This window comes from Miniopterus natalensis, chromosome 8 (assembly GCF_054644295.1).
Source record: "Miniopterus natalensis isolate mMinNat1 chromosome 8, mMinNat1.hap1, whole genome shotgun sequence".
In the NCBI taxonomy this organism is placed as follows: Eukaryota; Metazoa; Chordata; class Mammalia; order Chiroptera; family Miniopteridae; genus Miniopterus; species Miniopterus natalensis.
In genome coordinates, this window is record NC_142088.1 from 41,215,155 (window position 1) to 41,455,055 (window position 239,901).

A 239,901-nucleotide genomic window follows, 5' to 3' on the forward strand; every position below is an offset into this window, starting at 1 on the left:
GTCTCCCCGCGGCTCTGACTGCGCCCCGAGGCCTCTCTCTGCTGCGCGTGGCCCAGGCCGGGGTTCGCCGAGGGTGTGGGCGCCAGGGAAGCAGTCAGCCCGGACAGCGAGGGGCTCTGCTCAGGCGGCGGTCGCCCCCCTTCACTGTTCCTTCTTCTTTCCCTCTGGGCCCTTCTCCGGGTCCAGGGCACGCGAGTGGGGTGGACGGACCGGGAGGCGGGAGGGCCGGACCGGGGAAGCGGGAAGGAGGTGGGCGGGAACGGCTGGGCAGCCTCACATAAGTTGGGGTTGCTGCATAGCTTCTTGGTGCGCCGAGGGGTACCACGACGTGTAGCTGGGGATGTAGGAGCCCGCGCTGCCGCCCGAGCCCTTCCCCGATGAGGAGTTGGGGTTCCAGCCGGGCGGCACCGGCGGGGAGCCGGCAGACAGCGCCCTGCCGTTGGCCAGCGCGCTGCCCTCCAGGGCGGCCCCGCCCTGCTTCATCAGCTTCTTGAACTTGGAGCGCTTGTTCTGGAACCAGATCTTGACCTGCAAGAGCGGACAGCAACGTGACTGGGCTAGGTCCATTGTGCCTATGGGGTCGCGGGCAGTGGGACGGCGAGAGAGGATGCCCTTTACTGGCCTGGGCGAAGGGACGGCTCCCAGCCGGGGGAGCCGGGCACTACGGCCGCCGCCGCCTAGGAGGGCCGGCGGGGGCAGCTCTGAGAGCCAGGGGGCGTGGCGGGCACGGGTGCGCGGATCTAGGCCGTCTCCTGCCAGGGACTGAGCCCAGCCCTGGCTGGCAGTTGTCTGGGGAAGACGCAGCGCCTACACAACATAGGCCCTTAATTCCAATGTGAACATCAATAAAAGAATCGAGTAGAGGAAAGGAGTGGAGGAAATTTATTTGCAATTCTACCCGCCTTCTCTTTGCTAACCTTTCTGGCCTTGAGTGAGTTGGGGACTGACCAAGGAGGCCACAAGGTTTTGTTAAACTTTTCATTTGGACTCAAGTCAACTTTTCCTTAGGGTGTTTGTCTCCCCAGCTCTGCTCCAAATCCCGGCCTCAACGTTGGAAACCCGCGCCTTTCGTCGTCAAAATGCCCATGGGCTCCCCGAAGTCTGACAGAAATCCGGGAAGGAAGGGCCCTTTCTCCTCCAGGGTCTGGGACCTGGGAGGTGAGAGAGGGCAAAGGAAAGGCTCCCCCCTCCCCCCGCGGGGGGGAAAGAGGAGGAGGGGGGAGACGCAGGCTCGGGCCCAGGCCCGGAGGGATTAGCTACACACTTTAAAAGGCGAAGAAGGGATTAAGGCCCGCGTCTATTGTTCCAGAGGTTCGGGCACGTGTGCCTTCAGAATCCCCACAGAAAACGTCTGGGGAAATCCTCCCTGCGCCCTAATCAGATTGTCCAGGGTTAGAGGGCCGGAGTACGGAGTGCGGGGAGAGCCAGGACAGACAGAAAGAGGGAGGAAGGAGAGACGCTGGGAGAGCCTGCGGTGGCGGGGACACGCGCGCGCGCGCGCACACACACGCACACACTCGCACCGACCCCGAGGGCCAAAGAGCAAAAATTAAAGCTCCAGGCGCAGGCGGGTCGCAGGAAGCCTGCTCGGCGGTGGGGCAGCAGCGAGGTACCTGCGTTTGCGTGAGTCCCAAGGAGGCCGCGAGCTCCGCCCTCTCGGGCAGAGCTAGGTACTGAGTTTGCTGGAACCTCCGGTTCAAAGCCTGCAACTGCAAACTGGAGTAAATCGTCCTTGGCTTGCGGATCTTCTTCCCCTTGCCGTTGAAGCGCACTTCACCGCCTTCCACAACCGTGCTCTTCTCGGAGTCAGCCCCTGGAGGCACAGCAGAAGCGGGGGCCGTTGTTAATGCGAGGGACAGCCTTCAGTTTGGGGAGCTTGGGGGGGGGGGCGAGTGGCTAAGGAGTGCGGTGACGGAAGCAGGACCGGGAGAGGGAAAGCTCAAGAAGCTCCAGAAACCAGGAAAAGGTCGCGTAAAATCCGAGGGCCGGACCCGGGCCGCTGCAGGCAGACTGGGGCAGTTCCCAGGCGCGCGGCTCCTGCCTTTGCAGGGAAAGTTTGCTGTTTTTGCAGGCAGTAGTTGAGGTTTAATTACCCTTAATTGCATACATTGTTTATAGCGCTACGCAATAAATAATTACCGAGACTAATACGTGCACATGTGGGTTTCTGTTTTCCAGCGGGGCATTGTGTGCTCGGTGCACGGAGCCACCCAGAAGCCCAGCTAGTGCCAGGAGACGCTCTCGGATTTATTTATCCTTTGCTGGGTAGTTGTTAGCTGGGTGGATTTTTAAAAATTTTTTCTTTGCTATGACATGGATCCATAGATTGATACCCGAAACCTCCACTGCTCCGGCGCCCTCCCCACCCCCACCCACCTCTCTCTCTCTCTCTCTCTCTCTCTCTCTCTCTCTCTCCCTCCCTCCCTCCCTCCCTCCCCTCCTCTCCCCTCCCATCTCCCCTCCCTCTCTCCCTTCGTACCTCTCCGTCTCCCTCTCCCGGGCAGGCGCACGTACCTGGATCGTCCAGGCGGCTCTGGGCGAGGCTGGCGCTGCCTGGGTAGGACTGCACGGAACTGATGTAGGGGCTGGACGCGTGGCTGCTGACCGAGTTGACGTAGGGGTAGCCCAGCGGTCGGGAGAAAGACGAGGCCGAGCTGTAGGCGCCGTCGGGCTGCGAATGGCCCGCCGAGTGTAAACAGTGCATGGAGTAGTGCCCGTGGGACATGGGAGAAGGAGACATTTGCTGGTTGGGCGGCCCAAACTCCATGAACACCGCCTTGCCCGACACGGGGCTGTTGAGACTTTCTGGCATGGTGGTCATGGTCATCTCTTCTCGCGGGGTCTGAGTGTGGGTCTCTCTCTCTCCTCTGCTTTCCTTTTGGGGGTCTCTGTGTTTCTCAGGACAGGAAGGAACCCAATTTAAGCGGAACAGGGGTTTTCACTTTCCATTCATAAGAAAATGGAGTTTGTCTCTTTGAAAAGTCTAAGCATGATGCTGCTGAGCTCCCCAAACTCGCTTCAAAGCTTTGACTCAGCCAAGGTCATAAATATTCATGAGCTGGCGGAGCTGATTGGTCCGCTGTCTTGCATAATCACCGGGGATTGGTCCGAGGTGCTCCGGCTCCGCTGGACTAGCGCGCTCGAGGCGGCCGGGCCTCCGGAGAGACGCGTCCACACTTCCCAGCCAGGGCTGGCTCCTCTGCAACAGAGCGCGCGGTGTGGGGCGCGCGACGGGCTGCGGCGCCCTCTCCAGGACTACCGCGGCCCGCGGCTCCTCGGCCTCCCGCCTCCCGGTGCACCTCACTTCCCAGAAAACAGCCTGCGACTCGGCGGCCGCCCTCCCCTACCCCTACTCTCCCCATCCCCCTCCCACCCCCAACGTCGGGGCCCCGGGCACACCTCCTCCTAGCCGCGGCCACCAGGTCTGGGGCTGAGCTGGGGCAGCTCTGGAGCCTGGCAGCGGCCTCCCGAGCGTGAAGTCCCGCACTGGGGGGCGCTGAAGGCGGCCTACAGAGCACTATCCTCCTCAGCTTCTGGTGCCGAGCGCAGCTCGCTCCGGGAGGCCCCGCCCGAGCCTGGGTCCGCTCTGCCACATCCCTGGGGCGAGATTTGGGGCCCTCGGGGCGAACTCACTCACTCGGCCGCCGCGCCGCCACCGCCGCTCCCCGAGGCCGGCTCGCATTGCTCCAGGCCCAGCTGGCCGCTCTAGCTCAAGGCTGCACCGGTCTGATTACAGCAGTGCGCGCGGAGAGCCAGGAACCCGCGCTTCTCCTCCCAGGAAAGGCGGCCGCACCGCCCCCCACCCCCTCCCACCCCACTTCCCCTCCCAACCTCCCTTCCCCACCCCTCCCCTCCCCACTCCTTTTGAGCGGAGCGCCCAGGGCTCACTCGCCCCTAGGGCGCGGCGCCCAGTGGAGCCCCGGCACTGGCTGGCTCAGTTCTTGAGCCGCGCAAGTCAGGTGGTCATTTTCCGTTCTCCTGGGGTCTGGCGAGAGTACTGGGGGTTTAGGAATCCGGGGGACACTGAAGCCCGCGGCAAACCAGCGAATAGTAGACTCACATATCTGTGTGTGGACATGTCTCTCATTGTCGCCCAGGGGCCTCCTCATCTTCAGGGGTCAAAGCGGGCGCCACTGGAACTGGGGCCAGGGCTGGTGGAGGCAAAAGCTGCCAAAGCACCTTCTATTTTCTGGGGCGCTAGGTACAGAAAAGTGCACAAAAGCCCCCCTCCCCCCACACAGCCACCCCTCTCTAGGCGCAGTGCGAACCACGCTGCCTTCGAGGGGCTGTTGGGTCCCCATCTCTCCAGCCTCACGGTGAATCCCAAATTACTTTGTTAGGTAATTAGAAAGTGTTGATAATTATTTCTTTCATAATTTAGCAGTGTGGCGGGAACGGGGAAATGATCTTGTGAAAGTTCACACGTGCAGATGTATTAGTTACTGATTCATTTGATTAAATGCTAGTCTCAAGTGCTCGGATCCGCAGCTGAAGGCGCCCCATTAGCATAACACTGATGTTTAATTTTCATACGCATAATTAGCCATATATTTAACACTAATAGCAACATGCAGCCTTTCAGCGTTAAACAGCCCGGGATTTGATCTGGCCTGAGCTGAACCTTCGCCGATGCACCTTCCCCTGTCTGGAGTGCGCAATGATCACAGGACAAACCTCTGTAATCAAGTACGTTTTGGCAGAAGGAACACCAATAAAAATGAACATTCAAAACAAATTACATCGGTGCTGTCGTTTCAGATATTAGTGGAAGGGGCTTTTCTCTTTTTTGACTTCAGTAGCAGCAGCTGCTGCCCGCGGAATTCCTCTCCTTTGGTTTAAGGGCATGATGTTGGGGGTAGAAATATTTCAGGCAGTGTGGTTGGAGCAAAAAGAAAAACAAAAGCAGAAAAAAAAAACACCAAAAAAAACCCAACAACACCCAACACCCACCCCACAACCGATCCTCCAAACCAATAACGGCTTTGCCAACGTTTAAAAAGATTTTTTTTCTTAATCACCCAACCTCTCCGCGATACTTTGTAGCAACAACCAGCTCATGACTCTGCTGCCAGACAACTCCCGGAGCTGCTGGACTCCTCTCGATTTCCGTGCTGCACTTGTGGTTTCAGTGGCTCCTTCCTAGCGCCTGTTTTTGGGTGTAGGGCAGGGTGTGGAGCCCGGTGCGGTGCCCCCAGCACAGCAGCGCGTTTGCCGCCCGGACCCCTGGTCTCCCGCGCGCCTCGTGGGCCCTGACCACGTAAGTGATCGCGGTGGCTGGCGCGGGGTTGGGGTTGGGACCGAGGGAAGCGGGCTGGCCGCTCCAGGTGCTCAGGGCAACGCCTGAGGAAACCCGACAGCTGGGCCACCCAGGGCCAGTGTATTCCAGATAACGGCAGGGTGCGGGGAAAGGGAAAGAGGCTGCCACAGATCGCGACGGTCTCAGGGCTCTCTGTTCGTCCACATCTGGAGCGAGAGCCCAAGCCATTCGCAGCGCAGTGGACAGGGCTGGCTCCGGGGAACAAAAGATCCCCATGCGCCCCCTCCGGAAACGGTTTCAGAGACTTGCTTATTTTAGAAATAAATTATTGTGGGTGAGCGAGTGTCTACAATTGGGAATTATTTCATGTGCCCAGAGAAGCAGTGACAGGGAGGAGTAGCTGAGCCGGGCCCTGGGGCCCGGAGCCGAGGGTCTTGGTTAGCTTCTCAACCTGAGATCTTATCTCTACCCTGTGGGCCCTTCCACCCCACACCGCTAAGGCGACACCTGTTCTGAAACGCCGGTTTGCTTAGATCTCTGCCTGTCCCAACTCTGAGAGAAAATACAACTCTCCCATTTATCTCGAAAGTCCTGGGTTGCTAGTAGAACCTTTTGGAGACACCGCAGGACTGGCGCCTGGTGGTGTTAGCTGTAGCCACTCCTGAGCTGGAATTCGGGGGCCACCCTCCGTGAAGTGTGGAGCCAGCTGAGCTGGCGAGGGTGAGGGGTTGAGAGTGGACAAGGTATTTTAAAATCTGCTTCCTAACTTCAGCCTTCAAAGCATGTTAAACTGAGTTCATTCTAAATGAAGTTTGTTTCCTATGGGGCCGCAGAGTACTGCCTGGTGCTGGTATATACACACATACATATATGTACAATGTTTAACTTTAGGTTACTTACTTTAATAAATGGTATTATAAACCTGTCCCATAAATACATCCACCTTGGAATAAGTGCTGCACAAGCAGTGTGTTATCCCAGTGCCTGGGAAAATCCCGGGCCCGAATGAAATTATTCTTGGGGACCTGATCGATAGATAAGAAATGGGTGACGTTGCAGTCCCACTGCTCTGGGAGAGAAGTGAAGTCAGCCTGAGGCAAGCCTCTCCCAAGGACGTATGGGCCTTGCTCCCCTCTAGAGACTCCAGATTTTTCAGGGGCAGCAGTCTCAGTCTCTAGGCCTTTGCTTGGCTAACTCTCAGGATCCCAAAAGTTTTTCTATGACCATTTTTGTAAATCTTCAACCCCTTCTTTGTCTTTTCCACCTCTGAGATCCACTAGAATCAGAATCATTTCTGTCTTAAATTCTCCATTCCTGGACACCAAGAAAGAGAGCCAGAGGGGCTGGAGGATGCCCAGGAGAATCCTGAGTGCAGGGAAAAGATTGGACTGAACGCTTTCCCAGCATGCTCACTGGCCTCAGTCTCCTACCTCTGTCCCCACCACCCCACCACTGTGAGTGTCACAGAGAGGAGCTAGCTATTGGGACCCAATCACAGATGCCACCTGTCATGACAACTTCAGGAGCCCTGCATTTCCTTGGTGCTCTCCAGCCCAAGCTATATCTAGTCGATGGCAACTTTACAAAACCCGCTTCAGTAGAAACAAGAGTTAGCACAACCACTAACTGTGAGGACACCCTAACTGGGCTTGTTCCTAAAACCATGACCAGAGGGCCACTAGTTTCCATGGGGGGGGGCCCCTCTCCACCCCTGACCCAGGTGTAAACAGGTCCTGGGGAGCTAGCACAAGGAAAGGGAAGGTATTCGAGGCAGGAGTGGGTCTTGGGACAGGAATGTGGATCCCTGGGTTTCGGGCTCCTGAAGCAGGTGGAGCTGTGGACGGGCTGAACTGGAGTGAAACTCACCAGCTCCAATCCTGCTGACCATATCCTTGCCCTAAAAAATTCTCATATCTCTTCTTGCTGGAACCCTCTGGGTCTCCAGTGCCAGAGCGAGGTCTGATAAGGGCCATTATGGGGAGAGGTCAGTTTAGGGGCCACACCAGCCTGGGGTTCATGCTTCAATTCCTAGTGCAACAAATGGTCGTGTGTGTGGGGGGGAGGGGTGTCTTGCAAAAGTAACCTCTGGGATGGCACTGCGGGGCTGGATGGGGGCTGGGATGGAGAGCCACAGGGGACCAGAAAGTCATGTTTTTAGTTTGGTAAAGCCCTGCAGACGGGCTAGGCCCCAGGGTCCACAGGCAAAGAAGTGTTTGTGACCAGCCCCTCCATTCGGGCTGATCTTTTCATGCCAAAGCCGCTATGAAGGGGAAAGAACCGGAAGGGCTGGGGAGCAGCTGGCCTCAGCGAGTCCTCGGGCCAGACAACGTAGGATCCAGACCCGAGGGGCGGGGAAGACTTAAAAAAAAATTGCAGCTAACAGCTAGACTCCGGTTTTTCTCTATGCGCGGGTATGTGAAAAGTTCAGAAACTCAAAAATTAACCAACTACCCTCTTCTCCCGCTAGTAACTGTCAGAGACAAGGAGTTCAGACACAATGGGTTTAAGAGGTGAAAGCGTTTTACTTGGGCAAAGTCAAGGCGAGGGAAAGAGAAAACCATGCACCTCTAGGAATCCCTTGTCTTCCAAACATTCCCCCTCCAGAAACGTTTCCCGAGCCAGGAGCAGAGCCGGCGCCAGGGTCGTCTCTCCGCAGCCGCGCGGCGCGCGGGGCGCGCTGCCTCCCACCTGCCCCCCGCGCGCCGGGCTTCCCGGGCGCCGCCAGGTCCCAGGGCGCGACCAGCCTCCCGCTCGTTTCTTCTAAAAGTTCTCCAACAATTTAGGACAACTTGAGTTTCAGCAACTTCGGAGAAAAGGCGCCCAGCCTCTGCGACCTTGGGGCGGCTCCTCAGGCCTCGTGGGGCAGTTTGGTCAGGATCTGAGCGCCCCCCGACGTGATGACAACCGTGTGCTCGAACTGGGCGGACCTGAAACACGCGAGGCTGCGGTCAGGACGCGCCCAGCGCCAGCCGAGCGGAGAGCGCAGCTGGCCCGCGCCGCCGGACGACCCTGCCCTTCCCCAACTATTTAAAAGCAGCGGGGCAGAAAGCAAACACCTTTGATTGTCCAGGGAGACCACCGTCCACGCATCCTCCAGGACCTTAAATTCAGGGGATCCCTCGGTTATGATTGGCTCTGTAAGAGGGAAAATAGTTACAGCAGTGATCTAATCAGATTCTTGCCAAACACTGTTTCCACTGATGATCAAAAAAGAGAGCAAGGAGGTTCTCTCCCTCCCCCCCCTCCTGCCAAGTACTTCCCCCACCGGTTCATGTTGCCATATCGCAGGGCTGATAATTGATGTTGCTTACATAGTATACTACAAACTAAACAGTAGGAAGAGGAAACGTTACTGCATTCAAAATGTATGAAGTTGCCTAGTTCGTAATTTTTTAGAGGAAAAAGGGCATTTTAATCAAGCCTTAATTAGGACCCCGTGGATAATAACCACCCAAACACCAGTCCCTCTCATAAATACCAGTGAGTTTTAAAAAATATTTGAATTTTTAAAACATGCTCAAAATGTTCATTAATCAGCAAATAACAATTTTCTTATTTCACTCTAATTGCTTCTCCATTAAGTCCCACAGTCAGAAACATGATGCCTTCCTAGTCTTAGGTGACTGGAATTTGGTGGGGACACCAATCACATGATCAGCCAGGAATGGGCCGCCAGGGCGTACATGCCACTTGCTAACAGGGAGCAAGGGACATGATTGCCTCATTACTGGGTGTTAATGAGCGCACACACACACACACACACACACACACACACACCAAAAACCCAAACACCACATTATGTTGGTAACAGAATTAGAGGTTGTTGGAGGGCTGCTCTCCTAAATGTGTCGGTAAGTATCTGATTTAGGAAGATGAGCTCGAGGATATTATTTAATCAGATTTACTATGCATCTGAATTATTTCATTATGCTGATTGGCTTTATTAGTTCTTCATGGGACTGCCTGGCCTAGGCTGGGGATGCTGCTCCTACTGGGGGGGGGGGGGCCTCTCTGAAGAGGATCTCCCGCACTGACCTATGGTGAAGGCCATTCCCTCCTCCATGAGTAGATCGCTGTCATTTGCTGCAAAAAATAAAACATGGGGTAGGGGCAGTGGGAAAGGGAAATGGAGAGGATAGAAACAGAATTAGAGGGGTCGGGCTGCTCAAAAAACTTGGTAACTTAATTTTTTTCTTTTGGGATAGAAGAGAGGGTGGAGGTTTCTAGAATCCTGGGTGCTGGCTAACAACCAGGGGTTAAACACAGGGCTCCTGGCCTCAGCCTTTGCACTTTCTGCATTTGGGGTCAAGGCCTAGCAGGGGTGGCCTGGGTGTATCAGACACTTGTCAGGACTCCCCACTCCCTTCTGCCCTGGCCACTTGCTATGTGGTCTCCTGGCTTTGCTGGGTCCTGGGCCTTGGGATCCACCCGACCCCAAAGAGAAAGACATCTTGGGGAACAGATGCAAGGGAAGGCAGACACGTGGGGTGTGGGTTGCAGTAGGTGGCAAGGTCAGGGGTGACTTCAAATAACTCTAAGTGTTGGCTCTGAGTGAGGCACATGTCTAAGAGGCCCTTTCTGCACTCCCTCCTGGACCTCAGGTGGGGCTCTTTGGCCCAAAGGGAGTTCTGGCCTGTTGTGTTTCTAGGGGTCTTTGAGGAGATGGGTTCCAGGCAGTAGTTCCAGACTGTTCCACCCCAAGCACCCAAGAGGGGTGCACACCTGCCTAGGGTCCTTTGGTCTCTGGGGCGCTTTAAAGAACTGCCTCCTACCCTAACCCCAATCTCCCCCCCACCACCACCTTGTGGCCCACCCCTGCTTTCCCACTGTAGGGTGCAAACCCAGGCCATGAAAAGCAGGAGATTCTGGGGAAGGAACACAGGGTGGGTATAATCTAGAAATCACTAAAGAGTACATGCTGCTAAATACATCAGCTGTCATCGCTGTGTAGGATGTAATAAAGTTTAACCACAACAGTCAGCAGTTAGAGAGGGGGGTAGAAAAAGGAAAACAGAAAACAGTCATATGTGCATGCTGCTGGGACACTATGCAGTGGCGTTTTGTTTTCAGTAACTTTTCCTAGACAAGAATTCCTTGTGCCTTCCAGCCATCACTCTTCAAGAGAAGACAAAAAGCAAAATAAAGCTTATTTTGGGATTGAAACTACTGGGCTCTAATCCAGTAACATAGTAATGTGCTGGTTATGATTAAGTACCCTTTGAATTCTAATTCTGAATCCACACACACAAAAGGATAATCATGTGGATTCAAAGTTAGAGCTACCGGAGCAAAACTGTCTTATCCCGATTCCACTCAACAAACAGCTCCCAAATTAACGTTCTTACCGTGATGCCAAATCTCTGGATGTCCATGAAAGTAAGATCCTATCCCATGTCCCACAAAATGTGGACAGACTTGTAAACCATTCTGATGAGTTATGTGGCTTTAAAAGTGACCAAACAAAATATTTAATTAAATTAGATAATTTTTAATGCATACATAGATAAAACAAAGTCACTTTAAAATATTCTATGAAAAACAATCAAGTTATATTTAGAGCCAAATAATAACTATGTATTCATTATTCTGGAATAAATTAAGTTTTTTGCCATTGCTTATAAAGCTCCCTTTGGATAAATGAAGAAAAAGGGTATGTATCTAACACAGTAGTTTGCTTCATTGACCTTCATACAGCATTCAAACAAGACCACTTTTAGACAAGTGAGTGTGCATGCACACACACAGAGATCGATACAGCCAAGATACAGGTGCGTACAATGCAGGTCCTAACATGCCTGGTGTGTATGGGGCTTCACAAAAAGACTGGGCAAGTTACTACTGATTTGAGAACCAAACAGAGAAAGAAATTTATAATCTAGAAATGGGGCTTCTTACTTCTATAGTTCCCTTATGCTGGTCTATTTCAAAACATTACCCATTTTGCAAACACACTCACACAGAAGGTCAAATCTGCTTTGTCCATCTTCTTCAAATACTCTGAAACTTTGTGATTACTTAGGATTTCCTCTCAACACCCACACCATTAACAGGAATCAAAAAGGATGCTTTTTAATCACTGTGGTGCTTAAGAAAAACTAGTATTATGATTCCTAATTCTTAAGGCTTCGTTAGTTATTTCTACATGCATATCATTTGGGTTCCATCTCTTCCATGTAAGTAAAATATGGCACATATACTCCAACCCTAACATCTTCACCTATGAAGTTAAGAAGTTGTTTTTGAAATTAGGTGCATATGTTTTATTTCTGGGAGTGCCAGAAAGACAAGGACATATATACCATTAACAATTTATATTTTCATGTGGAGGAAGAGCACAGTGCCTGAACCCTAACCATAACCATGGATTGAGATTTACAGGACTGCTATTTAAATTGTTAACAAGACCAAAGTTCTGAGATCCCAAACTGCAGTTTCCAAAAGACCCTCCATTTAGTTTACCACGAACTCAAAGGCATGTAGCCAGAATCTTTATGAGCACGCATGTTGATATACTTTTCTCTCAACATTCTGAACCTTCATCTCCAGACCTGCAAAATATCGGATGTCACTAGACACAGCAGATGCGCAGACTCTCATTCAGATTTAATTTCCTGGTAACTGATAACACAGAAATAAGTGAGCGATGCATGTGCTGAGGACAGGAACGATACGTCAATGTTTTTTATCAAGTTGTACTTTATGGTTATTTTTGTGTGTCTTTGCACTTTGGACAGGAGGTTAAACAAGTTTCTCAAGGTTTTTCTATTTGTACCACACAATTTCTGAATAGAAACTGGGATGGAGAGTGGATAGGGGGTGGGAGAGATATTATTAAATAAGATGTAATGACTTAGATTTTTTTTTTTTTTTTTACAAAAATAGGCTCTACCTAAATCTGTAACTGATGTTACTTCAGTTTCAACAAATCTCAGTGATTCTAAGAGCATTCAATATAAACTGTTCTCCTATTTTCTTTTCTTAAAAAACACACACAACACTAGGTTTTTTCGTAAAAAAGGCTCTAACTGATTGGCAGGCATCACAGCTACATCTTAAATGTGTGCTACAATGGCAATCTTCATTTTAATTTCCAATGAGAGGACAGGAAGAAAGCCCACTCTGAAAAACACTTGGGGTCCTTCCCCCCGTCATGCCTCTCATTCCTCTTCATAAAAGGAGCTGTGCAATTACTAGGTGGTTAAAGGTAGCTGAGTGCATCCTCCGACAACAATTTACTGCCTGGATCCTGCTGGAACTTCTGGCAATAGCAGTATCATGGAATGTACATGTCATGGATGCAAAGGTCAGAGGGGTTCCCAGCCATGTGGAAAGAACAGGACCAATTTCCTTCGGTTCCTTGGTTGAGCACCCATCTCGATGTTTGATTCCCAGGGGCTAACTATACCCTTCTGTCTGCTTTCCAGAGTATTTTCCTTTCGGATTGGTAGTTAGCTTCTTAACACATACCTACAGGGACTAAATAGGATAAAAATCTCATCAATGCTCCAAATTGCTATTTAAAAGCCCCCCCCCCCCCCCCCATTATTTGGAATACATGGGAAGCACAAGATTATTTACCTAATTCTAGGGTTTAAATCTAACTTCATAGAGACAAGTCAAGTCACTTGTAGTAGTAAATTCCACTCCAGCGTGAGAGGACTGGTCACCCTAGTCGTGGGAGTGTAGAGCATGTGTGTGTCTCTTGACTGATGTGTTGGGGAACATGGAAACAGCTGGGTGGGCAGGGGTGTCCAGGAAATGCCACAGGTGCTCCCCAACACCAGCCATCATAGGGCCATGACCCATTTCTGAGCACAAGGGTCTTCTTGTTGGACATGTCACTTTCTTATTTTTTTCCAACTAAAAATCCTCTGAGACAGTAGGGCACTTCTGCTGAGCCTGAGCACACCTGTAATTTGAAGGCCTCCATATGGGATATTTGGGGAAAGGGAGGAGGGGAGAGAAGAAGACCTATAAAAGCAGTTTGTGAACTTACTTTTAAATTATACTGTATTATTACAGTTCATGTTTCAGTTATAGTTTGTAGTTGGAAGAAAAATCTCTCTTAAGGAATTTCATCTTGTGACCATTTTCTTCAGTTTAATTCCCTTTCATGAGGCAGTTTCCCTCAACTGAAGTATTGTCTGGATAAATTAAAATTCTTAATATATTTCAACTACATTTTTATGACTAGGAATACATTCCCTAAGAGGTCAGAGAAGTACAATATTTAAGTACATTCTCTTCTAACAAAATAAAAATGCACACGGAAATAGTTTTATTAACATTTTTACATGAATCCTATAAACAGCACTACTCTCTAAATGGTCACATCTCTAATTAAAGGATCTTAAATGGCACCTGACATTCTAAGTTATGAAATTTTAGCTTCATGTTTCCAGATTTTCATTTTAAGAAGTAGTCTTTTAATGAAGGAATACACAAGTCCAAGGATTCCCTCTAATGATGAGGAATGTTTAAGTATAATTAGTAATATTTTTGAAAGCCAGTAACTGTTTTCTAAAAGAGTGGTACATTTTTTTTTTTTGTTTCAAACTGGATCACAAATTACTGTATTTTTCTTACAATAGTCCTGAACTTTTATTTGAGGTTTTCTGTTTCTGAAAAGCAGACATGATGGATTGAAATAAAAGATAATTTATTGCAATGCTTACTTTCATGTGCAAAGAGAAGCAGTATAATTGTAATTTACAGTAGCTGTCAAGGAAAATCCATCACAGATGACATTAAAATGACTTATTTTGCCTGAGCCACTTATTGTTTAAATGTGCATAATCTAATAGAAAGAGATTATTTTTCAAAATCTGCTTTATATTCTTCTAAATTAATATCAAAACATATACTTATGAATTAAACATTAAAAACCATTTATTGATACTTTCATCATGACATTTACAAGCATAAGTTTAAATTATTTTTTATTGAACTGTCACATATTTGTGATGCATGAATTTACACATTCACAATATTCTCATATGTACAGATCGTACCATCTAGAGATAATTACAAAAATACAGATTTAGAAATATTTTGAAGCAAATGGAGCTACAGTGAGGATAACACACTGTAACCTAAAGATCACCAGCCCTCATGAGACAAAAGGACACATAGAGAAAGACTCTATTAATTAAACTATTTTGGCCAATACTTTTTCAGAGATATCATCCTATCCTTCAGGCTCCAGAGAATTTAAAAATTTCCTATAAAGGTCACTAGCTTTTTTGGTAATAGGATACTAATAAAAGATGTTTGAATGTTCTTCCCATGCTGTATCAGTAGAGGGAGGCCATGCAAAACATGGTGAATATCTTAAAATAAGCGAGACTGAGTTGAAAGATGTTTGTAAACCTTAGGTCTGTAATGATTCCAAGTACTTTTGGCATAAAGGTGGAGACTGCTTGTTTATTTACTCCCTTGAGAGTCTGCCCAAATAAGAAAAGGTGAAATAATAGATGTCCAGAAACATTGCCTTAACCCAGTAGAACAAACATTTGTTAGAATCCGGGCCAGTTTCCTGTCCAGTGGCAGACGTAAACCATCTAAATAATGAAATGCATTAGGGTAAAAGTAAAAAGTTCATTGTCTGTTATTTTTTACATAGTTTTGTAAGTGCTCTTGTTGGGACTGATCTGGTTTTCAAAGGAGGTGGTACATGCAAATTCGTACTCTGCAAAAACTGACCTTTGCATCTAAAGAGCTAAAATCCAATGTCACTTTCAATTCTACTCTTTTTTTTTTTTTATGTATCTAGAATTAATGTAGTGAATACGTAATGAAATGCATTATCCTACATGGAGATTTATCAGATTTTCCGACTGAATGCTAGGCTTTGCTAGCACTGGTTGGAATTCACCTGCATGTTGGTGTGGCGTGTGGCTCTTTTTTGTAAACAGTTAAGTCGTACACAAAAAAAGGGAACAAAGGTCAGCACCCAGCCGCCACTTGAATGTGAGATTTTTCTTTTTATTCCCCTTGATGTATACTAGGCTCTGTGTTATTAGTCTTAATGATGGAAAATTGTAGTGTTGATACAAATCTTTTTTTCAAAGTAGTAGGCGGGAGCTCCATTTGTTAGTAAGTTTTTTTGTGACTAAAAGCCACGGACAGTACATTTATGTAGCAGTAAAAGGCCTAGATGCTCTTTCCATAGCAGAGCTAATTATTCCTACTGTGACCTTACTGATCCAGCCTGTTCCTAGTACATCTCATCTGCACGCCTGTTCCTCTGTGTAGATGGTGTCAGAGAATATGAAAAACCCTATAATGAAACCATTTTCATGATGGAGAAAGGCTACTGGAGTTGCACTTGCTACAAAGAGGCTCAATTATATGAGTAATTGTGATAATTTTCTACATTCATAGCCTTCAATGGGGAAAAAAGAATGAGAGCCACAAAGGAAAATTACTTTAACAAGAAAGTACAGAGAGTAAAAATGGAAGAAGAGACAAAAAAGGGGAAAAAATAACCAGAAAAAAAGTTTAAAAAATAGATGTGGAGGGAGGAATAGCGAGGCAGGGAGAACAACAGAAATGCTCAGAAGCCCATGTGCAGCTGTGTCGCACAATTAAATTGAATTTTTTTCCTGCAGTTGATGAATGTGACTACTGCAAATGTGCCTCTGTAGTTAGCTATCATTTGTTGTTCCGTGACAGGAAAAGGATAATTACCTCTCAGAGAGAATCAAAGGCTGACATGCCCTTTAGACACAGCCATGAATGCAGACTCGAGAGAATGCTTGAATAAGAACCTAGTGTTCTCTGCCCCCTTCCACTGAAGAATAAATTTTGTTAAAATGCAAGAGCACCACCAGTAAATTTGTTGAACCCTAGGTGTTCAAAAATATGAGGTACATCTATCGACTCATCCCATTTGCAAAAATAAAACTGCATTTTGAATTCGTTTCTATTATATTCATGGACAGGAAGATAGTGAGATATGCATTAAATTTCTTTTCCCAGTAGGGGTCTGATTCAACATTTCCTATGAAAGAACAGAGAGACACTATCCCTTTTTCCCAGGCTAGTTAGCCTATAATTTAAAACTGTCAAAAACACAATTTTGTGCAAAGTCTTCAATAAAAGCTTCTCAGATATAACCCAAAGAGATTTTACTAAAGTTTGATCCAGACACTGTTACAATATTTTTAAAGCCATAAATACATTTAACTGATATTTTACTGCCTTTTTTTCTTAAAGCATTTGAAGGCTTATGAAGAAAAAAGGCAGCATCTTTTCAAGGTGACTAAGTTGTCCATTCTTCAGACAAATGGGAAGCACTCAGTGGTTCATATTAATAAGAACAGTACTTTAAAAGGTACTGATGTGGTCATCTTTAACAAAATGCATTACTTTTAAATAAAAAACCCCATATATTCTGCATGTCTACTTCAAAACAGTTATGGGGTAAAAAAAAAAATCTAAAAGTAAGTGACAGATTACAGAGCAAAATCCTGAATTCAGAAAATGCACATACACTCAAAAAGCAAGCACAAATGCAGTGTGGAAAGTAAACAATGGTTTACAAGGAAAAAGGAACCAGACCAAAAAGGACAGAAGATCACCCTTTCAGGCTGTTTGCTAATCCACTAATCTGTTGGGCTGACGCTTTTACCCCTGTATCACAGGAATGCGTTCACTTCATTCCTTTATAAAATTTAGCTTTCTCCCGTCCCATTATCCAAGTGCTAGGCTGCTTAGCCCTTTCTTGGGTGCTTTCTGCCATGTTTGGTGTGATTTTGAGCGAAGGAACACTACAGACCAACATGTCAAGATAAAACAAAAGCAGTCCAACAAATATTGCTTGCTGCTTCTATAAATTTCTTTGCCGACCCTGCTATAATTCACTTTTTAAAAAATCTTTTTTTTCTTCTTCTAACCCAGGGAACAGCATTGCAGCCTGGCAGTTCACATACTGATATCAGACTGAAATGATGGTTCTGAATCATAAAACATGTCATCAACTTTATACCAAGCCCCCAATAACCTTTGCACCATTTGCCAACCCTCCTTTTACTTGTCAGTGTAAGGCTTACCTGATTGTGTTTCCAATTACTGAGAAGGGAGCCCCTGCTCTGCAAGCTGCAATTGCTTCATCTCTACACCTCCTGGCAACTGCCACTAACTTTTTACCACATTCATCCACATCGCCCACCAAAAATGTTTCAGAGGTGTCTCCATGGTAGCCATTGTAATAGACCTAAACACAGGCAGAAATTTAAAAATATGACCTTGTTTAAAAATCTACTCTTCTAAAGTATACATTGGACTCATTTATGTATTTAGTGCATTCATATGTTTCACCCTTCCAGAATTACTCTTAAGTTTACCTACTAAAAAAGAAATAGATATGCTGAGCCTTACAGAAATTTAAAAGATGAAGCCCATGCAATAATAGTGCACAATTTTAAAATAAATGACTAGTGTGGCTATTTCAGCATTATAATTAGCAATGCTGTAGTAACATTTTAATTCCTCACTTTATTTTTGAGAAGACAAAACTACATATGCAAATTTTAGTGACCAAGGACACTGACCCGCCATTATTACAATAGGTTTAGAGAACCTGGAAATATTTAACACAGTGAAAAGTTACTTCGATGTCACAAACTCATTCTCCTATTTACCAGTTCTATACTTGGAAGTCACAGATAATGACAAGAGGAAATAAGATGGACATATCAATATTATTCCAGACAGCAGGAGAATTTAGCCTGAACTGAAGTGGCTCAATATAGAAATGAAAAATCTTGCCTGGAAGTGAAATCTTCATTGAATGCTCCAGACAGCAGAACATTAACAGAAAAGACTACATATCAATATTTAAAACTTAGAATATAAGAAAACGGTGTTAAGAATAAAATTATAAAAAATATAAGTTTATCAGTCTTCAGTGATTCAGCAGTCCCTGGAGGATCTTGAAAGATACCAGATTCATTATAAAAATCAATAATTACCAAACACTACAATAGGTATAAAAGGCTGAGAAGACTAGTTGAATATTGATCCATTGATGTAGCATGAAACTTGCCATTTTGCATAAATCTGCCCTGTGCAATTATTTTTCACATTTCTTTCTCATGAAGTAGAATGCAGAAACTATTATAAAAATACTTATCTGAGCTTTCTGTCTGTTTTAATAGTGAATTAATGTCTTAAATATTTCTACAATTCTGCATTTAATAAAAATACTCTCCCACACACTGTGAGGGAAGCAGGAAAAGTCTTTATTATGTTTTCATTTTAAAAGTCAGGAAACTGAGGTAGACAAGTAACTTGTCTAAGGTTAGTGGCAGAATATAGAGGTAGATCCAGATTAATATGATGGATTATTGGCTTCTGATCCAGTGTTTTTTCCTACTGTATCAAAGTACCTTAATTACCTTACAATAGAACAGTGTTTTACTCATTTATTAATTCCCTCTTGCAATCCAAGAAAGTACAATTTTTAATTTTATATACAAGTATATAACATTTACTAATAAAAGAGTAATTATTTAAAAATTTTGTAACTCTGAATGTTTGTATAACTGCTATTTAAGTAAAAATGCATTTTAAAAAATCTTTGCCTTTTCATATTATTTTTGCTAGCTTTCAAAATGACTACTTGAAAGAGTCAATATATATGGCAATAACAATAGTTCTGAAAGTCTGTGACAGTTATCTATAATTACTGTTTGTACCTACAAACTATTCTTGTTTTGTACTTCGTTTATTTAACAGATATTTATTGAGCAACTACTATGGACATTGCATAGTCTATTTTTTAACATTCAACTTTCAAGGAAAAAAGAAGTTTATTTTCTTATGATATATACTAGACATAAACAATTATAAAATGCAATGAGTATTTTCTAATAAAATATAGAATCTAATAATGGGGTCTTTCACTTAATAAAATATTTCACAAGAAATACAATTTGTTAAGATGTTAACCTATATGTTTCCTTGACACCATCACATTGCTAGGCACTTGAAAATATTTCACTTTGTTTTATGAATTTTGCAATTATGAAGTTATTTGAATGTTAAAAATGAAAGTGTGTTTTAAAAGTCTTCAGGAAATTTAGAAAAGGCATGGAATATTCTCTTTGAACATACTGAAAGCAGTAGGGAAGAGTATGCTTGATTTCATTCAAAGCAGCAATGTTTTATTATGGGGTATTTAGATGAGATAACAAATGTAAAACCCCCAAATCAGGTACAATCCAAAAGAAAAGCGTATCATGAAAAATACTTCATAAAATACCTCCTTCTACATGATTCTGAGTTGGAAAGATATGAACAGAATATGTGTAGAGTAAATGTTCAAGTATTCTAAATAGGACAAAATAATATAGAAAAGAGTATTAGCAATAAAAGAATCTTTGGCTATATCTTCACACAAACTGATATGAAGAAGAAAGGTTGAATTAATTTGAACAACTAGAAATCTGACTGAACTCAACTATTGGATGCCAATTTCCACCTCATTCATTTCCACTCCTACCTAGGTTTCATTATCTGGACATAGAATAACTATTATTAAAAATATTTCCTCTGCACCCCTATGTTCATTGCAGCACTATTTACAAGAGCCAAGATCTGGAAGCAGCCCAAGTGCCCATCAGTAGATGAGTGGCTAAAAACTGTGGTACATTTACACAGTGGAAGACTACCAGGCTGTAAAAAAGAAGGAAGCCTTCTCTTTTGCGACAGCGTGGATGGACCAGGAGGGTATTATGCCAACTGAAACGAGCCAGTCAGAGAAAGACAGATACCATATGATCTCACCTACATGTGGAATCTAAAGAACAAAATAGAAACAGACTGATAGGTACAGAGAACTGACAGCTATCAGAGGGGAAGGGGACTTTGGGGACTGGGTGAAATAGGTGAAGGAATTAACAACAACAACAAAAAACCCAAAACTCATAGACACAGACAACAGCATGGTGATTACAAGATGGAAGGGGGGTGGGGCAGGTAGAAGAGAGTGAAGGGGGAATAAATGGTGACGGAAGGAGACTTGATTTTGGGTGATGAACACACAATACAATATACAGATGATGCATTATAGAGTTGTACACCTGAAACCTATATAATTTTATTAACCAATGTCAGCCCAATAAATTCAATAAAAAATTCAAGCAAAAAAGATTTCTTTATTAATAGAAACTGTATTTCTTGAATACTGTCTATATCAACTAGTTCTCATCAGATGTTTAAATTATATTTAAAATTTATTTATTAATCATCAGATGTATAGAATTTATTTATAATCTACATAATCCAAAGGTATCATTACTGAACGTTTTAGCAAAATGAATTGCCAAAGCACAAATAAGCCAAGTCTGAGAATAGTCAAGGGCTAAGACTATTAGAAAACGTTTAGAGCTTGTACAATTGGAAGTTCCTATGTTAAATTATTTTGGGTTGTTATTTAAAAGAAAGGCTATTAACCATTTGGTGAAAACTTAAGTTCAGAGAGAAATCCATTCTGCCGGTATGCTTTGAGTTCAAGGCTCTCTGTACCAGAAATGGAACACGGCGCTACCTTCAGGGATTTTCATAAATCTAAGAACACTGCTAGCAAAAGAGTTGCTGTCCAAATAGACTGACACACACAGGCCAACGTAGCCTCTAATGACAGAGTAAGATAATGACAGGCCACACTCAAAATCAGCAGGAAGAGGAAGATCAATCTTGGCAGAGTGAAGGAAAAATGCTGGCTTTCTTTGCGTTAGCTCATCTCATACATATCTAGCTTCAGCAGCTGCCCAGTGCGGTGGTGCTCTGCATTAACTACACAGTGGATCAATAACAATTACACCTTCTCAAAAACATGACACATAGCAGGATTGGGTTGACATTTCACTTAGGCCAACATTGATCTCAGTGCATCTGATTCCAGCCCTAAATTCAAGTCAGGCCTGGGTTTACTTGGAATAAACACAGAGTTAAAGACAAAAAAGGAAACCAGCTGCTTGCGTCTGGGTCTAGGAGTAAACAGCACTTCCATCGGTGCAGTTCACATTTTCAGTCCACTCTTCTTCCTGTTGCTACCAGCAATTCTGAAGTTGATCAAAGACTATTTTTTATACGATTTACTCACCGTGACATCAATGTTGATAATATCTCCATCCTGAAGAGGTCGACTGAAACATAAACAGGAAAAAATGGTGATAGATCTCAATAAAAGAAATATAAAAATAAATACCTAATGACTACTATTGCAAACCCCATGAGTTGCAATGAAAATTCAGAGTAGAGGAGGAATAAGTGGAATAATTATATCTAATCTTTAGCTTTGTTAGTCACATCAGATTTTACAAGAAATATATAATATTAACATACTGCCATTTATAAAAGTCTACTATTCTTTTAAAAGTGTAATTATTAATTACCTTAATTTTGCAAAGAGTCAAAAAATAGTTGATAACCAATATTTATCTATAGTTGGATTTTTACCATTTATATGGTTAAAATCTAAGGAGATAAAAGAAATATTTAATGCACAACTATTTTTTTGGATTAAATACTGCTTTAACAAACATTAAATGGGGGTATCACATCCACTTAGAGGCAAAATACTTCAAATTTTTTATTTTACTATAATCAGCTTCAAAAGTTTGCAGGTGGGTTTCAATTAAACAATAGTGTCTTTCACCATATGGTAGAGATCTTAGTTTCATGTTTTAGTTTCCAAAGGAACAATATGTTATTAAGCAATGAATACCTGTCAGGAATACCATGACATAGCACGTTGTTTACAGAGGTACAAACAGATTTTGGAAAACCTCCATAGCCTAGAGGTGAGGGATAGGCATCATGACTGATGATTTCCTGATGAACAAGAGCATCTATCTCTTCAGTTGTCATGTCAACCTAAAATATTAAATAAAGAAATTGTGCAGTGACAGTTGAAGACATTTCCTGTAATCTACTGACTATGCTTTTAGCTACAGCACTTCCAGGTGAGACTGTATAAATCTATTGTGATAAACTTGTAGTACAAAATGTTAATTAATTATGATTAACATTAAAATCCTAGATAGTGCCTTTTGGAGACAATCATTTAAGTATATGATGGTGTTATGGACTATTAGGAAATGGAAATTTAAACTCTTAAGATCCTTCAGATAATTTGTGAGTCATTAAATGACATGACTCCTTTTTAGCCTGAAAATTTCAAGAATGTGTTCTTAGGCAATTCCTTCCTCTCCCTCAATGGTTAGTGACCTGGGCTAACAGAAGCATATAAATAAATACTCAAAAGGCTCATCAGTTTAGATGACAAAGCTTGAAAAGTAGGTCAATCCACACCTTTATATCTCAGAGGAACGTTATAATGGCATGGAGATTATGGATCATCATTTAAAAAACTGAGTCTGATACATTTTTTTACAGATATCATTTTCACTGATCTTGATTTCTTTTATATTTAAATAGGTCAGTGCTTTTTAAAAATATTTTTCTCTTACTAAAAGCTATCCAATTGCTGCCAAACTAAAAGAAAACTATAATCGAGGTTGGTGAGCACACGAAGTCTATCTTCAAAACTCATAAATCATGAATAAAATTCTAAAACAAAATATTTTATTAAAAATTAACTGTTTCTTCAATAATTTTCTTTGTATTATTTTATATTCACATTATGCTTAGTTATGTTGCTATAACAAGATTATGACACAGCTGACACCCTAAGTGATTTCACTGTTGAGTCTCACTTCTAAAATTCTGCCCACCTTCTGGAAACTACAGGCCCACATTTTCTTTTATGATCCTTATATAGCAGAGTGTTCCAGATTATTCTGAAAGAACTAAATCTTGTAGTAAGACAGTTGCACATAATTACATTGCTCTATTACCCATATCTTTGTGTATCTGGTGATCTTTCTTTGCAGAGCTACTGAAAGAAAATAGGAGACAAAGGCGGAGGCAAGCAACTCTTCAAGCACACGGAAATAATGTGGGGAATAAAAGCATAAACTACAGGCAGGAGGAAGGGGGCAGAAGTCAAAGCTGGCTGCCATTGATTAACTCGCATAGGCTGACTGAGCCCAAAGCATCTCGAGAATTCTGCTATTTAAAATTGAGCTTGGATTTTAAATGATCTCTTGAGTAAATACATAAAATACTGCAATCCCTTTCCCCCATCCCAACACTTTACTTAATTATTAACAAATTAGATGTGTACAAAAGATGTAAAGGGAAAGAGGAAAACAAGGGGGTTCGCTGCGCCCCACGTGCGCCCTGTGGTTTGGGGAGACGCCACCTTTAAACTCTTCCCAGCCAGGAGGAGGACATGACGGGCCAGCTGACAGGCCTGACGAAGCCCTTGAATCTGATCTTCATTCTTAACTTCTATGCTGTCTCCCCAGTCGGGCACAATGCCTGTCGTCACATAGTCTGGCTTCTTTATGTGCTTGAGGAAAAAGGATTGAAAATGAAGATCAGAACCCAGCGCACGACAATGGGATCATTTTTTCGGACACAGCCTCCTGCTTCATGGGGCTCTGCCCTTCCTGCCGAGCGCCGACCTCCGCAGCCAGCACGACAGGCCTCCAGGCGGCCCCAGCTCCTTCCCCTGCCCTTTTGAACTTAACATTGCTGCCAGTGCTGCCTCTGCCGGTCTGCTAACCTTGTGGGCTTTGAGTCAAACTGGGCCGAAGTAGGCTTCTGGGCAAAACAAACAGTAGTTTTCTTTTCTTCCTTCTCCCAACCCCTTTGGAAGCGAACTGTCATTGATGAAATACAGAACGGAGCTTCCAAATTGTCAAATGGCTAATTAAGAGCACTTTCATCTTCTTAACACGGAGATAAAATTTATGCAAAGGATAGCTCACAACGCCCGCTCTTAATGAATATATGTAAAAGGCTGACTGCCAAGGCCACCAAAGCCTATTACATACACACTTTTCTTACACTTCGCAACTGTACCCAAAATAATAAGGGGCTAGAGAATAAAAAAAAAACAAGTTTCTTTTCTTTCTCTTTCTTTTTAAGTACATAAAAATACCTAGAACATTTCTATCATTTGTCAAAAACTAACAAAGTATCCCCCCAAACTCAAAACATTCAACTCTGCTTACCCTTGTAGAACATTCCCCATCACTTACTTAAATCCATGGGCAGTATTCAGAAAATAAACACTATTTACACACACAGCTTCTCTTAGTCCTGAAGTTTTGCACAGCTCTCTACAAACTACTTACAGAAACTGCTATGTAAAGCATTGTTGATAGTACCCAGTAAGGCTACACAGGAGTTGGGGACAAGAAGCTGAGAGAGAAATCACTATTCAATTGACATCACAGCAGCTCTGGAAGGGCATCAGGCAGGATTTAAGGACCTTCACCTTTCTCGTGTTAGACAGGCCTTTGTGATATAGGTAATGCCACTGCTCGGGCTGCCACAGCTGAGCTCTGGATGAGCATCTCTCACCTACAGCTTTCCCCCAGTGTCCACAAAAGCTCCCAGTCTCCCCCATAGACTCTGTGCTCCTGTCTGCTTCGTGATCTGGCCAGGTTACAACTACAGGCAGAAGAGCCATTGGGCTGTCACTGAAATTCTAAAACAATACATTCCCCTCTCCAGAGACTTCTTTTTCTTTTCTAACTAAGTAAATACGAGGAACATACTTTAGGCTCTGGTGGCCTGTCTTGTCAGCCCTTGCCACAAAAATGAGTCACTCACCTTCAGGAAGAACAGTACCCTTAGTATGGGTTCAGTGTAAAAAACGTATAAAGGAGAAAGCAGATGATTTTTGTGACAAATCTGTATTTCTTTCAGCTATTCTCATTCTTCCTAAATAACCCGCACACTTCCTGTATATTGCATTTTTAAAAAGGATGGACTCTCTTTCCACAGAATTGTAATCTCTAGAAAAAAGTCAAGAATGCTGAGACAAGAGGTTTTCTTTAGTTTACTCTAAAGGAGATTCAAAGACAGCAGCATTAATAACATGAAAAATACAAGAGCAGGCTTTAGGAAGAAACACCTAGTGTATTAGTTTCAAGTAATCTCTCCTGAATGATCCCAGTTTTATAGTCCAATTTTTCTCTAAAACTCTACAAAAACTACATACATGTAGTTTTATCTTTATGTTAAAAATTTAATATAAAAAATTGCATGGTGGAAATTTTAATTCTAAGTAAGCTAAGCAGTTGTAAGCTCAGCTCTTTATTTAAAAAAATTAACATTATAGAACTGCAGCATGTTAAAACTTCTCAAATTATAATTTACAATCACAAACCAAATTTAAAAATTGTGATTCAAATAGCTTAGAAATCAAAGGTGCAAAAACATTTGATTGCTTCTGCAGCTAACCTTTATCTTGGCTGGAAAAAGCAGCAGATAATAGGCGATACAGTACCTTAGGGACTGGATGAGCTGAAGAAACTGCAGCCGGCAAAACTATACTGTGTGAAATATCTCTTTGTCTCCGGAAAAAGAAATTTCTTCTTTGTTGACTGCTTGACTGCTTGTGTAAGTAGATATGATTGAGTGATGAAGAGAAGATTCTATGACAACCTAGGAGCAGAAAGAGACATATTTTAAGTAAAAAACAAAAAAACAAAAAACAAAGCTAACATAATGCTACATTTTAAGATGTTGCATTGTTGACTATTAAATCATTATTCTAATCCTTTACTGGCTCAAAAAGGAAAAACCCCAAACAGAAAGAAAAGCAGTGGTATTCTCAGTTCTAATACAATAGTAGCACAGCATATTTATTAGCTAATACTATGTTTACATAAATGTTTGACAATGGAAAACTCTACTCTAATGGGAAACAAACATATAGAAACATCTGCTGAGCACCAGGTCTATAAAAAGAACGATTTCTGCTGTGGTACTTTCCGCAGCAATGTCCTGGATGACCCGAGATTTAGGGCACTGTTTGGGTGGCTTTTCATTCTTTAAAGCCGTGAAGAATCATGGACAAATTGCCAGCTGCACTTTTTGCCCTCGATCGGATTACTACTCTGTGTTAAGTTCATGTGCAGCGAGGCATCATACTGAAATTCACTGTGATGAACGCTCAAGCCAAATAAAGGCTAGATAGCAAAAATGTAGGGTGTAACCCTGAAAGAAAATGAATATAGGGTCCTAAATTACGCACAACAGGAATTTTGAAATATCTATCAACATTTTGAATGCACATATCCTTTGACTCAGCAATTCATTCTCCTAAGACTTTCCCTTGCAGACATTATACAATGATGGATCTATGAAGATGAATCCTACTGCAGCACTGTTTGTGGCAGAAAAAAATGGGGAATAACCCAAATGTCCATCAGTAGGGGACTGGCTAAATATATTCAACCAGTTAAATAGAAATAAATGTATATCTACACAACAGAAAACTATGGACCTATTAAAGGGAATAAGCGAAATCATCTCTAAGTATTGATATGGAAAGAAGTCACAGTACACTGTTAGGAAAGTAGCAAATGCTGAACAATATGTATAAGATGCCCATTAATGTAAAAAGAGCTTATATATTTATATAAGCTTGAATATGCCTATAATATTTCTGAAAACTGATGTTCATCAATACTGGTTACTTCTGGGACATGTGATTGGGGCTGGGGACGAAGGCTTCTTGAGTCATTTTATTTTCTTCTATACTGTTAGATTTTTAAAAAACACTTGCATAACTTTTATAATGAAAAGAGTGGTTTTAAAAATCCCCAACACATCATAATTGCATGTCAGGGGTCGACAAACTACAGTCCGAAGGCCAAACCTGGCCTGCTGCCTGTTTTTTATACAGTCCAGCCACCTAAAAGTGATTTTTATGTTTATAAATTGTTGAAAAAATCAAAAGAAAAACAATGTTTTGTAATATATGAAATTATGTGAAATACAAATTTCAGTGCTCCTAAATAAAGACTATTGGAACAAAGCTACCCTCATTTGCTTCCAATTGTCTATGCTGCTTTTGAGCGACAGGGGCAGAGTTGAGTTGCTGTGACAGATCTGGCCCTTTACAGAAGTTTGCCAACTCCTGATCTAGGGCACTGGTTCTTAAAATGTGGTACCTAGACCAGAAGTATTAGCATCGCATGGAAAAAGATGCAAATTCTTGGGCCCCTCCTCAGCCTACTGATTCAGAAGCTCTGGGATAAGGCCAGCAGTCTGTGCTTTAACAAGTTTGAGAAGTACTGGCTTAGAGCAACCTTTCAGCTATGAAACATAATGGTACCATGAATTGCAGATGAGTGCTAGCCTCAAAACCCAAGATCTCTAAGTGATTTGGAAAAAGACCAGGATGCAAACAAACTCCAGTGGTCAGTGATTGAGTGCCAGAAGTTTTACTCAATTACGTTCTTCCATAAAGTTCAGTTTAATATTGTTGAATTAAACTTACAGAGGTGTTTTAGATATTATTTTAAATAATTCCAAGTGCCAGGCAAAATGTCAGTAATATTAGTTTTAAAAAAGTAGCCTGAGGTATGTACATATTCTCTAAAGCTTGTAAAGTACAATATTTCCCTAAAGACATCACTATTCCAAGATTGTCAAGTGGTACATGAGTATCAGTGTAGCACCCTAGGAAAAGCGGACGGTTAGAAAACAAAAGTCTGGAGTTTCATCTCAGCTCTACCACTTGCTGGCTGGGTGGTCCTGAGCAAGTTTCTTCTTTTGGGTCTCAGGTAAGAATTAATTAGAATACAATATGTGAAAGAGCCTTGCATTTAGTAGATACCCAATATATGATAGTTTCGTCCAGAACACGTAAAAAGTAAAATAAGAAAGAAAACACGGGCTCTGCTACAGCTTCTAATACTGAGCACTTATGTGTCAATTACTGCTCTAGGCACTTTACATATGTTAGCTCATTAATCTTCTGAGAACCCGATGAGTTGTAAACTGTTATTACTCCATTTCACAGCTGAAGACAGTGAGCCACACAAAGGTAACATCCCCGGGGATGTGCAAAAGCTGAGGGAAAGCAAGTCGAGTTGCTCCCACAAAGTATATTACTTGTCTTATACGCATGAGGAAAAATGAGCTAACACACATGGAAACACCCAGAAAATGTGAAAGGCACTATAACACTATTATGAGTTACTACCATTATCAAGTTATTTTTCCAAAAGTGGTTATGGATTGACCTAATCCATCCACTCTCTCAAGACAAGCTCCTTGTGTTGACCAAACATGTGGTTCAGTGAGAAGCTGGTTGGGCAGTCTGTGAATATGGAATGGAAAATCTGGGTCCCAGCTAAAGCAACACACTCAGGTGGAACCAATCTATGAGCATGGGCCCCCTAACTGCATCGGTAGGTCGGACCAAAGACATCCTTTACTGAGAAAAGTATGTATGTATTATGATTACTAGTAATAATGACGACACTGATAGAAATAGCAACAATAAATAGTGGTTAAGGGCCAGGTGCTCTACATACATTATCTCTTACCCACTGTCAGGTGAGCAGGAGCTGTTGACATGACCATTTTATGGATGAGGCAGTAAGGCTCAGCCTCTATGATGGGTCAATGGCTGGCCCTGCCTCAGGTCCTCTAAGTCCAAGTCCAAGGCTATGTCTGCCACTCCAAGCTGTCTTTCAGCAACGTACAGGGGCTCTAGCCGCCAGCATGCTTTTCTTTAGAATGTTTTTTTAATCATGAAAAAATAAATATCATGGGATCAGCCAACATTTAGAATAAAGGTACTTTTCATGAAAATTCTTAGAACTGACCTAATTGAGAAGCATTGTGCTAGTGAAAATAGCGTGAGCTGTTGAAGTCAGACAGGTCTGAGTTACCAAATCTTCTGAGCCTCTTTTTTCACCATTATACGGAAAGAGCAGTGCTTTCTAACCACTGGGCTGTAGTGAGCATGAGCTGAGATAACATATATATGAAGCATCTTTAAAAAGTAGGTGCTCCAGGAATGCTAATTTCTTTTCCTTTCCGTTCTCAACTACTTAACATTTTTATCTGTGGCCCTCTAAATTTATTCTTTTATTCAACAGCTACTCACTGAATGCCTCCAATACGCCACGCTGTGGACACAGGCAGGACAACATGACAGAGTCCTTGCTCTTGTGGAGCTTATTCTGTGGTGGGACGCAGAAAAAAGCAAACCAACAGATACGCTAGATTATATCAGATGGTGACATATACGATGAAAAACAGGCCAGAGTAACACAGCACTGGAGGATGCATTGGAGCTAACTTCTACTCCTGGTCCTGTTGAGAGTTAACTCTGTGACCTTGAGCAGTGACATTAACAGTGAGCACTGACTGAGGGCTTACTGGTGCCACAGATGCTACGCACTGACATAGGATGCTTAGTAAAATGGGAGAGGTGGACTTCTTAGCCTTTGAGGTCCCTTTTGGCTCTGACATTGATGCCTTCATTCAGCAGCATTTGATTGTCATGCTGCATCCCAGGGAATAGGATGATATAGGCCCTGATCAGTTTTAGGAACTCCTGAAGATTTTTTTCAATGTGGCTGATAACACAAAAGAGAGATAATCTTTATCAGTATTATCAAGTTCAAGTACACAGTCATTATAGGGGGAATTTTTTTCTATGTACTTAACCATGAAGTCTTCAGGCCTCTACCAAAATATCCAGATGAGGCTTTTGAGACGTTCACTTCTAGGATGAACAGTGCTGCCCATGAACCGGCTCTGCCAAATGATGGGCTCACTGCCGAAGAGATGCAGGGACAGTCACACATGACAAACATCAGGAACAAAGCCTGGATGTATCCAATTTGTTGACAATTATGGTTTGGCAGTGTACTTTGCAATTCCACTTTCACAAGAGAGTTTTTTATTTGAAGTAAAATCTTTTCTTTTAGTCTGATAAAAGACATCCTATAAATGTTGTTACAAGGTAACAGGATAACAAGGTACCATACCGTGTTTATCCCACTAACTATTCATTACAAACCAGGAAAACAAAGCTAGTGTTTTCAAAGGTGAAATGAAGACACGGGCTTAGGTCAATATGTGCCTTTTGAAGATAATGGTCCTTCAATTAACGTGGCCAAAAAAAAAGGGAGAAGGAAAGATCCTCAACTTTATCATATTATAATTAATAAACAGTAATTAACAAATTTTCTAAATGCAGAGTGAGCAAAATTAAAATCCTCAGTCCCAATGATATTCAGGGTCACAGGTTAACCAAACTACAGTATCTGCTACAGGTCATTCTAGAAAAGGTTTTTGAGTTTCCTATATATTTCCTTTCTTTATAAAAGCACTGCTTTGTACACCTAAAACAAATACAATGTTATATGTCAATTATGTATCAATTTTGAAAATAAATAAATAAAAAGCATTGCTGATATCTTCTTATAAACTACACCTAACTTCCAACTGGCTACCTTCAATGTTACAGCTAATTTGATTCACGATGTCGATCATCAGCGGCAGGGATACCAGCTGGGTTTACCAGCCACAGCGATGGTCTCTCTGTTTCTGGGCACCATTATTTTCTCAGGGCCTACAGCATACCACTCTTTTGTTAAAGCTATTTTAGGGAAACAAGGTTCGGGTGTGACTAGCTATTGCAAGGGGCAAGCTGGCTAATCTGAAGTTTAGGAGATGCCAGGAGAAAACCATCAGAAACCTCAGGAGAGTAGGAGAGCCCCAGATCTGCAAGGAGCTGCTTTGGATTAATTTGATCTTAAAAGACATGATTGTAGTGAGTGCTGTTGTTGATTAGGTAATAGAAACCTCTATGTAGGATTTTCTTAGGCAGTAAATCTATATGCTATTTGTTATGAACACTAGAATATTTACTGTTATCAAAGGTAATAATAAGAATTATTTTCTTTGTCACAAAAATTCTATCAGCGCCTAGTTTGAGCTAAACATGGAAAATTATAGCCAACTGCTTCTTTCACGTCACGGAGGAGCACACACGTCTCCTGAAATTGCTATATGTCCTCTGGATCCTGCAGCATACTTTTCATATTTTAAATTTGTATTTGCAATAAAATCTAGGTTGTGGTTTTAAATATTTTTATATTTGGTAATAGCATCAATTTCTAAAAGCTGCATTTTATTTCCCTTTACAGATTAGGTCTGAAAGGTGGGATTACAGAATTCAATATGACGGAGGGTGGAATGCATTTTAAATAACTTATGTTGCTGCACAAACATGCCCTATACTTACTGGCCTCTTACTCAGGGTCCAGTTTAATTGTTATCTGCTCATGCATTCTATACCACATAATGAAACGCTTCCATTTCACCCCCTGAGCCCTGGGTTTTTATGTGCACCTCTACCAATGACCCTTAATTAAACCGATTTTACCCTTGAAAATGCGAGTTTTCTTTTGGTCAACAAGTATTTTTAAGGGAGAGGTCTGAATTAACTTTCAAAGAGACATTTAACATGTTTATTATTTTAAACAGTTGTAAAACTGAACAAAGTACATTTGTATTCAAGCGTGGGCTACCAATATCTATATTTTTCATTGTACGTTTCTAGGGAAGCACTTTCACCCTGAGGCGTGCCATCAATTCCCAGTTATGTTACACTTCAGAGGTATCAAATATCTGAGTAGAAAACAACACGATAAAGTAGCCTGTACTACTTTACATTAGCCAACAATGTCAACCAGAGATAATGTGCAATTTAAAAGACACCTGTAAAATGTCTTACTGAATATGTTTTTTCATAATGATCAGCAAATGCCAAAGTCTAGTAACAGACCTATTATTTATAGCATATCAACATCTAATTGATTTTACAAATGGAGGCAATTATTTTGGATGAATGGAGGAATGCTTGCCAGATTTAAATGATTTATGATTATTGAGAGAAAACAACAATGTTTTGCTAATTCATTTTCAAATACAGCTCTTACACTCATTGATAACTTAAACTTTAAGCCAAATGATTTGTTTAAATAATACATTAACTTTAAAAAAAAGCAAACAGATATTTTTAACTGTTTAGAAATACTGCTTCCTACAGTAGGCTCAGAGGGGACTGCACCATAGAAATACATTTTCAAGGCAGATTTAGGACCACAGAAAGATCACACTTAGTGAACGTCAACCAATTACCTAGAGTAGGAGCTCAGGCTGTTACGGCACTGTGTGCTTCAAGTCCAAAAGAGAACAGTGCACATGCATCCAGGCCTTATATTTCTTGACTAAAACACTGTCTGCTTGATATATTTGATAACTTGCACAAATGTTGTAAAAGGAAAATTAAATAGTCTGTATCACTCGATATAACTCTCATTGATTTTTATAATCTAGTACTAAGATATATGTTTCAAAAGCAAATGAGAAGATTGAAGGTTCCTTCCCATTTCAAGGAGACTATAAAGCAGAAGAGAAGCTCACATTTCACAAGAAATAACCTGTGCATTTGTTGTTGAAGAAGAAGAAAAAAACCCAGCTAGGGGAATGCCCCAGGCTGAAGCAGATACTGATTGGGCAAAGCTAAAGGACAAGGGCCCTTGAAACTAGACAAAAGCAAATTCATTCTGTTGACAGATGCTGATTACATCAAAGCAACAAGGAACTCCCACAACTCCAATTTTTTAAAAACCAATTAATAGCTCTCTACAATCTACACAATAAGGACAAAGTAAGTTTTAAAACCAATCACAATAAACATTATTAAGCTTGTTTTTAAAAAAGTTTCAGTTCAGTTGAAGACTATTCTGGTGTGTTTTTTAGCTGTGGGCTTCTCCAAACAGTGGTTTATTCATTCCCATGGACATGTCTGGGGAGCCAAGCTGGCCATGCCATCAGCCCCTTCCTTCCAGGGGTTAACTGCTCTGGCTGCCAAATAAAATACAGAGCGAGCCATGTAATTATGGAGACAGTCAAAGGGCAGGCTCTATTTTGAAATCTATTTGCACAGACAAGGTCTTCCAATTGAGCTTACAGGAAACAAGCTGGTAAAGAGCCTCCGTCTCCCCAGATGCTTTCCACACTTTTCCTCCAGTTCAGGAAATCATGGACATGGACACCATACACCATTGCTTCCTGGATTTCAAACTAAGATGCCATTACAAGGAGAAGAGTGGATCTGTTTCACAAACCCGTAAAAAACATTTTCCCCCCTAATTAACAGCATTTGGCAATAGCCTTTGCATGATAAAACTACAGCATTTATTAAACAACATTTATAAGGAGGATGCAGGCCCAGTTGTTACGCAGGTATTAGAAAACAGATCATTTTTCTTTAATGCTCAAAATAAAGCACACAGTTGAGTCTAAAGTATACTGGCATAAATACTTATCTGAAATATTCTATTTGACATCCAACAGTGGTGTCCTTGAAGTAATTTATAGCTAAAACAGTAACAAAGATTCCACAGAAAAAAGAAATGTGTGAAATATTTTAAGTGACAAAAAAAAAAAAAAAATCACAAGTCACTTTTATGCTGAAACATAAAAATTTGTTGTAGTGGCTTAAAGCTCTAAATTGCAGTATCTATGAAACCTCACCATTCTCATATTAAAAAAGATTGGGCCACTACTACTAATAAAAGTAAGTAGTCAAATGAAGGTGAGATAGTTGTCTTCACCACAGATGCCAGCCCGTGGATGTCAGAACTCATCACCAGGCCATAGAGCAGAGCCTGGGAGTCTTGGTTCTAGAGGAGATGCTGGAAAGTCAGTCAGTTAGAGTACTTCTGGGGAGAGGAAGGGCGGTGGCCTGAGGGCACTCTCTTCCAATAATAACAACATTCAAGAATGATGCCCAGGTCATGGCAAAACATGACCTTCCCCAAGGCTCCATCAGGAAGTTGGCTCCATGTTACATCCCTCCTCCTTTTTAAAATTCATCAATAGCAACTCATATAACATAGCATAGCATAGCATCAGTGACAAGTTCAGAAAGGGTTTAGGAAAATACTTCATTTTGCTTCTTTACAAAAGCTAATTAGATGATATGTTATAATTCATTAATGGACAACACCAGCACCCAGGGATCTATGACTTAAATGAAAAGCAGGCCCCCTTTTCTGGGAGACAAAAACACCCCACCTATTCTAGAAACAGAGATCAATGAACATACCTACTTAATAAAGCAGACTCATGTTTGTGGGCCTAGAAAAAAATTTCTTTAGGCTGGGAGGGGTGTCAATGATTACAGTAAGAACTCAAAATCTAAAACTAAAAGCAGATCACTTGGTACATAAGTGGAAATTACATAGACATGATTAATTTGTAAAAGAAAACAGGGCTATTGTGTGAAATTTATCCATTTAAGATAAAAACTTTTACTTCAAAATCTTAATCTAAATTCATCTTTATAATCATAAAACCTTGAGTCACACTGAAATAGTATATGCTTAGAAAACCCCATTGTCTCTCAGCTAAAGTTTAGAGAAAAGCAGCTTTTTAGCAATTCAACAATACATATACTCAAGCACTTTGTGGACAAAGAAATATTGTATTCTCTTAGGGGAAATAAAGGAGCTGTTTATTAAGGCTATGGTTAAAATGTAATAATTCATTCTAGTTGAGCCCTGTGAAAATGTCATCAAAATATCATTTTCTTTGCCAGATTTTCTGGATGCCGTAGTATCATTTAAATACAGAATAAAAGACAAGCTCTGATCAGAGCAGAAGTACAACACCAAAATGAACCAAAAGCAAATGCCATTCCATCAAAGTAACAAAAAGAATTTCACAATCATGAGACCCAGAGAATGCACACTTCTAAGTTAGCACAGAACATCTGGCAAACTTCAACTTCCCAAAGTCTCTGAAGAAAAAAAACATTCCTATTACCTCACACACTTTAGTTAAAGAAGAGGAAAACAGACAAATTTTATATTCAAGCATATAATTGAGAATCAGAAAAAGCAATTTCACAGAAATTACACATGGAGTTCAATTTTAGAGAAAGTCCATATAAAAATAAGTTTAAAATAATTTATATAGTAAGGAAGTTCTTTAATTATTTTTTTCAAAAGCCTATTCATGAACACTACTTTCATGTAAAACACTATTCAAAATATTAATTTGGATAAAAATATGCAAGATAGAAAACATTGGGACTTTTAGTTTATGATTAAAGTAACAGATTTAATATAAATATTTTTCAATTGTATTTAAAGCATTTGAAAAGAGTATAACCTTAGTCTTTGTCTCACAATAGTGTCAACTGAATTCTATATGCAACATGCTCTAGTTATATTGTTAGATGTATTTTTTCTCTTTTCATGAGCCATTTAAAGTTATTTATGCAAACAACTGGTATAAAATAGCTCAGAGCTCTGACCAAACTGCAGTATCCATACACACACACAAAAATCTACCATTTTAATATTTTCCTGAGAATGTTTTCACTTTACAACTCCAAGTGAAAGGCATGAAATAGAAAGAAAACATTTGAATACAAATCCTATAGTGGTTATTATGACAATTGTGCGAGTTTGTCTCTGCCCTGTAACCAGGCAATAGGAGTAGTGGATTGGTAGGTAGGTAGGTAGGTCAATAATCACAGCCTAGAATGAGAAAGCCAAAGCACTAGGAAAACAATATATTTGCAAGCTTCTGCAGTTCTGACTACACAGATTAAAGACAAAAGAAGCTGAGATCATTCATCAGGGCAATATTTTCACAAGAAAAATAAAGAGAAAATATATAGTAACTTCTTTAGTAAAAGACAAAGTTCCAAATGACCTGAAGGCAGCTTTTTTCTCCTACTATTTTTTTCCTTTTATTGAATTTATTGGAGTGATATTGGTCAACAAAATCATACAGGTTTCAGGTGCACAATTCCACAACACATCACCTGGACACTACTGTATATTCACCATGCCAAGTTAAGTCTCCTTCCATTACCACTTATACCCCCTTCCCTTCTCCACCTCCCCAAACTCCCCTCTACTTTCCCTGGGGCAATCCCCACACTTTGAAGGCAGCTTTTTGGACTGATGTAGTCATGTTGCCACAAATAATTTTATATTCAATTCAACTGTGTAGACTTAGTTGACCACATGAGCAAATAACCACTTCATCGCGTTAGGCATGAATGCAAAAAGTGCAATGCATTAAAATGGTGCAGGCTTAAAAAAAAAGAGTCCCACAGAAGCCTGTTTACAAACTAGCCCTTGTATTTTTTTCCAAATATGGATGCTCAACTATAAAAACATTATTTTTTGTACTAAAGATTAAAAATGAAAACCACCACCATAGCTAACAAAACACATACTCTTTAACGGTACAACTGAAAACACAATTTTACTTGAAAACCTTAATTGACCAAGATTATTCACACTTGGTGAAATGACAAATTCATCATCTCATTTTTAGATTAAAGTCCTCAACATAAGCATGACACTGAAATCTTTTATGTGTGCAATATTTAAAACATGCTTATCATCTAATGTGAGGTGTATGGAACATTTTTTGAACTATACTTCTACCAGAGTGTTACAAAAAGAAAACCAATCCTAAAATACCTAGATAAAACATAGTCAATTTGGAGATAAAAAGAAGGAAATATTGTGGAATTTAAAACACTTTATATTTTGCTAGTGAATGAGATTTTCTTCCAAAAATGTGCCTTCCTAATTATATTTACTTGAGTTCTTGTTTAAATTGGCTTTCTTCTTAGGTACTAGTTGGTTTACTTGGACAAGTTAGTTAAGCTCTCTAAGCCTTAGTTTCCTTATCTGTTAACAGGAAGGCCTTCTTCGCAGAACTCAATAAATGATAAATATGATCACTGGTTGCCTGACTGTGGGAGAAGGTCACTCCAAAATGGACTAATTGGTAGGTAGAAACCAGTCTGAATTTCGAACTGTGCTTTGGCTAATTCACAAAGTACTTCACAAAGCTGCTACTTCAAAACCACGTCATCCAAAGCACCGGGCCATTCCTACCTTCATCACAGGACCACTCTGATGATCAAATGAGACTACAGATGTATAAATACAAACTACACAGCATCTCATGATTGTAGTGTACAGAGAGAATGCTTAAACTCAGTAGCACAAATTATGCACAGCCTACTTTTGGGAATTTTCTGAGAGTTCTTGGTGGGGCCTTCCTAAAATGATGATAGCTAATTGTGAGGCCTAAGGAAAATCTTCCATTCAGAGTCATAAAAGACCCCAGCTTTCCTGAAGAATCATATCCTTCCAAACACATTAGTATACAGAATAACTTTTATATTTGTGCAAAGGGTAGGATGGGAGAAATCATGTTATAGAAAGATTGCACTTGGCAGTGAAGACATTCCCTATAAAGTTTACTATCACAATTTTAAGGGTTAGATCAGAATGCTGCAATTTTTATGTTACTAAATAGTGTTTAGTCAATGTTGTGTTACCCATAAACTGTTTTGTTGTCCTTGGTAACCTCAGTAACTTAAAGTTTGTAAGAATTTAAACATATTGGTCTCAGTGTGCAACTATTTAATAGAAATATTCTAGTGCTTACCAAACCTCATTGTTTAAATGAACTAAGAAGTCTTCTTTGCATAAAAATTACTGTTTATTAAACAGTGATACAGGAAGAACTTATTTACATTTCAAGCACTACCAACATACATCACTTAAGACAAAAAAAAGGCAAGCACTCCATAAGAAATGCTCAATCACTGTCAATCACGAACACTAAAATATACATAAACCAAAGCCAGCCATGTGAACTGCATTAGATTCAGCTAAACACAGAATTGCCAGCAGAACAAACAAAAAAACAAATAATTATCAGTGACTCACGACCTATTTACACAATATACAAAATAACTGGAAAAGGTGTAACCATGGAAACTTGATAACCCAAATTCAGTGCCTTCAAATTTTGCATTTATTTAAACACTGTGTAAACCATGTCTTTACAAAATTTAACTATTTCACAAGTAGTCAAAGCTTATCATTGCTATCTGATCATTATCAAAATAGTTTCAACTATAAATTAGCTGTCTTTAAAATTATTCAAGGACCAGTTTAATGAAACCATGATAAAAACGTCAAACCATTTTTTCAGCAAACTGTTATTTTCACAACTACTGATTAACAATTCAACAACTCAACTATATACAATAAGCCCCATAGTAGTCAAATAATATTAACCACACTTTGACATAAAGACTTTTTAAAACTCACACTTGCATGCAACCACCCCCACTTCCTCTAATTAACAACTAAAGCTATTAGCTATTTCAGTTTATAGGTGATTTTCACTGACAATTACCATTTGAATAGTTTAATATTTAATGCTATAGTCAGTCCTAATGTCTTATATTTTATTTCATAAGCTACATAAGTAAAACATTATTTTGTAGTTCACTGACTCCCACATTTAAGATGTGATGATGTTCAGTGTGTATTTCATTATGTAGATGAGCAATGGATGTTGTTTGACATGATTTAAATGGGTCAACAGTATTTTCCCAGTCACATTAATCATTCAGACAGCTAGAATGAAAAAAAAAGCCTTGAAAACTAAAACTAGAGAATCTATTCACACAAATGACACTCACCACTGGCGGGTTATCTAGGATGTGGTTAAGGAGAAGGAAGAGCTGCAGACTTTGAACACATGTTTCATTATTTATTCAGAAACCACTTCAAGACCCTAGCTCCATTTTCAGAATCCAAGTGAACACCCACAGGGACAGATATCTGAGATATGAAAGTGTAACTTTTAAAAAAGCATTAGATGGAAATCTATAAAAGCTTTTCCATTCCAGAAGAAAGAATAAAATTTGGGGAGTCTAACTCCAAATGAGACTGGGTCCCAAGTGTAGGATCAGACGTATGGTATCTATAAAAATATACAGCGGTACAGATGAGGACCCAGCCCTCACTCTGGACAACAATCCTGTCTTACCTGCTGATGGCTCCTAGAAAGTGAGGAAGACAAGGGGAACAAGAAAAAGCAGAACCAGCCTTTAGAAAGAGCAGCAGATCACCTGGATCCAGCCCTGAGTCAGTAAGAATCTGATGAGGAACATGGAAAGCAACAACATGAACTCACAAACAGCAATTCCATAGTTTCCTTTTCCTTGCATCATCATGACTGACTTTACATTCGGTCTGATTGAGGGATGAGCTGGTCTACATGGCCAGTCAACGTGCCAGAACACTATTCTGGACAACCACCCTACCACTTTGTTCCATATGATTTAGGTGCTTTCTAAAAACAAGTATGGAAGCGACATACAGTCTTGTCCCTCCCAATCAAGTTCTTTAGTGGGTCTTCAGGAGCTGTGAGGGGGACAGTGTCTAGCATTAACTTTTTCATTCTGAGTCCACTTCTGAAAGGTCATCTTCTCCTGAAACCACACGGAATGAGCCAAAGTCCATGAGAAGCCCATGTTTTGTTTTCCTGATTATGAAAATAGATGGTATTAGATATTTTAATAACAATACTGAAAAAGCAGAAATAGTAAATAGTAAAAAAAACCAGCAAAAATCTTCCTCAATTGATTACTGTTGACTTTCAGCAAATACACTTTAGAACATTTTTGTGTATCCACTAATATTATTATAGAATATTAATTTATCATATTTTATACATATTCTATTTATACATGTAGTTTCATTAAACTGCTATTTTGAAAGCAATTAATTTCTCTCTGCAATATATGGAAGACATCTGTCTATAACAAAAAAATGTAGATCTACATGATCCTTTTTAGGCCTCTTGGGTTGTTTTAGTGATTTCACAGCGTTCCTTTATATGGATGGGCCACATAAGTACTTTATTTAACCAATGATGAGCCTTTAGGCAGGTTATTTTTTAGGTTTTTTTCCTTGTATAATATACTTTTTACAAATACAACTGCACATATGACCAATTATTCTTTTTTGTTGAAATTTCTAGAAGTAGAATTCTTTGGGTTAAGAAATATGCAAAATTTTGACATATTTGCAAAACTGCTCTCTCTAAAACAGCAATTTTATTCCCAATGGTGCCTATTTCCTACACCCTCATCAATATTAATGCAGTCTTATAAAAGAAAAATGGTATCTCACTTTTACTTATTTTTCTTCAGATATTGCTGAGGTTGAGGATCTTTCCCTTTATTTATGTATTTGTACTCTTTTGTGAAATCTCCATTTAGGCCTCTTGGGTTGTTTTTTGCTTGGCATACTCTTAAGAGTGCTCTGTGAATTTATGTACTATATTGTTTCAAATATATATATTTTCAGTTTGCCATTTGTATTTCAACTGTATTTAAAGTGTTTTTGGCCATACAATTGGGCTTAAATTGAATTTATGGATTAATCTAGGGAGAATATTCTTCTTTGAAATATTTAGTTGTTTTATTTAAGACAAGATATCTTCACATTTACTGCAGTATTCTTAATATCCCTCTGTAGAGATCTAATATTTTCCTTATATAGGTCCTGTATTTTTCTTATTTGTTTATTCTTAGGTATTTTATATTCTTGGTTGCTTTATTAATGGAATGTTTTCCATTATATTTTCTGCCTAAATATAGGGCAGTAATCTTAAATGCACTTTTCTTTAAAAAACAAGTTTTAAAAATTGAAGTATAATACTCTAGTGTCATATTTTTATGCTCCTAAATATACCAAAAAAAATCAAACATACAGACTCACACTTACTCTATTAAAAAGAAGTGAACTGAGACTGGCTGGGGTTAACTAGACTTTCCTTTTCATCATTGCCAACTCACCCCTCTCTTACTTTGTCTCTCCTCAAACATTACCCTCCCTCTTCCCAAGAAGTGCTGAACTGGGTGAGCTAACAGGTGCTAAAGTGCCAATAAATTAAAGGCACCCAAAATAGAAAAATAGAGTTTGAGGGGTGATATTTAAAATATTTCAAAAAATCAATGACTTAATCATCGGGGGAGGGGAGAGAATCAGAACATTTTTAGACTTATTATTCCACACTTATGTAAGTTTACAACTTCGTCTTTGCCAGGACAAGAACTCTGTATAGCACTAGTTCCTAGGATCCTCTTGCACTCAGTTTGACTCACCCCTAGAAGGAGAAATAAGTCCTAAAGTTGTAGAAGGGCAGCGGGAATCCTCTCTCTGTTGCTCCCTTTAAGCAAATTCTCTCCTGATGTATTTTTCTCCATGACTTTCAGAACACTACCTCTAGCTCCACCTACAAGTCTGGAAGATCACTCTACTGTACCATATAGTTGACAGAAAAAAAAAATGACTTTTTTTTTTTGCATTAAAAATATCTGATATACAGCCCTGGCCAGTTTGGCTAAGTGGTTAGAGCGTTGGCCCGCAGACCGAAGGGTCCCGGGTTTGGTTCCATCCAAGGGCAAGTACCTCGGTTACAGGCTCGATCCCCGGCCCTGGTTGGGATCTCTCTCACCTTGATGTTTCTCTTCCTCTTTCTCTCTCTCCCCCTTCCACTCTCTCTGAAAAGCAATGGAAAAAATATCCTCAGGTGGGGATTAAAAAAAATGAAGTTGATGTACAGACAGCAGCATGGAAGAGCTGGTTACATCCTTTGCTCTACTTTTACCTGCACTTGAAATTTTCAATAATAAAGTTTTGAAAGTATTCGATTCAGCACTAAAATTATCTTTCCTAAAGAATTCTAAGAAGTGTAGGAAATAGAAGGGTTATTTTAAATCTGGGAAAAACAAAGCATTTAAAATGAGCGTTGACCTGCAGTTGCTCCTGGGCTGTAAGCCAGGAAGAGCCCAGGACTAGTGCTTCTTGATGGTGGGACTATAAAGTTATTCGCATATTTCTAATTTGCATTTCACAGCCACAGGAGAAATCCTGGGGCCCAGAGTTTTAGCCACTCATATACTATGCAAGTCAAACTCTTGAAAGTACCCTGGAGCACAAGAGAGCCCAAGGCTGGATACTTAATTGTTTCTGAGTGCAGTGTGGTGTAAGGTGCCGGCTGGGATCTAAAAGGTGTTTGGGGCTTGTCCTTCGCTACGATGTACAGAAAGGCAGAAAATCTTCAAGGGACTTCAACCCTAGAAGTGTTGAAGAAACACTGCAGAGAGGTCTATTCTACCTTTGTTTTATAAAACATGAGGCAACAAGTAGATACTTGCACAATGATATAGGGCCACCCAGGTAGGTATTTCAGGATAATATATAAAATAGGAAGGCTATAAATCCATAAAGGATGTTGCAGTGGAGTGACATGGACAGAATTCATACTTAAAACTAATGTTTCATCATTACCAAGTCCACCCTGCTCTCAACTCTACTGCCATGACTAGATGATGCTGGCCCTATGAAAAGACTGGCAATATTTGGTTTTGGTGATTGCTAACTTTAGACCTCATAAATATTATGTAACTCTAGTTTTTTCACCTCTAGCCAACCAGCCTGACTGCAATTTTCAGCCCTAAGTGGCAAACTGACATTGAGAATTTATGAGCTTTGCCTTTTAGTAATGCCCATTTCCTTTTGAATTATTGTAGCCTGCAGCCTGAAGCAGATTATAATTATCATTCCTTTGGCCACATGAGTCTGAAGATCTACAAGTGGTTCAGATAGCTACATTAATATGTTTCAATTTTAGGTAGGCTGGTAAATAAAAGTTCTATATAACAAATGAGAAGCAGATGACTTTTTTTGTATTGCTAGAATTTTTAAACTATCTTAGCTAAATAAATTTGGTCCCAGTCACAGTGTCCATGATTCCCTGTCTCATTAGAGATGTTTTTCACTTTACCATCAAAACAACAAATACATATTGTACAGTGTGCTTGAAGCAGAATATTCAGGTAGGTGATCTCTACTACAGATAAAGTTAGCTCTACCTCAAGATAAATATGTGGTCTTAGCTGTTTGGAAAGCATTTTCTTACATTAAAAAAATGTGGCTAAGTTCTCTGGCTAGCCTATTTGCCCATAATTTAACTGAAATACTACACATTTGCAATGAAAACTAAAGGTTTGGAAACATTCAGCTGCGAGCACCTAGTATTTTAGCTACTATGGGTTAACTGAGCTAGCCTGGGAATGCTGCTGCCATTTACAATGTGGTTTCTAAAGGAAAAGGTGCTCCACATTGTTGACAATTAGGAAAAGTCAGAAGTCCACTCTACTGCCTCCCGTCTCCCATTCTCAGTCTCCTTCACTCAACTGGAAAGTAGACGGAGGCTGAGAAGCCCTGAAAGACTAGAGAGGAGAAGATAAGGCCCAGTCTCATGCTTTCCTATAAAACCTCTACCAGTTTCAGAGCCAGGATCTTCATGTTCAACTTTTTCCAACTTCTAGAGCAAATGAAAGGAATCAAGTCTGTTCTAAAGTTCAAGTAACCCTTCTTACCTAATCCTTAACACCAGAGTGAACACCTGAAGCCCCAATACAACCACTCTGATAGGAGCATGGTGGCTCTGGAGGACTATTATCATCTATCCAGAGTTTACCAACATGGGCAGAAGGTCTACTTAATAATTGTTCATAACTTGGATGGAGCCAGTGGAACTGACTGTCTAGTTTCAGTTCTGGCTCTAAGATTTACTAGCTGTCAACCTTAGGCAAGTTACTTAACTATTCTGTGCCCTAGTTTCTTCATCTGTTAAAAAAGGGAAAAGAGCCCTGGCTGGTTTTCTCAGTGGTTAGAGCATCGGCCCGAGGACCGAAGGGTCTCGGGTTCGACTGCTGGTCCAGGGCATGTACCTCAGTTGCAGGTTTGATCCCTGGCCCCAGTTGGCGCAAGTGAGGGAGGTAACCAATTGATGTGTCTCTCTCACATCGATGTTTCTCTTTCTCTCTCTCTCTTCTCCCTTCCACTCTCTCTAAAAAAATCAATGGAGAAAATATCCTCAGGTGAAGATTAACAACAAAAAAAAGGAAAATAAAAAATTGTTGTAAGGATTAAGTTCATATGTATTAAGCACTTATTTAGCATGGCCCCTGGTACACAGCGATCAATAAGTTAAGCTATCACTCAATACAGGTTTAATATATCACTATGAATAAAAAAGGTACAAAAATGCTCTCTCCTTCTTTAAAGCTATACTATTTTGTTTTGGTATCCAGAGTAGTAGTTAGGTAGGAAGACACAATGTAGTAAGTAGACATTAATACCTAGAAAGAGTTTATGTGCCACTGAAATACTCCTACAGACACACACACACACACAGACACAGACTTCTAAAATATGCTGCATATAGGTAATAGAAAACAGTTAACTTATTTTATCTATGTTCTTTTTACTAATATTTTAAAGAAAGCATTTTAAAAGGTAGTACTAGTACAGGTGAGGATGTGGGGGCAACAAAAACACTCATATACTACTACTGGAGAGAGTGATGATTGGTACAACCACTTTGGAAAACTGTTATTATAAAGTCACTAGTTCACTCCTAGGTATATACACAATAGAAATGTATACAGAAGTGTACCAAGAGACACACACAAGAATGTTTGTGATAGAAAACAAGTTGAAATAACCCAAATGACTATCAATAATAGAATGGATAAATTCATAAATGGAAGACTATACAGCAACCAAAATGAAGTACAACTATAAACAACAATATGGAGAGATCTTTAAAATATAAAATCATGTCAAAGCAGCCAGACACACACAAAAATGAGTACTTATTGTATGATTCTATTTACATAAAGTTCAAAACAGACAAAACTGAACCACACTGTTTAGAAATCTATACATGGGGTAAAACTATAAACAAAAGCAAGGAAGTGAATATTACTGAATTCAAGACTGTGATCACCTAAGAGATGGAAAATATTTGGATTGGGAAAGGAATGTGGAGTTCCTCTGAGGTGCAGGCAATGTTCTGGTTTTTAAAAAAACTGGCACAGTAGTTATATAGGTGTTCGCTTTATAATCACTCATTAAATGGTTTGTTTTACATATGTTTCTCTCTATATATTTCACAATAAAGTGCTTAGAAGGGACAGAATAAAAAAGGCAGAAAAAGAAGAAAGAAAGAAATGAAGGAAAGAAGGGAGAGATAAAATCAGAACTAGGAGAGAGCGAGAAAGAGAGGGAGGGAGGAAGCATTATAACAATCAAGTTTCTGTGTATCATGATGCAAGTAATTTAAAATATTTATTAATATGTTAAATTCAAGCATTTTTTAAATCAAGTAAAATTTTAAAAACCAGAAATAATTCACAGTTTCTACTATACAGTAAAAAACATTAGTAGCATAGTTGTTTATATTACATTTAATTGACTATGAGAAATTTGTATTTGAAAAAATTTAAATGAATTCTTGTAATTATTCTATTACTAAAAACTGGTTAATAAATACCCTTGATGATCATGCAACTACTTTCTTATTCCAGAGCTTTCTTTTGAGATAACTTTAGACTTATGGAAGAATTGCGGAAATAGTTGAGAGAATTCCCATATACCTTTCACCAGCTTCATTCATCCTGTTAACATCTTACATAACTATAGAGGATTTATAAACCCTAAGAGCTTGGATACAATCCCATTAACTAAAGTACAGAACAGAACTTAATCAGGTTCCTCCAGTTTTTCCAGGAATGTCTTTTTTCTGTTCCAGGATCCAATTCAAGATCCCATACTTCATTTAGTTGTCATGACTCCTTAGTCATCTAAAGTCTGTAACAGTTCCTCAACTTTCCTTGTCTTTCATGACCTTGAGAACTTTGAAGAGTATTGATCAGTTATTTTGTAGATTGTTCTTCAATTTTGCCTTGCCTGATGTTTTCTCATAATAAAAATGAGACAGAGTATCTGGAATACCACAAATGTATCCTTCTCAGTGCACCATATCAGAGCGTTCATTATGATGTTAATCTTGGCTAAAATGGTGGCTACCAAGATTATTTAATGTAAAGATCCAATTTCCATTGTAATTATTAAATATTTTACAGGAGATACTTTGAGACTATGCAAATCTTCTGTTTTTGCTTAAACTTTTGCCCACTAATTTTAGCACCTGCAGCAATTTTTACTGTGATATTCTCTAAAAGTGATTTTTCTATTCATAATTTTGTATTTTTAAATTAACTTCATTGGTGTGACACTGGTTAATAAGATTATATGTTTCAAGTATACAATATTATAATACATCATCTGTATATCACATTGCATACTCATTACCCGAAGTTTAGGCTCCTTCTGTCACGATATATGTGATCCCCTTTATTCTTTTTTATTTACCTTCATATATCAATATGGACTTGTGTATATTTATTCTTTTCTTTGGGTTATAATCCAATTCTATCATTATTTTGTTGCTCACAATCTTTCAGGCTGGTTCCTGCGCCCCCTTCAATACGCTTCATTTCCTGCCCCTTTGTTTTTAGCATCCTTCACTTTCTGGAATCACAAGATGCTCTATACTCACCTTGTGTTTTCCTGCCCAATCTTGAAATCAATCCAAGGACCCCTAGTTCTTTTTACTGAAGAATGGTAGTTAGAAACAAAGATATGGGCACTAAGTGTGCTGATTGCCACTGGGAAAAATCACTGATTCTAGTTACTTCAGTGAAGTGAGCTAGGAAATACATGCATACACGGGCATCTCTAATTTTTTCCTTGCTGGATTTGGAAATTGTTTATTTATTTACTTTTTTTTTTTTACATTCAATATTATTTTGTATTAGTTTCAAGTGTATGGCATAGTGGTTAATCATATATTTTACAAAGTGTTTCCCCCAATATTTCCAATACGCACCCGGCACCATGTATAGTTATTACAATATTATTGACTATATTCCCTATGCTGTACTTCACATCCCCAGGGCAATTTTGTAACTACCAATTTGTAGTTCTTACTCCCTTCACCATTAACCCAGTTACCCACCCCTCCACCCCTCTGGCAACCATCAGTCTGTTCTCTGTATCGTGGGCTTTTTCCTATTTTATTTGCTCATTTATTTTGTTCTTTAGATTCCATATATAAGTGAAATTACATGGTATTTGTTTTTCTCTGACTGGCTTATATCACTTAGTATAATACCAACTAGGCCCATCTATGCTGTTGTAATTGGTAAGATCTCATTATTTTTTATGCTCGAGTAATATTCCATTGTATGTATGTACCACCACTTTTTTATCCACTCGTCTACTGACGGGCACTTGTGTTGCTTCCATATCTTGGCTATTAGAAATAATGCTGCAATGAATAGAGGGGTACATATATTTTTTTCAAATTAGTGTTTTGGGTTTCTTCAGATATATACTCTGGGTCATAAGGCAGTTCCATTAAAAAAAAATTTTTAGGAACCTCCATGCTGTTTTCCACAGTGGCTGCATCAGTCTGCATTCCCACCAACAGTGCATGAGGGTTCCCCTTTCTCCACAACCTCGCCAACACTTATTGTTTGTTGATTTATTGATGATATCCACTTTGATAAATGTGAGGTGATATCTCATTGTGGTTTCAATTTTTATTTCTCTGATGATTAATGATGTTGAGCATCTTTTCATATGTCTCTTGACCATCTGTACGTCCTCTTTGGAGAAATGTATTCAGGTCCTCTACATGTTTTAAAATTATATTGTTTGCTTTTTTGCTGTTGAGTTGTATGAGTTCTTTACAAATTTTGGACATTAACTCCTTATCGAATGTGCATTGGAAAATATCTTTCCTCATTCAGTAGGTTGTATTTTCATTTTGTTGATGGTTTCCTTTGCTGCAAAAACTGTTTAGTTTGATGTAGTCCCATTTATTTATTTTTTCTTTTGATTCCCTTGCCTGAGGACACATATCAGAAAAAATATTGCTAAGAGAAATGTCAGAGATTTTACTGCTTATGTTTTCTTTTAGGAGTTTTATGGTTTAAATCTTACCTTTAAGTCTTTAATTTATTTTGAGTTTATTCCTGTATATAGTGTAAGAAGGTGGTCTAGTTTCACTTTTTGCATGTATATGTCCAATTCCAGAGTTTTTAAAATTGATATAATGTACATGGGACAACAATATTACTTGCTGAAGCGTAAAAAGCTACCAAATTTTCTTAGCAGGAAAACTATATCCTTTCAGAAGCTTAATAATAATAATAATAATAATAATAATAATAAAAATAATACAACTGACATGTTTGTAGCAAATTACAAAATAATTTCATACATATTATTTAATTTTGTCCAACAACCTGGGTAAGGTAATTTGGGAAGATATTCTTATACTTATTTCACAGGCAAAACCCCCTGAGACTCAAGGAGGGTAAGGGGTTTGCCCAAGATCACAAAAGTTACAAGTGGCAAATCTGGATTTCAAACCTAAGCCTATCTTTTAAAACCTTTTTATTTATAGAAAATTTCAAATATACACAAAATAGACAGATTACTACAACAAACTGCCATGTACCCACAATCCAGTTTTAACAATTATCCACTCATGCTGATTCTGTTTCATCTATAACCATCCTCCTTTTCCATTGAATTATCTGGAAGCCAATTCCAGACATATCATTTCATCCATAAATATTTCAGTATATATATCTAAAAGATGAGAACTTCTTTAAATGATTTAACAATATGGCCTTGTCACACCTAAAAAATTAACAGTAATTCCTTAATATCATCAAATATTTGGACAGTCTTCTGATACTCGCCTTTTGTTATATGTGTATTTACTTTTTTTCATTAAACAGTTTGTTAAAATAGGATCCAAATAAGGTATATATATATTGCATTTGATTGATATGTCTCTTATGCCCGTTTTAATCAATTCCTCTCTCCTCCTGAAATGCCTTTTTGTTCCCAGCATTTCCCACATTCTGGAATTTACCAGCTGTACCTCAGTGGTGACATTTAACACATTTCTCTTATATTTCCTATAGACTGATATTAAACCCAGGGAGTTGTTGTGATCGAATTTCAGTCTTTTTGGTAAGAATATTTAAGAGATGGTGGTGTGCTCTGACAGCTGTCTCTCCTTTTGTGGTGTTAGTAACCAATGATGGCCAGTGCCTGGATCCATTAACTCATTAGGGGTTTGCCAAATGGTCGTATTTTATCAGATCCCTTTCATTCATTGGCAGGAATACTTCTATAAAGAAAAGCTTTCTTTTATCAAACTATTTGGTCAACCTGAGGTTCAGTTCATACAGTAAACCAAGGGAAAGGCTTGATTATATCTGTTTATTTAACCAGTTTTCAGAATAGCTAGTGAAAAACCTAGAGCTTTGAGCAGTAAATTCAGTGTTCTTAATCAGAGATTAAATTTCTATCTGAAAGATTTGATCTAAAAAATTACCTATTTCTGTGTAAAAAATAATTTCTACGTAAAAGACTGTGTCAGTACAACTTAATTTCACTTTGAAGTAAAAATACTGGTCAGAGTCCACTAAAACAGAAACACTTCACTAATTTTTATCATAAAGGAAAACATTAATCACCCTGATTTAATAAATCACATTTCTCCATCCCTTTCTTCTCACACTTTCATTTCTGGGGTGGAATGGGACTACAGCAGTGATAACAAGACTGCAATTTAAAGGGGGCAAAAACCCAACTCCAAATGGGTTTTTCTTTAAGAAAGAAACTCAAAACCAAAAGAAAACAGGTAAAATTAGCTATTGGAAATTATGGCCATGCGAATCAACCCTTGCTCCCCACATCTGGCAGCACTTAGCTCCCTGAGGGCATGCCTGGTGCCCTAGGGCGCCGTTACACATGTTTGACCAGCAGGGCAACAACAAAGGACACAGAGGCTATAAAAAGAGGCAGCAGGTAACCATCAGGCGGGCCAAATGGCTGAGGCACTTTGACAGAACACACAGCGAAGCAACTGGTTACTCCCAGGGCTGAAAAGTCAACGAGGGAGGGCTTTATTTTGGGATTCAAATCCCACAACCCGCCTCGTTAAGTCACTGGGTTACTTCCTTGTTTTAATCAGGTCCACAAATCCTCCCTTTTTTTTCAGACATTCTGTGAGTAACATCAGAGACAAGCTGTATAAAGCCACCTTGTCTTCTTGCCAAAAACCCATCTGAGAATTCAACTAGACTGTATTGTGGACTCTACCCCCAGACCGTGGAGGAAGTGAAGGTGCCAAGTTATTCTGCAAACACTTTGGCATTATACTAAAAAAAAGGCAGAAGTGTTCATGAATGAGATGGTCTATCTTATTATATTCATTCTGCAACTTAGATGAGTATATAGTACTATCAGTTTTAAATATGGCTCCTACCTAAGCAGACATTTCATAATTATGAAGTAAGGGCTTTGCCTTTCCCACAGCCTAAAAGCCCCTTTTGGAGGTGTTGGTAGGGGAGTGTCACCCTTCTCTCCCACCACGAATCCTTACCTTCCTCTTTGCAAAGACTGTTAAAACATATCAACTCATCCTTCTAATACAACTTAGCAAAACACAGGAATGATAACTCCTATTAAACTAAGGCTTTATGGGGATATTCCCTTAACCCAAAGGAATGATTCTAGTAGTTGGAAATTTTATGTTCCAAACAGGTTGTAGGGGAGATATTTTGGGGCAATGGAATCTTTCCAACGATTTCAGTTACACCACTGTTAATAGTCTGTTTTATAAAAATAAAGCTCTATGAGGTAAGGACTATAAATGTCTTTAGTCCAACCTTCCAGTGAAATATTTCTGAATTATAAATTTTTGAAAATGATAAGCACTTAATAAAATATTTCTAAACTGTCACTCATATTTATTCTTCAAAACAATTTATTTATTTTAGAGAAAGAGAGACAGAGAGAGAAATATCAATTTTTGTTGTTCCACTTATTTACGCATTCACTGGTTGATTCCTGCATGTGCCCTGACTGGGGATGGAACCCACCACCTTGGCGCATTGGGCTGATGCTATAACCAACTGAGCTACCTGAACAGGGCAAAACAATTTCTTAAAACTAAGCAACAGGAAGATTTTTTGATGTGTGACATATACATACATGCATACACGCGGGCATATGTTTAATTGTGGAATTAAGACATCTTTTAACAAATGGATCACATATAATTAAATATTTGGAGAAGCTAAGTATAGTTTCATTTTTAAGTACAGAAGAAAGTTAAGTGAAATATTTTAATAAGAAACAGAATATTTCTTGCTAATTGATGTTCCTCCAGTGACTTTAAGATAAAAGGCAGAAAAGTCACTGATGACTACGTTACTATTGCTCTTGACTTTATTACAAAACCAGAAGCATATAAAACATTTGAATTCAGAAAGGTAATTTCAAATGCTGAAAGCTGGGGCCAGGGTTCATGGGTTAAGAATGCAGACAGGGGTTTTGTCCAGAGTATCCCTCCTGTAACGTGATAGCGATGTTGTGTTATACATCTTTGGGCCCTTCTTGCCTGCTTTAGTTTCTACCTCTGCAATGTTTTGTTTTGTTTTTTTAAATATATCTGTATTGATTTCAGAGAGAAGAAGGGAGAGGGAAAGAGACAGAAACATCAATGATGAGAAAGTCATTGATCAGCTGCCTCCTGATTGCCCCCGACTGGGGATTGAGCCCACAACCCGGGCATGTGCCCTGAGTGGGAATCGAACCGCGATCGCCTGGATCCTAGGTCGATGCTCAACTGCTGAGCCACGCCCGGTTGGGCTGCAGTGTTTGTTTGTTTGTTTGTTTTTTAATGTAGACTTAAAAATGAGCTAAATTCCACTTCATGAGTTTGAGGTGGTTATTTTTGTGGATTATAGTATTTTCATTCACCAGGTATTTTGGAAAATGTTTGCCATAGATGCCCATACAATAGGGGACTCTAAGGCCAGAAAATATTTTCTCTGCTTTATTGTAATATAGACTGTTTTTTCTATTCATGCTTTTGCTTAAATTTAATAAATGGACAAGAACTAAAAGATGATAGAGTTTTTATAGTTCAAGGGTTTTTAGGTGAATTTTCATAAGAATAAAACATTTAAAAAGCAAATAAGTACATTTATAATTACTGACAACAGTAAACTGTACCTTTAAAGGGAATACATTCTCTGTGGAGTTCACGGGACCTCTCCTGGCATGTCGTGGTGGGACCATGCACTTCCTGTTGGATTCTTACTCTTCTATTTTCCTTCTTTTTCAGGCTGTGCTGTATCTATCTAAAAATGGCCTATAAAGTTGCTTTAACAGTAAATACATGGTTAAAGTAACATACTAATCATGATAAGTTTAAGAGAAAAATCAAGAATCAAGTTAGAATATGGTTTTAATGTTCTTAAATTACTGAAGTAAATTCATATCTGTAACTGACACTAAAAACAAGCACTGTCTTTCCTTTTTCAATCCCCAAGAAACTGATTTTCCACCATAGTTTCAAATTCTTACATGTCTAAATCTATTTGCCATGTAGTTCACAGCAAACCAAGCTTATTATTTTTATTTTTTTACAAATCTTTCTTTTGGAGATGTCAATGATGTTACTGGTAAATGAAAAAAGCAAGTTGCAGATCGTGTATAGTACGATATCATTAAAAACACACATACATAGACATTTTGCACATGTATAGAAAAAAAAAAGTCTAGGTGAGATAATTACTAAGTTTTCCTGCTTAAAATTCTTCAATGTTTGTCAACCACTTTTAGAACATAATTCTAACTGCTCAGAGTCTACGAGGCTCTGTGTGGTCTCGCCTCTGTCTACTTCTCTGGCCTCTTCACACTCCACTCTCCCTGTCACTCAGTGCTCCCCAACCACAGGGTCCCTTTCTGTTCCTCAGGCATGTTAAGTTCTTTCTTGTCTCAGCATTTGCTCTTTCACCAGCTCCTCACATCACTGGCTCATTCACATCTTTCGGGCATCAGCTCAAATGTCACTTCATTGGAGGCCTTTTGGGAGCACTCTCTCTAAAGTGGTCTTCCCTGCTTCTCACTCCCTCTTGACTTTATTTCCTCCAAAGCATTTTTCCCATATTGGAGTCACCATGTCTGTCTAATTGTGTCTTTTTGCCTCCCCTCTCAGAATACCAACTCCACAATGTCTGAACTTCAGCACCTAAACCATTGTGGGGGTTTGTTCTTGTCTTTCTTTAGGCCTCTTCAGCCTGGTAAAATCTTTATACTTTGGACCTCAATTTTCTTCTTTCAGAGTCTAATTTTTACAATTTGGATTTCACTTTCTTGCAAAAAGGACTATCCACATGAGCAAACACCAGCGGGAATAAAGTATGGTTAATTAACTTGCCGTCTGAAAAGCCAGGGATGAGAAAACTTCATGCAAACTTTAGGACAAATGACATTTGTAGATAAATTTAAAATAATGTATGTGCCTACATACAGTCAGTTCTCCCTATTCATGGGTTCTGCATCCTCGGCTTCAACAAACTGCAGACGGAAAATAGAACAACATGCATTTGAACTGCGCAGGTCCATCTATATGTGGATTTTTTTCAATAAATACAAAAAATGTATTTTCTCTTCCTTATGATTTTCTTAATAACATTTTCTTTTCTCCAGCTTAATTTATTGTAAGAATACAGTATATAAAACATATAACATACAAAAGATGTGTTAATTGACTGTTTATGTTAATGGCAAGGCTTCAAGGGTCAACAGTGTTGCAGGGCGGGGGGAAGTCACGTTGTTGCTGACATGTACTATGTAGTTACACCTACCAATGGTTGCATCTGTACTGAACGTGTACAGCACTTTTTCCTCGTCATTATTCCCTAAACAACACAGTCTAACAACTATGTACATAGCATTTACATTGTACTAGTTATTATAAGTAATCCAGAGATGATCCAAAGCTTATGTGAGGATATGAGTACGTTATATGCAAATACTATGCCATTTTATATAAGGGACTTGAGCACCCAAGGATTTGGGTATCCATGGGTGTTCTGGAAGAAATTCCTGGAGGATACCAAGGAATGACTATATGTAATATATATAGATGTATGTATATTTGATTACCTATAAATATGACACCTGATGGCTAACTCTAGACAGAAGTCTATGGTTGTATGTGTTGGGTCTGGGCATTCTCTAGTGTTTATTATCTACCCCAGTGCTGGCTCAGTGTCTGGCATATAGTCACCAATCAGTAAGGGTTTGTTGAATGAAGGAAGAAACCCATTCATTCCCAGTTCCTGAAGTGATATCGGCATACCCCACCTCATTCTTCTAGATCCCTTCATACTGCTCGGAAAGGGAAAATGGGTATAAGGAACCAATGTGGTTATTACTGTAAGTAATAAATGTCTGCCCTGATCCAGAAACCTCATGTTTGCTTTCAGGACAAAATTCAATAAATATAGGTATTACAAACCCATTGCCTTCCCCTCAGGATGGAAAGGTGGTACAGAATTGGTGGCTCTCACTCACTTGTACTTGTACCAGGTCAACTAACTTGAAACTATGGTTTCATTATTGAGCCCCAAACTTTCTCTTCAATTGTGTGGTCATCATAGATATTCATCTCAATATGTTTTAGAAACTGAAATGAATGTTGAAGACACTAAGACAAATTTTAAAGATTACTATATTGTGAAAATGAGACCAAGATGTGAAAGCAAGAAAGCCTTTCTGCTTTCTGTAGCAAGCACAATGTCTAAGTAGGCAGCTATGGGTTCACTGAGAAAGCTTTAAAAGCCGCACTTAGAAAATGAAAAATCCACAATGAGAGTGAGAAGATTCTTCCATGAGCTACTTACTAAGCTAAAATGTGGGGTTCTCCCCTAGAAAATAATGGATCTCAGCAATGATCACAAATGGCTGCTAACATGACAAAAGAGAGAACTACCAGACACATGCCTCCTGATGGAAGTATATGACACTACCTATGATGTATTCTTGCCAAAAAAATTGAACTTTAATCTGATCAAACTTCAGGATGGAAGTGATGGAGTTTACAGAAAATACAGGGGAAAGAAAAATGGTAAATGACATCATAAGGACCCAATCAGAAAATCTAGCCTGAGAAAGCCTACAGAATAAATGACCTGGTTTCTTCAACAAATAAATCACAAGAGGAAAAAAAGAGGGAAGGGGAAACCTATAGATTAAAAGATTAAAGAGACACATCAATCAAATGCAATGTGTGGACTATGTCTGGTTCCTGATTCCAACTAATCAACGGTGAAAAAAAATTCAGGAAATCTAGACATTAACATATTTGATGCTAAGGAATTATTCTCAAATTATGTAAGGTTTAATAATGGTGTATTTTTAAAAGTACTTATATCTTAATATTTTAGAGTTGCCTACTAAAATATTTATGGATAAAATGGTATATCTAAGATCTGTTTGCACAGATAATCTGTGGAGGAGGAATACAGGGAGTAGATGAGTAGATGAGTGAAGTAAACCAAGATTGTTGAAGTTGGGTGATGGATCCATGGAAGTTCATTATAGTATTCTCTCTAGTGTATATTTAAAATTTTCCCTAAGAAAAAGCTAAATTAAAAAAAGCTTTTATCAGTTATCATAGTACCCATCAAAACACATCTACACCAGTTCTCACATGGTCCAATAATTGCATCAGTATCACAAACAGTGTTTATGAAAATGCAGATTTCTGAGCTCTGCCCCAGCTCTACTGATTTAGAAAATTCAAGTATGGCGGTTAGAGTGTGTATTTTAATAAAATAAATTATTTTTACACACACTAAAATTTCTTACATAAATGATACTTATAAACACTACAGTTTGAGAAACACTGACCGGGCATTTTGTGTCAGTTTCATTCCTCACTTTCCAAGTGAGAAAGTAAAAGGATGAAGATAAATTAACTGGTCAGAGTTCACTTTGAGGCCTTAAAAGAATTGAGATCTTTAAGCCTCTTAGATCTTCACTTTCCAGTTTACTGTTCAAGCACCAACTAAGCAACATTGTTTAAAAATATATTATCATTAGCTTTTAAAAGTTTGGCTCAAATTCCACCAGAACCAATTTACCCTTTTGATCCTTCAAGACTAAAACACACACACACACACACACACCCCCATAAGTATCGCAGGGGTCCCATATAAGATATCTTTAAAAAAGAGGGCTCTATCAAGATGTAAGAGATAGCCTGGCATTCTGATAAAAGTGGAGGTGTTCATGGCCAAATCCCTGGGATCTGGCTGAAAACTGAACACTCATTTTCATTTGATAGGGCCTTAGTATAAGGTATATAGCAGGGGGGGTCACCTGCTTGCCGTTGACAAAGATTATGTGTCAGGAGGCCATGTCCTTTTCCCTGGTGAGGGTTCTGGAGGCCAATTTTCATCTGCCCAGACAGGTCATTGGTTGGACTACATGGTTTGGATTTCTCAGAGTTCTTCTTGTTTATAAAGACACCCTTGGCTTCCATGCTTGGTAATGGCTTTTCAAAAGGTAATTAGAGAAAGTATGAGGTGGGCACATTTTTCTATTTATCTAGATGGCTACATTCACACCCCTCCCCCCTTTTGGTATTCATCCAAGTGGTTTAATTTTGAATTAAAGGGGTGGGTTAGAATTAAAAATGGAGGTACACAGATCCTTCATTGAGCAAAAACCAGCATCTTCATTCCCCCTCAACATTTTAGGAAAATTTTCAAACATACAAAAATGTTCAAAGAATTTTATAGTAAACATGTATACTACCTAGATTCTACAATTAACATTTTACTATGTTTGTTCTTTATCACATTTCTAAACATTCCACTATTCATTTTGGGGGGATGCATTTCAAAGTAAGTTTCAAAAGATCAGTAACCCATTTCCCCTTAATTCAACATGCACACCATTAACCAAACTTCAATATGTGTTTAGAGCTCCTTTTTTAGGTATTTTTTCTGTTAATCCTCAACTGAGGATATTTGAGGGAGGGAGGGAGGGAGGGAGGGAGGGAGGATGAGAATGAGAATGAGGAGCATCCATGCAGGAGAGACACATCGACTGGTTGCCCCCCAAGCATGGAGATTGAACCAGAGATGCTTCAGTGCCTGGGCAGATGCTCTAACCACTGAGCAAAACCACCCAGGGTTTTTGTGGTTTTGTTTTGTATTTTGAGGTAAAATTTATATGCTATGATATGCACAATCTTAAGCATATCATTTGGTGAATTCTGACAAATGCATACACCTGTATAACCAAATACCTATCAAGATACAGATTATTACCAATACCCCAGGAAGTTTCCTCTTCTCCCTTCCCAACAATCCCACCTTTACCCAGTATATACAGAAGGATATGGTCTGATGCTTCCACATCATCTGGTGAGGTGGGACTGAAATTTTTGTAACACTTCCCAAATAGGATAACTTAGGCCACAGACAGACTATTTTTCTTAGATGATTTGAACATGATATAAAACAAAAAGTCAGATCCCGAACATTTTCATGCTTTTCCCACTTGACTATATCTCAAAATTTCATTTCAAAACTTCTGACTTAAATTAAAACTTCCAAATTAAACTTCTGACTGTTTCCAAGCAAATAGGCAACTTTTTTCATAAGCTTTTGTCAAGACAAACCTACAGGAATAGCTACTATAGAGGAAAAGAATCATAAATGCATTTTTAAAAATACTTCACATGGGAAATGCAATTAAGTTTAATTACACTGAATGCTAATATTCCCCCTATAATAATAAAAACAAATGTTTGAAATCTACTCTAATGAAAGGAAAAGCCCTAGTATGTTACACAGCTAAAAATACACTTGGGGTGGAGGGAGGCAAAGGTGGGCAAAATGGGGGACATCTGTAATAGAGTCAACAATAAAAAAATAGTTATACATGAATTTTTGTTATTACTTTAAATCTAATGCAGCCCAGATTTCAAAAATTAATGATTCTATTAATTCTACTATTTTCTACTCAGGCAAACAAAGGCAGTAATGTTACAAGGATATTCGTAGGATATCTGAAAACTACCAATAAACAGCATCTTTTTTCTTATTTGTTTAATAACTGCTGTCACTCTCTTTGTAAGCAGCAATCACAAGATGTCAAACAAATTCTGCCTTGACTGTGGGTACTGATAGATGTCTCTGCTTGTTTTTATTAAAAACAAAAAAATTTCCCTGCATTAATTACCAACACAGGAGAAGCGGCGGCACTGCTGGGATGTTCACCAGCCTCTGGGCAAGCAGAGATGCAGCACAGAAAACCACGGAGCAAACTGGAATACTGAATACCGGAACACATTTTTCTTTAACCCCCTTGGGGGCCCAGGGACTCAAAGTCTTAGATTCCCTTAAAGGGAAAAGCAGGAGCATGCATGGGGGCAGGGTGGGATCATGTTTATCAGTCACAACAGTTCATCTGGGCCTGGATCCAGGTAGTCTGCATGTCTAAATTTGATGAAATATAGGCGCCACCAGGTAACAGTAGTGGTCAGGGAGCTTGCCAGAAACCTGTAACTCAAAACTGAAAAATGAAATTAAAAGACTACTTTGGTCAGGCAATTTCTTTCTTCAGGATGCAATAACTGCAAACTACAAAGTTGAAAGAACAGACAATTCTTTGTATGTTTTAAAACTTCTTCCTAATGTGACACGATATCTGGGCCAGAAAAATATACACAAATAGTTTCAAACTTGAATTTCCATATGAACTGTAAAGTTTTGGTAGAACTTCCCCTCCTCTTTCTTCTTTCTTCTTTCACTTCTCCACATTCTGCACGGGGGTTTGCCTATGGCAGGGAGTGGAGGCCGGCTGAGGTCTTGGGTGTATCCGGAGGGCAGGTACCAGGGCCAGCGGTGGAGGAGCAGACGCCTGACCCTGTCCTGTCAATAAACCTTAACCCCGACCTGCCAGGCCCCTGAGCTGGCTATTCTCTGTCTAGCCTCTTCTCTAATTGCCCTAAAAATGACTCTTCATTTATAAGTACCTTTGTGTAAACACCCCACAGGAACTGACAGTCATCAGAATTACCACACAGTTCTAGTTTTTAAGGAGAGCAAGAAAAGTCTTTCATTGTGGTAGGACTCTGAAAACAATTTCAACTGCTGTGCACAACAATACTTATCACTCTTCTTAGCTTACTCTGCAGGTGACATTAATTTGACTTTTAAGACTGTTTCCAGTGAAATGTTAGATCTTTTGATTTGGTTGCTTGAAAGTAAAGGTGGAGAAGTGATTTTCCCCACAGAAGCAGCCTGTTTCTCTTACTTCTGAGCGACCCAGAGGTAAAGCTAAAGTCCTGTGCTTCCTCATCTATAGCACGAGGCTTCCCTATAAACTCTAAAAGGCCGAACACTTTTTACCTAACTATGAAAATCCAAACAAACAAAAAATTAAAATGGGAAGTAAGGAGACAAGAAAAGTTTTGGAATAAAGTTCTTTTTTAAAAAAAATTAAATCAGCCTTGTAGAAAACACAAACTTCTTTTTACTGGTTTGTGACTTAATTTTTTTCCTTTTTCTTTATAGTAGTAAAAAATTTATAACACATAATTTACTTAGGACTTCTTGGAAGCAATTCCCTAAACTATTATTTCTCTTTTACTGACAAGATGGGAAAGCCAGTTATTGCCAATTTTATAAAAGAAAACCAATTTTGAATTTTGCAAATCACAAGCTCTCTTCTGATTGGGTGCAGATGAAAGTCTGCTATTTAAAATATGGCTTATTTAAATAGCTCAAATTAAATAAACGATTACCTGTAGTGATTCACTACTAAGTCCTCACAAAATAAAAGAAAGCCCCCTCTTCCATTTTCCATAGAACTTATCACCTTCCAAAGTAGTCTGTGATTAACTCATTACATTTGTTTATTCCTTAGCAATGCAGGCTTTTGGAGAGCAGGGAATTTTGTCTGTTTCGGTCATTGATGTACTCCAAAAGGCTGGAACAGTGTCTGGCACATAGCAAACTCTCAATAAATAGCCTTAGAATTAATGAATAAAAAGTTGAAAAAATTAAGGAAACACTCTTAAATCAAGTAAGGGTATTTGTTTTGTTTCTACTTATCGACTGTGCCCTATATTTCGGTATAATAAGCTATCTTATTGTGGGCAGGAAAGAATATTACAGAATACTTTTTAAAAATTTAATCAACTACCCAAGAGCTTTTTTCCTCCTCCACATCACCAGTTAAAATGCAAGAAGGAAGAGCTTTGATATTTCAGAGTTGAAGGAGATCTTAGAAACCATTTAAACTGAGGTCTGTGCCTTCAGAAATCTTCAAGGACCTTGTTGAACATGCAGACCCCCAGGCCCCGCTCCACACCTACTGATTCACAATACCTATGTTGTCCAGAAGGGAAAAAGGATACAGTGTTTAACCCAAGGTTATAATACAGCACTAGAGGTGTGATCAGGATGCTGCTGGAACAGGACGTGGTGCATATAAATCAAAGTGTACTTGAGCTGAATTCTAAAGTTTGAGCAGAAATGCACTTAGATGAATATCAGTGGAGGTATATGCATTTCACACATAGTCTCTGTATGATGTACAGGTGCTATGGCTTGAGGGATGAGTGCTGATTACAAGATTAGAGATGCAGTCTCCAGGTCAAAATATGAAAAGCTTTGTGTTTAAAATAAGCTTAAATCTTTATCTTAAAGACAGGAGGAAGACATTGAAGATTTGGGCAAAGAAAAGTCATGATCATATTTACATTTTAGAAATTTAATTTTAAGTTGAATTTCTAAAGAATGGGGTGGATTAGAGGCAGGAAGGTAAAGGAAAAGGCTATTGTAGTATAGAAGGGGACAAGAGAGTGGGTCAGATTGGGAAGTCATCCAGAAGGCAGTATCTAGAGCATCTACAGTGGCTGTGTGTGAGATCAGTAAGATGGAGAAGTCTACGAATTACTTACCTCTTTCTCTCCTTCCTCCAGATCTCTGGCCTACGACCCTGGGTGAATGCTGGAGTTATTAACCCAAACAGGGAAAAGAGAAGGAGAGGCAGACTTTTCTGGCAAAGATGATGAACTCTATTTTGGACATGATGACATTGCAGTGGTTCTCAAAGTGTGATTCTTCAGACTAGCATCATTTGGGAACTTATTAGAAATACAAATTTGGCCTCAGCCAGGTAGCTCAGTTGGTTGGAGTGTTGTCCTGTATACCAAAAAAAAAAAAAAATTGGGGGTTCGATTCCCGGTGGGGAACATACCTAGCTTGCGTGTTCGATCCCCGGTCGGGGCGTGAGTGGGAGACAGATGGTGACCACACACATTTCCTGCCCTAGCAGCCTGGATAATACACTAGTGTGAAAACTATTACAAATATAACAGCTTGTGTCTCATAGTAAGTAACTAAAGAGGAAATGATGAACTCAGCATTTAATTCCAATCTTTACCTAATTATCGTCCACACTACACAGACTGGATAGCTAAGAACTACGTTTCCCAGACTCTCTTAGGTAGGAGTTCTACATCTGAATTTCACTCTACCAATTAGATGCATTCATGGGAGATTTGAATGGGGAAGTGTGGTGGAGTCCTCATTACTGTTGCTTCTACTCTTTTTTTTCTGCTGATGAGCACAGTTGTGGAAATGTTAGATTTTTTCTGAGCAGCATTCTAGTGTCCCATAGCTTTACGAGTATTAAGTAGGAGCTGGAGGTGGTAGCAGCTTAGCTCCCCTGGTGGGCTAGTTCAGAGGAGCTATTCTGGAAATTGTTCCTGTAGGCTCAGGCTACAGGCTTTTTCTTTAACCTCCCAACAACTAAAAACACCCAATTCCTATAGTAAAGGCACTTCCACTTGAAATAGCTTGAATGACTTTAGTTTCCTGCAACTTAACCCCAACTGGTGGGGTTCCAATAATTGGTGTAAAAAAGGAAGGGAGGCAGAGAGACAAGATCAAAATTATTAGGGAAGACCGAGAGAGGATCTGTAGAGAAGGTGGTGCTTGACATAGTCCTTGATATGTAGATAGGATCTGGGGGGAAATTAAGGGCAAGGGAAGAGCATACTAGGCTGAGGATAAGGTATAAACAAAAATGTAGTTATGACAAAGTGGGTATCTCCCTATTTATTCAGTTAAACATCAACAGACGATTACCCAATTTAAAAAGATAAAAAACTTCTATTTGTGTGCAAAAATTATCCCATTTATTTGTATTTTATTTTTTTTAAATATCTTTATTGATTTCAGAGACAGGAAGGAGAGGGAGAGAGAGACAGAAACATCAATGATGAGAGCGTCATTGATCGGCTGCAGCCCGCAACCCAGGCATGTGCCCTGACCAGGAATCGAACCCTGATCGCCTGGATCCCAGGTCGACGCTCAACCGCTGAGCCACGCCCGGCTGGGTGCATTTATTTGTATTTTAAAAATGGTAAGCACTTAAGTCATCAAAGTCCATCCTGTCCAGCTTCTTGGTTGGGATAAGCCACATTTAAAACAATCAAAACAACAGCAAATAGGCTGCGCTTCTGAATCAAATGACTACCCATTTGTGACGTTCTGTAATAACCTCAATGTAATCTTCTATTGGTATACTTATTTGTGGTTTAACTTTTGTTAAAAATATATGCTTTTATTGATTTTAGAGAGAGGGGAAGGGAGGGGGAGAGATAGAAATATCGATGATAGAAAAAAAATCAATGTTTTTCTCCTGCACACCCCGTAATGGGGACCAAGCCTGCAACCTGGGCATGTGCCCTGGCTGGAGTCAAACCAGAGATCTCTTGGTTCATGGATCAATGGTCAACCACTGAGCCACCCCCACTGGGCTGTGGTTTAAGTTTTTTATAACAATACTTTTATTTTTATAAATATATTCACAAATCTGAAAAGAAAAAAAAAATGCTTTGTCAGACTATGTTTCCCAATGTGGCACTTGTGTGTGGTCATGGTCTGCCAAACAGCTATTGTTTTGCTCTCTCCATTCTCCTCATCTCTCACATGTGGCCTCTTTCACATGCAAATTTTGTCTCTTTTGTTTCTCCTCTCGTTGATGGTCATCACCATACTCAAACTCCTTCACCTCCTACCTACTTCCTACTCACATCTGTCTCTATGTATACATACCCTCTCACATTCAAGGTCTTGTCTACTTACTTTCTCTTCAAATGATGTGGTCCTTTCCCCCTCTCTCTTCCACACTCCTTCGTTCTCACCTGCATTTTCCCTCAGACTCCTTGGCCCCCTCATCTCTCCTATCACATGCTCCAACAACTGCTGCCTGGATCTTTGTTCTGAAAAGGGCTGTTTGTTGGTCAGGAAATCTGCCAGCGTGGTGGAGGCGATAACTAGGGCAAGAGTGGGGGTGCAGATGCATGGATTTGGGGCATAAGGAGACCAGGTGGCCAGCCAGAGTTTCCCAGGCCTCTGTGGCAGAAGGGGGTGGGCCTGAACTAAAGAATGGGGTTGCCAAAGCAGGGGACAGAGGCCGAGTCCTGCTGCTCAACAGCAGGAGTACACGCAGAAACACTCTGTGGCCTGGATGGGGTCTGAGAGTTGCCAGTTGGACATACTGACCTAGACAACCAATTAAGACATGTTCAAGGTCTGCTGAACAGAACTGTCTTTAAACTAGGCTAAATCCCCTGCTAAGAGTTGCTGATTTTTCTCCCCCTAAATTTTCCAGATTTATAGTCCTAGTAAGAACTGTAAGACAAATCAGACAAGGGTACTGAAAAATCTGACGCACCTTGAATATTAGAGTTAATGTACTTTTGGAAACAAACCAGCTATCTGGTAAACACTGAGGGATCTAGTAGGTATGCTTGATGAGCATTTGTACCAGGAAGGAATTTAAGATCAAGGTCAGGAATGATTAATATGCATGCAGGAAGTCATCAACATTTAAGCATAAGCAATATGAGTCTCATTAAATCTTCAATCACTTCCTATTGCCTGAAGGAACTGGTGGTAGTCAAATGATTAAAGCAATAACATTAAAGTAGAAAAGAGTATTAGAAAATTAATCTGACCCTTATAAAAAAAGCTAGCACAAGTACTAATACACCTAAGCTGACTTTACAAGACTATCCTGGGCAGCTGTGATTTTTCTTTAACGTACTGTCTCCTTGTCCTCTAAGTTAGAAAGCTTTGCTGAAAAGTGGCTGGTGAAAGAGATGGTCAAGGGCTTTCGTTTTTTAAATCTAGGTAATTGATAATCTTCCAATGCTTCCTAACAGGCCATCACATTTCTATCTAGCTGTTTGTCATGTCTCCCACTTACTGTATCACCAGAGAACAGCCTCTCTATGCCTCAGACTTCTCCTGCTGTGTTGCTCACTCACTTTTCTGATTACAGCGCCCCTGCGCTCAGCAATGCCCTGAACAGCAGCTATTCACAGAGTATAAAGTAGGGAAGAAATGACAGAAGACAACAGAGGGGAGCTGTCTTTTGAAATAGCAATTCCTAGAGGGGTTGGTTTTCAGCAGCATCAGCCAGTTGGCAGAGAGTATGACAAGGGTGTTCTTTTCATCCCTGACCTATTTCTGTTTGATCTTATAGGAAAATCATAATCTCACTGATCAGAGACAAAGTATGTGATGGCCCAAATTCAGAATTATCACAATGCTGAATAAAAGGATAAATAAGAGTGTGTTATGTAGGCTCCAAATGTGAGCGATATGAGGATCTCAAAGTTAATTTTTCTAAGTTAGTATTTTAGTAATTAATGAACTTTCTCTTATGGATGTGGTAGAAATTTTTTAAAATCATGATCATATTACTAGTAGCCCTCCATAGGAGGAAAAATCATTTTTAAAATGCCTACTCTTTCTATCTATGTTGAGACCATGGGTAACTTTTACTTTCTTCTTTATACATTTCTATAATATCTTAATACTACCACTATGAATAGTTATTAAGAGCTTATTATGTGTAATGCACTGTGCTAAGAGCTGCTGTGGTCCTTAGCACAAGCCGAGGGAAGGACGGAAACTGGTGAGGAACAAGGGCCACTGGAAATCTTGGAGATAGGGGGCTTTCAGGAGAGAGAGCAGATCAGTGACCCAGCCTTCTGGTATTCACACCTGGCCTGCCACTCTGTGTTGGTCTGTGTGATCAAAGGCATATGGCAGGAGTGATGGGAAGTCACTTCTGAGATTTGATTTAAAAAGACTGACTTCTGTCATAGTCACTCTGGTTCTCTCTCTTATCACCAATTGTGGAAGAAGCAGGCTGCCATGTTGTGGGCAGTCCTATGAAGAGGAACAGGTGGCAAGAAAGTGAAGCCTCCGGAAGAAACGGAGACCTGCCAAGAGCCACGGGAGTGAGCTTGGAAGCAGGTCCTCCAGCCCCAGTCAAGTCCTGGGATGACTGCAGCTCCACTGCAACCTGATGGTATCCTAAACCAGAGGCACCCAGCTAAGCTACACCAGGATTCCTGGCCCTCAGAAACTGTGACATAGTAAGTGTTTGCTGTTGGGGGTAATTTGTTATGCAGCAATAGATAACTAATACAGCTAGCTGCACAGGCATTATTTCTTTAATCCTCATAACAGCCCAGTATTTGTCCTATCCCAATTATAAAAGTGAAGAAATTAAAGCTTCACATAGGTTAACTAACATGTCCAATGTTCTATAACTAGTAAGCAGCAGCCTCAAAATTCAAACCTAAAATAGTCTGACTTGAAAACCCACAATCTTAGCTACTGTTATTCAGCCTTCCTCATACTACTTTTATAATCAGAAAAATATATATATTTTTAATCTTCACCAGAGATATTTCCCCCCCATTGATTTTTAGAGAGAGTAGGAGGGAGGGAGGGAGGGAGGGAGGGAGGGAGGGAGGGAGGGAGGGAGGGAGGGAAGGAGAGAGAGAAATAGAGAGACAGATAGAGATAGAGAAAAACATCAATGTGAGAGAAATACTTCAACTGGTTTGCCTCCTGCTGCCCCCCCAGCCCTCCGCCTCTCTGCAGCCCGTCTTACTTGTCCTTCAAGGCCCAATTCAACTTTCATTTCTTCTGTGAAGTGATCACCCCAGCCCCAAATTATTTTTCCTTCCTCTTATTCCCAGAGCACGATTACAATGCTTGCATTGTTATATGTATTAGGCTAGGCTTCCTTCTCCAATTAAACTAAAAACTATATAACCCAGTTCAGAAGTCACCTCCATATGAAACTGCAGACTACTACCCCCAAACCTTCCGGTTCTCTCTCTTCATTACCATTATCCCTGTTCTTTGACCTTGCTGGGACTTCTTATCTTAGAACAACTCCTTTTCTCCCCTACACTACCAGCCTCTTATTTTTTTTTACTTCTATACTCTAGATTATTCATTGTAATAATGGACCCAGAAACAAACAATACAGAGAAGGTCATGTCCTTAGGAAACTTCCAGCCCCTAGAATTCATTAATTTAATCCCCCTCTTGCCGGCCCCTCCCGTTCTCTTACTCCCTGGTCTTTCCAGTGCATCCATCTGGAAAATTCCAATCAATCCAACTACCCTCACTCTTTTACACACAAGATGATGTGCATTTGGAGAAAATCACACAGTAGCAATGAATGGGGCCACTACAAATACACTGTCTTTAATTTCACTTGGATTTCAAAAGTGGAGGGCAGTACTTCCAGTTTCCCTTATCAGTTTTTTCTCCTCTTTACCAATCTCTTACCTCCTTTCATCTCTAATCTCTGCAAAAATGTATAGAAAGAAATAGAAGTCTTTGGGGGATGAGGAACTTCTTCAATTTTCTGTCCTTTCTCCCACATGAAAAACTATCTGCATGCACATTTATCATTTCCTCCAATCCTAAGGGAGCAGGAGTCTGGTATCTCCACCCCTTCTCACACACATGCCTCAGCTGTCACATTCCGGTGGTCCCCAAGTCCTGTATATTCTACTGTGAAAAGTAGCTATCTTCGACTTCTTATCTCCCATGGCTACACTGCTTAAACTTCAAGCACTTCTTTTTTTAGATTTCTTCCCTTCCCCCACTCCAACCTCTTTCCCCTCCTAATAATCTCTAATAAATATGACTCACAATTTAATTCAAATTACCTGGAATTAAATTCTTGCAGATGCCAAAAAGAGTATGAAGAAGTAAAGCTGCCTTAAATTATTCTTGGAGGTAGATAGATGAGAGAGAGAGAGTGAGAGAGAGAGAGAAAGAAAGGGAGTAAGAAGGAAAGGAATAAAGTTACTATCTTGGCCTATCATGTGAAGACAATTGACATTCTGAGATAGTTCATCTTTAGGCTTGCCATATGACTTCTGTGCACAAATATTTCTATAGGAGGTCCCACTCTAAAAGGTCTTTCATTCACATTATATGCAGATACTGTGCTCCCTAAAAGGCTCTTGTTACCTTATCTCTTGCTTCCAAGAGACTGATCTGTCCCTTCCAATGTCACTACTCATAGTTTCTACCCATAGAGAAACAAGCTGTAACAGCCTCTTAACTCAGTATGTTTTTAATGAGTTTAACTTCAGGCCAGGTACTGTGCTTGTTAAGACACAGCTCAACAATAATTAACAATTTAGTTAGGAGTGCTACAGTGAGAAAACATTGGTAACTACTATATATAGGGCATATGTTACTAAAGCTACAGCGAGCTAGAGAGTCACAAGGAAAACTTCATGCCCTTCTTAAGAGGTTAAAAAATGTCTTCTTCCTATTTTCCAGGAGGAAAAGATGCACATAGATGTTCATGATAAATCTGAGCACATAAAGACTGATAGTAGATTGAGGTACGTCACCCTAAATGGGTGAAAAGGAGGAAGAGAAAGCAAAGAGGAATCTTCATAAATTTACTCTTCATTTTCAAATTGGGGGGGGGAGCAGGCAGGTGGTGCAGGAAACCTGTCTGTAGTTTAAAACTATGAATATTCCATAAAAGAAAACTTTCCCCATCACTAAAAACCTCTTCCTGATGACACATTTTTCCTTCCTCTTCCAATGAGAAGATCCCTCTCTTAGTTGTTGCAGCACTGTGGGGTACAGTGGGATGGGTTATAGGAACCAATAACCAGGCCTCGCTTCCCTAGAGTAGCTTTCCCAAGATCGTCTGAACCACCAGTTTGTCAAAATCATAAGTGACATAAAAGATTAATATGTTATTTCTGTAATCTGCAACGAGATTATATATATATACGTATATATAGAGAGGTACCTAAGTGTGTATATAATATGTGTGCATGTTTTGCTTCCTCCTCTATCTTGACTGTCTCCCCAGATCCTCTTCACCATTCCCTGCAGTGCACAAAAAAGAAGTCTAACTGCCATTATTTCTTGTCAAAAGAGGAAACAGAAAAAGTAACTTGATTAGTAAATAGAGTTTGGAATGGAGCCCAGACCTTAAGAGATGTAAATTGGTGTTCTTTTCACAGGGCTGCACTCTCATGTTGACCTCCAGTCTTCCATTCAACCAGTTCAAAATACTGCCTACATCACCTTCCCTTACACTACTCTCACCTCATATCTTCCTCTGGCTCCCTACTCACCTCCACTAACTGAAATACTGAGGTTTATCTGCCTACCAACCTCCTTCCTCTCTAAAAACATTCTCCTCTTTGCTTGTCACACACGCACATGCATCATACTCATCCTATCTGCACACTGACTTTTATGGAGAGACCATGCCATTGCAGTGCACAGGAATGAGGCTTAAAAAAAAAAATCAGTCATGTTCAAATGCCCATTTTCTCTCTTACAATCTGTGTGACTAGTTTTATTAACCTCTCTGTCTCACTTCTCTCATCTGCAAACAGGGAATAATGCCTAATTCATTGGGTTTTATAAGGTAGCTAGCATATGTAATGTGCTTAACACAGTGTCATGTGCTATAAGATACATTATAAACATAGCTATTTACTATAAAGATAATATTTACCTCACAGGAGTTATTCCTACATGCCTGACACCTAGGGTAGTCTCTCAAAATATGTTAGTAACCCCTCTTTCCCCACCCTTGGAAGAACTTCCTAGTTCTTTCCAACAAAGATTCAAAAAGTAGTTCAAATCCAACAAGGGTTTCCCTAATTCGGCTGCAGAAGTATTTGCACATTTACTAAAATTTCACCTCTCACACAAGGATAACACTTACTGACAGCTACCCAGACATAATTTCTCCTCTTCTTAACCTTAAGTCACTGTAAGAACATAACCACATTTTCCAGGTTCCCCCCAAGGACGTGCTGTATCGCGCCAATGGCTGCAACAGATACAGGTGTGCCCTGTCTGTGGCAACTCGGCGTCCCGGCGCATTTGTCACCTCCGGCTCATCGCCCGCAGCCGGAATAAGTTTGCTCCGCTAGTCAGACAACTGAGGCGGGCGAAGCAAACTTCAGACAACGTCCCATAAATCTCAAGGAGTGACTGCCAATAGATGCCACGCAGTGACGCGGTCTAGGCGAGCGACAAGTGAACAAACGTGTAGTCTGTTCCTGCGGCACGTCCATGTGTCACCGCGTGTGCCTGCGCGTTTCCGAGAACTGAAAGTACATTCGTGTGCGCCGCGATGTCTTAGCGCGAGCGTGTATCCCTTTGAACCCGAGTTCACAGCGAGTGAGCGACGGCGCGAAGCCCCCGAGGCTGTCCTCCAGGCGCTTACCTCTGCGGACGAGCAGGTGGACGCCGCTGGGCGCCGCCATGTTGGCGCCGGTCACGTGGCGTGAGCGCTCGCTCGCGGCCCCGCCCCGCCCCGCCCCGCCCAGCCCCGCCCCGCCCGCGGGAGCGGTCCAGTCGCAGCCCTGCGGAAAACTGGAGGCGCCGAGACCGCCCGAGGGGAGCGCGCGTGCGCGCGGGGGCCTGACTGCGGGAGCCCCGGCGGCGGAGCGGCTCCGGCACCGGGGCCAGCGAGGGAACCCGCGGCTACCCGAGCCCGCTCCCGCCGCGAGAGGCGGGCTCCAGCCGCGGTTCGCGCGCTCGCTCTGAGCCCCGGCGCCCAGGTGGGATGGAAGAAGCCTATCAGGTAAGCGTGGCATCCAATATTTGTAGCATCAACATTTTGGTGCATGGAGACGTGAAGTTGGGAGGAAAAAATAAAGCACAATCGGCGTACAACATAGCACTTTGCATTGCTTGTCCCTTGGTTGCAGATTATTTCCTCGGATTCAATTGGACGGTAAAATTTGGTTCAAAGTCATCAACTGCCCCTTGGCGGTCCCATAATCTACATTACTCAGCAGAGACCAGACAAGACAGGATTTATGTGCAGCTGCAGAATCTATTCTGGGTACTCCAGTGGGTATGTTCTGGGGACTTCTCATTTGCCAAGGACAACTCCCCCTCACCTCCCGCCCCCCGCCCCCCGCTTGGCTGTATTAACTGGAATCTTAATCCTAAATTTGACTTTTAAGAATGAGAGGATGACGTCTTCTGATTTCGCTGCCAAAAGATGCAGCCTACAGAAGGCCAATTGTGAGTCAAGGGAGGGAGCTGATGTATCCCTCGCGATGACAGTGCCCATTTGTACCAAATTCACTTTTCCTCTATCTGCGTTCTGGAGCAGATTCCATCCTGCCATGGGCCAGGTATTATTCATCTTGGTAGCCTGGTTTCCAGCAAAGAACTGGCATACGAGGAATGTCTAATGAAGGAATTGAACTCTCCATGGAACCTGTCAAACCAAGAATGTAACAGTTTCCCAGACTTTTAATGCAAGGCTTCTTGGTAAATGTGTTTCCTAATTAATTTTTAATAATTTAATTTAATTGTACCCTCAGTGAAAAATCCAGACAATTCAGGAAGGATTCAAGGAAAAAGTGCAAGTCCCCATCCTCACCCTGTGTACACTACACAGTTCCACTCTCCAGATGCAACCCCTGTGTGCATCATTCCATGCCTTTTACAGGCAAATATGTGCAAATATTTTAAATGGAATCGCAGACTTATTGTTATGACTTGTTTTTTCCATTCATCATAAACATCAAATCTCAGAACACTTAGCTTGAGCTCATTCTTTTTAATAACTACATAGTCCTGATATTTTTACTTTTAAAGAGAGTGAGTTTTGGCAGTTCATTAGAGGACTCATGCTGTACTTCTTGGAGACCCAGTTTCGGATGCTTTTGGGTCACCTTGAAAGATAAAGAGAAATAATGTTTTCTGCTGAGGTAGATAAGCTGTGCAAGGATGAGAATGAAAAGTACCCCTACAGGTTACTTCAAGCCCCACCTTTTTCAAACTCAGATCAGTTCCAGGGAGAGGGTTTTTGAATATGGTAAATCTGCTCTCTATAACTGAAGCCAACAATCTGAGTGCAACAGAGGAGCCTGAGAGTTAGCAGGGCACAGCGTCTCAGGAAGTGTGCAGAGAAAAGAAACCTAGAAGCCCCCAGTGAAAGTCCAAAAGGCATTTAGCCCAATTTCAAACACATCTTAAACAGAACACGCGTTCACATGATTTAGGTCAGCCAACGTAGGGGAAACAATTGCACAGTTTATTCCCCTGCAACTAGAAGGGAAGGGAAAAGGAAACACTGTGACGACTCAGGGGGCACCAGCATAGTGGAATCCCCGGTTAATTCAGCATAAAGTGTGGTTATCTAAGACCAGGGAGAAATAAAGCAGCAGTACATTGCACAGGTGATAGCTCATCCCCTGATCCTTGATTTGGCTTCTGTCATAGCACATCCTTCTGCTATTAGGATGAAAAGCTGCCAGCATATGTCTTCCTAAATCATCCGTTTATGAGATATATGCATACTGACCAATAGGATCAAGGGCTAGACCATTGATAATCTGAGACCCCTTACAATTCTAACATTCTGTGATCCTGGGCATGCAGGACATTAGGCTCTCATCTAGACAAGTAAAAACTGTGACTCACTACTCCATTTCTGCCCATCTTCCTACCTGTGAAATTAAAGTTAATTATATTGCGGCACCTCACTCACTTGAACTCCCTCCATTATTCAGATTTTGTACTTGGGTTTCCTGAATAAAAGTTGAATAACTTTTCAAAACCAGGGTTCAAGAAATAAAGGATGATTTCTTAATACCTTCAGTTTCTGTGTCCAAAAATTCATTCTTTGATAGTAGAACATTTTTATTAATCATGATTATTGTTATATACGTCTTTTACCTTGGTTTTTAAAAGATCATGTCTTATTAGAATCTTTTAAAATCTGTATATCATTTTTTATAATAGAAATATATCAGAAATAAATTCTAATATTTATATTTTTGAAGTCAGTTTTACCTTTCTCCTACTTAATGATATTTTATTATAGACTTATACCATATAACTTTTTCGTAAGTTGTATATAGTTTGTGATAATATTTAAATTATATCAGTTTCTGTAATGTATGTATTGAATTTATAATTCACATTTATGTTTTTTAAAATGCTCTAGGGGATTAAGTGACATAAAATCCGTTAAAAATAAATGTTGCTTTGTAATACTCATTTTGTAACTTGTTTCACAAGTTTAAATTTTAAATACTCATTAGGATTACCTACAATGCAAGATACTTAAAAACATAGACCATAAAATGAAGACTAAGGTGTTTACATTATCTATGAAAGAAAACTGTTATATATGAACATGTAAAACTAACTGAAAAAATGTGGCATTGTTTACTGGGCACAGAGCAGGTTCTATGGCCTATTAGGTAAACTGGTGCCCTGGGACCTGCATAGCTTCCGTGGGACTGTCATCTAGCCTTCATTCACCATTCCTGACCTTGCTTATCAGTTTGCCATCTGAATCAGAAAAATTAGCCTTTTGATTTGATTTCAGGATCATTTCTTAGCATTTTACTCTATAGCTTGAAAAGAGTATTTCCAATCCTGCTCAATAATTTGTCCAATTTTAGTATGAGGAAATATTTTTATTTATTTACATTTTTAAAGTCAAATGTTCTTTCCAGGAACTAGGAGTCCTGCGTAAGTATAATATGCACATACAATAGGGACCTCTCTCTGTAGCTGATTGGATGCCTCTAAAGTTAGGATCCAGCTTCAATGATTATATGTTCAAGCAGAAAGTTTCAATGGCGCTCTTTTAGCCAACTTGCTGGCCGAATGTCATTTCCTATACCAATCACTTGAGACAATAATGGATATGTTACAATTATGGATATGAGATAATAATGGGTAATCTAGGGGTAAACTTAGAGAAAATGTAAATGCTCCATTTTTTTAAGAAAAGTAATGTCATATACAAGGCAGTTGTTAAATCATGTGGGTTTCTCCTCATGCTTGTGCCCTTTGCTTGATTTATAGTTCCCAAGAGGGAGCCTGGATGAGAGGAGAGGGGATTTAGTTGTATGTGACCTTCATGCCTCTCCCATTTTTTTTGTCTAATGACATTTTCTCAGTCATATATCCCTATACAAATGAACTTTAAGTCCCACTCCCTTCTAACAAGATTGCTCTACCTGAGCCCCTCTTACATTGAAATTCTGAAGATTTCAGGAATCTGTAGTCATGTATAGACCTAGTCCAAATTGGCAGTTTTTCAGGGTAAGCAGAGTAGAATGGGACCAGACAGGGCTAACTTCGTTGCAGGTTAAGACCAATACATTGTCCCAAGGGAGTTGTTCTCAGGCCCAGTCTGGCCCATATTTTTTCAAGCTGGTTCAGCCCACTGGCTTGAAAGATATTTTGGGAGATTGTAAGCAGAAATCATGCTGCAGCAACAGCCTATCCCGTTGGAGCAGTTGCCCACCTGGAATGGTTGGCAGGGGTCAAGGGAGGCAAGGCATGGGACCGCTATAGGGAGGATGGGGTAGGTGGACCCAGACCTCTCTCACTGATGCCTCCGAATTTTCTGATAATACTTCTTGCCTTGGTCAAAGACGGCTTCGGACCTGTGCTGGCTCAAGTGGCAAGGCTTCCCTGACCTCATCTCTTGGAACTGGCTCTGCAGGAAGCTGGATTAAAGCAGAAGTGTGCATTTGCCCCATGAAATTTAAATAGAAGTGTGTACCATAATCGACTGCCATCTATTCTCAGTTAGTAATCCCTGGGAAAGTAGCACCTGCTTAAACACTTCTGGAGAATGAAGCATCCATCCACAGTAAGGAAGAAAGGCAGAAAGTTTCCAAGAGAATTCAGTGATCCATCAGCCAATCAATAAATACTTAAGTGCCTACACTAGGCTCCAAGGAGATATATTATTTTTGTTCTTAGAAACTAATTGGAAAGCTGAGACTAATATGCTCACATGGTTGCCCATAGAGAAAAACCAAACACCTCTGAGACTCTAAGCCCTATGGGAGCAACGCCAGGAATGAGGGGTCACAGATTCTGACTATCTCTGGCTGCTGAGAACTGAGAAAAATGATGAACTCTAATTATATACGTTCCCAGGAAATCGCACCTATTTAATCTCCTCACTCCCTGCAAAGATGAAGGTGAGAGGAAGGGAAATATGTTTCCTTTAGCACCTCCAATCCACACTTGTAAGAGAAGAGAAAGGAAAATGCTCTTGCGCGCTTCTTGGAATTATTTTTAAAGTGTTTTGGTTTTACTTTTCTGTTTACATGTGTATGTAATATGTGCTCTTTAAAAACCTTTTGCCCTGGCCGGGTGGCTCAGTAGATCGGAGCATCATCCCCTACACCAACAGGCCATGGATGTGATTGCTGGTCAGGGCACATACCTAGGTTGCAGGCTCCGTCCCCGATCAGATCACGTACAGGAGGCAACCGATGGACCTTTCTCTCTCACATTGATGTTTCTCTCTCCCTCCTCCTCTCTTGAGAATCAATAAAGACATATCAAGTGAGGATTTAAAAAAAAATTTTAATACTGAAATGTATAATATAGAAAGTAGTAGTCCCCCCAAAAAGCTTTCTCCAGGTAATCACTGTTCACAAGTTGATACATATTCATCCAAATTTTTTTCTTCACATAAACCATTTGCTGGACTTCCTAAAGGAAGGTGCCTATTTTTACCATTACCAGCCCCACATCTATATAGAATAAAAGCCAGCAGACTACGCGAGCCACATGCAAAGGGGCAGGAACGCACAGTGTGACCTGTCTTTCTTGCAGTCTGTTGTGCCCTCTCTTCCCCTTGCCTTCACTCGGGCTCCTCCTCTGTGATTGCTCTCACCCTGCTTTAATATTCCTCACTGTACTATGTGTGTTTTTCTTTCCCTCCTCAAGTGATGGTACATTCCTGGTTACCTTTTCATGTTTTTCCATCTCTGCTTATTTTTTGGCTGATTTATGGTTCTGCATTTGCTCTTTAATTCTTAGTGTCTTTGAGGAAAAATATATGGTCCTGTAAGATTGTGTGAGGCCAGTTCATAGAAAAATGTTTGACCATTAATGTCAGAGGTTGAAAATATTTGTGATTTTGCCCGGCTGGGCGTGGCTTAGCGGTTGAGCGTCGACCTAGGATCCAGGAGATCGAGGTTCGATTCCCGGTCAGAGCACATGCCGGGGTTGCAGGCTCGATCCCCAGTCGGGGGCCTGCAGGAGGCAGCCGATCAATGACAACTCTCATCATTGATGTTTCAACTCTCTCTCCCCCTCTCCCTCTCTCTGAAATCAATAAAGATCTATTAAAAAAAAAAAAACACATCCCTTCACCCTTTAAAAAACACGTATGTATATATTTGTGATTTTGATATATTTCCTGCCTATCAGCATGAAACGATACTCCTTGGTCAGTAACAGTTATGCAAAACACACTGCAGTAAGAATCTCCAGAGTGGAGATTATGAAATAACAAGGGATTTTAATAATAGAAAAGAAAACTAGCTGCATGTCCCTTTCTCCCCTCCCACTCTCCGCCCCCACTCTCCCCAAACTGGCTGACAAACTAAGCAGTAGTGCATTTCTTAACTTCTGCTTGCCTCTCACTCAGCACACTCTATATTCAAGACTGAAACTGTTGGAACAATCAACAGGGCAGATGCTGCCTCGACCTCTCTTCCCATTGAGCTGAGCTCCTCTGTGCTCACCCATCCACTTTAGCCCAGAGAATAACCTGTCTGGAGAGCATTCTCCTCATCTGAAGCGCACACAAACATCTTTGCATTTTCTTTTGCTTGATAAAGGATAAAAGAAGAAAAGCGGCAGCTGCTCTAATAGCAGACAGCAAACAAGCCTCACTGTGGTGGTCCCACAGCCTTCACAAAGGGGATTCAGAGAACTAGGCAAACAAACTGTACAGCCCAAGACCGCCACACAGATTCACCTGCCAAAATTATTAATTAAAAATCTAAAGAACTGTCCAGGTGAACTGAGGGTCTAACCAAAGCACGTTTTCCAACTGGCCTTTTACTACGATGGAAGAGAGGGAATAGTTGAAGAACTAGAAAGAGCTTCAAAGATCACCTAATCCAACTCTTAACTCTACCTCTTCCAATTTTAAGATACAGGTAGGCCCAGAAAGGTTAGAAGAGAGAAGATTTACCCCTGTTCCAGCCTGTGTACACTATAGCACTGCAGGTCTTATTTTTTTTACAAGACATTTATAAGGCGCTTGCATCTTATGCACAATAACTCTTCAGATCCTCATAAGAGATGGCATTACATTTTTATTGTATTATATTTCTCCACAGGGTTAATAGAAAGCCCCCAAATTATGACATAAAAATCTTTAAAGCTTTGGTTTTACACTTGGTGTCAATTGATTCATAGAATCAAAGATGGGGACAGTTTGTTTTTGGTAGCCAAATGAAGTGGAGTAAACTATGATTCCTTTGAGAATCAGTTTCCAAAGAAAAGGATTGAGTATTGCTTTTATTTATTTTATTTTTTAAGAAAGCTCTTCACTATCTTTTCTCTTGGTGAGTTCTGCTTCTGAAAGTCAGGCTGAGCAGTCTCACTGTATAAAGATGCCACTTGTTTTCTTCAGATAAACTTATTTTACAATTTCCCTTGGTTTACAGTTGTATATTATTTTACAATTATGTGGAGCTTCAGTTGCTGAACAATATATTACTTAAACATAATTTTATTTCAAAGTAACACATAGTTTTTAAAAACATGCAATTGTAACAAGGTTTGCAATGAAAAGCAAGTCTCCCATCCCACCTTTCTGCAGTCTGACTCCACTCAACCACTTTGAACTGTTTTTGTTTCTGGTTCTGCTCAAAGTCATGCCAACTGTACTTTATTATATTTGGACTCTGGCTTTCTTGTACACTTTTTTTTCTTCTGGAGTTAATAATTTTCTATTCTAATTTGGACCAATTACTTCCTTGGACACGCAATTCAGTTGCCATGCTCACATTTCTTTTTATTGGAATCAGATTAATTTTACTATTTCTTGGACTCCACATCTTACATGCTCTTTGATTTCACCTTCATGCTGCTAAAATAGATCTACAGGTAACTTAACCAGAAAATGTGTGAAGTAAGTTTTCTGGTTTCTTAGGTTTCCAAAACTACCGTTGTTTTGCTCTCAAACTTGATAGTTTGGATATAGGATTCTAGATTCAAAATAATTTTCCATCAGAGCTTTGAAGACATTGTTCCATTGTCTTTTAGCATGAAGTATGGCTGAGAAGTCTAATGCTATTTTAATTCCCTCTGCTCTCCCAGGGTTTCCCCTCTGAAACCACTTAGAATCTTTATTTTATGCTCAGTGTTTTGAAATTTAATAATTTAGTCTATCTGAGGATCTTTTTAGGTTAAGTGGTACAGTGGTTAAGAATGCAAGTGAATTGTATTGCCTGGGCTAAAATCCTAGTTCTGCCACTTACTATGTGACCTTGGGCAAAATAACCTCACTTAATATTACCGTGTGCGTCAGAGGGTTGTTGTGAAAACTGAGATAACTGATCCAAGTGCTTAGCAGATAATAAGCACTCAGTGGATGTTAGTGATGATTTTTTTAATATATATTTTTATTGACTTCAGAGAGAGGGAGGGTGAGAGATAGAAACACCAATGATGAGAGTAGGGCTGCCTCCTGCACGCCCCAACTGGGGATCAAGCGTCCAACCCAGGCATGTGCCTTGACCCGGAATCGAACCGTGATCCTAGGTCGATGGTCAGCTCCTGAGCCACGCCGGCCGGGCAATGGTGATTTAAGCTTGCTCAGCCTCCAGTGAGCACTTCTAATTTGAAGATTCATTTCTTTACTCCTAAGGCATTATCCTCTCATTCTTTGATAATGTCCTTCTGTTTGCTTTTCCTCTCTGAAATGAAAATAAGCTGGCTATCAGATTTCCCATATTGATTTATTTCTTCTATTTTCTCTCTTTTTGATGTCCTGGGAAATTTCTTCAACGTTATACCCCAAGTTTCTGCTGCTTGAATTAGAAAAGCCGTTTTAAATCTCTTAAGAGCTCTTTCTTATTCATTGATTGTTCCTCTTTCATAGTCTGCTTCGTATATGCAGTATCTTTTCTTTCCAATTATTTTGAAAACTTAAAACATGTAGAAAGTTTGAATCATACAGTGAACACCTATATATACTTTCCACCTAGATTCAACAATTTAAAAAAATTTGTCACATTTGCTTTCTCTGTATCTATAGATATGCCTATGCATATATATATATCCCACCTACACAAATATGCTTTTTTTCCTGGACCATTTGAATGTAATTTGTAGATGTCATGACTCTGATCCTAAGTACTTAAAACGTGACTCCTAGGAATAAAGACATTCTCCTACACAATTACAATGATATTATTACAACTATGAAAATTAACAAAATTCCGTATCATCTAATAGAGTCCACAGATTTATCTGTTGTCTCAAATGAGTGCAAAATCTAAAATGTAAAGCGTCATACCCTTTCACTCAGTGATTCCATCTCTGTCTTGCATACACACTCCCACATGGGGTCTATACAAGAATATTCAGCACTACTTGTAAGAGCAGAAGACAGGAAACAACCTGCATGTCCATTAATAAAGGATTGGTTTGAACACAGTGAAATCAAACTGGAATATCACACTATGGAATATTAGAATGAAGGTGTTTAGGACTGAAGTGTTCTAATATGTAGTAATAACAATATGAGTGCCCAGCTGGTGTGGCTCAGTGGTTGAGCATCGTCCCATGAACCAGGAGGTCACAGTTTGATCCTGTCAGGGCACATGCCCAGGTTGCAGGCTCGATCCCCAGCAGGGGTGTGCAGGAGGCAGCCGATCAATGACTCTCATCATTGATGTTTCTATCTCTCCCTCTCTCTTTCTCTCTCTGAAATCAATAATAATAAAAAATAATATGAGTAAAATTTAACTGGAAGATTCTGAGTACTGAATATAGTATATCATCATTTGGATGTTTGCAGACTGATAACTCTGAGGGGGAAAAAAGAAACTGGTAAAAGAATTGCGTCTGGAGAAGTGAATTGGGTGACTGGAAGGAAAGGCAGTTTACTTCTCATCAAAAGCTCCTACTCATTTTGAATTTTGTACTATGTCCATGTTATATAATAAAAAGTGCTTAAAGTGGAAGAATATTCAATCCCATGTAGCAGTGGCTCTCAGGGGTGATTTTGCCTGCCAGAGGACAGATGGCAACGCAAGAGAGATGTTTGGTTGTTACAACTGGAGCTGGGGGTAGTGCTACTGGCATGTAGTGGGTAGAAGCCAGGGATGCTGTTAACCAGCTCACAGTACACAGGTCAGCCCCACACAACAAAGAATGATCTGACCCAAAATGTCAGTATTGCTGAGGTTAAAAAACCCTGCTGTAGAGCAATTCTGGATGAAAACGTTTGAGAAGAGCTAAGCAAGACTAAAGAAATAAAGCCATGTGCACAGGCCTAAGCATTCAACTCATTGTGCCTTTGAGATAATTCACATTTCTAGCTGTGGAAGATGGTTGGAGAAGTCCAGTATGCTCCTGTCTGCATAGAGTTTATTTCAAATTGGTATAATATCAAGCTTCCATAACCTTGGTTCATGTTAATAATTTAAACTGTTGTAAACATAGTATCTTGACTGTAAGAATGAGGTCAGACTAAAGTTTGTGATTCTACGGCTTTAATCTATAGGTATACTGTTGACCTTTGAACACAGGATTGAACTGCGTAGGTCCACTTATACATAGATTTAAAATTTCTGCATCTAAGTGGACATGCACAGTTCAAAGGCCAACTGTATTTTTAATCCACAGTTGGGAATTTGCATATACAGAGGACTGACTTAGGTTACATGTGGATTTTATTATGTGTGGGTGGTTGGCACCCCTAACCCCTGCATCGTTCAAGGGTCTACTGTATTTGCACATCTGTGCATAGCACATATACAAGAACATGCACTGCAGCATTGTTTGTAATGGAAAATATTGGAACAACCTAAATAATAAGGGACTGGTAGAGTAACTTATGGTATATCCATACAGTGGAATACCATGCAGCCATTAAACAAGATAGCTCCGATGATCTTCAAAAGTTTAAAAAGAGAATAATATATGTGGGAGGTTACCATATGTATATTATATATAAAAAATATATACATATATGCTCACTTATGCATATATCTCTGAAAGATATGCAAGATATAAGAAACAGCAGTTGTATGCCCTTTTGCCTTTTTGTACTATGTGCATACTAATTATATAGACAGTTTTCCCCAAGTGAGTAAAATACACTGTATAATTCCACTGCAACACATAATACAAGAATGAAATGTATATTACAGTAAAGATGTAAACCAATATGGTTTCTACATAAAAGTATGTTGAAAGGTTATTTAGATTGTACTGATTATTTTTTAAACCTCAGAGCTCATCTTTAGGTGTCAATTGTGAATTTTCAATAATAAGTTCAAAATTTAGCTAATTTAGATGGAAAACAATTTGCTTTCATATAGTTTCGGGAAGGATTTTACCCGAACGAGTTTATTCCATCTGTAACAAATTAAGTGTATGTACCTCTCTCTGTCAGAAATCGACAACTTCTATCTATATAGAAGCTTCTGAGAACTACAACACTTTATTCTGAGGGGATGGCTTAGTGCCCTTGCTGAGCTGCTAGCCACAGCTATTGTGTGTCCAAAGAGTACCAGTTACTTTGCTTATCCTATGTTTGAGAGGTATTAATGATGGAAAGCTGATCTAAGGACAAGACAAGTACCTATCTGAGTTGGGATTTTGCCTTAAGCATTGAACAAATTGGATTTTAAAAGTTCAAGTTACATTCCATTTTTGAGGTTATATATATATAATAAAACCTTACTTACTGGCACACATAAACACCAAGCTCTTTTATGATTCTGTGTGAAGCAGTTTATACTCTACTTCAATGAAAATAAAGTAACACTATACTAATCAATTTATCATTACTTTTTTTCTTGTTGGACTTCTAACATCTTGGTAAACTTATAGCAAATCACAACAGGTACACACCTCATTTTACACAAGATTTCAATAATGGTGTAAATTGGGTTTTGTTTGTTGTTAATCTTCACCCCAGGATCTTTTTACCATTGAGTTTTAGAGAGGGAAGGGAGGGAGGGAAGGGTAGAAGTAGTTAGGGGGAGAGGGGAGAGAGGGAGGAAGAGAGGGAGAGAGAGAGGGAGGGAGGGAGAGAGGGAGGGAGGGGGGAGAGGGACACACCAATTGGTTGCCTCCTGCACCTGCCCCGACGGGGTCCGGGGATCGAACCTGCAACCTTTCAGTCCAAGGCTCTAACTACTGCACCACAGCCAGGTGTAAATTGGATTTTTAGAAACGGATTTTTATCTTATTATCTTACATTACTATTATTTATAAAATGTTTATGCTAGAACTTCTAAATTATCTTCAAATATTTGATGCCAAATTTAGATTTTAGGCTGTATCTAGTCTCTTCTCTTTTTTACCCACCCTACCCCCAACAAGTGGTTAACAGGAGTTTGCTTAAAACAAAACAAATCTATACCAGGAACATTTCTACTTAGAAAAAGATTATTAGGAAGACCTCAAAGAAATGTGTTTTAAAGGTGCTAGATGTAAAATTTTGGAAGCAAAGTGTAGAAAGAATAATAAAAGCTTAAAACCTAAAATTTTTAACAAGACTGAAAAGTTTAACCATAAATGTTTAAGAATCATATCACACTTTAACAATCACAACTAAGCATTTATTATACTGTTTAAGAAGGGAAGCAATCGCAGTAGTATTTCAGAAGCTGTATCTTTTTTTAAAATGTAATATATGCTCATAGACTCTAAATAGTATTTTAAAATATACAATCTCTCCAAAAGAAAATATTCAACTAAAGATAGATAACTTTTAATGTAAGTAAAATGTTACAAGATTTTAAAATTAACTATCATATATTTCACAACACAATGTACAGAAATTTGCAAACTTCCTGTGCAGAGCAGTATAATCTTTACTCTTGAGCAAGGCGTTCAATAACACGTCGGTAATCTTCCACAAGTTCCTGAAAGCTTTCTTCCAGCTGTTCATGTTGCATGCTTATTTCTATTTGGTTCATCTGGTTTGTCAGTTCTTCTGGTCTGAGACACTTTCTCATTTTAGCAAGATCTCTCTGCTTTTTCTGAGCAACAAACACAATTATTGGTTAGACTAAGAAAGCTGATATGTTCTTTTATATTCTTAGAATTTTAAGTCTCCAATATTAAAAATAAGAGTGGTAGGAATATGCCCAAATTTGTCCTATACAGTTTTCTTTTTAATGAAGCCTAAACATAAAGTTAACCACACATTACAATCCCTCTAAAAGGAGTTAACCAGAAGACCTGGAATTTGTGTTAATTGATGGTAAATACAGGTATGTGACTAACAGCCCTCTTGCCAAAGCATAAAAAATAACTGTGTAGACATCCAAATATTTCTTTAATAAATAAAATACATTAACCTAAGACAACTGAAATTAAGCACTATTATTCTTAATTTCACTATTCAATCATTAATTAATTAATTTTAATTCCAAGATGGTTTCTTCCTGACACTATGCTCATTTCTAAATTCCCTTACCCAGTGATATAGTTATGGACCACATATCAATTTTTAACATAAATTGTTGGAAGAGTTTCAGAAAGATAAACCAAAACCTGTGACACTTTAAGCACTTATTGAGTCTGTACTATTCAGACATACATTATCTTATCAAACCCTCCCTGTTTTACTGAGAAGGAAACCACCACGCTGAGGAGTTTGCAGTAGGGATTTGGTAATGACTTCTAAGCAGGAAGCCATGTCAGAACAATGCTGTATCAATAATGCTGAGGATGGGACTAGAGGACCAAGTTGGCAGCTACTGAAAGAATTCAAGCGACAGATGTTAAAATCCTAGACCAAGTCAGTATAACAGCAGAGATGGAGGGGACAGGGCAGATTTAGGGAAGAAAACATTGGGTGATGTTGGGGGGGGGGGGGGCGGGGAATGAATGACTCCAAGATTCCTGGATGGGTGGAAACTGCAGTAGAGGAAACTTTCTTGCATTTTGGATCAACTGTTCTGGTTTACTATATCAATACTCTCTTACTAGAATATATTATAAAGAGCTCACTTTACATAGAATCCTAACAACCCTATGAGATTAGGTACAATTTTCTTCACTTGGTAGATGAAGAAAAAAAGTGATATAGGGGTTAAATAACTTGTCATAGAGGTAGTAAGCTGAAGAGCCAGTATTCAAACCCTAATGATCTAGTTGGAAGTCTGTATTTTTAGTTCCTATATTTAACTGCCTTTCAAATGATAATAAACCATGACTGCCCCCCCCCAAACCCAGTATCTTAAATCCATCCTAAAAACAAATAAATGTCCCTTAAAGGAAACCCTAATAATTTTGGAATAGTAGGCACATGTGTCATGATCACTACTTAAAAAGCTCAATATTAAGCTAAATTTATAATCACACACTTTTAAAACAAGGTAATAACAATAAAGTTTGAAGATAAGCCTAGACTGAAATACGCTGATACTATAAAAAAATTAGGTTGATACTTGGTCTAAACTGGTGGAGCTAATTAAATGAGGTTGCTACTACTACAATCACAAAGAAAAAAATTAACTTTATTAATACAAGATGCCCTTCTAAAGCAGTGCTTCTCAAATGTGAATGTACACACAGCTTGCTGGGGACCATGTTAAAATGCAGATTCTAATTCAGTAGGTCTGGGGTGGGTGAGAGTTTGCAATTCTAACAAGATCCCAGGTTATGTTAATGTTGCTGATTCACTAACTACATTTTCAATATTAGTTCTAGAGAACTGATGAGAATTCAAATTTATTTCCTAAAGCCAGAAAAGACCGTGTATTCCTTACTCTTCAATAACGTGGATGACAAATGCTTTGTTTCTGCTGTAACAGTGATATTTTTCTGCTGAGAGGCAAGACTGCATCATATAAAGGAACATCTAATTTTAGGAAACAGTTCAGGAACTCAACAGTACTGCATCAAAAATGTATTGTGGCCCGGCCAGGAGTGGCTCAGCGGTTGAGCATCGACCTAGGATCCAGGAGATCGGGGTTCGATTCCTGGTCAGGGCACATGTCCAGGTTGCGGGCTGCAGCCGATCAATGACTCTCTCATCATTGATGTTTCTATCTCTCTCTCTCCCTCTCCTTTCCTCTCTCTGAGATCAATAAAAATATATTTAAAAAAAAAAATGTATTGTGGTATGTGATGGGAATATGAGCTATTTTTCTAAATTGCTAACCAGTTGTAATACTTATTAAGTAATCTAACTCCACTGCTTGAAGATGCTTCCAATCATATTAAATTCTTATATATAGTAGAACCATCATATTAAATTCTTAAATATTTCTAGACTATCAATTCTGTTCCAGATAATGAACAGAATGAATTATGTGTCTATAACTTGTTTTAAATCATGCTATTTTTAACTCTCTGAGAGCTTACTTCTCCAATATATCTCCCCCTTCCTTACCACCTTCAGTTTCTTCACTGTCAATTTTTTTCAGATGCATGTTAGAATATCTATTGTAATTTTAATTGGTATGGCAGTAAATCTATGAATTAAATTCAAGAGCTCTAAGTACCTAGGAATAAAAGATAATTGTAAAACTTCATGGAAAAAATATAAAACTATATATATATAAATTACTCACAAACATGTAAAGGCATGGTTCAATTTTAAAAATAACTATTTTGAGGTATTTTTATTAATCTTTAATATTCCTTAAACTATGTATTCCACTTTGTATATGTATATTTCAAATTAATCTCTTTTTTTTATCCTTACTTGAAGATATGTTTATTGATTTTAGAGAGAGAGGAAGGGAGAGAGAGAGAAATATCGGTTGGTTGTCTCCCAAGCCACCCTGACCAGGGATCAAAGTGAAACCTAGGTATGTGCCCTGACCGGGCATTGAACCTGCCACCTTTTGGTGTAGGGGATAACGTTCCAATGAACTGAGCCACCCAGTCAAGGCACAAATTAATCTTTTAAAAATGTGTAAAAACAGAACTTAAGCCCTGGCCCGTGTGGCTCAGTTGTTTGGAGCGTCATCCTATACACCAGAAGGTGGCAGGTTTGATGCCCGGTCAGGGCATATACCTAGGTTGTAGGCTCAATCTCCGGTTGGAGCACCAGTGAAAGGCGACTGATGTTTCTCTCTCACATAGATGTTTCTCTCTTGCTCCCTCCCTTCCCCTCTCCAAGACCAATTAAAAAAAAAAAACCAACAAAATTTTTTAAAAAAATCTGATTTGGGGAACACCTCTATCTAGCAAAGTAACTACATTAGGAGCACAAAATGAAATACTGAAAGGTAGAACTTAAGATTGGAATAAACAATTCTATGGGCTTCACAATAATTTTCTCCCCAAACAAAAACTTAATTCCTTCATGGTTTATAGCAGTTGATAATTTTTAATTAAGCAAATTAATTAAATATGGTATTAATGTCAATTTATGTTAACATTTGGCTTGTATATGAATCCCCTTCCAGAAAATAATCCTTTCTTCTTGCCTTGTTTTCATGATTTCCAAGAGGGCTTACAAATATTATCTCAAAAATGCCAACACCTCTAAGGGTTCCTTAACTTCCATCTGCTGAACTAGTCTTTTTTGTGAAGTATAGAGATAAGGTTCTTTTGCAAGAATTTTAAAATAATAATGGTGCAGAAGCATTTAAATTCCAAAGACTTCTCAAAAAAATATTTAAAACCCTGGCTGGTGTTGCTCAGTTAGTTGGAGTGTTGTCCCATATACCAAAAGGTCACCGGTTCAATTCCCGGTGAGGGCACATGCCCAGGTTGCAGGTTTGATCCCTGGTCAGGGTGGATACAGGAGGCAATGATTGATGGTTCTCTCACACTGATGTTTCCCTCCCTCTCTTCCTTTTCCTTCCTCTCTCTCTAAAAAAATCAATAAAAAACATTTTAAAAAAAGTACTAAACCTTAGGGAAATTTTTAAAAATATCTTTAAAAACATGCACACTGTATTGTATTTCTTTCTGTTTAGTTCCTCACTATGGAGCTCTGCATTTCCATTGTATAGAACAGAAGCCTTATATACAGCTGTCATCAACAGTCACACAATTTGTAAAATGTAGAACTAGACCTTAAAACCGAGTTTCCTGATTCCAAACCCAATAATATTTTAACACTCATTCTACATTTTATATTAGTAAACCACTTAGGAATTAACATATGCCTGTGAAACAATATAAAGGGTTTAATGCTGAAACCAAGCAGCTGCACCAATTTTCCTTTTTTTGGCCAAATTGTTCAAATTTATCTTTTCTTGAACACCTGAAAATTACTTCTGTTCTAGAAATGGAGTTTCTTTTTGTGCTTTTAAAAAATGATTCTAGTTAATACAAGTTATTTTTATCTCTTCTTGGCACTGATATAAATGAATTATCATCAATGTTTAAAGAACTTTTTAAGTAAGGTACAAGTACTTCTAATGTCTATCCAAGTAATTTCTTAGTGGGAGAATGTGTTTAAGTTGATATGTAAACTTGATCCCTCAAATAAAGGCAGCACAGAATTGGTACACTTTGCTATCAATCAATAAATTATTTCATACTTCAGTAATTAGTGACAATCAAAATTATAATTTTTCATAAAATGTATTATCCCCATTAGGCAGGCATACATTTTAGAGACGTAAAAAAATTCTAAACCACATTCAATATTTGGCAGTTTTATTTCTTAAATAAAATTTTGTATTTGAGAATGCTGTGATAACAAAACAAAGTACACGAATATCAACCAACTTCTTCCATGCCTATAGGACATTTAACTAATTTCTAGTTTTTCCCAAAGTTTGTGGTAGGTTTACTATCCTAAGCATTGTGGCCTTCAAACCAAAGTGGGGGAAGGGGACCCTCAATCTTTCTTGGTTTTCTCAACTGGATAAAATATTGGATAACTAAGTTTATTAAAAAGCACACTGCTGTAAGTAGGGTTAGAACAAGTATCTGAAGAATTTGTAATTTGCCTATGAGCTTTAGTGCAAGAATGATGATAACCATGTTGGATGTTAAGAACCTGAAGAATTTAATAACCAGTTTTTGGTAGGTGAAGTTGTTGGACAGGTAAGGATACTTAATAATATAAAAATCATTATCATTCTTTAGAAATAGAAAATACTTGTTTTTATGAACTACAGAAATTCCCATTATTTGGCATTATTCTGTGAATAGTATTTACACTCAGAATTGTAAGTCCGCTAGTCTGCCTATGTAAAATGTCACATAAATATCTAAGGTGTATAATTCAACAAATTATTTTACTGTACTAAAAACAGTTTTAATATTCTTAAATGGGGGGGGTCACTGGGGAAAAAGGGGACATCTATAATACTTCCAACAATAAAGATAAATTTTAAAAATCGTGATAACATCTAATTATACTGTTCTATATGCCCATATTTTATCATAAAGAAATTTCTAGCCCAAAAATTATTACTTAAAGATCAAAACCTTTGCAAAAAAACCTCTCTACCAATTTTCTGATGTTTCTGAATTGATAAACATCAAAGAATAAAATGCTCCTTTAGGCAATTTCTGGGAAGAGAGATCATTATAATTTATCATGACCTATTATATGCAGATCATAAGATAGAAAATTAATCCACTGAACTGCTTAATGAAATGACTCTATGAAGAAATATATATATACATATATATACACACACACATATATATGAATTCAAGATACAATGATCATTATTACAAATTAGTTTTATACTTTTATATTCAGAATGTGATATGTTTGAACAGAATTACAATGACAAATTAGGAAATACAGTTACACTGCCAAGTAATAAGATGCTATAAAGAAGAACAGTTGGGATTCAACAAGGGATAGTGTGACCCAATATACCATCAACCTTCAAAATATTAGCTCCATAAAGCAGACTCAAATAACCTGAATTAATGTAGGAAAATCAAAACTATGTGTACTTAATCTATTAATTATTTAAAATTTACTTTCTCAAATATTAAGACATTCAGATTTGTCATTTATGTTCCAGCTATTATGCTATATAAGCTTACAGGTATAGTATACATAAAAGCAGCAACCACATGTCAGGTGCTCAATATTTATTTGTTGAATAAATTAACAAATATTCCCCCTCATCAGCTTTTTGCCCAGCTGCAACTATCGTAAGAAATCCCCATTCACACAAGTTGGCGTGGATAATATCTACCTTAATAATGGCCAAATGATGATGAGGCCAAAGCTGACCTAGGAGGGGAAATATTTGAGTTAGAAGAAAATATTGGAAATGACAAAAAGAAAAGGAGGGCAAGAAGAAAGAATGCTGAAAAAAAAAAAGGTAAATAATACTAAGTCGCAAGTTCAGCTATGGTAAAGTATAGAGGTTATATATGGCAACAGAGGTGGTATTTAAGAAGAAGGGAGCAAAGGCAAATAATATATGTGGCAAATGGCAAGACAAGAGACTCAGAAAAAAACTCAAGGTAATTTGTTAGGGAAGAGTCTAGACACTCAGATTTTTAAAAGATGCATACAAATGAAAGAAAAAAATAACCATGAGTAGACCATCCCTGGGGTTAGTTTTTAAATGCATGAAAGAGATCTGTAGCTTACATTGGAAAACTGAGAATTCTTATAACAAAGACAATTTTCCACTTTTGTAAAAGTTAATTTAGCAAAATGACTTGGACTTTCCCATACACTGGCATTTGCTAGACTTTTTTCTCTATTTTAAACAGAGATAAAAATATAATGTTTAAGATTCTTGAAAGTCCTACCTTATATGGGCTAATTAGTCTTCTTTTAATATCCAATCTATAGCTTCTGTATTGTTCAGCATCACTCATGTCAGTTACCAGTAGTCGAAGAATTTCATAAACCCGTCTAGCATGTTGCTAATAAATGGAACAAAAAAATATATATAAACTTCTCAAGTTACAAATAGTGACACCTCCCCAAAAGAACAGGATATACTGAATACCTGCCATGGTCCAGAATTGTGCTAGGTACCAGATCAAAAGCAATAAAAGATAGTCTCTGCCCTCAAGGAGCTGGCAGTCTAGTGGGTACACAAATGATTGAGATATAGTTAATTTAATGATAGAAATACGCATAAGGTATTATGATAGCATAACCCGGGAATGGGAGAAATGTTAGAAGAGGATTCCTGAGGGAATCATGAGCTGATTTTAAAGGGAACAGAGTATGCCATTCCAGAAAGGGAGGGTATCGTGTGTGTGCATGTGCACCTATGCACACATGCACACACACATAACAGAAGGAGCTTGACACTGCTGGAGCACAAAATAAAAAGCAAGGTGCAGAAGAAGAGTGAGGTTGGAGCACACAGAGCCTTATATAGTGGGGTGAAGAACTGGGCTTTTATCTAGTAGGTGTCAGAAATGGGAAAGTGAGCAAAGTATGCAAATTTGAGTTTTAAGTAAAGCATTCTCTCAGCTACACAGAAGTGGTAGCAAAAAAGAAGGGCAGGCAGACCAATTAGGAAGTTGAGCTATTAAATCAGGTAAAAAAATGATGGGGGCATGAACTGAGATAGCACAAATAAGGATACTAAGGAAACAAGGAGTCTAGAAATAAAGAAGAGGAAAGATTGGCTGTGGAGGAGGGTATGGAATGACAGTCAGTTTTCACAGTCTAGAGAGGTTTAGGAGGCAGAACAACATATAAATCTGCAGAAAATTCTAGTCTAAGGGTGAGGATTTAAGCAATACCAGTATATAGGCAAGAGTTAAAACTGCAAACCTGGTTAAGATCACTAGGGAGAGCATACACAATGAAAAGAGGAGATGTCAGAACCCTAGAGTACAGTGACAGTTAAAGAGCAGGCAGAGGACAGAGAAAAACTGTCAAAGAAATACTAGAATTAGGAAGTTTTGGTATCACTGAAGCCAAAGGAGTAGCCATAGTTTTTGTTTGTGTTGTTTTACTTATATATTTATTGGGGGTAGGTGAGCAGTCAGGAAGATGATATTTGAACTTTCTTGGAAGGGACACCTGAGCTGAGCATGAAAAATGAGTACTATCTGGCCAGGCAAAGATGGAGAAACAGAAGAAGGGGTTATCAAAGGCAAAGAGAATAGTACGCATATGTAAAGGAAAATAAAAGGAAGATGTAGCATAGCTCGGGAATGAATAGCAAGTGGTTCAATAAAGCCAGAGCACGTAGGCAAAAGGGTAAGAAGCTGAGGCTAGCAAGGTAGGCAGAGTCATGATTATGATGGGCTCTGTGTGCCATACTAAAGAGCTTTAATTTCTTCAAGAAAAACAAAACAAAACATGATTTTTAAAAATGTGTTCATATTCCCTTTCTTTTAAAAGCTAAGCTACTAAATAAATTCTCATTACTAAATAAAGGTTTAATACAGTCAAGAGACATCAGTTATTTCTAAAACATACTTTATCTTAAAGCCATTATAGCGATTTAATGCAGGAGAAGATGGAAAGTTTCAGTTCAAATTAAGTTGTTTAGGTCAGTGATCAGGAAATTTGTGGTATAGTTTTGGAGCTCAGAAGGGAAATATGGACTGAGGATTTAGATGAGATCTCCCAGGCAGAATAAATAGAATGAAAAGAAATGAGAACTAACTAAAGAACTTTGGGAATGAATTGTATTTAGGGAGGATACAGAAGAGTAGAAGCCAGTGAAAGTATCTCAAAAAAGATGAGCCCTGTCCAGTGTTGCTCAGTGGTTAGAGTGTTGGCCCTCGCACTGGACGGTCATGGGTTCAATTCTCGGTCAAGGGCACGTACCTGGGTTGCGGGTTCACTCCCCACCGCTGGTTGGGGCGCATGCAGGAAGCAACTAGTCGATGTGTTTCTCCCACATCGATGTTTCTCTCTCTCCCCCTCTCTCTCCCTCCCTACCACTCTCTCTGAAAAGCAATGGAAAAAATATCCTCAGGTGAGGATTAAAAAAAAAAAAAAAAAAAAAAAAATCAACCAATGAATGCAGACATAGCTGGAAAACAAATCGATGTCTCTCTCTAAAATCAATTGGGGAAAAAAGGGGGGAGATAGCAGCATCGTGAATGAAACTGATCTGGTAGGATCCATGGTTTTTTACCTTGCCTTTGGAACCACAGTTACTGGCTAGCAAAATCTAGTTTGGCTTTGTATATGGGATCGGTGCAACTGGATGTCTAGAATGTTTTATTAAACTTAATGAGCACGAAAGCTGTTTCATATGGCTGTGTGGCAAATGTCCTTGGATACTGTCTTCTTCCCATCATACTACTTTCCAGCTTTGCAGTGGTATTTTCTTTGCAAAGAACGGAGGAATCATTCTCACCATTGGAATTATTGGATGGTGTAGTTTTTCTGCTTCCAAAACTTTTATTTCTGCATTACCCATGGAAGGACAGCAACTTCTAGTAGCATATCTTTGTGCTTTGTTATATGGAGTCTTTGCCCTAATTTCCATTTTTTGAACTGAATTTATCTGGGATGTGGACATCATTAGGACAAATAAACAAAAAGGACTTTGAACTCTTATATTGAAACAGCAAACTGCTCCCATGCAACTCTCATGCAGATCTAATGTTTGACTACTGGCACAATGAAAGTAAATATGTATCTTTTGTTCATTTTTATAGATCTGTCTAATGCTATATTGGATTTACCTGCAGTACGATTAGCTTTACGTGTTTGTGCTTATACAAATAGGAAGTGCTCTTTCTTTCTTCTTCCTGCAGCCTTTGAAAAACAACTTTTTCCCTTATGATGTTTTTGGATAGATTTTTATCAACTGTGCAAAACTAACCACAAAGCTAATAATCTTTCCTAAAAACAATCCAGTCATAGTAAAGAAGACATAAGACATTGCAGAAATATTTTCCCAAGGAATTAGGAAAGAAAAATCACCTGTATTCTCAAGTCAGATGCACCTCAAGCAAAAAAGTGATCCTAATGTAGTTTATGAGTTTGCACTTCAAAAATTTGACATTCCTTTGAATTATCTCATGAAATTTGTGCTAAAATTCAATGATGCAGAAGTTCACAGTCTGCCTTATTGTGGACATGAAATATGAACACCTATTTAGATATTAGTATTAACTAAACCATAGTGGCCTAGACTGGCCAAATTAATGCTTATAGTTGGATCTCCATGTTTCCCAGGAAAAAGAAAATCACTTACCTTTTTTGAAAAAGATATTTATAATATCACAGTTACAGTATTAAAAGTTATCAATGTAAAGTGCATTTGATGCTTAATTAAAATTAAACACACACAAAAAAGATGATCACAGTGGTAAGTGGAAAACCAGGAACTATAGTGCATTAGAAGCCAAGGGAGGGGAGGTCAGTAGTATCAAATGCTAGTCCTTATTATTGGAATACCCTTCATTCCACATACTTTCATAATCCCAAATCCTACCCATTCTTCAAGGCTTAGATCAAATACAAATCCAAAATATTCTGATTCCCTTGCTTAGATAAGGTTAAGAAATTCCTTCCTTTCAACTCCCATGCTATTTTTATTACTTTAAAATTCAAATAAACATAAAGTGAAAGTTAAGTGTTTTACTTCAACCCTTCTCCCTGCCAATACTGTCTCCAGGGGTATTAACTACTTTACCAGTTTAGATAAACATTTTCTTAAAAAGGAAAAGTAAGACCCTACTATCCACTTTTCTTCTGCTTATTACACTTAATATAGCCATTAAATAAATTATCTTCCCATTCTATTAATGAGGATATTGAGGCACAGGAGATAAACTAAATTGCCCCAAGTCACAGAGCAAGTGGTGGAGCCAGATTTGAACCCAGGCAATCTAACTTCAGAGCCTGTACTCACTTTTTTTTTTAAATCCTCACCCAAGGATATTTTTTCCATTGTTTTTTAGAGAGTAGAAGGGAAGGAAGGAGGGAAACATCGATGTGAAGGAAACATCAATTGGTTGCCTGCTGCACAAGCCCCAACAGAGGCCAGGAATTGAACCTGAAACTCTGAGGTGCTCAAGTTGATGCTCTTAGCCACTGAGCAACACTGGCCAGTGCCAGAGCCTGTACTCTTAACAACTGTTACCTTCCACACATGTATTCTTAATGTATTTGCAATATTTAAGTTATATTCTTAAATACCTTATTTATTTTGAACTTTTGTTGTGCCTCTATTGCCATATCTTCATTGAATCCTTGCATTAACTTTTCCCGGGAAAAACAGGGCAAATCTTGACAAAGCTTCACAAGCACAAAGTCTCTTAATTTCACATAGCTTTTAGATGGATCTTCCGCTAAAGAAATAAAGCAGAATAACATTTCCTTTACCCAACATAATGTCTTCATCATTTACAATCTCACTATATGTGCTAGTCTAGAAAGGCAAATTTTCTTAAAACAATTATACATATACAAAAGTTACAATGTGAAAGAATTATTCCTTATAAATACAATAATAATACTAGAGCTACTCCTTTCAAATGTAAACTTTTTGATTGGTGTGTTACTATACACATCTTAGTTTTATTTTCAATTAAAGTAGCTGTATAAGCAAGAGATTCAATTCCAAACGCAAGTATTTTCTGACATCTAAGGGTTCCAAAACTCAGTTTATTTAACTTGCTTACTTTAATCTAATAACCTTTATAGTCTGCTATACTTCTTTCATTTAATTTAAAAAAATTCTTCCTTTTACAAAAGCAAATCTTTGTTAGAGAGTAAAATGAGAATATGATATTGATCCTTTCTTCACTGCATCTGAATAGCATAAATCTTCCTTTGTTTGTCTATGTTACCTAAATTAGACTAAGTAGTGGACAAGGAAAACTCAAAACATGATGGGTACAAAGAATACTGCACAATCAGAGAACATGAGTTTGAGTACCATTTCTGTCATTCACAGATGTAGGACCTTGGGCAAGTCACCTCACTTCTCTAAGCCTTCATTTTCTGATCAGTAGAGGTCTTGAAACAAAGAATGTTAAAATGTGGGCTAGTTCTTGGATCACAAGAGTTAATATTGTTACAATATCAATAATATTTTACAAATTATTCAATGCAATCCCTATCAAAATCCCAGGCTTTTTTTGTTTCAGAAATTAACAAGCTCATCCTAAAATTCATATGGATATGCAAAGAACCCAGAATAGCCAATACAAACTCGAAAAAAACCAGAAGTTAGAGGACTCACATTTCTTAATTTCAAAACTTACTACAAAGCCACAGTAATCAAAATGGTACTAGCATAAGGATTGACATGTAGATCAAGGACTTGAACTGAAAGTTAAAAATAAACAATTTTTGATACGGGCACACAATTCAATGAGGGAAAGAATAGTCTTTTAACAAATGATACTCAAAAGGACTGCCACAAACCAAAGAATGAAGTTGGACCCCCTTTCCTCACACCATACACAAAAATGAACTCAAAATGGATTATAGACCTAAATGTAAAAGATAAATTTATAAAACTCTTAGAAGAAAACAGTAGTAAATCTTCATGGCTTTTGGTTAGGCAATGGTTTCTTAGATAACAGAACCAAAAGACAAGCAATGAAAGAAAAAATAGATAAATTGGGCTACATAAAATTTTGAAACTCTTGTGCTTCAAATGATACATTAAGAAAATGAAAAGACATTCCACACAATAGGAAAAAATATTTACAAATCATATATATGATAAAAGACTTGTATTCAGACTTAAAAAATGTTTATAATTCAGTAAAAAGACAATTTTTAAAATGGGCAAAGGATCTATACACGCATTTCTCAAGAGGATATACAAATGGAGAGTAAGCACATGAAAAAATGCTTAACATCACTAGCCACAGGGAAATGAAAATCAAATGAAATGCCATTTCATGCCCCCTAGAATGACTAATAAAAAAAGACAATAACAAGTACTGACGATGTGGAGAAATTGAAACCCTCATACACTCCTTGTGGAAATGCAAAATGGTAGTCATTTTGGAAAATAGTGTGGTGGTTGTCAAAAGGTGAAACACAGTAACCACACTTTCCATAATTTCTGCTCCTAGGTATGTACCCAGGGAATAAGAAAATATTTCTATTGTCAAATGCAACTCTCTTCATAATTCTGGAAGAAACAAATCACTGATTCTACTCATAAAGTCCTAAGATACTGACATCCTCAAAAGGAAGATGGTACATGATATAAAGAATCGTCTTCTAGTATTTTACTTTAAAATTAAGTGCTAAAAAAAGAAGGAAAGGGTGCCAATTACACCACAAACACCTAAGTATCCTGTAATACAGGCCATCGATGGTAAGTTTTAATTATCACTATATCTGGCTCTATGTCAAGTAAGGAAAAGGCCATCTCAATATAAAGAATATCCTGAATTTCAAAGGGAGATCCAAAGCCTACTAAAGATCCACAAAGTTAAGAAAAATATAAAAAATAATGGAGAAACAGGCAACTAAAATGACTAAAGAGTAGAAAGTTCCACTTTTTAAAAGGACTGGGTATGGAATCTAGGAGAACTATCTTAATGAGAACAGATGGTACAGCATTTTTAGTATTTTATAATGCTGAGAAATGTTAATGCTGAAAATAAAGGCGGATACCCCAGTTTTCAAAATCAGAAGTCCTTTAGCATGTTTAGCCTTTTCTCTTTAGAGACTTCAGTTTGAAATGAGTAAAGGCTACCATTATTGATGACTCTTCACTGAGATTTAAGAAATACAATTCTTTATCTGCTAATTGGTGCTAAGTATCAAGGACTTTATTGGTTGGAGCAGACAGAAGAAAGTGGTTAAGAGGCTTCACAGAAAAAAACCCCTGCTGACACATTACCCACTACAGAAGACAAAGACTACTTATGTGAACTCGAAGTCTCCATAATAAATTCACCAAAAAAAAGTTCCTTCATGTAGCACCAAGTCCAAGCTCTAAAAGTAAACAGAAGCTAAACAATTTTCAGCTTAGCTAAAAAGAAGTGTTACCGTTTGTACTATGTTTCTGTAATCTTACAAGTCACTAAGCTAGTGAAGGTGTCACAAAACTTTTGATACAGACTAACTTTAGTAACGACGGCTTTATCTCCCAAGCTTCCAAACCATTTCACAGTAACAGGAAAGTCAGATGAAAATATAATTCAACTCTATAAACATGGAACTCCCTTTTAAAAAACAACATGCTTTCCTTCCAATTTATTAATTTACAGGATCAATTCAAAATCTATTTTGGGGTAACTTTTAATTTTATTTAGACTGGACAAGCAAAACCACTACATTACATGAAAAAGGAAGACACTAATAATCTGCCTACTAGCCTATTTATATTCTTTAGTCGCACATCCAGTGTATTTTTTTATTTTTAAACAAATCAGTAAAATTCCAAAATAGCATTTTTAAAAGGTTAACATTTTTTGTGCATGCTAAGTGTTGCAGTTTTAAAAACAAAGGTGTATTCAAACTCCTATAGAATTAATAACATTTAATACCTAATTTGGATGTGAATGTCTGGTATAGTAAGTTTTCTTGGGGGGTGTGGGGGGAGGTAACTCTCAGTTCAATCAGCAACTTCATGAGTAACAAATTTGAAACAATGTTAATAAAGAAGAAAAAAATGACAACATAAATGTTTCTTGGGCCACTTTGGTTCTGTGGTAGTTCACGTTTACATAGCATGTATCATCTGTAATTCCATCTAATGATGACCTCTCCATTTAGAGTAGCGTCTCTTTCCTCCTTCTCAGCATCCTATTCATCCTATGGCTAATTCATACTGAAAGATGTATTCAAAACAAATAGACCTACATTTCACCTTATAAATACTGTTGAGAAGGCATGCAATTTAGGACTATAAAGCACACGCTTTAAGAAATGTGTAATCTATTCAGGAACTACTTACTTGGCTTTTTTTCCTCAGTAAAGTTTAGAACATTCTGCCCCTACATGAAAATTAGAGCATGGTCTCTGAGCAGTGCAACCATTTGCTAAATAAAATTAACAAATAAGTCACACCAAACTTGCAACATATTCATTCCTGGCCAAGATTTCCCAATATATATTCAGTTCATGATCTCCAATTTGCTCAATTAATAAGCGCTTCATATGTAGAGATGTAATCCAATCCCACAAAAGCTTATGATTTAAAATGGAACCTTAAGCCATCTTTAGACAGTTCCCAAAAGACCCAAGGACAATGCTATTTAAAATAGAATGGTTATCTCTGACCCCCAAAAAATCAATCAGTTAAGTTGTTTTTTAGAAAGGCTCTTTTAGTAACAAGTCAAATTTTACATACCTGTAATATCAAGAACAGAAGGAGATGCAATGTAATATCTATGAACTGTTTCAAGAAGTTGAGCACCATGGCCTTGACCTTGAAATGGAGTCAGTATCAGCATCTGACTACAGTAAAGAAATGATTTTAAAATTAAAATATCACAACATGACCAGTTTAAAAATTGCAAATCACTAGAGTATTGTGAACATTTTAAAGTCTGTGTGATTTTTTTTCAATCAACTGTCAAGAAATCCAAAAATTATCAAGACACTCCAAATTGGCTTTAATCTTCCTCACTGTTTCCAAGGGAACAATTAAATAAATCAGTATAAAACCAATGAATAACTGATTTTTTTTAAACAAATCAACACTATTATAACAAGTATTGGAAACTTCAGCAGTTCCTTCTGAAATAAAAGACAAGGCACGTGTTATACTGCCAATTACCTTACACGTGGCCGGGTTTTGTCTGGGTACACATAGTAATTATAGACTGTCATGTAGCCTACGGTCGCAAAGAGCGTAGCTCCATCCTTATTATACTTCTCAAATCTGCAGATAAAACAGAAAGCCAAGCAGGTCAATTACAGTCACGCTCCCATGCAGTGTCCATTTTCTTTTCCATTCTCTGACTGAATTTTCAGTGTCAGCAAGCTACTCTGTGAGGGCCCAATGGGTACACCTGCTATGTTCTGAATGTACAATTCACTTAATTGGTGTGCAGCAACTTGGATAAATCAGACCTCTTTACATCACTTCAGTGCACTTGCCTATTATAAAGATGAATAGGTGGCAAGTAAAAGAAAACACAGGCAAAGCTCATTTTACTGTTTAAGCCTACATTCAGGGCTCTAACCGACAACAGCATTTAATTCAGCTCTATTCTCAAGGTCTCCCAAAGCATAATGAAGGAAAACTCAAGCCTCATAAACAATAGTTTTTCTTTCCTGGGAAAAATATCATTATACTGTCCCAATAATTGGGCGGCCACAATTAAAATGCTGGCTTTGTGGAGGTAATAAGGTCTACTATTGCTTTAGAACTGTACTTACACTAGAAAGTAGTGCCATCTTTCATCATCCACGTCAATAAAGCTAGCAGTTTCAATAAACCACATCAAAAAGGTCTGAAGCCTTTCATGATATTCTCGAAAGCCTCTACATGTCATGTCAGCCTAGGGAAAAAGCCAGGAAAAGTCAGGTGAAACTCATCACAGAGGTAAGTGAAAGTGCGCAGAACATAAAACAATCCTGTGGGAAAATGTTTAGAAGTCTCAGATTAAGATGTGTACACAGACACACATACAAAATAGACCTTTGTTTTTACTGACAAAAATTTGTTTCCTGAAGTTAAAATAAATCACTGAAAATAACAAAATAGCACATAGGTTTCGGGTATATGGAGTCCTTTTACCCAAGAAATATTTAATTTATTTTTACCTTGTATATCTGAAAGGTAAAGTTTTCTCCTGTTGGACTTAGAACAGAGTATGTATGGAGTAAGGTTCCGTATGGCTTGAAATCAACTTCTTTTTCCAGCAAAGAAAGAAAATCATTTGTGTTTGTACAAAATCCAGGTGGAATGATTTGTCTAATTTTGCCCTCAACATCATCTGCCTAAGGAATGGAGGTTAAAGAACATAGGAAAAAAATTAATAACAAACTTGACTTTTAGTTAAATATGCTTAATTTCTTTGAAATAGACAAAACCCATAAAAAAAAAATCACAAAACTTCAGTTCACAGTTAAACTAAAGTAAACGTGTAGTTAACTGGGAAAGGACGAGTTTCATATACATTAGATACTGCCACATATATCTGAGATTAAAGCATAACAAAGAAATAAAAAAAGAGGAGGCAGGTAGCCTGAAATCAAGTGCAAGAATGAGAGCTACTGAAATTTCTAATATCATGTAGAAAATGCTGATTATTTCCCTTCAGGACAATCTGAACTGGCTAAAACAAAAGGATGCTTATTATTTAATGTGTGTCAAGAAGACCATATTATCCAAAACATGAAAATATCACCAGCAGTAGTGAGGTGAGTATGACCAAAGGAATAGCAACCTCATAGTGAATGAGTAGACAGGTCATAAGTCCCTCATACACTGAACTCAAAATTAAGATAATTTTTAAAATACATCCTCTTAGGATATACAGAAATTATATGAATAGATATATTATCCACTCATCCTTATAATGGGACACAATTCTTATGGACTTGGACTTGTGACAGTAAAAAGAGACAAGCCTGGACAACAAAATTAAACTCAGAGATTAAAATTTCCCTTGTTAAACAACCTCAATGAATGTTAAAACTATCAGCTGAGCAGACTTCATAATCCTTTTCAAAACCCCAAAAGACCACTTGATTGAATACATTTACTACTTTTCTTTAACCATGAATATTTGATGAAGTCTTACAATAAAGTATTACTGCTTCTCACCAGGCAATAAAACTTAATGAATTGGTCTCAACTTAACAAAACCTTATCCCTCAATACAGTCTCTAAAAGCCTGACATTACATTCAACAAAATGAGCTTGCATTCTATTCAAACTTTTTCCTGAACAATGAGGCCAGGTTTTTACTTAATGGAGTTTGCCGTGAGTTCAGCTGTAATGTTTGTATTGTATCTATTTCCACAAGGACTGACACAAGAACACTTTGTGTTAACTTACTAAGCAGTTCTTTCATACCGTTTACATGCATGATGGGTATTAGTTCTAAACCAAGACCCTTGCTACTTAGCATTCAAAACAGGGAAATTAAGATGCTTAGGACAAAATACACTACAAAAGGCTAATACAACATGCTACTAATTCCTGTCCTTTCAACCATCTTTTAACTAAGTAGAAGCAATGCACCTGCAGATGAATAGCACTTTATTATCATTCAGTTACATTTTAGGATACAGAACCATGGATGGAGTTTATCACAAGTTTTATTTTCAGTGCTTTGGTACCACCAACATTTATATATAACTTACTTATAGGTATAAAAAAGAGCTATTATTTAAAATATAGCTCCTCAACATTTTGCCCAGCAGTTTATTTCTAATATGTACACCAGTCCTTGAAATCCATTCACATTCAAGATCAAATAAACTGCATTTGATAGGATTTTTATTTTAAAAGTACTATTTAATATTTCTCCTTGAAACTGCAATCTAATGTGAAGAGACCATTTTAAGCATACTTTATAGAATCTGTACAATTTCAATAATTACAAGAGGAAACTAATAAAAACGGATACTTTTAATAAGTCTGTTGTTCGGCAATTAAAATCCAGAGTAGTGATGGGTAAAGTAATATAATTTTAGTTCAAAATTAAAAAAAGAAACACTACCTAAATAAAGAGAAGCTTATAATCTACCAGTTTAAAAGAAAACATGTCAAGACATTTATAATGCATATTTTAATTTTTAAAAAACTTTCCCCATGTCCCATCTTCTCAACAAGGCACTGCAAAGCATGATCAAATAACTTCACATATCTTCCATCAAATATGTTTCAAAGATTTCTCAGACACTCCTAAGTTTCAAGTAACAGTTCTGGTAGAAGACAGAGCAACACAAAGGTCTGAGCTAAATAAAGTTGAAAGAGTTAATGTTTAACTTTCAGCCTTCAAAAGATACCTATTTATTGTAATAAATATCTTTAAGTAAGTATTTTGTTCTGGGCAAGTTTACACGTTACTTTAAGAACTTTCACAGGGGAATAAAAGGATAAGTTTAAAAACAAGAAATTTGTTATTTATAATAGGTTAGAGAAAATGTACAAGGTGGGACAAAAGTAGGTTTACAGTTGTATAGAAAATAAATAAATAATAATACAAGAATAAACTCAAGTGTTTCACAACTGTAAACCCACTTTTGCCCCACCCTGTATATGTGACATATTACCTGAAATACATAACATAAAACCAAATAGCTTTTCAAACCTAGAATAAAGAACTTTGTTTCACTAAAGAAAAAATGTTTATATTTCTCTATTAAGTGGACTGTGCCTTAGGAAAAACATTATATAACCACCATGTCTCTGAGATCTGTTCTCCTCTTTCTCCAAAAAAATAAATATATTTTAGTTGAGTTAAATATTCATTTCTTATAATGGATTACTGGCCAGATAATAACATCATCACTGGAGAAAAACCCCATCTAACCATTTTTAATTGAATATACAATTAAGGAGTTACTGAAACCTTTAGTCCCAGTGATTGTGGCTAAAAGTTTAGATTCCATTTCTGAAGATCACTAAAAAATTCCCTATCTGAAGAATTTTATTCTAAACTTCAATTAAAATTATGCAAAAACACAGTTATAGAAAGGATGTGAAATTAAGCCGAATAGATCAAGAATTCAGAATAAAACCGGATACATTTAATTAACAGACATTCCTTACAAATGTTTTCCTAACATTTGGCAATATTTTTTTAAAAAGGAAAGTATGAAAGCAACTATTCTATTTAGGTCATATGTTAGGTGAATCATGATGAAATGTTTTAGATTGTATACTCTCTCACTATGGTCATTTCAATTTCTGACTTCTATACTTTGTTACATATGAGATGTTCATATGAAGCAATTTTTGTTTTTCCTCATCACTCCATAAAACAATGTGCCTGAGAATAATTGGTAGTCTGCTATAATAAAAATGTTTACACTTACATTTGAATTTATACACATTTGAAAAACAAATTACAGCAAGTCCTCACTTAATGTCATTGGTAGGTTCTGTAACTTCAAGTGAAACGATGTATAATGAAACCAATTTTACCACAGGCTAATTGAGATAAATAAGAGTTAAGTTCCTATAGTGTATCATCAATGTTATAATGCCTCCGAACAGAAGATTATTTAAGAACCTACAATACCTCTTTAGTGTCTTAACCTAAACAGCACCATTTGTTTAAATTTGTCTATGGTGAGTTATTTTTGAAATAGCAATTTTAAAGGCATGTTAAGTAGGTGGTACTGTCCTTTATTTGGCTAAAGCGGCAGAGGCTTAACATTAACTATAATTCTGAGATATGCTATAAAGGCAAGTGAAGAAAATTTCATACCTACTTAATTTGCTCAATTTTAAATTCTCTGACAATATTTAAGTTGTAGAAATTTGAGTACTGTTAGAGAAATTAACACTGTAAACTTTTTCACCACTGGAAAAACAATGGTTGTATTATGTTTGTTTATATTGCATTAATGTTTTGCTATATGAACTCACAAAATTCCAAAATAAAAACCTCAATATATAATTTTAAATCTCAATATATAATTTAAAAAATTTCTATAATCAATAAAATATAAAAAGCTTTAAAATATATTGAGATTTTATATTCCATAAAAAGCATTACTCATAATGAACAGTCACAATTATTATTATTTTTTAAAGATATCTTTATTGATTTCAGAGAGAGGAAGGGAGAGGGAGAGAGATAGAAACATCAATGATGAGGGAGCTATCACTGATCAGCTGCCTCCTGCACACCCCCGACTGGGGATGGAGCCCGCACCCAGGCACGTGCCCTGACCTGGAATTGAGCAGTGATCTCCTGGATCCTAGGTAGATGCTCAACTGCTCAGCCACACCCGGCAGGGATGTCACAATTATGTTTTTAAAAAAGAGTATAGTGAAATATTATTAGTCTAACAAAGGTTATTTTTTCATTTCCTCAAGATTAGATTTTTGTAAATGCATAGGATTTTTCTATAAGAGGCTAAGGAATCCAGAAAAAAATTTAAATCTGCTTTTATCTACTCAAAATCAGTCCATATAATGGGAGACAAGACAGATTACTGAAATTCACGGATAATACCATAATACCTTATCCATGAATTTCAACCTCCTCTACCAAACCTTTCCCAGAAATGCTAGCAATTAGCAAGGCTGAACAATCCTAGTTATACATCCTTCCACTTAAAAGCAATGAGATTACCTCAAGAGAGAGCAGGAGGTATTAATAAAAGCAAAGGCCAGGGAAAACCATAAGATGAACAAACTATCAGTATCTGAATAATCAAGTTTATTGTATTGTAAAATTCAGAATAATTATGTTGCCTTTAAAGATGAAGGCTAGTGGAGATGTTTTGTAGGCATCTTAATTGTGACTAAAAAATTTTTAGTGCAATTGGAGAACTCTGTTTGGAAAAGAAAAAGGAGGAATAATGAGATTAATGTAATATCAAAATTCTAGTAAGCAAACGTCTAAGCAGGTTTGCTCTGGTTTCTGACCATCTAAAAGGATGTATTTTTCATACGCAAAAATGCTACATAGTATAGTCTGCAAAATCTCAAATATATTATATAATACACTCAAACTAACACCTACAACAAAAATTTTGACCCCCCAATCTACTTTTCCAATCTTCCCTATTTCAGTTAATAGTACCACTATTGTTAAGCAATGGGGTCTTCCTTATTCCTCTTTCCAAAATATATCCTCAATAAAACAACTAAATGTAGTAACACTGCAATATTCTGGTCTCCTTTCTTTCACCCTTCCCCCCTACAGTGTGTTCTTTGCATAGCAGTCAGAATCATCTTAAAAGTATAAACCATATCATGACCTCTACCTACTTAAAACATCTAAAGGCTATCAACTAATCTTATCCACATGATATAGTTTTGCCTAGCTTTTCAATCATTTACTACTCTCCTCTCCATCACCACTATGACTTAATGATGGTGATCTTCCTGGACTACAAAAATGCCAAGAGTGTTCTCATTTCAGGGCCTTTGCATATGCTGGTCCCTTTGCTGACTAAGGTCTTCCTCCCTCAGATTATTACATGGCTGGTTCCTCTTCATTCAGAAACCAGCAAAATGTTTCTTCATAATACTATCTGAATTTAATTTGTTTATTTACTATTTGTTTACTGACTATTCCTCCTGGCTAGAATATAAGCTCTATGACAGCAGTGACTTTGTTTTATTTGCCACTATATCTCTGGCATCAAGAAAACAGAAGGCACTATGGAATGAACATTCTCACTGCAAATTGAGATAGAAGAGGCAAGACCACTTCCCCAATACCCACTACCTGGTTCTTTTTTTATAAGGTGAAAAAAGTGTTTGCTTGAACATATAATTTAAATAAATCATCTTCTACCATGAAGCAAATAATCCTACAAAAAGACATTATAAAAGATTGATTCTTTACTCCCAACACAGTACTTCTAAATGGGAAAACCTGGTTTTCAAGAATGGAACAATTAGAAGTCAATGCAAATACATAGCTATTTTCACTGCACACAGTATTTGAAAGATTTGTCAATAATTAAGTCAATAGTTCCTTCGGAAGAAATCAATTCAACACTATCAGCTGGAACCTAAAAACCACCAAAACTCTCAAACAATAGTGAATTTTGTACAACACAAGAAAAAAATACCACCTGCATTTTTTAATAAGAGTATCTAGCTGGGCTTGAGAATTTAACAATCTAGAAAGAAATATTTGATTATGGAAAAACTCCATTTTAATAAGTCTGTGTTAAGTGCTAGTTTAGCTAAGATTAAATCTTTTTAAACATCAAATCACCACAACTGCAGTTTTACTCAGAAACACTTTTAAATCTGCAAAATTGCAAAAATTTTCAAGGGACACAAACCACTGAATAAAACAAATACTGCATTAAGTAAATCTGACAGGCTTAGTCATCTTGAACAGGGCTGGGAAGTGGAAACAAACAAAAAAATGGTAAGTGCTCAAACTATTTCTGACACTGAAATAGAATAATGGATATAAGAGACTATTTTAGACCTCTTTCATTCCATAGCCAATTCATGTTACAGTTCCATTAAGCTTACCAATATGGTGTTTTCACCCACAAGGGGACTGTCTGCAAGAGAGAAGCACCTCACAACAGCAGTAAATTGAGAACTTACAGAGTAAAAGTATGGGAGTGGGAAAAAAGTATACATTGTAAAAACAGAAGTACTACTAATAAGCACAAGAGCCTGGGTCCATTTAGAACTGGTCATAAATAGTCCTAATGTTATTAGATAGGATATTATTATATATTATCCACTAAGTATTATCTCCTAGTACAATCTTGATTATTTACTAGTTTAACTGTGTAAAGTCCTTTACAATAAAACAAAACAAAAAATAAAATTATTTTTAAAAAGGGCCATATCAACCAATCCAAATAATGATAGGAGGTTTTAACAAAAAAAGAACAGGGTATGAGCTTGGCAAAAGATGTAAGTCAGAAGTTTAAAGTCAGTTTAAAGCCTTGGAAAAGTTGGCTTCATTGTTAATGCTTTAGGAACTGCTACTTCTAAAGAAGAAAGTTGTGACATTCAGTATGTACTAATACATAAGATCTTCATTTTCCACATTATAATTCTCCCTAGTTGTATGTAGCAGTATTATCAACAATATGACAGATTTTATCTGATAAAACTTGCTGGCTTCATAGGTCCAAATGATAAGAGCTTTTACTACAAGAGTGAAATTTCCAATTTTCCATTTTATAAAGGTGATTCAGAAACAAAAATGTCATTTAATTAAAAAAAAATCAACTCCATGAAGCAATTCTTCAAGTTTTAATGCCCTTAATCAGGAATGCGCAGAAACAGAACAAGTCTAAAACATAATATTCTTAAGTTCCCTCAAAGGTTCATGTCCATCCCAAATATGCAAAATACACCTGCCCCCCATGCCAATTTCCCCAGAAGTTTCAACCATTCCAGCATCAACTTAAGTCCAAAATATCACCGTCTAAGTTATCTAAATCAGGTATGGGTGGGACTCTGGGTATGACACATCATGGAACAAAATTCCTTTCCACCTGTGAAACTAGAAAACAAATTATCACTTCTAAAATACAATAGTAGGACAGGCATAGGATAAAAGTTATAGATTTTCCCATTCCAAAAGGGAGAAAATGGTAGGAAGACAGGAGTCACAAGTGCCAAGCAATCTCAAAATCCAGCAGGTCAAATTCCATTACATTTCAAGGCCCGGGAATACTGTGGCTATGGCTCTACCCTCTGGGCCTGAAACTCCACCCTCAGAGTCATTCTTCCTTTTCTTTTTTTTCTTTTTTTCAAAATATGTTTTAATCGATTTTTTAGAGAGAGAAACATCAATCAGCTGCCTCCCACACGCACCCCGACCAGGGAACGAGCCTGCAACCTGGGCATGGGCATCAAACTGGTGACCTTTTGGTGCACAGGACAAGGCTCAACCAACTGAGCCTCACCAGCCAGGGCCATTCTTTCTTTCCTTGAAGGGTGTTTGCAGCTGAATACTGTTATCAGCCTGTTTCCTGCCTATACAATTTTGAAAGTTCATCAGCCTTCTCTCATCTCTTCAGTCCAAACTGGCAGTGTTTTTGCTGATAAAATTAATTCTCAAAACTCATGAGTCACCTGTGTATGCTATGAGGATTCTCACCATTAGGGACGGCCCTCCATAGATCTTTCCTCACCTCTCTATTCAATCTCTATTCCTGGCTTTTGCTGAGACTACTGAAGAGATCTATGAGCCACATGCCTAATCTCTTCAGCAAGAACAAAAGGTTATCAAGCCACAATCTTGGCTTTCTTCAGAGCACACTTTCCTGACAATGAATCTCCTAATTTTAGTGTCTTCTGCAAACTGGATAGACTGAGAATATCCCAAGTCAAGTCCTGGATCTTTTCTGCTCTAACAAGTTACCACAAACTTAGAGGCTTAAAACAACAAAAACTTATTCTTTCACAGTCTTGCAGAAAAGTTTAAAATCAGTATCACTGAGCTGAAATCAAGGTGTGAACAGGACCACACTCCCTCCATAGGCTCTAGAGAAGAAATTTTCCTTGCCTGTTACAACTTCTGGTGGCTACCAGTATTCTTGGCTTGAAGCTGTTATCACTCTGACTCTGTGGTCATACTACCTTTGGGGGGGCCATAATTAAGCCTGCCACAGATGCATACTCTTCAGTGCCTCTCTTTGCCTTCACCCTCTTTTGGTCCATTTCTTTCAAATAGTTTTTAATAATGTAATCAGCTTAATTATCCATGTTCACAAAAGATTATATTAGCAAAGTTTGTGGGATTAGAAATGCAGCAAGAGAAACTTAAGTAGGCATTTTTTATATAAAGTAGAAGTAGAAAATTTAGCAATTTCCCTCCATCTCTGGGAAAAGAAGAAATTTTCATATGCGTAATAAAAAACAAAAGTTGGTAAATAAACTACTACTCTGATCATAAAATTGAAGGTTTTTATGGAGAAGGCCCACTCAGGAAAAAGATTAGGCTAAGGATCAAAATTGCAAGGTTAATGAAATGACAGGCAATCACCTCCATAAATAAAAATTGAATATGTGGTTTTAGAGCTACTATATAACGGATTTTCTCTTCCCTCAAACCTTTAAATTTTAAAAACTGTTTTATATTCAGTTGAGAAATAGAGTCTAAAATAAATTTATTTCTCTTCTTACCTCTACACAGTCAAAGTTCTCATCAACTTTTGATGCATATTCAACACGGAACATTGTTGACAGGCTACCAGCAATATAATATAACAGGATTTTCAGACCCTTGTAACCAAAAGCAGTTTCACTGAAAGGGGGAAAAACAGCAGTTATCTAAGGCCCCAAAATGAATCTTTGCAAAGTCATTATAAAGTATTAAGCCTATATACCAACAAGTTTAGCTCTATTGGTAGTTTCAAGATTTTAAACTTTTCTTACATACATACATACATTTACTTATTTATTTATTTATTTATTTATTTATTTATTTATTTTCCAATATATTTTTATTGATTTCAGAGAGAGGAAGGGAGAGAGAGAGAAACATCAATGATGAGAGAGTCATTGATCGGCTGCCTCATGCACGTCCCCTACTGGGGATCAAGCCAGCAACCCGGGCATGTGCCCTGACCAGGAATCGAACCGCAATCTCCTGAATCATAGGTTGATGCTCAACTGCTGAGCCATGCCTGGCTGGGTAAAAAAAAAAGAAATATTTGTAATGAAACTGTACCTTGGCTTTCCTCATTTATGAAATAAAAGAATAATAGCTCCAACTTCAGGGATACTATTTATTAAATAAACCATTAATACATGTAAACTGCTTATAACATTGGCACATTGTACAAGTACTCAATAAATGTCTACCACTACTGTGACTGTTGCTGTTTCTACTATTACTAGTACTTGGAGGTATTTAAAATCAGAGACAAGTAATGTTAAACTGGTACCCAGCTAGGCAAGCAGCTAAGGTATAGCCTTGACCCAGTCCTCACAACTTACCACTTGCTTGCACCACCAACATCCAGAGTTGCTAAAAGTGGTGAAAGCACCTGTCTAATTACACCTTTCTATGAACTCAGAAAGCAGATCTGCAGCTGCTGCTACTTTTCCAACCCTGCCTAGCTATTCCCTTTTTCCAACTTAAAAAGTCTTTAAAAAAAGTGAATTTTGCCCGGCCGGTGTGGCTCAGTGATTAAGCAACAACCCATGAACCAAGAGGTCACTGACTCCATTCCTGGTTGGGGCACATGCCTGGGTTGCAGGCTCAATCTCCAGTAGGGGACATGCAGGAGGAAGTCAATCGATCATCAGTGTTTCTCTCTCTCTATTCCTCTCCCTTCCTCTCTCTTTAAAATCAATAAAACCTATTTTTTAAAAAAAGCGAATTCTAAACTATCCAGAATAGGTAAATTGACAGAGACAGAAAGTAAATTAGTGATTGTCCAGGGCTAGGGAGGGTGGGAGAAAAGGGAGTGATTGCTAATTGGTTAGAAGTATTTTGGTGGGAATGATGAAAATGTTCTAAAACTGCTTGTGGTGATGACTGTACAACTCTAAATGAACTAAAACCCAACTAATTGTAAACTTTAAAGTAGGTCAAGTATATGATAAATTATCTCAATAAAGCTTTTTTTTTTTTTTAAAAGAAGTGAATTCTAAAAGAAGAGTACCTGAAAGCAGCAGTGTCACTTCCAGATTTCTGTCTAGCCTAACAAAATAAAATATGAGCAGTGTCCATTCCAGGACTCTGTAAATTAGGTGCAATAGAAAGGAGTGACAATAATACTAGGATCAAGACTCACATCATTGTTGGATCATAAAACACAGGGTTATCACTATTATGTGATTGTTATCTGTCTACCTTAGACGAGGGGTATGACAGTAAACCACTTTTAAAAAAATTTATTGGGGTGACATGGATTCACAAAACCATAAAGGTTTCAAGTGTACAACTCAAAACATCATTTGTGCATCGTGTGCCCATCACCCAAAGCAAAGTATCTTTCTGTCCCCATTTATCCCTCCTTTGAGCACCTCCACCTACCCTCACCCCTTTTCCCTCTGGCTATCACCACAGTGTTATCTGTGTCTATTACCAGTACACCACTTTTAATGGCATGCAAACCAGACAATCAAAGGTGCAAAATGCCATTAAAAGCAGTATCTATAAAATTATATCCTACCCACTAAGATATTACCACAGAAAGATTTTTTTTTTTTAAATCCTCACCTGAGGACATTTTTTCCACTGCTTTTTAGAGGGTGGAAGGGAGAGAGTGACAGAGAGAGAAAAACACTGATTGGCTGCACTTCCACATGCGCCCCAACTGGGGCTGGGGATCGAGCCTGCAAACCAGGTACATACCCTTGGCTGGAATTGAACCTGGGACCCTTCAGTCTACAGGCTGATGCTCTGACCACTGAGCCAAACTGGCTAGGGCTATAATAAAACTTTCTGTTTAAAATATGAAAGGCTCATATTCTGGTATGAATCAATATAATAAAATATAATTATTAATATTTAAAAGCATATTAAATGCCTAATCTGACATATTAACAATGAGACATTCTCAGGAAATTTGTTTCATGAAAAGACATTTTCCAATTTAAAAACACATTAAATATGTCAAAGGTGTTGAAACAATGCATAGGGAAAACAGCCATGAAGGGAAATACCTTAAATGCCAACTGTCTAAACACCCTTCCCTAATACAACAAACCACAGTTCCTTGGGAAAATAGCTGACTCTAGGACTAGTAGGAAATGTACAAAATGGATATGGAACATCTTACTGTATCAAAAAGTAAGTGGGGGTGGAGGTGGGAAGAGAATAACCAAAGAATTTATATACATAAATACATAACTCATGGACACAGACAACAGTGTGATGAAGGCCTGGGGCAGGGGGGTGGGGGGGAAGAAGGGAGTGTGAGGTGGAGGGGTTTAATGGGAGGAAAAAAGGGGACATCTGTAATACTTTAAACAATAAAGATAAATTAAAAAAAAAAAAAGTTAGCAGGTCCTTGAAATGATGATGATACATCAAAAGGACTCAAAAGCTGGTCTGACAGGGTAGCCACTTGCTTAATCTGGGATTATCAAAATTAGTAACAGTAACAGATTACATAACCCACTGAATTTAAAAAAGAATCCTTGAATCAATTCTGTTATAAACAAAGAAATACATAATGGGAAGAAGAGAAGCTTTTCCTTATAGTAGAATGCCAACTAATGAATGTAGATGGTATGACAGAGTTAAAAAAACCACCATTTTATAATAACAATAAAATACTGATTAAGGCAAGAATCAGTAGTGGATTTAAAACTACCGGGTACAAGTTTGACGGGAAATAGGGTATTTTCAGTTTCAGAGTATTTCCCCACAAAGGGGAAAACATTATCCTTACAATGGAGAGACCTGGCAGACACCTCTAAACTAAGTGGCCCAAGTTAACTTCACCAACAATGGGACAAACTGATATCATGGACTTTGTGTTATGACACACTGAGGACAGATAAAATTTGTCACAGTACTACAAAAATATGCATTATATGAATTTAATCATGAAGAAATAATCAAACTAATCCAAAATGAAGATTTATAAAACTAGCCTATGTTCTACAAAAATGTCAATGTCATAAAAAAACAAAGAAAGCTTGAGGAACTGTTTCAGATTAACAGAGACTAAATATATATGACAACTAAATGTGATTCTAGATTGGGTCCAGGATGGAGAAAAAAAAAGTTATAAAAGAATTGTTGAAAGTCAACTGGCAAAATTTGAAATGTGGTCTCCATATTAGAAAATAGTACTGCATGTATCAATGGTAAATTTCCCGAGTCTTGGTAAGTTTACTATAGCTAGTGTCCTTGTTTTAGGAACTATATACTAAAGAATTTAGGAGTAAAGGATCAAGATATTATCTGTAACCTACTCTCAAATGGTTCAACAACAACGTAGAGATATAGAGAGTGAAGCAAAAGTAGGTTTACAGTTGTTCGTATGGAAAAATAATAAAATAGTTAATAAATAATACAAGAATAAGCTGTTTCCTGTACTCACAACTGTAAACCTACTTTTGCCTCACCCTGTATTTATATAAGGAGAGAATGATTAAAGCAAATACAGCTAAATGTTGACTGGTGAATCAAGATAAAGGATATATAGCCCAGCCAGCGTAGCTCAGTGGTTGAGCGCTGACCTAGGATCCAGGAGATTGAGGTTCGATTCTGGGTCAGGGCACATGTCCAGGTTTCGGGCTTGATCCCCAGCAGGGGGTGTGTAGGAGACAGCCAGTCAATGACTCTCTCTCATCATTCATGTTTCTCTCTCTCTCCCCCTCTTCCTTCCTCTCTCTGAAATCAATAAAAATATATTTAAAAAATAGAAAATAAAGGATATACAGAGCACTATTCTTGCAACTTTCTGCAAACTTGAAATTTTTTTCAGAATCAAAAATTTCCTAAAAACTATTCTAATAATGTAATGAAGGTACAGGAAATTAAAGAATGCGCTGAATATCCCAGGACATGCCTTTAAAGTCCCTTTTAAAAATAAATTTCTCTTAACTGCTTATTTACTTGTCATAGAATAACAATTTAAGCTTTCTTGCTTTAGGGGGGGATGTATTCTGCACTAGAAGCAGTATAGCAAAGTAGTAGTTTTGAATATGGGCTCTGCATCAGATTGCCTGACTTCAGTCATTCATATGTGCTTAGGCAACTATCCAGTTAAACCAATGTACACTATTAACAAATAATAATACTATCACTAAGACTATTATGAAGATTAAATGAGATAATGCATCTATAGCACTAAATGATAGTAAACTGGTGTCTCAGTGTGAAAAATGCCATTCTAATATACATTTTAAAGTAAATTACATGAAAAGAAAGTCTAAATTCTAAATCTTAAAAAAAGAAAAAGGAATTGATTTTTTTTCTATACTAATTTGGCAAACATCTTTCTAAGTTACTTACTCATCCCCAAAGAGTTGATGGGTATATTCAGGAAAGAAAGTTCTAATGTCATTCTCAAGATCTTCAGGAAAACGAACTGTTTAAAAGAATAAAAATACAGAGATATTAAAGATATTGAAGATTTTAAGGTGACGGGTTATTTCCAAATCAAGAATTTCACTATACCTAGATACAGTCAACATTTTTCTTACTTAAATTGTCACTTTTCCATTATATGATTTATACTGGGTTCTCAACAGACAAATGAACAATGAAAATTAGAAAATCAGTTTGAGTACTTTAGCACCAAAAATCTATTGATTCTAAGACTTAGAACACTAGGTATGACAGAGGTATCTGATTTAGTTTTTGTTTTTCTGTATGTTCATATACAATGCAAAAATAAAATGAAACCAAAAGACCCTTTGAGATAAGGAAACAAAAAACAGAATCTATAGGAAACATTGAGAACAAAATCTGTTTGATGAAGCCCATATCATCACATTGTTCTTTATGACTGAAAGATAATGTTTATGTTGTTTCTAGATTTTTTTTTTTTTTGCTATTAAAAATAACTTTGTGCCTCGGTTGGGTGGCTCAGTTGGTTGCAGCAACAACCCATACCTCACCCAAATGCCGGTTCGATTCTCAGTCAGGGCACATACCTAGTTGTGGATTTGCTCGATGGTTAGAGTGCATATGGGAGGCAATCGATTGATATTTCTCTCTTTTTTTTTAAAAAAAAATCTTCATTGATTTCAGAGAGAGAAGGGAGAGGGAGACAGAAACATCAATGATGAGAGAGTCATCATTGATTGGCTGCCTCCTGCATGCCCCTGACTGGGGATCAAGCCCACAACCCAGGCATATGCCCTGACCAGGAATCCAACCGTGATCTCCAGGATCCTAGGTCGATGCCCAACTGCTGAGCCTCGCCTGGCTGGGCTGTTTCTCTTTCACATCAATGTTTCTCTTTTCTCTCTCTCCCTCGAAAATATCAATGAAAACATAGCCTTGGGAGAGGATTAAAAATAAGTAAATAAATAATGCCATCATGACATCCTTATATATACCTTGCTGTACTTTTACAAGTACACATATAAGGGAAAATTCCTGGCAGTAGAAATGGTTACTAAAAGTACTAAAATATTTATACGTAATGCTTAAATGCCCTCTAAAAATATTGTAACAGTTTATATACCCACCAACAGCTCTTAAACGCCTTTGTTTCCCACATCCTTGACAATACTCTGCACCCTCAACTTTAATTTCTACCAGTACAAAATGGAAATGAGTATCCTGTTATTTTTATTTGCATGTATTGTGAGTACTGATATTACTGAACAGTTTCCCAATATAATTTACCTTATGAAGAAAAATCTTACAAAAATAATCCTCAAGCAATTGAAGAATGAAAAAAGATAAGATGTAGATGAAAAATTTCTAATACTGTCCTCACAGAGCAAGTCACTCACAGGGTACCAAAGTATCATCTAGCAGATTACTGATTTACAGAAGAAAAGATTTGTAGAGATCTGACACTTACCACCTTTCCAAGAGATCTTAGAATTATTCATTATTGGATAGACTAATATTATATGCCTCCTGATTTAATGCAATATAATGTATATAGCATCACCTATAAAGTTTTCTTACCAAAAATATTTATCTTAGATTTAAACCAGCTTTATTGTCTTCCACTTTACAAGAAATATAGAGGGTAGGGGAACAAGTTACATACTACCAAAGGGAAACAGAAAAACCCAGAAAGTACACACACTGAAGAAAGAAACTGAAGATACAAATAAATGGAAGTATATACCATGCTCATGGACAGGAAAAAGGAACATCATTAAAATGTCTATACTACCCTAAGCAATCTATAGATTCAACAAAATTCCTATCAAAATACCAATGGTATTTCTCAAGAACTAGAACAATTAAAAAATGTATATGGAACCACAAAAGACACTGAATAGCCACAGCAATCTCGAAAAATAACAAAGTCAGAGGTATACTTCCTGACATCAAACTATATTATAAGGCTATAGTAATCAAAACAGCATGGTACTGGCATATAAAAACAGACACATAGATCAATGGAACAGAAAAGAGAGCCCAGAAATAAACCCACACCTTTATGGTCAATTAATATATGACAAAGGAGACAAGGACATACAATGGGGTAAAGACAATTTATTCAACAAATGGTCTTGGGAAAATTGGACAGATACATGCAAAAAAATGAAACTAGGATCTTCTTACACTATATACTAGAATAAACTCAAAATTGATTAAAGACTTAAATGTAAGACTTGAAACCATAAAACTCCTAGAAGAAAACATAGGCAGTAAAATCTCTGAAATTTCTCTTAGGAATATTTTTCTGATACATCTCCTTGGGCAAGGGAAACAAAAGAAAAAAAAAAAATAAACAAATGGGACTACATCAAGCTAAAAAGTTTTTGTACAGCAAAGGAAACCATCAGCAAAATGAAAAGACAAACCATTGAATGAGAGAACATATTTGTCAATGATACATCTGGTAAAGGGTTAATATCTAAAATACATAAAGAACTCATACAACTTAACACCAAAAAACAAGCAATCCAATTAAAATGGACAGCAGACCCAAATAGATACTTCTCCAAACAGGACATACAGATAGCCAATGAACATATGAAAAGATGCTCAGGGTGACTTATCATCAGATAAATGCAAATTAAAACCACAATGACATATCACTTTACACCAGTTAGAATGGCTATCACCAATAAATCAACAAACAAGTGCTGGTGAAGGTGTAAAGAAAAGGGAACCCTCGTGTACTGTTGCTAGGAATGCAGAATGGTATAGCCACTATGAAAACAGTATGGAGGTTCCCCCTAAAATTAAAAATGGAACTGCCTTATGACCCAGTGATTCCACTTCTGGATATACATCCAAAGAATCCCAAAACACTAACTTGAAAAATATATGCAGCATTATGTTCACTGCAACGTTAATTACAACAGCCAAGATATGGAAGCAACCCAAGTGCCCATCAATAGACAAGTGGACAAGAAAGTGGTGGTACATATATGCAATGAGATATTACTTGGCCATAAAAAGAATGAAATCTTACCATTTGAGACAGCATGGATGGAACTAAACAGTATTATGCTAAATGAAATCAGTCAGACAGAAAAATACAAGTATCATGATTACACTTATATGTGGAATCTAAAAAGCAAAATAAACAAAATAGAAAAAGATTCATAGATACAGAGAACAGACTGATAGTTGCCAAAGGGGAGGGATGTCTGTTGGGGGCTTGCAAAAGATAAACAGAGTAAGAACTACAAGTTGGTAGTCACAAAATAGTCCTGGGATGTAAAGTAGACATAGGAAATATAGTTGATAATATTGTAGTAACTATGTAGGGTGCCAGTTGGGTACTGGAAATATCAGGGGGACACTCTGTAAAGTATATAATGGTCTAACCACTATGGTGTACACCTGAACTGAGTACAAAATATTGAATGTAAACTATAATTGAAAAAGAAAAGAATGTAGATTGGTCTAATAATTCTACACAATGACTTCATCCAAATAAATCAATGGCATTTGGGGGGGGTTCCATGTGAGGGGAGGGTCTGTTCTGGATTAAAAGAGATTAAAGAAACATTACAACCAAACATAATGCATGATCCCTGACTGGATTCTGATTTAAGTAATGTTTTTAAAAGCTACTGAAGACTTAAGGACAACTAGGAAAACCAGAAAACTACATGATATCAAAGAATTATTAATTTTCTTAGGTGTGATAACAGGATTAAGGTTATATATGTCAATATTCATATATTAGGACATGTACTGTGAGGAAACTATCATGATGTTCACAAACCTACTTTCAAATAATTCAGCAAGAACAAAAACATATTAAAGCAAATATGGCAAGCCCTGGCCGGTTTGGCTCAGTGGTTCGAGTGCTGGCTCTCAGACTGAAGGGTCCCAGGTTTGATTCTGGCCAAGGGGATGAACCTCGGTTGCAGGCTCAATGCCCGACCCCAGTTGGGATGTGTGTGGGAGGCAACCAATCGATGTGTCTCTCTCACATCGATGTTTCACTCTCTTTCTCTCTCTCTCTCCCCCTTTCACTCTCTCTGAAAAGCAATGGAAAAAATATCCTCGGGTGAGGGTTAAATAATAAATAAATAAAATCAAGCAAGTATGGCAAAATGCTAATTGTCGAATCTAGGTGTCAAGTATATAGGTAAGTATTGTTCTATTCTTTCAACTTTCTATATGTTTGCAAATTTTCATAAAGAAAATTTAAAGAAAAATTTTGGAAGTCTCTAGAAATTATTAAAAATTAATTTTGAACTACTGTTTCTAATATAATATATAGAGTTTTGGTAGTGATGGGTAAAGACACAAGGCTACAAAAAAAAAGCAAGTAATGAATAAGAGAAGTATCATAAGTCTAGCTACAATCACTATTTCTGTAATTTCAATTGGCCTTCTTCTAATGCCCTGTCATTCATATTAGTGAGGTTTTACTATTTTAGCATGGAATTTAGTCCACAGAAAATAGGAACTAAAAAAGAAGCCCAGCATGGCTCAGTGGTTGAGCATCAACCCATGTACCAGGAGGTCACCATTCTATTCCTGGTCAGGGCACATGTCCAGGTTTTGGGCTCAATCCCCAGTAGGGAGCTTGCAGGAGGCACCCAATCAATGACTCTCATCATTGATGTTTCTCTCTCCCCCTTTCTCCCTTCCTCTCTCTGAAATCAATTAAAAACCATATTTTTTAAAAAAATCACACCTTTAAAAAATAAATAAAAGAAAAAGAAAGCAAAGTGATGAGTCTTCTGGTTAAAATGAAGTAAAACTCAAATAGCTTAAGGCAAATATATAATTAAATATTTATTGTTTGGATTTGATTAGATTTTAAATATAAGAATCCAAGAGAAACTCTTTAAAACCAATGTATACACTTTATAAAGGATTCTTTTAATATCCAGTAAGTGGAATTTTTATATCAGTCATTTTATTACATAAAAACTTGTTTACTGCATAACCTTCAACCACAATGCTTATTTCTAAAATGTTGCCCAAACACTCCTGGGATTATACATTGAGAAGATACCAAGAGATTAAAATAAAAGTTATCTTCTCAAAAGAGGGTCTTTAAGGTAAAAAGTCCTAGGCCGAGACAAAAGGAACAATTGGTGCTAGGGGTACAAAGAATAGAAGTTAGTCCTTTTAATAAGTAAGGGATAAATGTGAGTATTCTATTCTCATAAAAAAACCCAAAAAAACAAAAACCCCTCAATACTTACACAATTATAGCAATTACTATGAGAAAAAGATCTCCAAATATGGCTATTCTGGACATTTTGCATAAATGGAATCATATGATATTGGCTTTTGTGTCTGGCTTCTTTCACTTAGTATGTTCTCAAGGTTCACTGGTATTGTAGCAAGTTCCAGTACTTCATTCCTTTTTGTGGCTGAATAATATTTTACTGGATGACTATACCATACTAGTTTATCCATTCACCAGTTAACGGACATTTAAGATGTTTCCACTTTGGGGCTATTTTAAAAAAAAATACGTTTTTATTGATTTCAGAGAGAGGAAGGGAGAAGGAGAGACAGAAATACTGATCAGCTGCCTCCTGCATGCCCCCTAATGGGGACCCAGCCTGCAACCCAGGCATGTGCCCTGACAGGGAATCAAATCTTCAACTTCTTGGTGCATGGGATAACACTCAATCCACTAAGCAACACTGGCTGGGAAGGGACAGTCTTTTTATAAGACATGATGAAAACTCATAAAAAAAAAATTTTCCTAGATAAAAATTTTAACTTCTACATAAACTCACAAACGTGAAAACTGGGGGGAGGGGGGGATAATTTGCCACACATGACCAAAAAAAGGGCTGATTCTCTCAGAATATAAAAAATATACTTCTTTTGGAATTAAAAAATCAATTTTAATTACCAAATAAAAAATGGTCAAAAACACAGTTTAAAAAAAAAAAAGCCCAGAAAAGAACAATGTTGGCAATGTCAGAAGACATTTTTGCAACTAGAGAATAATGTTACTGTCACTGTCGTATACTGAGACCAGGGATGCTGCTGAACATCCTACAATGCATAGAATAACAAAGAACTATCTGACTCAAAATGTCAATAGTGCTGTAGTTGAGAAACTGTGATGTAGCATTTCAAGATATTTTTAAAAAATTTATCTTTATTGTTGAAAGTATTACAGATGTCCCTGTTTTCCCCCCATTGATCCTCTCCACCCCACACCTAACCCCCCTCCCATAGGCCTTCACCACACTATTGTCTGTGTCCATGGGTTATGCTTAAATTCTTTGGTTAATCTCTTCCCACCTGCTCCCCACCCCCCTTTCCTCTAAGATTCATCAGTTTGTTCCATGTTTCTATGTCTCTGGATCTATTTTGTCATCAGTTAATTTTGTTCATCAGATTCCACATTTGAGTGCAATCATGTGATACTTGTCTTTCTCTGACTGGCTTATTTCACATTTCAATTTCTAGCCACACATTCCACTGAACACTCACACAAGTGGGTACAGATAAAACAAGGATAATTACTGAAGAATTATTTTTAATAGCGAGGAGAAACAATTTCCCAATAGGGAATACTTAAATAAATTATGATATAGTCATAGTGTACTACATAATTTAAAAGAATAAGGTAGCCCTGGCCAATGTGACTCAGTGGGTAGAGTGTCAGCCTATGCACTGAAAGGTCACAGGATTGATTCTGGTCAAGGGCACCTCAGTTGCAGGTTCCCTTCCCGCTTCCAGTTGTGGCACGTGTGGGAGGCAACCAGTTGATGTGTCTCGCTACATCAATGTTTCTCTCTCCCTCCCCCTCCCTGCTTCTCTCTCTAAAAAGCAATGGAAAAAAGATATCCTCAGGTGAGGATTAAATAAATAAGGTAGATGTATATGTAGTTACAGAGAACGATATTTAAGACATTGCTAAGCTAAATAATAAAACAGCCTTACCACAGGCTCCTGGTTTTAGAAAAATAATGTCTGCACAATTAAAAAATCTAGACCAGCATTATCTTCGTAGTGGGAGGTCAGGGGACCATTATCTTATTTATCATTTTTCTTTGTATTTGTTATGTTTATATTGTTTAAATAATAGCAGCTGACATTTACTGAGAATTTCTAAAAGTTAAGATATTCAAGCCCTTTGCCTGTGTTTAACCTTTCATTTAATCTTTATAACCACTATAGAGTACTATTAACTACATTTTAAAGATGAGAAAACTGAGGCATAAAAGTGATTCATGAGTATATAATTAAACAGCTTTACTGAAGTGTAATTTATACACCATAAAACTCACTTGTTTTACATGTATAATTCAATGATTTTTAGTAAATTTAAAATTGTGTAACCATTGCCACAATCTAATTTTAAAACACTGCAATGACTTCCAAAAGAAATCTCATGCTCATTTTCAGTCATTCTGTTCCCACCCTCAGCCCAGGCTTTCTGTCTATGGATTTGACTTTTCCAAACATTTCGTACAAATGGAATCATACAGCATATGGGTTTTTTTTTTGGTCTGGATTCTTTCACTTAGAATGTTTTTGAGGTTCATCCATGTTGTAGCATTATCAGACCTTCATTCCTTTATACTGTCAGATAGTATTACATCATACACATATACATACCATACTTTATCTGTTTACTAGTTAATAGATATCTGGGTTGTTTCCATATTTTGGCTATTATGAATAATGTTGCTATGAACATTCAGATACAAATTTTTATATGGACATATGTTTTTATTTCTCTTGGGTAGATACCTAGGAGTAGAATTTCTGGGTCATTTAATAAATTCATGTTTCTAACTTTTTAAACACCTGCCAAACAGTTTTCCAAAGTAGTTGCATTATTTTACATTCCCATCAGCATTACATGAGTGTGTTTTCATATCCTCACCAACACTTATTGTCTATTCTTTTTATAAGAAAAAATCAAAGGTAAAATTTTTAAGAGGTTGAGACCACTTATTCCTGTCACTTTTTGCCACACTGTACTTCCTATATGTAAATTCTGCCACATCTCAAACATGTACCTACTTCATGATATAAATTGAGACTGAATAAAATCTGAATATGTTCAATAAATGCAGAAAATGATATTAACATAAACAACTGCTCTTACATGAAAACCTACTTCAAATTTTAAATTGTATATACACATACAGTACATACATAATACCACTTAGAAATAATATACATACCTAATTTTAGTTCAATTGCTGTGTTGGTGTTACATTTGTACTCTGCCAGTTTCTTCTCCACTGCACTTTTGTACTCAACCAAAAATTTCTCCATAGCACCAAATCCTAAAAGAAAAGGTTTTTAAAAGGTCTGGTTGAAAGTGGTTTAAATAGCTAAATCTAAAAATAGGGTTGTTATTAGAAGTGGAACAAAATTAAGATTTAAAGCATTTTAATAGATCATAAAAGTACGGGTCATTCTCCATATACTTCTAAATAAATGTATGAAGTATGAATGCCTCATTATAAAACAGATAAAACATCATTTCTGAGATAAAGGTTTATGAAGACATAAATGAGTAAACCTGAAAATTAACATGACAGATTACTGACATTGCTGAATATTTAATACTAATAGAAATTACCTGCTAGGATTTATAGCTACATAGCCTTTTTAAAAGAAATATAAAAAGGATGCCACTGCTCCACTAAGAAATAAAGTGAGAATATCCTTTAATAATTACAACAGCATTTCATTTCTAATACTGGAAAAATTCTACCCAGAGTACTTCCAGACTAACTATGAAAAAAGCCATCCACTGATAATGCATAGATTATCTCAGGAAAGATACACAAGAAACTGGTAACCATGGTTACCTGTAGGATAAGAGAAGGAATGGGTATAGGGTTACAAAAGAAAATTCTCACTGTATTAAAATTTTTTTTTCCACCTGTGCATAGTCATAAACTATTCCAGGCTACTGGAATAACCAAATGGTTTTACAACATGGCTAGCCATCAACATATATAACAAATAATAATTAACAATGAAAGAAATCACTATCAAGAGGAACTTTCAAGCAAAGATGACAATAAATCTCCTGACGAAAGAAACATAAAAATTAGTAAAAATTCAGGGGGGAAAAATTATGAGCAGAAACAAAAGGGGTACAATGACATGCCATAAACTTCAATAAGTGGTTAAAACACATACACAGAAAATGGGGACACACCTGAGGCAATACACATTAGTGATTTGGAGTCAGAATTCCTGCACTCAAACCCAGTGTTTACCATTTATTTACTACATCTGTGACTACCTGACTTCTCTGACCCTAATCTATAAATGTGAGATAACAGAACCCACCTTAAGGAATCTAGGCAACAAAATTTAACTTGTGAAATCATACATTACTTAATCCCCACAATTTTATAACACAAGTAGATACTATATCAGTCCCATTTCATATTCAAAAACTCAAGCTTAGCCCTAGCCGGTGTGGCTCAGTGGCTAGAGTGTGAGCCCCTGGACTGAAGGGTCCTGGGTTTGATTTTGGCCAAGGGCACATACCTTGGTTGCAGGCTCTATCCCCGGCCCCAGTTGGGGCATGTGCAAGAGGCAATCAATCGATGTCTCTCTCTCACATCAATGTTTCTCTCTCTCTCTCTCTCTCCCCCTTCCACTCTTTCTGAAAAGCAATGGAAAAAATACTCTCAAGTGAGGATTAAAAAACAAAATAAAACAAAACAAAAAACCTCAGGCTTAGAAAGGTTTTATTCGCTTAAGGACTCAACTACTAAGTGCTAAAGCTGAGATTCCAACTTAGGTGTAATTCTTAAACATGTACACCCTATGCAATACATATGTTCCCCCTCTTTTATAGTACCAGGGTACTCCATGATCCTACAGCTCTTCCTTAAACATCTGTAGAGCGCAAGCTATAGCCAGTCTATCCAGCACATCCATAACAGGGTAGTGAGACTACTATGAAGGCACTGGGAAAAGAGATAATAGAACTGTTCATCACGTCAAAAGATATGTAATTGGGGGGAAAAAGTATGTAGTCACATGAAAACAGTCTTAATACACGTACAAAATAATAGCATTATTAGGTAATATTAAGTGTTGTAAATGAGACTCAATAAAGAGAGACTAGAATGACCACGAGAATTACATTGTTGACACACTCTACAGAGAGTTTAGGTGAAGGAATAATGTGAGATCCTCTTTCTCAAAGAAAATCTAAACACATCCTAGAATTACTTTGGCGTGAGAGCTTAAGAAGACTGCGAAGTGAGAGCCCCAGTGCGGGGCAAGGCAGCAATGCGCAAGCTCTTAAGTTGACGGTCGTGGAAGGCGGAGGGCGATGTGAAAGAGGAGGATCGGGGTATTAAAACCAGCTGGCGGGAACAGAACCAGACTAGTGTAGCTGAGGCAGCAGTGGGCCAAAGAAACGAGAAAGAAACAGGCCTCAAAGCACCTGGCACCTTACAACCCAAATCGCGGCGCTTTCCCCCGGCCTCTTCGTCCCTCCGCAGCGGCCAAGTTCACAGAAGGCGCAGAAGCACGAGCAGCTGGGGGCGGAGGCGCGAACCTCCGCCGACAAGAAGCTGCGCTGAGAGTTCCGCGCTTTTGGGCTGCAGCAGGCCTTCTGGAACCCAGGCTAGAGCCCGAAAGTTCCAGGCAGGCACTGTCACCACGGTCTCGGCGTTCTTTCTCAAACCTGCTTGCCCCCTCCCCTTGGTAAACTTTTCCCGGGAACTTACCCGCCATTTCCGAGCTGCGAGCACCCGCGGCCGAGGAAGGACGAATCAACCCGCGCGCTCCCTGGCCGGAAGTGAGCGCACTGGGTGACGCATTTCCCCCGCCCACCAATGAGAGGAGGAGGTCCGAGGCGCCGAGTGGCGGAAGCAGCTCAAAAGGCGGGGCTAACACCGCCCGCAGTGCTCCGACCGTTGCTTAGCCACCGCGAGTGCCGTCAGCCGTTTTGTAGGCCTGAAGTAGAGGAGGAAGCCTACCTTCTATGTTAGCCTTGGGAGCGTTTCTTTGGGGTTCATTTGAATAATATAGGTACCTTATGGCAGCTTTCTGTCCCCCACTGGCGATGTTTTGGAAACAGGAAAACTCTCCCCTTGGCCTGGACGATAGATCCAAACACCTGAATCCTAGTTTAAAATGTAGAAATTGAATTGCGGTTGCGGGAGAAAATTTCACTTGCTTTGTTTCTATTTTTGCTATCAATATTTGCTTAACATCGTTTTACTTTTCTCACGTTTTTTAACAGTATACGATGGGACGTCAATTTAGGTACTCTGCTTTCACTCTTAAGGTTGCTAGGCAACCATTTAGTGTACTGAAATTGTTACTTAATACCTCAAGTGGCCTGATCTGGTCCTGCAGGTTTCAAGTCCTAGCGGCCTGAACCACATCACAATACGCTACCTGTTTTGAGCCATTGGGCTTGTTAGTATTTAGTAACTGCTGAAACTTTGTCCCAGAGGATAAGCCACTTTTTTTTTTAATATATCCCAAATATTCCCACAGTATTGTCTATACAATAGAATGCCTTGTGTCAGCCAATGTTGCTTATTAGGTTTTACAATGATGCTAGAGCTAAAATGGACCCTTGGAATGATAGTCTAGAACTAATGCACCCCTTCATTTTAGAGATGAGGAAACTAAAGCCCAGAAAAGAGATTGCCCAAGTCTATTCAGTATACAGCCTATGCAAGAGTCCAGTTCTTCAGATACCCCAGTATTTGTTGGACTACATGGAGATGGGCCTCCTGAAGATAAAGATCAAAAACAGGTACCGAGAATGCTCAGATCCTTTTCCTTTAAGCCTTAATGAAACACCAGAAATTTTGATTATACAGTGTTAAGCAGAAAACTGAAATCAATACTAATGGAAATCAATGACATCATGGATCAAAAAAGGAAAGCAATTTTTTATAATCTCTTCAAAATGTCAACACTCACTATTTCTTTCCAAAACCACCTTATCTGTAGATAAGTCAATTGCTGACTAGCAATTATGATCCATGAAATAAGAAATCAAGAGAATTTTTCGTAACTGCAGCAAATCTGAAACAGATTAGTCCTGCGACTTTGTGGTTAGTTGTAGTAAAGAAATATGATGAAATCTATACATGATAAATGTGAAAAAGAAATAAGATGAATATGAGTAAGAAATATGTGAAACGTATCATGTGACTGGTATGATCAGCTTGCAAAATGGAGAGATTTTACAGTTTTAAATTGTCCTTGCCTTAGCGCTGTTCTCACATTTATTAAAATGCCACAGAATTCATGTTTAGGTACAGTTTGCCTAAAAGATAAAAGAATGATGTCTTTCAGATTAGTAATAGTAAAATTACCAAAAAAGAAAAGCATTTCCTCTTTTGGACTACATGGAGATAGGGTTTTATCCTCTTTTTGAATGTATATTTTACCTTATTCTAAATGAATTTAGGAAATGTATGTTACCACCATAGAATAAAATACCTATGAAAAAAAATATGCTGTCCTGATATGTATGGTGTGCAAAGTTCAAGCCCTACTAGTCTAAGTTCTACTTCTTCATGATTGTAACCTTGTTTCATCTATTAAGTGGAGACAATATAATCCTTCCCAGTCACCACACTGGTTGAAAATCAAATGGAACAATGTTTATCATAAATTCTATGTTAAGCCCTGGCTAGTGTGCTCAGTGGTTAGAGTGTCAGCCCAAGAACCGAAAGGTTGTGGGTTTGAATCCTGGTCAAGGGCACGTACCTGGGTTGCAGATTCATTCTTCTGCCCAGTTGGGGGCTTGTGGGGGAAGCAACCAATTGATGTGTCTCTCTCACTTCGATGTTCCTCCCTCCCTCACTCCCTCCCACTCTAAAAGCAATGGAAAAATGTCCTTGGGTGAGGATTAAAACAAAATTCTATGTTAATATGAGGTGGTATTTGTATAATAATATTTATTCTATAATAAGAGGTCTGGAAAAGGCCATATTACACTCTTAGGAATGAACTAGCAACTGTGTGTTTGCTACAGGTTCAAGAGAATATAGACTAGTAAATTTTGCCATCAGGTTTTGAAACCTCCAGAAGGGATATTTTTTTAAAGACATGGCATTAAACATATGGTCATCAGAAAGTGGAGGTAGGAAATCTGAGGTCTAAAACATAAATGTAGGTCTTAATGTGTCTTTATTTAAAAATATATACAGATTAATAACAATAACTAGTTAACGCATTTGTTTAGCTCATAGTGCTAATGGTATGGGGGTGGGGTATGAGTTTCAGTTCCCAGACAGTTATCCAGAATCCCCTACCAAGCTAGATGACTTTCATATGGGATAAAAGAAAGAAAATAAAAATAGACCAGCTAATATTGAAAACTACTGTTAGAGGAATAACTTAAAGATACACATTGCCAACAGACTGCACTTTCCTTTTTTGTTTCCACTTCACCTTTATTTCCTAATTGTTATTGGAAATGTTCTGTTTTTCCTTGGAAGGCAGCCATCCTCCCCCATATTTGTCCATTTTCCAGAACAGTCTTGTATTCTAAATAGCTCATCTCCTCTGGAAGAAATTAATTCACACCAAATGCCAGCCTTGCTTAAAGGTCTTCTATAGTTGCTCAAGGAAATATTGTCATCGGAAAGAGACCTGGTCAGAGCCTCGGGCCAGCCTGTAGTGTGTGGGTTCTTGACTTAGTGTAGGAAAGACTTCACAAAACGAGTCCAGGTGGTTTTGAGAATACGTTTATTAAAGCTGGGGATTGTGAAATAAGGGCCTAGGATAGGAGAAGCAACAGGAGAGAGCCTAGGTGGGGCTGCTTTGGCTCTTTAGAAATGTTATAGGAAAGAAGGGAGCCAAGGCGTGGCAGCTGGTAGCTTACTGAAAAGTCAGAGGAAAAGAGGCCTTGAAGACAGTTTCAGGGGATAAGTACAGGATGAGCTACCACTGCTCGCTGCTCGCTGGTTGCAAGTCTCCTGGGGACCCTTAGAGTTTAGGAGGAAGTTCACACTGGAACTTGGGAGTGCTCCAGAAAGAGCCCAGCACACATTACATTTTTTTAACTTATACACTATCCATAGATGTAGAAACTAGTAGTTTTTGAGAAGCAATTTAGCAATTTTAACAACTTTAACACAACTTTCAATTTGTATATCTTTTGAGGCAACAGTTCCCCTTACAAGCATTTGTCCTACAAAACTATTTGTACAAGAATGCAAAGATATATCAACAAAGATGTTCAATGCATCATTAATTTTATTGGCAAATTGGAAATAACCTAAACATTCATCAAAAGCAGCTGAGTTTTGTTTTTTGTTATTTTACATGATTATAAGAACGAAAACTATTGCAGTAGGCTGATTGTAACAGTGCTCTGTAGTCCTCTTTGAAACATCCCTGTGTTTGTTGAATATGCCTTATAGTACTGAACCACACTTTCCCACCTTTCCAGAAAAGAGGGCCCAAATTAAAATTTGAATAATCTCTAAGAATCTAAGCATGAAAAAAGTAGCCATTCCTTTCTTTTATTTTTTTTAATTCTTACCTGAGGATATTTTTTCCATTGCTTTTCAGAGAGAGAAGAAAAGAGAGAGAGATATCAAATGGGGGCCGGGGATTGAACCTAGAACCAAGGTACCTTGGCTGGAATCAAACCCGGGACCCTTCAGTCTGAGGGCCAATGCTCTAACCACTGAGCAAAACCAACTAGGGCTAGCCATTTCTTTTTAAAAAGAAAATATGTCTTATAATTATAGATTTTTAGACAAATTTCTTGTATCAGGAAGAAATATAAATTTTGTCATGTTTCTCTAGCAGTTTTTTTGAGTCTTAGACTAAGAACAAATTATGAGTAAACCCAATATCTGAATATGTTTTAATTCACTCCCATTTTCAATCAATTGGCATAGTAAATGTGTCATTGCTAAGCTGATAGTAGATGCCAAGGTACATTTAATCAGTAATTCTGTCCTCACGTAGTGTGTTGTGATGCCTCTATATGAAAGGGGAAAAATGGCTTGAACCTGTATATCATACATGACTTTGAAATTAGCACCTCGAGTAGCACTAATTTTTTTTTTTTTTAATATGTCTTTATTGATTTCAGAGAGAGGAAAGGAGAGGGAGAGAGAGAAACATCAATGATGAGAGAGTCATTGATCAAGCCCTCAACCCGGGCATGTGCCCTGACCGGGAACTGAACCCTGATCGCCTGGATCCTAGGTCGACGCTCAACCACTGAGCCACACCCGCCCGGGCAGTAGCACTAATTTTTATTTTAATATTTTTCTATAACAAAACCAGAAGCACTAGAAAAAGAGGTTTTATTTTGTAAACAATCATTCATGACTTTAGACATTCTCTATTAATATTCTAGTAAGCTCACAGCAGATATTTCCACGATCATGCATGAGGGGTGGTATGTGTTGAGATTTCAAGTGACATAAAGCTGCATGCTTGTCTAGCTCTTTTTGATTTAGTTTTTAAATACAGTGTGCCAGTTTTGTGAATATCATCATGCAAAAGTCCTCTTGAAATGAAAAATTATGTCTGATCCCCAGATTAAATAATTTATGTGTAAAATTAAGTGTGAATAAATCTCATATCAAATTTCAAACTTTTACAAGTGAATGGTTTTCACCAAGAACATATAAAAGTCAATAAAATTCTCTTGACTTTTCACACACACAAAAAAGCACTGGCTAATGTATACTGACTTGGGAAAATATCTACGATATAATTGGTTAAAAAATAAATTACACTGCATTGTAATATTTTATTTGTATTAAAAATTGTATTATGATATAAACATTGAAAGCATACCTAACAAGTTTAACTGTGGCTGCCTCTAGGAGAGGGAATTTTGAGATGGGGATTAATGAGGGATTTAAAAAGAAAAATACTGTTAGCTAGTTTTAATGAAGATGTATTGCTTGCTTTCATAATTAGAAACTTATCAATCTTTTTGGAGTTTTTAGACATGGTTGCTAACTCCTTACCCTCTTCTTTACATTCTATAAATTATGATACACAGAATCAAAGAGAAGCAACTTAATTAAAAAAGGAACAGTTGAAAATTAATATTTCTAGTTTTGCATTCTGTCATTATTTATAAGTAAAGATTGGTCACATGAGGGAAGAGCACTATAATTTCTTATACTTGTTTACAAAATGACCATCCAGTAGTCCCTGCTTTACTTTTTGAAACTATAACTCATAAGAATGGTATTAATTATGTATGTCTACTTAGGGTGGGTAACACAATAATGCCTATGATATTTCAAATTCCATAGTTAAAATGCTATTTCAAATGTTAATTCTTTTTTCCAGTTTTAGTCAACAAAAAAATGACCATTATTCCTCTGTTTTAACTTTGTTATTTTGCTATTGTTTTCATTGTTTCTTTTTTTTTAATTAAATATACCTTTATTGATTTCAGAGAGAGGAAAGGAGAGGGTGAGAGAGATAGAAACATCAATGATGAGAGAGTCATTGATCGAGCCCGCAAGCTGGGCATGTGCCCTGATGGGGAATCAAACCCTGATCACCTGGATCCCAGGTCGATGCTCAACTGCTGAGCCACGCCTGGCCAGGCTGTTTTCATTGTTTCTTAATGTGAAAGTGTTTCCAGGTAAGGGGAAGGTGAAGAAAACTTCATTAAAGTTACTTAGATATTAAAGAAATAAGACTAAAAAGCGTGAAAATTATGACTAGAAATATTCATTCTATTTATTTATTTTTAATTTACCTTTATTGTTGAAAGTATTACAGATGTCCCCTTTTTAGAAATCTTCATTTTAAACTGATACATTGTTTCAGTCATTTTGCCTTTTTTAGTTTTGATTGTGGTGAAAAACACATCACATAAAATTGACCATGTTAATCATTTTTAAGCATCAGTTCAGTAGTGTTAAGTATATTCACAGTGTTGTGAAAACTGTCATTTTAATGGATTGCTTTTTATTTAACTCCTTTGTAACCCATTTACTCATATCACTGTGCACAGCAAGATTCTTAACTTCCTATGATCTGGACACACAAAGTGAAGAGCTTTTATACCAGCTATCTAATGCTGTCAGTTAAGTGTCTAGTTCAAGAATTATAAAAGAATTATAGAACTATAAGATATAATTCTTATAAGATATTATAATTCTACTTGACTTCTAAAATCACTGTAAGATATAGAATTATAAGATATAAGAAAAAAGAACTATAAACTAAAATTTTATTGTAGTGTTTCTTATACTTTTTTTTGCAAATCAGAATTTTAAGGGAATATATATATAGTTCCAACAAGCAAAACCAACCGGTTACTGTGTAAATTTGTAAAATTAAAAGAATTCTTTCTGAAAAATTTGCTAGAGGGTTTCCAGACTTTAAGTTTGTCATTAATCTCATCAACACAGGCTGTCAGAGAATCCCTTTGCCAGTCTCTTAAATGAGCTAAGAGGAAAAAAGGGTCCTGCCACTGGCACCATATAATACAAAGGGAACCTGTTTTATCAGATAAGAAGGATGTATTGGTAGGGTTAGGATGCATTTAAAGAATAGAAGGTTTACTTTTTTATATGTTTGTAAAATTAAATTTTATTGTATGTGAGGAAGTTTTTTTTACTACAGATATGGTGTTATTTATTTTTTATATAGTTTTAAGAGAAACTAAGGTACTTTGAATAATATAGAATCAGGAATTTTAAAGCAAAGTGATTTTAGAAGTCAAGTAATCTAGTCCTTGTCATACTTTTTTACTTGGTATACAGAAATGCATAAAGCTTTTGTTTGCATCTCTTATAAATATGTATCTAATATATTTTTAATATGGTTAATTCCTATGTCAAATACTACTATTGTTAACTTTTTATTTTTAGACAAAAAGAATATGAGTACTAAATTTTAATATTTTCTACCCCAGTTGATCACCTGTGCACCCCTGAAGATCCCTGACTTAATCCCACACTCTTGCTTGAGGTTTCTCAGCAAGTAACTGATAGAACCAATACTGTGGCCCAAGTCTCTCAATTTGGACCTATTTTTTTTCCACCTTTTCCTTCCCTTTCTTTCTGTAGAAAGGGCTAATTTCCTTTATGAAATACTTAACTTTGGATAGAAAGTAACTGTATCTGGCACATGGTTGAAACCTATTCAATGTTTGTTAAATTACTTTGTAGTAATATCCTCAAGAACACAAATCCCCCTTACCCCACCAAACAACTAAACTTACACTTTTGTTCAAGCACTTTGTGGTTCTTGGGATTGGAAACTGCTAAGTTTCTTCTTTAAAACATCCTTGAGCATGTGATTAGAATCAAAGAACCTATAAACTGCCTCATTCACATTTAACCCATTACTATCAACATGTGTGTAACATAGGCCTTATTAAATTGTTTGTTCTTTGGATGTCACCAGGAAGTAGCTTTAGCCCAGAGTGAGTCATCAATATAATTGTCTGGAGATGTTCTTTTGCCAGAGTAAATTTATCGCTGGTACAATGACTCCAAAGATAAGATTCTCTGGGACACAGGGGTATTCTTGTAGACAGGCTCAGACATCAGTTAGGCCTGTCTTTCCCCAGAGAATTTTAACTCAGATTTAAGTTCTAGTTTTCTTACGGAGTTCTAAGAAAGCCTAGCTAGTTCTCTTAAGGAGCTTACCCTCCTCCTCTATACTTCCTTCTCTATACTTGAGTAAAACACCTGAATATGAGCTGAATGTAAGCTGATCTCTCTCCAAACCCAGGTTCTATTAGGAATATACTTACAGAGTTCAACACAGGTATTGGGTAAATGGTACAGTGGATATAAAACATCTTTCTTCCTTTTCTCCCTGGATTTCCACAACAAACAAAACAAGCCCATGCTGTAGCCTCCAGCAGCCACACATTTCATGCTGAGTGAGGCTTTTATACTCTTCTCTCACTTCTCTCCAGTGGGTTTCATTGAGGCCTGCTGTATCTGGGGCCTGCTGTGTTCACTCCCCAAGGTAGCCTGCTTATCACAGAAGGATTGCCTTACTTCCTGATCTGTCCTGCTGGAGGATAATCATGAATCATCACTTTCTCCACCCTCAAGCTTCTTGGTAACTCCTCCAGGGCTGAACTACGTTATCTTCATCCTTGAGTTCTTACTTGGAAGTGAGAACAAATTCTTTTACTAACATTTATTAAAGAGTTTTATTCATATTAGCTTTTGTATTAAATACATTTATATTTAAGCTTGCCCCTATCCTCCCTTCTTAGGCTCACTCTCAGGTTTATTTCCCTTCCCTCTATGCCTGGCCCTTAAGAACAATCCTATAAATGGAATTATCTATTTACTACAATACTGGGTTATTTTCTCATTTTATAAAATCTTATCTAAAAATCTGAATGTTAATGTTAAGAATACATGTACACTTCTCCAAAGAGGACATACAGATGGCCAAGAGACATGAGAAAATGCTCAATGTCACTAATCATCAGAGAGATGCAAATTAAAACCACAATGAGGTATCACTTCACACTTGTAAGAATGGCTACCATCCTGCTGGCGAGGGTGTGGAGAAAGGGGACCCTAGTGCGCTGCTGGTGGGAATGCAGACTGGTGCAACCACTATGGAAAACAGTATGGAGGTTCCTCAAAAAATTAAAAATGGAGCTGCCTTTTGACCCAGTGATCCCACTTCTAGGAATATATCCTAAGAATCCTGAAATACTAATCAGAAAGAATATATGCATCCCTATGTTCATAGCATCGCAATTTACAATAGCTAAGATCTGGAAACAGCCCAAGTGCCCATCAGTAGATGAGTGGATAAAAAAGCTGTGGGACATTTACACCATGGAATACTACGTAGCTGTAAAGAGGAAGGATCTCGTACCCTTTGGGACAGTATGGATGGACCTGGAGAATATTATGCTAAGGGAGATAAGCCAGGCAGAGAAAGACAAACATCACATGATCTCGCTTATATGTGGAATCTAAAGAACTTAATAAACTGATGAACAGAATAGATTCAATGACATGGAAGCATGGATCAGACTGACGAATGTCAGAGGAATGGAGGAGGGCAGGTGGGTGGAGGGGGAGAGATTAACCAAAGAATTTATATGCATCTATGCACAACCCAAGGACATGGACAATGGCGGGCAGAGGGACTGGGGAGGGGGATGGGACGGGGTGGAATGGGTCATTGGGGAGAAAAAGGGACATCTGTAATATTTTAAACAAAAATTTAAAAAAAGAGTGCATGTAATAGTATCATTTAAGAACAAATACTTAGAAACGAAAACTTCCACTTAAAGTTGTAAAAATAATTTTGAGGGGTTTCTAAAATATTTAAAAATATTAGCAAATAATTATAGCATTTTGTTTTACGTAAGTCTTGTTAAGCTAGAATCATAAGAAAGACCAGAAAGAAATTTGATTTTTCAAAAATTGTGTTTGCACATCTGCATTGTCCTTGGATATGTAGAAGCCCTGCTGAGCTAAATTGTATGTTATTTCCATTTGGTAAAGATTTTTGCTATTTTTTTCCTTTTCAAATGGACTTTCAAGTTCTTTTATTCTCAGATTTTGAACTTTATATTGTTCTTTTGAGTAAAATGCACAGAAGGACTGCTTCAGGGAGATGACAAATGTCCAGTTCATTCAAATAGTACCTGTATGATTTAATCATCTTAGGTTTTCTTTGCTTTCTGTTAAACAAAAGAAATCAGATAGTACATTTAAATGCCAAATGACAATTTTACTTACTATTAGGAGATTTAATTGTATATGAGCCCATAGGTATGCACAAATGAAAATAGTGTACTTATATGTTTAGTACATTATGACACCTTATTAATTTAGTAAAGGTAGACAAATGCTTATCTAAATCATTATTGGGACAGATAAGAACAATAGCTGTAGTATGAAATGTCATTCTTTAGTGAACCTTTATTTTTATGCTATGTAGTTCATGTATCTTTTTCAATGGGGTCATATAGAGTAGAGATTTAAAAAACAAGAAGAGTAGCCATGAAATTTTTATCTCTTACCAAATTTGGGTTAAGAAAGGGGTTAGGGGATTCCTAAGTATGAGATTAATATGCTACAAATAATTGCAGGAGATTCTTACCCTGCTCCAGTGTCCTAAAATATTCCAATATGGGAGGAATACTTTTAAAATTAGAGTCCTTGTACAAATATTACCAATGATACTATGGAAATTTGAGTTTGAGATAGATTAGAGTAGATGATTTCACATCAGGTGGGCCTAAAGGGAATCTTCACTAGCAGTTTCAAAGACGTGTGCTCTGAAATATCTGCACTATTAACAATGATATGTATGGACTCCCTGCAAACTGGGATGATTGCAGATAATGGAAAAAGTCAAGCATATCCTCAATTTTTAATGGAAAAGGGAGGAACTGAGGGATCGCATTCTCTATAGTCTTATCTTTCAAATACTATGGTATTAATATTTGAAAAACAACAACTACTCCCCCCAATCAAAAAACAACAACATAATTTACAAATCCACAGAGGGTGGCCACGTATTTATCATGCAACATGGATTTATGACAAGCAATCTTACTAAATAAACTTCTTTTATTTCTTAAAACAAATAAATGGCAAAAAGAAGTGTAATAGTAGGTTTAGTTAGATATACCATGTTGCTGACCCTATACAAATTGTGATTTAGAGAAAATTCAGTTATCTACTCCAGGCTTGTTTAATATATTCAGATTACTCATACATTTATACTTGCCACATATGTACAATGTCAAGTTCTGATTCATTCACTTAACATTATATCAAAAACTACACAATAATTCTTTATCTCGCATAGTGCTAGACATTCATTCCCAAATGACCTGAGTCCACTATTGACTTATCCAACAACCCAACTTACTGGGTTGGCTACCTTTATTGAGTTGCCTCAGTTGGGTTTCAGACATAATCATCTTTGTCTTACTGTAGAGCAGCAACCTAATTTCCCCTTGATGATTGGGATTTATCACCACATGGCTACCTATGGTGACCCTTTTCTGCCTTTAATTCTACAGCTTAAGGAGTCCCAAATGGCCAGGGGGCAGTCTCAGTTTCTAATACATCTGAACCTTGATGGTGTTTCTTTATGGAATCATTCCTCCCTTGGATACAGGACCTCAAAATCATGAGCCCAAGGTTGTGAGGAAGGAAGGCAAAAATTTCTTCAGTGACTCCTGGAGAGGGGCCATTTTCTTTCTTTCTTTTTTGTTAATCCACACCCAAGGATAGTTTTCCATTGATTTTTAGAGAGAATGGAAGGGAAGGAGGGAGGGAGAGACAGAAAGACAGAGAGACAGATACATCGACGTGGTTGCTTCCTACAAGGGGCCCGACCAGGGCAGGGGATCGAACATGCAACCCATGTACATGCCCTTGACTGTGCCCTTGACCAGGAATCAAACCCTTTGGTGCACGGGCTGATGCTCTAACCACTGAGCAACGCCATCCAGGCAAGAGAGAGGCCATTTTCACCTCCTCCTCTTGGCCTGTGGATGTATGTTTTCTGGCTACAGGATAGTCTTTTTTATTTCCAATGTTCTGATATTTCATAATGTGCCTTCATATTGAATCTTTTTCATTCATTGTTCTGAATATATAAACACTTCGAAACTCAAAATTCATCATTTGGATCTGGAATATTCTCTTATTTATTTCTTTGTTAATTTCTTCCCCATCATTTTAAATGTCTATTTCCTCTGAACTCCTAATAGTCAATTATCAGCACCCCTGGATGAGTTCTCTATATTTAAATAATTTTTCTTCCCTTCTTTGTGTATTTTTCTATTTTCTGAGAGATTTTTCACAACAGTTTTATTAATAGTCTTTTACTAACCTTTTAATTACCACTTACTAGCTGTATTACTTTGGGAAAATTGCTTAATATCTCAGTCTCATTTTTCTCATCTTTGAAATGGATGTAACATGAAATAACCCTATTTTGCAGGGTTGTTTTGAGGACAGATTCATATACAGTGCTTAGAATACTGTCTGATACATTGTAATTAATCAATAATAAATATTAGTTAATATTAAATATTCATCAGTATCTTGTGAATTTGGTTAGCTTAAGTGATCTTTGGACAATTTACAAGATGATTTCTGACCTATAGAACTGATAACCAGATCCTAGACCTTGGTGACTTTACCACATTAGGCTTTTTGGGAAGACCTAACAGTTGGCCTTTAGCAATCATATATCTCTATGTCATTATGCCCTTTAAACTCAACAATTTTTAAAGTCCCATCTCCAGTTTTGCCTGTCTCTGAAAACATGGGTATGTTTTGATCTTAATGTTTTGTAAGAAACTCTTGCTCTTAAAAAGGGAAGTGATGGCAGGAGGTGATTCATGAAAATGGTCTGCCCTAAAAGTGTGTATTTATTCTTTCTCAATCATTTTTATTTTCCACTGTTACATGCCTAGTCTTGTGCTAATTGCTAGGGATACAGAGATATTTGTTTCATCTTTTCCTTAATTACTTATATTGAGCATCCACCATGCTTGAGAATCTATGTGAGTTCACAGTCTATTGCAGTGTTTTTAAACTATGGTTCATGAAACCAATTCAGTATGTTTAAACCAGAATTAGAAAAAAAATAGAATAATACAGAATAATAAATACTGGATTACATTATATGTAGTAAAGTTCAATATTGCTCAATGAAATTTTCATTTCAATATGTATGTGGTTGTGATAAAAATGTACTTTTTACTATATAGGTCTGGGTCAGTAAAGCTTGAAAGCCACCAGTGGAAGAGACAATAAGCAAAGAGATAATTACAATACAGTGTGATAAATCCTATGCATGGGAGGGGTACCCCAGGTGGGGAAAGGGGGTTAAGGGTTATTTTCTAGAGGAGGAGATTCTTGAGCTATAGCTTAAAGGATAGGCAAGTTGATATAAATGTGGAGTAAAATATTCCCAGCAAAGGAAATAGTGTAAAGGTTCAAAAATCCTTGTGACTAAAGTGATAGTAGTAGTAGTAAGATATAAGTAAGAGGAAGGGGCCAGATCTGGAAGCTTCCACTCGTCACCATACTGAGGAGTTTGGATTTTATATTGAAGTCAACAGAGAACCATTGAAGGATGGGGAAGTAACAAAATTTAATTTCTATTTTAGAATACTTCACCAGCACTATGACGAATAGATTTGAGGATAGTGACAGGAGGCAGAAAGTGGAGAACTAGAGGTTTGGAGCGCAATTAAGAGGCATAATGAAGGCTATTATAATCAAGAGAAGGTATTTAAAAAGCTCTGAAGGGGATGGAAAACACAAGACTGGGGGGCTATTTGGATGTGAGGGGTAAGGAAGAGTCTGATACCCAGCTTTCTGCCTTTTGCAACAAAGGTGATGACTGGCCTTCACTTAGAAAATATAAGAGGACTAATGGCTAGTGGTAGAGTGACCAGCTAGGAATAATCATTAAAATTTTAATTAGTACGTACATAGCTAATGTCAGACATTGAGATAAACATTAGGACTGAGAGTGTGGATGAAGGAGAAAGGATAGGGTAATAAGACATACTCTGGAAGAAACACAGGGAAGTGGTGAATTCAAGAAGTGGTGAATTATGGTTTCTGTAAAATCTGCTGTATATCATCCAGCTTGAATTGATATTTTCTCTTTTTAAACCTATATTGCATAAATTTACCACACAGTTGAGCATATGCACTGTTAGTTAATGGTTTTGCTTATGTTTTGTCTTTCCAATATATTGTAATACATTTATAGAGAGGGACAATTATGTTCCCTTCATATTTCCTGCTTGCAGATATCAATGTAAGACAACATACTATGTCAAAGAGATGGATTAGAACTTTATAATCATATAGAATTCTATATGATGAAATGTCCTACCAATCCCCTCAAGGTTCTCTTGTGTTTTAAGCAAAGGGGAATTTTCTCATCTGCTACTGAGTTGTTATTTCTCTGTGATTTATGCCCCTCATTACCACTTAGTTATACTTTGGGTTACACTCAGCTGTTGTTGCCATCTAGAACTCTGAGCTTACTGTCTTTGATGAAATAATGTTGCTGCTACTGCCAATTGGATCTCAGAGAAAAGGTGATATAAGGAAGGCTATACTTCCATTACTGAACTTTAGTTTTCTTCCACACCATCAATATAAAACTTATTCACATATAATGCTTTATTGAAGGGTTGGGGGCAATTAAAGGAAGTATAGTTGCTGACTCCCTATTTTATTTCCCACCTCCATCCTGAACCGTCCAGGCAAACCCATCCTTCTATGGTGATAGAAGAGCAGGGTGAACAAACAATGACTGTTTCTGGGCTTCTTTCCCAGAAGTGATAGTGAGGGACAATATAGGCAAGACCATGTATATCTGTTACTCCATGATTTTTTCCCCATTCTGGCTTGACCAGAGTCAGGGAAGATACAGCAGGTCAGCATTACTCAGAAGCTTCCTTAAAAGTACAGACTATATGCCCGGCCAGGCATGGCTCAGCAGTTGAGAATCGACCTAGGATCCAGGAGATCGGGGTTCAATTCCTAGGCAGGGCACATGCCCGGGTTGTGGGCTCGATCCCCAGTCAGGAGCATGCAGGAGGCAGCCAATCAATGATGACTGACTCATCATTGATGTTTCAACTCTCTCCCTCTCCCTTTCTCTCTCTGAAACTAATAAAGATATTTTTAAAAAAAATACAGACTACAGCCCTTGCCGGTTTGGCCCAGTGGTTAGAGCATCAGCCCTCGGACTGAAAGGTCCCGGGTTTGATTTTGGCCAAGGGCATGTACCTTGCTTGCAGGCTTGATCCCTGCCCCAGTTGGGGCAACCAACTGATGTGTCTCTCTCACACTGATGTTTCTCTCTCTCTCTCTCTCTCTCTCCCCCTTCCACTCTCTTTGAAATAAAAAAAAAAAAATTTTTTTTTTAAAGTACAGACTACAGTTAACTTTTTTTTATACAAACTTTTATTCTTACCCTTTGTGGCATCTTTTGCAGTACAAAGTCCTTATGCCATGGTGACGACTTCTTATGACTCAACTCTTGATGTCTGTATATTTCATTTTCATCTAGTTTCTCTTTAAGGTAGTATCCTATTCTTAGGCTACTGGGAATGGAATATGCAGAGTCCAACATTGACTGAGACCTTCAGGTGTTCTTGGTCAAGTTCCTTCTGTGTTCTCAGCTTCTGTCCTGTTCCAAAGAAAAGAATACTGATTGTCCCACAGTTCTGCCCACCTTTTCTCCTTCTTCTGCCCACTGGACCTCTTAGAGGTCCATCTCTCCTCAAGGTCTAGCTGTTTCGTACTATTTCTTTAGAACTTTCTAACTTAAACTTCCTGATTATTCTCTTGATGGGTACGTTTGATAAGGATCAATAGTACATTATTCCTTTACAGTAATTTTTCAGTTTCTTCATGGGCACACCCAGTTCCTAATTTCCTTGTCTTGACGTTTGTGGCCCTCTCTCCTTAATGAGTCCTTTCTTTAGGCCTCCCACTGCAAACCTGCCCTCCCCTTTTTAGAAATTTCCTGCTCACTGGGATTGATTTTATCCTACAATCAGTTCTCCTTCTTCCAAGAGGGCAATCCAAGGACACAATGACCCATTGCATGATATTTCCCATTGAAGTCTTGAGTTTCTCAGTCTAGATTTAGAGTTTCAGGGTAGGCTACAGATTCCAAGCCTGTTACCTTCCAAGGTTTCTGTCAGTGTGTTATGCATATAGACTTTCACATACTTCCTCTTGTTTTCCTGTGGGTAATTATTAGACCAAACATACACATACACACAAACACACACAACTTCCAAGGACATATAATTACTGTCTGAATCCATGTTAAGGAAAACATTTTTCCCTCAATGAAATATAGTTTTCAGATTCCCCTGCTCATAATAGAGATATATTATTATTAGTCAAGCAGTTTCAGTTTCTTTTTCTTACTTTCCAACAATGCACACAAGCTTATCAGTGCTTAAGAAACAAGTTCCATTACAATTTCCACTCAAACAATGGAATTATATACCTGGATAACAATCATAAGTAACACAAACACCTGGCACAATTCCCCCCAATGTTTTATTATGAAAAATTTCAAACATATAGAAAAGTAGAAACAGTTTTTACAATGACTTCCCAAATATCCCCCAGTTAAGTATCACATTATCTACCTTTCCATCCATCTCTCTATTCATCCATCAACCTTTCTTTTTTCTCTTATGCATTGTAGAGTAAATTTAATATACCATTACTTTTCCCCCTAAATACTTTCTGCCATTAGGTAGAGTTCAATATTTATTCACAGATTTTTTTCTTTTGAGGAAAAATTTACAAGAATGAAATGCATAAACCTTAAGTGTACATTCCCTAAGTTTTGGGGAATGTACACCTGTATATTTAGGTTACACCTGTAACCTAAACCATTAGTAAGACATAGACTGTTACCATCACTCCCTCATGGATAATTCCCTCAGGCTTCTTTCTAGTCAGTTCCTCTTTTCCAGCATCCATGGTTCTGTTTTTTTTTTTTTTTTCATCATAGATTAGTTTTTTTTGTGTGTTTTTCCCCCTAGAACTTTACATAAATGAAATCATACAATATATGCTCTTTTGTACTATATGATTCCATGTAAGGCTTCTTTCGCTTAGCATGATATTTTTAAGACTCATCCATGTTGTGTTTATCAGTAGTTTGTTCTTTTCTATTGCTGGATAGTATTCCATTGGTGAATATGCCATGGTTGATTTATCCATTCTGCTGATGGACAGCTGGGCTATTTCCAGTTTTTGACTTTTATGAATAAAGTGGCCATGAACATTCTTGTACAAGTCATCTTATCAACATATAGTTTTATTTTTTGGGTAAATAATAAAGGTAGAATTTCTGGGTAGAATTTCATAGTGTAGGTATGAAATTCATAGTGTAGGAACCTGCTAAATATTTTCCCAAAACAATCGTACCATTTTACACTCCTACTACAGTGCATGAGAGCTCTGGTTGCTCTACATCCTTGCCAGCAGCTGATGTCTTTAGTCTTTTTAGTTTTAGCCATTCCAGTGGGTGTGTAGTGCTATCTTTTTACTGTGATTTAATTTGCACTTCCCTGATGACTAATCATGTGCAGTTTTTCATGTGCTTATTCATCGTTTGTATACCTTCTTTTGTTAAGTTTGTGTTCAAGTCTTTTGCCCATTTTTAAACTAGGTTATCATTGAGTTTTATGAATTCTTTGTGTTATGCATATCAGTCCTTTGTTGTATATATGTTTTACTAATTTTTCTTCTAGATTGTGGCTTGCCTATTCCTTTTCTTAATGTTGTCTTTTGATGGGTAGAAATTTTTTATTTTAATTAAATCTAATTTATTGATTTTTAAGTTTTTGATTATTGTTTTTTATGTCCTAACCAAAAAAACCCCAAAAACTTTACCTCTGAATAAAAGAGATACTCTTTTATGTGTTCTACTAAAAGCTTTATGATTTTAGCTTTGTATTTAAGTCTATGATTCATCTCATTAATTTTAGTGTATGTTTTGGGGTAGAGGTTGAAGTTTATTTGGGGTAGAGGTTGAAGTTTATTTGTTTTCCCACATGGATATCTACTTATTCCAGTGTCATTTGTTGAAAAGACTCCTTGTCCCGTTGAACTGATTTGGCACCTTTGTTAGAAATCAAATGATTTTATAATTTTGTATCTATTTCTCAGCTCTCCATTCTGTTCTATCGATCTACTTATCAATCCTTATGCCAGCCAGCACTACATTGTATGTAACTTCACTTAACATCACTGATAGTTTCTTAGAAACTATAACTTTAAGTGAAATGATGTATATATAACCAAACCAGTTTTACCACAATATGAATAAGAGTTAAATTCCTGCAGCATATTTCTGATCACAAAAACATCACCAAATTTCTAAATAAAGATCCAAAACACTTCTCTTCTTAAACATTGAGATATATATGAGCCATACATACACTTAAGAAAGATGAATAAAAACAAGTAAGATCATTATTTTCCAACCTGCTTATTCCAATTTATGGTTGCCAGGGGCCAGAGCCTATCCTGGCAGCTCAGGCCACAAGGCAGGGGCCCACCCTGGGCTGGATGCCCTTCCATCACAGGGTGGACTCACCTACACCACACTCACTCGGACTGGGACAATTCAGACACACCAGTTTACCTGTCGTGCACATCTTTGGGATGTGGGAGGAAACAGGAGTCCTTAGAGAAAACCCACACAGACATGGGGAGAACATGTGGCCCTGGCTGGGAATTGATTTGTTTTTCTCATTAATGTTATAACAAATGATGTTGAGCAAAATAATGTTATTTGAGGACCTGCTGTATTGATTTCTTTAGCTTTATAGTAAGTCTTGAAGCCAGGTAGTGTAAATCATCCAACTTTATTCTGTTTCAGAAAAGTAAAAGTTTTTTCTTACTTTGGATCAGATTCAAAGTGTCATTCCTTATTGACCTTAAGTGGAAGAGAGGCAAAACCCAGATCCAAGTAAATGCTCAGGGTTAGGGTATTTATGGGCAGCTGAGGAACTCAGCAGGGTGTTTGTTCTTCTAGTTATATACTTTCGGTTGGAATGGGAATATGTGACAAACCACAAAGTTATTTTTATCCCATTATTACCTAACACTGCCTTGGCCTTTGGCACACGCAAAGGGTTTTGGTATCATCCTTTGAGCTTTATTCATTAAAACAAACAAATTGTAGCAGTAGCCACAGTAAAATATTCTCCATACTCTAGGACTCATGCTACTTATTTTTCTTTTATTTCCTATAGCTGCAACAGTGAGTTTAGTACACATACAAGGGACTCAATAAATGTTAATTAAATAAAATTTGGCTCACTCCAAATCATGATACTAAAGTGTTAAAAGAAGCATTAAAGCTCATATAAGCCAATCCCCCATTTGATCATAAGGTTTCCCACTAAATACTGGCTTTTTACATGACTAGTGCAGTGATAGGGCACTTACAGCCTTAAACATCTAGAGCAGCTCATTCCATGAATTTCTTCCAAAACCCACTGAAAAGAAAACTGGCTCTTATTGGCTCCACAGGGAATAAAGAAGACTGTGGTCCAAAAATAAGATCATCGTCATCCTCATTGTGTAATATATAAGACTTAGGTCTGACTGTGAGGAAGAGCAGTTTAGGATGATGTAATTGTAGGAGTACAACTATTTCACCAGATTTTTGATACCCCATTCTCTCTCTCCCTCAAAATGAGAATTTATTTCAATTAGAGCAAGTGTCATACAGGGAGTATAATACTTTTACAGTACAGACATGCTGTAAATGTATCATTTTTCTAGTGTCTATAAGTGTTTTGGGTTGAAATAATAACTTCTGATTTATTGATTTCCAGGTCAGTCTACTAACTAGAACATAATTTGCTCAAACTTGGACACTTAACCCTTCATATTTCTCTCAGCCTACTAGCCTTCCATTTCCTCATATAGACTCTTAGCAAAGGAGGAGTTAAAAGCACAACTTATAAAATTTGTAAGTTTTGCAGTATTTCAGTAAAATATAGAGAACCATTTTATAATTCTAGGTATAGGCCCAAACCAATATACACTTAAAAGTTACAGATATTAAAATATCCTTTGTGTGTGTGAGTGTGTGTGTGCACACTAAAGTCAGATCATGCTCTTTATTTCAAATATTTTAAGTGAGCTTCATCTTGATGGGGGCATAAAAGCTGGCTTCTCATCATAGTGATGACATGTATACCTTTAACCTAGGAAGAGCTCCACTCATAGTTTAATTAGTCAGTGATAACCTAATGTTCTATGAAGTGTTGGTACACTACCTTGATTTACTTCTTGCAAGATGACATCCATGCAGGCTGTGCAGGAATAAATGGAAACAGGAATAAAAATGTACTTGTGTCAGTAAATACTCAAAGGAGGGTAGAAGATAAACAGAAATGGTAGGAGGTCCAGGAATTGTGGCAGAACAGGCTCATTGAAATTGCTTCTTGTTTTAATAATTACATTTTAGTTTATTAGGGCTCTAGGCATTAGTATAATTCTAACGTTCACCTACAAAGTGCCTGGCTGGTTTCAAATTAATATAATGTAAGCTGCCTGGGAGTTGGAGACATGTTTCTGTGGGTTTGTCTAGTAAGCTCACATTTCAGTTTTGCATCTGAGGGTAATATATTATTTTCATGGGCAGCAATTTCATGAGTAGATTTAAATCCCCAGTTCAGTGAAGTTACATATTGGTCAAGTCGTTTATGAAACCAGTTCTAAAAAGTGACTATTTGTGACAATACATTTGCAATTAGTCTCTTAACCTTTAACTTCCAATTTTGTTTTCTGAAATGTCATTCTTCATAGATTGTATTAACAAGTTTTCAACTTGTTCCAAAGTTTTAAAATTATTTCTTGTTTACAAACATCATCTGAAACTTAGTTATAAGATACTATATTGGCATGTAACTTTAAAGAACACAAATAACAATGTGTTCTAATAGAAAATAATACATTCATTATAAATAAATGCCTTTTTTTTTTTTTTTACCTACATACCTTTTTTTCCCTTTTACAGAGAGAGGAAGGGAGAGGGAGGGAGAGAAACAAACATGGATCAATCGGGGTTGCTTCCCACATGCACCCTGGCTGGTGACCAAACCACAGCCAGGCACAAGCCCTGACATGCACAGGACAATGCTCAACCAACTGAGCCACACCGGCCAGGGCTCACTTAAGTACTTTTATTCAAACTAAAGGACTCTGGGCTACTAAACAGACATCCTTCCCTTGTAAAGTAACAAAATAAACACCTTGAGATTTCTACTTAGAGAAACTTAATAAAATAAGAGAGAGCAGAGTATCAGAGTCATAAGGTGCTAGTAGAACAATATGTGAATTTGTATATCCTATGTCCAATTACATTGTTAAAGAACTTTGAACAGACTGAAGAAAGATGTGATGGTTTAGATAGTCAAATCAACTGCAGCGGAAAAGCTCATTTTAGGACTACTAGTAATACAGTATTCCTTATCAACATTTGCCATTTGCCACTCCTCTTTCCTCATTTCTATTAACGTGGATACTTAACACAAATATGATTAGTGAGACTGGAGAAAAAAAGAGAAGCCTCTGAGATTTAATATTGAAAATGTAAAGGACAGTGGAGAGAGATTACAGAGCTAAGTGAGGTTAAGATAAATCTTGGAGTTAAGACTTTTTTTTAAAACAGGGAGAATGCTTGGTTTAATGACACAAACAAAAAAATACACTTAGGGTTAGGATTCGGTGGAAGCATTGACCATCTGTAAACTCCTAGAGGGTAGGGACTATATGTTGTCCTTACAAGCAAAACTGTGTCTAGCATGTAGTAGCTGTCCAGTAAATGTTGAATGAATCAATATGTGACTCAATATAGTCATAATGGCAAGACTTAGTTTTAGAGACATTATTTTGGTTCAAGGGCTACTACTTATAGGTAGGGCTGGAAATGTTTATGTAGGGGCAAATTGGGCCAGGTTTCAGTGCCAGCTTAGTCCAAGACAAGTGGATTCCCCCCCCCCCCCCATTTGCGTTTGATTTGCACCGCATTGTACAAAGGATTTGGGTGATTGGGAATGTGGAGTGAGTCTAATAAGGCTTATAATATTGTACCCAAAGCATATTAAGCATATTCATCCCATGCCAACTTAGGGGCATATTTCTCAAGTTATGTTTATTTAGGTTCCCAGTCTTTTTTATTGTTAGTATTTGCCATTAGTTGTCATTCATTCATTTATTATTATTATTATTATTATTGGAACATGTTCTTCGATCCTTCAAAATCTTGCTCAATCTAGGCCCCAAATGTTCCTTTAAGTCTCTGGGTAAAACGACTTTCGCTGAAGTCAGTGCCCAAAGCCTCACCCACTGAGAGGCCTTAGGAAACCTGGGACTTTCCTGGCGGCGACTCAGCTGTCAGCAACCACGGGGCGCACGGGAATCCCACGGCGGGCACTCCGGTCTTCCCCAGGGGAGGCGCGGCCCCCTCCTCCCCTGGCGTTGGGCCGCCTCTCCCCAGCGCCCAGGCCAGCTCCCTTTTCTCTAACTAGCTCGGGGCCCTCGCCCCGCCCCCGGCTCATTTGCATAGGGACGCGCGCGGCGCCGGCGAGCCGGAGGGCGGCGCGGCTGGGGAGGCGGCGCGCGCGCCCTGACAGCTGGGCCCTGCTCGCTCCCTCGCTCGTCCCCGGCTTCCGAGCACAGCATGGCGGTCAAGGTGACTCCAACTCTACTGCTGCCTTTATTGCATAAGAGACATTCTGGGGACCCTGCCTGCAGCCTTTACATCTTTCCATTTCCTTCTTTGCCTGGTTCTTAGATAGTGTGTCCTGGGCCTCCAGCCTGCGGGTGGTAGAGCTGTGCGTGGCTTGGACTGGAGGGAGAGGATGCGTGGTTGGGGGAGGGGAAGGAGGAGGGATTGTGAGTTGGAGGGGCTTGTGAGGACCACGGGACGGTGAAGGAAGAGTAGTGTCCTGCTCTAAGTGCATGGGTTTGTGAATCCGGAGTTGGAGGCCGTCGGAAAGGGAATGGGAGGAAGTGGCATGTAAAGTCGGGGTACCTAAGGCATCTGTGCATTGCGGTGGGGGAGGGCATAATTGAGTAATTTGGGGCTTCACTGTGGCTGGAAGCATTGGTTGGCATTTGCGCTGCAGGTGGCAGGATGTCGAAAGTGTTTGGAAACGTAGCAGCTTTCATATTTTAAGAGTGGAGAGAGAGAGGGGCCCGGAGATAATTATATTCTGGATTGCTTTCCTTGGGTAAGAAAAGCTGCTAGGCCATGCTATTAATTTGGATGTTTCAACTTTCCTGTTGATCTACACTTGCTGGCCTCTTGATTTGAAGGTGGGTGGTTGCTAACTGTGTTGCTAGTGGTTGTGGAGTAAAGTAATAGATTGATTCTCACTGCTTTCCCTTTCCAATCCAGATGAAATCTATCTGGTAGATTTTCTTTATTTTAGGCTCTTCACATTTGACTTTCCACACTGTAGTGACAGGTCTCCAATTGACAGTTCTTATCAGTATTAGTTCTTTTGGTTTGTTTTAAAATTAAATGCCCTTATAAAAGATAAGAGCATTGATTGTTAGCGTGTTAACTCTAATCTGAAGAGATTATGTGGCTTCTAGTGAAGCATTAACTGGCTTTTTTTTTTTTTTTTTTTCCCTTTACAGGTGCAGACAACCAAGCGAGGTGATGCTCATGAGTTAAGAAACATATTCCTCCAGGTAAATTGGCTTATGTATTGTGCTTTTTCACTGGAGGGAAAAGGTGTAAGTCTTGTACTTTTCAGGCTTTAACTTTTAGGAATGGTCTATTTTCATATATTCTTAAGAACATGGCTAGATAATGTAGCTTATAATTCTTATTTTGTTAAGGTCTGGATAAAAGTGTTTGTTTTTATTAAAGTTTGACAAAAGATTTTCCTCAAATTGTGTTTTTTTTTTTTAACATGACTTAAGACATGTAAAAGAAGACTAAAAAGAAGAGTTTCCAGCTTCCCTTAAGGACTGACCAAAATAAAATTTCAGAATGTATTGACATTAAGATTCTTTCTTTCTTGAAAGTTGCATGTTTTTAAAGTTTGCCTACTTATAAGCAATTCTCTGTGTAATGTAGATAAAAATATTATAGCTAGTCAATTTGTGTATTTTCTCCCTTTACTTTAAAAATATTATATCTGTACACCTTTGGGGTTTTATTACAAAATGTTACTGTCTGAGATTCTTGCCAGGATCCATTTTATCTTGAGATAAGTTTTAAGATCAGCGACTTGGCTATAAACTTAAAAAAAAAGTTGGCTTAGTTTTTTGTTTTGCTTTCTTAAATTCCAAAGTTCCCTGTGCAGGAAGTTGTATTAAGAAGTAGATGTAAAGGGAGATAAACTAAGGTGTTCCACTAAATATTGTGCTTTTCTCTGAAATTTTCTTTTGAGAACTTTCTATTCAGGACCTGGGTTCTTGTACAGAAAATTTGACCTTGGGCAGGTCCCTGTTGGGTATTAGTTTTCTCTGTAAAATGAGAGGTGATCGTCAAGGTTCCTTCCAACTCCAAAAGTTTATGATTCTATATTAGGAACAGATTCTAACATATGCTGATGAGCCTGGAATAGATGACATTTTTATCTGAGATGTGGATTACTTAACCTATTTTTGGGGATGAGGCTGCATAGATGACTTTAGGGGAAGCATAATTTCCAGAATAAATGTAATTGTAATAGGAATGCTCTAGGTATGCTTTGAAACCCTTATTCCTTACACAAGTTCTTGAAAATAGCCAAAAATATATTAGTATTCATACCATATGGTTATATTCAATTGTTTTTTGAGGAGTTCATGTGATATAGTTAATTTTGTTTTTCAGATTAAGTAGGCATGAAAGAAGTCAGTTGAAATGATGCGTGATGTAGTGAAAAGAGTATTGACCTAAGTGTTAGGAACACTGGGTTCAATTCCCAGTCCTGACTATCTGATTGTTGTATCTGTAGGCTAATTATCTGGCTTTCCTGGGCTTTTCATGAGGGACTCAATGTGACTTAAGGGAATGGGTGTTGTAGGCGGTGGGAATGTGTTAGACTGTTGGGGTCAGACCAGACCTGGGTTCAGCAACCTCAGTACTTGAGTTCTGGCAAGGAAAGAATTCAGAGCCCAAGACTTAAACTATAAGAGAACATTTATTTGGAAAGTCAGAGGTAGAAGTAATTTGTAGAAGAAATGGGCTTAGGAAGCAAGTTATAGAGGTAAAGGAAGGGCCCTTGGAGCTTGGGAGTTAGAAAGCTAATGATAATGTGTTTGAGGAAATGGGGAGGGGGAAGGGAAAAGTGCCCCTGGAAGGGAGAGCACCTGGGTCCTCTGTCCTAAGGGTTTTAAGGCTGGAGATTTTAGGGGAGGTCCCAAGGGAAGATTTCAATAGAATATTCAGCAGCCTTCCAGGTGTGCCCTTTCAGGGTCAGGGTTTCCACTGATTGATTGTTTGACACCAGGGAAAGGGGTCATTATTCAATGCAGCTGGTCCTGAGGTCAGCCATGGCATTGCTGGTCTGGTTTTCCTGCTTTTTGGGCCTGGAGCTGAAATACAACTGAGGCCTACATGTTATCTCTAGGGAGGAAAGGCCAGGGGGTCCGAACCGAATGGCCCAGGATATGGTAGGAGAGGAAAGGTCACCTTGGGGATGAGGTCCCACCCTACAATTGTCATTTGCTAGGCACCCTTGGGCTTTCTGCCCTGGTGACCTTCTGTACCTGGCCCATTATCCTTACTCTACTCATATCCGTCTAATTGCCTACCATATTGAAACTGAGGTCTTCCCAGTTTTAAAAATCCCATGGGGAAAAAAAATCTGTTGTTCTATATGGATGTCTTTTGGGGGAGGAGAGATGGAAGTACAAGGAGAGAGTTAGGGATATGCCTAGCTTTTAGACAACTTTTAAATCTTCTATTTTTACACATTATTTTGATGGTGCTCTTATTATTTTTATTTTGAAAATTTGTGGAATTCATAACTTCACATTTAGCACTAACTTTTAAGCATTGACCCAAGAATTACTAATAGATAAGAGAGAACATAGGTACATACCTTCATGAAGGCTTAAAGCAGCTAGAAAGATACAATATAGTTAGCTGAATCAATCTGAGGACAGTTAACATACTAGATTTTTTTTTTGATTTAAAAAAAAAAAAATATCTTTATTGATTTCAGAGAGAGGAAAGGAGAGGGAGAGGGAGGGGGGAGGGGGAGGGAGAGACATCAATGATGAGAGAGTCATTGATTGAGCCCGCAACCCGGGCTTGTGCCCTGACCGGGAATCGAAACAACCACGACCTCCTGGATCCCAGGTCGACACTCAACCGCTGAGCCACGCCCGCCGGGCAACATACTAGATTTTAAAAAAAATTTCTGTCTTGAGTACTTCAAACTATACTTACTTGAAGCTATAGGGCATTGTGTAGAAACAGTTTTATTTTAGATGTATATGATTTGTTAATATTTTAGAGTTAATAGGAGACAAAAAGATATACTAACTACACATTTCTTTAGCATTTAACATATTTACCCAACACTAAGGACTATTTTCCGTGTGCCATGTGTATACTTGTTTTAGTTTAGTATTAGACACCAAGTTGAATAATCAAAGGGGAGGATTGAGCCAAAGCTTGAATCCTCTTTGAGACCCATTACATTTCTAACTGTTCGTGGTTGAGGGACTCAAGAATAGTGAAGGCAAATGCATAGCTCTGGTAGAGCAATCAAATTGGCTTGCCCAGCTATGTTTGTTAAGAAGTTAAAGAAAAAAAATCTGTTTACTTAGGTGATTTTAAAAAAGTGCCTCTACACTGTAACTACGTAGGCCATTTGGCCAAGGAGTTTGGATTTGAAACAGTGGGGAGGCACTGTGGGTTTCTGAGTGGGCAAATTGAAGTGGTGACTTCTGGCAGCTCTTTGTGTTTGTTGGATAAAGTGTGGAGAGGTTAGGACGATCAGCTAAGAGGCTATTGACATAATACATGTGGGTGATAATGACCTGGAGAGGCTGGTGGCTGGGGAAATGGAAAGAAAGGACAATACTAGGGACTTTGTAAAGGAAAGAGTAGTGAATCTGGCATTTTTAGGATAGATGCTAATTGATGAAGCATCTATTTTGAGAATTTTTTTTGGGTGGGGGGGAGGAGTTTAAATATGATTGCTAAATAAATGTGCCCCAATAAGTTAAAGTCAGATTTGGACAGATACAAATTCATGTGGGTGATACATGAATCCTTGTGATTAGGGGAGTTAAATATAAAATAAGACAGAAAAAGAGACTGATTTATAAGTGGTGTCCACAACTGCAGTGGGAAGGAGGAGGAGGAGAGCTAGGAAGAATGGTCCCATGGGAGTTTAAGGTAGTGTTGTATAAAAAGGGTGTAATCAAAAACTAAAATGCAGGTTATGCTGTTATTTGTGTACTTTGGTGCTGGCAGGATTTTGGGGTCATTTGAGTTCAGGGTCATTTGAACATTTAAAGAGAAGATTAAATTTTTTTTTTTTTTTTACAGGATTTTATTATTAAAAATTTTTTTAAAAATTTCCTTTATTGTTTAAAGTGTTACAGATGTCTCCCTTTTCCCCCCATTGATCCCCTCCCCCCCTGGCTTTCACCACACTATTGTCTGTGTCCGTGGGTTATGCATATATGCATATAAATTTTTAGGTTTATCTCTCCGCACCCACCCCTGCCTTCCCTCTGAGATCCCTCAGTCTGTTCCATGCTTCTATGTCTCTGGATCTGTTTTATTCATCGGTTTATTTTGTTCATTAGATTCCACATATGAGTAAGATCTTGTGATACTTGTCTTTCTCTAACTGGCTTCTTTCACTTAGCGTAATACTCTCCAGGTCCTACCAGCCTGTCTCATAGGGTACGGGATCCTTCGTTTTTACAGCTGCATAATATTCCATGGTGTAAATGTCTGAGAAGATGCTTGATATAATTTCAAGAGAAAATTTAATTTTGAATTTTAGAGTACAGTTGAAAACTTAAAAAAAAAAAATTTAGATTTGTGGCATTAACTGTCTAAATTCACAAATTGTATGGCTCAAAAGTCTTTGTTTTGTAAACAGCAAAATATTACTATTCAAAAGTGCTGGTATATTTATGTTTAGTAGAATTATGTGTGCAAGTTCATGAGAAGGGCTTTATAAGACTAAAGCATTATTATTTTGAGTATAGGGAAATAGGTTTATTTCTTTTTGTAGTCATTGCTTCTCAAATTTTTGATGAGCTGTATTTTCTATTAATTAAAAAAGAATGAATCATACTCACTAGGAATCTTTTTTCCTGCCCCTCAAGTTCATAAAATTGGGAGTACAAAAAATGAATTCTTATGTATTAGTCTGTGCTATAACTTTATAACCAGTTGTCAAGCTAAGATTTTACTACCCTTTCAAATGTCATTTCTTGATTTATCTTTCTTCTTTTCCCTCTCTCACCCACTTGCTATCATTGACCCAATTTTGCTATATAAGAAGTATATAGTAGCAAAAAAGGACACAATAGAAGCAATGAAGACGGAGGTGAGGTGAGGACAACAGGAATGTCACAGGCTGTTTGTTACCAGCCTGACAAATTTCAAAATAAAAACTTTATCTGGTTTGTGCTTTGTGGCAAAGTTAGTTTATCAAAAACTGTTCTAAGTGAATGGTTTTTCAAGAATTCTTTTTTTTTTTTTTTTAAGTTGATAGACCATCTATTCATTTATCAAAGTATTGTATGGTAAAAGCAACATGTGTTGAGACTGCACCATTCATTATATATGCTAGACCAAAAATTATTTTGAGCCTATTCTTTTTCTCATTATCACCAGTGTAACAATGAAGATCATGTCCCATATAAAATCATGAAAATGCTTTTTTTCTATCTTGTTTATTTAGTATTAGAGAATAAGTGGACAAAGATGCTGCTAATGTAAAGCAAAGAGTGATTCTTCTTTAGGGTTTTTATGATAACATATTAATTTTTATTTGAAAGAAATTTCCTTTAATAAAATTTGTTTACATATTATGTATTTGTTTACTCTTGGCAGTAACCTGGGGCTGAGGAGGAAATTAAGCAGGGCTTTTAGCAGGAGACCCTCCCACTTTGTTGGAATATACATTAGGGCTATGTTTTAAAAAGTGTGGGATGTTTACCATAATGTTACAGTTATAATATAAGTGGTACTAAAAAAAGTTAGCATCTACTAAGGCCAAATGTGGAGCGGAAAAATTGCTCTCTTACAGTATTTGTGGAAACAAAGTCTTTGGAAAGCAACATGGCAGTGGCTTAAAATAAAGATACCATTTGAGCAAACAATTCTACTTTTGGGATATTTATCCCAGAGAAATAAAAATACTCATAAGAATTATATATATGTACAAGGTTGTTAATTGCAGCACTCAATTCTTCCTCTAAAAGGGGGGAGAGAGAGCAAAATAAATGCTATCAAAGGGGAGTGGTAGAAAAATTAAACTATGCAGATACTAAAAAGAATGTATTAGACCTATTTCTGCTAATTTTGAGGGATTTCCAATGTACTATTAAGTGAGAAAAAAATGTAAAGTGTATATAGCACTATTTTAATTTTCTAAAAGTCACTTCATATATGTGGTGTATATATTTACACATATGTTTGTATGATTTAATGGGCATTGAGAAAAATATGGAAGGATAGAAACTAAGTTGTTAACTTGGTTGAGGGAAGAATTAGGGGAAAACAAAAAGTATCAATGTGTATGTATCAAATTTTGAGAAAGTGAATAATTTAAAAAGTAAGAATTTAGCAGTTCAGAACCTGAAGTTAAAAGAGGACTTCCCAACATAAATTGGGTTGAATAAACCCAGTATGAGATGTGCAGAAGGGGATCTGTAGTTTCTTAACCATACTGAGTATTTCCCTCAGTTCTTCAAAATATGGGAACTGAAGATAATAAATAACCTTTATCTTTAGTTTATAAAGTATTTGCCAGAACTATATAGAGTTCTCATTTGTTTAAAAAGTGTTAGGTATTAAGGGCAAACTGGCACCATAGTGAGATTTTATCCTTGGATGAACTAAAATGATTGAAAAATTACTGAAAAGATGCGAAAATTAGTGTTAAGTGCCATGTTATATTCTACCAATCAATACACTTTTCATTGCCTACTAAGTGCCTAGGTTTTACCCTTATAGAGCTAAGATAGAGGAGTTCAGTAAAGGTAGGACTTCACATTCTGGGTAGGGGTGAGACAGACAGTAACAAGTCCGTCCCCCCCCCCCCCCCCCCCGAACTACAGATTGTGACAGCTCCAATAAGGAAATAAACAGAATGATGGAAAAGGCTATCATTTTTCAAGAGGGTGGTCAATGAAAGTCCCTGAGGAGGTGATACTAGAGCTGAGAACTAAAAAGTGGGTTGAGAGAATTCTGAACAGAGGGCTCACATGTACAAAGGCCTAGATATGGATTAAAGTTTGGTATGTTCAACAGAAAGGAGGCCAGTGTGTCTGAAGCATCAATGAGTGAGGGCCAGTAAGAGATGAGACTGAAGGAGTCACATGAAACGGTGTTTATAGGCCACAGAGAGGAGTTCAGGTTTTTTTTTTAAGGGCATCATGGAAACCACTGAAGGTCTAGCACTTTGGAAGTAGAATGATTCAATTTGTATTTCAATAGATCATGTTTAAAAAGGTAAAGCTGAAATGCAAATTTTCTTATACATTTCTGTGCTTTTTCGTGGATGACTGCTTTGAGTAGACTGATTCTTCCAGTTTAATTCCCTCCTGTCCATAGGGTTCTTTTTTGAACTGGGCCTCAGGTAACTTTCTTCCAGGAGGGCAACAGTGTGTAGCTGGAACCTCCATGGGCTTTGCAGTCTGGCTTGGGTTTGAATCCTTACTCGATCCCTTTTTGCTGTGCTGCCTTAGGTGTGCACATCACCTTTGGAGCCTGTTTTGTCTGGAAGGGTAACTCCATCTAGACCCCGGCGTGAGGTAGTGAGGAATGGTGCCTGGTGCGTGGAGAACGAAGAAGCACTGCTCATTGTCCCCTTCCGTTTCTCCGAGGAGAGGAGCACTTTCTTTCCTGATGAGGATTCGAGTCCCTTGTTTTCCTCGGGTAGCTGCCGGGCCTATTGAGTGACATAAGATATTAATATGTGTTTATGTCATACGTGTAGGCAGTTAATGACCCATATTTTTGAGACGTACATCTGGAGATATTTACAAATCCCCATATTCAGAAAGACAGCTGTAGGAGGTAATGGCTCCTCTCAAGTCTAGGCTCTCGGGGTGTAGCCATGGTCTAAGACCAAGAGACCTGAGAGGCTGTGGAAGATACGTGCCGTTTTCTCTGAACTTTCAGTTGCTCGGTCTGGATCAGTCTAACCATAGACTCTGAAATACCAAAACACAGACCTGAAAGACTTGTAGTTCACTTTTTATGTGCAACTTAAAAAAAAATCATCATCTCCCTGTTCTGTCCAGCTCTTTTTTACTTTGTAGAGCAGGTTCTCGAATAACATTATTGTGCTCAACTGTTTCATTATAACGTTGATGAGATGCTGTAGATCGTAAGTCTTTTTATATCAGTTAGGCCATGGTAAAATTGGTTTCTTTCTGCATCATTTTGCTGCAGTTCCCAGAACCTATTGGTGTTTTAAGCGAGGACTTACGATACTGCTGAAATTTCTGAACCATTGTTCCCTGAAGCCAGTGTGACGGCCATTTTTGGATTTCTAAAATTGTGTAATTGGTTACTGACCGAGTCACTGTTTTTTCTCAGATACTTTTTTTTTTAAAAATATATCTTTATTGATTTCAGAGAGAGGAGAGGAGAGGGAGAGAGAGATAGGAACATCAGTGACGAGAGAGTCATTGATCAAGCCCACAACCCAGGCATGTGCCCTGACCAGGAATCGAACCCCGATCCCCTGGATCCTAGGCTGACTCTCAACCACTGAGCCACGCCCGGCTGGGCAGGTACTATTCTTAATGTTTTATACAAATCATATTTAATCCTCAGAACAAATCTATAAGGTAGGTATCATTAGTATTCCCATTTTATAGATGAAGAAACTGACACCCAGAAAGGAAGGAAACTTGGCTTATGTATTTTAATGCAATTTTTTTTTCATAATATTGTTATAATATATATAGAATCATCTCATTATTGTTCTGCAGCCTTTTTAAAACTTTACTATTGAAAATTTTAAACATATACAAATTTAGAGAAAATAACATAATAAATTACCATATATCCATTACTCGGCTTCACGATCTATCATGGCTGATCTTGCTTCATCTATGTTGCAGCGGCATTGGATTATTTTGAAGCAGTTCCCAAACAACATATAACTGCATCCATAAATACTTCCATATGTATCTGTAAAAGGTGGTGACTGAACAACCAACCAAACAAACAAACCTCAGTGTGATGATCACACCTAAAAATATTCCTCAGTAACATGGATTTCCATTCAGTGTTAAAATTTTCCTGATTGTTTCTTTCTTTTTCTTAAGTTGCTTTATTAAAATTAGGGTCTAAGCCAGGTTCATACATTGTATTTGGTTGATTTGTCTCTCAAATCTCTTAATATTTTCTGCTCTCTACAAGGATAAAGGTCCTTCTTTTCTCAATGGTAAAAATCTTGGTGTTTAATCAAGACTTACCAACATTAAAGCATTCTGTCTCCCTAGGAGTGGTACCTTGATTGTCAAAGACATGATTTGCCCAGACTTATAAATATATATGCTCCTTGTATGTTTCCATGGTTACTTCCACCAAGAGATTGAAATACTTTAAGAACAATGCAAATTAATTAATCAACTTAATCTGCCCTGAGAAGCATTCTAGTTCCAGTTATTGAGTTCTCTGGGTCATTATTTTATTTCCAAGGCTTTTGGCTATCTTAAAGGGAAAACTATTTTGGTAGACCTAGTTTACTATTGTAGCTTCAGTTGGTTTTGGCGATTAACAGAGGTCTTGTACTTCCTTTCTGTGTTAGGAATTGCATTGTTTAGTAGCTGACAGTAGGACTTGCTGTAATGGATGGTAAAAGTACATATATTAAAGCAAAAAGAAAAATAAGCCCATAGTATTTCATGGAAGCAATCTGAGTTAAAAAGGCAGACATCTGAGGAATTTTTTTTCCAAAATCAAGTAGAAGGTCTTGTTTCTAGTGTGTATGAAATATGCAATGGAAAGTTTTAAATAAAATTAGATGTATAAAACTGCCTTTCCTGAAAGCACGAGTGGTTGATTTTGATAAATATCAGATAAATTTTGCATCACTAATTAAAATGTTTTTAAAAAATTAATATGGCCAAATCTGTTGTGGTCTTTGTTCATTATGCAGAGTGCTTTTGTAGCAAAAGGTCGTGCATTCTTGACTAAATTTGGCTTCTGTTAGGAGTAAGAGCAGTAATAGGGAAGAACAGCAAACGGGTTATCTTCATATGCTCAGTTCTTGCCTCGGTACATGTCTTTTTCTTCCATTGTTCATGTAATTCATTTTTCTATATGGGAAATGCTCAGTTTAATATTTGAAATTACTGAACTTTGTGACATTGTCATTTGATTTACTGAAACTGAAAGTATGTTAGGACCTGAAAATGTCATTTCATCTCCGCTGGAACAAAGTCATAGAGGAACAGTTTGTTTTGACTCATATTACAGCCACATGTTGGATAAGCAGAGATGAAGCTGTCTAGACTAGTCAGGACCGGTCTCTTGGTAAACCCAAGAACCGTGGAAGGAAACCTTGGTTTGGAGAAAAATGAAGACTTAGAACAATAACTCCTTCATGTTTGAGCAAAAGCAGAAAAATTCAGTAAAGCAAGGAGGGAAACCGGGGTTCTATGCTTTTCTGTGTTTCTAAGCATTTTAGAATAATTTCAATATGCATAAATGCTTTATAATAACAAGTACTTTGATGTTCAAGATATCATCCCCCCCCCCCCCAAGACAGCTTTCTGTTAAAGAGGCTCAGAGTGTTTTGCTCAAGAAATCTCAATTAGTTAACAGCATATGGGATTAGAACCTGTTTTCTGAGCCTGATTTAGGTGTCCATCATGCCATTGTCTCTGAGCTATTTGAGGACAGGAACAGTGTTTTATTGATCTCTGCATCCCTAGTATCAGGCATAGTGCCTGGCACATAGTTGGCGCTTCATAAATGCTTTGAACTGAATGCAAAATAACCCAAAAGATTTGATTTTAGCAGATTTTTTAGCTTGAAAACGAGTACTTTTAGATACATTACCTTGGTTTTGGTGTACATAAAAAGGAAATCCTTGATCTTGATACACTGTATACTTTTTAATAAGTAACCAGCTTTCTAGTCACAGCAGATCAGAATTTTCCTTTATAATCTCTGAAAAATCTTTTAGACAGAAAACATCAAAGGATCTGTTTTTTAATTTAAACAATTTAAGCAGATAATTTGTATCATTTAGACTATTTGGGTTTTTTACTCAATGTCATTGAATTTTAAGTTAATTGTTTTTCCCCCTTGTTCAATGGAAATTTAGGGTAGTGTGTAAATTCTTTGAAAAGTTTGTTTTATTGTTAACCTGTGATGTAAGTAGCATACATTCTAAAGGTCATTTAGGGTTAAATTTGGTAAATGACAAAGGAGTTACTACTCTCCTATTTCCTTCAGGCAAGTGACACCTTGACATGCTGATCTGTTGGCTTGAGAGGCAAAACATTTCTAGATAACATGATCTTTTCATTTGTAACTAGAGGTAGCTCAGTGTAAGTATGAAACCCTGCCATCTCCTATAGGCAATAATTTGGATTAAATGTGTAAAGATTCTAACCTGTAAGTTCCATTTTATTTTTCAAGTGTCAGAATATGTAGGGTTTTTCAAGCACATGTGAACTATACTCAGTGTAAATTTAAATATTTCTGGAAATGTCAAAGTATATGCACTTTCACATTCAAATACTTGAGTTGGATTTGGATAAAGTTTAATTAAGAAAATAGATCACCTCTGTGTTCTTTCAGATACTGTCAGCCACTTCTTGTCTGTCTTTCATGTGCCCTTGATTTCTTGCCTGAGGGATTTACCAGTGCTTAAGAGACATCTTTGAAATGGAAAATGATTAACTGTAAAGTTATTTGGAGTATGGATATAATTTTTGGTTAATTTAAAGTCATTTTAATTCACCCTCTGAAATAATAGGAACAAAATGAAAATGATATTATGAAACTAGTAAATTGATATATTAAAATTTTAGCATTGGGAGACTGAAAACTTTATGTTGCTTTTTATTGTTTTTAGTATAACACTCAGGTCATTTTGATTAGCAGAAAGAGAAGGTCTCAGTAAGGCCACTTAATGTTTTCTTATTTCTAACCTTATGTGTTACTCTAGGCCATGTTAACTTTTTAAAAATTTGTTTAAAACATTATTACCCAGTCAATTAAAATAAGCATTAAAAGTAATGAAGTTGTTTAAAATAAATGGGTCATTTTTATTTTAAAAGTATTAAAAAATACTTTTGGTTTAAATATATTGCCCATTTTACAGTACCTGCTTTTTTTTGTTAATACCTGAAATGTTTTCACATCTTGACTGTGAGTGGATCCTAGTTTCAGTTATAAACTCCCTCTTCTGTTCTGTCTGTTCAGGCAACAGGCTTACTGACATTGCGAAGTAATTGTCTCTAATGTAATGAGTTAATTAGTTAACTGTCTCCTGCAGAAGTCAAGTAGTGAGTGACTCCTTGTGGATAAGAAGACTTGTTTTTTTCTCTGAGCTATACACTCTATCTTTTAGTCAAAATCAAGTTAAAATAGACTAGGAGAGTTGGGGAAAACACTAGCGAAATACCTCAGGGTAAGTGATTCTCTGGCATCATTTATAACCTCAGATACTGGCAGAGCCTGTTCCAGTACATGTCAACAAAAGCATTTGTTTTCCTGTTGGCTGCTGTTTCCTTGGTAGTTTGTGCTAAAGCTGCACTCTTTCCTGGTAGTTTTAAAGTAGAATATTGTGAAATCCTGGTGATTTAGTAAGTATAGTTCACTTTCAATGTATGTGAGTGCGTGTGTATGTATGTATATGTTCTGAGTGTGTAGTGGTGGTAGTCCTGGCAATCAAACTCAGGAATTAGATATAAGACATCTCTGTGCCCCTGCCCCCAAAAGGACAATTAGATGCCAAATTTTGTTAATACTAACTCAGATATTTTCATATATCCTCTCTTTTGAAAATTTACATCTGCTAATTAAAGAAAGTAACACTCAAATAATTGTGAAGAGAGAACAGAGAACAAAGATCACCATAACCCATCTCTTTTTTTTTTTCTTATTTTGTATTTTGAGTTTAGTTCTTTCTTTAAAAATTTTTTTTCATAAGAGGCATGCCCAGGATTCCTTGTCAAAGGATGTGAGCATTTTTATGGCTCTTTATATATGATGTGTATGTATATTTTGTGTATGTACATATATTGCCAAATCACGTTTTAAAAGGACTGAATTTGAAAAAAGCAAGATATACAGAACAGTGTAAATAATATATTATTCATTGTGTAAAAAAGAGAAATGGATAAGAATATTCATACACATATTTGCATGTATATATACTAGCATGTATATATAATATATATATCTCATGTATATATAATTTACTTGTTCATGTGTAAGACATCTTGGAAGAATATACAGGAATTGACTGCCTCTGTAGTGAGTAAATGAGTGACTGGGGACAGAGGTAGGAGGAAAACGTTTCACTGTATAATATATCCTTTTGTACCTTTTGAATTTTGAATGGTGTGAATGTAACACTATTAAAATCATATAAAATTATATCCATTAGCAATGGGTGAATGTACCCATTGTTCCCCCCCCCCCATTATTTTTTAATTTGCACTTCCCACTGCCTTGGTTCAGCCTCAGCTTCTTTCACCTGGATCTTTGTGCTAGCCACTACTTGGTCTTTCTGCCCCTAATCAGTTTCTTTCTTCTCAAATCTTTCACATTGCTACCTGGGAAAGCAAAGGTCAGATAATCTCTCCTCTCCAAAAATTTTTAGTGGCATCCCATGGCCCACAGAATAAAGCTCAGAGTTATTCAGTTTAGTATTCAGTCTTCCACCATCTGGTCTGAAACTGTCCTTTTAGCTTCACCTTCTATATATCTTTGTATATATACCCTCTCTTTGTTACCATTTCTCTCTCCAACTAACTTCTCTCCCTCCTCCCCAAGAAAGAAAAATTTATTTCTATATTCATTCACATTGATTTTTATATTTTAGTCTGAAATATCCTTTCTCTCCATTTGCAGTTGTAATTGAATTTTCTTTTAAGGCCTATTCTGAATGTTACTTTCTCCTTCCTCCTCCCAACCCCATCCTACCAATCCTTAGAATGAACCACTCCTTTTTGGTTCCCATAGTTTATTTTTCATACTGTGGTTTGACACTCATATTCTAGTTAGTGGTTGACTTGTCAGTCTCTCTCAATTCTACTTTTAGACTTCCTTGTGTTGCTCCCCCTTTTCATTTGCAGTAGTCTCCCTGACATTATGCCTTTCCCCACTCCTGCCAGTCCTAAATTCTGGTGGTTTTGTGATCTTAGTAAACATATCAGATTATGTCATGCATTAAGAAGGAGAGGAAGAAGCAATTGACAGGAATTGGTAGAATCCATTCACTAGTAGTAGCAATATCATGCAGTCTATTTTTTTAATCTTATGTTTACATGCCTATTGTTTTGAAACATCAAAGAATATTTAGTCTTCATTTTTAAAAAAATGTTTTTATTGATTTTAGAGAGAGAGGAAGGGAGAGGGAGAGAGAGAAACATCCATGAGAGAGAAACATCAATCAGTTGCCTCCCGCACGCCCCCTACCAGGGATTGAGCCTGCAACCCCAGGTATGTGCCATGACTGGGAATTGAACCAGTAACCTCTTGGTGCATGGGACAGCACTCAACCAACTGAACCACACCAGCTGGGCTAGTCTTCATTTATAGATATGTGATATATCTTGGGGCGTGGGAGGAGAATGGAATTGCTGAAGATTTACAGTGAGTTAGTGGTAGGGCCAGGATTTAAACCTAGAACCCTTCCAGAAATGACTTTTATAGCATGTAGAGAGAACATGACTTTATTTTGGGGTGATATTTGTCAGGTACTATTAAAAATGTTCACTTTGGGCTGCTTCTTATGTAGGCTGATATAAAATTTGCTGTGATAGCCTCTCTGGTGTGTTTCAGAATACAACAACGGAAACATTTTTTATTTAATGCTGTCCTTGTTGAAAGTTTGGTCAGATTACAAATAAGAGCATTTGAAATGCTTAACCAAAAACTCTGATCCTTCTCATCCCTGTCTTTTTTGTCAGAAGTAACCACTTGTAATTCTTTTAGCTATTTATTTTGGTACTTTTCTTTATATTTCTATAGTGCTATTTCTAGACATTATTAAGTTCCTATTATATTAATTGAGGACTTCCTTATACTACACCTCCCACCCTTCTTTTTCCTCCATTCCCCTCAGTATATTTGTAATCATTAAGTTAATATTTGGTATCTACATTATTACTACTGATGTTTTAGTTAAGTCATGTGTTTTGATATTTCTTATTTCTGTACAACAAAAATACTTTTTCATGATTTACTTTTTCATAAAGTAAAAAATTACCTAACTTTTCACTTAGTAATTTGCATACCTATTGACAGTTCATTATTTTAACAAATATTTACCCTGTGCCTACTATGTGTTAGGCATTATTTTTGGTGCTTGGGATACATCAGTGAACAAACTAGACAAAGATTTTCCTTCCTTTGTGAATTGATAATTCTAATTGGGAGATAGACAGTAAACATAATAAAAAGTACAATATATTGTATGTTAGAAGGTGATAGGTGCCAAGTGGAAAACAGAGCAACATAAGGGGGATTTGAAATACAGATACAGGCATGGGTTGTAAAACTAAATAGGGTGATAAGAGTGGGTCTCATTGAGAAGGTGACATATAAGCAAAGATTTAAATTTCTCCCAATGTTATTTTCCACATTGCCAAACAAATGCCTGGATAACATGACATTTCATTTTCCCTAGTGGCTTTCCTTTTTGGAGCCCTGTCTGCCTTGGCCAGGATTAGTTACTCTTGAGGCCTGCAAGCACAATTGTTGTCCTGGGATTTCCCCTGGCCATTTTCCTGAGTTGGATTATCTGTTTCCTAATTCCCACATGTTCCTCTTAGTTGGTTCATGTTCTCTCTTTGATGGAGCAGATTCTCCTATAGCTTCTTGAGGAAGAGTACATGAAGGGAGAAAAAAGTGTTGAGAATGTGGGTATCTTAAAGTGCTTTCAACCTATCTTTACAATTGATTGAAAATTTGTCTCAATTTAGAATTCTAGGTTGGAATTATTTCTCTCAGAATTTTCAAGGCCTTACTGCATTGTCTTCAAGCTTCCAGTGTTTCTGTTGAGGGGAGCATGATGCCCATGATTCATAATTTTTCATATGTGACCTGTTTATTTTCCTCTGAAAACTTTTAAGATTTTCTTTTAATTCCAATGTTCTGTAATTTTATGATGATGGGCCAAGTCCTGGTGTGGTGGTCTTTTGTTTTGTTTTTGTTTTTTAATTTAATGTACTTGACACTTAGTGGGCCCTTGTATTTTTCAATTCTGGGAAATTTTCTGGTATTACTACTTTGATAGTTGAGTGAAGTAGCTAAATTTATCAGTTGCAACTTCATTTTTCTAGATCAGTGATTTTTAACTGGTATGCCATAAGAATTTTTAAAACATGCAATACCTGACTATTTACTCAAGGGCTCTGACCTCTTTCTCCTTAGATTGTCAAAAAAAAAAAAAAAAAAAAGCAGCCAACACAACAATAGCCGATTGGTGTTAATGAATCAAAATTATACCTATCTTTTTTTGTCAGATTGGCAAAAAAATATATTTTTTGGTGTGCAGCAGAATTTTAGCAATTAGTTTATGTGTGCCATGAGATGAAAAAGGTTGAAAATCACTGTTATAGCATATCAGTACTTTACCAAGGTTCTTAAATCATGCTCTTGGTGTTTGTTTTTTCACTATCCAGAGATAAATTTTGCATTTATTATCTATATTTTGATTTTGATACTGGCCTTTAATTTATATTTTCACAAAACATTTCTTTGGGTATAAAATGATATTGAATAATTTTAATTTTTAAGTATACATTATTTATTTTTTAGTATGCTAGTACTGAGGTCGATGGAGAACATTACATGACCCCGGAAGACTTTGTCCAGCGCTATCTTGGACTGTATAATGATCCAAATAGCAATCCGAAGATTGTCCAGCTCTTGGCAGGAGTAGCTGATCAAACCAAGGATGGGTAAGATCTTTATGCATTTTTTTGAAAACTAATTTTCTGCATCATCTAATTAAAAAATGGAAAAACCACAAGTTTATGACAATCTGGAATTTTAATATTAATAAATCATATTGTTTTTAGATGATCATAAAAACTGTTATTTAGTGCCGTTATCAAGGATACTAGCATTTCTTTTTCTTTTGAAAAAACTTACATGTTGAAAGTCATATTTTATATATAATCTGAGCAGAATGGTTTTCAGATAACTAAGTGTATTCCTTTCATTCATTCATTCATTTGTTCATTCAATAAATATTGAATACCTACTATCTACTATGTTTTGGGCACTGTTCTAAGTGCTAGAATTACATCAGTGAATAAGCTATGCAAAAATGAACAAAATTTAAAAGTCAATTATAACATGTTAGGAGGTTATAAGTGCTATAAAGAAAAACCAGGGAAGCCCGGCTGGGTGTGGCTGAGCTGGGCTGAGCCGTTGAGCATCGACCTAGGGTCCAGGAGATCATGGTTCGATTCCTGGTCAGGGCACATGCCTGGGTTGGGGGCTTGATCCCCAGTGGGGGGCATGCAGGAGGCAGCCGATCAATGATGACTCTCATCATTGGTGTTTCTCTCTCTCTCCCTCTCCCTCCCTCTCTCTGAAACCAATAAAAACATATTTAAAAAAAAAAAGAAAGAAAGAAAAATCAGGGAAGAATTTAAAGTAGTATTTATTCATTTCTGTCTACTCATTTATTTGACAAACATTTATTGAACAACCACCATTTTCTCAACAGTGTTGGGCCTTAGAAATACAAACATAAATAAAATGGGGTTCCTGGTCTTAAGAAGAAGCTCATGGTCTAGTGAGATAGAGAATAGGTAAACAACAAGAAAAGCAATACTTTGGGGATAAAGTGCTACAGTAGAAGTATATAAAAGGTACAAAGGACACCCAAGAAAGCACAGTTAAGTCTGTTTGGGGTGGTCAGGATGGCATCACAGAAGAAATGATGCTTGGGTGAAATCTGGCAAGATGAAAGGAGCTTGCTGGTGATTGGGCAATTAGAATGGAGAGTTCCAGGAAAAGGAGCAGCAGTGACTTGAAGCACCAAGGGGCACATGTATGTTTATGTGTGTGTGTGTGTGTATTTTGGGGAGTGAGAGTGGGGAGGTTGTGTTACAAATACTTTGGTGTGGTTGAGGTGTTGCTTTGTCACTGTCAGAGTTGTGCTTGGTTTTGTGTGCTAGACTTTGACTGTATACTATAGGCTCGTGACTCTCAGTCATGGAGATATTTTTAGCCTGGCAGTATATTGTGCAGCCACAGAAATAGCAAGGTGCATCTTACTAGAGTTTCAGTTTACTCAATTCACAGGAAAAAAGCACATCATTTTAATATTAAAATCACATATGACTGCATTATGGAGCAAATGGAATATTTGTATGAATTATAAAGAAAATTTGCCTTGCTTTGTGAATTCCAAGCTACATCCCCAGGCCTCCAAGGACCCAGGTTTCTTTTTCTCTCATACCTGTAGAGGTGCTTGTGTGAAAAACTGAAAAACTAGGCGATAAGGGATCTTTAAACATTATTTCCATCACCACAAATGGTAAGATTTTAGAAAAATGGTAGGTTGGAGTAGGATAAGACTTGAACGCAGTGAAGTCTGTTTAGGAGACTGTTGTAATAGTTCAAGTAGAAATATTGGTATCTATTTTCTTTGAGTCCAGGGTTAATATTGTATTCATTTGTATTTTCCTGTAAAATCTAGCACAGTGCATGAAATTTACTATGCATATTTTATATCTTGGAAAGATTTTATATAATTTATCGATGGCAGATATTGGGGAACTTGTATATATTTTGTGTCTAGTCTCTAAAAAAGTAAAATCAGCTGGTAAGTTACTGTGGGCCATTTAGTCATGGGGCCTGTCATAGTGCTTAAACAGTAAGACATATGTAAATTAATTATATTTAAGCAGAATTCCGTCTTCAAAATTAAAAGGTAGCACATACATTTAGTTCTTTTAAAATGATCGGAGTATTTATTATTAGTAATTTGGTCTGAGACCCATTTTCAGAGTATCGATATCTTCTCAGATGGTTTCTTTTGTGACCATCTAGTCCATCTCAGTGTCTTTTATGAAGTGTATCTTTTATGAAGCTTCATTCATGTGGTTCTCCCAGAGTCAGTTGAGTTGTTAAAAGTGTGATCAGGTGGAATCAAGGGTGTAAATTGCCAGAGTAGAATAGATCAAAAATGGGTTTTGGCCAGTAGAGAATCTAGTGATGTTGAATAGTGTTTACTTAAAAAAAACCCACATCGATTGCCTCCTGTAAACCCTAATCAAACCTGCAACCTTTTGGTGTATGGGATGATGTTCCAATCAATTGAGTCACCCAACCAGGGCTATATTTTATTTTTTAACTAATTAAATTTATTGGGATGACATTTGTTATTAAGATTGTATAGGTTTCAAGTATACATTTCCATGATAGTGATCTGTATATTGCATTGTGTGCTCACCACCCAAAGTTGAATTATCTTCTGTCACCATATATCTGGCCTCCTTTACCCATTACTACCCCCCACCCCCTTTTCCTATGGTAACCATCATACTGTTGTCTGTGTCTATGAGTTTCAGTTTTATATTCCACATGAGTGAAATCATATGGTACTTAGCTTTTTCGACTGACTTATTTCACTTAGCATAATATTCTCAAGGTCCACCCACGTTGTTATGAATGGCAGTAATGTATTTCATCTTTTCTTGTGGCTGAGTAGTATTCCACTGTACCACAGTGTTTTTTACCTATCATCTATCAAAGAACACTTAGGTTGTTTCTATGTCTTGGACACTGTGAATAATGCTGCAGAGAACATAGGGGTGCATATATCTTTGCAAACAAATGTTTCCCAAATCTTCAGGTAGATAGCCAGGATGGGGATTGCTGGGTCATATGGTAACTCTATTCTTAATTTTTTGAGGTGCCTCCCTACTGTTTTCCATAGTGACTGTACCAGTTAACATTTCCACCAACAGTGAATGATGTTTCTTGTTATTACTTTTCTTGTTGATAATAGCCATTTTAATAGGTGTGAGGTAGTATCTCATTGTAGTTTGTTTTTTCTTAAGCCCTCACACAAGGATTTTTTTTTCTCATTGCTTTTCAGAGAGAGTGAAAGGGGGAGAGAGAGAGAGAGAGAGAGAGAGAGGAAACATCATGTGAGAGAGACATATTGACTGGTTGTCTCGCTCTAGCGCCCCTCAGGGATCGAGCCTGCAACCGAGATACTTGCCCTTGGCCGGAATCCAGCCCAGGACCCTTCGGTCCATGATCTGACACTCTAACCACTGAGCCAAACCAGCTAGGGCATCTCATAGTAGTTTTGATTTATATTTCCCTAATTGCTAGTGAAGCTGAGCATCTTCTCATTTCTCTGTTTGTCATTTGTATGTATGTTTTCTTGGGAGAAGTGTATATTTAGGTCCTCTGCACAGTTTTTAATTGGGTTGTTTCTTTGCTTGGTGTTGAGTTGTATGAGCTCTTTTTATATTTTGGATATTAACCCCTGGTTGGAGCTCTTGTTTGCAAATATCTTCTGCCATTCGGTTGGTTGCCTTTTTGTTTTGTTGGCAGTTTCTTTCGCTGTGCAGAAGCTTTTTAGTTTGATATAGTCCCATTCATTTAATTCTACCTTTACTTCCCTTCCCTTTGGGATCAGATTCATAAAATCTTCTCTAAGACCAAGGTAATAAGCTTAGTACTTGTGTTTTCGTCTATGTAAATTACTGTTTCAGATCTCATATTTAGGTCTTTGATTCATTTTGAGTTAATTTTTGTACATGGGGACAAATTGTAGTCTAGTTTTATTCTTCTGCATGTGGCTTTCCAATTTTCCCAGCACCATCTGTTGAAGAGGCTTTCTTTCCTTCATTGAATGTTTTTGGCTCCTTTGTCAAAAATTATTTGCCCATATACATGTGGTTTTATTTCTGAGCTCTTAATACTGTTCCATTGGTCTGTCTTTTTTTTCTGCTAATACCATGCTGTTTTGATTATTGTTGCTCTTTAGTATAATTCGAAGTCGGGTAGTGTGATACCTCTAGCTTCATTCTTTTTCTGAGGATTGCTTTGGCTATTCAGAATCTTTTGTGGTTCCATACAAATCTAATGATTTTTTTGGTCTATTTCTTTAAAAAATATCATTGGGATTTAAAAAATATATGTATATCTTTATTGATTTCAGACGGAGGAAGGGAGAGGGAGAGACAGTTGAAACATCAATGATGAGAGAGTGGTCATTAATCAACTGCCTCCTGCACACCTCTGACTTGGGATCAAGCCTGCAACTCCGGCTTGTGCCCTGACTGGGAATGGAACCTTAATCTCCTGGATCTTAGGTCGACGCTCAACCTCTGAGCCACACCTGGGCAGGCTGTCATTGGGATTTTGATGGGGATTGCATTAAATCTGTTTATTGCTTTCGGTAATAGGGACATTTTAACTATGTTGATTTTTCCAATCCATGAACATGGAATATCTTTCCATTTCAGTGTGTGCTTTTCAGTCTCTTTTAATAATGCTTTGTAGTTTAACAGAATATATGTTCTTCACATCCTTTGTTAAGTTTATTCCTAGGTATTTTACTCTTTTTGTTGCAATTGTAAAATAAATTACTTTTTCATTTCTTTTTCTGAAATTTTATTGTTAGTGTATAGGATTGCAGTGGATTTTGTACATTGACTTTATATTCTGGAACTTTACTATATTTGTTTATTGTTTCTAATAATGTTTTGGTGGAGTCTGTAGGGTTTTCTATATGAAAAATCATGTCACCTGCAAAAAGTGACACTTTTACTTCTTCATTCCCGATTTGGATACTTTTTATTTCTTTCTTTTGCCTCATTGCTCTGTCTAGGACTTCCAGTATCTTTAATACTTTTAATTCAAGAGAATCAGAGGCTTTGGTAATGTTTAAGGAAAATTAGGCCCAGGGAGGTTGATTGATTTGCTCAATAACACAAAATTAGTTCTCTTAATTTTCAGTTCATTTTTCTTTTTGCAATCATTAAATACCTATATCTATACCTATATCTCTCTCTATCTATCTATCATCTATCTATCTATCTATCTATCTATCTATCTATCTATCTATCTATCTATCTATCTATCTATCTATCATCTATCTATCATCTATCTATCTATCATCTATCTATCTATCTATCTATCTATCTATCTATCTATCTATCTATCTATCTATCTATCTATCTATCTATCATCATCTATCATCATCTATCATCTATCTATCTATCTATCTATCTATCTATCTATCTATCTATCTATCTATCTATCTATCATCATCATCATCATCTATCTATCATCTATCTGTCATCTTTCCCCTTGTTCAATTTCCCAGCCCTTTACCTAGGACAGTGATGAAAGGTTAGACTACTTCAGTTAGTACTTTTTTTTTTCAGCCCTAAGAGGTATTTTTCTTGGTACTAGTGTAGTTTTTCGATGATGAATCCTATAGGTATGTAACTTGATATAGCACTACATAATATTGTTTATAACCATCCAAGATAAAATCTAAATTAATAGAAATAGTATTGACAGGTTTAAGTGATTTCGTTAAGTGCATGGGAAAAGCAGGTTTAGGAGTGGTCAAAACCATGCCCTTTTGTGCTCTGGCCCTCCTGCCCCCAACCCCAACTTTTCTTAGCATGTAAACTGCCCCCTTTCCTCCTTTTTCCCACTCCCTTTCCTCCAGTAGATAGTAAAATAAGCAGGAGTGTTTTGATGTAGGTACTTGCTTTGGAGAGCCATGTAGAAGAGCATTGTATGGTATAAATAGTACGATGAGTTGTCTAAAAGTAAAGCCATTAGCCAAGTAGTGTTTGTGAGATTGTGGCTTAAACTTTGAAGTTCTGATTGTATAATGAAAAGCAAAGTGATTTTATGGACTAAATGAAGGTCTCAGGGACTATTACTGTTTGATCTAATCTAAAATATTTAGACAGTTGCTTGTTTGAAACTAAGTTCTAGAACCATAGTTTCTATATTTAGCTTTAGTCAGGATTTCATCTGGAGTTTCTGTGCTCTTATGATGTGGAAAACTGTAGTTTTTCTCTCTTTTACTTTTTCACAAGTGTTTTCCTTTAATATTTTACATGCATATAGAAGAACCTTTTATGCAGAAGTCTTGGTTGTTTTAGAAATTACAAATTAATATATTAATATTTTGAAATTTTATAATTTCCATTCAGTAAATGATAAGGGAAAACTCTGTAGAAAAAATTAGAAAAAAATCAGATTTGTAAAATATTTCAAAGTTATAAAAGATATATGTTCTTTGTAAAATATCAAACAGCAAGTGTGGTATCCTCATTAAAAGAAAACAAACTATTACAGTATGAAATCAGTAATGCTTTTTTTCAACTCCACAGATAGTGGCTTGTGCTTTTTTCTGCCAACATCTTGATTAGGTCCTTCTAGCAATAGGGGAATCCATGACAGGATAAAGGAAAAAGAGCTTTAAAAATTATTCTGAAACATGTTCGCTTTATGTTAGTGGTTAAGCAGATTATTTCTTGCTTTTTTAGAAGTATTGTTACATTATTATGTATTTTTAGCTAAAAATAGATAAGGAGCATATCAGAGAGACTAAGTGGCCTGTGATCTCATTTCTTCCCAAGATTTTATTATGAAAATTTTCAAACGTTCTAGAAAGTTGAAAGGATTTTACAGTGAATACGCACATACCCACCACATACATTCTACCATTAACATCTTTCTATACATCTTTTTTCATGTATCTCTCTCTCCATCTTTCCATCAACCCATCTTATTTTTTTACACATTTCAAAATAAATTGTAGACATTAATGTACTTCTTCTTAAATACTTCAGCATGAATATTATTGACTGGATTTCAATATTTGTTTTGAGTCTTTTTCTTTAGATGTAAAATTTGCACACAATGAAAAATATAAGTCTTTTTAAAAATTGAATTTATTGGGGTGACATTGGTTAATAAAACCATACAGGCGTCAAGTGTACAACTCTGTAACACATCATCTGCCTACTGCATCGTGCGCTCACCACCCAAAGTTCAGTCTCTTTCCACCACCACTTATCCCCCCTTTGCCCTCTTTCATCTCCCTGACCCTGTTTCTCTCTGACAATCATCATACTGTTGTCTGTGTCTGTTTTTTTCCTTAATCCCTTCACCTTTTTTTTTACCCAACCCCCCCAAACCCCTCTCTTCTGACAGCTATCAGTCTGTTTTCTGTATCAATGAGTCTGTTTCTATTTCATTTGTTAGTTAAAGATACATTTGCTGAGTTTTGACAAATGCACACACCTGGATAACTTCAGGTAAATTATTTTTTATTGTGTTAAAAAATATATAACATAATAAAATTCTTATCTGAGGATATTTTATCCATTGATTTTTAGGGAGAGTGGAAGGGAGGGAGGGGGGAGAGAGAGAGAAAGAGAGAGAAAAACATTGATGTGAGAAAGACACATTGATTGGTTGCCTCCCGCACACGCTCAGTATCTAAGCTGCAACCCAGGTATGTGCACTTGACTGGAAATTGAACCCCCAACCTTTGGTGCATGGGCTGATGCTCTAACCACTGAGCAACATCTGCCACTGTTCTACTGTCTCATTAATTTCACTATTCTAGGTATGTCATATAAGAGGAATAATACAATATTTGTCCTTTTGTGTATGGCTCATTTCATTATAGCATAATGTTTTGAAGATTTATTTATGTTTCAGCATGCATCCGAATTTCATTTCTTTTTAAGGCTGAACAATATGAAGTGACTTACTTTTATAAATTGCTGATGCTTTTGTGTTACTTAATTGACTTTTCTTTCTTCAAATAAATCACTCTATATAACAAAGGTAACTCTGAGTATTGAGTGTTGGCTAGGTATTTCCCCAATACCTTCTTGTAATGGTCTACTTACTATGGATACCAGATACCCTTTCTGTTTCTCAACTCTAACCGTAAATTGGGGGAGAGAGGCAGGGAGGTGTATACTGAATTGAAGGCAGGAGTTGAGAGTCTGGGCCCACTGAGTTGCTGAATGTTTTAGAGCAGATTATTTGACTTCTTTAGACTTTCTAAGGGTCCCTCTGGCTCTAAAGTTGCATGAATATATGATTTGCTTTTATGAATATACTGACAGACAAAATGTAGATAGTTAATGAAGTTCATAACTTTATATTTTAAACAAAGGGCTACTTATTTGGAAACCTACCCAACAAGAGTCTCCAATCTCCAGGGATGGGATGTAGATAACTGATGAGGCCTGGTCTCTCTGAAGGAGACAGTTTCTGCTCGACTCCAGGGGCTGGTGCTGTTTGGCACCAGAGACCTGTTGCCCAAGCTTGCAGTTTGTCAAGAGGAACCAGAAAACTGGATATTTACGTGAAATCTTATGATTTCCAAATGTTGGCAACTAATGCAACTAAAAAAAAAAATACTTTGCATGCCAAAGAAAATACACGTGTGAGCCAAATTCACTGCCATCTGACCGTTTATGACCTTTGCTAGTTAAATAGAAATTCTTTGCTCTCATCTCATAAATACAGGAAGTTTTACTACTGAGCATGAAATGTGTTTTAAAGCTACATATTCTGCATTTCATGGTAATTGTATTTTTGGTGTTCAATTCCTAAAGACTTGTTTTGGAAAAACCAAGGTGAAATATATATTTTTTAATTTTATAATCAGTGTAGCTACTTTTTTATTTTTATTTTTAAAATTACTCCTATAATAAGAAGTAATTCTAATTCTTCATTATAAAAATGTGAAACATTTCAGAAATATATAAAATAGAAAAATAGAAAGTGAAGGTCTTCTGTCTTCTCTAGGTCCTCCCCTAGACCACCACTGGGAAGTAGTGTTAGACATTCTTGTAGTTTCAGACCATACCATACCATTGCTCTTTAGTTTTGTTCAGAGCTTAAAACCACATATTACTCATTGCTTTTTAGGGGTGTGTAGATGGTCTTGATGTTACCTGATATGTTATAACTTCATTTGTTTTTGCTACCCTAAAATTTGTGTAATGATAACACTTTTGAGTTTTACTATATGTTTTTTAGTATACCAGTGCATAAGGTGTTTTATGACATGTTGCCTCATAAACAGTTTTGATTATTAGATCATTCCGCCCAGGATTTATTAGGCACTCAGACTCCTAATGTCACCAAGTATTCTTTAGCATGGACACAGTGAGGGCATAGTCTTCAGTGCCCTGAATAACATCACCACTAAGGCTTTCCCACCATAAAGCTTTTCCCTCCACAAAGGGCAAAGGCATAGTATACATCATTGTTTTGGGTGTACTGTAACTTACATAATTTAAACATATTTTAAAGTGTTTTAAGTAATACAGAATGTAACATTTAATGTAAAATGTGTCTTAGATGACTGGGGGCATAAAATGAAATGTAAAATGTAGTCATTTTTTCTTAATGGGGAAAATGGGAAGCATGTCTCTAAAAAATCATGTTCACTCTGTAGTTTCCTACAGTTTGCATTTTTGCTGATTTTGTTTCCATAATAATGTTCAACATGTTCCTTTTTCTTTTGTAGTTTTCATAAAATTTTTATTACACTAGAGCAGTGATTCTTAACATGGGGGCTGCTATTGGCATCTAGTGAGTAGAAGCCAGGTATGCTGCCAAACTGATACAGTGCACAGGAGGCCTCCACAACGAAGTATTATCCAGCTTAGAATGGCACTTTGAGTGCCAAGGTTGAGAAACTGATCTACAGACTTGTTCAGATTCAAGTTTAATTATTTTTGGTCTAGTTTGCTCTCTTTGTGTGATATTAGGGATTATTGATTATTGCCCAGGTCCATTAATTTGTTAGAGCTTTTCAAATGGGGGATATTCTAAGTTTATTCATTCCTTCTTTCTTTATTATCTGGAATACCTCTATAAAGACAAACTCTCTTCATCAATTATTTGGTTACCCTGAGCTATAGTTCATGTAATAAAGGCAGGTTAAATGCCTGACATTCCCCCTTTCTTTACCAGCCAGTAATATTTTATATTTTATTCTAGGTTGATCTCCTATCAAGAGTTTTTGGCATTTGAATCTGTTTTATGTGCTCCAGATTCCATGTTCATAGTGGCTTTCCAGTTGTTTGACAAGAGTGGAAATGGAGAGGTGACATTTGGTAAGGAAAAGAAAAGATTGTAAGTGATAAGTGAGGTTAGTGAGGCTGGTCCAGTCTTTAATTCCTAAATCTAGTAACTGCATATAGATTGTTGTTTATTTAGGAGTTAGTCAATAAGTGAAGTATTACTTTCCTAAAAGGATTTACACAGGTCAAATTAAAATGGTTTTATTTTCTTGTAAACATTAGACTTGCAAAAAATTAAGGTTTCTAGGAAATGTCATTACTTTAACTCATAGAGTCACTGACACTTTCACATTCCTAAAATAAGTGGTGTAAAAATTTCTTGTTCTGAGCTAGCCTGGGCAAAAGTTGTTATGAAACAGACTGTGAACAGCAGCATTCTTTAAGGGGTTTCTGGGTAGAGCATTCAGAGCTTCTCTGTACCATCTTTGGAAAATTGCTGTTGTTATTTTAACACCGAGAATGGAACTGAAGGAGGAGGTTAAGGCAAGAATAGTTAGCATTCTCTGAACCCCCTTTTTAGATTTTTGGTTTTAGGAAACTAGGCTAGGATATTAAAATTACCATCTGAGTTGGGTGTAGAAATTGATTTAAATCCTTTGACAGGCACATAAACTAGCGCATTGTTGATGTCTCACAAGCTATAAACTTGGATTTCTATTTGTTGCCATGTATTAGTTTTTAAAGACACTTATTTGTAGAAATTAGTTTTTGTTTAGGAAAAGTATCAGCTAGTTTTTCCTACAACAGGCTTTTTTAATAAAAACAATGTGTTTTCAAGGACCTTGAGCGCTCCACCCTTTTCTTTCTTTAATATTTGGAATTTTTGTATTGTGGTAATACAACACAGCGCTTGCCATCTTAACCATTTTTAAGTGTATATAGTTCAGTAATATTGAGTATATTCACACTGTTGGGAAATAGATCTCCAGAACTTTTTCATCTTGTAAAACTGAACTAGAGCCCCATTTATGGTGTGAATTGGCATTAGTATGTGGTAGAGAAACTCTTGAAAGGTGGACTTTTCCTGAGACACAGCACTAAATCTTTGTTCACTGTAGAATTTGTTCTAAAACAAATACTTTTTGTTAAACCCAAAAGAAGAAGTATCACTGCATGTAAGATTGGTGAGAACATACAGATGTTCAGAAGGACCAGGGTGCCTTTGCTGTGATCTTAGTGGTCACGTTTTCTAGCTTAGCATTGATCATTTCCTTCCTTCTGCCCATTTATCCAGTTATCTACTGTTTGAGAAGATTTTCCCAAATAAATACCTATGCAGAACGCTTTAGGTTCTTGTGCATATTTGGCATTCTCCCTGCTTTGGAGCAATCTCTGGCCATTCCGCCGCCTCAAAAATACCTAGCATAAAATCTTTGTGTCTCATCTTTCAGCATTAACCCTGTACTACTGACAATGCTACATTTTCAATTTTCAATAGGTATCACACATGCTCACTTCCAAATGTGCAGAAATGCTTGGGAAATAACTTGATACAAATATCTGCATTAGTGACAGTACCTGTGCTTCTATCATGTGCCCATTGTGTAAGAGTTAGATTTCCCAAAAACAAATTGTAATTTATTTTGTATCTCTTATCTTGATACCATGGTCCTTTGTGTCTCCTCCATTTGACTGGTTTCCCCAATTTCTATTTTTAAAAATAAGTCACTCAAGTTAGTTCATCTAACAGACTAACAATAGAGACTCATGCCATTGTTGATTAGTATATTAAAATGAGTGTAGGAAGTAGCCGAGTGGTTTACACCACCTTAATATTTCATGTAAATTAAAGTTCGTAGTTATCAGATCCCATCTATAGCATTTTATAGATCTTTTGTTTTTCCCTCAGACTATGGTTTATGAGTTAGGACTTTAAGAAAATATAATTAGATGAAAACAAAACAAATCAGTTTTAGTTTTTATAGCACCTGGTATGAACTGAAGAACATATGAACCCTCCAGAATCCTGCTTTCATTCTACTCCATAATCTATAGATGGGAAGATTCTTACGGAATAAGATAAAACTGAGCCCCCTTTCAACATTGTTCCTGGGGGCCTGGGTAGCTGGATGGTTCTCTCGATGGTGCTCACCTATTTCCTGGGGAAGTCGACTGTTTCCCCTTCCTGCCCTGCTTCCCTAGTTTTGAGGATCCATTTTTAAACACTATTCTTGACTAAAATGAAAAGAATCATAATGAAAAAGAGAAAGTTTAATTTGATATTCTTAAGAGGAAAAACATTGAAATTGTTAGAAATGCCATTTAACAAGATTTCTAAGGCTGTATTTCAAGACTATAGAGTTTTAGCATAAGAAAATAATTAACTTGGAGTTAATTTTTATAGGATTTTTGGATCTGTAATAAAGGTCAGTTTTCATGTTTGTACCCACTTAATAAAATGAATTATGCTTGTGTATTTATAGACATATGTTTAAGTAAAGGGAAATTTTAGATCCATTCTAACTTGAAATTCTTTTCACCAAATGGCCTTATGTCTTCTAGTTTGAAGCATATTTAAAGAATAGTTTTCTGTCGTGCACATCAGGAGAGAAAGGTGGGAGAGAATACTGGATGCAAGGTGTAATGGAGTGGGGAAAGACTGTTATGCCATTGGTATCTCTCATGGACTCCGGTGATGATGTTATCTGTGTACTTGTATATACTGTTCTCATCTATGCTTTTGTTTTTTTAGATATGCTTTTTATACATATCAAATTATATACTTGTGTGCATCTTTCAAGTATTTATATGCATAGCAATATTGAGTAACATTTTCTTGAGTTCTAGACAAGTTTTTTTTTTAATTTTATTGTTAGAGATACTTTTACTCTGGGGGAGAGGACTTATATTGAGACCTTGGCAATCTATTGCAGAGTGTGCAGGCTCAGGAGAGGGTTCTGGAGTTTTTAAAAGAGTGACTAAAACCATTAGTTTATTGTTTCCTCTGTGATGTCCCTTTAATAAAACTTCTAATGCATGCTGTGGGTTACTTAATGGCTTGTATATCTGTTACTGCCTGGTGGCATGAACCTTGTAGAGGCCATTGCATGACTGGTGTGTGTTAGATACAGTACAAGCTTGCCTTGGTCTTACTAGTGCACTGGATATTCTGCTTGATAGAATTAGCTTGAGGTCACCGGGATAACCAGTTATACTACATTGTATTGTCAATAGCTGATATGCTTTTGTCATAAATTTAAAAAATAAAAGCCTTTTGCTTTAACAAAGAGGTGATCATTTAAAATAAACAACCACCCAAACTCTTCATCTATTAACTAATAAATGGATATAAAACATGTTATACATTCTAAGTTTTCTATTAAAATCTTATCAACATTGTGTTTCAAAATATTTGCCTAGGAGTAAGAACTCTCCAAAGTGTACTTTTCCAAGGGCACATCTTCACCCCCTGACTGTAGGATCCTCAAAAAGCAGGGATTCCTTTTGATTTCATACTGTCTTTGACCACCAATATGTACAGCTAATAAAAATGCATTTCAATTATGCCTCTAAAATAGTCTCTTTCCCTCTCAAGGGAAGAATAAATTAGGCATAACCACTGCTGTTATCAAAAGGTTCAGGAGATGGAAGTCTCCATATGAAAAATGTTGTACCTTCTCTCAGTGGAAACAAAACTGTAGACATAGAATGATATGAATACTAATGCTAGTAAGGACCCAGTTTAACCTGGAAATAATTAGAACTTCACCTGGGCATTCACATTAAATCTGAGAAGGTCATATTAACACTCAAAGCTATTAGAATGGCTATTAGAGTGGCTATTAGAGTTTGAGGTTAAAGAAAAAAAGGACATGCTGTTATTAGTTTTTATACCACTTGGTGACAGACTGTTAAAGTATCTAGCTTCTATAGTAATAGATGCTCTTTAAATTCATCTTTCCTGAGAAATGGACCTTTACATAAATTTGGCAGCATGACTACTCTGTTGACTGACTGTACAGTAGTCCCTTCTGGAGGTAGGTAAAGGATTAAAAGAAATACTTCCCCTCAGAAAAACAGTAGAGGTCACCCAGGAAACTAATGGTCACCTGGGAGTAGCACCTAGAAGTCTGGGACTGAGTCTACATGCTATGTTGAGTGGACTTCCTCTACAAGTTCCTGTTGTTGATCTTTATTTTGTTGTTGTTTGTTTTCCTTTGTTTTCTTTTTTGGTCTCTTAGTTGTTCCCCTTCTTTTCCCTCAAGTTTTCCTTCACTGAAAAACTCTTTACTTCCACAAGTCTTGCCATTGTTTTTGTTCAGTGACACACAAGGGTATTCATTGTTCATGGTGGGAGTCCTAAAAGCCTCTCTGACTTCACTTTAAGAACTGTGCAAGTGAAACTCAGCTGTTGAGGACTTTTTTCCCCCTGACACTAAAAATGTTTGGTCTCAAGCCTGTCAGTTGGAAGCAGTGGCTCCTGCTGGGCTGAAATCCTTGGAATCAGGATGTCGTTGGGCTGATGGTAGGTGGGCTGTGTCACAGGGCTGATGGCTTGTATACCTACAGGAGGAGTTCTCTGGCCACACCGTTGGTACAGCAGCTCCTTCCAGGCTCATTCATGGAACAGGCATGGCGGCAGTCTTGGAGAAGAGTGCCAGCCCCGGTCAGAGGTAATTTTGTACTGCAGAAAGGTGAACAAGACCAGTAGGAAGCTCCCATAAGGACCAGGGGAGGGATGAGGGTGGATGAGATGGGGAGACACAGTGGGGGAAATTAAAACCTCTGTTAAGACATATTTACATAATATATATGCTTCAATGTATATTTCATCTAGTCCAATCATCATAAGTGACTGATACCGCTAAACTTACTAATGTTATACGTCTGTGAACATTTTTAATCACAGTTATCACCATTACCTGCCCTCCTGACAAATTATTGTGCTCCTCTCCTCTGAGGACAGAGAACATAGTGACCAGCTACTTTTGTATCTGGCCCCAATGACCTTTTCTAGGAATTAGAAACCATCTCTTTCCATAAGCCCATGCTCTGCAGGAAGTGAAAAAGAGGTCTATTGTTTTCTATACATCAGAAAACGAATGGATTCCTATTTCCCTTAGCAGTGCCAACCTAGTATAAAACACCAGATCATGATCTTGCTGCCAATAAGATGTGACTGTCATATCCCTCTCGTCCGGGCCAGAACTACTGAAATAGCACTCCAAGAAGTGCTATTTAGAGCTAAAGACCCTTGTTTGCCACTGGAAAGACGGGATTCTCTCTGGGGGGACAACTTGTTATGCAGTGTCAGTTAGATGTATGGGGTATGTTTGAGATTATTGGTGTTCCCTTTCATGTCATGCAGAGCCTGACAAAAAGCTGGTAAGATAAGAACATCAGCATTTGAGCTATTGCCTCATACAAGTTTAAGTTCTTCAGTTCTAGAGCTTTGTCTAACCTTTTTTTGATAAGCACATCTTGGTAAAAGTGAAATGGTAATTAAGAATTGGACTTCAAAACAATAGTGGTACTAGTTATTTCTGTAAGCTTCCTGAATTAGCCGTAGGCAGTTGATAGTGTAAATAATAACAGAAGGAAAGTGAGATACATCAAGAAGTGCCAAAGTAGGTTTGAAATTTTGTTAGTAACTACAGTTGTAGCCTGTGACATGGCTAAAATAATTAAAAGCGTCTAAGGGTAGTTAATAAACCACAGCACATTATAATGGTCATGATGCGAAACCATATACAAAGCTATCAAGTGCCCACTTTGGGAGAAATAGGAAAAGTTCAAGCAAATACTTATGGAAAACGACACTTCAGTATTTGAGGAAATTACTATGAGTACTTTAGGCCATCATTTAATTGTTTCAAAGATGTTCTGAGATCTTATTTAGAGGTGGCTAGGAAGTTTATATAATAGGATTTCAGTTAAAGTTTTTATAGAGTTATTTTCCTAAATATAAATTATACATTGTAATTTTGGTTTATAAATTTTCTTCTTGTGATAGTAAAAAATTTTCATAGTTAATTTTTTGTAGTTTGAAAGCTTCTGAATTTTTTACTTTATTTGATATAGTTTCACACTTGAGATTCTGCTATCTTCTGATCACATAAAGGGAATTCAGTTTTATTCCACCACTATATAAAAACTAGGTAGTAATATGTACATTTTTTATCAAATAGTTGAGCTTTGGGACTTGTGACCTGTAAAATAAAGATTATAATAAAATAACTTATTCCCTTTAATAAATAATATTAATACTATTTAAATATATGTAGTTATTTAATTTATCCTGTTCTGCTTTCCATTTATCTCTTCATGTTTCCTTAGTTTCACACTTTGTTAGACCTTAAAAATAAGAAATCTAATCAATGTGGGAATAGAAGCAGCCAATTAAATTGGAGAATCCTAATTTTTTTTCTGATCTGCCATAATATTTTTACCTCTAAAATATTTTAATTATTTTGTAAACTTTAACATATCTTATAATGTGAGGTTTCATGTAGATTTAAGGGTAATCCTTTGTGTGGGTTAGAAGGCAGAATCCCATGAATTGCTGTTGAGTTAATGATTTGCTTTTAGAAACAAAAACCCATATATTTAATTTGTGTTTTTGGAAGATGAAAATGATATGATTTGAAAATTCTGCAATACTGTTGCTAATTAGGCAAGAACTACATTCCTGTGAAAGTAAAGATGAGAATCCCATCTCCCCAGTGACATCCAATGCCTTCTTCCAAGTTACTGATTGTTGTGATCTATTCAGAGCTCTTATATATATTGAGTAAAGACTGGCAGGAATTCTTGTTCAGGATTCTTACACCACATGTCCTCCCCACCCCCAACATAGCAATGCTTTTATCAAGAAAAAAAGGTATATAAAGCTAAAGGGAATCCATTAAATCATTTACAGTATGAGATCTGTATCTTATTTAAAGAATTTGAAGAAATTAGAGAAAATAGCATAGTTGAAGATTTTAAAGTATTAAACTTCTATTTACTAATTCTCTAGTATAATTGATAGCTATTCATAATAAAACCCTTTCACTAATATAATTGGCTTAAATTTGAAAATAATTTTGTTCTTAAGACTCAGTAAAACAGGCTTCCTGCTTTCTTAACTTTTTAATGATTTTTTTTTTTTTTTTTGGCATGAGCTTCTAAATTAGTCTCTCCAGCCTATGCTTGTTAAAGTACCAGTCATTTGTGAACTGACTTTTACAGCAAGTGTAGCACTGTGTAAGAAAGTGAATGACCTGATTAGTGCATGAAGACAAGCTGTCAGGGGTTCTGGCTGTATATTCCGCAATGTGACTGGTTCTTACCTAAAGTTAGTGTACTGTGCTTAGTCCTTCTTTATTTAAAAGTGAATCACTAATTTCACTTACCTTAAAATATTTTAATGGTTGAGACTAATAATCATGGTTTTTATGAGGATTTCGAAGCTTTGTGTCAAGACCATATTTTTGACAATATCAGAAGCTTTTAATAAGGTGCTTGCTGCTGAGCTAATGATATGCTTTTGGTAGTATTTCTTATACCTATCTTCAATAGACATATTCAGGATAGTGTGAATGTAATAATCAAGCCTCAATCAAACCATACTTAGTATGACAAATATTGCATTATACTGTAATTTAGGTATTCATGCTTCTGATAAAGGGCTTAATTCGACTCCTCGAGGAACCGGGAAAACACTATTGATTTTATACCAGAATGCAGAGTAGCAGCCATTTATAGTGCAAGATATAAATCACTTCCTAATTAAAATTATATCAAGAGAAATTAAGAATCTCATGGCCTTATATGTAATGGTACACAATATTAAGTGTAAAATTATATTTTGTATCAATTCTGTTTCTGTGCATGGGTTTCTGGGCACAAAAATCTTTGCAGCTAATCTTAATAGAATCAGATAATATTGACTTTTAAAATTTTTCTTAATTTCTTTCTGTAGGAACATTGCAGTGGACTAAACTATTTATTCCAGATATAATTTATTTATTTTTGTTTTCCCTTTTAAGAAAATGTCAAAGAAATTTTTGGACAGACTATTATTCATCATCATATCCCTTTTAACTGGGACTGTGAATTTATCCGACTGCATTTTGGGCATAATCGGAAGAAGCATCTTAACTACACAGAATTCACACAGTTTCTCCAGGTGAGCTGGGTTTTCATAACTGGTGTAAATATATACCATTCCTCCTCCACCTCCTTTCCTTTAAGTTTTACTAAGTTCATTATAAAAACTAGCAGTCCCCTGTGGCGTTTTATCTCCGTTTTTCATTTACTACTCCCAGAAGCATCTTCTTTAAAACTTTTATAATTTTTTCAATGTTTACTTCCATGACTTTAAATAATAAACTTGTGTTGGCACTTCTACTTTTTAATTTTTCACTTTTAGGTATTTTTGATTGCATTTGAACTATGGAAGATTAGTAGCTACTTCTTTCACCTCTCCCTCTCTACCACGGACTTGGATTTTCTGCCCCCAACCCTTACATCTCATGATTCTACTTAGATCCATATCATATTTGAATTACTATAATTTTATAAATACTATGCATAACTAAAATGATTACTTTTCTTAGAGTTTCTAGTTTTTCTTATTTGTTTAGTTTTCTATGTATTAATGTAATTCATTCTCAAACTCTGCCTCAGTTATTAGAATCTCATTTTAATATGTTTAAAACACATTAGGTATTCTATCAATTTCATCTTCTTAGAGCTCTCCAGGAGCTTTCTTTCTTTTTAAAAAAATTGAGGTAAAATTCACTTAACATAAAATTAACCATGTAAAATTGCACAGTTTAGTGGCATTTAGTACATTCAGTGTTGTACAACCACTACCTCTAATTCTAAAACCTTTTCATCACCTCAGAAGAAAACCCTGTACCCATTAAGCTGTCACTCCCCATTCCTGTGTCTCCCCAACCCCTAGCAACCATCAATTTACTTTCTACCTCTATGGATTTACCTATTCTGAATATTTCATATACAGTTGACCCTTGAACAACATGGGCTTGAACTGCACAGGTCCACTTATATATGAATTTTTTCTCAGTAAATATGTACTACTATAAATGTATATCTTCTTCCTTATGATTTTCTTAATGACATATTCTTTTCTCTACCTTACTTTATTGTAAGAATACAGTATATAACACATATAACATAAAAAATATGTATTAATCTATTGTTTTTTATTGGTAAGGCTTCTTGTCAACAGTAGATTATTAATAGTTAAATTTTGGAGATTTTTGACTGTGGGCAGGTTGGTGCCCCTAACCCCCATGTTATTCAGGGGTTAACTATAAGTAGAATTAATTATACAGTATGATTTTTTGTGTCTGGCTTTTTTTCACTTAGCATAATGTTTTCAAGGATTATCTATGTTGTAGCATGTATTAATACTTCATTTCTTTTTATGGCTGAATATTATTCCATTATATGGATATACCATACTTTTTAATCCATTCATTAGTTAATGAACCCAGTGTTGTTCTCACCTTTTCACTACTGTGAATAGTGCTGCTATGAACATTGATATACAGGTTTTTGTTTGAATACCTATTTTCACGTCTTTTGAGTATATCCCTAGGAGTGTAATTGCTGGGTCATATGGTAACTTTTTTGCTTAACTTTTTTACTTCATGATTGGAGGCTGGACTTTGTTCTTGATGCATAGCTGTTAGCCTGTGATCTCCTTTCACTTCACCTTCATACTGGGGAATCCATTTGCCTTTCTCTTATGCTGAATCTCCATGTGCTGGATTTCATCTCTCCTTTTATTATGGTTTATTTCTTCTTTTTGGTGGAATACTTCCTGCAGGGGCTTCCTGAGGAAAGTAAGTAGTTTTTTGTGAGACTTTTTGTATGAAAACCTCTGCTTAATTATTACACTTAGTTTGCTAGGTATAGAGCTCAAGTAGGAATTTACTTTCCTCCTAATTTTGAAAACACCCCTCTCGTTATCTGGCTTCCAGTGTTGCCACTGAGAAGTCCAGTGCCATTCTTACTCTTGATTCTGTTTTGAAACTTTTTTTCGAGTTTTAACATTTTTTTCCCCTTCCTAAAGTGTTTTGAAATTTCACAATGATATTACTTGGTGTGAGTTTCTTTTTGTTCATTTTGCTGGGCATTCAATGAGCTCTTTTAATTTGAAAACTTATGTCTTTCAGTTATTGAAAATATTCTTATTACTTTTCTTATTTACTCTCCTATTCCTTTCTAGAACTAGTAAATATATTAAATGTATGATCATTTAGTTTTCTTCTGTATTTTCCTTCTGAGCCTTCTATTCAGTTTTTAATTTTTATTGTATTTCTAATTTTCAGGAACTCTATTGGGTTTTCTGAACATTTCTTTTTTTAAAAACAGCATACTATTATTCTTTGGTAGATATACTATGTTTTTACTACTCCAAAGATATTAGAGATAGGGGGTTCTGTTTTTGTTTTTTAAATTTCCTTCTCCCTGCAGGTGCATTTCCTCCGAATTTCTTCCTCTCTGTCGGGGCCTGTTCCATTTGGTGGCTTTTCTCACATGCCTGATGGCCCTTGATCCTCATCTCGTGTTTAAGATTAAGGCCTCCTGGGAGCTTTGGCCACGGGGGCTTATTAACCCTGGGCCTTGCCGTAAAGCTCTCTGGCTCTTCCTGTATGTTCAGGTCTTTTCTTTTGAATTGGGGAATCAGAGAATAATCATCCGGCCTCCCATCTGGATTATTAGGTCTGGATTTTGACATTCTGCCTGCTGAGTACAAGACAACGTTCAGTATGAAGATGGACTTTCATTTACTCATCTCTTTTCAACCATGCCTGGTCTTCCCTGTTCTAGAGATCCTCTGGTAAACTTTCCAGGCAATGAACCTCTAGTCTTTTGCCAAGGTTAGGAAAGGGCAGAGGTCTAGCTATGGTGCAGTAAGGCAGCTAATTAACTGCTTTTTAAACAGACTTCCATCTAAGCCTCCTGTTTTCAACTCCACCTTCACTGTCACATCTAGGGGTACTAAGTCAGCCAATTTCTGAGTCTTTTGGGGGTCTGTCCTGTACATTGGATTGCTTTTTTGGCTTTCTCTACTTCTAGTTTTCGTGGTTCTGCTAAGTCAGTTGTCAGTTGCCCTTCTCTCTAATCTTAAAAATGTGGTTGCTGTCTTTTCTTTTTCCATTCTCATCGTTCTTGAGTTTTTGCTTTGTTTGTTTTTTATTCCTTTATTGTGATTTTGTGAACAGTGAAGTTTTGGAAGACAGCAGATTTAAATGTGTTAGTTCAGTCTTATCCAAAGCCATGCTGTTTCTGAAGCTCTGCTACTTCCATCTCATAGTATATGAAATGCATTTCCTAGTGCATAATTTCCTTTATCTTTTCTTCAGTTCTCCTATTCGCCCTTTCAATCCAGAAGCAGACTTATTTTTATTTTATCGTTTATTTAATGGAATATCTATCTTTTTAGATAAAGTATCTTTTTAGAGTATCCTTATTGTTTTTTTAGTGTTGTTAATACTCACCTGAGGATATTTTTTCCATTGGTTTTTTTTTAGAGAGAGTGGAAAGGAAGGAGGGAGGAAGGGAGGAAGAGAGAGACAGACAGAGAGACAGAGAGAGAGAAAGAGAAAGAAAGAGAAAGAGAAACATTGATGTGAGAGAGACACATTCACCTGTTGCCTCCCACACCGGCCAGGGCTAGAGTGTCCTTATTTTATCTCTTATAAGCTCAGGGTATTATTTTTCTTCATTAGGGTGATCACAGTTTGAAAATTAATATCTTTTAGGTGTGGGTATTTGTAGAACCCAGTGCTTGTTCTAATACTTTCAATGTTAGTGCCTACCTGACTGACCTTGTAAAATGCTAAACTTGAAAAGTTGAAAATATTATACATCTGAGAGATGAAACTAATGTTTTTAATGATTTTTCCAAAGATGGCTTGCTCTCATTGCTGGTTCCCTTGCATTTACCAAAGACATTTTATAATATCTATTTTACCCTGATGTTTTAATTATAATAAATAAACTGAGAGCTTTATATAAGGGACTTCTTCTTTCTTTGTGTTGCTTCCTATTTTGAAGTTCTCAATTTCAATTTTTAAAACTTTTTATTTTGAAAGACTTCAAATATATAAAAATAGAATAGGCTAATCAACCCCATGTACTCATTAACCAGCTTCAACAATTATTAACTGGCCAATCTTGTTTTATTTGTACTCTCCACTCTGCTCCTCTACTGGATCACTTGGAGGCCTGTCCCATACACTCCATAGTTTTATCTGTGATACTTCAAGGATATATCATTAAAAGATACATAAAATTTAACTGCTGACTAATAAAAAATGGAAAATCTATTACAATGAAGATTCTGCTTTGTCTTTACTATAAAGATCCACATTTTCTTTGGTACTGAGTATTATTAATAAGGCTTAATCATGCCTGTGGTTGGCACTGGATATTTCTGAGAGTCTAAGACATATACATAGAGAAGACAGAAACATTAAAAAGAGATGTAAAGAAGGAGACCAAAAAGGATGAATGATGAAGGGAAAAATGTATATAAAATAGAGAGTGGACCTATGTTTGCCTCTGATGATGCTTAGGAATATCCTTTCCATGGGGAACACTTTCTTTCAACCATACTTTAAGGATGAAATACTGAAAATTCCTGCTTTGTTTGAAGGGTGATGTGTAGTAGGAGCTAAGGTGTGAGTTAGGAAGAATGACTCAAGTAGAGAGTTGAAAATTCACACATATGTGGAGATTAAACAACATGCTCCTGAACAATCAATGGGTCATAGAGGAAATTAAAAGGAAAATAAAAAAGATCTTGAGACTAATGAAAACGGAAAAACAACATACCAAAACTTATGAGATATAGCAAAAGCAGTTCTAAGAGGAGTTTATAGTGATAAACACACATATTAAGAAAAAAGAAAGATTTCAAATGATCAACCTACCTTTGCACCTCAGGGAACTAGAAAAAGAAGAATATAAACTAAGTCCAAAATCAGAGAAGGAAGGATGTAACAAAGATCAAAGCAGAAATAAGTTAAATAGAGACAGAAAGACGGTAGAAAAGATCAGTAAAGCTATAAACTGGTTTTTCGAAAAGATAAACAAGCCTGACTGGTATGGCTCACTTGGTTGGGTGTTGTCCTGTGCACCAAAAGGTTGCTGGTTTGATTTCTAGTCAGGGCACATGCCTGGGTTTTGGTAGGGGGCTCACAGGAAGCGGCTGATCGATGTTCCCCTCTCACTTTGATGTTTCTCTCCCCCTCCCCCTCCCTCTCTATCTAAAAATCAATAAAAAAATCTTTAAAAAAAAAGATAAAACTGACAGACCTTGAGCTAAGACTAAGTAAAAATGATTCAAATAAAATTAGAAATAAAAAAGGAGACATTACAACTGATAACAGAAATACTAAGGATCATAAGAAACTACTATGAACAATTACATATCAATAAATGAGATAACACAGAAAAAATGGATAAATTCCTAGAAATGTACAATCTACCAACACAATGATAAAGAAATGGAAAATCTAAACAGACCAGTTACTAATAAAGCAATTGCATAGTAATCATAAACCTCCCAACAAAATGTTTAGGACTAGTCTTGGCCAGTGTGGCTCAGTTGGTTGGAGTGTCATCCTGTCACTGAAGGGTTGCGGTTTTGATTCCCAGCCAGGGCACATACCCAGGTTTGGGTTTGATCCCAGGTCAGAGTGTGTACAGGAAGCAACTGATTGATGTTTCTCTCCCTTCCTCTCTCTCAAATCCATAGAAAGCATATCCTTGGGTGAGGATTAAAGAAAAATTTTTTCTTAAAAAGTTCAGAACCAGATGGCGTCACTGGTGAATACTACCAAACATTTAAAGAAGAATTAGTACCACTTCTCAAACTCTTCCAAAAAACAGAAGAGGAGGGTATGCTTCTTCCAAATTCATTTTGCAAAACCAGTATTACCCTGATAGCAAAGCCAGACAAGGACACTACAAGAAAAGAAAATTATAGGCCTGTATCCCTGATGAAGATAGATGTAGATATCCTCAACAAAATACTAGTAGTAAATTTAATAGTAGTAAAAGGATCATACACCATGATTAAATGGTATTTATTTCTGGGTTGCAAAAATGGTTCAACATATGCAAATCATTAAATGTGATATACCACGTTAACAAAATGAAGGATAAAAATCATATCATTTTAATAGATATAGATGCAGAAAAAGCATTTAACAAAATTCCATATCCATTATGATAAATATTCTCAGCAGAATGGGTCTAGAGGGAACATACTACAACATAATCAAGGCCATATATGACAAGCCCACATCTGTTATCATATGTGAAAAGCTAAAAGCTTTTCCTCTAAGATCAGGGACAAGACAAGGATGCCCATGTTTGCCACTTTTTTTGAAAAAGTACTGGAAGTCCTAGCCAGAGTAATTAGGCAAGAAAAAGAAATAAAAGGCATCCAAATTGGAAAGGAAGAAGTAAAATTGTTTCTTTTTGCAGATGACATTATATATTTAGAAAATCCTAAAGACTTTGCAAGACACACACTTGTTAGAACTAATAAGTGACTTTAGGAAAGTTGCAGGATACAAAATCAATATACAAAAATCAGTTTTATATCTATACACTAACAACAAACTATTGGAAAGAGGAATTAAGAAAATCCCATTTACAATAACAAAAAAGGATGATATTTAGGAATATATTTTACCAAGGAAGTGAAAGATCTGTACACTGAAAACTATAAGGCATTGATGAAAGAAAGTGAAGAAGACACAAATAAATGGAAAGATATTCTGTGTTCATGGATTGAAAGAATATTGTTAAAATGTTCATACTACCTAAAACAATCTATAGATTCAGTGCAGTCCCTATCAAAGTTCCAATGGCATTTCTTGCAGAAATAGAAAAAACAAAAACACAGTCCTAAAACAACTATGGAGCTACAGAAGACCCCAAATAGCCAAAACAATCTTGAGAGAGAACAAAGCTGGAGGCATCACACTTCCTGAATTCAAACTATGTCACAAAGTGATAGTATTCAAAACAACATGGTATTGTCATAAAAACACAAAGATCAATGGAACAGAATAGAGAGCCCAGAAATAAGCCCATGTATATATGGCCAATTTTTTTATTTTTAATTTTTTTTTTGGTCCTCACCTGAGGATATTTTTTCCCATTGCTTTTCAGAGAGTGAAAAGGGGAGAGGGAGAGAGAGAAAGAGAAAGAAACATTGATGTGAGAGAGACACATCAATTGACTGCCTCCCATTCGCACCCTGACCAGGGCAGGGGATTAAGCCTGCAACCGAGTAATGTGCCCTTGGCCAGAATTGAACCTGGGACCCTTAAGTCTGCAGGCTGACCACTGAGCCAAACCAGCTAGGGCTGGCCAATTAATTTTTGACGAAGGAGCTAAGAATATACAGTGGGAAATGGGTAGTCTCTTCAATAAGTGATGTTAGGGAAACTGGATAACAACATGCAAAAGAATGGAACTGGACTCCTATCTTACACCGTGTGCAAAAATCAGCTCAAAATGGATTAAAAGCTTGAACCTAAGTCCTGAAACTTGAGACTCCTAAAAGAAAACATAGTGGGTAAGCTCCTTGACATCATTCTTGGTATTGATTTTTTTTTTTTAAATATTTTTTTATTGATTTCAGAGAGAAAGGAAAAGGGAAAGAGAGAAACATCAGTGATGAGAGAGTTGTTGATCGGCTGCCTCCTGCACACCCCCTGCTGGGGATCGAGCCCACAATTGGGGCATGTGCCCTGACCAGGAATCAAACCATGATCTGGATCTTAGGTCGATGCTCAACTGCTTAGCCATGCCGGCTGGGCTGGCATTGATTTTTTGAGTTTGAAACCAAAAGCAAAGGCAACAAAATCAAAATAAACATCGAACTGAAAAGCTTCACAGAAAAGGAAACCATTAGCAAAACAAAAAAGCAACCTACATAATGGGAGAAAATATTTGCAAACCACACATCTGATAAGGGGTTAATATCTAAAATATATAAGAAGCTCATGTAACAGCAAAACAAACAACCGCCCCCTTCCCCAGATAACCCAGTTAAAAAATGGGCAAGGGACCTGAATCAACATTTTTCCAAAGATATACAAATAGCTGACAGGTACATGAAAAGTTGCTCAACATCACTAATCATCAGAGAAATGCAAAACAAAACCATGAGATACTACCTCACACTCATTAGGATGACTACTCAAAAAAACAAGTGTTGGGAGGATGTGGAGAAAAGGGGATACGTGTACACTGTTGGCAGGAATGTAAACTGGGAGAGCCATTATGGAAAACAATATGGAGTTTCCCCAAGAAATTAAAAATAGCGACACCATATGATCCAGCAATTCCACTTCTGTGTAAATATCCAAAGGAAACAAATTCCTGTCTCAAAGAGGTATTTGCACTCTGATGTTTATTGCAGCATTATCATCATAGCCAAGCTACAGACACCTAAGTGTTGCATCAACATATGAACAGATAAGGAAAATTTATACACACAAGAATGTTATTCACCCTAGAAAAAGAAAATTCTATTTGCAACAACATGGATAAACTTGGAGGGCATTATATTAACAAATAAGCTAGGCAGACAGACAAATAGTGCATGGTATCACTTATATGTAGAATCTTTTTTAAAAAAGTTGAATACAGAAACAGTAGAAAAGTGGTTGCCAGGAACTTGGGGTGGGGCATAGGGAGAGGCTGGAAAAGGGCACAAACTTTCAGATATAAAGTATGAATAGGCCTGAGGACCTAGTGTATAACATGGTGACCCTGGTCAACAATGTACTATATTGTATAATTAAAATTTGCTAAGAGTAGAACTTGGATTCTCATAAAAAAGATAAATATATGAGGTGATGGATGTATTAACTTGGGAATGCTTTCACATTGTGTATGTATATGAAATCACATTGTACACTTCAAATATAATTTTGTCCTTTATACCTTCATGAAGTTGAAATTTTTAAAAAAGTAGAGGGGAGAGAAAACTGTCAAATCATGCTGGTTGTTTATTATCTTGCACTCTTTCATATCTATTTACCAGTTGAATTTTAATTTCTCCACTTCTATTGCTATTTTCAGGAAACTAAAATGATTGATTATAGATGTTAAAATATTTTGATGTTTTTCTCAATGTTATTTAATTTTTTAAAGTTAAGACTATTGAAAGACTTAGTCGGTTTTATAGACTTGTCACTAGCCTACCAACCTAAGAAAAACTATTTTTAAAACTTGTTTTATTGTTAAATATCATACACATAAAGGAAGATGTCTAAAACAAATGTATAGATTAATGAATTATTATAAAACAAACACCTAATAAGGTAATTTATTGAGATATCACAAGTCCATATGAAAATTAATGAAATAAATCAGTAAAATGGTGAGATGTCAACCAAAAACTTTTAAATGTCAGAAAAAGGTAAAGCAACATTTATTTGTAGACTTTCATAAATGTAATGAAAATGGAAATATTTAAGTTTATCTAAAAATAATATGTTAAGATTTAGACATAAATATTATTTTGTAGTGCAAGTAGTGTGAAAATGACATTAAACAGCACCATTATTATGTTATGATAACAGATTTATTTGGATTATGTAGCAGGTCCTTTGGGCAGAAGTGTTGAAATTTTGACTTTTGTATAGTACTTAGGGTATTGTTGGCACAATTTACTGTTTCTGTGGATATCACTTATTACAAAATGTGGCTGTCTAATAGTTCAAAAATTCAGAGATCTTCTGGATTGTTTTATAGTTTATGAGTAACTGCCCAAAGCTGGATGGATAGCTGAACACAGGTCATGCACTTCGTTATTCATAACTTTCATGTTAGAGCTGCAGTCGGCCCTTGGACAGTGTGGGTTTAAGATTGCCAATCCCCACACAGCTGAAAATCCACATGTAGCTTTTGACTTCCCCAAAACTTTTGTTCCCTAAAGTTTTGCTCAAGTCCCTTATATAAAATGGCGTAGAACAGTGTGTACAGTTGGCCCTCCACACCATGGATTCCCAGCCACAGATACGTGGTTGGTTGAATTTGCCAATGCAAAACCTGGGGATACAAAGGACTGACAGTATGTTTATTGAAAAAATTTGCATATAAGTGGACCCATGCTGTTTAAACCCACATTGTTCAACTGTCAGCTGTCTTTACCAGAGTTTCTCACTAAATTTATTTTTAAATTGTTTGAAAAATGGTCTCTAATTTATTGAGATTGGGGGTAGGGGCTGACTTTGATTGCAACATTTAAAAATCGAAAAACTTAAAATGAATCTAAACTTTTAATTCAAAAAGTACTCTTGGAGGATAGGAATGCCTTCAAGCAGGAGAGAATAAATTACTACTTATTTTAAAGGCTGAAATAAAGCACTGGAAACGCACTCAACTTTTTAGTGATGAAAACTTTTCAAGTAAATGAAGCTTTTTTCCTCCTGTTTCCTTTATTGCCATGCTGTGAGTCATTCTTCTTCCTGAGAACTAATATGGAGTACATTTTCAGGAAAATTTGCTTTTTAAAAGAAAATAAAAGTGTTGTAAATTCAGAGCTGTACATTGTTCATTTCTGTAGTGAGCGCATGTAACGAAAGGATGTCTGCCCTTCCTTTCCAAAGCATACACTCAGGCTGTACTTGAGCCAGTCTAATGCCCTATTTATAATTTTCCCCTCCAGGAGCTACAATTGGAACATGCAAGACAAGCCTTCGCGCTCAAAGACAAAAGCAAAAGCGGCATGATTTCTGGTCTGGATTTCAGTGACATCATGGTCACCATTCGGTCTCACATGCTCACTCCTTTTGTGGAGGAGAACCTAGTTTCAGTAAGTGCGAGCCAGTACTTCAGCAGTCTGTTTCCTTGGACCTTTCGAATCACAGGGTCCTGGATTGCCTCCCTGGGCCCACCTGACTCTCAACTATTCTAACTTTATGTTTGGTTGGTAGAAGGTAAACGGATGTGTGTAAGGAAGGTAGGAGTGATGGTGAATAGTCTTTCCCGATCACAGCAGAGCCACCATCTTGCTCTCAGATATTTCCAAATTGTTTATTTCTGTTTACACGGTCCAACTACAGAATACAAGGGAGTTTGTAGACAAGGGCGTGCAATTACTTTTTCCAGTGGGCAGTACCTCTCCTTTTTCCATCTGCCGGGCTCGCAAAGCCTTGCTATAAGGATGGCTCCCTCCTTTGTTGCCTGCAGGGTGCTGTTTGCTAGAGGAATCCTCATTGGCCTCTACTCTGTGTTAATACCCATGGCCGTGGCAGAAGGTATGGGGGAAATGTGTGGGTATCAGCCTCGGTGGCTCACTCTTCTCTCTGCCCCTTCACCAGTGCATCAGTCTGCATGGACCAGATAGTTTTTTGTTCTGTAAAAACTGCTAATTTCTATAAAGTAATCATCTGGACCAATAGCACACTGATGTCATCCACTTCCTCACAAAGAGAGGTGAAACTTTCCTCACTTCCCAGTTGTCTTGTTCATGCATTGTACTTATGTATAGGTTTTTGATTGCCGCTTGTTTTTAGTGGAGGGAAGCCAATGAGTGCTTTTGTTGTTTCAGCTGAAGATCATTATCCCTGATTTAGACTGGGGTAGAAAGATCAACTTCTGTTCTTTCTCTTCACTGAATTTGAACATGGAGCATGTCACTTTCTCCTATACATTTCACCTCCTTGACACCCATCTCCCACTCCCTTACCCTCACCTCATACCCCAGTCTAAAAATGAAAGGAAGGATGGAAGGAAAGAAAGGGATAGAGGGAGGGAAGAAGGAGGCAAAGAAAGAAAATCGTAGGGAGAAGGTCTCATTGAGTGCCTTACAGTGAAAGAACCCACTTAATCTTTTCCATTTATGTTAGATAGACCTATTATAGCCTTAGTTTACTAAACACCATTTAAGTCCCTGGAGGAATATATTAAATAATTTGCTTTTGGGTCACTGGTATCCAAATTCAGGCTAATACTAATATCACCTATATTTGGGTTAAGGCATATGTGTGAGGGGTGGTGGGAGTGGTTACAGACCTTCATTATTAAGACTGTCACACTGATGTTTCCTTAAGTATTTCTTTGAGTTTTTAATAGAGAATGTTTTCAATCATATGGGTTCCTCTGACTCCTAACTTAGAAATTAGGATTTTGCATACTTTAAAAAACACTCGTTTTTGAGTTTATGGTCAAGTGGTGGACAGAGGGAGAAATTACCTCCTCACACTGCAGAGGTAATGAAGGTCGCCTTGCCTCCATCCATCCCAGCATGAGAGCCTCTTTATGGTGAATAAATCCTCCCTAGTTTTCTCTACATTTTTTTGGAGTTTTGGGTAGTTGTCTTTCATGGTACAGATTCAGAGCCCAGCACAAACTGTTAAATATCTTAATGATAACAATGGCCTTAATAAAATAAAGACTAGGAAGTTTTATATAGTTTTAAAATTTAAAGTTACCACTGTTTTTTGTACATGTGTTTGAACAAAAAGCAGGTTTTTAAAATGTTCCTTACAGTGTAATATTGATGTTTGGATTATCCAGAACTAGCAGGAGTTCCATAGTAGAGGAACAGGTCTTGAAAATCCTGTTTAAATAACTATTGTTTTTGATCTATGATAATTATATTTGTTGTTTCTGACCTTATAGGTAGATGAACCATGAAGTCCAACTTCCAGATGTTGCTTTCTTCCTTAAAACCTAAATTACATAGACCTCCCTGAGGGCATGAAAGGCACTGAGTGTTTCAGTACCAAACGTTTCTTGTATTTATGAACTGGTTGTTAATCATTTTAATAATGAAGAGCCCTTTGGATATTCTTTGAGACAAGTGCAGTGTCCATAAACATGTTTTTTTGTTTTTGTTTTTTGACTTTTTGTATTGTGATTTCCTAGGCAGCTGGAGGAAGTATCTCACATCAGGTTAGCTTCTCCTACTTCAATGCATTTAACTCCTTGCTGAACAATATGGAGCTTGTTCGTAAGATATACAGCACTCTAGCTGGCACAAGAAAAGATGTGGAAGTCACAAAAGGTAAGACTTTAAATATATATATTGATTTGAACCTCAGCATTTTCACTTTTCTTTATCTGGGACATGAGGTTGATCTAAGTTTACCATTCTGAAGTCAGATCTAGAAAGTATGTTGCCATGTGTATATGCTTCACTTGGGCCATAATGGTCTCCAAAAATCCAGGTGGATTTAATGGGATGCTGAGGTCAGGAATGGAAAAGTGGCTTTGACAGTTTTGAAAAGAACCTTGGCCCAATCTGTCAAACAGGTCAGTGGCACTGTGGCAGCAGCTTGTTTGTACTAGGAAGGAGTTGCCACAGAGAGAAGGGCAAGTTCACGCCTTTTGCTGAATTGTAGTAGGATGTCTTAGGTGACTGGAGAACAGCCAGTTCTTTTATTTTGTAACTCTGAAGATCAAGCGAATAAACACAGTTAAGAGGATTCTAAATTGATTGTTTTATCTTTGAAGTTAATTTATCTGTTTTTGCTGTTTCATCATCGTATCATTTTCTGTTGCTAGCTTTCAGAATTTTGTAATTATTCTTATATAGTTTAACTTGGGTATTTAAATTGTTTTAGATTTTAAAAATAATACGAAAATGCTTTGAGCTTGTGGATTATAGTTGGTTAAGGTAGAAGTTTGTTGTATATTAAGAATCTTTCAAGATTTGAAAATATTTTTTTTCTTCCAGAGGAATTTTCCCAGAATGCAATACGCTATGGACAAGTTACTCCACTAGAAATTGATATCCTATACCAGCTTGCAGACTTATATAATGCTACAGGGTAACTATTCCCATAGTTATTCATGATATTTATTAACAGAACAGTTCTTTTAACATGTGAAGCAGTGGTGTGCTTTAAGTTTATTCTTTTTCTTTTCCATCCTCACCTGAGGATATTTTTTCCATTGCTTTTCAGAGAGAGTGGAAGGGAGACCGAGAGAGAGCTATGAGAGAGACACATTGATTGGTTGCCTTCTGCATGCCCTCCGAAAAGGCCCAGGATCGAGCCTGCAACCGAGGTACATGACCTCGGCCGGAATCGAACCTGGGACCCTTCAATCCTTGGGCTGATGCTCTCACCACTGAGCCAAACCAGCCAGGGTTCAGTTTATTTTAATAGTTTATTTAGTTTATAAATTTCAAGAAAGAGAGCCAGTCAGATATGAGAAATGGCATGAGGGAGAGACAGAGGAAGATAGGCTAAAGGTAGGGGGAGATGGAGGAAGGGGAAGAGAGAGAGAACAAGAGGTTAAAAGAGAGAGGAGAGGAAGCAAAAGGGAGGGCAGGGATGGAAAGAGTGAGGTAAGAAAAGGGAGTAAATAGTTGTTGAGGGCCGTGACAGAGAAATGGGGAAAGGAAGAAAAAAGAGAGAGAGAAGGGGATAGAAGTTATAAGTAAGAGAGGCATGGAAAAAACTGGTTTAATCTGGACTCTCTGGAGGGTGTTAGGAATTTTAAGAGATTTATGGAAATGTGCCTAAATTTATAAAGTAAACAGGGGTACATGTTCAGGAAAATTATGATCTTTTGATTCATTGTGAACGGTCATTTGGTAAACAGTATGTACCATCTTGTGTTGGAGAGTATCGTTTTCTTAGAACATGCCTGTGGCATTATGATCATACTTACCATCACATACAAGTTCAAATGTTCTATGCCTCTATTTTACAGACTAAAAAAACCCCAAAGCACATAGAGAATATTTAATTTGTAGTCTTTTGCAAATCCAAAAGAAAAACTCTTATCTGTGGGCACCCAGCAGGACCTGTTTGATAGGGGACTTATTATCTATTAAGTGACCAGATTTTTTTTTAGTTGCCTCCAGTAGTTAAGTGTAGGAATATCTGAAAAATGGGTTTTAACCCTAGAACCAAGGACTAATAGAAGTTGAGTGTACTTGGTTAATTCATTGCCTTCATGCTGCATAATGAATTGCTGAGCAACAGATGATACTAAATATACCAGCCAGTCTTTGGTGATTGACATAAATACCAGCCAGTCTTTGGTGATTGACATGTCTCATTCATTTAGAATTCACATTTTATCTATCATTGAAGTCTTACTAAATTTGTATACTCCACATGACTTCTCTGCAATCTTTTGCCTTTTGTTGTGGCAAGCAGGGTCTGAAGTTCTTTCTATGATCTCTGTGAATAGAGAAATGCTATTTTTAAGCCATAGTTTTCCCACTCCCCTTTCTCTTTTCTGAAGAAAGAGGAACTTAGTTTGAGGAGTTTGTTGGTATCTAACAGTTCTTCCTTTTCCATATTTTTGCCTGAAGGCGCTTGACTTTGGCAGATATTGAGAGAATAGCCCCGTTGGCTGAGGGGGCCTTACCTTACAACCTGGCGGAACTTCAGAGACAGGTAGGTGTCTCGTAAATAGAATTTCCTTTAAAAATGCTGGAATAGTATGTATGTTACAGCCTAGAGCTTCTGAATGATGGAATTTAAAAACTGCTTTCCAGAAAGAGACTTTACTTAGTTCAAAGATTATCTTTATAGAACTGCTACCCCCACCCTCATAGGGTATTTTTATGGAATAACTAGATTTATGTTTGTGGCTTGTCTTCTAACTTATTAATGTAAGGAAAATAAGAGTGCAAACATATATGGGCTTGCCTTCTCCCTAGAGCAGTCTTAATTTGTCTAGTCACATTTAAAGTTTAGTGTTCACTTTTTATCATTAAACTGATATTTATAGGGTTTTCAAAATACAAAACATTCCCCTAATAAATCTTTCACTGAGATTATATCTTATAGATTACAGCAGTAGCACAGGAAAACTATCTACTAATGAATTAGAGAGAAAACCTTGATTGTTACATTTTTGATAAAATATTAGTGTTTTTTTAAATGTTAAGGATGATTAAATCAATAGCTTTTGAGTCCTTTAAAGTTAATACAGCCCCATTTCTGATTTCAAAAATACTATCTTAGGAAAATAAACCCCATGATGTTACTTACCTTGGCAAGTGAAATGGAACATTTTTTTTTTTTTTAAATCTTGTTTTAAACTGAAACCCCTCCTTCCGTAGCACTTGGAGGAAGCCTCAGTTGTTGCAGTGGTCACATGGCTTTGTGTGGGGAGTGAGGGTTAGGAGGGCTATTGGCTTGTCCTCTTGGTATTTCCCTGCTCTAACAGACACGAGACCTGTGTCCCTCATGATTCTTTAGGGATACCCTATGAGGCTAGGAGACATGGGGAGAAGGGAGAAAATACCAAAGACAAGGAATGAACAAGAGAGTAAAAAAGCTGAATGGGCATGCTACAGAAAGAGCCTGAGTCTACCTTCTCTTTATTGCTGCCACTCTGGTGGAATAGCCAGATGTGCTAGTGAAAGGTCAAGGCATATAAATGGGTGGTCCTTTGGAAGTTTGGCAGGAAATCTTACTTCTACTTGAGCTCCATGAAATGATGATTCTGCCTCTGAAATGAATTAGAATATCCAGATCTACTTTACGTAATAAACAAGAACTTTTATATTCTGCTAAGAAAATTGAAGATAAAAAATATTTCTTTTATATCTACATTTTATGCTAATACTTTGTTTGCTTGGTGTGTAATAGAGCCTCCTGCAGATTAAAATATATCCATAACCCATTGCAATTTAGCTTTTTTAGTAGCAAAAAAACTCTTATCTGCTGCTGTCGAAATTTATTTCTAAGTTCTCAGATCCTTTAAAAATAGATGGGTTTATTCCAGTTTATTGATTTATAATAAAATTATTAAAATTTAAAGCATATTGAAGTATTTAAGTAAAAGAGCTCTTATTGAATTTAATTTTATATTTTGTAGTGTACATTTATAAAACTTTGCTCTTGAAATTTGAAAAATTGCATTTCAAAAGGAGCTATTTTTCAGTGCTACATGTCTATTAATATAGCCTTCTCTGGGGGCATCCTTATATTTATAATTGTGGAATATTTCATTTAGCTTATTAAAGACAATGTAATGAATTTAAAAGTCCCAACTCATTTTCTCCTTTCTCTTACTTTTCATTTTACCTGACTCTTTTGCCCCTAGCAATTGTCCTACAAGTAGTATCTGAAAGTAGTTTTTGTAATCTTTGGTGCCCTAATTCTACCTTCCTCATATTTCTTAGTCCTTAGGAAGGTGATGTAATTCAGCTTTTGGTGTAAATTTTCTTGTAGACAGATTCGAAGATGATTTCCCTGCCTTCTGTGGGCAGCGCTGATGCTCTTAATGCTGGTACGATGTCAGATACTTACTTAGCAAGTGGGTAGTGATAAAAATCACCGCTTTCTCCTCTTTCCCTGGGTTTCCGATTGGCACCCAGAGTGGTGCTGGAGTGCCTGCTCTCCCTTTTCTTTCACCAGTCGGGTGGCACTGGGATCTGCAGTCTCCTGAGAGCAGGCTGAGCTCCTGGGTATTCTCGCGTGGCCCCCAAAGGAAGACCCCAGCGCCTGCATTGGTTGTTTTTCCTCTCACAGATCAGCCAGGTTGGGTAGCCTTATTGCTGAGGGTTGGGAATAGAAAAATAGAAATGAGGATTTCAAATCTGTTATTTCAAATCTGTTATTTTCCCTGTAAATTATTGTAAAAACACCTCCTAAAGAGTAAAACAGTAGAAGTAATAATTTTTAGAATTTTATAAACATAGATTTATGAAGATTGTTTAAGAGGGATTCAAATTAATGTCCCTACTTACATACATTGTGAAATCTGGCCTTGACTTTTCTTGGGATCTGGTACATGTTTCTGTGGGCCTCAGTTTCTCCTTTAGTAAAATGAGTACTCCAAGTATTTACACAATTTCTTCAAACCCCTGCATTCTGCAAAAATAGTGTGAATCAATAGATTTTAATTTAATTTTCAAAATTCTAAATGACAGTATCCTCCTTTTTTCTTGTAGCATGAAAAACTTTTTAAGGAATAAAGGCTGGGATCCAAATAGAATGATAGAAAACTATGCCTAAGTTCTTACAGCAACCAAAGTAACAAGCCTACAATTTTCAGTATAGAAAAAACGTTTTTCAGTTAACATCTTTTAGATTTTTGAAGCATTCTAAGGCCACCATGTAGACTACAAATGCAATGACTTAGGTTTTTCAATTCTCGAGACCACAGAATTACAGTAATGCTAACCGTAGCTATTTCCATGTCACTTCCCGAAGACATTTTTGATTCTTTTATAATTTTTCCTGTATTGCCAAACTAGAAATACATAAATTGTTTACATTTCATATATAGAATGTTCCCCTATAGGAATGTACTTGAAACTTAGATATTAAATAGGAGGGATGGCATGTTTTGTTGTCATCTCAACTTATGGAAGTGGTTGTTAGAACACATGTGCGTGACAGAGAACCTGTGAGCTCAGAAACAGAAGGGAAGTTAACGGGTTAAGAACTTGGGCACTGATTATGTATCAAATGTCCTTTCTCAGTGTCCTCATTTATTAAATAAAGAGAGTAGTATCCATCTGATAGGGTCGTTGTGAGAATTACATGAAACAATGCACTTAAATTAGGCCTGGCACCTACTATGCAAGCAATGCATGTTAACTGCCATTATTGCTGTGGTTGTTACTGTTGTTGACTATAAAAAGCCTATCTGAGCACACTCCAAGTTGGGCTCAAATATACATGACACAACTTTTTTATCCACCCTCTTTCATTTTCTTTCCTTAGGTGGAGTGGGATGGGGAAGTGAAGAATTGTGTCTTTATATTTTCTTCTTTATTGCTTGGATTGTTTTACTTAATTTTTTTGTGTGTGCTGGCTGAAATTCTATGTTACATTTAAAAAAATTTTAATTGATGGGGGAAAAAAGACTTCAGCTTTTCCTTCCTTTTCTTCTATCCATTAATAGCATGCCATTTGGAAGAGGCAGTTCTCTTTATTGGACTGGCATACTACATGAAGCAGCTTGGTTTGGGCAGGTTGCTTGACTTGTTAACTGACGTGATCTTGTCTTATCCAATTCTCATTTATAGGACGAGAATACATTTAACAACAGAAGCAAAAGAACTTTCTCTTCTCCAAATGAGATCTCAAGTCATTTCCTATTATATGCATATGCTTAGGGTACAGGTTAAAAATCATTTCAGATGCTCTCTTTTTTATTTCAAGATGTTCCACTCTGATTTTGCTTTGAAAAACAATTAATCTTGTTAAAATATCACCTTCATGATCATAATCATAACCTTAAGGGAAAGAGTGCCTTTTCCTTTGGCCCATTTGCTCACGGTAGGCAATCTTCTTAGTGCTAAGTATTTTCTTTTAGCCTGAATGCTAAAAATTCCATACACAGTCATTAATAGGGATGACAGCTACAGTAGCATTCTAATTATGAATATTCATGATGTGAAATCCATAGCATTAATTACATTAATTTACATACCCGAATACAAGTGAACCGTAAGTTATAGTGATAGCTGAGCCTAAAAAAGGATCCTTAGTAACCATATAGTGTTGTTGTGTGTTTTTTAAAAAAATAAGGGCTATTTAATAAGGGCGGAGGCAACGTTTCTTTCAAAAGGCATTTGGGCATTTATAGTTAGAGATGTTTTTAGCTAAGAGTTAAAGCACAGCATAATCCTTCAGTTTTTATAGGATTTTGTAGGGCTTATAAACGTTCTTTAAAGGAAGAGAGTATAAAGAAAACATGTGGTTGAATACAGGAGAAACCGTTTATATGAATAAGGGAATTAGTGGTTACTTGACTCTTATTTGAGATTACAGCCCTTTTATTCTATGAGTTTTAATTCAACATATTCTTTTGAGAGGAGACATGATTGAAAATAATTCATAGTATATTAGAAGGAGGTTTATGCTCACCCAGTTTTGTGATTGAGAAATTCTAATTTTGGAAAAAAGTTTTATGTGCATGTTTTTAGAAGTTAAAAACATATGCTATATGTTTAATAAGTAGCATAACAACCACATTGATTTTAAAATATTTTAAAATATGTCAAAATGTTATAAATTGAGTTTCTTCAAACTATGTGATATTAAACATCTTTACCTTGAAGATACAGACTGCCTTTGTTTTCAACTATTTTGTCTTTGAAACAGAGTGTTAGAATTAACTGGTTAGCTTCACTGTGTTTAATCAACACTTAAAAAACTAACTGAAGCACATGCAGTCAATATAATACTTTAAAGTACCAAAAGGTTTTTAAATTAATAAATGAAAAATAAAATTTTAAAAATCATTTTATTTCACCTCATTCTTTTAGAATTTCTATTTTGTATGTTTGAAATATATACAGTATATCATATGTAATTTTATAATAATATATATATATATATAATTAGTACAGTGGAACATGCATATAATTTATAAATGAAACCATAATTGGGGTTAGGTATTTAAAATCTTTTCCTGGCAGGAGTGTTCAATAAAAACCAGTTGTTGGAGACTGTTGACTTAAAGAATGATGGAGAATGCAGTGGAGTGACCAGGGCCATCGCTCTACTTATTCCCCATCTCACAGTGAGCCTTTTGCCAAGTCACCTGTCCTGTCCATAGTATGGCCTTTTTACCTTTGAATGTACAATGAACTGATTGACAAAATAGTATAGTGTGGTCTCACAAGGGAGTTTACTTGCAGGAGATTGAGAATCATTGGACCCTGAGGGCTGCATTAGGCACAGGTCCCGAGTGCTTTGTAATGTACTTTATAATAGCAAATCTCTAAACAGTCTAAAATTAGTATTATTATTATAGTAATAAACAGAACAAAGAGTAATCTATTTGGATGGCACATTTTTTGCTGTTCTTTGAATGAATCAAAATTAGGCTTATATTCAAGGTTTTGTTAAAATAGTCTACTCTTTTCCATATTAGATTCCAAATGAAAATATCAATCTCATTGTTAATTGCTCACATTTGTTACAGCATATAAGTCAAACATAATGGCTCTACAGTTGCTTGGGTTAACTTGATAGGAAAAAATGTATTTCCTACAAGATCATGATTATGTCCTACCATGTGTAATTTTCCACCTTTTTAATGATGGCTTCTTCCATTAATTAAATTCAGCTTTGGATGTGACAGATATATGCTTTCACTTAATTGGATATGAGGCTGATATATTGTGATAGTTGAGATTTATAAAATATGTAGGGATATTATTTGAAGTAATGATATTTTACTACTTGCCAGATTTTCTAAGGGCTTCATCTTTTTCATCAAACATTACTAATTTTCTTTTTTACTATAGAATTTATTGAACCACAATACCATGGCCAACATAATGAGCTTTTTAAAAGATCTATGCCTACAGAGATCACAAACGTTAAATATTTAGGTATCAGATTCTTTGATTAAAACAGAAATGATTCTTATTGTAGTGTAAAGTTTACAAAACAGGAAGGCAGATAAAACCTTTCTATAGGCTATTTCCCAATTTTTTTGCAAGTATCTGGTTTTGCTATATTTAGCTTGATTAACTGAGTGTTGAAGAGATTGTACAGATGAAAGCAAATCAGAGTAGACTAGCTTACTTTTTCCTTCTTCTAGATTTTAGGCATGGATTCCTTCTCCACTAAATTATTCTAATGAGAGTATCTATACTTTTTATTGTGCTGTTTTTAAAAGCTCATTTCAAGTTTATGTTTTTCAAGTTTTCTTTATGATAAAGTGAGTATTTTATTTCTTCACTTCAGACTGTTCAATAACTGCTATTTCAGAATGAAAATATTAAAGAACAAGACTGATGCACTAATACAGACAAATTATTTTAGATTCTTTATGCTATAGGATACCTATGAAATAACATTCTGAATCACAATAGGATTTTTCCCTTTGCATTACTATCATTGTAGATTTTATGTTAGAACTGTAAATGTGGTTAGGACAGTGGTTCTCAACCTGGCTACATAGCAGAATAATTTGAAACCTTTAAAAAATATATAAGCTTCAGACCCCAGGGAGTTATTTTTTTAAAGCCCCTTAGGTGTTTTCTTTGTATAGGTAGAGTTGAGGAATACATAGGTCTAGGAGAGCAAATGCTTGAAAGCCAAGGTCAGAAATACCGCACTTAACTAATGATAGCCTCAGTGGTGGTTGAGCGGCAAAGCCAGAAATAAGACTCTGACCCAAGAAATAGTAGTTATTAAAAGGTTTTTACTTTATCCCGAAAGAGAAGCCCTTGACAGTGCTTTACATGTAACCCTAACAATCCTAGTTATGTGGTTTCTCCAGCCCTAATAGATGAGAGGTGGCAAAATCAAAGTAGGAAGCTGTTGGGAGAGGAGGTAATAGCCGTCAGGCATGGGAAGGTAGCACAGACGGCTGCATCAGGTCTTGACGCAGTAACTACTGGACATGTGAATGTGATGACCTCCGGGCATTAGAGGTGGTAGATTATGATTGATATTCCCTGATCTACGGATCAAGATAGTTTTTTTACATTTTAGAAAGATTTTTAATTTTTAATTAGGTTAATGTAAAGAAGGGGGGAAAGATGTTATACCTGAAATGTTTATTCACTTCAGTAAAATGATAGTGTATTCCTTAATAGCAGCAGATAAATGAGGCATTAAAATTAGGTTTTTAAAAAAATGGGAAAGATGCCACTGTGTCTGTCTGGCTCTGCTTTTTCAATGCCAGTAATAGAGGTATACATTTTAAAATTTTAAAATAGTCATTGTAGCTTTTTGGTTTGCTGTATGCTTTTCCATTTTTTTTTTTTTTTTTACATGTTTTCTTCTACCCCACAGCAATCTCATGGTTTAGGCAGGTCTGTCTGGCTCCAGATTGCCGAGTCTGCTTACAGATTCACTCTGGGCTCAGTTGCTGGAGGTGAGTGATGTGTCTGTGTGCTGTTTCAAGCTTGTGATCATGTAATATTATCTCACTAGACCAGGACAGATCAGCAAAAGTGCAGTTCATTGTTCCCGCGGGTCACGGCTGCAGGGCTTTCTGAAACACTTTTTATTTTTTTACCTCTGATCAGAGGACTTGTCATAGCATGGCCACGGCCCCTTTGGCTCCAGTCTGTCTTTAGGACAAAAACTCTGTCATGATGTGAAAGTCTTGGATGCAGTGCTGCACTCACCTTAATTATACTGGTTAAAGCCGGTACAAAGCAATGGAGAATGACTGTGTTTATAGTGCTTGGGGTGAGGAGAGGTAGGAAATCAAGTTTTGGGGTACAAATCTCAGAACCTTACAAAATAAAAAAACCTCTCAAAGTGACTCACTGCTGTTTCCCTGCTTGTGTTTTCTCTCTTCCCTTTCACTGGCTGAGGAGTATCTGGAATTGTAGGCTATTGGCTAAAATGAACCTACCCCACCCCTGCTTCTGGGCAAAATTTAAGATTTTTTTCCCCCTGCTTAAATCTCTGCGTAGAAAAAGTGTAGAATCTGAAATTGCTTTGATGAGAAGAACCTAGCAAGTGTGATTAAAATACTTATGATTTTTCAAAACAAGCCTGAACTGATGAAACTATTATATTTTCTTTTCAGTCTCAGTTTTAGAAGTTGCAAAACATGTTTTGGTTTTCAACAGTTGAAAAATATAATAATCTAGTTCATGTTATAAGTTTTTTAGTCCCTGAGAAATCCGAAGCCTGGCCTTTTTTTTTTTTAAACTGAATTCTGTACATAGGGTTAGGATTGTATTGAGATTTGGTTTCAATATTATGGTTGTAACTAAGGTTAATAAACCAAAATGCTTTAGTAAACTAAAATTTTAAATTACAGTCACCTATGTGCACAAATATAGTCATTTTAAGTAACTGGTATACTTTTTAGGCATTTAATGGAAAATTTGAAGACATGTTATTTTAAAAAATATGTTTAATAGTTTAATGTTGTAGAAAATGGAGTGTTGATTATCTGATGTTGGTGATGACTTGGACACCCACTGCCATTGTTCTTTGAAGCAGCTGGATTTATGGATCCAGTGGTTGCCGGCCTGTCATGGTTCAGCTGTGTATGGGAGAAGGAAAAATAACAATGTCTCTTTTGTGAGAAAAGATACCGTTTTATTTTCTAGTCTTTTTAGATGAGATTTGTTGTCCTTATAGATTCTCCATTTAATTGTGCTCTCTTTTAAGCCTCAAAATTATTTTATTTGTAGCTGTGGGAGCCACTGCAGTATATCCTATAGATCTGGTGAAGACCCGCATGCAAAACCAGCGTGGCACTGGCTCTGTGGTGGGAGAGCTGATGTACAAAAACAGCTTTGACTGTTTTAAGAAAGTCTTGCGTTATGAGGGCTTCTTTGGACTCTACCGGGGTGAGTAAGCAGATCTCAGCTGCTGAAGTTAGCGATTTTTATCTCACCAGCAGCAGATTTTAACTCGCTCATTATGAAAACCAATGTGTAGCCTGCGCAGTCAGACTAGGGCTGTTTCTTTCTTTTTCTATTCTCATTGCTTGTTTCCCTTTTTATATTCTTGCTGGTAACTAGCAATATTAGTCTGCAAACAAGGTCTTTATTTCTTCTTCCTGCTATTCATATTTCTTGGAATCCAAATCCTGTGTTTGTCCTACCGTGGGTCTGTGGTCACTGTGCTTTACAAACTAAGGCATATGTCTGCAGGTGGAATTTAGTGGCGACAGCTAAGAAATAGAGAGCGTTTTTTTCTCAAAGAATTAGAGAGGAGAAATACACCTCTTCTCTGTGAAATACTATAGAAGCCAGGCTGCCACTTGAAGGTAAGTTTACCCTCTACCCACTTGTTTCAACTGAAAGAAATATCAGATGTTTTGGTCTCTTCCATGGAGACCATTCATAAGTCTTTTCCACTGAGTCATCTGAAGTTTAACAGAAAAGAAAAGAAAACCTTTTGGCTCCAATTCTTATTCTTGCTCCTTTCCTCCCCTTAGTTCAGAGGCACTGAGTGAAAGTAGAGAGAGTTTCTTTTGCAGGAAATGTTACCACCACCTCTAGGCTAAGCACGGTGCTGTTGGCCTAGAGGCAGCAGCCCCATGCAGAATTCTCTCCACCCCCATTGGCTTTGTAGGGACTTGTTCTCTTTGGAGAGGGAAGGACTTTCATGTACATGTTTTCACATTAGAATTTAGAGTTTCCTTTGGGAAGGAGATTAATTTTTTAATCCCTTTGGGCGCCACTTGGAATTCTTTGAAAATACTCTCTACATGTTTAAGTCCAGGGCATTTATGTAATTTACTGTACTTGTTTGTTTGCACACACAGTCTCATTAATCCCTAGCTCATTCTGAGCTCTGTTGAACTGTTTGGCTTAGAACCTCTTCCTTGGAAAGAGAGATCGGGCCTGAACAAAGCTTTATGCTCATGGCCAGGAGAAAAAAACACCTCTGGTTAACATCATGTACAGACTTTCAGTGAAAAGTCTACCTCTGATATACTTACGTGTGAAACAGAGGGTCATGAGGATGTTCATTTCTGGCACTATACATAGAATGAGAGAAGAGAGTGGTCTGAAATCAAACTAGGTTCAAACACCCTGCTCCTTAGAATGAATTAATTAATACATCTCTCTCAAATGAAATCAAATATTCAAACCTCTAGCCTCTTTAAATTCTCAATGTACAGCACGTGTTCAGTGGAAGACTTGTGCATTATCTGGAATCCAGATCAGTGCATGCAAATGCTTGTTTTAAATGGTCTTAAACCCTGCACACGTAGATTTTATTTAATACGGAATCTGAGGGTTGAATGGTACTTAAGTTGTTTTCTTCTTTGACATTTCCAATCTTTTTTTTGTTGAATAATGATCTTTTTTCCTCCTTGGTATACTTATAAAGAGAATGTTCTGTATTAGAAGGAACCTAGATATATATTAACAGTTTAGCTTTCTCAATGGATGGATGCTTACAGAAGATTTCATTTGAGAGAGATGTTGTATTAATTAAATGGGTCAGATATAGCAAGTTGTATGGGGGAGGAGGCAGAGGGAATGTTAGTTTTATTCAAGATTTGAGCTGATAAAATCGGTCCTTTAAATGAGAGACTCTTGTATGTGGGAGAAGATTGTAGGAATCCTGTATGTGAACACTATGATTATTGAGATTGTCATATATTGCTTAGAACTGGTCCATTATTCTGTCAGATGATTGACAAAATTGTTGACAGATTAGCCTAAATTTCTTGGCAGGCAACAATGATAAAATGACATAAATCAGTACTTTATTAAAATTCCATGGGCCTTATTGAGGCTAGTTGTAAAACAAATACACATGCTGACATAGCTGTATGGGAGTTAGACGAAAAATAGTAGGGCCTGGTAATCATGAGGGTTAGAAAGTTAAGACTGCCATCTGCTGATTTATTCTTTTAAATCAGTCTGCGATCCATTAAAGGTGTGTTCAGATTTGTATTTGTCATAGATAATTCAGTTTGACTGACAGTAGCCTGTATATGTGATTACTTGCTGGCTCTCAACTCATAGAAAATCACTCAGCAGTGTCCTCAAAGTAGGCTTAAGATCAGCAGTGAGCATGCAAACATACATAACTACCCCTTGGCTGGGTGATTTAAAGGATATAAAATGTTTATTGTTAGCATCTTTAAAAATTTATGCAAAAAATGTATGCTAACAATTTGGGTAATCTGTGTGCTTTAGAAAGCTGAGCCCTATGAATATCTACAGATGTTGAATTGTTTATGTATTTTTTTTTCTTTTCTAGTTTGCAGCCAGCCTGGGAAATTTAACTTTCTAAGAATAATAATTTCCTTTGTTTTAAGAGGATTCTTTTGAAATGTCTTAAGTTTGACATATATTAGTAAATAAGAATACAGTAGGCATGTGTTTTTGCTTGTAGAAGATACCATTAAATGATACATAAGACTGTGTGTGTTTTTTCTGTGCAGTTTTGGCTTCCTTATAAATAAATGAGGACTGAATTCTGGGTTTCTCTAAAGAGAAAATTATGGGAGTTGGTATTCTATAATGACCAAGCCACTGCATGCTATTCCATAGGTAGCATGGTTTGTGGCAAAATCTGGGTCTACGTAACAGCTTTGCAGAGTTTTTCCAAACATACAACACTGGCTTCTCTAAAGTGTCTGCGTGTATTTGTATGCCGTTGGTTGTAAAGGGAAGGAATTCAGTTACATTGTTGTTGGCAGTGTTCCAGGCATAGAGAAGATCCCGGGGCTCCATTCCTTCCTCACACACTTTTTGGGAGGTGTTAGATAACTAGGCTTTAAAGGAAGCATGCTTAAGAGAAGGATTTACAGCCTCAAGAAAGCATAACATTATATTTGCCATAAATAATTATTATATACGTATATAGAGTTTTTAGGATAACCCATTTTTTCCCGTTTAATAAAAACCCTGACATGTTCTGTGGGTAAATACCATGGGGAAAGCCATTTCTTGTTGGGCTTGTTTATTCATGCCTAGCACGTCCGTATTGCTAACAGTTCTCTTCTTTTACCTAGGTCTGATACCACAGCTTATAGGGGTTGCTCCAGAAAAGGCCATTAAACTGACTGTAAGTTCTTCTTGTTAAATTTATGCTGTCTGTCTAGATTATCATTAAGCCAAAGTGAAAACTGATGCTGCTGAGACGGGCACACTATCAAGGCACTTGTAAAATTTTAAATTTGTATGTAGACATTTGATAATTTTCCATTTTATCATGAGACAAATATTTTGCTGATTTAGAAAACCAATAACATGTTAGTAGAGGAAATTCTGGTTAACATGTTAATTCTGGTTAATTGATGTTCTCTTTCTAATTAGGTTAATGATTTTGTTCGGGACAAATTCACCAGAAGAGATGGCTCCATTCCACTTTTTGCAGAAGTCCTTGCTGGAGGTTGTGTACGTATTATTACTGGGCATTTCTTGTGGCAAATATGTTCCTTTAACTTTCTTGCACATTGGATATAATATCTGAGTGACATTCCCTTTAAACTCAAGGGATTCTAAGCAGATTTTCTCAGCAATCATATGGGATGACTTTTACATTTCATTGCATAATCTAACTGGTTTTGAGTGCAGAAAACAGGCAGTGTTTTGTCAGCTCAGTCTCTTAGAAGCTCCTGAAACATTTCTTTCCACACCTTTTAAAGTTCTAATTCTGATTCTTCTTCAATATCACAGTAAATGGTAGTAGTGGGTAGAGTTACCATACATTTATATTGACTGTTACTTTAAAATAAGTGTGAGATGATGGATTAATTGGGCCATTATATTTTAGGTGTAGGACTGAGTAAGCCACTGTGGTATAATTATAATTTTCCTTCTTTAGAGACCAGGGGATATAGCAAACAACCATACTATGTTGAGGCTGTTAACAGTTCTGAATGCAGAGGCCCAGATTATATTTACTTAGAGCACAAGAGTTTCTATCTGAAGTGTGAGCATGACATTGGATTTAGACCAATTCTCAAATCTAAGTTTGCAGTTAAACTAATTTTATTTGTGGTGTTCATTTCACATTTAGTAATACAGTATGTGATTTAAGATGTATTTAGTCCATTTTGTCCCTGAAACCCGTAATAACTTCCAGTTGAATTAGCTGGAAGTCTTGGCTAAACCCTCCTCAGTTGCTTGTGGAACTTGAGGTGATGAGGTCGCTGACCTTTGTAGCTTTTAATTCAGTGAAGATGCCCTGAGGGTCAGAGATAGGCCGCTCTGGATTCTCCTTGATGAGATTTGTCAGCCAGGCACATACCTGGGTCCTCACCTTTCTGCAACCAAAGTTCTTGTGGAAGGGGTGGCCTCTGTGTGTGTGTGTGTGTGTGTGTGTCTGTCTGCCTCTACATGCCCAAGTGCATTCTTAGGAATAAAGCTCACTTCTTTCACTGACTTTTTTCATGAAGGACAAGTGACAGACATAGAATAAGACCTTTGCTTAGGCAGATTGCCAAAAATGAAGTTTCTCTCTTCCTTTACTTCATTTAAATGCTGTAATTGTTTCTCTCCTAATGATGGAAGATTTGCAAGTCATAAATATTCCTTTTCTCAGTGGTTTTAGTTTCAATTTGGTGAAGTTTCCTAAATCAGTTTTGCCACAGCACATGCATATATTTGCCAGAAATCTCCTAAATCATCCTCTCTTCCATGTAGCTAATTATTTCTGTTTTCATTTGTAATATCCAGAGGTTTTTTTTGCCTATGAAACTGACCAGTTCCCATGTCTGACATGTGACCTCAGTGGTTAAACTATAATCAGATATTTGGTTCTTTAGTTCATCTTAGGTATGGACCCGTTTCTAGGTTTGAATTTAGGGAGTTTCTGTTGAAGTCTGGGGTGCTTTGAGGGTTGTACTGACACTCTAAATCTCATCCTCAGTCATGACTCATTTCTAGCAGCATTGATGGATTGTCCAGCTGGAAATGGGCAGCATGGAAAATAGGTTGCGCTGTGGGCAGAAGGATTAGGCCGCCTGCACTTCTTCACTGTGAATGTTTCCTGCTTCCCTCTTCCCCTCCCCTCTAAATCTCTTCATTCAGGGAGGAAAGCAAATGTGCTATTACTGAATTTCTACTGATGAATTCAATCACACTATAAGTGATTGTTAAAGCATAATCATCTATTTCTCCCAAAAGTTTATGTAATTCAACAGAAAATAAAGCCTTAAACAAAAAGGATGAATCTCTCTCTATAGAATATCAGGCACTGTGAAATAGAGGAATATTCTCTTTCCTGAATGAAACCTGGTAAGTGGTCACCAGATGAACACTGGGAACATGAGCCTGAGCGTGAGACCCTCACTATCCTGGGTGGTGCGGTGTCCCTGTGGGTGTTTGAATGCTGTCAGATGAGAAGAGTGCTTTTTCACAAATCACTCAGTTTTAAAGATGTGCTTAATGTGAACCTAATGCAGGTTAATTTGGAAGCAGTCGCTCAAACTGAGCAATATGTATTGTCTTTATAGGTTTTTTCCCCAGCAGGAGGACCAGCTAGGACCTGGGCTTTGAGTACCCTATGTATAGGAGGGAAATTGTGCTGGGAAAATGCCTGTGCTGCCCCTTAGGAAAAATGGTATGCATTGACTAGATCACAAAGTGACCAAGAAATACAACTATCCAGTCCTTAGGCATTATATGTTTTCTGTTGTTTTGTGATCTGTTTTCTAATGTAGGTGTTATTTGATACATGTAAAAGAGTACATAGTATATAGATATAAAGAGTAATAATAAAATGAGAATCTATGAACCTGCCACTCAACTAAAATATTACTGCTATCATTGACACTGGTTTTTGCTTTTAATGTAGCGCTAATCTGCTAGATTGCTAATGAGCAGTAGGGATTTTTCCTACTGGACGGAACATTTTGTAGGCATCATTTCATTGTTATTCCCAGCTAGAGGTGAAAAAAAATAAAACCTCAGTTGAGATCCAGGCAAGCTGAGATTCAAAACACTTTTTTCTCCAAATCCATATCCATATTTGGTATGTTTCCATTCATTCTTTCATTTATTCACTCTCATTCAACAAGCTTTCAAGGCTGAGGAAGATTTAGAGTTTCTTCCTATGCAGGGAACCTGTCTTAGGGTGTGTTTATATCTCATGGAAAAAGAGTAGTTCCTGACCATTCTCACCAGATAAAAGTTAATCTTAAAGCTAATCATGTGGCAATTTGAAAGTAGAATTCCTTATAGTGATTTGCTTATTTCTGCATATCACCAGAGAAAATACATGCTTATGATTATAATTCATCATAGTCGCTACCATTTCTTGAGTATCTTGCACTGGACTGAACACTTCATAGGCATCATCTCATTATTCGTCCCAGCTAGAGCTGAGGAAATGGAACTCTCAGTGAAGTCCAGCACTCAGTAAATGGAAAAGCTGAGATGTGATCCGCTTCTGTCTCCAAATCCATATTCTTTTACTTGATATGTTTCCATTCATTCATTCGTTTATTTATTCATTCTTTCAATCAGTGAATGCCTTCTATATTTCAGGAAGAATTTTAAAATAACAGCTTTATTGAGGTATTATTCACATACCCTACAAATCCCCCCATTTAAAGTGTACAATTTAGCAGTTTTTAGTACATTCACAGAGTTATACAACTATCACCACAATCAATTTTACAACATTTTTATCACCCCCCAAAGAAATCTGGTACCCTTTAGCTACAGCCCCCCATCTTCCCTTCTAGACTTCCAGCCAAGCCTTAGGCAACTACTAATAAACTCACCAATTCTGGACATTTCATATAAATGCAATCATACAACATGTGGCATTTTGTGTCTGGCTTCTTTCACTCAGCATAATGTTTTCAAGGTTCATCCATGTTTTAGTACATCTGAGTACTTCAGGCCTTTTTATTGCTGAGTAATACTCCATTATATGGATATACCATAATTTGTTTATTTATTCATCACTTGTTGAACGTTTGGGTTGTTTCCACTTTTGGGACATTAGGAATAATGTTCCTGGGAGCATTTATGTAAAACATTTTGTATGGACATGTTTTATTTTTCTTGGGTATATACCTAGGAGTAGAATTAGTGGGTCATATGGTAACTCTAATTAGTATTTTGAGGAACTGCCAGACTGTTTTTCAAAGTGGATACACCATTTTACATTCCTACCAGCAACACCTGAGGATTCTGATTTCTCCGCACCCTTGCCAATACTTGTTATTACCTGTCTTTTCATTATAGTCACCGTAGTGGGTGTGAAGTGGTATCTTACTGTGATCTAGTGATTAGACAGTGTTGGACATCTTTTCATGCATATGGCATTTATCTGTCTGCATCTATTTTCTTTGGAGAAATGTATGCAGAATCTTTGCCTATTTTTTAAAAATTTTACCTTTATTATTGAAAGTATTACAGATATCCTCTTTTTTTCCCCATCAACCCCTTCTACCCTGCACCTGCCCCCTCGCCCCAGATCTTTGCCCATTGTTAATTGAGTTGTTTGTCTTTTAATATGGAGTTATAAGATTTCTTTATATATCTAGAGTCCCATATCAGATGTGTTTTTTGCAAATATTTTGCACTTTCTTGATTCCCCTTTGACGAATTGGACTTTGATTTTAATGAAGTCTAATTTATCTATATTTTCTTTTGTTATTTGAGCTTTTGGTGTTACAGCTAAGAAATCATTGCTTAACCTAAGGTCATGAAGATTTATACCTATGCTTCCTTTAAGAGTTATAGTTTTAGCTCTTACATTTAGGTCTTTGATCTTTCACACCATTTTTTAATCTTAATTTTTTAGGGTCTTTTGTCTTGACCAGAGATATTACCAAGTGACAGTTTTATTTTTTATTGTCAACATTTTGGTATATTTCCTTCTAATGTTTTTATATACATGCTTGTGTACACACACATACACTCTCACTTTTTTTTTTAAACTAGATGGGATTTTTGTTCACTCTGTTCTCCTGATTGCAAATGAAAGCAGCTCTCAGTTTCTAAGGGCAGCAGGGAAGCACAGTGGAACTTCTCACTTTAGAAATACAATATAACCTTTGGGAATAGAAGTATAAACAGAGTGCGCATTTTCAAGTTTTGAATCTTCATTGTGAACATTAATCAAACTCTGGTTTTATGTCTATATCAAAACCTTCCCAAGAAAGATTTACTAGTTCAGAATTAAATATAATTTAGATGTGCTGACAAAAGTTTTTTTGTTGTTGTAGAGTCTATAAATTGCACCTTGACCTTTCTTTAGGTGGGAATGGTGTGTGTGTGTGTGTGTGTGTGTGTGTGTGTGTGTGTGTGCAGTTACTCAGTAAATATCTATTATGGGTGCTGTATGTAATAATAGGTTTCAAATAATTTTTTCTCATTGGTAAACCATTCTTATCAGGCTGTTTTTATTTTTCTATGGAAAGTCTATATATGTATAAGTACATATATATTCACACATATTACATGTCCATATCCCACATAAATATAATTGAGTGTTTATTATATCTATTGTGGGCTAGAATAATACTTTAATGTCAACTTAGAATTTTTAAAGTACTTTAAAATGCATTATTGTCACTACTATGAAAGAGGTAGATGAAGAACAGAAGCTCAGAAAGGCTAATTCTCTCACCTCCATCACACAGTTAATATATGCTGCAGGTTTCATGTGAGGCCAAATATTTTTATTTTAAGACCAACTCTTTTTATTCTAGAATGCTCTTTTAGGGAATTAAATAAGGGCCTTCTCCATGTATCAAAATAAACCTAGATGAGCCCATTCAACTTTGTAGCAGCTTTTCTTTTTTTCCTATTTATTATATGGGTACATATATAATAACACTTCAACATATCTGAATATATATACATGTGTTAATTTATTTAGGTATACTTAATATACCAGAAATGAACAGATCTTAGATGTTAGTCAGTTCAGTGAGTTTTAACAATTATATACACCCATGAAATCACCACCCAGGATAAGATCAAGAACATTTCATCCCAGAAGATTCATTCATGCCTTTTTCCAGTCAATCACTCCTCTCCTTTCCCAGATATCACTGTTCTGATTTCTGTCACCAGTTTTGTTTCTTCTCAGATTTTATATAAATGGAATCATACAAAATGCATTCTTTCTTTGTTGACATACTTTTCCTTAACATAATGTTTTCAAAAGTCATATGCTTTCATTTTTCATGGGTGAATATCTGAGTAGAATAGGGTGGATTATTTTCCATTTGAAAGAAACTGCCAGTTGGTTTTTTGAAGTGGGTGGACCATTTTATAGTCTCATCAGTAGCGTGTGAGTATTCAGTTACTCTACATCCTCACCAACGTTTCGTGTTCTTAGTCTTTTTTTTATTTTAGTTATTCTAATTGGTGTTAAATGATATCTTATTGTGGTTTTAATTTGCACTTCCCTGAAGCCTAAAGATATTGAGCATCCTGTCATGTGCTTATTGGCTATCCATATATCTTTTTTTGTCAAGAATCTGCTCAAGTGTTATGCCTCCTTTCATTGTTATTCGTATTTTTATTATTGACTTGTAGGAGTTCTTTAATATGTCATGGAGACAGTACTTTGTCAAATATATGTGTTATGAATATTCTTCAAAGCCTATGACTTGTCTCTTAATTATCTTGATGTCTATAGTGGTTAGACATATCCATAAACTTAAGTGGGAAAAATGCAATATCTTTTCAAGTCAACAGAGCAGAAAGTTTAAAAGTCTAAATGGACTGACCTATATGTATTTTCTAAACATCTCTCTGGTATCTGTTCTTATGTTGTTAATTCTAAATAGAGCACTTAACTGACTGGTCACATTACTTCTTTTAGAGAATGTATACTTCTGAATGGATAGAAGTCATAAAACTCAAAATGTATCTATTGCTCAACAAAGGGCTATGGTAAATCTATCACATTGCAGGTATTTCCTTAACCCCATGTGAACTTAGCCTCTCAAAGAACTCACCCCTTCCCTTGGTGTCTTGCTTTCAATCTGCATGGTGCTCTGACATTACTTAGTGTACAAGGACTCTGTAAGATAGGTAGGGCAGTTGTTGAGACCTCTGTTGTCTGTTGTCATATTAGGAAACCAAGGGATGGAAACGTTAGGTCCTATCCAAGGTTACCAAGTTAATGACAATATAGGTCAACAGCTTTGCAAACCTAGATTCTTTCCACTCTCTCCTACTTTCTCCCTTCAGCCCCTGTTGGGTGCAGCAAGAAGTCCACTTGTTGGAGCTTTTATTAATCATGGGAGCCAAGATCTGTAGCTTGCCAGCCCCCTATGCTGAGTGTTCTTTAGCAAGCTGAGCTTTCACATCTCTGAAGGGTTGTTTGGAAGTAATTTCTCCCGCTCCCATCTTTAGGAATCAGTGTGGTCTCAACTGTATGCTTGAATACTTAATGTGAACACACATACATATGCACACAAGTTGAAAGTCCATATATATGTCAAAGTGGCTTATGATAGATATACATAGGAATTTTGGCTCTTCCTTTACCCTAGTTAGGGGTATGTGTAGTTTTATCTGTTCATATCCTAACACCCTGGCATATATCGTCACTCAGCAATGAGCAAATTGCAGTTTATTCCCTTTAAACTATCACTATCCTAGACTCTTTTAGAAAGAACCATAGTATTTCCCACTGCTTTAAAAAAGTCTAAGAATGTTTATGGTTGATGGTGTGTGATACAGAGTCCCTGCTGGTTCCTGTTCCTCTTGAGGGCAGTCCTAGAGATAACTGATTCTGGGACTTTTATTAGTTTTCTGGTTATTTTAAATTCATGTATTTTGTCCATCTGCTCAAGGAGCTGATGTGGCTTAAAATTGAAGTTAGATTTTCATCAGTCTCTGTAAGGGAAGACTTTGTTATGAATTGTTTAGACTGGACATTTTGTGGTTGGAGGGAAATAGTTGCAAACTATGGAAGACAACAGATCAAAGATGGAAGTAAACAGGGCAGGGTCAGGTCCCCAGCCTCTCTGTGGACTCTGCCCCCCGGGGTGGGATTGTGAGGGCAGGAGGTTGAACAGGCCTAATCCTGTGTGCAGCCCTTGGCCTCAGGCACATCAGAAGTGTGGTGACATCTCAGTATTACATTTTTCCCCCCCTTACTTTTGCTGTCAGCTTTAGTTGGTTTATTTTCTCATTAAAAAAAAAATGACACAAGATTAAATGGAAGTTTTTACATTCTTTCCATTTCTGTTGTATAGAGGTAACCCTCATTCAAAATGAGATTTATTCCCTTTACTGTGCCATTTGTATTTCAGTTCTAAACCAAGAAACGTCAACTTACTACTGAAAAATAACAGCAACTAAGCCAGTTTTAATATTAATGCTTGCCTCTCCTTAAAAATATCAGCAGCAATTTGAAGAGGGAAATTTAGCAGTTGGAGAGTTAAAAGCTAATTTGGTGATTTGGTGAGTGAAAGAATTCACCGAAGATATTGTGCAGAATGGTCTGTTATCTAACATTCTCATCAGCACTAGAAGCCGCAAGATGTCAAATTAGACAGTGTGCATTTAAGACAATGTAGCTGTGTTATCATCATGGTTTAATTTGAAATTTTATATATCTTGGTGTTATTATTTCAGATCACTGCTATATTTGATTAGATTATTTTTGATATTCATATATACATAGGTAGATAAGCTTCTTTTTTAAAAAAATTTATTGGGATCCTCATTCACTGCTGGTGTGAATGTGAACTGGTGCAGCCACTATGGAAAACAGCATGGAGGTTCCTCAAAAAATTAAGAACAGAGTTACCCACTTCTGGGTATCTACCTAAAGTAGAGCAATCCCACTTATGGGCATCTACCTAAAAAATTTAAAACATTTATTTGCAAAGATATATGCACCCCCTATGTTCATTACAGCATTATTCACAGTGGCCAAGACACAGATAGCTGGTGTTAACTAGTTTTTGAAAATGCATTTAAAATACATAAATTACCAAGTTTACCACAGGGAAGAATGTGTGAGAGAGGACCTAGTCTATAAAAGAAGCCATTGTTTCTAAGACCAGTTCTGTTTCTTACTTTTTTTGGGGGGGGTTTGTTTTTGAATAGTTAACACATTCATTTAATTCAGAATTTAAAAGGTACAATGGAGTATGGTTTGAAAATTCTTTCTCCCAGCTACTTATTTCTCTTTTCAGGAGGCAACCAATGTTTTCATCTCTAAGCCATTCTGATTTTGATAAAATTTTGGTAAATTTTGACATATTTGTGATCAATGGGTATCTAATATTTTATGTTCTGTTTATGTCATTGGCATACTTTTATTACCCAATCTTTTTGTCTGATTAAGAGCATATAATCCCTTCTACTTAACTATTTTCTCACTGGGCATTTAAATTTTTTTCTGTTCAATTTTGTTGCTTTTAAAAATAACAAACAGTAGCATATTTATAAAAATACAGGTACTTTTTTTTTCACTGAAAAGTTACCATATTTTTTATTTCACAATTCTGAAATTTATTTATTTATGTTTAAATATATCTTTATTGATTTCAGAGGGGGGAAGGGAGAGGGAGAGAGAGAGATAGAAACATCAATGATGAGAGAGTCATTGATCGGCTGCCTCCTGCACGCCCCCAACTGGGGATCGAGCCCGCAACCCGGGCATGTGCCTTGACCAGGAATCAAACCGTGATCTGGATCCTAGGTTGATGCTCAATTGCTGGGCCATGCCCGGTTGGGCCACAATTCTGAAATTTTTATATTTAATGATTATATTTTGTATAAGCAGTGTCTTTTTCCTGTGAAAAGCTGTTATTAAATTAACGATATCACTTATAATGAATAGAGTCTTAAACAGAGGAGAAATATTTTCTTGTATTTGTTTTTCAGAGGGGACACACTCAGTTAAGGGTGTGATAACATTATAATCCTTGTTCTGTGTTACTAGATTTCCTGGCAGAGTGATTGAATTAATTGAGGTTTTATTCCCTCTCCCTCATAATGAATTTAATATGCATGAAATAGTGGTAAACTTCAGAGTTTAAAAAAGGAGAGTGCATATTTGCCATATGTATCCCTTTAAGTGTTATAAAATATTTGAAGTTTAAGACAAATAGCAATCTTAATTTTTTTCTAAAATTACTCAGTATTTCTGAATAGTATTTGCTGTATATTCCTGGGCCTATTACATAATGTTTTAAAAATGTATATTGACATTTAAAACATATACAGACCATGCATTGCTAGAAGCTTTCCTCCTTCAAATGTAGTAGAGCACATAGGTGTGAAACTCTCATGGATGTGGGCCTTGCTACCTGTTATCAGTTTAGTTTTGTGGTTATGCCCAATTCTTGTTGGGTCTTATTATGTGTTCTGGGTAATGAATCTTCAAAGCATATGATAGTTAATGTGTTTGTTTAAAACTGCAGTCATTTCCTTCTCTTAATTGTACTGTTCTTATAGAAAGCCTCTTACATGTACACTCAGAAAGAAATTTGAAGAGTTGTTAAAGGAGTACAAATCTCAGTAAAGTAGCAATTATTTCCAAAAGGGTCTGTGAGAGAAGAAGGGGAGGAGGAAACTTGGGGGTGGGGAGGATGCTGGTTGGGGTACTTACTACTGCTCTGTGGGATGTTTTAATTTACTAATGACTAAAAACAGGAAAGAACTCTATATTTATTTAAACATAATGTCCACATTTAACAAATGGCAACCAGGGGTTGACATTGTCTGGTGGTGGCAGATTTGGGGGATTATAATCAAAATTTGTGGTTCTATTATTATTTTTTTAATCTGCTTTAGTTTAGAACATAAAGCCCATTTTCCCAAAGATAGTTTTTGCAACCATTATTTAGACAAGAGATTTCAAGGAAGTAGCAAACTTTTCCAGTTGGTTTGGTTTTTAATACTAGCTACAGGAGCAATTATTTGGATTATCATTTTAACGTAATTTTTCACTCAGCAATCCTTTTGAAACTATTGTTTGCTTATATTGAAACATTGAAATGTTTCTTCCTGCCTGTAGTGCAACAGATTAAAAGAGAGAGAGTAACACAGGCAAATCAACATGTAAAATTGGGTCGGTCAGTCACCCGGGGACCTGTGTGCCAGTAGTCTGGATTGTGTGGGTTGGGAGTTGCACAAAGCCCGGAGAGAGACAGCGAATTGCTGTACCCCTATGCTTGGTGGACAAAAAGGGGATTAGGGCCCTGGGGGATCCAGGACAATAAGCTTCCCACGAAGAGAAAAGAAACCTAGTGTCGGTGTTGGCAGTTGTGGATGTTGATAGGGTCAGGATGAGAAAAGGGTCAGGAACAGGAGCAGTTGGGGGTTTTATAGCCCCAGGCCAGTTAGGAGAATGGGCTGGGACTTGTCCCTGTCCCTTGCAAGGAGGTCTGGGAGGGCAGTAGGATTTAGAAAAGTGAGTGGGAATGTGGGTGAAGGTAGAGTGGAGTTGCACGCATTCTGTTCCACACATGACATGCTATTGCAGTGAAGGTGTGACTATATAATTATGATAATATAAGTGCAGTTATGATTATATAGTGTAAATAGCCACAGGTGAGATGAAGATGTGCAAAGGAAGCTTTTTCACTCATGAATGGAGATATATGTATTTACATTTTAAAAAACGTATTCATTTTTATATATCCATATACATACACACATGCACATTCTGTCTTTCTTACAGAAACAAAAAAAGTTTGGTAGCAGTTTTGTTAAACATTCCTTTCCCCCCCTCACCAGTTGATGGATTTCAGATGCAGATACACTCTCATTATCCAAGTTCAAACATCTGCCAGTCACTAGAAATGCAGATGTGCTTTGATTTGCCCATGTTGTGCTCATGGGAACTAGATGGTCCATTTCCCAGTTCAGCCTTGAGTTTTTCTGGGTTTGTGTTGAAATGATACTTAAATTGTCTTTCTAAATTCTCTCCTCTTGTGTGGGCATTACTATGGAGAGATTTGCTCAGGATAATACATTTTAGAATTTGAGCCAGAGGAGACATTCTCCTCTGACTTAAGGCACCTTCATGGGGCAAAGTTGTGTTAATTGTTCTACAACCCAAGGAAGTGGAAGCAGGTAGCTGAGCTAAGTAACGCGAATGTTTGCTAAGAAGAGGAAGGAAACCATAGTAGATCTGAATTTTAGCTCCAGCTCATAAAAGACACCAAGCAGATATCTCTTCCCCTTTCATTGGGAGCTCCCCACTGCCATATCCGGCTTCACTTTTGTTTTCCAAATGAGTTTATTAGTTTTGCCATTTTGGATATGGCTGGGCTGACCCTGGAAACACTGGTCTGAGAAACACTCTTGACATTTCAAGTAGAAACAAACCCAGACATAGATTGGCTTGAGCAGAGTTGGGACCATCCCTGTGAACTGGCCAAAGCGTCATCTTCTGATTTCCCGCTGAAGAGGGAGATGTAAAGTGGTACAACTTGGCGGGTTTTCTGGATTTTTCTTCATTACTCTGCCAGTTGGGCTCTGATTTGGAAATCTGCTTCTCTCTCTCCCCACCCTGTTGCCTGCAGGCTGGTGGCTCTCAGGTCATCTTTACCAACCCACTGGAGATAGTCAAGATTCGGCTGCAGGTAGCCGGGGAGATCACTACAGGCCCCAGGGTCAGCGCCCTGAATGTGCTCCAGGACCTGGGACTTTTTGGTTTGTATAAGGTGGGCAGATTCCCTCCACTTATCTCAACAGAAAGGTTGTGATGCACTCAATAGAAATGTGAAAGAATGTGGAAACCAGACATCTTCCCCTCAAATGGAAACGCAATCTTGTCCAGTAGGGTAGTTCCTGGAGTGGAAAATCAAACAAAAAGGAAAAATCCGGACACATGTATCAGAAGCGCAGTGGGCTACACAAATGCACTCTCCTGGTGTCATCTCAGGCCTTTATGAAGCTGCCATCTCAGGCCTCTGCAGACCCGCTGGCTTCAGGCTCACAGCCTTTTGATGACGGGTTTGGGAAAAGTTTCTTTGGTGTTCTCTTTGGGCTGGTTTAGGACTTCAAGACAGTCTTATGTTTATCTTTGAGTCTGTTATCTCTATTGTTATCTTCCCAGTAGGAGCTTCTCTTTGTCTTAATAATTTGACCACAGTGAAACAGTAGTAGAGTTTGGTAAGATTCAGGTATTTAAGAAGTTAAGTGGTGGGATTTGTCAATAATGAATTCCATTTAAAAAAAAAAGAGTGTATTGTACTTTAGCAAAATGCCAGTCAACAGATTCCTTCCCTGCAGGTATACTTACTCCCATTATTATAGATCAGATGTAATGGAGCAGAAGCTGTTATTTTTCTTAAACAAGGAAGAGTATTTCTTTCCATTCTTTCACCTGGTATAGGGGGGGATACGTAAATTTAGCTGCTATAGACAACTGAGTTTCCACAGCATCTGATTTATTTATAGACCCATCACTGTAGAAGTGTGTAAACTGGCTTTTGTAGCAGCAAATTAGAAATTCTGTAGATTAGACTCACACAGCTACAGGGCTCTTAAGAGACCAGTAAACCAACAATGCCTGTCTTGAGTTTTGTTCACATTCCTTCCCTTCCACCCCCAATTCCTATTCTTTTTGGAATTCCCTTTGAGACTGAGTTTATTAATGTTGTTTTTCTTTGTATCATCCTTCAGAGGGTCCCTGGAATTTAAAAAAATGTTTTTAGATGTTCCCTGTGTCTTTTAAAAATAGCCATTAGGGAAATAAGTGCCAAAGCTGGAACATTCACCTGGCTCGGTAAAGCCCTGGGCAGTGGAACCTGTGTGCTACTGACCAAGCTGAGGAAGATGTTCACTGTGACCTCAGCCACTGAGACAGACTGTCCCTGGTAGCTTTCTGCTCCATGGAAACCTCCTGGCAAAATATTCTGTCTGGGTCCCCCCAGTCCTCTGCTATTTTTAGGACATGGGGAACATTGGTGGTCCCCCCCCCCCACCCCAGCCTATAGCTTCTTACCTGGCCTTCAGGGGCTCTAGGTGATGTGGACTGAATTGGTAATGTGTTAGTTTTTGGGCTGCCTTTGGTAGTTGCTTTGAAATCAAGCTATTACTACCAGGTTTCCAAGTCTATTTCTCCCTTCTCCCCCAGTTCCATCAAAGCCAAAGAGAACAAGCCTGGAGGTTTGAGAATTGAATATTTATTAACCTTAAAAACTATCTGCACTGGAAATGCCAGAAAATTCGCTGTCAGAATAACATCATTGTCCAGTTAACTAACTCTAGGACTCCAAGATCCACCAGACTTTTTCAAGCTTTGAACCATATATATTTCCCTATGTCCCACTAGTTCTCCCCACTTCCTTCCACATCAGTCCCAGTGCTGTCTGCAGGACACCTCAGACTTGTCACCGGGTGAGCATTCACACCTTGTTTATACAACTGTTTTGCTCTATTTCCTCACTGTGTGACAGGGTGCCAAAGCGTGTTTCCTCCGAGACATTCCCTTCTCTGCCATCTATTTTCCTGTTTATGCTCATTGCAAACTACTTCTGGCTGATGAAAACGGACGTGTGGGAGGTTTAAATCTCCTTGCAGCTGGAGCCATAGCAGGTAACTACAATTTTTAAAATATATATATCATTATTGATTTCAGAGAGAGGAAGGGAGAGAGAGAGAAAAGTCAATGATGAGAGAGTCATTGATCAGCTGCCTCCTGCACGCCCCCCACTGGGGATCGATCCCGCAACCTGGGCATGCGCCCTGACCCAGAATTGAACCTCGACCTCCTGGATCATAGGTCGATGTTCAACCGCTGAGCCACGCCAGCAGGGCTACAATTTTAAGCCAAAAAACTCTCCCCCTTTTCCCTTTAAGTAGTATAGCATCTCTCTGTACTTCCCCCTTTATTTCTGGAAAGGTTATTGTTTTTATCTGACTTAGTTTAAATGTGATCGCTTTTTCTTCTTTGTGGGATGTGCTGTAATTCTGATGAGAGTTAATTACATTTGCATAATGTGGATAAACAGCTTAATGCAGCTTAGCAACTTGGAGCCAAATTAGATCTGCCCATCTAAATTGGGCTTTCATCATTACCGTGTTTCTTAGCCTCCTGTGCCCCTTAAACTTTGAGTGCAGCCAAGCCAAGCATTAAGGTGGAAAAGTTCTTTATCAAATCATTGTTTTGCTGTACTTCATGCTGATGCACAGGTCGGGCATGCCCTTTCTAGCATGTTGGAATCTAAGATTTGGCTCAAAACTGAGCTTTTATCATGAAGCTGTTCCTGTTCCTTCTATCATCCTCCTTAGACCAAAGCAAGCAATGCTTCCTGGCAAACCACCTTGTCCTCAATTGGCATGTCTTCTCTGTCTCTTAACGTTTTCTGTCTTTTATTGATGGTTGTTTGTATAAGTGTTGTCCTCTCCACTGGGCTGGGAGCTCCCTGAGGGCAGAGGTTTCATTCTGTTCATCGTTGCCTTCCCTCTGTGGTCAGCACAGTAATAATAGGAAAAATGTCAATCAGTGTCAGTGGAAAAAGTGAAAACCTTCATCTAGTCTAAGATACCAAATTGGACACAGAAAGGATTCATTCAGCTGGAGGAAGAGCCTTAAAAATGCACGAAGGTACTAAGATGCTTCCTTCTGACCTCAAGGGTCTGGCCTTCCTCCTGTTGTGAAGGGGAAGACCTGGCTCATCAGTGCTCAGCAGTGACAGAGGAAGGAAAGGGCAGTGCTTTTCTTCATCACAGCAGGTCAAGGATAGAAGCTTGAAGGGTGAGCACAGACTCAAACACTGTCCCCAAATGACCAGTGGAGCTCTGGCTGCTGAACTCATGGCCTGTGGATCTCACTGTGTTCATTCTCTTCTGGTGCCCGAGCTGAACATGCCAGGACATCCTGAGCACATCCCAGAGTGTGGTGTGTGGCAGAAGCCCTTGGTTCTGAGGGCTTTGGGGTGGATCATGTTTTCTTTCTCAACCTTGATGACAGGGAATGACAAGTGATGATTAAGAAACTCTCCCAGGGAGCTTTGAACCTTTATTTGGGGTCCAGCAAATCCCTGTCTCCTGGCACTTGGAACTTCGGTCAGTTGCATGCACATTTGAAAGGTAGTAAAGCTACCTGTTCAGCTTGGGCACTGAGTGCTCACCCACCCCCTTTCTGGTGCTCACCAAAGCCTCCCAGCTTTAAATGGGGCCAGAAGATTTTCCCTCAAGTCTTCTCTGTGCTTTCCCAGCAGCAGCAGCAAACAGCCAGAGGGCAGTAAATCATGGGCTGGCCTGTTGCCAGTGCTTGATGGGGCTGAGTAAACATTTCCACGGAGCTGTGAGCACTAACTTCTTGCCCACAGACATTCGATGCCAGTTTTCAGAATGAGATATGAATTTGTCTAATTTTTACCCATAAAGCTTTGCTGGCAGGCACTGAGAATATCCAGAATTCAGAACATTGCAGAGGCAGGCATTTGACCCAGCCTCATCTGAATTAGGTGTCGAGCCCTGTGGAGGGAGCTATTTGCCTTGTTCTCTAACAGCCCCCACAAGTCCAGCAGCTCCACCTGCCTACTGATGATTCCGTGACATTCAGTCCATATTGAATTCCTCTCCCCCTGTGGAAGGTTATCTGGCTCCTTTGTTCCCTGTTTTGCTTTGTAAATTAAAGGTGTGGTTGTGAAATCCATCTTGTGTGTCCTGCTGCTGCTCAATCTCAGCACGACCCCAGGGAGCTCGGGCACAGGAGACAGATGATAAGGCCTTTCCATGATCAGGGCCCCTATTGTCCCTTAACCGGTGCCTGGCCTCCCCTGCTCCCGTTGTAACGGCTTCTCTCATCTGAGCTTGTCTGAAAGGAGTCGCAGCCACCTCTCAAGTTAGCCCCTCAACAGGTGACTACATAGGAGTATTGATATTCACCTCTAGCATTAAGGTAACAAGAATCAGCCACAAATACACACACGCACACCCACCCCCTACAGTTTGATGTCAGATACATTTAGGAGCTCATTAAATTGACATTAACCTCATTTCTTATTATGCATGAACACATTTGTATCTTATTTAGGAAAAAAAGTGTGGAAAATAATTGAAATCTAAAGGGGAACACTTGGAAACTGTCCTAGTGATATGGCTGCCTCTTTTCCTTCTCACAATTCTTTGCGGTCATGCAGTACAGAGTGATTTCCCTAATTCAGAAAGAAGAGAGAATCTTACGCTGACCACACCGACACAATAGGCGTTTATATGCTTTTTCCGTTGGTGCCCAGGCATCTGTTTAAGAAGCTCAGTTGGAGCAGTTGAAGTCGCTAATTGCACTGCTCCATGTTAGCAGTATGTCTGTCCTTCCTGGGGTGCTTTGGGTGAATTAAACGTGCCTTTCTCCTGAAAGGTGTGCCTGCCGCTTCTCTGGTAACCCCTGCTGATGTCATCAAGACAAGACTGCAAGTGGCGGCCCGCGCTGGCCAGACGACATACAGTGGTGTCATCGACTGTTTCCGGAAGATACTCCGGGAAGAGGGGCCTGCAGCGTTTTGGAAGGGGACTGCAGGTAGGGGCTGGGCGAATGCAATGGCCGGCGGGTGCCAGGGCCCCCTCCCCTCACCACTGGTCGTCTTCGCCAGTCAGCCTGGTGGAAAGTGCCCCCTCCCGTCTCTCTTTCAGCCCGAGTGTTTCGATCCTCTCCCCAGTTTGGTGTTACCTTGGTCACCTATGAACTTCTCCAGCGGTGGTTTTACATTGACTTCGGAGGCCTGTAAGTGCAGCTGTTCAACACCTTTATCAAGAAAGCACCCGAACCCGTCTTTGTTCAGCCTTCAGAGAGTCCTATAGGACCAATGCATTTAAATCAAACAGTAGGCTCGAGAAGCTTCAGCGTCAGGGAAATGAGGTCTTGACAGGGCAACATCACACACTATTAATCGGCTGCTTGGGGAAACTTTAGGGAGGCAGCAATCCACTAGTTATGTGACTAGTTATGTTTTTTTAGTGCAAGCAATACCGAGCTGCATGGATTTATGTTATTAGATTTTATTATATGGTCTCTTCACCAGAAATGTAAGTTTGTATTAGTAACACTTCTGTGAGCTTCCTTTCAAAGACTCAGTCGAGCCCTTCACACCTCTGAGATTTCATTCTTCGCTGTAACTTATTATTAGAATAGGTATAAATGTTCTTAGAGCTAACTTATTGCAAACCAAACAGAAAAGGTTCAAAGAGAGGTTATGCCCGTGGACATAATCACCGGTGAGATCTAGGCCCGAATTTGGGCCTCTTGAAGCTTGCACTGGAGAGAAGAGCAGTCACTTGTGGAGTTTGCTGGGTGGGGAAGGTTATACCCAGAGCAAGCAGCCATCAGCTTTCAGCATAAGACCAAATCCCGCATTGCGTCTTCACCTCATAAACCAAGTAGAGGGACTTGTACAGAGAAAGAACAGCATTCTTACAATTCCAGGCTTTTCTAGGCTTTCACATTCTTTGAAACTAAGAATTATATTTATTTTTCTTTAAAACTTTTTCCTACCAACAGCAAGCCCTCTGGCTCAGAACCAACACCTAAGTCACGCATCGCAGACCTTCCTCCCGCCAATCCTGACCACATCGGTGGATACAGACTCGCCACAGCCACTTTTGCGGGCATTGAAAACAAGTTTGGCCTTTATCTCCCCAAATTTAAATCTCCTAGTGTTCCTGCGGCTCAGTCAAAGGCAGTGGCAGCAGCTCAGTGACGAGACGGCCGCTGAGCGTGGCAAAGTAGCACCGCGAAGAGGGGCCTAGCGAGCGGCCCTGGCGCACCGCCGGCCGCACGGTGCCGACTGAGTGAGGAGTCTGTGTCGTATCCGTGTATTTGTTTATAGTCCAGGAAAAACAACAACAATGCAGTTTCGAGCTTTAGTCTTATGTGTTGAAATGTTTCCTAAGCTTTGGCATGAGTTAGTGTCCTAGACCGCTTTGCACAGCTTGCACTTAGAGTGAGTGACTGTACATATTGTACATCTTTGTACAGAGACATCTTGGCACCTCATCCCAACAAATCACATTTATAGAATGTAATGCAGTTCTTAGTGGCTTGAAATGTACAGAATGTTTTGAAGGTGTTTTATTAAGAATCACACAAAATAAATGTATTACAATTAAATTCATTCTCTTATTGTTAACTGATGGAAATGAAGCATCAGTATTGGATATATTTAATTTCTAGTTAGTTTTCCATTCTGGAATAAAAAGTATTTGCTGCTAAAGAGGTACAACAAGACCAAGGGCTGACGCCATTGAAATAAGAGATGCATGCCAGTGGATGCCAGAGGACCAGGCTAATGACTCACGTGTGCTGATGTGTTCCCATTGTATTTCACGTGTGTGTAGATTCTCTGTTCATCAGTCAGAAGGCATTTCCTAGACAGCTCCTCTCCTGTCATGCATATGGAGAGAGGGACATCTTCAGCACCACTGGCTTAGTTTTGCTTTCCTCTGACACAGCAAGGGCCTAGCTTTCAAAACAGTAAAGGATACTTTGGCAATTTTCCTTCATGTGGATATGATTCCAATCAAAAATAAAATACACACCAAAATGTATGCATGTAGTTGAATTTTCCTTCATAAATATACTGATAGTGCCTTTTATTTTGATTCACTACTGATTCCAAATAACTCATAATCGGTTTCACTCTCTTACACTTTTATAGGAAATAGTTTGATATCCAAGGGTCTGTGGTGGAATGAGGGGAGGGAAGAAGAGAAAAGCTCTATCTTGTGACTCAGTGGGGTCTAGATTCCTCCTTATGAATCCAAATACAAATTTCTTGTTGCAAAAGTCACTCACCAAGGGTGTGATTACTAATTTAGATCTCCACGTGCATCCTGACAGCCACATCTACACTTCGGTGCGGTTGTGATTTGATGTGTAGCATCAGAATTTACTTACTTTAGCCAAGTGCTTTGTGAAAACATTATTGCTATTGCCAATGAGCCAGGATATTAGAACATATGCAACATTTTCAAAGGGCAAGTCTGGAGATGGCCAGTCACTTAGTATCCTACACGACGCTCATCATTTAATGGCTGACAGCCCCGTAACACAACCAGAGGCTTTCAAGGCCCTGCAGGAGCAAAAGAATTAGCTTTGAAAGCAGAGTTTTCAGGGTTCTCGGAATGGAATGAATAACAATACCATTGTTTTGCTATTACCACCTATTAAAAATGTGCAGGTGTCTGTGGGTATGTTCTTACAAAGATTCCTACAAAACTACATATGTATGTAGAGTAAGATGTGAAAGTGCCCTCAACCCTGCTTCCCCCTTCACCACACCCTGCCCCAGAGGTTGTCCCCACTAACAGGTTAGAGGAGCCTGTTTTTCATCTGTATAAATATTTATATATACATATTTATACTTTCAAACAGGATTGTTTTTAAATCTATGTATGTGCTGTTCTATGACTCGTCTTTGTTTACCTCATGTCTTTGAGATCTTTCCATGTCAGTTCACAAAGGTTTATCTTAATTTTTAATAGCTGCATAGTATTGCATTGTATTGGTTACGATACTTTTCATAAATTATTCCTTGTTGACAGTTACTCATTTTTTTTTCATGGTTGCATGCAATGCTGGTGTGAACAGCAAACATCTTCATACACACGGTTTGAGTACATGTGCTAGTATTTCATTAGGTTCGATATTTAAAATTGGAATTGAGTATATTAAACATGTATGTACATGTACAATATGCACATATATATATTTTAAACAAGTAGTCATAAAGTGAACACCAATGTAACCACCCAGGTCAAGATACAGAATATTGTAAACAAGTTCCCCCATGTGATCCTCTCCATCATAATCCCCTCTCCCCTCTTCAACCCCATGTCTACCCTTCATTTCTTTGCTTTTCACTATAGTTTTACCGCCCATATATATACCCCTAAATACAATATTTAGTTCTTGGTTTTGAAATTTATACAAATCAAATTATAATGTATACTTTTAAGACTTGTTTCTTTTGCTAAACATTGTGTTTATAAGATTCATTCATATAACTGTATGTAGCTATAGTTTGCTTATTCCATTGTATGAATATATTACAATTTATTTTTCCACTTAACTCTGGATATCTGGGTTGTTTCCAATTTGGGGGTGTTACAAACAGCGTTGCTCCAGATATTTGGCATGTGTGTTCTGGAGCATTCATTTTTAAAAGGATCTAAAAGGAGCAGAACCACAGAGGCACAGGGTTTGTTAGATTCAACTTGGCGAGATCGTGTCAAACTACTTCCCAGAGATTCTTGCACCAATTTACATTCCCCAAGGATGTATTTTTCTTCTTAATTTTTACCAATCTGTTGTATAATGTTATCTCATGTGGCTTTAAAGCATTTCATCAAATGAGGCTGAACATCTTTCATATGTTAATATACACATTGTTCTCCAAAAAGACTTTCTACTTTACTTTCATACTGGCAGCCTGTGAGAAGGCCCGTGTGTTTATTGGCTACTTGGATTTCACCTTTGGTGAGCAAAGTATTTGTTAAAGTCTTTTGTCCATTTTTCTCAGTAATTTGCAGGGGGTTCCTTATATATTCTGAATACTACTCCTTTATGAGTTGTGTTGCAAAATCTTTTCCCAGTTTGTGGCTTGTCTTTTCACATTGTTCTTGGTATATTAACATTTTAGTATGTTCAAATATATCAATTTTTCCCATATGGTTAGCATGTTTTATATTTCTTTTTCTTTTCTTTTTACTCTAGGTATGAATATGGTTGATATTTTCTTCTTAAATGCTTTATAACTTTGCCTCTCACATTGAGGTTTCATCCTACGTAGAACATGTCATATGTTCTTTTTAAAATTGTTCTGGCTGGATCTTTTGCACTTCCACATAAATTTTATATTAGTTTGCCAATTTCTTAAAAAAAATACACAATAGTTGGTATTTTGATGGGTATTTTGTTGAATCTATACATCAATTTGGGTAAATTGCCATCTTAATCTTCCAACCCATGAACTTGGAATCTACTTATTTAGACCATTTAAAATTTCAGCCATGTTTTATAGAGGTTTAGTACTTTTGTTAAATTTATTCATAAGTATTTTATTATTTATGATGTTTTTATGAATGGAATTCTTTTAATTTTATTTTGATTGTTCAGTTAGTATATAGAAATACGACTGATTTTTCTGTATTGATCTTGTATCCTACGACCTTGCTGAACTGACTTATGAGTTTTGAGAGTTGGGTTTTGTTTTCTATATGTCTCATTTCTTTTTTGTGTTCTTCTCTTCCTGTTACTTTCTTTTGTGTAAAATAGATGTGTTGTAGTATACTATTTCATTCCTTTGTTTTTATTATTTTAAAAAATACTTAATTTTTTTCAAGAGCAGTTTTAGATTCACAGCAAAAAGAGGGGGTGTAGAGATTTCCCATATATCGCCTGTCCCCACAGGTGCGTAGCCTCCCCCTTTATCAACATCACCCAGACAGCTACATTTGTTACACTCGACAAGCGTACAATTGACACATGAGAATCACCTGAAGTCCACAGTTTACATTAAGGTTCACTCTTGGTGTTATAATTCTATAAATTTGACCAAATGTATCCATCATTATGGTATCATGTAGAATATTTTTACTGCCCTAAAAATCCTCTGTGCTCGACCTATTCGTCCATCTGCTCCCCTTAACACCTGGCAACTACTGTTTTTCTCTCCGTAGTTCTGCCTTTTCCAGAATGTCATATATAGTTGGAATCATATAGTATGTAGCCTTTTCAGATTGGCTTTGTTCACTTAGTAATATGCAATTAAGATTCCTCCATGTCTTTTCATGGCTTGAGAGCTCATTTCTTTTGAGCATTGAATAATATTCCATTGTCTGGATGTACTACAGCTTATTTATCCAATTCACCTACTGAAGGACATTTTGGTTGCTTCCAAGTTTTGGCAATTATGAATAAAGCTGCTATAAACATCCATGTGCAGGTTTTTATATGGACATGTTTTCAGCTCCTTTGAGTATCAATAGATGCAGATAACTCATTTGAAATGCCAAGGAGTATCATTGCTGGATCATATGGTATGTTTGTTTAATTTTATAAGAAACCACCAAACTTTAAAAAAAAAAGAAACCACCAAACTGTCTTCCGAAGTGGTTGTATCATTTTGCATCCCCACAGGCAAAGAGTGAGAGTTCCTGTTGCCCCACATCCTCAGCAGCACTTGGTGGTGTCAGTTGTTCCAGTTTGGCCATTCTAATAGGTAAGTAGTGGTATCTCATTGTTGTTTTACTTTGTGTTTTCCTGGTGACATATGATTTGGAGCATCTTTTCATATGCTTATTTGCCATTGGTATATCTTCTTTGGTGGTGGTTATTAAGGTCTTTGGCTCATTTTTTACTTGACTGTTTTCTTATTGGTGAGTTTTTTAAAATCTTTAACCAAGGATACTGTTCCCATTGATTTGTAGAGAGTGAAAGGGAGGACAGAGGGGAAGAGAGAGAGAGAGAGAGAGAAACATCGACATAAGAGTGACATATCTATTGGTTACCTCCTGCACATGCTATGACTGGGTCGGGAAACTGGCAACCAAGGTACGTGCCCTTGACTGGGAATCAAACCCGAGACCCTTTGGTCTGCAGGCCGACACTAACCACTGTGCCAAACCAGCCAGGGTGAGTTCTTTGTATATTTTGATAATGGTCCTTTGTCAGATGTGGCTTTTGCAAATCTCCTCCTCCTCCCCTCGTTCTGCCGCTTGTCTTCTCATTCTCTTGATACTGTCTTTCAGCATCGTTTTTTAACTTTAATGAAGTCCAGCTTATCAATTATTTTTCATAGGTATGCCTTGGTTTTGTATCTTAAGTCACCACCATACCCACAGTCACCTAGGTAGTCTCCTTTGTTATCTTCTAAGAGTTTTATAGTTGTATGCTTTACATTTAGTTCTGTGGTCTATTTTGAGTTAATTTTTGTGAAGGGTGTTAGGTCTGTGTCTAGATTCCTGTTTTTGCATATGGATGTTCAGTTTGTTCCAGAACTATTTGTTGAAAAGATGCTCAGTTGGTCCGAAGGTTGTGGGTTATTGGTAAGCTGCAAAGATGCTCTTTACTCCATGATATTGCCTTTGTTCCTTTGTCAGTGATCAGCTGACTGTACACAGGAGCGTCTACATCGAGACTCTGTTCTGTTCCGTGGCTCTGTTTCTGTTCTGCGGCCTGTGCCACACTGTCTTCATTAGTGTAGCTTAATAGTAAGTCCTGAAGTTGGGTGGTCAGTCCTCTTTGCTGTTCTTCAGTATTGTGTTAGCTGTTTGTCCTTGGCCTCTCCATATAAACTTTAGGATCAGTTTGACAATGTCCACAGAATAACATACTGGGATTTTTGGGGGGATTGGCATTAAATCATTAGATCAAGGTGGGAAGAATTGACCTCTTGTAATATTGTCTTCCAACTCATCAGCATGGAATATCCATTTATTTAGTTTCTTTGATTTCATTTATCAGAGAGTTTTGTAGTTTCCCTCATATAGATCTTGCACATATTTTGTTAAAGTTATAACTAAATGTTTCTTCTGGGAGTGCTAATGTAAATGGTATTGTTTTAATTTCAAATTTCACTTGTTCATTGCTGGAATATGGGAAAGACATTGATTTTTGTACATTAATCTTGTATCCTTCAACCTTTCTATAATCACTTATTAGATCTAGGAGTTGTTACTTCTTTCAGATTTTCTACATAGACAATCATGTCATCTATAAACAAACCCAGTTTTATTTCTTCCGCCTCAATCTGTATTTCTTTTATTTCCTTTTCTTGCCTTATTTTTTTAGCTAGTACTTCCAGTAAAATGTTAAAAAGTAGTAGTGAGAGGGGACATCCTTGCCTTCTTCCTTTTGGTGGGAAAGCTCTTTCTCTTCCATCTTAGTAGCAGAGCTTCATGTTTTCTACCATTAAGTATGATATTAGCTGTAGGGTTGTGTTTTGAGTGTTGTTTTTTGTAGATATTATTGGGTTAGTTCCCTTTATTCCTAGTTTACTGAGTTTTTATTATGAATGTTAGATTTTCAAATGCCTTTTCTGCATCTCTTGATAAGATCATGTGATTTTTCTTTTAGCCTGTTGATATATTACATTGATTTTCAAAAGTTGAACCAGTCTTGCATGCCTGAGATAAAGGCATGCAAGATATATACCGGGCAGGGCAAAAGTAGGTTTATAGTTCTGTCTGCCTGCCTATCTATCTTATCTATCTATATTTATCTGTCTATCTATCTATCTATCTATCATCATCTATCTATCATCTTCTTCTTTCCTAAAAATAGACTGTAGGATCCACTAGTAAACCCTTCTGGGCCTGGTGCTTTGTTTTAGAGGGTTATTAATTATTGATTCAATTTATTTGATATAACCTATTCAGAACTATATACTTTTATGAGTTCTGACAAATGTATCTTTCAAGGAATTCGTCCATTTCATCTAGTTTATCAAATATGTAGCCATAGAGTTGGTCACATATGTCCTAGGGATCTGTAGTGATGTTCCCTCTTTCATTTCTGATATTAGTAATTACTAACTTCTTTTTTTCTTAGCCTGGCTAGAGCTTTATCAATTATATTGGTTTTTTTTTTAAAAAACAGCTTTTTGTTTTGTTGATTTTCTCTGTTGATACCGTTTTCAATTTCATTGATTTTGCTCCAACTTTTACTCTTTCTTTTCTAATGCTGTTTGGATTTAATTTGCTTTTTCTAGTTTCCTAAGGTGGAAATTTAGATGACTTATTTCAGATCTTTTTAATATATGCATTCAATGCTATAAATTTCTCTCTGCACTGCTTTTGCTGTATCTCACAAATTCAGTAAGTTGTATTTTCATTTAATTCAAAATACAGGGTGGGGCAAAAGTAGGTTGACAGTTGTATGTGAAAGAGTGTTTATTTTTGTATTTTTATTGTATTTTCTGTAAAACAACTATCAACCTACTTTTGCCACACCCTGTATTTTAAAATTTCTCTTGCAGTATCATCTTTGACCATGAGTATTTTGAAGTGTGTTGTTTAGTCTCCACATATTTTGGGATTTTTCAGTTGCCTTTCTGATTGATTTCTAGTTTAATTACATTGTGGTCTGAGGGCAGACATTGTATGATCTCTATTCTTTAAGATTTGTTAACATGTTTTATGGCCCAGGGTATGGTCTACCTTGGTGAATGTTCCATGTGAGCTTGAGAAAAACATGTATTTGGTTGTTCTTGGGTGAAGTAGTCAATGATGTTGATTATATCCAATTGATTGATGATGATGCTGAGTTCAATTGGGTCCTTAGTGACTTTCTCCCTGTTGGATCTGCCAGCTTCTGAGAGAGGGGTACTGAAGTATACAACTTGATAACGAATCACGTATTTCTCCTTGCAGTTCTATCAGTTTTTGCCTGATAACCAGGTAAAAGGAATTGCTGTAAATGGGCCTTTAGTAATGTCATGGTGAGGTGTGGGGGAAGGAGAAGCATTTTATACTGCTGTGATTAGATCTCAGGCTTTTAGTGAGCCTATGCCCTGGACTACAAATTACACATGTACTTCTCAGTCCCCCCTTTTGACTCTCTTTAGGTGGGACGGGATGGCTAGAGTGGGCTGGAGTTCGGTATTTCCCTTCCCCCAGGTTAGTTAGGCTCCGGTTAAACAGTTTCTCCCGAGGGAAGCCTTTATTAAGTAAAACAGAATGGTCTGGCATATTTTAAAATGGTTCCTTTGCCCCTCCTCCTGTCAGAACCAGTAGGGGATTATTCTCAGATATACACTGAGAGACCCAAGAGGTAAACTCACAGAGTCTCCCCTCTGCTCCCACCTTCCCATATGACTCGGTCCCTCTGGAGTTTTCAGTTGTCCACACTGAAGCTCCGGCAATTTGTCAATTATAGTTCAGGTTTCCCCATGCTGGCACTGGTGTCCATGGAAGTAACTGTTCCAGTAAGCTGGGATTCTCTCTATTTGCCTGTCAGTCTCTCCAATTTGGGGGACAGCAGTTTTCCCTGTGACTTAATTTCCCTTGTGGATCTAGGAAGAATTATTGATCTTCAGTATGTTAAGCTTTTTACTATTAGGACAGAGTGGCAAGCTTCTTACATGCAAGACTGGAAATGTCTAGAATTCTTGGTTCAAAGTAATCTGCTTTGTCTTCCCACATTATCGTCAAAGAAAGGACTGATGCCAATAGTGTTAACTTCCACACAACCTGTTTTTTGGCCTCTGGTTGCTTTTAGAATTTGTCCTTTAATATTGGTACTTTGAAATTTTGCTTTTTAAAAATGTATTTGGTTCTGTGCTAAATGGGGATGAACCTTTTTAATCTTAAGACTTTTCAGGACCAAAGAAATCTATTCTCAATTTCTCTCTATACATTCCCTCTTTTATCTCCTATCTGTTTAGATATTGGAATTGTGAATTTATCCCTGTATCTCTTAGCTTTCCTTGACATTTTCTCCATGTGCACTTCTAGGCTGAGTAATGGGAGACCTGCCTCATGACCATCTTGCTCATAGCTTTGCTTTTCAGTTGTATTCCTCTACTGTGCAGCCTTTTGTTTTTTTAAATAGTTGTGATGTTCTTGTCTATGCTCTTGGGATATTAAATATACTTGTTTTTTGAAATCTATTGTTTGGGCCTTTCATATTATTGGTTTTCTTGAAATAGTTTGGTAATTCATACTTGTAATGTTTAGTTGTTTATTTAGTTGCTCATTTTTTGCACTTGAGAGCTTCTTTTGGTGGATGTTCTGTTTATTAAAGCCTGTGATGGGAGGGGTGGGTTTTGCTGCCAGGTGAGGATATGCCAATATTTTGAATTTAGTTACAGGCTTCACTGCTGCTCTTGAGGGCAAACAAGTTCCTGTGGGTCACTGCCCTGCCTTTTCAGTGTCAGTGGCTTCCCCCACTGTTAAGTTATAGGTCTAAGGCCTGCCACTTGGCCCATGGTTGGGGGATGGGCTTGCTTAGCTATCCTGAATCAGCTCCATAATAAAGGACCCTGCCCATCACCTATGGGCACCCTTCTGCTCTTGCACTGTTGATCCTGGGTTCCAATCCATTCCTCTGTTTTGTGTCCTAAGTTCCTCATTTGCCTACAGCTTTGATCCCATCTGCTTTCTATCTTTCTGGTATTCCTCAAAATTTCTATTCCGTTGCTAGACCTCTCATTTTTCAGTGTTGTAGCAGATTTCCCCCTCCCACCCCGCTTTAGCACATTATGGGATTTAGGGTTGAGAGGGATAGTAGATGCTTCTGTTCTGTTTGTCATCTTGATCCAACTTCACTAGTACCACTATGCAAACAGAAAAAAACCCACACTTCTGTAGCCTTTCTTTTGTTCCAGTTAATTTCCTTGAAAAGAACAAATGTTGCAGTGGCCCCAGGGATGTTCCTATAGCTACAAAATGGGCTGTACTACTAGCCATTCACAGAAAGTATTTACAAAGAATTACTGAAATATCAGCTTTTTTCTCTGCTTCCTAATGTGCAGTTTTATGATACACGTATCAATAGTATAAAGCAATTCCTAGCAGTAAATACTCACAGGGGTAATAAAATAGTATTGAGTGATAACCTGTCTTATTTGTATTGAAAGATTAGGGACAATAAAACCATCTTAAAAAGTACTCAGTTGGTCAGCATGTGGGGTAAGACATTCCTCCTTTTTACCCCCCATTTAACAAATTAGACATCATTCTACAAACAAAAGTACTGTCGTGGGAATGGGACCTGGGAGGAGTCTCACCCACCTGTGCACCCACTAATAGGCTGACAGACCTTGGTATGGGCTGCAGAGCCAGTGAAACCACCCCAAATTCTCGCCACAATCGGGGGGAAAACCTGGAGAGTGCTGACCTGAGCGGATACACACAGATGAGAGAATCTGCAGAAATCCACACTTCCCAAGGGTGACTCCAGCACACCATCAGAGTAAAAAAAAGAAGAGTTTGATAACAGTGGAGAGGGGAAGAGGAACTTTCCCAGTGCTGTCCCCCTACCTCCAGGGCAGCACTGCACAGGGTTGAACCACCTAGCGGTGGGGTGGCAACCCATCCCACGCGGAGAAAGAATGGTTAGTGCCCAGCTACTCCAGTGGTGTGAGATGCAGCTGGAGAAACTAGTTTCTCTCCAGCAACACTCAGAGTACTGAGGCCAGACTTTCATGACTGACGGGAGACCAGGAAAGAGGCAAATAATATCAAAGGGCATTAAATAAATTAGGTTCCTGACTTCTGGTCAAGATAGCAGAGTAGGTAAACTCTGTGCTCATCTCATTCCATATAATCACATCAAAATTACAACTGAATTATAGAACCACCACCACTGAGAACCACCTGAAGAGTAGCTGAGCAGAAGTCCTGTAACTGAGGATATAAAGAAACCTCATCGAGATGGTAGGATAGCTGAAGACATGGAATGGGGAGGCCCCACACCCAGTGTGGCAATTAAGAATTGGGAGGGATATGTCAGCTTTGGAGGTGCCCCCTGAGAAGGAGGGGCCCCAGCCCCAAACCGGGCTCCCCAGCTCGGGGCACCAGGAAGGAGTCCCCATAACATCTGGCTGTGAAAAGCAGCAGGGATTGTATCTGAGTAAGATGGAGGGCTGCTGGGGAGGTAGGTGCTTCTCTGGAGGGACCATGCCCAGACTGCAGCAGCTCATACAGCACCAGGGACAAATGAAAATCTAAATTCCTACCTTCAGTGTGAGGGCTGGAGGGGCAGAGGTCAGGGCAGCTCTCTCCTGGGGAGGAAGTGCTGGCAGGCACCACAGTTCCTTTGTTGAACTCTCCCACCCAGCCGGCCTGACACAGGCAGGTGCTAAACCTGTGCCCTCCATTAACCTGGATAACACCAGGTCCCCTGAGGCCGAGCCCCACCCACTTCCAGTGGCTTTTCCACAGGAGTGGCCTGCAGCTCACACTAAACAAGCAGGGGCTGCCCTCGGAGTGCCCTGTACCTCTTGCTAAGCAGCCCCAAGCCCATCACAAGTGGTGACTGGTCTCAATTTGCACTGTAACTCCCATCAGGTGGCCCAAGCCTGGCATAAGCAGTGGCCAGGAGTGGACTGGAACTTCAACTAAGTAGCTTCAGCTAAGCAGCCACAAGCCAGGCACAAGCAGTAGCCAGCTTTGGTTCACAGTGTAGCCTCTCTCAAGTGCTTTTACACCCAGAACAAGTGGCAACTAACTGCAGATCACTCCGTAGCTCCTGCCAGCCGGGCACATATGACAGCTAACTTAGGCCTGCACCAGAGCCCCTCCCAGGAGGCTGCAGACCTAACACACCAGGTGGCATTAATAAGTCCTTACATATCAATAAAAACTTAAATATAAATGGATTGGATTCACCAATCAAAAGAGACAGAGTAGCTGGATGGATTAAAAAAAAAAAAAGACCCAACTATGCTGCCTACAAGAGACTCACCTCAGCTTTAAGGACACACAGCCTCAACGCTGCAGGATATTCAGTCAACATACAGAATCAGTTGTGTTTTTACACTAATAATGAAACATCTGAAAAAGAAAAAAAGTATCCCAAAACAGCATCAAAACAATACAACACTTAGGTATAAATTTAACCAAGAAAGTAAAAGATCTGTATAATGAAAGCTTGATGAAAGAAATTAAAGAAGTCACAAATGGAAAAATTATCCCGTGTTCATGGATTGGAAGAATATTGTTAAAATGTCCATACTACCCAAAGTGATCTACAGATTCAACACAATCCCTATCAAAATTCCAACTGCATTTTTCACAGAAATAGAACAAAACAATCCTAAAATTTGTATGGAACCACAAAAGACCCTGAATAGCCAAAGAAGTCCAGGGGGAGGAGGGGGAACCAGCATAGGTATCACACTTCCTGATTTCAAACTATACGACAAAGCTGTAGAATTAAAACAGTATGGTATGGCATAAAAACAGACACACAGATCAGTGGAACAGAATAGAGCCCAGAAATGAACCCCTGCAGATATGGTCAGCTAATGTTTGACAAGGGAGCTAAAAACCCTCAATAGGGAAAGAACAGTCTCTTCAACAA

At 37.6% G+C, this 239,901-nt stretch overlaps 4 protein-coding genes across 6 annotated transcripts; 1 reads left to right on the plus strand and 3 right to left on the minus strand.

Annotated features, from left to right (window-relative positions):
- Positions 1–245: 245 nt before the first annotated feature.
- Positions 246–2,827, minus strand: DLX1 (distal-less homeobox 1). The gene is made up of 3 exons (XM_016195754.2): positions 2,515–2,827; positions 1,614–1,813; positions 246–528 (listed from the first exon to the last, which is right to left on the minus strand). The coding sequence occupies exons 1-3, from the start codon at positions 2,825–2,827 to the stop codon at positions 274–276; spliced, it is 768 nt and encodes a 255-aa protein (XP_016051240.1). The 3' UTR covers positions 246–273.
- Positions 2,828–7,972: 5,145 nt separating this feature from the next.
- On the minus strand, positions 7,973–56,380 carry METAP1D (methionyl aminopeptidase type 1D, mitochondrial). Its single transcript, XM_016204754.2, has 10 exons — positions 56,203–56,380; positions 25,632–25,789; positions 23,532–23,681; positions 21,993–22,141; positions 21,369–21,411; positions 17,311–17,474; positions 10,603–10,700; positions 9,293–9,340; positions 8,314–8,392; positions 7,973–8,184 (listed from the first exon to the last, which is right to left on the minus strand). The coding sequence occupies exons 1-10, from the start codon at positions 56,363–56,365 to the stop codon at positions 8,106–8,108; spliced, it is 1,131 nt and encodes a 376-aa protein (XP_016060240.2). The 5' UTR covers positions 56,366–56,380; the 3' UTR covers positions 7,973–8,105.
- A 25,430-nt stretch (positions 56,381–81,810) lies between these two features.
- On the minus strand, positions 81,811–123,433 carry HAT1 (histone acetyltransferase 1). 2 transcript variants are annotated; one of them, XM_016204650.2, is made up of 11 exons: positions 123,380–123,433; positions 120,854–120,958; positions 112,587–112,662; positions 107,789–107,909; positions 98,800–98,976; positions 98,413–98,534; positions 97,808–97,912; positions 97,379–97,485; positions 93,250–93,401; positions 88,926–89,042; positions 81,811–82,255 (listed from the first exon to the last, which is right to left on the minus strand). In XM_016204650.2, the coding sequence occupies exons 1-11, from the start codon at positions 123,384–123,386 to the stop codon at positions 82,088–82,090; spliced, it is 1,257 nt and encodes a 418-aa protein (XP_016060136.1). In that variant the 5' UTR covers positions 123,387–123,433; the 3' UTR covers positions 81,811–82,087. The 2 variants fall into 2 exon arrangements, with proteins under 2 accessions (XP_016060136.1, XP_087675901.1); XM_087819775.1 differs by lacking the exon at positions 123,380–123,433 and adding an exon at positions 123,106–123,122.
- An 878-nt stretch (positions 123,434–124,311) lies between these two features.
- SLC25A12 (solute carrier family 25 member 12) lies at positions 124,312–230,544 on the plus strand. 2 transcript variants are annotated; one of them, XM_016204468.2, is made up of 18 exons: positions 124,312–124,422; positions 146,816–146,869; positions 163,341–163,483; positions 173,565–173,680; positions 181,618–181,757; positions 192,312–192,458; positions 194,516–194,654; positions 195,327–195,420; positions 196,920–197,004; positions 204,331–204,412; positions 205,695–205,853; positions 208,988–209,040; positions 209,292–209,372; positions 221,447–221,587; positions 223,328–223,466; positions 226,240–226,398; positions 226,512–226,602; positions 227,377–230,544. In XM_016204468.2, exons 1-18 carry the CDS (start codon positions 124,339–124,341, stop codon positions 227,573–227,575), a joined length of 2,106 nt encoding a protein of 701 aa, XP_016059954.1. In that variant the 5' UTR covers positions 124,312–124,338; the 3' UTR covers positions 227,576–230,544. The 2 variants fall into 2 exon arrangements, with proteins under 2 accessions (XP_016059954.1, XP_016060031.1); XM_016204545.2 differs by lacking the exon at positions 124,312–124,422 and adding an exon at positions 145,811–145,862.
- Positions 230,545–239,901: the final 9,357 nt, after the last annotated feature.

Bases quoted from the DNA above. Each gene is read 5' to 3' on its own strand.
- DLX1 (XM_016195754.2), bottom strand. From the start codon at position 2,827: ATGACCATGACCACCATGCCAGAAAGTCTCAACAGCCCCGTGTCGGGC. The intron at 1,814-2,514 runs GTACGTGCGCCT...CTGTGCCTCCAG, and splicing joins GAGCCGCCTGGACGATCCAG to GGGCTGACTCCGAGAAGAGC. The intron at 529-1,613 runs GTACCTCGCTGC...CCGCTCTTGCAG, and splicing joins TGGGACTCACGCAAACGCAG to GTCAAGATCTGGTTCCAGAA.
- SLC25A12 (XM_016204468.2), top strand. From the start codon at position 124,339: ATGCAAGAGTCCAGTTCTTCAGATACCCCAGTATTTGTTGGACTACAT. The intron at 124,423-146,815 runs GTACCGAGAATG...TTCCCTTTACAG, and splicing joins AAGATAAAGATCAAAAACAG to GTGCAGACAACCAAGCGAGG. The intron at 209,373-221,446 runs GTACGTATTATT...TGTTGCCTGCAG, and splicing joins AAGTCCTTGCTGGAGGTTGT to GCTGGTGGCTCTCAGGTCAT.
- METAP1D (XM_016204754.2), bottom strand. From the start codon at position 56,365: ATGGAAGCCAAGGGTGTCTTTATAAACAAGAAGAACTCTGAGAAATCC. The intron at 21,412-21,992 runs GTATTCATTGCT...TTTATGTTTCAG, and splicing joins TGTCATGGTATTCCTGACAG to TCGACCTCTTCAGGATGGAG. The intron at 8,185-8,313 runs GTGTTTGCTTTC...CGCGTGTTTCAG, and splicing joins GTCTCCCTGGACAATCAAAG to GTCCGCCCAGTTCGAGCACA.
- HAT1 (XM_016204650.2), bottom strand. The intron at 97,913-98,412 runs GTAAGTACAGTT...TTTTATCTGCAG, and splicing joins AGATGGCACTACTTTCTAGT to ATTTGAGAAGTATAATAAGG. The intron at 93,402-97,378 runs GTATGTAAAATT...TTATTTCTTTAG, and splicing joins TTCTGTTCTTGATATTACAG to CGGAAGATCCATCTAAAAGC.